The following is a 275476-nucleotide window of genomic DNA, read 5'->3' as shown; positions in this document are numbered from 1 at the left end:
ATCTTGAACCGAAACCTGGTGTTTTTGACAGTAGCCATTCTAACAGGTATAAGGTGCTATCTCATTGCGTTTTGATTCACATTTCCCTGATGATTAATGATATTGAGGATCTTTTCATGTAGCTGTTGCCTTCTTTGGAAAAATGTCTATTTAGGTCTTCTGCCCATTTTTTAATTGGATTATTTGTTTTTTTGCTATTGAGTTCTGTAAGTTCTTTTCATACAGACCTTCCTCGACTTAGAATGGGGTTACATCCTGATAAATCCATCGGAAGTTGAAAATATCATTAAGTCGACAATGCACGTAATAGACCTAACCTAGCGACCATCGCAGCGTAGCCCAGCCTGCCTCACACGTGCTCAGGACTCTTACCTCAGCCCACAGTTGGGCAGAGGCCTCTAACACAAAGCCTCGTCTATGAGACCGTGCTGAACGTCTCCTGTGACGTACTGAACTCTGCGCTGAGGGTGACGAGCAGGATGGCTGTGTGGGGACAGGGTGGCTGTCAGTGTATCGGTTGTTCACCCTCGTGATCGCGGGGCTGACTGGCAGCTGCGGCTGCCGCTGCCCAGCATCACAAGACAGGGCTGTCCCCCAAAGCGCCAGCCCGGGAAAAGAGCGAAGTTCAAACTTCCAAGTACGGTGTGTACTGAATGTGTATCGCTTTCACACCGTCATAAAGTAGAAAACTTCTAAGTTGAACCATCCTAAGTCAGGGGCCGTCTATATTTTGGATATTAGCCCCTTGTGAGACATGACTTGCAAATAGCTTCTCCCATTCAGTAGGTTGCCTTTTCATTTTGTTGATGGTTTCCTTTTCTTTGCAGAAGCTTTTTAGTGTAACGTAGTACCTCTTATTTTTGCTTTTGGTGTCGGATTCAAAAAATCATCGCCAACACATATATCAAGGAATTTACTGCCTATGTTTTCTCCTATGAGTTCAAGGGTTTCAGGTCTTACATTAATCCATTTTGAGCTAATTTCTGTGTATTGTGTAAGATGGTCCAGTTTTCCCAAGACCATTTATTGAAGAGACTGTCCTTTCCCCATTGTATATTCTTGGTTCCTTTGTCATAAATTAATTGATCATATATGCATGGGTATATCTCTGGGCTATTCTATTCCATTGATCTATGTGTCTGTTTTTATGTTAATACCATACTGTTTTCATTACTATAGCTTTGTAATATAATTTGAAATCAGGGAACATGATGCCTCCAACTTTGTTCTTCTTTCTCAAGAAAACTGTCTTTTATCCAGCCAAATAGCACACGGTAGGCATTTAATAAGTATTGCATTAATGGTTGGGGATCCTTTCATGCTTCTCTCCACTGGAAGGTCCCACCTTTGAAGAGCTTGTTGGAAATATCAAAGACTACGAGGAAGGCCGTTAGGTACAAAATACTCATGTATTTATGAACTCATGACCAAATTAAATATGAAACCTTATATAAAAAGAGGTGTGGGTTTTTTCTCCCCCATCCCCCCATTCTCCTCTGAAGCAGCTCCGAGTGACACAAGTGCAAGGGTGTGTATTCTTGCTGTGGGACTTGCTCCTTCCCTTCTCCCCTCTGTGCCTCCAGGCTTGCCCTGCATGGGTGGGTTTCCTGCTGACTCTGGATCTCCAAGTGCCAGGTTCCTGAGGAACTGGAATTCAGCACCTTGCCCCTCCTTCACCTCCCTGCCCTTCCCCCTGGGAGAGGGACACTAGTCTTGGCCTGGCTCCCCCACAGCCTCCCCAGGTGGTGTCTCTGGGTTGCACCTGGGCCTGCTGGGCTCCAGTGTGGTGCAGGCTGGCTCTGACACAGCATTTGGGAAGGGGGTGGTGGGTCCCTGAGGGGTGAGTCCACCCTAGTTGCTGGGGTCATTCTGTGGCCCCTCTCCTGTGGGCTTCCTGCACCTCCTGGGCCACCTTCACTTTCTCTCCCCACTGCATTCTCATCAGTGGGTCAGATGGCTCAGCCCTGCAAGCTCCTGGAGACCCATTTCCCCTCCTTTTGCTCTTTAGGCCTCGGCTCTCCCTCTTACCCAGAGTTCCTGGGAGGCCCCATGGCCCCACCCCTGTCCCTCTTCCCAGAGCAGTCTTCCCCTTGGGTCCTCCCCTCGGGTCCTCAGCCTCCTGCCCCTGCCCATTGGCTCCTCAGCTTCACCCAGAAGCTACAGCCTGCAGGCTCAGTGAAAGGGAGGCTGACCAGTCAGTAGAGGGCAGCACACGTCTGGCTTCCCAGCCAGCCACCCTGCAGGAGGACTTGGAGGGGAGGCAGCCATAGCCTTGGAGAAGTCTGGGGCTCGGACAACAGTGGTCATAGTCACTCTAGACCTGCCACCTCCTGCTCCTCCTCTTGACAAAGACGTGACGTCAAACCTCTAAGTCTTGGCACCACAAAAATGTTGCACAGGTTTCCTCTGTTTCTGGGTTTGCTCTATCCCAAACCTAAAGCCAGACTCTTAGTGGTGGAGCCCATCCCAGGGCCGTGGGACCTAAAGCCAGACCCTCTTCTTAAAGCATCTTTCTGAGGTGAGGTAAGCCCAGGAGCTGTCTCGCTGGCTCCACCCCTTATCAGAGAGACTCTTCCCAGTCTAAGAAGGGTGTGGGGGAGCAATATGGAGCAGGGCTAGAAAACAGGAAGGGTCGGCATGGCCCAGCTTTTCCCCACAAGCTGATCTTGGTTTTGCTCCTGCTTTAGTCTCCCTTTTTCTCTTTCCCTTTTACCTATCCTAAACCAGCACTAAGGAAAGTCATGCCCTGTGATCCTTCATTACAGGGACTCCTAGTCTCCAAGTCAGTGCCCTTTTACCTGACCTTTGACTCCTACCCCAACCCCCCACCCCCAACACATTCACATCCTGTGGAGTCACCCTCTGAAGGTGAAGAGGATAATCTGTTTCTCATCATGGGCAAAAACAAGGGTCCAATGCCATGTTGGAGCCCTGAGACCACCCCTTCCCTGCCCCCTGAAACCTCAATCCTTCATGCTGAAGGCATGGGATGGGTGCTGCCCCGCAGAGCCAGCCAGCAGGGCCAGGGCATCCTCAGCCACAGCAGGTGACAGGTTCTTTCCTGACAGGCACTGGAATCAATTCTACAACCTAAACCTTTATCTCATCAACACGGGTCTCCTCTTTAGCTTTATAAAGATGTAAGCTATACAGGGTCTTCTGTTTTCCTTTCTTCGAGGGAATAGAGGCTAGAGTGTTTTCATTGGTGGTGATTGTTTGTCGTTGTTTAGGGTTTTTTGCTAGTTTTACCCCACTCCATAAGAAGCCGTGCTAACCAGAGGCGAGGGGAAGAGCCCAGAGGAGCATGGGATTGCTGTGCCCAGACCCCCTCACCCCTTCTTCTCTCTCCCCCGTTCCGGCTGCCTCCTTTGGTACCCATCTCCACATCTGAGCGGTGAAGGAGGGAGGAGGGAGAACTTCCTCATGGCACCAGGAGGCACTCCTGATAGGCCAGAGCTCCCAACCACCTCCGCCACCCTGTACCAGGCCTGGCTGCCGACAGCCCTGGGAGGGAGGCTGGCAGCGTGCAAGCCTCCCGCTTGTGGCATCTGGGAGCTACAGCCCAGGATGTGGAAGCCTTGAGTTGGGCTCTGAAGGCTTAATTTCTACCCTGACTTCTCCAGTGAGGATCTGAGTAGACTCCGTATGGAAATGCCCACAAAACATTTGCAACCATCAAGTCCATCAGTGGAAAATCAGTGGCAATAGGGACAGGACCTTCCCTGCGTGCACACCGTGGCTCAGTGGGAGGAGGCCGCCTCCACAGACCAAGACACTCAGCCTCATGGCTGGGAGAGTTTTCCCTTCGACTCTAGGGTTCTCCAACCCAGAGACAAGATGCCAGAACTCTCAGCTCTTTCCCTGCTCCCCACCTCCCAGCTGCTGTCACCTGCCCTGCTTTGGGTTGGGGACCTGTGCAGGGAGTCCCTGTCCTGATCCACAAGGCCCGTCCTCTCTTGCTGCGCTGTGTTGGCTGGTGAGAACAGCTCCGCCCTCAGGGTCCTGGTTATGTGGGTCCCCTTGTCCCTGGAGGGTGGAGGGGGCGATGCAGAAGAGCAGAGGGGCAAGGGCAAGTAGGGACGACAGCAGCAGGGTCAGAAGAGGGTGGCAGCATCTCAGACCACGGCCGAGGAGGAAGACGGGGACGACGAGGAGGCCGCCGACGAGGATGGCGAGGAAGGACTGTTCCAGAACAGCCACCGCCGCTTGGGTTGCCGCTTCAGGTGCAGATAGTCCTCCTTCTCCCGCTCCTTCCGCGCCCTCTGGTAGTGATCTTCCTCCTTCAGGTACCAGACGGGCGGCCACCGGTGCTTCTCAAAATACTCCTGGTTTTCTGGAGAGAACGCAGCAGGCTTGGTTAGAAGGAGGGCAGAAGGGGCCAGAGAGCAGTAGGACGCGGAGGGCGTCCGGGGACCTGCAGGGCCTTCAGTGCGGCCCGGGCCCTGCCTTCAGCTGCCCCGCCTCGAGCTGCAGAGCGCCCGACAGGTCAACCGCCCGGCGAAGGAGGGGCCGTCGGCCGCGGGAGGCAGTTGTGCCTGGGCCGAGCTTCTAGCACAGGGAGGACCCCCGCGGGCAGAGACGGAGGATGCGGGACCCGCGGGCGGCGACGGAGGATGCGGGAGGGGCGCGGGTGAGAGCAGGGCTCCTGCTCCGGGGAGCGGGCGCAGGCTGCAGGAGGGCATGCTAGCTGAGGGCTCTGCTCCTATGCTGGAAGGCGTGTGGGCCACGGAGGGTTGGAAATCAGAGGCGTGAGGCGATTGGAGCTTTGCTTTAGAAGGAAAACACCAGAAGGGTAACAAGGAGAGAGCGGGGCGAGCGCCCTGGTGGGGCGCAGCGACACCTGGTGGCAGGGAGGAGGGTCCGGCAGAGTGGAGCCCCCGGTGAAGACCTGCAGAACCAAGTGGCAGGAACTGGGGGGCAGCGACACCTCTCCCTGGAGCCCTTGCAGTCAGTTCCTGCCTGGCCCCAGGGCCCGAGTCATTAGGGGCGCAGAGACAGGCCGCAGGGACCTCTGAGGAGATGTGGACCTGTGCTGTCCACGCCGTGTCTTGTGCCCTTTCCTAGGCTTTGAAATCAATGTAGCAGCTCATGAGCAGCATTAAAAACAATTTATATATTTTTCAGTATCTGTACTGGCTCACAATATAAAATGTATTTCTTATTGTGGAGTCCTGTCCAAAAAATCTGAAAAATACCAACTCTAGCCCAGCACGCTCTTTGTACCTGTGAGAAACAGGCCCAGGGAGGTAGTGAGTTGCCTGAGGCCCCCAGCAGCCCTGCCCTCCGGGCCAGCGCTTTCCTGGGCCCCCTCCGCTTGGCTGCATGCACCTCTGCAGGCTGCTCCCCACCTACAAGGTCAAGTTAAGCCCAAGGATCTCAGGCAGCCTCCAGGTGCTCTGGGGTCAAGTGGCGATTTGGACCCAAGTTAAGGCCCCTGCAGCGTGAGGGAGGAGGAACAGGTCCTATGGGAATGCACACCTGGGGACATGGCCTTCGTGTCTCGGGGGACGCTTACCTGGGGACATGGCCTTCATGTCTCAGGGGACGCTTACCCGGGGACATGGCCTTCATGTCTCAGGGGATGCTTACCCGGGGACATGGCCTTCATGTCTCAGGGGACGCTTACCCGGGGACATGGCCTTCATGTCTTGGGGGACGCTCACCTGGGGACATGGGCTTCATGTCTCAGGGGATGCTCACCTGGGGACATGGCCTTCATGTCTCGGGGGACGCTCGCCTGGGGACATGGGCTTCATGTCTCGGGGAACGCTCACCTGGGGACATGGCCTTCATGTCTCGGGGAAACTTCCGGCATACGTTGTTGTAGTTGGTGCAGATGTGGTGGAGACACCAGTCCGCCAACTGGTACGCACAGTGGAACTGGGGACAGACAGAAGAGCGTCTGTGCTGGGACCCCAGGGCGGGTCTGCATAGACACCTACAGTCACCTCAGACCTGAAGCTTTGGGGCAGGTGGGCAAAGGCCCTGCAGTCATCAAGAGGTGAGCCCACACAAAACTGAGGAGACGGCATCTGACATGCTCCTTGACACCACCACCACCTCTCCTCTGTCCTGCCCTGGGATCCAAAGAGACCCCCTTGCCCCCAGTGGTGGCTTCCTGCCACGTCCACCCTCCTCAGTCCTTCTCTCCGTCAGGGGCCAAAGCAGTCTGCACTCAGGTGTTGACAATCAGGCTTAGGGCGCTGACTCGCCCAGGTGTGTGAGCAAGCCTCAAATCTGCTCTGCTTTCACTTCATAAACTCATGTTTAGTGGTAGAATTTCTGGCACTTGAGGGGGCTAGGCTGGGAGATTTTGCTTATTTGAGAATCAGGAGGTGAAAGTTGATTTTAGATGGAGAGTCCTCAGTGTCCCTTAGATGACCTCAGGCAGGCAGCCACCACATCTACCCTGGAGGCAGGGGCTCCCTCCGCAACAGATTGGTGCCTGAAGTTTCAGTCCCCTCCCCCACCACAGCCCCTCCTCTTGGCACATCAGGGTATGTCCCCTGGCATGGAGGATGGATGGGCTCCGCCCAAACAGGTTCCCTTCCTCCCCCCACCTCCGGCCCTGCCCATTCTCTGCCAATGCACAGACAGAACCCAAAGTTGGGAATGTTAGAGAGACTCCTTCCCCTGCCGTCATACCTGAGCCAGCTCCAGGAACACAAGGACATCCCCGTCAATGTCCACCATCATCTGAGTTGCTTCCATCAGCCCAGTCACTGTGTACTGCTCTGTGACACACACAGCCAGGAATCAGCTAAAGAACCACATGAGTGGACATGCACTCACATACACCCTCTGGCAGGGGCCGATGCAGGGCAAAGAAAGATCAGGACCCAGGGCAAGTCCCAATGGGCCAAGAAAGGCCACAAGCAATTTAAGTCTGCTCCCACCAGTGAGGAAACTGGGATTAGAGCAAGACTTTCCCAGTGGAGTGGGATGGGAAGTGAAGGAGGATATTAGAATCATCCAAGAGGATTTTTCAAGCTACACACATTGGACCAAATAGTCTGATATCTGTAGGGTGAAAGCCCCCAGTGGAATGAGCCATGCATACCAATGGGAGAGGGTGTGAAGTCTACAGTTTACTGAGAACTACAAATTAGATCTACAGATTAAACCTAGTTATTTGTGGGGCCAGCCCCATGGCCTAGTGGTTAAGTTCAGCGCACTCCGCTTTGGCAGGCTGGGTACACAGGTTCGGATCCTGGGTGTGGACCTAGACCATTTGTCAGCCATGCTGCAGTGGCGACCCACATATAAAATAGAGGAAGATGGGTACAGATGTTAGCTCAGGGCTAATCTTCCTCAGCAAAAAACAAAACAAAACAAACCCTAGTTGTTTGTATGAATTTAAATTTTGCAGCAAATTTTATACTAACCTTGCATTTTATGTTGAAATGTTTACATTGAAGAAGTGAACACTCTTAGTCCTGAATTTTAACTGTATCAGTATAAACTCGTAAGGTATTTTATCTTTAAAAATAGAAATATATTTCCCAGCTCAGTCCATGGAAACAATATCCCAGTAGCAATGAGCATCCCAAAGGCACACACTGTAGCCTTGAAATACCATTTCCAACTCTAAGAAACCAGGCCTTCTTAGAGAAATAGCCGATTCCAGGTCTGGGGCAGGAAATGTACAAGATGAACCTGGAACATCTCATCATTCCAGATGAGCAGGAAGCTCAACAACTGTGGGGCCAACCTGCAGAGACACCTCCCGGGTGACGGCGCAGCAGCGTCTGAGCTTCAGTCAGCATGACTGCAGCTCACTGAAACCAACCAAGTATGCTCAAATCTAGCAGTTCAGAAGAATACTTAATAATACCCAACACATGATAATACTTCAAAAAATTTTTAAAACTAATTGGTCATCCTCAAAGGATGACAGGAAGCAAATTTATCTTGAAAATTGGTAAATGAAAGAAAAAAATGAAGCATACACCTGCCTTTCCTAAATGAACTGTACCACTGGGTAACCCAACAGGAGGTGAGGGGAAGCTTCCCTCTTTCTAGAAGCATTCCAACAGATAAACACAGAGGGAATGACGGAATCGGAATATTGCCACTCCACCTCCCCTCATAAAGCAATGGCTCAGGCAACGATGCTCAAGGGCTGCTGACATCACAAAAAGAGACAAAAGCAGACAATCTATGCTTCTTGATGGGACAGACGCAACCTGAGGAGCGGTCTCCCCGAGAGAGCGCTGCCTGTGACTCTGGCCTGGCCGCCAGGGCCCACCGCCAGGCCACGGGAGAGACAGCCACTCTGGAAATGCGAGCAGCAAAAATCTAGACTTTCTGGACATTAGTGGATCTTTCCCAACGAATAAATTGCAAGGAAAAAAATTTTTTTCAATGGACAAGGTACCTATAGATTATAAGAAACTTAAAAGATACATAAAAAATAAAACCATGCTATGGTGCTTAAGGATGCACACTTGGGTGATAAAACTATGAAGAAGAACAAGGAAATGAGGCCAGAAAAAGTGCCTGAAAAAGAGCAACAAGCAGGGCAGTTACTCTAGGGGAGGAAAGATTGTGATTGGGAGGGACACGTGCAGGGCTTTGTCGTGGCTGGCAAGGTTGGAGCTCCTGATATAGGTCATTTTGATTTCTAATAATTCATTAAGCTAAACCTATGTTTCATGTACGTGTGTTATATTTAACAATAATAAATAAAACAATGAAAAAGTTTTAAGTTGGAATTAATAGCTTCATAGGAAGCCCGTCTCACAGAACACAAAGCATCACCAGTTAGACCCTGCTCGGCATTTTCCACTGATCCTTGACAAAGCACGTACACAACAAATTTGCGTATGTTTTCTAGCATGTATGGCCATGTCATAGGAAAAGTCATTCAACATCATCTTCTGTAAGCTTTTCCATGCAGCAGGACAGCTTAACATTTTTATTGGCTACCTTGTGAAATTTTAGTGGCTACTATGTGTGCGTAACCAGTGGTGCATATATGACTTGTTTCTGATTGCCTGCCATGATGAAACAAACTTGGAGAAGCATCTATATACAATTTTTTCCTTTGGGTCATTTCTTTGGAGATAGTCTTTCTAAAGTTGAATTACTTGGTCCAAGAGTTGCAGTTTTATGTGCCCTGGGAAAACCACACCACCCTCCCTGGACAGCCATGGATGACACACTGTTTCAGCTATCATCTTTGGAAGCCTCTCTCTGGCTCCCCCCACCCTAAAGCCCTTGATGTCCCCAGCTGGGGCCCCTGGACTCCCTCTCCAGGCTCAGCTCCTGGTACTCCAGTTCTGATCAACAATTTCTGCCTTCTTCCTATGACCAAGTCCCACCTTATAACTCATTTCTCACCATGGCATTGCTGCTTCCTTTGTATCTCAGTCCTAATCTTGCCCATCTGCCCAGGGCCCAGCAGCTCTGACCCAGGGTCCTTCCCTGAAATTCAACTCAACATCTTGAGGCCCTGCTCTCTGCCTCCTGACCTGCCCAAGAATATTAACCCTGATATCAACACCAGTACAGGTACCAATGCTAACACCAACAAAGCAAATGCCAATTCCAACATCAACAGGAGCCATCTGTCTGCCTGCCTCGCTGGCCCCAGACTCCCTGCATCCGGACAGTCATTTCTCTTGTCCAGCCCCTCACTTGGTCTCCCTATTGCCTCAGTCCCTGCTCCACCCCCAGGGCCTCTGCGGTTGGTTCATTCTAAAAGCTGAGCTCCAGCTCTTACAATCTTTTAGAGGAATTAGGAGTGGCAGGTCAATGTTTGTTGTCTGTTTTTGGAAGAAGAAAGAGTAAGTGAAGGTGGAAGAGAAGGAGGAGGAAAAGAAAAAGAAGAAGGAGAGGGAAAAGGAGAGGAGGAGGGGGAGGAGGAGGAGAGGGAGGAGGAGGGGGAGGAGGAGGAGGAGGAGGAGGAGGGGAGGAGGAGGGGGAGGAGGAGGGGGAGGGGGAGGGGGAGGGGGAGGAGGGGGAGGGGGAGGAGGAGGGGGAGGAGGAGGGGGAGGAGAGGAACCAAAGGGTGGGAAGGTGGAAGTGCGCTTCACTCTCAACTTCTTAAGCTGGCCTGAGTGAGGTCAAGCTAATAGGAACACCACGTGCTATCATCGATTGGAGAGCACTTTGTGGGGCTGAAATCACCTCTGGAGAGAGCCTATAACATGACCCATCAAGCGTCTCTCTCACACACGCTTCTTTACGTCTATGTCCCCACCCAAACCCCAATACACACCGATATAGTTCACTTTTTGTAAACGCATTCCCTTGGTGCTAGCAGCCTGTCCCCTAGGAGGAGACAGATGAGAGGAGAAATAATGACTCCTGAGGTTTCCCTGCCTTCTCCCAGGAGGTCCCTGAGCGCTCTGGTTAGTTACCGGTGAGGGCAACCAAGTGCGGCAGGCAGAGGCGGTTGGCCAGGATGATGAGCTTCATGTCATCCAGGTCGGGGCTGGAGGTGAACATGCCCGTGTAGAGGTACTCCAGCACCGCCCTCATGCAGCTCTTGCTTGTGTAAGGAAACACAACCTGCGGTGGGAAGGAACAGAGCAGGCTGCAGTGAGGTCCAGCTTTAGGGAGAGTCACTCAGTTCGGAGAAACTCAAAAGGCCCTGGCCCACATCGCTGGTCTCCCTCAGACAGGGAGCCACCCCCAGGCTGCCCCTACACCCGCTCAGAAGCCCCCTAAAGGCCTGCTTCCCAGAGCAACAACCTGTGCAGAGCCCGTCTGCTGACAGCCCCAGCGAGCAGCGCTCTGATAGCTTTTTAGAGGACCTGGATCTCACTGGCATCCTCCCGAAGCCATTCCGGCTTGGAGGATGCTTGAGGGGCCCTTCTAGTCACCTAAGCCTACACCCCGGGCCCTGCCGGCCCTGCAGGGAGCAGTGCAACTGGGATATGGAGGGAGCAAAGCCAGGTGCTCGAAGCTGCTGCTTCGGGCCTCGGGGATGTCTTTGGAGCAGCGCAGCAGCAAAACTGCTCTCATCAGACACAAGTCTCCCAGCTGCCCTGGGAATCGCCTGGGCTCTCAAGCTGGCTTCCATGGTGCTGAGGAGAACCGAGGGCGGGCAGGCCCCTGGGGCTTTGCAGAGCGCCTCGTGTCACACTCTGCATATCCAAATCCCACTCAGCTTCAAGGATCAGAGACTGACTCAAACCTCAACCCCCCACTTAGCCTTCTCCAAGGACTTCCTTCCCAGAAGTCTTAGGAAACTCCTATTCTGTGTCAAGGACACTATGCTGCATTGTTCTTAGCCAGTTTCTGCTGAGTGTTTGGTGAGCACTTACTAAGTGACCAGCGCTGAGGGGGCTACTTGGTAGAAGTAAAAGACCTAGTCCCCACCTTCAAAAGAAATCACAGACCAGCTGGGAAAACTGCGTGTGGGCACTCCGAACTTTCAGCAGCTGCGCAAAGTAGTAGCTTGTTAACTACAAGGCTGAGTGATAGACAATCAATATTACAGTCATTCAAAGATGGAGGACACCAAGGCCCATGGCCTGGGCTCCTTGCTTGGCTGGAAGAATGCAAAGGAGAGAACGGACTTAAGAGACTATTTCTAAGGGAAACGTTGATAGGCCCCTTCCAACTCTGCATTTCCAGTCCCAGCGCCTGGGAAAGTAGCAGAATCAGTGAGAGAACAGGTGAATCAGAGTGGCCCTGATGAGAGGGAAAGGCGATTACACGAAGCTTGTCTTCTATTGTCTGTGTTCTGATGCTCTGAAATAGGGGGCCTTGCTGACTCTGGAGAGACTGCCCCTCCCAGGGTAGCCAATTCCTAGAGATAGAAAAGGACTCTCCTGAGAGCACACCTTTCATATGCCAACCAACCAATCCAGAACCCACACCCACAACCACCTCCTTTATCAGCTGGCACACTCCAGGCCACTATCCCCCTGCCCCCATCACCCCAGGGCCAAGCAGCCAACGACTCGGGACAGACCCTATGCCCCAGAGCACGTTAAAGTTATGGAAACCAGCCAATCCTAAACCTGCCTGCCCTGCTTTGCCTGCTTCCCATGGAAAGCACAGTAGAGGCTCCTGTCCACATTCTCCCCTTCCTCCCCCTGCCTCCTGACCAGCCCTGGTGCTTCCCGGTGCAGCCCTCCGTGCTGTGCATGCCCCTCCTGTTGAGATCTGTGAGTATAACAATCTACCTTTTCAATGGCTGTTTTCTCCTCATCTGTTGGCTTCACCATACCTCAATAACAATAAAATCTACTTTTTAAAACAGTGATGGATTCAGTTTGGGACACACTGAATTTTTTCTAGTTGTTTCACATGTGTCAGAGAGAAAGCATGCTACAATGTATAGAGCCAAGGAATCAGAAGTCTTGAGTTCAAGTCCCAACCTCTCCTTTCTACTTACACAGCTTGACCCAAGTGACTGAACTTCTCAGGCCGTCAGCTTCCTTGTGTATAAAGTGGGAACGCTATGCTATGTATAAGAGGCATGTGTGAGACGATATGAGATAATGGGTTGAAAGCACTTTCTAAACTATAAAGTTAAGATGTTACTACAATTCCCTGTCCTGATATACTGTAAAATCCTTAGCTATGGGAACCATCTCAAACTTCTCTTGGGCCTGTCACTCAGCGGTTAGCACACAGTCAGTGCTGAGAAAAGTATCACCAAATGACAGTGCCTCAGATGCAAAGGGTCTGAGTCTCTCTCCCCTTCCCACCCATTCTCATCCGAGCCTTACCTCCCTGGTAGAACTCTCCACAAACGGTCCCCCAAACATGGCCGCCATCCAGTCACAGCTGGAAATCAACAGGGGCTTGTGGGCACTGATGGTGCCATCATCCAGGATGAAGGTCACATCTGGCCAGGAGAAGAGGCACCACGTGAGGATGTGGTGAAAGAATGTGAGACACCCAACCCCAAGGGGCGACAGTGTGCCCAGACAAGCTGCCTCCTTCTGAGCCACAAGCTTTGCAGCGCTGTGCGACCAGCTCGCAGGCTTGGGGCACAAGGCTTCAGGAGCACAACTACCACATCTCCAGGACACACAGCAGCTGAGATGACTCAGAATGCTAATCAAACCAACCCGGACTCCTCAGAGGGCTGCTTGGAGGGAACTCCCCTGCCTCCTGGCCGTGAGTCCCTAAGCACATTCCATACCTGAGAAGGTGCCTTTTGCCAAGCACTCCTTAACCCGGTTCGTCCGGCGGACGTGGAAGGCCTTGGTGATCTCCTGGTTCATAAAGGCCTCATTGTTGAGAATGTTGGCCACCATCATGCGCAGATCAAAGACCTCGAGCAGCTCAGCAATGTGGGCAATGTGCATGAGGTCCCGCTCCTTCTCATCCAGCTCCCCTGTGTACAGGTACTTGAGAACGGCCCGGAAGGGCCCCGGCTGGATGGAGTTGTCCATTTTTACCACCACCATCAGCCGGGATTTGTAGGTCAGTGGATCTTCTGCCATCTCTTCCTGGATGCTCACAAAAGCTCGGCTCCAGGAAGACAGCACTCGACCCCTCCCCGGCAGGTACCCTGTTCCGTTGCCCCGTAAGATCCCGTCGCTGGTTGAGGCCCGAAGCCCAGCAGGACCAGATCCCCCACCCTCCTCCACGCTCTCACACACATCAAAGCTGGCTGCCCGAAGCAGGAAGTCCCGGCCATGGTGGTGGTGGTGGTGGTGATGGTGGTGGTGTTGATCAGGGTGACCCCGGTGGTCCTCTGGGCGGGGGCCCCCTGGCCCCGAGGGGCCCCCCAACTCCCCCTCACTCAGGTCCATGAGGAACAGGTCGTAGAACTTGGAGGAGGAGGTGGAGAGGTAGATCTTGTGGGCAAAGATGCGCACCCGCTCCTGCAGCACCAGGATGACATCCGCGCACAGCGGGTCCTCCAGGAGGTGGGCGGGGCACTCCTCACTGCTGGAGGGGGGGTCGGGCACCACGATGATGGGAGGAGGTGGCTTAGGAGGCAGGAAGGGCGCCTGCAGCAGAGGCCGCTGCACATTGCGGAGGTGGGACTTCCAGAACTGCAGGTGCCGGCGGGAGATGAGCGCCGCCCGGATGGCGTTGTCAAAGACGTCCTTGATGCCGAACTTGGCCACCACACTGGTCTCATAGTAAGGGATGCCCAGCTCCTTGGCCACCTCCCGACCCTTTTCCGGAGGAAGGATCTCATTGGGCTTGATGGGCCTGGTGGGTTGAAGGGAAACCAAACTCATGTTGATGGCGGACTGTAAGGGTGGGGAAAAGCAGCTCTCCAGAGCCTGTCTTTCTGCACCTGGTGGGAAGGTCTCTGCTCAGCATCTGTGGCCCTGGCCTCACTCCTGTTCTGCTCATTTCCACTGATCTCTGCCTTTCCTCCTCTGCCTGGCCAAATCCTACCAGTCCTCAGGGCCCACTTCCAATCCCCTCTTCTTCCAGGAGCCTTCCGTATCTATGCCAGGCCCTGGTGATCTCCCTAGCTCAAAGAAGTGGTAGCACTAACTACCTCTCTAACAATTAGCACGCCATGTTCCACATTGGTTTTTAACATGTTCACGTATTCAGTTCATCTCTCAGCAATATTATAAGCCCTTTCACGCAGACTACCTCCTGTTCTCCTTCTCTCCTCATGATGCTTAGCCCAGTATTTTCCACACAGTGTGTAACAGATGAATGAATGAATGGATGGATGGACGAGTGAATGAAAGAATGAGCACTTTTGTTGGCTCTCTACATGAGCTTGCTTCAAACGGAGGGAGAGATGTAAGGCTCAGTGGATTCCCTCAGGGCTGACAGGGAGCCATGGAGACGCGCCCCTCCCTCTGTCTTCCTCCTTCCCCTCCCTAGGCACCAGCATCCCCTACCTAGCCAAGGGTCGCCTGGCCCTATTGACAGCCTCCAGGTCCGCGTAGCGCAGGTCCAGCTGGCAGCCCACCAAGATGACAGGTGCTCGGGGGCAGAAGTGCTTGATTTCTGGGTACCACATGGTCTTGACATGGTGGAGGGAATTGGGGTTGGCAATGGAGAAGCAAAGAACCACCACATCGGATCTGGGGGTGGGAGAGTGAGGTTATGGGCAGAGAAAGCAGCGGCAGGTTACCTGCCCCTGAAATGAGGGAGAACATGCCTCCCCACCCCTACCCGTAGAAACAGTCCCACATCTGTCCTATGGACCTGCTCACTTGAGCTTACATAAAACGTACAATAATAGTACCCCTAATTTATGTCTAATTTAGCATTTTAGAGCTTCAAAGACTCTCATTTTGACCTCATAGTTACCCTGTGAGTAAGAAATTGCCATTTTTACCATGTCATGGCTCAGAAAAACCATCTCAGAACAGTTCTCCTAATCGCTCAAAGTCACAGAGCTAGCAGGCGGCAGGGCTAGGACTCCACCCAGGGCTCTTGCCCCCAGACAGGCTCCTTCCCCGGCCCCGGCCGCCGCCCCTGCGAGGCTCTGCTGTTGCTATTTCCTCCCAGTTTATATTTCTGAGCTGCTCCGTTGCTTGGCTCCCTGAGGCAGCCAGAGGCCTTCCCTACCTCCCATAAGCAAAGCGACGGTCTTTGTGGTGGTCTCCAAAGGTGTCCCAGAGGCGAAGGGAGACGCTGACGTCATCTACCACGTCTCGGGAGCGTTCCAGCACCTGGGTGGGGCAGGGAGGCATGGGAATCAAGGCAGCAGTTGTTAGGGTCTCTGCATATCAGCTCAGGGTGGTGCCAGCTCACCGCCCCTCCACCCCGGTTCCCAGGCAGCAAGGGGGTAGAGGGACAGGGCTAGGACCTCTCTACCCTGCACACCACTTTTATCCAGGTGCCATCTCTGCAGACTCAATAACAAGGCAGCCTCCCTGCTGGCCAGAAGGCGAGACCCTAAGAGGGCAGACTGTTACAGGCGTGGAAGGGATCTCTTAGGGAGCCTGCCCTTGTTCTAGCTTCCCCTGCAAATCGCATGTTTACGAGCCTCTGATCTTTCGGTATTAGCTGGCAGCTTCTTTCCTCCTCTCAGCTCTCTTCTCTCCAAAGAGCCCCCTCAGTTCTTCCCATTACTGGGGGCTGTAACTGCACGAGATGCCGTGCCCCAGGCAAAGCTGGGGTCCGAGGTACCAGCTCAGCCATGCAAACCACAAATGGGCAAAGACCACTCCCCCGCGGTGGGCTCCTCTTTGACCTCTCTCCAGGGGCTCCTTCCTCTTCAGCTGCCCCCATCCCACACCAGGGGAGGGTCCGTGAGCTCAGCACAGGCCCTACTTGGAGACACTGGGCTACAGCTTGGGAAGAAGCCCAGATGCACAGCGTGGACCCCCAGCCAGGAGGCCTTGCAACCTTACCTCCTGGCACACCCGATACTGGTCGATGGCCCAAACTGTGGGCACGTGGGTGGCAAGCAGCTGGTACTGGGTGAGGGTCGCATTGCAGGCCCGAGCACGGATGAGCCTGGTCTTGCCCACGGCGTTGTCCCCCACCACAACGCACTTGATGGTCTCTACGTTTGGCCTTTCATAATCCATGTCAGAATCCATTAATTGGGACCTGACGGAGAGGAGAGAAGCAGTCAAGACAGCTTCGCACACCAGCTCCCTGAGGGCCAGGGCCAGCAGCTCTCCTCAGCCAGGGCTGCCCCCTCTTCAAGCCCTGGAGCGGAGAGGAGGAGAAGGGAGTAGCTTTCTGGGCAACAGCTCTGCAGGGGCCGAGGAGGCGGGAGCCCATTCAGGCTGAGAGGGGCAGTCCCACGGGATGAGCCGCTCGTGCCCCTCCTGTTGCCACCATCCTCCAACTGGGCTTCCAAACGGGGGAGGGCTGTGAGAGGTCCCAAGGCGGAGCCTGCCCAGGGCCTGTCCCCACTCTCCCAGAAAGAGAAGAATCTGCCTGGGAAGCTCACTTCTCCGCTCTCCTCCTCCTACCAGCAGGGCTGTGGCAGCAGAACAACAAACAGCTGAGAGAAGCAGAGTCGGGGCCAGGTCCCCACCCTTCCCAGCATGCCTGAGGGCAGGGCCACTTTAAAGTTTAATGGACTTAGAGCTGGGTGCAGCATTCCTGGCCTCCACCTTTGCCTCTCTCCCTCTCTGCTTGTGGATTTCCAAGCCCTAGCTCCGACTCCCCTTTACGGAGATACCAAACTTTCTCCTCCCAGTCTCTCTGATCTGGGGAGGCCTCTGGGTGCACCTCAGCGGCCCACGGGCCTCCCCTCTCATGGTTCTCTCATGTGACCTGTGTGGTTCACTCAGCTGCAGGTCCAGTTCTAAGATGGAAGTGGGGGTAACCACGGGCCTGGGATAATACACTCCATGGCCAGTGGGCCCTCCCATCACCTACCCAAGCCTGCCCTCCAAGCATCCTGCATCCAGTCTCAGGATGGGACCTTCTGCACTTCCCATTCCTAGGGAGGAGAGTTCTCAAGCTGGAAGCCCGAGACACCTGACACTCCTGGAAGGATGCTTGCTAAATTGACTGCCCAGGTAATAGGGTTTCTGGGGCAAGCAGAGGGTCAAAAATGGGCCTGGATTTCTGGGTAAATGCTTGCCTCAGTTTCCTTCTGTGTTGGGCAGAGAGGGAGTGGTTTGTCCACCCACAGAGAAGGATGGCTCAAATTAACAAACAGAAGGCCCTTCTGCAGTCAAAATGTCACATCAGTGTTCAAAAAGCTGTCACCAGGAGGCTTGAGGGGACTTTCGCTGGCAGCCTCCCAGCTGGCATCCACCCTCCTGGAAGGGTTGGGGGTGAGGGGGTGAGTAAGTGTAGGGCAAGCACTATTGGGGAGCTGGGTTTTGCCAGGGTCTTTGGCCTGCCCTTGCTCACATACCCAGTGTGCATGAAGTCAGCTGGGGGCTGGAGCAACCTGGAAGAATCCTTCCTAGGCCAAGGAAGGCTGCGCTCAGAGGAGTCCTGGAGGCTGCCCAGACGCCCTCACTGCTGAGCCATCCAGCCCAAGAGCCAGGCCACCAGCAGCAAGAGAGCTGCTCCATTCCTGCCGGGCTGTGACTGGATGCCAGCATGCAGGAATGCAGAGCTGAAATATCCAAGTAACAGTGGCAACTGGGATTTGCGCGAGTGGATACGTCTCGGCAACCTAAGCAAAAAGTACAGCAAGGACTTTTCAATGAGCCAAGAGCCTCCTTCTTCTTGGAAGTTTACAGGATCAGGACTCTAAACCACAAGGGGTCTCCAGGCAGGTCCCCATCCCCGACTCCAGGGCAACAGTCCACACCATTCCTTCTCCCTCCTCCACCCCTCCTCGTCCTCCCCAGCCAGCAATGGTTTTTCTAACCACCATCTTGCCTCCTCCCTGCTCTCTCTCCTGAGCTGAGGATCAACTGGGAACCCTACTTGGACAGTCCCTAGTCTCAAGTCAGGCAGCTGAGAGGATGGGTTGGCACTGGGAGGAATCATCTGGGTTGTGGTTTCTGTTTTATCGATTGAAGAACAAAACAGATAGAACCCCAAATACAAATACGTACAGCTGTAGGAGAAAGAAAAGCCCACCAGCCAATAGAACTTCTTTCTCAAATTTAGATTCTAGAAGCATGTAGCTGTATAGGCAGAAGGGGGATGAGGAGGCACAAAGGAGGGGCATCAGTTCTTAAATCCAGGAGTATCTTGATGGTAAGGAGGCTGCCAGAACACCAGCAGAGCAGTGCCGGTCCAAGATCAGCGAGTTTATGACTAAAACACTCACTCACACCTTACGTACCTCTAGGGTTAAGTAGGGGATGGCCAACCAACAAGTAGGACAGCGCCAAGCACTGCTGAGAGGTTAGACAGCAGACCTGCTGGCTGCTGCCAGGCTGAGCGCCTCTCCCCATCCATTCCCCAGCTGCCCCTGCTTGCCTCCTCTGCTTGTACTTCGACTTCCTCCCTATTTTCATCATTCCCACCCACTCCACCCCTGTCCCAACTGCCTAACTGGCAAACTTCATTGTCATATTTAGGAAAGGGCAAATCACTTCACTTCTCTAGGCATCAGTCTGCCCTCCTGGAAAATGGGTATGAGAGCTTTGGAAGAAGGTATCCTAAAGCTTGGTGAATTTGTGCCAAGAGAGCCTAGGCTGAAAGGAGGTATTTGTCTTCTTATGTAATGTGGTGTTATTATATAATGCTAGATTACATATCTCCATGTGTAAGTTCTCTCTTTCTTAAGATACAGACTGGCTCAGTTAAGCCAGCAGAACTCCTAGTTCAATCAGGCCTGTCTTAATTGAGGATCCTGTACAAAAGATAGCATGCCAATGCCAACTAATGTCATTTTTGCTCTAGAATATTGTTACTTTATTGTATGATTGCTAATGTATACGACCCACCCAATGAGATTCTTAACCTACCCTCTCCCTCTGGCATTCTCCTTCAATGACTCTAGACTTTTCCGCACAATTACCTCATCTCCATTCCTTCTGAGCCTCCTGACTAACCTCCATAAACTATGGCTTCCTTGCCACCCTGCCCTGGATATCACAACCCCAAATCACTGCACGCCCTCAATGATCCCAGAGTTGCCTGGAGCTCCCTCCCCACCCCATCCCATGGTCCCTGTGCCCCTCTCCAAAAACAGCATCCTGCTCACTGCTCTCCCAGCTGTGCGCTCAGGCCAGGCCAAAATGCAAGGTGTGCTCAGATTAGCTACAACCCTCCTGGGCTCCCACTCCCACCTCCCACAACCCTACACACACTCTTTGCAGAGCCCAGAAAACCCCCCCTTCCCTCCCACAGCTGATAGGAGGCTTGTTCATCTGTAGCTGCCCTAGTCTGGTTGTCAAGGAAACGACAGAATCTCCCCGGGAGCCTGGCTTGTCTCCTAGCAACCAATATCCCACATCCTGCATCTTACAAAATGCAAAAGGGAGGAATATCCTGAAAATGAAGGCAAAAATCAAGGAGGCTGGGTTGGGAAGAGAAGGGAGAATCGGGAAGAGAAGAGAAGAGAGGGTGGCCTCGGCATTAAAGGAGGCTCCCAAGGGGTGGCTGACATTGTAATATGGTGAAAGGCAGGGAGATGAATTCCCCTGCAGAGCCAATGAACAGCAAGGCCCAAGGGGATCTTGAACGGTCATATTAACAAAAACTAGAAGCCTGAATACCGAATAAGCCTTCTCAAACCTAAAATGCGGAAACATCGACAAACAACGCTAAGGATTTCTTCTCCCAGTAGTTTGCCAGAACTCAGATGTACAGACTGCAGTGGAGTTGGATTGAAAGAAAGATCTCCGAAACGACGAGCAAAGCACCCAAATTCCACTGGGTTTTAAGAGAAACATTTCCACCACTCTGGACCTTTTTTCCCGACACGCGGCTCTGCACACACACAAGACAAAAATTAAAATTAAAAAACGGGGAAGGGGAAAGGCTGCGAGACGCCAAGGCCATCAAGTCATCTTCCTTTCCCTAGAAAAACCCGGAAAAGGTTAGTCCCCCGCCCCCGAGAGCCCAGCAGCCTAAGCTACAGCCAAGGGACGAGCGAGAGCCGAGGGGATGTCAGGAGGGGCGAAGACAGGGCCCGGAGAGCGCAGGAGAAGCGGCGCGTTTCCAGAGGCTGTTTGCAACCCGGCCATAATAGAAATTAATCATTTACTTACACCTCTACATGTGACGGGGTAATTTCTAGTGTAAGGAACACATCTCTTCCTGCTAAGCACGCTCATTTTAGTGAAATGTCTAGGGTCACTCCGTGCGTGCAAGTTAGGACGATGCCGGCGCCGCCCCGCCGCTGCCGCCGCTGCCGCTACACGCTCCGGACCCGGGTCGCGTCAGCTCAGAAACTCTGACAAAGCAGCCCCGGCCGGACGGCGGGCCGGGAGCGGCCGCGCGCGGCTCTGCAGCCTCTGCCTCTTCCGGATCAGCATCGCCGCGCGCCCCAGGCGCCCAGCGTCATGGAGGCGGCTGCGCGCCGCCGCTCCGACCTCGGGCGGCCGGGCCGCGCCACCGCCGCCGGTCCTCCGGCTCGCGGCGGGAGGCGGCGCCCGGGAGCGGAGGAGAGGGGCGAGGCCGACGCTGCTCCGCGCCGGGCAGCTCCAAGGCGCGGCCGCCAAGACGCCTCGCGCTGCAGTCCCGGAGACCGCTCGCGACCTCCTTTTTTCATTCACAAAAAAAAGAAAGGGAAAAAAACGGAAAAACAGAGGAAAAAAAGGAGGGGGGGAAGATCGCGTCCAGGCCGGCTGCTGCGACAGGCACCGCCCACCGCGGCGCTCGGTTGGTGGAAAGGGGTCGGGGGACGGAGAAGGGGCGGGGAAAGAAGGGGATTGGGGGCCCCGGCGGCCCGCCCCGGCCCCGCCCCCGGCGCCGCTCGCTCCCTCCCTCCCCCTCCCCTGCCCCTCCCGGCAGACGCAGCGGGGAGGGTCTCGGCTCACCACCAGAGCCTGGCGGCGGCGCTCTACCTGGGGAGGCGCGAAACCTCACTGGACTCCCACGAGGTTTTCCCCTTTCCTCCGGGAGGCTGAGAAAGAACTCTGAGAGGTATCCTGGGTCAGCCCTGGAAGGAATGCGAGTTAGGGGAGGGAACATTTTTTCCATGCCCCTTAAACCCAGGCCTCCACCACCTGCCCAGAAGGAGAGGAAGACACCGTTTCCATACAAGCCCTCTGCCGGCTCGGGAGTTATCCTGGCACTTGAGGGCCTTCCTCCCGCCATCACCACCCCCTGTGGCTACAGCCTATGCCTCCAACTGCCTTGGCCCTGAATGAGTTTCACAATGGGTCCCTGTATCACTGTATCTGTTAACCATCCAGGGCTTCTCTCTGCCCCTCTTCTCCGGCAGTCTGCGCTTCCATCCCACCCCCATCTTATTGCCACTTTGAGTTCACCGATATCTTCTGACCTCTGAGAGAAATGCTGTGAAGACACTAGCCCAGGAGACGGTACCTAAGGCACCTTGGGGCTCTCTGCCTCAGTTTACTCCTCTGTAAAATAGGGAAGTTGTAAGGTATGACATCTGTAATATGAGTGGTCCTCAAAGGAAGTTTCCATGTTCAAGGCTGGTTAGACTTTGATGATCTTGACTGCTAGTAATTACAATAGTCAGCTCAGTCTGGTTTTATCCGTCTTGTCTGTTACTTCTAGACAGTGTTTAAAGCCCAGACTGACATGCCTTCCGCCCAGCGCTCTCCATCACACCTCCAGCTTGTGCTCTGAGGATGCAAATCCACTTTAATACTAGTTTATGCAAAATATGATTAGAAAGAGAAATCCATTGCCAAAAAAAGGCAAATAAAAAGTGAATTTTGTGTGGTCTGAAGCATGCTTCCCATGTGTGATTGTGTGTAGTTGGAAGTTGCCCATCAAGGTGTTTGTGATAAACACGGGTTCTGGCCTGGTCCACATTCAGTAAGCGCCTCCTTCTGAATCTGCCTAGAGCTGGAGAAGAGGTTAGGGATGACTGAGGGTCCTACTTACTTCACACTTCTGGGGAGGCCCCTCTGTCCGTAAAACAAGGTATTGGTTTGAATACATGCTTAGCAAAGAAACTAAACCGTGTACAGGTGTGTTCTTCCCACATTTTTTGGCATTGAAGAGCCTCACCCCATCCTCTGTGTGCCACAGCTCACTGCATCAAAGGAAAGCCCAGTATGAGCTCTCTGCACAGGGGCCACCAGGGCCACTGGGGGACAGGGTCTCTCCCACCAGCACCCTGTTCCCCACACCCAGCTCCAGAGCGCCAACCTTTCACAGGTCCTGGCAGCAGGCACAGCTCCAGGGCAGCAGAGAGCAGGAAAACAGAACTGAGCTCCACCCAGAGTTGTGAGGCTACCAGGCCTGCAGCTTTGGGGCCCAGGTCCTTTCCCTCCTTGGAGAAAGAGTCAGCCTGCATCCCTCACTGCCCAGCCCTGGGCTGTCTGGGAGCCTGTGCAGACCTCTCCCTCAAGCCAGTATACAAGGCCCTGGTGTTTCTCACTCCCAGCTCAGTGACTGGGATCCAGCTCTTTCCTCCCAGTACAACTGAAGATTCTCGACACGAAAGGCAGATCACCACCAAGCTCTGCCCTCCATTTCTGCCCCAGTTGTGGCCGATGCCAGGCCTTCTCCCCACCCTGACCCTCAACTCACCCCTCCTGGCTACTCCAGACAGCCTCAAGATCTCGGTTCCTGGGCCAGTGATCTGGCTACCAGCTTGCTTCATCTGTGCCTAGCCCTCCAGTGCCTGAGCTCCAGAAAACAGGGCCATCCCCTGAGGCCAGGTCCCTCGCCAGCAACCAAAGAGATGTCAGCAGCCCAGTCTGGGTGGGCTCTGTCCCAGTCCCCAGCTCTAGCCATCAGCAGCATCTCAGCACAGGCAGCTCCCCACTCTCCCTTACCTCGCACCCCTCCCACCCCAAGCCTGGGGAATCTAGTTTCCTTGCTTCAGATTACTTCTCAAGTCAGGCCTGGTGGGAAGTTTTTCCAGAAAGGCTCCTAGCCTCTTTCTCTCTCTGCCTCCTTCTTTCTTCTATTATACATGCACACACACACACACACACCCACACCCCAACCCCATCTGCCCAGTTCCCTCAGCGTGGAACCACTTGTGTGGTTCTTTGGAGCAGCTCAGAACCGGCTGCTGATTCCCCCACATCACTGGCCAGCTGGGCTTCTCACTGCCCTTCCGCAGATGGGCCTGGGCAATGCCCTGCCACAGCCTGGCTTACTCGCCCCGGGAGGGCAATGCCTGGCTGCAGCCTGAGGTATTCCTGGTTCCACTGTGGTCTCCTGCTTCCCGCAACATTTCTTCCCTTACCAAAGCCTTCTTGTGACTCCTCCTTCCCAGTGACATAAACCTCTTGAACCTGTCCCCAAAGGCACTCCTTCCATCTATCCCCATGGCCACCCTCCTCAAGGGCATCGTGTGCCGCCTTTTTCCTGAAGTCCATGAGCAGGGGACCTAGTCTGGCGAGAGAGCTCTCCTTCCTGGTCCTCAGGAAGGCACCCGTGCAGCAGGCTCTCAGCCAGAACTCCAAACCCTCCTCTCCACGTGGCCCCTCCCCAGTGCCGGCCAGCTGTGCAGACCCCTCTCACTGAGCCCTCCTCCAACCTGCATGGTCCATCTGCTTCACAGGCAGCTCCAGCCCTTTGACTATTTGCAGGCTACGAACCTCTCTTCTCTCCACCCCTGTCCTGGAACACCCGAGCCTCTGCAAAGCCTACCCAACAGGGCTTGTAACGTGAGCTCTGCCCCTCTCCCCTGCAGTGTGCAGAGTCTGGGACACACGGCATTGCCAGCCTGCACTTGGGGCAAAGTTCAAAAGCAGCCAAGAGCAAAGGCAGAGGCATCTCAAGATGCAGAGCCCCAGCAGGGTGGAGGAGGTGAATCTGGTAAGCCTGGAGTCTCTCAACCTCCTTGCCCGGGGCTCAGGGGGCACCTCCAGGTCTCCACAAGGAGGCAGGACCCTTCCGGGCCTTACTAAAGCAGTTCTCTCAACCTGAACACTGCTCGTTTTACCACCCACTTCACCTGGATAGTGCTTACTCATCCTTCAAGTTTCACCCTACATGTCATTTCCTCCAGGAAGCCTTCCATGAATACCCCCTACAAAATCTGGGTTCCCTGCCCTGCCTCTGCTCTTCCCTAATAATACCAACCACACTGCTCTATCACTGGGTGTCTCTCTCCCTCTCCATATTGAGAACTTTTTAGGGAAGGGACTGTGCTTATTCAAAAGAGTATCCTTTGTGCTGGTCTGGCAACAAGCACTCAACAGGCACTCAGTAAATGCTTGATGGATAAATGAATGTTTGGGGAGGAGAACTGGAGGTGGGAGGGAGTTGACACCACCCAGTGGCTACTCACGTGCTGTCCAGAGAGGTCTTCCACAGGTCGTACCGGCCTTTCCTTCCAACTGCCATTGCTCTGTGCTCCCTTGGGGCTCCTGGTTGAGCTGGATGGAAGTGAATGAGGCAAAACAGGGAAAGACAGCGGGGGAAGGAATGAGCACAGCGTGAGTTACCCGGAGAGGCACCACCAGGTCGGTCAGCCCAAACGGAGAGTCCTACTCAGGGCAAGAGCATGGCTCCTAGTGTCCAGGCCAGTAGGCTGAGACACCCAGCCTGGGGACCAAGACAGAGGTCACCCCAGGGGGTCAAGGGGCTACCCAGGAGGCAAGAACCAGGGTCAGGGTTCATCCCATGCTATGGGCATCTGCACTTTCTGAACTGGTTTGGTAATTTGGAAAGAGCGGTCTGTTGTCCATCAGGAGGCCTGGATTCCATCCTCATGCAGCTGTGTGACCTTGGACAATTCCTTCTCCTCCCTGGGACCCAGCCTTCTCATCTTCAAGGGTTGGGTCAGGTGACTTCCAAGATGCATTCCAGCACTGACGTCTGAAATGGGTTCCTAGCATGGAAAGCCTGTATTTTATTGGTCATCCTTTTCACTGGAGCAGCTCCTGACCCAAACTGGGACTCAGCAAAATACCAGCTGGTGGCCACCAAGGCTGAGAATGGAAGAAGGAGGCATTTGGGAGCAGGAGGGAGGGATTAGGCACATGGTAAGAGAGTCTAATTCTGCAATTGTCCCCACCTTTAGCTTCCGTCAATGGTCTGTCACAATCTTGGGACCAGTTCAGCCAAAGAAAACTCTAGAATTTCTGGAGAGATTGGGAATGATCAAGGAAGGGATTGGAGAGGCCAGCTGGGCACCTTTGGAAGCAGTTGGCACTGTGTCATTAAAGGGGAATGGAAGAGCATCTTTGTGACGACCCCCCAGGGGCAGATTGTGACAAGGCAGAAGGAAGCCAAGGGAAGAAGAGGCCCCTGAGCCAGGTGCGGGCAGGGATATGGGCAACCGTGGCCCTAAGAGCCCAGAGTGAAAAGAAACTAAAGCACAGAAACAGCCCTTGCACTAGTTGGTGCCGACCTTGGTGGCCTCCCCTCCACCAAGAACTGGCTGTGTGACTTTGGGCAAGGAGCTTAATCTCTCTGGTCTTCCATTGGCGATAACAATATTACTTGCCTGAAGACAGGGGGTGACTAGATGATCTTCTCACGGCCCCTTCCAGGAGTGAGATCAGAGACTGTGTGATCCTTCTAACTCTTCCTCCACTTCTGCTTCTCCCTATCACAGACCTGTGGTTTGTGCCCCTGTGTAAAGGGGGACCCTACTCCCATTTGTGCCTATGCCACCTGGGCCACCTATGGCGAGCAGACAGCCCAGAGGGCATGGGGCAAGGCTAGGGAGCTGGAATTCTGACAGCCTAACACACTAGGCTCAAAAAGTTCCCTGCCCCCCTTGGCCCTGGTGCCTGGTGGGTCTCCTGAGGAAATGAAGAAACCAGGTGAGGCAGTGAAAGGAACCTGAGTGAGAATTCTGCTGGGGATCCTCAAAGTCCGGCCAGCCCCCGCAGCCTTCCTACAGCCTCAGCACCGTGGGGCTGGCCGGGCTGCTCAGAGCAGAACTGAAGAGCCCTCTGCTGGTCTGGTCTAAGCAGGCTACAGCCAGCCCCAGCTGGCAGAGATCCAAGCATGCCAGCCCCTGGCCCACTTGCCCCAGCCCCTCTGTCCTGGCCTTCCTCCCAGGAAGCCACAGCTGACTGAGGCCTCCATGAAACATATGCTGCAGCTTTGAAGCAGCTCCTCGTCCAGCAGAGAAACTTGAGCATTTCTTGGCCTAGGTCTTTAAAGTACCACCACCACTGATGCCGTGGGGGAAATGCACGAGCCACCCTGAGTCTCCTGGGACGCTGACTTCTCAGGACAGTGCACCGGAAGCTACCATCAGGCAGGCCTGCAGCAGAAAGCAGCTAGATGGTGTTACTTCTGCCCTGTTTTATAGGCAGAAAAGTGACAAGAAGGGGACAAAAATGCATCCCTCAGCCAATGTGTCCAGGCCCAAGCTCTGTCCTTCAAACAAGCTGTGGAGCTCCTGAGAGAGGGCAGGCCCGTTCCTGCAGCTCTGCAGAGCCGCAAGCGAGAAGCTCTGAGGAGGCTGATCACCCCAAAATAGACATGTTTTTTTTCACAACTTTTTCATGAGGCATTGGCATCTCTTGCAGCATGGAAAGAAAAATAGCCTGAACTGTTAACAAATCAAGATTATAAAAAGCCCCAATTGTTCCCCACAGGTCCTCATGTGGCTGCGGTGTTCTAGGAGGGCAGGGAGGAGGCTGGGAGAGAGGGCAGGGGAGGTGTGTGTCCAGTCTCCTCTCTTCTGACCCATTTTTCTCCCTTGGTAGTTAGTTTCTGCTAGAGCTCACAGGGACAATAATTGATGTTAGGGACCAGAAGGGTTTTGTTGACCTCAGAAGTGGTCCTCTGTGAGTGTGCATTACTGTTCACTGCTCCAGATAAAGGAGTGTGCGGCAGGAATGGGGCATCCTAAGAGAGTAGTGGCCCTGCAGTGAGGCTGGTTTGCCTGAGGCTGCCCCACCGGCGGGCAGGGCTTGCTGAGTGAACACTTGGAGGCTCAGTGTTCTCGTCGAGGTCAGCCCAGCCTGAACCTGGATCCGCCTTGCGCACTGCTGCATGTCCGTAACCAGATGTGAGTTTGGGGCTGTAGCTGCTTGTGACCCAGGGTAAAGGATTGTCAGGGGCAATCCAGGAAGGGACCTGGTCCTCACCTGCGCCCTGGGCTCCTCTTGCAGGGCTCCAGAACAGCCTCTGCAGAGCCACCCTGCACCCTTCGCCCCAGCGCCAAGCCCTCCTCTTGGTCCTTGGACTCCAACAACAGAGAGAGAGAGTGGTGCGAAGGTCCTGGAGTAGAGTCCGCGTTCCCGCCCCTCGGGGTCCCCGGTGAAATCAGGTTGACCTGGATGATATCTGAAGAGTCTCTGGCCCTTTTCTTTTATAACCAGAGGAAGAGAGTTCCCCAGCTCCCCTGACTCCATGTTCCCCACAAAGTCTGGATGGGACAAGGACCCCCTCCATCACCTCAACAAGCCCGCTTCCTTTCTTCCCCTTCTTTCTTTCCTTTGTCTCCCTATTCTCTCCTCTCCCTTCCCCCACCTCCTGCGCAGAGATTTCCATAAACATATACACACGTGGCTCCAGTTTGGTCAAAGAGAGGACAGTGTGTTAACTGAGCGGATTGGCAAACAGCCAGGACACGAGGGACCCTCCTGGGCATTATTCAGTCCAGGATGGTCCTCGAAGCAGGCAGCCAGGGAGCCAGGGAGTGCTGGCCAGAAGTGTCCTGGGGTAGTGACAGTTCAGCTCTGCCCCAATTGTGGCCGATGCCGGGCCTTCTCCCCACCCTGACCCTCAACTCACCCCTCCTGGCTACTCCAGACAGCCTCAAGATCTCGGCTCCCGGGCCAGTGATCTGGCTACCAGCTTGCTTCATCTGTGCCTAGCCCTCCAGTGCCTGGGCTCCAGAAAACAGGGCCATCCCTGTTCTGAGCGACCAACCGGGCAGCTGTATTTCTCTGGCCTTCTCTGGACCCAACAGCCCTCTCTCAGGCTCTGACCAGCCACTCAGCAGCCAGTTACCCCAGGGAAATTGCAGCCCTTCCCAGGGGCATGGTTTTTAAATGTCTGAGAAGGGGACCCAGCTTCGTGGAGATTCCAATGCACCCTGTCTCAGCCAAAGCATCGCTCTGCAGGATGTGGTCATTACCCGCTCACTGGGCTCTGGGGCAAGGCTGGAAGTGAGATGAGAAGAAGGGAGGCAGGCCAGACCACAGGGCAGCTGACACCGGGACACCGAGGGGAAAGCTTCACAGGTCAGCCCACTCGACAGCCTGTGGGGCAGGACCTCAGCCGGCCGGGTGGCAGGGGCAGCAGGGTGCTGCCGCTGCGCCCTTGGAAACACAGTTCAGGGCCCTCTGAGGCCACTGGAAGGTATGCCTCAGCTTAGCCTCGTAGTCTGGGCCTCACCACATGCTCGAAAGTTCACCCCCTCCCACCCCCGCCACCTTGTTTTTCTTTTGCTCTCTGAAAGGAATCTCCTCAAGCCAGAGGCAGTGTAAAGAGGGGACTTACGTCCTGCCATCTTCACACCCCAGCAGGGAGACCTTGGGGCAGCAGACTGGCTCCAGCAGACCTCGGCTTATGTCCCTTCCAACCACCGTTTTACCCATGCAGAACCGAGGACTGGGAGCCACGGTGCTGGGAGGTTTTGGTCAGAGTCCTGAGCGCACACTGCCTCCCCAGGGCCCACGCAGTGGCCATTTTGTGGGCAGAGGTGGTGTGGGCCACCAACAGCCCTCCAGACTGAAGGCACATGACCTGCCCATGCAACCCAAGTCACATCACTCATCCTGCATCTGGAGAAAAGTGAGACTAGTTTGTTCATTCGCTCATTTATCCTTTCTTTCACTTATCACACGCATCTGAGGCTCCTACTAGTGCCAGACACTGTGCCAGAGCTTGTGAGGATCATAAAATGATAACACCTCCATCCCTGTCATCAGGGAGCCTTAATTTTAATAATAGCAATAATTTATCAAGAGTTTACTACATGCCCAGTATTGGGCTACATGTACTACTTCACTTAAACTTCAAAACAATCCTCTGAGGAAAGGCTACAATTATCCCCATTTGATGGATGAGGAAATGGAAGCTTCCAGCAGTGCTGTGGCTTGCCAGGGTCGCAAAGCGGGAGGGACAGAGCAAGGATTCCAACCCAGCAGCTGGCTCAGAACATCTCAGGGAAGCCACACAGCCCCTGAGTCCCTTACAACCTCATGCCCTGACTTTAGAGCATTAACATGTTGTTCTTAATTCATACAAAAATAACCCTCTTTATCTTACAGGTGAGAAATCTGAGGGCCAGAGTGGAAAATGGCCATGCACAGTCACACAGGGAGTGTGTGGCCATGTCAGGCCCAGTGCTGTGGCCCCTGCACCGGACTTTATCTCTCGGCTTCTATTTCCTCATTCGTGAAACCACGCGGTTCCATTGGATGACCTCCCCCACTTTTGAATTTCTGACTGTGTGATGTTATCATACAATGTTGTTTTCTGCCATCGGAGAGGGTCAACAGGAGCTCCGTGGCCGTAGGGAGACAGAAAGCAGAGAAGCAGGAACGGACTAGCTAAGACTTGCCTCAAACCCCTCTCCCAGCCCACACCCAACCCAGCAATCCTTGCCCCACAGGGAGCCAAGAATGTGGAAATGTTTTCATGCCTCAAGGCACAGGATTTTGACTCAACTGATGGGGTATATATATACATATGTATGTATATATACACATGTATGTGTATATATATCTGCAACGGAGGATCTGACAGGTCTCAACAGCTGGGGATGAGGAAATATGCCCTAGAGATGGGGAGACAGGTAGAAGATGTAAAATTAATGTAGCTTAGAGCCCTGGGCAAAGGTTAACTGTGAACATGGTCAGCTAGATCCTTAAATGGTCACTTCACACAGCCCCTCTTAGACAGGCTGACACTTATGGGCTGTACCCATCTCCACCTTTGCTAATGCCCATGGCCACCCACCTCTCAGCCTTGGCCCCTTGTCTGAGTGGCCGCAGCCTAGAAGGGACACCCTCAGGTCCCAAGAAGCCTTAGCCTCAGCCTGGTCCCTGCCTAGAACAAAAGGAGCTCCTTTGCTCAGCTACTCCTCTGCAGGAAGTGACCGCAGGCTGGCCCAGGGTCTCTGCTGCCCTGGAAGGAATTCCCAGTGCAAGCCTGAGAGTCCTTGGCCAGGTGGGAATAGAAAGAGGCACCAAGTTGAGAGGGTGAGAATTAGGGCTAAGGATGCTGCTCAGTTCCTGTTTGGAGAAATGCATCCTACTGCCTGAGGGGTTGGGGAGCTCCAAGAGTGAGAGGAGCTGTTCAGGGGCTGCACAGAGGCCAGGGTGAGCAGGCAGGAGAGGCCAAGCACAGGATAACTGGCCTCGTGGAGGCATCGCTGGAATTGGCAGTGGCCCTGCAGGTTGGGGAGGGACAGAAGACAGAGCAGGCGAGAGGGCCTAGGCAGCCACAGAGTCACAGGCTGCCCTGGCTCCGTCCTGGCCAGGGGTGCCTTTGATTGACTGGGATGAACCGGGCTGTTAGAGAGACATGCCTGGTCAGCCGCTTGCTCCACTGCCTCCCCTTCCCTCCTCGCCAGGTTCACAAGGAGAGGGGAACCCAGGCCTGCCGCTGACTCGTGGCCCCTTAGACACTCCCTCCGGGTTCTCCCATTGCAGGTGGAACCCCCCACTGCCTGCCCTGAGACTGGCTGCCTCGGGTTGCTGGGCCACAGTTGAGGGGCTGCTATACCTCGATGGGTAAGACACCTGATTCCTTACCCCACCCACCCCTGGTGCTGCCTTCACATCTCCCTCCTTCCGAGGAGACTGCATTCTGAGACCCGCACATCCTCCTGAGTGCTGGGAAGGACCAGGTGAAGACAGGGGAGCACCTAGGCTCAGAGAAAGAGCCCGGGGTGGTCTCGGACTGGTGGGGTGTGAGTCGTAGACTTACCTGCTGCCTCTCCTCTGGGACCGAGCTGGCCTGTCACCATTCCCTGTCCAAGAGTAGTGTCCTGGGCCAGGTCAGTGGGAGGGAATGTGTGAGGAAACAATACATGGACTTTAAGGGCTGAGAACCCAAGCCCAGCCTATGGGGAGCCAGGTGAGGGACATGGTTACCATATCCAGGGGTGGGGCCAGAGGGCTGGCCTCCTGGTTAGTTCCCTCCCCATCTAGGGCTGCGCAGAGCCCAGAGATAAGCCACCCGGGCAGGAGGTCCCATTCCCATCTTTGAACAGGTGAGCATTCTTGGTATCTCGGCCCAGACCCTGGCCCTGGGGCCCTGCCTTTGGTTTGTCCTCAGGCTCTCATTCCGACTTCTGTCCTGGCCTCTCCTCCTCCTCGGTGACTCACATTGCTTTGGAATTTCACTCATTGGCTTTTTCTGACGCACATCCTGGGAGCCCGGCCGGGAGCCAGGGAACAGCACTGTTGCTTTACCCCCACAGGTGGTTGATTTGGGCGCCCTGAGCTGGAGGCTGTATGGAGTTGTGGAGAGGGAAGCCAGGCTGGAGAAGTGAGGCTGGGTGTGCAGCTGCTAGACAGGAAGGCTTTCTTCCTGCTTCCGCTCACCTGCACACAGGGAGACAATAAACAGGGAAAGTGATGGCTTGCGGTGGTCAGACATACCTGGCTCGCCAGCCAGGAAACTCGAGAAGATTCAGTGACTGAGTTTGAAACCTAGACTGGCCACTGTGCTTCTTGGAATGAATTTCTGGACCTCAGTCTACCCTTTTGTGAGTCTTAAAGTTTTGATAGCCCCCAATTTGAATGCTAAGAATGACAGCCCCTTCCTCAGTTGATGGGGCTTACGTATCCCTCCCAATGACTGGAACCCTGTTATCTCCCCATTTTGGATATTATGTGAGGGGCTGGCTCTGGGTGGAATTGCGGAGAAGGAAAGGGCGGGTTGTCATGACCGTGCACTGGGCTGGGAATTGAAGACCTGGACTCATTCAGGTCTGCCATCGCCCCGACTCCTCCCCATCGGGGGCCTCCTCCGTGAAAAAGGAAAGCTTCCCACTCAGCTCTTGCGGGTCTCTGATGCGTGCCTCCATAGCTCTCAGTGGCCCCCTGGTTCTGTGTGTCCCCCTTGCCTTCACTCCTCCAGAAGGTGATTTGCTTCCCCATTCCCTGCCCCCAGACTGCCCATGATGTCTGATCTCCCCCAGCTTCCCAGCATTCAAGGACTCACAGTCTCACCTGCCCCTTCCAGCTCCTCTCCCGGGAAGTAAAGGGCTCTGTGCCATTCTGACAGGCTGACCCCTGGAAGTGCACGAACGGGGCAGGACCAGGGGACATCCTCAGTGGATTTGGGAAACAGCCTGCAGCGTATTGTGGAGCCCCAAAGAGTGACTTCCATGAGAGGAACCATCAGCCAGGCCAGGACAGTGGGTCAGTGAAGAGGTCGCCCAGAGGCCTGGCAATGCCCTGCTCCGCGGTCTGCGTGTCCAGCACTCAGCTCCCCTTCTCCTCTAAGATGTGGGGGAGTAACAGGCGGGGATAAAGCAGCGAGCCTGAGCCGTGATACCCACACCAATTATTATCCTCAGGGATTGTTCTCAACTTAAAATCACCTTTAATAAGACCACTATACATCATGACCAGGTAGGTTTAAGAGTTTGGAATCCCGAGTCAGATTGTCCGAGCGCAAATTAAAGGAGTTCCACTGACAGGTTCCGGGTGGCCGAGCACCTCCTTCTACAGTCCCCACTATCTTCACATAAGGCACTGTACGGTACATTAAAATATTACATGCACCCAACTGATAAAACAATAAGAATCCAAACAGCTGTGAACCCCTTACTCAACTTACAAAGTGGAACACGGCCAACACACGGCAAGCTTGAAGCCCCTCGTGTGGGACTCCCTCTCCCCCCTGACCTCTCCACAGAGGGACCCCTACACTGCCCTTTGTGCTTGTCATTTCCTGCATGACTTAAGGTATTTTATATCATTTTGGGTGGGCCTCCCTAAGTAATACACTGTTTGGGCTTGCTTGTTTCTACGCTTTGAGAAATGGTGTGATACTTCATGCACGTCGTCTTGTTGGACCTGCCTTTCTCAGCTTCATGTTGCTGAGGTACAGCCACACCGACGTGGGGAGCCATGGTTCCTCTGTCTTCACTGCTGGGTATTTAGGGCTAAAGCATAGTATTCTGCTGTCCAGCTCTTTGCTCTTATGAAAGCTGCTTCTTGGAATATTCTTGAGCTTGCCTTCAAGTGCACATGCTCAAGCATTTCTCATGGGTAAATGCGTGGAACTGGCATTGCTGACTTGCAGGGCATGTGCATGCTCAACTGGACAACATCGCACCTCGGTGTCTTCCCACGTGGCTCTGAAGCCGGCAGTGTAGACAAGTTCCAGCTGGTGCACATTCTCACCTCCACTGGGTGTTTCAGACTTACGCTCCAGCCTCTCTGTTAGGTGCGCAATGGTACCTGGGTGGTAATGCTCTGTTTCTCTGGTCTCTAACAAGGCTGAGTGGGAGTCTTCACATGTTTCGGTGCCTTTGTGTTTCTTCCTCTGTGAGGTACCCGTTCATGTCCTCTGCCCATTTTTTGGACACAGTCATTTTCTTATCATCAGTGATTTGTGCAAGTTATATATATATTCTGGAACTAACATTTTTCAGTTAATGAAAAAATATTTTATATATTAATATATATTTTAAAATTTGTATCTTTTAATATAGAAAAAATATTTCTAACTTTTTCAGTTAGGAAAGGGAAGGGAATGGAAGGAGACAGTGGAGCAGAGCCCCCTACTAATAGATGGAAAGGCCAGGAGACTGGGGCAGAAGTTCCAAAACAGGCATTGCCATCGTGCCCAGGGCCTCCCTTGGCCTGCAGGATAGAAACAGGGATGATGGCCCCAAACCAGTAGCCTCTGCGTTTTCCTGCAGGTAGGTTTAGGTGGACTGGTCAGAGGACAGAGCCAGAGAAGAACAGGTGGCTACTCTCTTCTAGTTCAGCTGCAGAAATGCCTGGGGAGGGCCCGGGGTTAGCCTCTGCAGCGACAGACAACACCATTTATAGACTGGAGCCTTTGAGATCGCAGTGGGGAGGCCTGGGGTTGGGGAGTGGGCCAAGGGGCCAGCTGCGCATGAGGGTACTGGTCCAGATGTTGGGCTGCCTGGTCTGAGCAGCAAGGCGCCTCGGCAGCCCAGCCGGAGCTCAGCTGACTGGACTTGGGGCCAAGCTCAGGCCTTGAACTCCTCGGGAGAAGCTGGCAGATTCTTGTGAGAGCATGCTGGCCAGAGCGGGCCTCCTGCTCATTCTGCAACCCCTGGAGAGTAGACAGAGCCGTTTCAGGGGCAGGTAGGTGGAGGAAGGAGCTGGGACGGTCTCTACCTTCTGTCCCCTCCCTCTGCCCACCCCCAAACCCGGGGAGGGGCCTGCAGCAGCTGCAACGGTGAGCTGGCAGGGGCGCGCAGCTTATTCAAATGAGTCTGTGGGCAAAGACTCTGCTCTCAACCCGGCGTGCTTGGAACAATCTCGAGGGCCTACCCTAGTGGGGAGAACATCTCAAGCCTCCAGGGAAGCAGGAAGAGTGAGGTGTGGGTGGGGCGGGCACGGGGTGAGCTCAGATCGCTCCGCCAGACTAGCCCACAGCTCTCTTGCTTTTGGTCAGCAATAAAATTCAGCATGAGTTTACAAAGAATTGTCAACACAACCAGAGTTAAAGAGCCATTTCACTTGCACCGGTGGTTAAATCAACTACAGTCAACAAACGGTTATTGAACTAGTCACGGCAGGCACTGGGCCAGGCCCTGACAAGTGACTTTTACAGTAGGAAATGAGACTGGAAGGGAAAAATTTAATCTGACAAGCCAACCTTGTATATATACTGCTGTAGAATTCTGGAAAACACATTTGTAAATCTCAGAGGAAAATCTGTAGGTTATTTAACATTGGAAAAGGTGTAAACAAGTTCTTTTGCTTTAATCTCAGATGACGTGTCACACATGAAAGAGGGAGTGGCGTCCTGCAGAGCAATTTAGTGTTTTCTTTTAATTGGTTGCGGCTGAAGAGGAAAGTTAAATATAGGAGATTTAGCAAATTAGAAAATATTGGTTTGGGGTCATAGCTGTGGGGTGAGGCACACTTAGTGTAATCAAGTTGAAGCACAAAGTTGTAATTTGGGATTTCTAAAGTATTTGGGACGTCGCACAAGGCTGTTAGAAGATTAGCGTCCTTGGGATTTAGAGCTCTAATTTTAAATATCCACAGAGTTTGTTTTTTAAGAAAACTTGGTATTGGATATTGGTTCACATTTTCACTGAGAGTAACAATCAAAATCGTCCTCCTTCAATAAACTGACCCTTCTGTGCTTTCAGAATTATTAAGGAATTTGACAATTAAATGAACTCTTACTTCTCTTGACACAATTTTTTCAGTTTGTCCTTATAAATATTCTAATGTAACAATTTAGCACTTAAAATCTGAAGGATTTTAATTTACTAGTAAATTTTTTTAGCAAATAAAAATAGGCAAAGAACATGAAAATATAATTCACTAAAAAAGGAAATAAATATGTAAACAATTTTTTTTAAAAGGCTTAATCTCACTTTGTTTTTTTTTTAAAAGATTGGCACCTGAGCTAACAATGTTGCCAATCTTTTTTTTTCCCTGCTTTTTCTCCCCAAATCCCCCAGTACATAGATGTATATTCTAGTTGTGGGTCCTTCTAGTTGTTCATTTATTTTTACAAAGTAAAAATTAGATCAATTTTTAATCTATCAAATCAGTAAGGAATTTTCAAAATGAGAATACACAACCCCCTCTGCTTGGTGGAGGTATAAATTAGTAAAACGTTTCTGGAAAATTATCAGACGAAATATGTGAGGGCCCACTCAGAAGCCCAGAGTTGGGATCAAGATTATTTTAAGCTGAAGACGTTTGAGATTCAACAGATGCAGAAAGAAGCCTTCTCAGAGCTTCTCTCATCTGACCGAAAGCAACAATTTCTGGGAAATAAGTCTACCATAAACCCTTTCTTCAGGGAGGATCCATTCCCAGAATAGATCAAATAAAACCTACCTCGGATCCCTTCTCTGGGGGATTTGCAGGGCCCTGAAGGAGCCGGAAATCACTCATATCTGTATATACAAACATCATCACACACTTTCTTAACTCTCCTTTGTTCTGAAAATCTATTCGTCTTTCCTAAAGAAACCTATTTATCCTTCCCATAGAAGCCTTTTTCTCCTCCCTGCCTTTTCCCTACTAAGTATATAAGCCTTTCACTTTAACCATTTAATGATCTAGCTACTTCATTTGTTGTCTGTCATGTGTATCTGAATAAACTTTTTCCCCTGTTGATCCATCTTTTGTCAGTTTAATTCACAGGCCCCAGTCAGTAAACCTAAGAGAGTAGAGAAAAAGTTTTTTTCCCCTCTCCTACATATATATTAAAAGGCTCAAAAGAATACATATACTTTGATCCAAGAAAATCCTAAGGACAAAATCTAAGGAAATAATCAAAAGTGAGGAAAAGAGTTATGTATCAGATTTTTATAACACTAGTGATAGAGGGGGGAAAATGAAGAAAAAATATTAAATTAAGTGTCATAGTCCATTTGGGCTGCTATAACAGAATACTGTAAACTGGATGGCCTGTAAGCGACAGAAAAATATTTGTCACAGTACCAGAGGCTGGGAAGTACGAGATCCAGGTGCCAGCATATTCAGCATCTGGTGAGAGCCCACTTCCTGGTTTATAGACAGCATCTTCTCGCTGTGTCCTCACCTGGTGAAAGGGAGCAGGGAGCTCTCCAGGGTCTCTTTGTAAGGGCACTAATCCTATCATGAGGGCTCCTGCTCACTACCTAATCACCTCCCAAAGGCCCCACCTCCTGATGCCATCACACTGGGGGTTAGGGTTCAACCTTGGAACTTTGAGGGAAGACAAACATTCAGTCTACAGCACTGAGTGCCCTACAACAGGGGCAGTTTTAAATAAGCACTGGTATGTCCATAAGATGGAGTGTGTATGGCACACACACATACCACTCAGCATACATGGCTGTTCATCTGTATGATCTCAATTTATAACGAAAAATTCATACATGAGAAAAAAGATGGAAAAAAATCACAAAATGTAAACTGGCTATTTCTAACTGTTGAAATTAAGGGTCTTAAAATTTTCTTTTTGTATATTTTAATATTTTTCAGATTTTAAAAATTAGTATGTAATACCTTTTGATGAGGAATGGGGGAGGGGGGATGAGAAGCACAAAAGGTAATTATTTACCAAAATAAAACAAATCAATTAATTTCAAAGGAAGGAAGGAAGAAAAAAGGAAGGAAATATTTTGCCAGGTCTTTTCTTTCAATTGTAAAACGTCACTAAAGCAATAAATTTGAGGGGATGTTTTGCTTAATGTACAAACAGTATTTGGATTGTTTTATTGCATGCCAGAGGTCAGTGATAAAAGACGATGTAATGTAACTCAAGTTGAAACACAAGTTCCAACTAGATGTGTTAACCAATTGGTGCATAAAAGACTCTAATAAAGATATGCATACATATATACGCATATGTCCTGACAATATGTAAAGCATATAGGAAGGTAGGCAGTGAATTACTTATTGTAGATAGCTTTTAAATGTGCTTTTCAAAGATAAGAAAACACAACAAGAAGTTAAGTAAAAGGTACCTTGCATGGTTTCAACATCAGAGTGGCAATTATTTTCAGCTCTTCTATTTCCGTGTTATACACTCTTTATACATTTTTTGCTTTTTTTATTTATCAATCTTAGAAGACATTACAGTTTTCTTTTTTTCTAGCCTCATGTATGGTATACACTATATTTTTTAACTTTTTATTGTAGATATTTGCAAACATACAAAAAAATTGAAAAGAAAATAGTGCAATAAACACATATCTTCCCATTATCTAAACTTAACAATTGTTAACATTTTTCCTATACGCTTTTTTTTTTGGCCAAAGCTTTTCAAAATAACTTGTAGACATCATGACATTTTACTTCTAAATACTTTAACGTGGCATTTGCTCAAAGAACATTCTCCTACATAACCACAAAACCATCATCACATGAGTAAATTAAGAAAAATTCTCCAATATCATCTACTACCCTATTTCCCAAATTGTCCCTAAATATCTCTTCTAGCTATTTTCTTATTCACACTTCTCTAACAGTTGCTTAGTATTACTGTCAATGGGTGTCCCCTGATGGAATCAACCACCTCTCCAGAGTTAGCCTGCAATTGTCAAAGCACTTCTTTCTTTGCAAATTTATTCTTTCAACAAAGGTTGACTGAGCACCCACCATGTTCTAGCAAAGTGAAGGCGCTGGAATTCTGGGGTGAAAGTCATTTTCCTGCCTTTGTGTAGCAGGTGGTCAGTGGACAAGGAGCATTTTGTTCTTCATTAGAACATTTCTAAATTAGCAGTAAGGGGAAAAATTGAGTCAAATAGTGGGAGCTTGCATCTTGATATGTATATTATCATTTTTAAAAAAAGCGTTCTCCTGATTATGCCATATCAACATAAACAATGCTTCTGACATTTACTCCAACTGAAAATGACAATATCCCCTCTGTTGGGATTGCTGTCTCTGTTTTTCCATTATTTTTCCTTTTGGTATTTCATTGGGCAGAAAATGATATTGCCTTTTCTTTACTCCTTGATGAAGCAAGGTGGATTTTTCTTCCCAAATCCCTCACTGCCTCTATTTGGCCCTGCTTCTGTGGTCCTTCCCTTTGCTCCTTTTGTCCTGGCTTCCCCACCTCCCCAGCATTCCTGCCCCTGCGGACGACGGCAGGCTTCACACAGACATTTCCTGCCCGGCGTCCTGGGAGACAGTTGTTCACAGACTGGGACGCCCACCGGGCCGCCTCCAGCCCTGGCTGTCTCAGCCTCAGCCTGCAGAAAGCATCTTACAGCTTCCACTTCCTCTACTCAGGAGTCCTTTGCAGGGGGAGGGGGGAGGGGTGTAGGCCTTGCCATGCTGGGAGGGATGGGAAGAGAAGAGGACAGGAGCCCCTCAGCTGGAAGGGTGTGTGGCATCCAAGCCTCCTCCAGCCGGTTCCTCCTGTTCTCCTGACCCACCCTCTGCTGGACTGGGAGAGCACCCGCAGACAGTGTGATGGACCCACTTTGCCTTACCCGCCTCTGCTCCTTCTCAGGGCTCTGTTCCTGCCTAGAATGCGCTCCCCATTCTCTCCTCTATCCTTGGTTTTCCACTCCTCAAGGCCAAACTCAACTTTTTAAATTTCCTCTCACTTCTGCATGTGGCTCACACACCCTTGTCCAGCTCTGCTCAGCTGCCGCAGCCATCTGCTCTCTCCACCCCTCCCCTCCTCACCAAGGCCAGGACCAGCTCTCCCAGCAGAGTCACCTCCCCACTTCCCCAGGCGCTCTGGCCGGCTCTGGGGGGAGCCATGTGATTACTTTGGTGTGCACGACAAACTCAGCATCTTGAGGGGAGCCCTGGGATTACAAGGGATGGGAGCAGAAACCCCTCTGTCTCCACAGTACAAAGCCAGGACTCTTTTCCGGCAGTTCTGAGGGGACAACTCGTCAGCATCTCCCCAGCCGGCTAGAGAAGTCCCCGTCAGTATCCATTCTGCCTTCTAAGGTGAAAGAGTGTGGGGCACGTGGATGGCCAGCAGAGCGCAGCGTCCTGGGGGAGGGGCGATTTGAGTGGGAAGGTGGCGTGCCGCTCTGCTTTGAAGCGTGGTGTGTCAGTGGGACACTGTTTGGAGACATGGGCTTGACTCTCAGGAAAGAGGAGGCTCCGGGATGTAGGTTTGGGGTCAGCGGCATGGGGAGAGGTTTAGACCCTGGAATCGGACCTGTGCTCCTAGGGAGACAATAAGAAGACACTCAAGGGAGAACATGGTGATCCAGGAGCTACCCCCATTGACGAGGGGCAAACGGGGTGCTTAGTGGGTCAGTCGTTTCTGTTGCTGTTTTATCCACGGGCCCTCCAAGTGGTGGGCACTCCGGGGCGGGGGGTGGGGGGGTGGGGGGGGGTGGGGGGGGCGACCTGTTTGTGCTCAGTACCCGGGCCCGATGGCTCCCGGCAGCCCTTCCTCGCCCCCTGCTGGTCGTGGGATTTAATTATTAACGCGGGAAGAATTCCGTGGAGGGACTCCTGGCCAGTAACCACTCTGCTAACAGCTGCTCACAGGCTGGGCTCGTGCTGGCCCGGCCTGGGGGACTCCAGGCCTGCAGGGAACCTAAATTTCTCGCTAGCCAGTGCTGCAGTGACTACGGCTTTGTCTTTCAGCCGGGCCTCACGGGGGACAAATCAGAAGTGTGAAAGGGGAAGGTGGCTGGGCCTGCGCTGCTCCGGGCAGACTCTGGAGGCCTAGAGCCTCTGTGGCCCGTCGCCTGGCGAGGCCTATGGGCACCGGAGGTGCAGCTCCCAAGCTGTGGCACCAGTTTGTCTGGCTTGCTCACCCGTGACACTAAAAAATGCAAAGAGCAAGCAGGCCACCCTGCACCCCACAACTTGCCTGTGCCTTGTGACTGTGCTTAATATAGGTCAGATGAAAACAGCTCCTAAAATAGACCTTCTCTGGGAAGCAGCTGAGCCTGTGAAATGCTCCACAGAAAGGGAAAAGGTGTGGGTGCCGGGGAGCGTAGTTCTCCTCAGGTGTTATGTAACCTGGGCTTGAAAATTGGGGCCAAATAACTGCAGAGAAAAAGCAAGCCTGCCCCTGCCCCCGCCTCCCCTCCCTGCAAGCCCAGCGGCACATCAGCAAACTGGAGTGAAGCTGGTTCTGCCCTGGACGTCAAGGTCACCCCTCACAGCATCACTCCGGGGAGCTGGTCATGCATACCAAAGCGATCACGTGCCCCCCCGGAGCTGGCTGGAAGCCCCAGCGTGGGGAGGAGACTCCCCTGGGGGAGCTGGTGCACAGGGTGGGTTTCGTCCCACCCAGGTGGTGGGGTGTGGGAGGGTAGGGAGAGGCAGTGGGCTGCAGGGCTAAGGAGAGCAGGACAAGACTGTCGGCCGAGGAGGTTGCCTCTGCTGTCTGTCCGCTGAGGGTGGAACACAAGGGAGAGGAGAAAATCCACCGTGCACCCCTCCTCTGCAGACGCAGCCTCTTCCCCACTGTCCCCAGGAGCCGTGCGCCCAGCACGCCCTACGGTGGCCTCTCCCTCTGCCTTTGCCATCTCTGCCTCAGCCGGCAGGAGGGGTTTCTGTGATCAAAGAGAGTTGCCTCCCCAGTATCCATTTTTCCATTCACTCAGTGATAATTTAGTAAGGGCTGCTAATGAAGGGGGCGGTGGAGGATCAAGACTTCCCTGAAGAAGTGACTTGAGAAAAGACGGGAAGTTGAAAAGGGGCTAACCAGACAGGGGAAGGAAGTGAGGGGTGTCGAGGAAGCACCGACAGAGCAAACAAAATGTGTGCAAAGGCCCAGGGGCAGGAGGGAGAGCATGTCTCCATCACAAACCACAACTGTCGCGGAGCAGCTGGATGACAGATTCAGAAAGGCATGATGAGGGATGAGGCTGACGGGGTAAAGGGACGCCACATCGGGAAGGGCCTGTGAGGAAGTGTAGACTTCCTCCTGACAGAACTGCGGGGCTGCTAAAGCAGGGGGCTCTCTGACACGGGAGCATGTTAGAGAAGCAGATTGTTGGGCCTCAGCTCAGACAGAAGCTCTGGAGGTGGAGTCCTGCAGCCTACATTTTACCAAGCCCTCCGTGTGGTGCTGACTCACGCTAAAGTCTGGGAACGGCTTAGCCAAAGGAGGGCCAGTGGGTTTGTGGAAGTAGAGACCGCAAGCAGAGGCTGCTCTTCCGGGAAGTCCGGTGTGGAGGAAAGGAGAGAGTTGGGGTGATGGTTAGTGGGGGTGTGGGGGTGAGAGAGTGTCTTCAGTCAGCTCCCTGGGAAACAGGCTGAGATGGAGGTGTGCACCAGGAAGTTTGCCGGGGGAGGTGGGGGCAGCACGAGCCCGCCGAAGGAGAAGTTGGACAGTGACGCAGGGACACAGGCCTCAGCAGAGCTCCTGGCAGCTGTGGGGCTGGGGTGGCCTTCAGAGTTGTTTCACATCAAGGCAAAGGGGGTTGGGCCTTTACCTCATGTATCAGTCATGGTTTTTAATGTCTGTATTTTCTGATGTTTTGATATCTGGAGCCCTGCTCGTCCTAGAGAGACTGCCCCACCCAGGGCTAGCTAATTCCTACAGATAGAAAGCGACTCTCCTGTGAGCATGACTTCCATCTGCAGAGCAACCAATCCCAGAGGCCGTGCCCCTGACTGCCTCCTATTTTGACTCTTATACTCAGGGCCACTAACCCCCTGCCCTAATCCCCTTGGGGCAGGCACCAGACAACTGGGAACAGCCCCTGTGGCCCAGAGCCCATGAAATTATTCAAACCAGCCAATCCTAAACCTGCTTACACTGCTGTCCTTTCCCATAGAAACCATAATAAAGGTTCTCACCCACATTTTCCCTTCTCTCTCTGCCCCCTGACCCACCTGGTGCTTCCCCACGTGACCCTGCATGGCCTGCCATGCCTCCTGTTTCTAGGGATCTGTGAGTATAGACTTCTTCCTCCATGACAGTCATTTCCATATCTGTGTGCTTTACCACACCTGCTTAAAACAAATCCTGGGTACCCTTAAAATACCCCAGTGCCAACCAGTCATAGCATGTGGCCTGCCTTTCAGAGTGGGTGTCACCATGGGCAAGGCAGCTCCCTTTGGCAATTCCCATAGGGGGATTGAGCTGTGAGCTGTCTGCAGCTACCTCTCCTGGCAGCTGGGAGAATGGATGCCTCGGTCCAGAAGGGGGCCTCCGGGTTATGCATCGTGGCATCCACTACAGAGAAATCCTCTAAAGATGGAAGAGACGTAAGCATATTTAAGTTCTGGTAGGAAGAACCAAGTTGAAAGGGAGGGATTAAAGATACAGGAAAGGAAGGAAACAACTCATGGACTGAGTGAGGGTGAGAGGGAGAGGACTGGGTATGAAAGGAGAGGTGAGCCTCGGATCCAGGGAGAGATGCCTTTCCCATTGTGTTGGGAGAAGGTTGAGGAATTCAGGTAGTTCTCGTCTCATAGCTTTTATCTTTTCTGTAAAATAGAAAAGTTGAAAGAGAGGTAGGGAGGTTTGCTGAGGGTAGGGAAGGTTTGAAATTATTACTGTGAAGAATGGGAAAGGAGGAAGGGATTAGAAAGTTACAGATCAGATAGTGCAACCTTGAGGATCCAACTGAAGGGAAAGACCATCCCAAGTTTGCAACAATCATCTGTGGAGTCATGTGCTTTCTCCTTGCAGCCTGGTTTAAGGACAGATAAGGCAAGAAGTTGGATTTCTCGAGGCTGGAGTTCTGTCGGCCACTCCCCGTGGTAAGACATCCAGGCAAAGGTAAAAGAGAGCTCAGTTGGTGGTAGAAATCATAGACTGAGGAGTCTGGGTTGAAAGGAGGATGTGATTGTAGGAGAAAACAATCAGTGTACGAGACTGCTAGGCTTCATGAGGTCAAGACGCAGTTGTAGCAGGAGGAAGTGAATGAGTGGGACAGCTAGAAAGAGGAGGCTGGAAAGGGATGTGGGTTTCAGACTGTAGAAGGGGAGCAGTTCAGGGAGGTGGTAAGCTTCAAGGTGTGCCCTGGGGAGGAGGTAGTGAAGACAGGAGGGAGGGAAGGCTCTTGGGGGGTGAGATAGCTGAGGAACGAAGAAGCCATCATGTTGAATCGCTCAGACTTGTGAATGATGAATTCACCTAGAGGATGTGGAACCCCAAGTAAAGAAGATAGTGAGCTGGGTTTCAAAGTCGTCAGGGAGTGAAGAGGTGGCCTCGACGAGGAGACATGGAGGACGGCATGTCGTGGAGGCTGGAGCAGCCCCTGAGAAGGCAGCGGTGACGCCCACGCCTGCGGGAGTGACTTTCCCCGCTCCTCCCTATGTCTGTATGTACTTAGGGAAGCCATATGTTTGCCTGCCTTATCTCATGACTATTACTGCAGGCTGTGAGGTCTGTACCGATAAGAATTGTGTTTCTTCTCTAAAAGGAATTTTAGAGCAAAAGGAGCTTGAAAAAATCATAACATAATTTTACATATTTGAATGGAATCTGCAGAGAAATATAGATGGGCTGGGAATGTCAGCTCACATGAAGGGCAGTGTGGCCATTCAGGGAGATTCTAGTTTGTTCTCTCTCTTCTCTCCATCTCATGCTATCTGTTTTCCTCCCTCTACTTACTGAATATCTACATATTGAATATCTACTATGTACAATCTACTTATTGAATATCCCCTGGATTTATGAGAGCAAAACATATGTTCACTTTAGAATATTTTGAAAGAAAGAAAAAGATTAAGATGCAAACAGAAAAACAAAACTACAACTCTTGCCCCCCAGAATAACCACTCATCACTCGTGACTTTTTTTCACCCAGGCTTTTTACTTCATCTTCTTAAGGCCATAACCTCTATATGATTTTTGGAATTCTTCTTTTCTTTTTATGACATTCATTCTATTAAATTTTACAAATACATAAAAGCAAAAGCTATTTAAAAATCAACCATAATGTACTATCACACCCCAGGTATGCCACTATGACGTCCGGGTGAACGTGGGCATGAGGTCAGAGAGAATGCTGTGGACCCTGCTCGTTTTGCTTAACTCTGGGTTGCTCTGTGGGTATCTCTGTGTCCCTCGGATCCCCTCTGTCTTTTTCTGTGCTGCTGTCTGTCCTGGAGGCTGACTGTGGAGCAACCTTGCCCTCTGGCTTCCAGACGGGTCTGGTGAGAGGAAGCCCTGCAGGAGGTAAGAGGACGGAGGAGATTGAGGACAGGATATTTATCTCAGGCATCCTGCCTGTGGGGTCCCCTTGGGTTGCCTCTGGTCCCCTATTAAAGGTCACTACTCCTCTCTAGACAGCCATCTCTGCAAGTTCCTCCTTTCAGGCTCCTTTAATACCTTTCTCCCCCAGGGCTAAGACTGGGATGGGTCCAGGGAGGTGCCTAGAGTGCAAAAATGTGAGGATGCACTCACTCTCGTTTGCACAACCTGAGGGTGAATGTGTCCTCAAATATTGCATCCTAGGTACCTCACTCATCCCACCCTCATCCCCGCCCTGCCCTCCTTGCACCCCTTGAGGTCTACATTTAGCTGACAGTTTGCTATTCCTAGCCCCAGATTATTGCACCATCCCTGTGTTTCCCCTAACATACCACCCTTACCTTTGTAAGTAATCCCTTTATTAACCGCTCCTCAATTTATCCTAACTTGAGTGTGCCATCAAGTTCCTCTTGGGACCCTGACTGCTACAATCGTGTACATCTTTCTATGACACTTAGTATTTTTTACATAATTTTTAGTGGTGTATTTTCTACATTTTAGCGATAGTTTCCCTTGTATAAAATACTATCATTTTAAAAAGTCTAACTCCCTCTTGTTAGACATACGGTTTCAAAATTACTACTATTTTAAATAATACTGAAAATATGTCGACATTTCCTTAAGGCAAATTCCTAGTAGAATTGCTGGGTTAAACTGTATAAACATTTTTAAGGCTTTTGATATGCATTATGTATCAAAATGTACCTAGTTTCAATTTGTGTTCTTTCATTGTTAGTGAGCTGGAACATTGTTTTAGTCATCTTTTTATTTCTTCTTTTTTTAGAATTATTTATTCATAAACTTTACTCATTTTTCAGTGGAATAATACTCTTTTTATATTGATTTATAACAACTCTTTGTATATTAAGAATATTAATCTTTTGTCATCTGTTCTAAATATTATTTCCTAGTTTGTTCTTGACTTTTATCTGTTTATTGGCATTTAATAATTTTATGCTTGTGTCTTGGCATTCAAAAATTTCTAATTTTTGTCTCTTAGGAGACATCATCAATATTTTGTTTTTTGTTTCTTTCTTTGTTTTAATCTTAGTAAGGGCTTTCCCTCTCCCAGTATTATATAAATACTTTATATCATTTTTCTCATTCTTTAATAGTTTTTTATTTTACTTTTAACTATTTGAACTGCCTAGAATTAATTTTTATCTGAATAGTCAATTGTTCTAACCTCTGTACTTCCCCAATTTAAATCCCAATTTTATCATATATTAAATATTCACTCACACTTGGATTTATTCCTGAACTTTTAATTCTGTTTCATTGAGCTGTTTTCTTGAGACAGACCATAATGTTTTATCTCAAAAATTTTTGTTGGAATTACTTTATACCTATAGATTCATTTAAAGATGATTGATATTTAAAAAATTTTAAATTATCCCAACTAGATATTTAGATATTTCTCCATTGATTCAGTTTTTTTAAGTCAAGACTTCTTTAATATTATATTTTTATAATTTTCTCCATATGTGTCTATGACTTAATGTAGATCTTATTTAATTCATTTAGATAAAGCTTCCTATTTTTTTTTAAAAGATTGGCACCTCAGCTAACAACTGTTGCCAATCTTCTTTTTTTTTTTCCTGCTTTTTCTCCCCGAAGCCCCCCAATACATAGTTGTATATTTTAGTTGTGGGTCCTTCTAGTTGTGGCATGTGGGAAGCCGCCTCAGTGTGGCCTGACAAGCGATACCATGTCCATGCCCAGGATCCAAACCAGCGAAACCCTGGGCCACTGAAGTGGAGCGCACCAACTTAACCACTTGGCCATGGGGCCAGCCCCATGCTTCCTATTTTAAGTTGACTTAGATGTGGTTTTTTGTTGAGTTTTAATTTTTTTATATGTATTTATTTAAGTTGTGGTAAAATACAGACATTATAAAATTTACCATTTTAACCATTTTTAAATGTACGGTTTGTGGCATTAAGTACATTCACATTGTTGTGCAACCATTGATCTCCAGAACATTTTTCATCTTGCCAAACCGAAACTCTCTATCTATTAAACACTAACTCCCCAATCTCCCTTCCCCTCAGCCCTTGGCAAACACCATTCTACTCTCTGTCTCAATGAATTTGACTAGTTACTCTAAGTACTTCGTATGGGTGGAATCATACAGTATTTTCTCTTTTGCAGTTGGTTTATTTCACTTAGTCTGGGTCAAAGTTCACTAAGTTTCACTTAGCCATGTTTTCAAAGTGCATCCATGCTGTAGCATGTGTCAGAATTTCCTTCCTTTTTAAGGCTGAATAATATTCTATCATATAATATATTATAATGTATATTGCATTTTCTCCATCCATTCATCTCTTGATGAACATTTGGGTTGCTTCTACCTTTTGGCTGTTGTGAATAATGCTGCTATGAACATCTCTTTAAGGTCCTGCTTTCTATTCTTTTGAGTATATATCCAGAAGTGTAATTATTGGATCTTATGGTAATTCTATTTTTAATTTTTTTAGGAACCCCCATACTGTTTTCCATCAGGGGTGCATATTTTACATTCCCACTAGCAGTGCACTAGGGTTCCCATTTCTCCACATCCTCACTAACACTTCTTATTTGCTGGGTTTTTGTTTTTGTTTTTGTTTTTGACAGTAGCCGTCCTAATGGGTGTGAGGTGGTATCTTACTGTAGTTTCGATTTGCATTTCTCTACTGAATTAGTGACGTTGAGCATCTTTTCATGTGTTTATTGGTCATTTATATCTCTTCTTTGGAGAAATGCTTATTCAAGTTCTTTGCTCATTTTTGATTTGGGTTGTTTGATTTTTGCTGCTGTTGAGTTTTAGGAGTACTTTGTATTTTCTGGATATTATCCCTTATCAGATATGTGATTTGCAAATATTTCCTCCCACTCTGTGAGTTATCTTTTTATTCTGTTGATAGTGTCCTTTGATGTACAAAAGTTTTTCATTTTCAGGAAGTCCAATTTGTCTATGTTTTCAATAGTTGCCTGTGTCTTTGGTGTCATATCTAAGAAATCATTGCCAAATCCATTATCATGAAGAATTGTCCCTATGTTTTATTCTAAGAGTTTTATAGTTTTAGCTCTTACATTTAGGTCTTTGATCCATTTTTAGTTGCTTTTTGTATATGGTGTTAGATAAACATCCAACTTTATTCTTTTGCCTGTGGATATCCAGTTCTCTCAGCACCATTTGTTGAAAAGATGGCTCTTTCCCTACTCAATGGTCTGAGTACCCTTGTTGAAAATCATTTGACCATCCATGCAAGGGTTTATTCCTGGGGTCTCTTCTATTCTATTGGTCTATGTATCTGTCTTTATACCAGTACCATACTGTTTTGATTACTGCAGCTGTATAGTAACTTTTGAAATCAGGAAGCATGAGTACTCCAACTTTGTTCTTCTTTTTCAAGATTGTTTTGGCTATTCAGGGTACCTTGAGATTCTATGTGAATTTTAGGACAGATTCTTCTGTTTTTGCAAAAAACATCATTGGGATTTTGATAGGGATTGCATTGAATCTGTAGACTACTTTGGGCACCGTTGACATCTTGGCAATATTAAATCTCCCTATCCATGAACAAGGTATATCCTTCCATAAAAATATGTTTTTAATATTAAGAATGGACATTGGAAATTATCAAATGGTTTTCTTTGATATCGAGATAATCATTTTAAAGGGATAATTACATTAATAGACTTATTAATATTTAATCATCCCTACATTCCTGGGATAAAGCCAACTTTTTACAGTCAACCATTCTTTTGTCACATTGCTAGATTTGACTTGCTAGATATTTAGGATTTTTGCTTTCTTATTCATAAGAAATGTTGGTAATTACTCTCTTTTGGAGTTTCTTAGGTTTTGCTATCACACTTGTGCTAGCTTTGTAAAATGTACTGTGAAACTTCCTATATATTTCTCTAATGGTTAACTTTTTTACAACATGAGCAATATCTGCACCCATTATGTTTTTGTAGCAGGTATGAATTTCACACGGGTTCAGAGATACAGATATGTAACTGTCTTCATTTCTCCGTAACAGACACTTAGTTCAAGACAGCCCATTTCTGCTGCTGAGAGAAAACTTACTCATAAATTTTAGCCACTTTTGTATCGAAACACATCAATTCAGAGTATAAGCTGAAATCAGTTCAATATTCTTCCCTCCTTCCTCTCTCTTCCCCATGGTAATCCGAATTCTAGGAGGCTTACTCATCTTTCTAGCATGAGGTGAGTTACTTGGTGCTGGTGCCACCTCCTGTCTTTCGTTCCTGTTGCCATGTGATGGCATTTGCTGCAGACACTCCCAGCCCAGTTCTAGCATCAGGTTGGCAGTGAGCGCATGAACACTGCACATCCTTGTTCTGATGACAGGACTCCCCAAGATTGTCTATCTGCCTACTCACTACTCAATACTAAGGGCCCCTAGGGCTTGGCTGCTTTCCCTCAGCTGCCCAGGATGTAGGGAGCAAGTAAGGCTGCTATTCACCTAGAAGATCTACTCAACCATTTTGATTTTACCACCCTTGTTCCATGTCCTCCAAGGCTTGCAGGGCCATGGAAAGCCAGCCTATGGGTCTCTGCTCTGGGACTCCTTTGAAACCACCCAAGGTTTCTCTCACCCTGCCCTTCGGTTTCAACCAGAAGAGAGTAGGTGCTGAGCCCTCTTCAGAGACTCCTCGTTGGATGTCTATCAGTATCACCTTCAAATCTCCTTTCTTCCTGCCAGTTAGTTGCTCTCATTCATTTTGGGGTGAGAAAACTGTCCTTTTGTGATCACAAACTCTATGTCCTCCTTGGTTTCATCTATGGCCATTGATTCGTAAAGTCAAAGTTTTTTTTAATACAAAATAAAATAAACATATCTTCTTTTTCAAAAATCTGGCTCTTGAAAATCAAGTGTTTTTGGCAGTCAGGCTCTGTGTCTCCAATAAGGTAAAACCTGCTTTGCAACTCAAAGCTGAGCAATGACTTTCTTGCTCCACTCTCTCTGCTCTGGTCATAAAGCGGTGAATGCCTTGGAGTGAAGGATGGACACTGAGCCAGTGGGCAAGTAGGAGACACCAGGAGTTACATTTAATTAAAAAATGCATCAGTTAATGTTAAATAAAATATCCTGCTACTTTAGAAATCATTTTCTTATAAAATTACCAGGGTCTAGTACATGTCCAGAAGGTAATTCCTTGATAACATTTTCAATGTTTTCATTGTTATTTTTCTGTTTGTGTTTTTTATTTTTTGTAAAGTCGAATACTTTATATGTTCTGAAAAGCTATCAGTTTTATCACTGTTTTCAAATTGATTACCACAGTGTTATACATGTTACTCGTAATTTTAAAAATACCTTTTTGTCTATAATTATATCCCTTTCTTTACACTATTGGTCATTTCTCTCTTGGACCTGCATCTGTCAGGTTCAGCTGCAGAAAATAAAGTCCTTCTAACTCGGGTAAGCAGAAAGGAAATCCCGTGAACGCAGTAGCTAACTTACCAATTTGTTGGGAAGGCTGAAGAAACACACTTAAAGCTGAACTCTTCAGACAACTTCCAAAGACACGTGTGAAACTGGGGGAGTTCCTACTGTCTACCCCCTTTCCCCCACCCCACCTTTTAGCACTTTGTAAAAATCACCTCAGTGATGTCTCACAAAACCCCGTGAAGGAGGACAAAAACAAAGACCATTGAGTCTTGGTCTCCATGGTCACAAACAGGCCAAAAGTCAGGGGACCAGGACCTGACGTTGCTTTCCAGGTGTGAGGGAACCACGGGTCAAAGCAGAGTTGATATGGACCACTAGCTCTTGGTGGTCAGTGCAGACAAGTACCTAAGACCTGAAGAGTTCAGGGACAGCAGTAGCTAACAACATGGGCCAGAATTCTGGATTGAATCTGATCCTGAGATTGAATTGTTTTCTTGCTAGGAGAATCCTTGATTTAATTCTGCTCTAGAAAGATGAAAAGTGGTCCCAAGATGTGGTTGGATGAGATTGTGCCTGGGGTGGGGGATGAAGGGAGAATTTGCTACGGCAGGATACAAACAGGGCAGAGATCAAGGAAGCACATGTTGGTGGCCCTGATGCCTCCCCTAAGCGGTTCTGGGGGGTGACAATGGATTCACAAACCTGGAAGCCTAGCAGGGTCCCAATCATCTTCGTATGGAAGCCTGGGGACTGCTGCTCTGGCTTGGACCCTGGGGCCATCCAAGCCACACATGTTTACTATGCCCCACTAGCTGTTGTAGCCACCAGGTTTGTGTGATGTTGGCCTCCCCTACTCTGGGGCCCATCCAGAAGTGTATCCATAGCCTCAGAGCACTTATATATTTTAGGTTTGTATCCTCTTGAGTAACAAAATCCATGGTATAGAGTCAAGCTTCCTTGCTTTAACTTTTGAAATGAGCTCCTTTGAGCTTCAAGCTCTCCTTACTCCACACGGTGTCTCAGTTTGCCAGCATTTTAAGGAAACACTAAACAAGCTCGTGTTTACCTTCTCATACCCTCCTCCTCCCAGCCTTCACTTATCCAGGTTGCAAAGACTAACTTCTTTAGCTTATCTTCGTATTTAAAGTTCTTTCCACATCCCTATCACATTTCCTATATTATATTTCCAGCTGCCTTTTTCCTAGGCCTTTGGAGCATCCTCATGTCTTTGGCGAGGGGTGGACACCCACACAACACCCCTGCAGGGAACAGCATGACTTCTTTGTGCCTGCGGGCAGTGGACAAAAGGAAAGAGCAACGAGTGCACTTTCTCAGCGCAGCAGCCCAGCAGGGCTGGCGCTGACTGTCAGAAGTAATCAGACTTATAAAGCCTAATGCAAGGATGAGTTTAAAAACAACCCACAGCAAAACTTAAGCAGAAACAGGATATTTGCATAGTCTCAAAGTATTTCCTCCTAAATATTTAGTAATTGCAAAAAGAAAAGTAGTGAGTTTACAGTAGAGAATCCTGGCAGACAGCACCTTAACCAAGCGATCAAGGTCAATATCACCAGTAATAGGTCCACATCATACAGCCCCTGATCTGACACACTGTGAAGGGTGGGTCACCCTGCGGTACCCTTCCCAATAACGCACGACCTCAGTCCACTCATGAGAAAGCACTCTCCAAAGCGTCTGACTCGTATGTTTCAAAAATGTCAAAGTCATGGAAGACAAGGAAAAACCGAGTGTCTTCGTCTGTTCAGGCTGCTATAACAGAAGCCCTCGGACTGGGTGGCTCACAAGCAGCAGACGTTTATTTCTCACAGCTCTGGAGGCTGGAGGTCCAAGGTCAGGGTGCTGGCAGATTGGGTGTCTGGTGAGAGCGGCTTCCTGCTTCATAATTCGCTCCTTCTTGCTGTGTCCTCACATGGTTGAAGTGGGTAAGGGAGCTCTCCGGGCGGGGTCTTTTTATAAAGGCATTAATCCCATTCACGAGGGCTCTACCCTTACGACCTAATCACCTCCCACAGGTCCCACCTCCAAATACATTAGGGTTAGGTTTCAACATATGACTTTGGGGAGGGAGACAAACATTCAGTCTATAGCACTGAGGAGCTGGAACAGACTGGCGCTAAGGAGGCACGACAACTAAACACGATGTGGGATCCTGGACTGGATCCTGGACCAGAAAAAGGGCTTAGTGGAAAACTCAGGAAATCCCAGTAAATTCTGTAGTTTAATTAATAGTATAGTACCAAGGCTAATTTCCTAGTTTTGATAATTGTTCTATGGTCGTGCAAGACGTTAGTTAACTTTAGGTGAAGCTGGGTGCAGGGTGTACAGGATATTCTCTGTACTATTTTTGTAACTTCTCTGTAAGCATAAAATTAACTCAAAAATACTCCTGATCTATCAATGTGTCCGTTCTTTAGATTGCCCTTTGAACTGGTTCTAAGATCTTACCAGATCCCTCATTAATAACGAGTTAAGTAAAAATTTTAACGTGCTCACTTTATGTCTGCATGAGAGTGCTGATTTTACCTTTTTTGAAAATTATCCTCTAGCAGTCACATATCAAGGACCAACCCAAAGGGAAACAATTATTAGGTAGCATGCACTTAGATAAGCCCTTCTACGTCAGCAGGTACAATTGGATCCAATGCACAAAGTGTGCCCCTTTTTCAGGAGCGCAGTCCTGCACGCTTATGCGGATAGCAGTGCTCTGGCTGGCCAGGGAAAAAACCAAACAGAATACAAATTCTGGTATGTATCGTCAGTACATTCCAACATTGCGATGATGGTATAACCACACTGAGCAGCTGGAGTGAAGTGGCCTGACTCCACAGAGCAAAAGACATGAGCTTTCCAGAAGCTCCCGTCTGTCCATTCATTCCTCAACAAATATTTCCTGAGGGCCTACGAAGTGAGCGCTCAGTGCTGAAATGCAATAAGTGAAGAAGTAAAAGCCTCTTTCGTCTGGTTGAAACTAATCTCCTAACTCCAACGGTGGAACTAATGCCGTGGGCTCTCCACAGAGAGATAGGATACGATAGGACATCATGCAATGATGTGATATCAGAGACACGATGTGTTCACCAGATAGGCGCAGGTCAAAAGGCAAGTTGTAATGCTGCCGCCTGTCTTATCCCGGAGGAGAGCAAGGAGCTCTAGTTCTCCACATTGCAGAGAAGGGCACAATGTCACTGCTGGTGGAGAGGCTGGCATCCTTCCAGGCCACCCCCTGCTCTCAATGCAGTCATCTGTGAGGGCTCCAGTGGGTGTGGCAACTAGCTGTCCTGCAGAGAAGAACTTCCTGCAGGGGCCCCCTGGGGGAAGCCATGATGTCACCTATTTATAATGCAAGGCCTGTAGGCTCCACTAATTTAGTAGATAATCTTGTGACCAAAGGAAGACAGCCTCATAACCAAGTGGCATTTCCTGGGGAGCCCAAGCCCCTCAAAAGGAGGTTTTCCCAAGGGCTCCTGCCAATACCAAGACATGGTAGCTGCTATCAAGAAATACGCAGCCTGCTTGAGAAGGCAAGACTTACGTAGGTGGAAAGTCAAATAATAACGTATCAGCATAAGTGTTGTGGGCCCTGAGGACCACTTGAGGAAAGCTTGAAGAAGGAAATAGGCATGAGGTGAGCAATAAAGACAGGTCAGATTTGGAAGCAGGGGAAAGGAGGGTGGCGGGCATTCCCAAGGCAGGGGAGAGCGGAGTCCCCGGAACGGAGAGGGGAGTAAGCCAGAGGAGCCCGAGAGGCAGGGAAGAGTGGGAGCTTGATTGTTGGGGAATGTTATTTCTCAAGCGTGAGAATGGGCTCCCCACAGCGGTGCTCTGTCCTGAGAAGGGGCCATCAGCGTTGGGCCCCCATGTGAGAGTGCCCCTTCCTTGGCCAACGAGGACATCCCCCTAAAGCCACTCATTTCAGAAGCCTTTCCCTCTCACCCATATCCAAAAATATCCAGGCTACATGTGCAAGCGGGCTGGGCCCAGGCCGGCCTTTCAGGAAGGTCCCTTTCCTCCTCTCCCACAGGATCAACAAGGGAGGTCCCTGACCTGGAGGGGACCTTGAAAGTGGGACACAGGGCTTGGCACAGGGAGGCTAGGCAATGAAGTCAGACTCAGCCATATTCACAATGCCACCTAGGGTCATCTGATAAACATGCAGAAACACCAAATCCCATGGCTCAGAGGTGGAGAGGATGGCTCAGGAGCACGTGGAGAGAAAGAGCAGACACCTAGAGTCCGCACGGCTGGCTCCAAGTCCAGCCCACCATTTACTAGCCGTGTGCCTTGGGCAAGGTCTCATACTCTCTGTGCCTCAGTTTCCTTGTCTGAAAAATGGGGATATCACTCCAAACCTCATGAAGTATCTGTGAGGATAAAAAGGGATGATACGTGTAGGGAATGTAGACGAGCAGATGGCAAAGGCTCATTAGAAGTAAGTTAATATCAATTAATCCAGTGAGTTCTTGCATATTTACTGGCAGAATCATTCCCCACCCCCCACCCCCAAAAATATATATATATAATTCTCCTAAGCAAAGCCCTAATGTAGAAAACAGATCAATACTTGTGGTTGGAGCTTCCCTACGCCCCACCCCCGAAAGTTCCTCAAGCACCTCCAAAGAGCACAGGTTGAAGACCACCGCTCCAAATCCACCCTTGACCCTTCTGCAATGGTCCCAGCAGGGCCCGTGGGACCTGTGCTTGAACGTTTTGCTGATGGGTCCCTGCAGTTCCCCAGGTGGCCCAGCAGGGGCCCAGTCATCCCCACACTGGGAGCCGGGCTTACGCTGGGCAGAATCCTGCCACTGGGTGGCTCGGTCCGTCCCCCCTCCAGAGCCATGGAGGTTGAGGCTTCCCCCAACCCTTCCACCTGCACACACCTGGGGCTGCTTTGGACATAATGACGCCACATATGAAATAAGACAGTCCACCTGAGTTCTCAAAAGGAGCCACTTTGATCTTAGCCAGTACTTTCCTTACAAAGCCCCCTCCCCAGGTAGGCATCCTAGTCTAGACTCAGGAGAAAAGGAAGGTAAGAAGGCCCAGGAGGCCCACCTTCATTTTTCCTCTTTTGTCTCAAACGACTTTCCAGGTGAAGAGCAAGAACCTGGCCTCATCCCACCTGCTCTTTATTCCTTGGCTGACATCCACGAACACTTTGAAATGCGGACCAGGCCTCTGGCGCTCCCTGTGCGCACCTGCTGTCGGCAGTTTCAGCCTTAGTGACATGGCTGCCTTCACTCCCCCACCAGCAGCGCTACAGCATGCAACCCTCAAGCCAGACGCCACCCAGGGGGGATTGATCAGGGATTGATCTGGCAGGGACTTGTTGGAGAGGCACTCTGGAGGCTCCACCTGGAGCACTGAGCCAGGGGCTGGTGTGAGGTGTGGGGGCGGCTGATCTAAGGAGATTCCGCAGGGAAACAATCAGGTGTCAGAGCTCGGGGCTCAGGCAGGCTGGAAAGATTGGATTCCTGAGGTCTAGTCCCCCCCAAGGGAAAAAGGATGAGGTCAGGGTAAGCAGCCTCTGAGACTCTGCAAATCCCTCTCCGCTGTGAAGTCTTCCTCAATTCTGGTCTCATTTCCTTCCAGTGCCCCTAGCATTTGATCTGTGTTATTATACCTCTTATCACTGGCTGCCTGGGTTCACCATTGGTTCAGTAAATGCTTGTCTTTCCCTTTTAAGTGTGGAGGCAAACATTGTGTCTTATCCTGGAGGAAATCCCCAGGGCTTGGAATACTTCTTTGCACACAGCTGGACCCACTGGATGTTTAAAGCAAATTGGCAGCTACTCTAGTCACCTTTCCCGGAAAGGACCAACTAAAGTTGTCTCCAGACCCAGTTTAGACCCCTTTTTTTTCTAATTGCACATTGATATAGTGGCACGGGTTGATGCATCCTCAGAGATATGCAGTAAGTGGCCTGGTGAGGACCCCAGTAATGTCTGTCAACTGCATAAATTAATGAACAGGTTAAGACATGGAGAAAGTGTCAAAGAGGAAGGATCCAAAATGTCCTGTGACCATTGCAGTTTGAGTGAACTGTGAATGAGAGAGAGAGCTTGTTGCAACAAAGGGACATTCGTGTCAACAGGGCTTCGGACTGAAGCTGGGAAATGTAAGGGGTCCAGGATATCCTAGTGAGGGAAACGAGAACACGGGCTTTGGATTCAGGCAGATCTGGGCTGGGATCTGGTTCTTCTGTTTCCTAACTGTGTGACACCAAGCTGTGACCGAAAAATAGAGATAATAATGCCCGGTCACAGGGCTATGGGGAGGATTAAGTGAGATGGTGCTGGTTACATGCTCACCCACTGCTCAGGGCCTGGTCCATGCTCACTCAACGGAAGCTATCACTGTCACCAGAATGGGCGTGGTGGCCCAAGGCATCCAAGAGGAGCAGTGCTCCTGGAGGCAGAGAGCAGAGGAGGGAGAGGCCTCCCATCTCCAGTCTCTCCTTCTGCAGAGAGGCTCAGGAGACAGCACGGCGCCTGAGTCTGTCACAATATCTGTTTGCCCTGCCCTTTGCTCTTGAGGATCTCCCAGGACGTGGATCCAAGAAAGTTCCAAGGCCTCAATTTAGTACAGCGAGATATGGGGCTAACACTGGCTAACTGGGCAGCCCTTGATGCTGCTTTGTAGAGCTTCAGCCCAAGGACCTCGTTATGGGGATTGTCTAGAAGAGACTCTTACTGAACTGTCACCCGGTGGCATCTCATGAGCTGCTATCCTGCAGGTTTGATGGAACGTGTCTCTTTTTGTTCTCATCAGATTTAGAATGTGTCCTGGTTGAAGGGAGAAAAAATAGACAGAAATAGACTATGTGCCAGCAGTGTGCTCCCCCTTCCCTCCTGACCTGCATGGCTGCCCCAGAACACACGTATTATCAGGTCCACTCTAAAGATGAGGAAATGGGCTTAGAAAGAGTAAGAAGCTTGACCGAGGTCATAGGTCCGGGACTCAGATCCAAAGCACATGTTCTCCCTGAGAAAGAGCAACCCTCTCTGCCTGGCTCTGCAGCCCATCCTCTCTTCCCATAGGCTCCTCAGGCCAGGAATGTGGGTGCTAGCATGAAGGGTTTCCACCATGACCTTGTTAATCTCATGGAAGCTCAAACTGAGAAATGGGTTAGTTAGTAGGGCTTGTTGGAGAGATAATAAGTGCATGTCACCTCTTACTTAAGGAAGAATCAACTCCCCAACATGCCTTGGTTTCCCCACCTATAGAATATTCTCTTACGTTCTGTCAGCTCTTAGAGATGTAAGGCTGAATGACAAAGCCAAAGAGGGCATCCTATGCTGCCCCTGAGATTCTCTGATCCAGCCGAAGTCCCTCAAGCTGTCCCCACCCCCGCCCCACTTGGTTACTTGTGCTCAGTGCTCCCGCAATTCCAGTCTTCTCTAGTTCACTAACGCTCGGGGCCCTGCTATGCCTCAGTGCCTTTGTACATGGGATGTCCTTCCCCCGATCCTCACTCCTGTAGGATAACCATAGTCTCTGTCTTGATTGTACCAGTGAGATTTTAATTTATAGAGGTGACCAAGTGATGACATTTGAAAGAAGAATTTATTACTTACAGCTTCCAAGAAAAGGGGGCATACCACACCACCTGGGGAAGCACCAGGGTTGATCAGGAGGCAGAAGGAATGAGGGGAATGCATGGCCCAGGGCCCGATTGTGTTTTCCAGGGGAAGGAAGAGGTGAGGCAGGTTAACCAGCTGAACGAGCTCAGGACTGGGTAGTTTGAGCAATGTCGCAGGCTCTGGGCTGTAAAGGTACTCTCTAATTGTCTGATACCTGGCCCTGCAGTGAGATAGGGCAGGGGAAATATCGGCTTGTTGGGTGAGAGTTAGCTAAAGGAAGTGGTTGGGGGTATAAACTCGAGATGGGTTGATTTGTAAATGAAAGGTGTGTCCGAAGGCGAGTTGTTCACTGTCTCTAGGATGCAGCTAGCCCTGGGAGGGGCAGTCTCTCCCCAGCCGGCAAGGACCCTAAGACGTCAAACCATCATAAAATGTATAACATGAAACACATGATTAATACCTCCTCCTCTTCACCCCGGGGACGCTTCTCCGGCTGAGCTCAGCCACTGTTCGCAATGTTGTCATTGTTGTTTGTGTTGATGGTTGTTTTCCTTGCTCAGCTGTGAGCTCATCAAGACCTGGGTCTGCAGCTTGTTCATTTTAGTGCCTTCAGCGTCTGGCAAGTGCCTGCCACCAATCTACGTCTAACACAGTGATTCTCAGGCCTGGCTGCTCATTAGAATCCCATGAGAAGCACTTTAAAATTACTGATGTCTAGGCCTTACCCTTAGTGATTCTGACTTCACTCATCCGGGGTGTCTGAATTTCCACTGACTCCTTGCATTTCCTGGGAGGAATATCCCAGAAGGAAACCAAGGCTGTGGTCCCAGATGTGGTTGTTTCAACCACAGCAGGAAACTCAGGTCAGGAAAGCCTTGGGTCTGCCTATTTGGGTAGAACACTATCTGCTGGCAGCTGAGTCTAGGCAGGCCTGGCAGCTACCTGGGCTTGAAGCAGCGTTGTTCTGCATCCGTCTGCGGCTCGGGGCCACATTCACTGGGAAAGGGGTTCTCCACCCTAAGTCGGTTCCCACTCTCGTCTCTCTCCTATAGGTATCTCTGTGCCTTTTGCTCTGTGTGGATAAACACTGTTCATCTCTCTCTGGGACTCTGGGTCTCAATGGTTTCTCTCTCTGCCCCTCTGCAACTTTGTCTCTGGGCATCTCTGGTGCCTCTTCGGGCTGCCTCACAGGCAGATGTATCTTGAAAGGTGGAAGAAACAGTACGAGAATTGTCTCTGTGCTTTCTGCTCTTTTCCTTAGAATCCTTGGAAGGAGGAATGCCAGAAAACCCACTCATTCTTCTTCTGCTCTTCTCTCCCACTCTACGTATTAGCTCCTCCCTGGAACTATCCTGGAACTTTCCCCAACTGCCTCCTCAACGACCAACTGCTGCCTCCTCTCCTGTGCTCCAGGAGCCTCCCCTAACACTCTCATACTCTCAACACGGACAGACCCTGATTACCTTAAGGGCCCAAACTGTGGGGCATCCTGGAAGGAACTTGCCCCCCACCCTCTCCAGCCCAGAAACTCGCCAAGATTTCTCACCTCCCTGAAGCCACCACCCAACAGCTCCCACACTGCTCTGGTAAGTAAGCCCTTTCCTGTCAGTGTGAGGCAGACGCCTTCTATAAGGACAAACCAGAAAGAGACAGAGAGAGAGAAACAGAGAGAATGAGCACGTCTCAGGGATGGGAACCATGGCCTGGAGAACTTAAGAGAATTAGTGTTTAGGCGGGCATTTCTGTTTTCTTCACTCTGGTATGATTTGAGGCCATTATCCATGGCATTTCTATGTGCTCGTCTCTGAGCAGCAAACATTTCTCGACGTTTCCCAGAAAGGGCGCCGTGGCACATTTCTCACTGCTAGAGCTCTGGGCTGGGATTAGTGTTACTGATTCCAGTTCAGACCGGCCTTACTCCTAACAGGCTTAGGAAGTCTCTTTCTTTTGTGGGCTGCTGATTTCCTCTTCCATAGAAGAAAAATCCCTGTCTCCTCCCATCCTCAGACATGTGGGGAGAACCAGAGACTGGATCTGTGCACCAGTGGAGCGGACAAGGTAAATACACAGCTCTGGTAGGCTCCGGGTTCAATTCTCACCGCCACAAGGACAGACAAAATATTTAACCTTCCAACGATGACATGGCAGCAAATGACCTGAAAAATGCCACCATTTCATAGCGTGTCTGGGGCCTTTCATTCTCTCAATGAAGTGATTCATTAATACATACAATATACAGCAGAAGAAATGGGCTTATTAGGTCAACGGTTGGTTGCTGAGACCAACAAGCTGGGGCTCCCAGGAAGGAGAATTTGCGTTGCTGGAGTGAAGTGGCCTAGGCCCCCAGCCTCTGGCCAGAGGTTCAGCAGAAGCCTTGGATAAAAGGAGTGAGTGGGCAAGGGGCCAGGGCGGGTCTTCCCTCACGGGCCCTGCTAGCCTCCCCACTTTTGGTAAATGTAACCCATAGAAACTGCGGTTCTGGTGCTTTCTCTGCTCCTGCCCCACGCCCCGCCCCCGTCACCACCACCAATTCCTGTCTCTCCTGCTTGAAAATTTAAAGATCTACAATTCAAAATGTGATAGGAGGGAAGCAAGCATTTCTTAAAATAACAAAAGAAATTACATTATGATGCTTTTACATTCCAAGACAATCTCTAAATTGGTCATCTGACATGAAAGGTGCATAAAAAGCAATCAATAGTAGTTGATAACTAGTAGTTGACGGCTCGAGTGCATTTTGGGAGACTTTGGGGTTCTTTCTTATTCTTTCAATATGAAGGATAACAGAAGGTCAGAATATTCTGTGTGCAACATATTGTTTTTAAATGTGCGTGCTTGTTTATTTAATTATTTATTAAGCATCTGCTATGTTCGAAGTACTGTGGGGAACGCAGAGACCATTGGGGCCCTTACGGGATGGAGTATGTGCAGAGAAAACCAGAAGAGAAGGAAGGTATGGATGAATGCTACAGAGGAGGAACAGACACTGCCCCAAAGCTCAAGAGAGAAACAGATAACATTAATCGTGGTGGGGGTGTGATCTTTAGGAAGGCTATCTCCACCTCTCCCTCCCTTATTTCCGTCCTTCTTTAAATGGTAATTGAGCACCCGTCATTTCCCAGGCACTCTGCTAGGTGCCAGACACAACAATTCACAGGACACAGTCCTTCCGCCATAAAGGTAACAGTCTATTCACAGATAAACAGAAGTAAGTGGCAAATAAACCTAGCCTGATACTTACAATCATGGTGGAAGTATTGCAGGTACTGTACGTGGATGTGAGAAGATGTCCAGAAGGTTCCTTGAAGAAAGTGGTGTTAAATTACACCTGAAGGATGAGGAAAAGTTAGCCACTTGAGTTACAGAGCAAGAGAGGATGGCACACCTTGCAGAGAGAACAACTTGTGCAAAGGCCTTAGGGCAGGAGAGAGCACAGTCGACCGGGAGGATGGAGAGTAGTCTACACAGGCTGATCAAGCTGTCTATGCAGTGAGGAGAGTGGATTAGCCAGTGTTTCCAAAGTGGGCTCTGTAGAACACTAGTTCCTTGGATTTGTGTGTGTGTTAAAATATACATAACAAAATTTACCATTTTAACTTAAGTGCACAATTCAGTGATATTAATTACGTTCACAATTTTGTGCACCACTGCGTATTTCCAAAACATTTATCACCCCAACAGAACATCTGTAACCATTAAGCAATAACCTGCCATTCCCCCATTTCCCCAGCCCCTGGAAACCACCGTTCTGCTTTCTATGAATTTGACAACTCTAGGTACTTCATATAAGCAGAATCACACAATATTGGTCTTTTTGTGACTGGCTTATTTCACTTAACATAATGTCTTCAGGGTTCACGTTGTAGCATGTACCAGGATTTCCTTCCTTTTTATGACTGAATAATATTCCATTGTATGTATATACCACACTTTGTTTATCCATTCATCTGTTGATGGACACGTATTGTTTTCACTTTTTGGCTGCAATGAACACTGACATACAAGTATCTGTTCCAGTCCCTACTTTCAGTTCCTGTGAGTATATATCTAGGAGTAGAATTGCTGGGTCACATGATAAGTCTATGCTTAGCTTTTTTTTTTATGACAGGCACTAATCTAGCCTTTTGGGGGTTTTTTTCCTGCTTTTTCTCCACAAATCCCCCCGGTACAGAGTTGTATATTTTAACTGTGGGTCCTTCTAGTTGTGGCATGTGGGACGCCCCGTCAGCATGGCCTGATGGGCGATGCTGTGTCCGTGCCCAGGATCTGAACCGGCAAAACCCTGGGCTGCTGAAGCGGAGCGCTCGAACTTAACCACTGGGCCACCGGGCCGGCCCCTATGCTTAGCTTTTTGAGTAACCACCAAACTGTTTTTCGCAATGGCTGCACCATTTTACATTCCCACTAGCAATGTATGAAGCTTCCAATTTCTACACATGCTCTACAACACTGTTATTTTGTCTGTGTGTGTGTCTGTGTATGTGTAATAACAGCCATCCTAATGGGTGTGAAGTGATGTCTCATTGTGGTTTTGATTTGCGTTTCCTTAATGACTAATGTTGTTGAGCATTTTCTCATGTGGTATTGGCTTTGTATATCTTCTTTGGAGAAATGTCTATTCAAATATTTTGCACAACTTTTAAGTGGATTATTTGTTTGTTTGTTTGTTTTTAAGTTTTAGGAGTTCTTTATATCCTCTGGCTATTAATCATTATCAGATACATGATTTACAAATATTTTCTCCCATTCTGCAGTTGTCTTTTCTCTGTCTTGATAATGTTCTTTTATGAAAAAAGTTTGTTATTTTGATGAAGTCCAACTTACCTATTTTTATTTTGTTGTTTGTGTTTTTGGTCTCATATTTAAGAAGTCATTGCCAAATCCAATATTATGTTGCTTTTCCCTTAGGTTTTCTTCTAAGAGTTTTATAGTTTTAGCTTTTATGGTTAGGTGTTTGATCCAGTTTGAGTTAGTTTTTGTATGTATTGTGAGGTAAAGGTCCAGCTTCATTCTTTCACATGTGGCTATCCAGTTGCCCCAGCTCCATTTATTGAAAAGACTGCCCTTTCCCCATTCAATGTCTTGGCACCTTTGTTGAAAATCATTTGACTACGCATGCAAGGGTTTATTCCTGGGCACTCCATTCCGTTCCATTGGTCTATATGTCTGTCTTTACGCCAGGACCGCACTGTTTTGATTACCACAGCTTTATAGTAATTTTTGAAATCAGGAAGTGTAAGTCCTCCAACTTTATTCTTCAGGATTGTTTTGACTATTTGGGGTCCCTTGAGATTTCATATGAATTTTAGGATAGATTTTTCTATTTCTGTGCAAAAGATGTCATTTGATAAGGATAGCATTGAATCTGTAAATAGCTTTGGGTAGTAATGACATCTTAACATTGTCTTCCAATCCATGGCCCCGGGGTATCTTTTATTTATTTGTGTCTTTAATTTCTTTCAGCAACATTTCCTAGTTTTCAGTTAAGTTAATTCCTAAGTATTTTATTATTTTCTTTTAACTTTTTATTGAGATTGGGATAGTTTACAACCTTGTGAAATTTCAGTTGTATGTTATTGTTTGTCAGTCGTGTTGTAGGTAGTATTTTATTCTTTTTGATGATATTGTAAATGGGACTGTTTCTCTAATTCCTGTTCAGATTGTTCATTGTTAATGTGTGCAAAGGCGACTGAATTGCCTGTGTGAGTTTGTATCCTGCTTCCTTGCTGAAGACTTATTAGTCTCTTTCTTTCTTTGCTTGTTTGAATCATTAGAGTTTTCTACACATAAGATCATGTCATATGCAAATAAAGATATTTTTACTGCTTCCTTTCCAATTTGCATTTTATTTCTTTTTCTTACCTAATTGCTCTGGCTAGAACCTCCACTACTATGTTGAATAGGAGTTGTGAAAATGGGCATCCTTGTTGTCATGGGCTGAATTGTGTCCCCCTAAAATTCATATTTGAAGCTCTAACCCCCAGTACCTCAGAATGTGACTGTATTTAGAGACAGAGCCTTTAAAGAGGTGATTAAGTTAAAATGAGGCCATTAGGATAGGCCCTAAGCCACTCTGACTGGTGTCATATGAAGAGGAAATTTGGGCACACAAAGAGCCATCAGACGTGCACATGCACAGATGAAAGGCCGTGTGAGGACACAGTGAGAATGCGGCCCTCTCCAAGCCAAGGAGAGAGGCCTCAGGAGAAACCCATCCTCTTGGCATCTTGATCTTGGACTTCCAGCCCCCAGAACTGTGGGAAAATTAATTTCTGTTATTGAAGCAACCCAGTCTGAAGTATTTTGCTATGAAAGCCCCAGCAAACTAATACACTTGTCTTGTTCCTGACCTTCAGGCAAAATTTTTCAGTCTTTCACCATTAAGTATGATGTTAGCTGTGGGTTTTCATATATGGCCTTTATTGTGTTGAAGACACTTCCTTCTCTTCCTAGTTTAAGTGTTTTTATCAAGGAAGTGTGTTGAATTTTGTCAAATGCTTTTTCTGATCAATTGAGATGATCATGTTGACTGTTTTCTTTCATTCTGTTAATGTGGTGTATTACACTGATTGGTGTTCGTATGTTGAACCATTCTTGCATTCCAGGAATAAATCTCACTTGGTCATGTTGTAAAATCCTTTTAATTAACTGTTGAATGCAGTCTGCTAAAATTCTTACATCAATATTCATAAAGGACGTTGATCTGTAGTTTTCCTTTCTTGTAGTCTGTGTCTGGTTTTGGTATTAGGGTATTGCTGGCTTCATAGAATGACTCAGAAAATGTTCCCTCCACTATAATTTTTTGAGAGAGTTTTTAGTGATGTGTTGTAATTCCCTTCTCATTTCCTTCTGTTGTATATTCTATGGATATATTTTGCACTTACCATTGGGATTATATATAATATCCTAAAGTTGTAACAATCTAATTGGAATTGATACCAATTTAACTTCAATTGCATTAAAAAACTCTACTGCTATACAGCTTCCCCATTTATGTTATTGCTGTCACAAATTACATTTTTATATATCTGTACCTACTAACATAGATTTATAATTACTTTTGTGCATTTGTCTTTTAAATCTTACATTTTAAACAGTGGAGTTATAAACCAAAATTACAAGAATAGTGGTTTTTATGTTTGCCCGTGCAGTTACCCCTACTTGAGATCGTCATATCTTCCTTCAGCTTCAAGTCACTGTCTGTTGTCCTTTCATTTCATCCTGAAAGACACTTATTGGCATTTCTTGCAGGGAAGCTCAAGTGGTCATTAATTCCTTCAGTTTTGTTTATCTGTGGGTGTCTTAATTTTCTCCCTAATTTTTTTTCAGTTAACCCGTTTCTCCCACTCCCATCCCCCACCTCTAGCAACCACCAATCTCTTCTCCATATCTACCAGCTTGGTTTTTTGTAGTTTCCATATATAAGAGAGATCATATGGTATTTGTCTTTCTCCATCTGACTTATTTCACTGAGCATAATGCCCTCGAGGTCCAAACACACAGTTGCAAATGACAAGATTTCATTTTTTTTATGGCTGAATAATACCCAGAAGTGGAATTGCTAGATTATATGGTAGTTCTATTTTTAATTTTTTGAGAAAACTCCATACTGTTTTTCATAGTGGCTACACGAATTTATATTCCCACCAACAGTGTACAAGTCTTCTCTTTTCTCCACATCCTCACCAACACTTGTTATTTCCCCTTCATTTTTTGAAGGACAGTTTTGCTGGATACAGAATTCTCGGTTGGCAGTTTTTTCTTCAAATATTTTAAATACATCCTAATGCCTTCTGGCCTCCAAGTTTTCTGCCGAGAAATCAGTTGAATCTTACTGAGGATCCCTTGTACATGACAAATGCCTTCTCTCTTGCTGCTTTCAGGATCCTGCATTTGTGTTTGTCTTTTTCTTTCAACAGTTTGATTATGTATCTTGGTATGGATCTCTTTTAGTTTATCCTACCTAGAGTTTCTTGAGCGCCTTGTATTTGTAAGTGTACTTCATCATATTTGGGAAGTTTGGGGCCATTACTTCTTCAAATAATCACTCTGCCCCTTTCTTTCTCTTTTTCCTGCGACTCTCATAATGCATACATTGGTCTGCTTGATGGTGTCCCACAGGTCTTTTAGGCTCTGTTCACTTTTCTTCATTCTTTTTTTCTTTCTGCTCCTCAGATTCAATAATTTTAATTTTTGTAAATTCAAAAATCACTGATTCTTTTTTCTCCTTGCTAAAATATGCTGTTGAATCCCTCTAGTAAATTTTTCTTTTCAGTTATTTTATTTTTCAACTCCAGAATTTCTGTTTTGTTTCTTTTCATAATTTCTACATCTTTGTTGATATTCTCATTCTGTTCATATATTGTTTTCCTGATTTCCTTTAGTTCTTTATCCATGTAGTCCTTTAGCTCTTTGAGCATATTTTAGAGAGTTACTTTAAAGTCTGTGTCTAATAAGTCTGATGTCTGAACTTCCTCCGGGACAGTTTATGTCAATTTATTTTGTTCCTTTGAATGGGCTATGTTTTTTATTCCTTATGATTTTTTTGTTGCTGTTGTTGAAAATTGGGTGTTTGAATAAAAACAGCCACCTCTCCCAGTCTTTGCAGACTGACTATGTGCCAGGAAAGTCTTTCATTGATTAGCTGGGCATGCTCTGAGCCTAGGGAGTAGCCTAAGGTGAAAGCTTAAGGTTGTCTCAGTTCTTTTCTGAGCAGGTATATTGCCTGGCCCTGAATGTGGCTTTCTCAATTCCCCCATATACATGGATGGTTTTGAATGTCTTAATTTCCCAAAGAGTTTGACCCTAGCTTCTCCTTGAGCCTTAGATTGTCTAACATATGTATCCCTCCATAATCTTTTGTCCCAGATGTCTGTGGGTCTGTAGTCCCCTGCAGCTTTCATGAGCAGTCTCCATCCCTTATCACACCTGAGATCCAAGTTAGGCAAAACAGAGGCTGGTTCTTTAGGCAGTTCCAAGACAGGTTAGAACATTGCAAATAAGGTCTACTCTGCTCCCTCTGGTTCAAGGGAGGGAACTGGTAACTGGACTGCAGTGTCCTCCAAACCAAGACTGACCTGTGCCAGGGAGGGACCAGGTGGAGCAAGGGCAAGTGAAAATGCCATGAAATTTCCTATTATTGCAAAGGTAGCTTTTTCTCAACTGAGCATTCACTTTGTTACTCCCAATTGTTGACTGATTTCCCAGATATCCTATAAGGTTAGCTCAGCCAGTTTTGTTTTTTTGTTTGTTCTGTTTTGTTGTTGAAGTTTCCGTGGAGAATTGAGATCTGGGAACTTCCTAGACATTTTGCTGATATCACCTGGATTGGTTTTTTTAAATAGCTTTATTGAGATATGTGTCACATAGCATACAATTCACCAAATTGTGTGTGTAAATTTACACCAAATTTAAATGTGTAAAATTCAATGGTTTATGGTATATTTATAGATACGTTCAACCAGAACAACAGTCAGTTTTAGAACATTTTTATCACCTCCAAAAGAAACTCTATACCCTTTAGCTATCATTCCTATCCCTCCCATTCACCCTTCAACCCCCTAGCTGTAAGCAACCTTTAATCATCTTTCTGTCCCTATATATTTGCCTTTTCTGGACATTTCATATAAATGGAATCTTTGTGACTGACATTTCACTTAGCAAAATGTTTTCCCTCACTGTCCCCTCCCCTGGGGCACAGGGTATTGAGAAGATAATCAGAGCGGGGAGAAGCAAGGGTGCACAGCGAGCAGGCAGACCTTTGGACTGATCCAAAACGGGAGTTGCACCCAACAGCCACAACGTGAGGATAAGGAGGAAGGAATTGAAGATGTTGGAAGTGAATAGTAGAAGCAAAGGTTCAGGACCTAGATGCCGAGTGAAAGAAGTCAGAATAGGTCAAGAAAAAGAAGAGAGGTCAAAGGAGTGGAGTTCAGAATGAGATGAAAGACTGGATACAGTGAGAGTAACAAAATAAGAGAATAGGAAGGAAAAGAGGTTGTTATCAAAATGGCTGCTTAAGTTTAAGACTTTAGGCATGGAATGGTTTTCAGTGATGCCAGAATCTACTAAGTTGCCATGGGGAAAGAGACTGGATGGGAGGGAGGAGAAGGTGTTAGAAGAGGCATTCCTATGGATATGGATGTCGCCCAGGGTTGACAGCAAGACTTGGAGCAAGAAAAAAGTCCCCATGCCAAGTAGCAATGTCTTCAGTGAGCAATGAGTGCTAGGAAGGCAGATGACACCAATTAGGACTCAGAAGGATTCAGAAGAAGTAAGCCTCAAGAAGTGTAGATTTTGACAGGAGGGCAGAGGAGCCATAAACTAGAAGTGGCCGTGGGGGGTGGGGTGCCCATCGACCTTCCTCCCAACCCTGAGGTATGTGGGGGAGGGGAGACTTCAAAGGACTGCAGGAGAAGCAGCTTCGTAAGGGGACAGGGGGATTCCTGTTACGGCAAGAGATGGAGGGACCTACTTGGTTATAAAGAATGAAGGGTCAGCAAGTGGTGTTGGAACAACTGGATAGCTACATTCAAAAATATGAAATTGGATCTTTACGTAACATCACATACAAATATTAATTCACAATGGATCAAAGATCTAGACATAAGAGCTAAGACTGCAAAACTCTTGGAAGAAAACGTAGGGGAAAATCTTCATGACATTCGATTTGGCAATGATTTCTTGGACATGACACCAAAATCACAGCCAACAAAAGAAAAAATAGATAAATTGGACTTCATCAAAGTTAAAAAATTTTGTGCATAAAAATACACTATCAAGAAAATAAAAAGATAACCCACACAACGGGAGAAAATATTTCCAAATCAAATATCTGATGAGAGTCTACAAATCTGACACCAACTCCGATGTGTGAGGTTTTTCCCCACACCAAGCGATTCTCCAGTGCCAGCTGGGTATCCTACAATTCAGTTCCATTCTGACACTATCTGCTTGAAGACAGCATCCGATCTTGCAGGTTAAGGGCTCAGTCCTGCAAGACTGCCCCACTCCCCACTTCAGACACCATTAAAGTCTAGGTTATCACCTGGGCTTCTGACCAACTGCTATTGATTGGAGGTTTCAATGATCCCTTTCATGGGTTTGATTAATTTGTTAGAGTGGCTCACAGAACTCAGAGAAACATTTTTTTACTCGATTGTCAGTTTATTACAACAGAATATAACACAGGAACAGCCAGATGGAAATGATGCATAGGGCAAGGTATGTGGGAAGAGGCTCAGAGCTTCCATGCTCTTTCAGCACACCACTCTCCCCAAATCTTCATGTGTTCACAAACCTGGAAGCTCTCGGAACCCATCTTTTTGGGTTTTTATGGAGGCTTGACTACATAGGCATGACTGATTAAATCATTGGCCACTGGCAATTGATACTAACAACCCTTCTCCCACTAGACGAGTCCGGGAGGACTAAAAGTTGCAACCCTCCAATCACATGACTGGTTCCCTTAGCAACCAGCCCCCATCCCTAGTGCTTTCCAAAACTCACCTCATTCACATAAATCAGGTGTGGCTGAAGGGGTTTGTTATGAATATCAAGATACATTTACTGCCCTTACACTTGGGAAATTCCAAGGGTTTTAGGAGCTCTGTGCCAGAAACAAGTAAAAACCAAATATATATTTTTTAACTAAATCACAATATCAGCGTCTAATATCCAGAATATATAAAGAACTCTTATAACTCAATAATAAAAATACAATCTAATTTTAAAATGGGCAAAGGATCTGAATAGATGTTTCTCTAAAGAAGACACACAAATAGCCAAAAGTCACATGAAAGCATGTTCTACGTCATTGGTGTTAAGGAAATGCAAGTCAAAACAACAATGAGATACCACTTTATGCTCACTAGGATGGCTATAATAAAAAAGACAGACAGTAACAAGTCCTGGTGAGGATGTGGAGAAATTGGAGCCCTTATTGCTGGTAGGAATGTAAAATGGAACAGCCACTTTGGAAAACAGACTGGCGTTTCCTCAAATGTTAAATATGCCATTCAATTAACATTGCCATTCAATTACCCAACGATTCTACACCCAGGCATATACTCCAGAGAATTGAAAACATATGTTCACACAAAAACTTGTACACAAGCATTTATAACAGCCTTATTCCTAATAGCCAAAAAGTGGAAACACCCCAAATATTTATCAACTAATAAATGGATAAACAAAACGTGGTATATCCATACAATAGAATATTATTCAGCCACAAGAAGAATGAAGCCTGAACTACAAGATATGCTGGAAAAAAATAAAAAGACTACCAGGCTTGAGAAAAATATTAGTTGGAAATTTGCATCTCTCAGAAAGATTGCACAGCACTATAAACGGCAAATAAATGGTAAATATACGGACTATAATTTTTTTTATACTTAAGCTTTGTGAAATACATTTGGCAAAAAAAAAAAAAGAATGAAGTACTGATAGATGCTACAACATGGATGAACCTTGAAAACATCATGCTCAGTGAAAGCAGCCAGTCACACAAGAGCACATGTGGGATGATTCCATTTATATGAGATGTTCAGACAGGCAAATCCGTAGAGATGGAGAGAAGATTAGTGGTTCCCAGGGACTGGGAGAGGAAGGAATGGGGAGTAACTGCTAATGACCTCTTCTTCAGAGCTTCTTTTAGGGTGATGAAAATGTTCTGGAATTAGTGACGATGGTTGCACAACGTTTAGTGATTTTTATACTACAAAACACTGAATTGCACATGGTAAAAGGGCAAATTTTATGGTGTGTGAATTATAATTCAATTAATTTTTTTAATGCAGAATGAAAGAAAAAGAATGAGGGGGAATTTGCTCCCTGTGGTGCAGAGATTCCAGAGGGCATAGGTGGAAAGGATTAGGAGGGAGGGAAAGCGAGAGAGTCTGAGTCTGGCTGGAGGAAGGAGGGGACACCTGGACAGGGAAGGGACGGGTGGTCTCAGGCACAGGAGACCTGGAGGGATGCGGGGGGTGCTCAAGAGGTCCAGGAGCAGTGGTCCAGCAGATCCCAGAGCTGGAGGGGCTGGGATTCTCAAGACGTCCACAGGCTTGGCCTGATTGATGGTGTCGAGAGGTGGCCCCAGCCCAGGTGACTGAAGCAAGAGAAGGCAGCATCAGGGTTGGCACTGAGAGACCTAGAGATGAGAGCTTCCAGGAGTGAGGCAACTGAGCAAAACAGGCTGGCGAGGGGGACAGGGAGCTGCGCCCCCTGGGCTTGAGCGTGGCTCCCGGATCTTGAACGTTGAGTATGAAACCAAGTCCTACGAATCCCCGAGAGAAAGATCAGGTTGGAAAACACCAAGAACCTCTGCATTCTGTTGGATCTCTCTGTACCAAAACAAGCCAGAGAAGCTTAGATAAACAAGCAAAGAGGATGCAGGACCTGGGACCAGCCTGAGCGGTTAGTTTCCTGCTGATGTTTATAGAGAGTTAGGAGCTAGTAAGTGAAAATAAGGACTAACAGAAATAGAAGTGGCGTGGCAAGCCTGTCAGGCATTCAAACAAGAATTTCCTAAGCATCTGGACACGCCAGGGTTTGCACTTGGAATGCTGGACGCAGATGCGGTGCTGCCTGCAAGAAGACTGTAGGCTGGGGGTAGGGCGGGCAGAGGGGGACTATAAACAAATCACTACGTATGTAACTGCACAAGCACGCATTACAAACAAGCAAGAACAGTGAAGAAAGGAGTAAAGTGCTCTGACGGTGTATAACAGGGACCTGATGGAGCGGGGTCAGAGCAAGTTTCTCTGAGGAAATGACCCTTCAGCTATCCACCACAAGGCGGTGGGGAGTGGGGGCCGTGCACAGGAAAGCCCTGGGGCAGGAAGGAGCTGGAAGGACTAGCGGGAGTTAACAAGTGGTGGAGAATAAAGAGACTGGGCTAGAAAGGCAGGAGGAGCCAGATGTGGTGGGGGGTGGGGGGGGGGCACTGTGGGCCACGTGGAGGGTTCCAGGCTTGGTTCCAAAGAACAAAGGGAACAGAGGGGAGCAGGCTGGGGCACAGCAGAGCCACAGAGTGGGCAGGAAAGCACAGTGGCTAAGAGCATGGAGTCTGGAGCCAGACAGCCTGCGTTCCAGTCTCAGGTCTGCCACTTACTTGTGACCAAGGTCCAGGTTAGCTAAGGTCTCTGTGCCTCAGTCTCCCCCTCTGTAAAATGGGACAATAATAGTACCTACTTCAGAAGATCATCCTGAGAATTCAACGACAAAAGCCTGGCGCAAACTGCGTAAGGAGGAATTGCTGATGGCAGCAGCCCTGGGCGCTCCCCCACCTCCAGACGGCCATTTATCGCAGGTGCTAAGGGCCGTTGGCACCCAGGAAAGTTTTGGCTTCTCTAGCGGCTGCCACTCTGAAAATAAGTCTGTTGGCCGTGGATAGCCGTTCTGGCAGCATTGTCCTCTGGCTCTGGTTGTCCCGTGAGCTCCATGAGGACAGCAGCCATGCTCACCCTATACCCCAGGGCCGGCGCAGGGCCAGCACGGGCGTGCACACGGGGGTGCTCCACACCTGTGGAGAGACGGATTTCGAATTACTGAGCGCATGACCACTGGATCTGTGGAGGATGCTTCACTCTCTGTGAATTAGACCTCCTAGGTGCCTCCCATGCCTCGTCCACGTCCCTCTCACCACCGTCCTGTGTGAGGCTGCTGGGAGACACTGTCCAGTAGGGGAGATCTCAGGAGTGCATTCTCCGCGGGGGGCCCTGGTCATACTTCACAGAGTCCAATTAGTGAGAAGTGTGCTTAATTAGCAGCCCAAAAGAAGGGCTTTTTGCTAGAAGTTGGGATCCTGGAAACCTAATTCAACTGGGAAGCAAGCTGTGCTGACAACAGTCTCATTAAAGATCTAGCCACATATCCTTTACAGCAACCGTCTCAGGTTGCATCTTCCTCAGCAAGGCTCGGGAGCAATAGGTCATTTTACCTGTTTTTGAAGGGCGAAGTGGTGCATTCTAGAGAGGCAGAGGGGCCCCCCCCCCCGCCCCACCCCGCCTGGTGAAGCTCAGAGCCCCCCAACGTTTCAGAGAGGACAGAGGGCAGATCAAGTGGAAAGGCTGTGGGAGGCCTGCCTTTGATCTTCCTCTGCCCCTGGGCTTCCAGTCGGAGTCCCCCACGCTCTGTCCTGCAGGCCTGTTCCCCCAGGGAAGGCGGGCCCTCTGAGGTCCCTGCCAAGGGCCTCACTGGCGCAGCCCCAGGCCGCCCTCCCCCCAGCACAGTGCTATGCAAGCTGCCCTGCCCAGCAGCGCTGCTGGCCCTCCCCTCCAGAGACTGTTATTTGGGAGAGTGCTGAGTTCAGCATGCATGAGGCGCAGTTGGCCGCACCCTTCTGTCCTCAGCTGGCCCTTCCGAGGCGGCCTGGGGCCCGGCGGCCCTCCCCACCTGCAGCAGCCCCTCCTACACAGGGTCTCTGCGTCCAACTGCATCCACCATCAGACAGCCCCGAGGCTGCTGTGGCAGGTGGCCAGGAACAGCGGGCAGGAGAAGCAGAGCTGTCCAAGGGGCACAGCCCACCAAACCCTAACTTCTAGAAAAACAACCAAGGTCAGGCTCTCACAAGCACCCCAGAACCTGCCCCCACCTAAGGCCTGGGGGTCATCAGCTTCCCAGCCTCAAAGCCAAAGGAGCAGGCTGGCCATCAGCCAGCTGACCTCGCAGGGGAAAGTGCGGGGGGCGGGGTGGTGGGGCAGGATGAGGAGCAGTGCGCAGAGGCTTACATAAGCTGCTCTGCAGCCTGTTCTCTGCCCTGGCAGTGGGGATGAGAGTGACAGCACAGCCCTGCTCTGACAGAGGCGGGCCTCGGCCAGGACTGCAACTCGAGTCCCGCTTGGAGCAGGCCCAGGGCCTCCCAGGGCGCTTGTGTCCAGGTGGCAGGTTAGCTGTCGGGGCCCAGGCAGCAGCCCGCCCTTCTCCCTCTGCTTCTCCGAGGTCTCTGTCCCACCCCGTGGACCCTTAGGGTGGGGGCGTGCGGGCTGGGAAGGGCGCCCCAGTAGAGGGCCTGTCAACTCTAAAAGGCTCCTTCTGTCCCAGGTGCCCATGGGCTGGACAATGAGGCTGGCTGTGGCAGCCCTGTTCCTGGGCGTCACGATGGTGGCGACTGAAGACGAGGACGAAAACGACCCGTGCGTCTATGAGGCCCTGCCTGACAACGATGCTGTCCTCTGCAAGTAAGGCTGGGCGGGACCCCACAAAGCGAGTGGGCAGGTGGGAACCGGAGAAGAGCTCTTGGGAGGGGTGTTTCCAGAACCGGGGAGCACCTCTCCTGAGGCAGCCTCTGCGGACAGGCAGAAAACAAGGCAGCCTTGGAGACTACCTGGAGGGAGGGCAGCACTGAGGAAAGGACCCCGAGACAGGCTCCTGCTTCCAGAGGGCGGTCCTCCCAGGACCAGGGGGATGTGGACACAGTCAGCAGCCCTGGGGCCTCCAAACCTGTGGGCCCTGTGGTGCCGGCCTCCCCCTCCCTGCTGGCACCCCGAGAGACCACCCTCCCTGCAGCCCCAAGGCTCCACCTCCCCAGCAAAGCGGGATCTCACAGACATGGGCGGTTGACAGAGGGCGTGTGATTGATGCTCCCTGGGGAGACGCAGTGGTTTGCTTTTCTGGAGCGAGGCCCCAGAAGAGTCGGGACAGGCAGAGAGTGAGGCCACTGGACGTTGTCCAGAGAGGAACACGGGGGTCGGAGGCTGGCTTCTTCCCTTCCAAGGCAGAGGAGGGGCCTCAGGTTTGGAGGTACATTCTTAAAACTCTGGTGAAAGAGTTCCAGGTGAGGTTTCATGTGGGAGAAGGAGAGCACGCGGCTGCCTCTCCCAGGTGGGCTCCCATCCTCCATCTGCTCTGCTGAGTGGAACCTTCCAGACTCAGGGAGGCTTTTTTGCTCTGGCAGCATAAGGTCAAGCCCCATGAGCTGGGGAGGCCATCTGGGCCAGGGCAAGGCAGGGCGAGGCCCCGAGAATGGCCCATGATGGGGTGCCTCTGTGCTTCCCACGTTCACTGTGGAACACATGGAAGATGATCATCTCTGTGTGGTCTCTGGAGGTGCCCAGCCTGGGCCCAGCTGCCCTAGGCCCTGGCCTGTGGAGGTCTGCATGCTGGCGCCCTGGGGGCTGTGCACGTGGCACACGTGGGAGCTTCGGGCACCTGTTACGTGCTTTAAACTCCTGGACTCATTCCATTGGAATCAGGAGCCCACCAGGGAGGGATTCCCATCACCATTTGCACATGAGGAATTCAGTCTGTGGGGAGAAAACGGTGCTGACAGCTGACAGGAGGCAGGGGGCATCAACCCCTCATCTGGCTCTACACTCACGCGCTCCCCTTCCCGCCTTCGGTGCTGACCTCATCCAGGGCCTGGAGCTTCTCACGCTCCGGTAGAGGGGAGCTGTCTTAGTCCATGCTGGCTGCTGTAACAGAACACCATATAAGGGGGCTTACAAACAACAGACGTTTACTTCTCATAGTTCTGGAGGTTGGGAAGTCCAAGATCAAGGTGCCAGCAGATTCCATGGCTGGTGAGAAGCTGTCATAGAAACTTCCTGGTCCACAGACGGCCATCTTCTCGCTGTGTCCTCACACAGTGGAAGGGGCGAGGGAGCTTTCTGGGGCCTCTTTATAAGGGCATTAATCGCATTCATGAGGGCTCCACCCTCACGACCTAGTCACCCCCAGTGGCCCCACCTCCTAATGCCAGCACGTTGCAGGCTAGGATTTCAACATATGAATTTCGGAGGACACAAACATTTAGTCCTTCGCAGGAGCCATTCTCAGGACTCCCTGAAATACACCAGCAAAACCCGCAGTCTGACAAACACAGACTGAGGACACTGGGCTTGTACGCCAGGAAAAGGTCTTTTGACTGTAAACCATCATTGCAAGAGGAAGCTTTGTCTTTATTGCTGCCGAAGAGTTTGTTTGTAAAAGACCGTCAGCGAACAAGAGCACATCACGGACATAGCAGACTCCCAAGGAGAGATCAGTACCCCTGCGCTGGGCCCCTCCCCAAGAACCCTGCTCAGCTCAGGCTTCTGACCTCACCAAGACACCCCCCCAGAGAAGCCACTCCCTTGTGGGCATTTATAGTCTAATAGGGAATTCTTGAAATTAGGACTCAAGGCCTAAAGGTATTAATCCATAAGGGAGGAGTTTGATGTACAGTGACAAGCAGTGGGAAACATGGTTAAGAGGAAAGCTCTTCCAGAAAAATACCCCACCTTCTCTTGAGATAAGCCAGACTAGACGGACAAAACACTGAGAGTCAGAACCCCAGACTCAACCTCAGAACCGAGAGAACCATATCATCCAACTTGAACCCACTGGGTGTGAATCCGCTCAGCAACCCTCACCCTGCTGCCCCCGCATGAGTGGCCCCGGTGGCCTCTCCCAGTGGCCAGGAGCTGCCTCGCAAGCCCCCTCGTTTGTGGGGAAGAGCTCCACCCCTCAGAGAGCATCCTCACCACGGACAGAGGATGACTTTAACTTCACCCCACTCTTTCTAGTTTTCCCCAGGTGCTGCATGGAACAAGTCTAGTTTCTCTTCCTCTTGACAGTCCTTCAAATGTTTGGAGACAGATTTCGTCCCCTCCTCCCCACCTTCCCTCAAAGCTCTTTCTAATCTGGGGACCCACCTCCATCCTGGGCCCATTCTGGGCCTCTGGGCCCCACCTTCAGGAAGGGTTCATTGGCGACAGACCTGTTGCTCTTTTCTAAGCATGGTGCCCACACTTTCACACTGAGAACCACACAGTAGAGGGTGGCGGTGGCCACCGAGTCCCCTCATACCTCTGTGGAGGCAGCCTCCCCTCCACGGGCCTTCTTGTCACCCCGGCTTTCAGACAGCTGGAACTCTGAGCCCTCTCCACAGGTACAGCTGGGGAGCCGATTTTCTCTGATCCAGTTCTTACAATGCTGACGGAACTTAAGTGACCATCTAGCCAAACAGAAGCGTGGAGAAGCCGCGTGCCTCTCTCGGGAAGCCCTGTGGTACAGGGCAAAGTGCAGACAAGCCTCCACAGTAGCTGTCTATTGCTGCGCAGCAAATCGCCCCCAGAACTGAGCAGCTGCACCCATCTGTTGTCTCCCGGTCTCTGTGGCATGGCTCAGTCGGGGTCTCTGGCTCAGACTCTCTCAGGAAGTTGTAGTCAAGCTGTCAGCTGGGGCTGCAGTCTCCTCTGAAGGACAGGCTGGTCAGGGCTCGGGTGCTCGGCTTCTGAGCTCACTTCTGCAGCTGTTGACAGCCTCAGTCCCTTGCTCGTGGCCTCTCCGTGGGGCTGTTCACAACACAGCAGCTGCTTCCCTCAGAGTAAGGACCCGAGAGGGAGAGCATGTGAGAGAGGGCCCCCCAGCAGAAGCCCCAGTCTTCTTATAAACTAATCTTGGAAGTGACATTCCATCACCTCAGCCGCATTCTGTTGGAGGTGAGTCACTCAATCCAGCCCCTACTCAAGGGGAGGGATTACTCCAGGAGACAGGCCGACTGGGGGCATCTTGGACTCCGCCTGCCTGCCACACCCTCTTCCCTCTTACGCTCTCAGTTCACCAAGTGTGAGACCCTGGGCTGGTTCCTTGACTTTCTCTGGGCCTCAGTTTACTCATCTGGGAGATGAGAATAACGATAATAGCTGCTTTGCGAAATTGTCAGATGAAATGAAATAATACGTGTGTGATGCACCTGATCTATTGGAGGGGCCCAATAAATGCCATCCCCTCATCACTCACACAATGTTAGACGATGGCTAAGCTGCAACCAGAGCTCCGCTCCTTTCCCCTGACTCTCTCGGGTGCCTCCTCATGCTGTCAAGGAGACCGGGAGATGCCCCAGATCTCAGGACGGAGATCGGAGCGTGTCCTGTGTGAGGTACTCCTGAGTGGGAAGGGCAGTCAGGAAGACGGCGCCTTCAAGGTTTTGAACGTGAATGCAAGTTTTAAAGTGTGTTCTGACTAAATTTAATTTCAGAGTCACTTCATCTCGGGCTTGTCCAGATCTTCTTTTGGGCCGATTTGATCATCTGAATTGTTAATTATCAGCTTTGTGCCATTCACAAATCTAATAAATTTGCCTTCTGTGTCCTTTTCCAAGCTTTTGATAAAACTGCTAAACTGGACCGAGGCCTGCACATGCCCTTGGCACGTCCCGCTGTGTGGAGCAACATGTGGGCTTCGAAGCCCAGGCTGGCCACGCCCTGGGCATGTAACAGGGGAGTGGGGGCATGTACCCTGCTGGGGCGTCCTCTGGGGCTTTAGGCCCATTCTCCATATGTCAACTGGGTGATTTTGCTTCACTATTTTAACATCTGCAGCCTTTCTGCTGGGATGAAAAGAGGAGACCTGGGGGGTTCGTGCCCCCGGGGAAGGCCCCTTTGACCCTCAGTTCCCTCCTCCGTGCCCCTTGCCCTTTCCGGGCTCCGTGCTGTGTGTGAATCTCCATCTCTCTGCCAGTGGAGGGTCCCTTCTCTCGGCCTCAATCTCACTAGCTGCAGTGGCAGGGAGTTGTGGCAGAAACGGACTGAACAGTCCTTAAAATGCTGCTGTGGTGAGAAACGGAACCGTCCTCCAAAACTTCTTCAATAGCTACCAAAACCACGCCATCTAGAAGGAATTACGGTAAACTGGGGAAGAGTCAGAAGAAACAAGTATACTCAGCAAGCTGGTGGGTCAGCTCGCTGGCTTCGGTTGGCCTGAGTCCCGGCACTGCAGTTGCTGGCCGACGGGGTGCCCAGCCTCTGCCTGGTGCCGCAGGCTCTGCTGCCTCTGCCTGGGGTGGGCCCTCAGGAGCCGCGGGAAGGGGGGCAGCGGGATGTGGGGCTCCCCACCAGGAAGCTGTCCTTGCCCTTCTCCCAGGTCCCAGCCCCGGCAGCTCCCTCTTCAGATCTGCTCCCCCTAATTACATTCACTCTGGGTCCCCTTCAGATGTCCCCCAGCAGGGGACCGTGGCCAGCTCTGGGTGACTGGCATGCTGTGGAGCTCCTCACCCATGCTGGGCTTTTTGGAAGGGCTGAGGACCCACTCCTTCTCGCTCATTGAACCATCCAAAGCAAATGAACCTGCAGAGACCTTGGATCTTGGTGATAAAAAAATGACAGAAGGGCAGGGAGGAAGGACAAGTTAAAAAAAAGAAAAGTTGGCACAAAGGTCTTTTTATATACATATCTATTTGAAAGCCTGGGCTTGCATCCCCAGTCTCACACACATGCGCCCTGAAGGCTGACCCTGGGGAAGCCGTGGGCTCAGGCCTCCCGGAGCCCCGTTCTCAGAGCGCGCACGCCATTCAGGCCCTTCTCAAAAAGCAGACCAGCAGACGCATCCCACAGTATCCCACAGTCTGAGCCACTGGATGTTTCACCCCCTGGGAGCTATTTGCATTTTGAAAGCGCAATGAATGGTGGTTCGAGAGCCCATGGTGTGGGCAGTACTTAATCCAGAGAAGTGGATTATTGAACTTCTGGTGGGATTTTCAGGCATGGAGAAGATCCTGATCGTTTGGGGGAGACAGAAGTCTGTGCCCATGAAGAAGGCTGTGCTATCTTGCTAAACCTTTCTTTATGTAGCAAGAACATTCCTGAAAAGCCATGTGTCGATACTGTTCTTCTAAACCCAATCCTACTCTAAAGACACTGACCAAGCTTGCCAAGGATGTAAAATCTTCTTGAGTAAATGCAGACAATAGTCAACACTTTCTGACACTGACGACACGCCCGGCTCTGCTGCGAACACGGATCGCTTACTTTCCTCCTCACACCAATCCTCTAAGTAGGTACTATCAGTGTACGCATTCTACTGGTGAAGAAACTGAGGCCCCAAGAGGCCAAGTGACTCTTAGGCCACACAGGTCACACAACTAGTTAGTGGCAGGTCTAGGATTCAATCCCGACAGTGAACCCCATGCTCCCCTGAAACCCTGATGTGGGTGACCACCTCCCTCTCTTCTAGGGGCCTTGAGGTTTTCTACCCAGAGCTGGGGAACGTCGGGTGCATGTTTGTTCCTGTCTGCAACAACTATAGACAGAAGATCACCCACTGGCCCGAGCCCATCGTCAAGTTCCCCTGGGCCATGGAGGTGAGTGAGCAGGGCTGGCCTGCGCGGGGAGAGCTGTGGGCCTCGGTTTCCCTCCGAGCTTACTCAGCTGGGTGACTCAAGGCCACGTGCAGAGCCATCTGTTTGGGTCTGGTGATACCAGAAGGCTCTTGCTGAGCAGGCGCCCTGGTTAGAGCAGCCCCCAGCGGCGGAGGAGGTTGGGGCGGGTGGGAGGGCAGCAGGTGGAACTTTGGCCGGGCTCAGGGGCCTCTCCGCCCCGGCCTTTCCCTGGCCCTGCAGCCCCTGAGCCCCAGAGCCTGACTCCTCAGTGAGCGTGGAGCCCAGTGCGGGCGCGCTGTGGGCTCGGCCGAGAAGAGGAGGAGGGCGGTTGCGGGAGTCCTTCCTCAAGGAGCAGGGCGGCTGGGCTGCGCCGTGGTCTTCCCGCCGTGCTCGTTTCTAGGGGCGTCTCACGCAGGTTGAACAAGCAGGGTCGGTGCGCCCTTACTCCGTCATCGCAATATGAAACACGCTCAAAAGCTTGCCCAGAGTCGTCTAAAACACAAGACGGAAGCATTTTGGAAATAACTGTCCATTCACTGAGAAACGATTAGTATCGTCTTGTTATGGGAGCGTCTCTTGGTGTGGGGAGGTAGTTCCCCGGGGAAGGGCCGCGCAAGTCGGAAGCAGGGCTGCAGCTGTTGCCTCCAGGGGCCAGGCCACGTCCTGGAGGAGCTGCTCCAGTGTCTGGTCGCTGTTTCTTTCTTCCTTGACTCCTGGGCCAGACTGACCCCCCAAGCATCGGGGCTGGAGGGCGGCCTCGCCTTCTACTTTGTTTTAGTAGGAGGTGCCACTGTCAGCCTAGGCCGAGGACTGCAGGGTGGAAACAGAAGGGCCATGGCCAGGATGTGACCACACGCACACCGAGGCCGGCCTTCTGGTCCCTCTGTGCACTGTGACAGGGAGCGGGCTCTCGTCGTGGGTCGGTCCGCCTGTGGGCTGTCAGGGCCGATGCGGGGGCGGGCACAGCAAGACACCTAGCGAGGGCAGAGGCGGGGACTGCACAGGTTTCCAGACGCGGAGGGGCAGGGGTTTCCTTCTTGCTCGCACTGGTTTTCACTTCCAGGAAACAAATGACCGTGATGTTTCTCACACTTTATCAGACTGAGGACGTGGAGCTTCGACAGGCTGCGCGTCTGCAACCACGCAAACGTCCGCTCCTCCGGAGCCCGAGCAAACACGTAACCCGCCCACGCCCCACGCACGCGCACACATGCACACGCACACACACGTCAGCCCTCCTCTCTGGAGACCCGGGCCCGGGGTACGCTCACGGACAGTGGGAGGAGCGGCGAGAGGGTAGGCCGTGGTGGCTGTAACTTGGGCCGGGAGGTGGAGGGCTGCAGAAGCGGGCGAGAGCCCCGTCCTCAGCGAAGAGCGTGTGCCGCCCCATGGACAAGAGTCTCGGCTTCACTGTTAATTCACACGTCCTCGGGTTTCTCACACACTGAGCGGGGAGGGTGGACCCGATGCTTTCACAGTCCGGTGACTGTCCCCAAGGGATTCTCCGCAAAGGGCTCCGTTGCGCCTGATGTTGCCGCACACATCCACTAGATGGCAGTGTAGACTTTCTGAGTACCTGGTGTCGTCGGGAGGGACAAGTTGGAAGCAAGTTGGCAAAGTCTTTGCGTTTGATTCGGTTTAGTTGATAGTGATTGTCCTGCGGTATGCACACATCACGCAAAGAAGATATCACTCCCTCCAGATTTTGAAATCTCCCATTCTGTCGGAGCCCAGAGGCGGTGTTGGGGGAAAACCTAGGAAAGCCAAGCAGGGGGCCAGCCCCATGGCCAAGCGGTTAAGTTCACGCGCTCCTCTTGGGGGGTGCCAGTTCCAATCCTGGTGCAGACCAACACACCACTCATCAAGCCATGGTGTGGCAGCCTCCCACGTGGAGGAACTAGAATGACTTGCAACTAGAATACACAACTATGTACTGGGACTTTGGGGAGAAGAAGAAAAAAAAGAGGAAGATTGGCAACAGATGTCAGCTCAGGGCCAATCTTCTTCACAAAAAAAAAAAAAAGAAAGAAAAGAAAGCCAAGGAGAGCAGAGATTTTGCAAAGGTTTGATCACAGGGGTGGAAAGAAAGAAAAAGTAGCATTCTACTACTATAGAACTACAGTTTATGGAAATTTGGCCTCTGAGAAAGCAGAGTCAGTAACAGTTATCAAAAGCCACCAGTCATCAGGGGTATCCCCTTTGTGCTTGGTACTATTCATTGTGTCATTTTATGTAATGCTGTCTTCAAGTCTGCAAGTTAAGTATTTCTTTAGTCAAGACTGTTGTGGCAAGTGACAAAAGCCAACTCAAACTGGCTTGTGCCAAAAAAGAAGAAAGAGGGAAGGCATTATTGGTTCACAAACTGAAAATTCCAAAGATAACTTCAGGCATGGCTGGATTCAGGTGCTCAAACAATGTCAGGAGGAGTCTAGCTATCTGTCCCTTTCCTCTACTTTTTTCTGTGCTGGTTTTATAGGTACATAGACTCTTATGGTGACAAAGATGACCCCCTCAGCTTTAGATTTATGCTTTGCCATTCTCTCAATCCCAGTGGGAATAGATTGACCCTTTCCAACCATTAAAAGTCCCAAGATTTGTCCTGCTTGGTTCACATCAACGTCCTTGAACCAGACAGTGACTCTGGGCAGCCCCACTTGCTCTGCAAGAGCTGAGAGCAGAAGATGTTCCCCCAAAGGAGAATCAAGGTGCTGGTTATCAGAAGAGGGGAAGACTGCTGGGGAGGAAAGACAAGAGAAGTGCCTCTGGGAGGTAGTACCCAGGCCAAGTGCAGAGCTGGACGGCGGCAGAGCCGGGCTTTAAGCCCAGGTCTGCAGAGCTCCAAACGCTTGCCCGCGGGAACAATGCCGTGCTTCAAAAGTGATTAGAGGTGTGCCACCAAAGCAGCAGCTGCCACTGGACATACCCCGGGAGTTCCCACACAAGTCTCGAGGCCGTGGCTGTGTTCCACCCCAACCCAGGCCACTCAGCCATCTCTTATGGGGGCACCTCTGGCCACAATGGGACCAAGTGAAAGAGAAGCAATGCTTATCACCATCTCTAACCTTTGCAGTCTGATTTTTAGGTTGCAAAGAAATTTCCCATGCAAGATTTCACGAGATCCTTCCAATGTCAGGAGATGGGCAGAGTAGGAATTACCCCCACAACTGCAGGTGAGGGACGATGCCCCAGGTACCATGTGCCAAAGCTGAGAAGTGCAAGAACCAGCCCTAGACAGCAGGTTTCCTGCCTTCCAGTCCATTGCTCTTTCACCTACGCAGTTTTGCCTTGAACCCACCCGGATTTCTAGAAAACAGCCCCTAATGTCCATGCTGGACTCAGGGTGTCATTCCTTCATCCATTCATGATCCAGCCCTGGAGCCACCCTGATGGAGCTCTGCTCTCTGCCCCTCTCCCGGACACTGTTGCTGGAGCTAGGGTCACCAACAGAAAGAATCCCAGCCCTGCCCACAACCCGGGCATCTCCCCGTGGTGAGGATGCTCACTGTTGTTGTTGTTAGAAGAATGCACTGGGAGAAGCTTCTGCCACTGACGTGTTGCTCTGGGCAGCTTCCTTAGGGAGCGTCTCAGCCTTGATCTGCACTCCCAGCCCCCACCCCTTCCTGTTATTATGCTCTCCGCTCCGGAGTTTTCAGACCCTCTGGTCAGACCTGAGCCGACCCTCCAGGAACCTGTTAATAAAGCCGCCTGCTCCCAGCGATGCTCCCTGAAGCACAGGCGAGCAAGGTGTCTGCTCAGCAATTGAGCATCTGATGTTGGCTGAGACCTTCCAGTCAGTGCTGGGGAAACAGGTTTCAGGTGTGTTTCAGATCAAATAGTGTTTCTTTGAAAAAACTGTGTGGGCTGCTCCACCAAGGTGGCGTATGGGGCCTGAAAGGAGAGTCCAATGGGTTTGCATCCTGGTTGCAAAGAAACGGTCATTCCCAAGTGTCCATGTGGGCTCTGCACGTGTTCAGGAGCTGTTCGCAGTGGCCTCTTGGGAGTGTGCACAGAGGCTTCCTGGATTTTAAAACAGCTGCCCACCTTTGTCAGAGTCATTTAGAGGGGCAAGCATGTGACTTTTGATGGCGGCAGTGACTTGTTGCCTGCTCTCACTGGAGAGGGAGTGTCGTGGCCTAAACAGGAGTTCAGAGAAAGGTTTTACATGAGTCATAACATCCCTGGTTATTTGTTAAAACGTGCAGACTTGGGTGAGGGGAGCAGAGGAGGAGGTGGGGGACCTGCTGCTACAAGAAGCGACTGCTGGGACGGGGGACGCCCTGCAGTCTGACGGCCCTCCCGGCAGGCACAGGCCCAGAACGGCATGGGTGGCTGCTGTGGGGCTGGTGGGCCACTGTCGTCACGCCGTGGGACTTTGAGGACATCTTCCCCTTCCGGCGCACCCTGGCACCCAACAGCACATTGTTGTGTCTTAGAGCCTGTCTGGCCCTGACCACGGCCACGTGGGGCAGGCAGAGGGGGCACTGGTGTCTCCCTTTACAGACGCGGAAACAGCAGCTCAAGGGGAATTACGTACCTATTTTTAATTGTGGTAACATTGGTTTATAACATTATGTAAACTTTGGGGGTATATCATTATATTTCGATTCCTGTGTAGATTACATCATGTTCACCCCCAAAGACTAATTACAATCCATCACCACACATGTGCCCAATCACCCCTTTGGCCCTCTTCCCTCCCCCTTCCCCTCTAGTAACCACCAATCCAATCTCTGTCTTTATGTGTTTGGTGTTGTTTTTATCTTCTATTTATGAGTGAGCTCACAAGGTATTTGACTTTCTCCCTCTGACTTCTTTCACTTAGCTTAATACCCTCAAGGTCCATCCATGTTCTCACAAATGGCCGGATTTCATCCTTTTTTTTTTTTTGGTGAGAAATATTGGCCCTGAGCTAACATCTGTTGCCAATCTTCCTCTTTTTTTTCTTGCTTGAGGAAGATTGTCTCTGGGCTAACATCTGTGCCCATCTGCCTCTATGCTGTATGTGAGACACTGCCATAGCATGGCTTGATGAGCGCTGTGTAGGTCCGCACCCAGGATCCGAACCTTTGAAACCCAAGCCGCTGAAGCAGAGCACACAAACGTAACCACTACACCACAGCACCAGCCCCCGATCTTTTTTGTGGCTGAGTAGTATCCCATTGTGTACATTTACCACATCTTCTTTATCCATTCATCCGTTGATGGGCGTCTAGGTTCCTTTTAATAGACTTCATTTTTTAGAGCAGTTTTAGGTTCACAGCCAAATGGAACGGAAAGTGCACAGATTTCCCTCTGCCCCTTGAGACGACAAGCCTCCCTGACCATCAGCATCCCCACAGAGGGGTGCACGTGTTGCCAAGGATGAACCTGCACTGACACGTCATAACCACCCAGAGTCCACAGTCTGCCTGAGGTTCCCTCGGGGCTCCTTACTCCAGGGGTCTGGACCAATGTATAATGACATGTGTCCACTGTTACAGAATGGTGCTGTGGATTCCCTGCCATGAACATCCTCCATGCTCCTCCTACTCATCTTTCCCTCCCTGCTAACCCCTGCCAACCACTGACCTTTTTACTGTCTGCATAGTTTTGCCTTTTCGAGAATGTGCTATAGTCAGAATCATACAGTATGTAGCCTTTTCAGATTAATAGAGAGCGTAGACTACAGCCAGGCCTCCCAACTCCAGTTCCAGCACCTTCTTCACTGTGCAAGGGTTTGGTGACGCGTCCGTCTTTGCCCAAGCCAGTGGCCGGTGGTCCTGTGGCTTAGCTTCTCTTCTGGAATTGTGTTTCCTTTAACTGATGTTTCTACCAAGATTTTCCAGTGGACAGGACCCACCCCCTCCTGCCCCTGGTGTCAGCTTCCATGTTCTCACCATTTGCTGCCTTGTCTGTCTCTCCAACTGCGTGTAACTCCCTGAGGCAGAGACCTTTGTGTGCTGGGAGCCAGGCCGGGAAGCAGGCTGTTCCACAGTGATGCTCGCGCGCGATATGGAGCTAAGTGCCGAGTGCTGGGGGATCTCTTGGTAACAAGACTGTAAGCGTTACAGTTTTCAAAGCACCTTCCCTGTCAGGACAGCCCTTATCTCCCATCAGCCCTGAGAGGTGGGCCAGGCAGGTCCCACGCTGGGGCACTGAGGCCCGAGGTCCACAGGAGAAGGCCGATGCTCAGCCTGGGAGCCCAGTGCCTGTCCACTTGTTGCCCCGCACCTCATCTGTGTCTGCTCACAACCTCCTGGACGTGAGTTTGCTCTAACGCACAGATACGTGAAGTGGATTGGTGAGCCTAGAGCTGGGACGCCCTGGCTCCTGGACCGTGCACTTTTCCTCTGCCCGCTCCATCCCTCTGATCCCCATGTGTTTAGTACATGGTGCCGTTTACTGGCCGTTTTCCACATGGCCAAGCTCTATGTTGAGTGCTCTGTCAACACTGTCGCACTTAAGCCTTATGGCAGCCACCTAGCACAGTAGATATGATTACCTTCATTTTGAAGATCAGGAAACTGAGACAAAGAAAGATTCATTCCAGAGCTCATGAGTGACAGAGCTGGGATTTGAACCCAGGTCTGTGTGGGCTCTAGAGGGCAATCTGCAGAGTACCCCAAATGGCCCGAGCTGCTTCCCAACCGCCACCTCAGCCCGCGGGCTCCAGGTCCAGCGAAGGAGCCAGCCGGCAAGCCAACACAGGGAAGGAGAGGTTTGTGGAGTTCCCCTTGTTCTGTCCCTTCCCTTTACAAACGGGCCCGGCAATATCAAGTGTCTTAGCAAAAGGAGAGATGAGGGGCGGCATGCAGGGTGGTGCACAAATCAGAGACCCTTGGCTTCTTCCCCCTCCCCAGGGCTGCGCCGCTAACCCACAGTAGAGTCAGGGTAAGCCACGGGCCGTTCTAACCTCGGGGCCTGAGTTCTTCCCGCCGCCTGGGGAATGCAAAGGGCCAGTGCCGGAGGCTTAGAACCCTGCAGCACAGAGGACCAGCCTTGCCCCGGCAGAAGCCGACCAGGCCCACAAAGGCTGGGAAGGGGGGAGGGCCAGGCCGGACTTCTAGGCGTGGCTCTCCAGGCCCTGCTTGTGGCTGGGCGTTGATCCCCTCCGACTGTCTCCTGGGGCTGCAATTGCAAGAGCTGACACCAGGGGGAGATAGGCGGCCATCATCCTGCCCGAGGCAACGAGAGCCAGTGGCACGGGGCCGGGCACTCGGGTGCGGGAAGGCATTGCCCAGGGCGGTGGGACAGTGGAGACCCACCTAGCAAGGAAGAAACGGAGGGTCCCTGGCTCAGGCGGAGCGCGCGCCTCTGCACTCCTCAGCTCATCTCTCCCTTTGCCAGCCGGTCGTGGAAATGCCCTTCTATTCAAACATACATATCCCTGGACTGGAATTCCTTAAACCAGGGGCCACTAACTGGAAAAGCCCTCAGGGGCCAGACCCCTCACTAGGTGGGTGAAATAGCCAGTCGGAAGAGAAGGAGGAGTGCCGAGGCAGGCCCGCTTGCACTGAGAATGCCCTTACATCCCACGTGGCATTGAAAAGATTTTTAAAACTGCGCTGGTGGTCCTCTGTTCATCCCGTTTGCCCGACCCTCAGACTCCTGAGTATGACTAGTCCCGTGGGAATGAGAATTGCTGGTTTCAGAGGCACTTTCCGTGGTGGACAGAGCGCCTGGACCCTGAGAGGTTAGTAGGAGAAGTACGGGGCCGGCTTCATGCAGCCCTTGCCTTGCATCCTACTTCTGCTGGTTGGAACTCTGTGACCTTGGGCAAGTTACTTCTCAGCTTCCTTTTCCTCACCGTAACATGGATATAATATCCATTTCTGGTTAAGATCCAGTGGTCAATTCTCAATCCTAATCTTTGACCCATCAGCAGCATCTGACCCAGCTGGTCACTTCCTCCTCCTACAACTATTTTTTCGCCTGGCTTCCAGGACCCACACTCTGGACTGGCCTTCGCCCTTTCTGGTTCTTCTCTTCTCAGTCTCGTTTGCTGGTTGCTCCCCTCTCCTCAGCCTCCTCATGTAGGATATCCCAGGCCTCGGTGTTTGGTCTTCTCATCTTTATCTACTCTTCCTCCCTTGGTGGTCCCATCCAGTGTCACGACTTTAAATGTCATCTACACACTGTCCCACTCACATGGCCACTGGGGTATCTGATAGACCCTTCAAAGGCAACATGTCCAAGCCCAAGTGCCCCACCTCCGCACTCCCCTAAACCTGCTCCATCTGCTGTCTTTCCCCATCTTGGCAGAGAGCAGCTCCAGCCTTCCACTGTGTCAGCTGAACATCCTGGAGTCATCAGTAATGCTCTTTCTCTCCCACCAGCCATCCAATCCACCAGGAAACCCTCTTGGTTTTGCGTTCAAAACATACCCAGAAGTTGGCCACTTCTCCTCTCCTCCACTGCTAGCACGCTGGGAGGGTGCCCCCTCTCCCTGGATTATCGCAACAGCCTCCCAGCTGGGCTCCTGGCTACCATGCCTGTCCCAAAGGCCCAGCGTGTTCTCAGCACAGCAGCCAGTGAGCCTTTGAATCTGCACTTCAGCCAGTTCACTCCTCTGCTCAGAATCCTTCCATTTCTCCCACGTCCCCAGAGTAAGAGCCAAAGTGCTCACGATGACTTACAAGACCCCATGTAACCTGGCCCATTGTCACCCCTCTGACCTCAACTCCTACCATTTTGTGCCTTGCTCACCTGGCCTCCTGCCCTCCTTTCTGTTTCTTGACCACACCAGGCGGGCTCCAGGGCCTTTCTTTGCACAGGCGGGTCCCTCCGCCTAGATCACTCCTCCACCCCATTTCTTCATGGCTCACATCCTCACCTCCTTCAAATCTCTGCTTAAACGTTATCTTCTCAAGGAGTCAAGCCCTGGCACTCATGAGCCCCCCTATCCCTCTCTACTTCTTTCTATCATATTTATTGTCTTCTAACCTACATACAATTTCATTTATTGTTTGCTTGTTTTATCTATTCCCACCTCCACCCCAAAGCTGGGATATAAGCTCCCTGAGGGCAAGAATCTTTGGTTTATCCACTGGTGTATCCCAAGCACTTGCACAGTCTCTGTGACACAGTAGGCAGTTAATATTTGTTGAAGGAAGATTATTGGATGAAGGTTACGAGAGATCATGTATGTAAAGCCTGTCCATGCCGACACAGGAAGCATTCAGTAAATGATGATGGGGGGTGGGTTATAATAATCTCTTCCGACACCCAGGTGACTTGTGCATCCTGCAATGTGACAGCTGAGGCAAGGCAATGGCTAGAGGATATGGGACTCAAGACAGAGAGGTGTATGTATGTGTGTGTTAGGGATTGAAGAGGAGATAACGGAGGGGGGAAGATGGAAGGGAAATATTTTATCCCCGGTTGAAGAAGACTACATCTACAAGGCTGGACACAGGGCTCTACAACTGGCAGACGCTGGGTAAACCTGAGGAATGAATGAATTAACCCCTCGCCTTGTCAGTACATGCAGAGCTGACTTGGGAAACTGAGCAAGCCACCTCAGCAAACAGTTTTAGGGTCTGGGTTGAAGGAGGAGCAGTGGAAGACAGTAATCTCCTGAGGCTGGGCAGAGGCGGCAGTTTGCAGCAGCGTCTTCCTGGATGGTGGCGGGAGGTAACCACCCCCTGCTCAGGACCACACCATCCCACCCGGAACCTCCTGACTCTCTGGCCCCCTGGGGGTACTGAAGAGAAGACCCACATCTCTGGGGAGCTGAAGTCCCAGTTACCTCTTCCCATGAAAACCTGTACTGGGTGACATTGCCAGTGTCTCCAGCTCTTCATCTTGCAAATAGAGTGATGGTTAATTTCAGGTTTGAGATCCAATCCGTTGATTCTAAGTGCTAAATCAGAAGCTACTCACCAGCTCTCCATGCATCTGGCACTCCCCATCCTCCACCTCCTCTATCTCAGATGGGAAACAAAGCCACGCGAAGTGTACCTTTTTCAGTGTGTAATCGTGGAACAGCTATTTCTTCCTCCCTGTTCATTTCTTCCATTCACTAGCAAAAACCCAGGGCCCCATGGAAAGGTGCCTGCCAAGCTGAGATCTCTTGAAAGGTAGGAGCCACAGACAGGTCAAATCCTGCATCTCCTTGGCAACCATCTCTGACCCGGCCCGGTACACTCCAGCCTCAGGACTGCTAGACAAGCGAATGCAGAACTCCACGTCTACAAGAAATCCAGGCGGCTTGGAGCAGTCGACGTAAACCCAAAACCACAGCCACGAAATAACTAGAAAAGCAGCATACAGGCAATTATTTGTCTGATCTCAGGGTGGAGAAGGCCTGCCCAGACATACAAGCCCAGGGACAAAGTCATGAAGGAAAAGAAGAATAGATGTGAGTTACAACAATATTTGAAACTTCTGCACTTTAACAAATGCCATAAACAAAATAAAATTCCAACGACAAACTGAGAGAACATATGTACCAGAAATATGGCAAAAGATTATCATCTTTGTGCATAAAGAGCTCTTATAAATCAATATGGAAAAGATGAATTTTCCATAGGAAAAGAGCAAAGGGTGTTAGCAGGTGATTACAGGAAGAAGAAAGTGCTTAAAAATGTGAGAGGAAAGCTTCAATTCAAAGAAATGTAATTTTTAAAACAGTATAGACTTCATTTAAAACCAACCAAATTTGTAGCTGGGTTTTTTGGGTTTCTTTAAAGGACAGTATATGTCACAGGTAGCAGCACAAACTGCTCTGACCTTTCCGGGGGTGATTTGATAATGTGGACTAAAATCATGAGCTCATTCATCGTGTTCGAACAGTAATCTTAGTTCTGTGGATTTATTCTAATCTGATTACTTAATCAGAGACAGACATACAAATTTATGTAAAAGGATGTTCATTGTAGTGTTATTTAAATAGTGAAAGAAAAAAGGAAAACCACCTAAATGTTCAAAGTAGATCGTTAAATAGACGATGTTCTATTCAGATGAAGAAGTGCCATGTAGCCATTAAAAATTATGTTCTCAAAGAATATTTAAGGCTATTGGAAAGTGTTACAATATATTTTTAAGTGAAAGAAATCAAATGATAAAACAGTAATTTCAATATAGTCGCAATTTTCAAAAATTATGTCTTTTTATTCATGCAAAAAAAAAAAAAAAAAGCCAGACAAATGGAGAATACATCAAAATGTTAACATTGGGTCGCCTCAAGTGGTGGGATTAAGGTTGATTTTTATTTTCTCCTTTACACTTGTCTGTAATTTCCATATGTTCTCCAATGAACATGTATTACTTTAATAATAAGGAAAAATGCTATTTGGGGAGAAAAAAAGTGAATGCTAAGAGGAAAAGGCTTCACTACCCAAATGGTGTGAGTGCTGGTTGCTGTGGAAACTGTAACTTTGAATTGCCCAACTTTTTGTGAATTACTTCCCTGATCTGCTGGGTTAGTGCTGGGGCTGGAGTCCACATCATCTGGGCGTGGGTGTGTGTCCAGGGCGTGGAGAAAACTGAGGGGTCCTGCCCCAGGCTCATGTCCACGAGAAGGGCCCTGGGATTTGCTCTGGCTCCCTCTCCCCTTCCAGGTTCGAGGGACCTGGCATCCCGTGGGGGGGATGCTGGAGCACAAGCTACCCCGTGTGCGGAATGGGCAGGGAGCCAAGAGGAAGCCCACTGCTTCTCGGAATAGGGTTCCCCCTGCGCCGCTGTGGAGTCCTTGGTGGATCTCATTAATCAGCCTTGCCCCATTCGCAGCTGGCATCTGAAGATGGGGTCCCAGCAGTGGTGTGGGGAGATAGGACAAGCGGCTTTACTTTTATCTTTGTGTCGCTGATAAAGATGGGGATGCAGCTGAGCCCCAGGGACAGTTCACTTAAGTGGGGCCCTTAAACAAGTCCCATCCCAACTTGAGATTGGACCATGTGCTCTGTGTCGCCTTCCTTCTCTTTGCCACCTGGAGAGCAATCCCTGTGCTGAAGGGGAGGTCAAGGATGAAGCACTAGCCCCGAGACCTTTCTGGAAGCTGGAAGCCGGGTACCCTGAGTGTAAACACACTCTCCTATGCCTATTCTCGGAACACGAATGTCTTGCTGCCATTTGTGAATCCTGCTCCAAGCTCTAGGGTGTGGAGAAGTGGTTGATTTATAGATGGAGGCAGCCACAAGTTGGAATTTTAAACAGCAATGTGTCCTTTGAGCAGGAGCCCGGGCTGGGGGCTCTGCAGGCTGTCACTTTGTCCCAGGGACCAGATGGAACTTGTTTTTCTGTTCACTTGGGGGTTTAACCCTTCGTGCACTCCATTCCCTAAAGTCCCATTCAGGAATCGCTGCCTTTAGGGTGCAGAGTCAGCCACGAGAGAGAATCCACACATCTGAGCCTCAACAACGTTTATTGGAAATGCCTCCTCTTTTCAATGCCCTGCCTTTGCAGGATTATTTTGCTTTATTTAGCACATGCCGACATGTGCCAGGCACTGTTCTAAGTGCTTTAAGAATATTAACCCATTTACTCTTCGCAATCATTATTATTCCTGTTTTGCAGATGAGTAAACTGAGGCACAGATAAATTAAGCAACTTACCCAAGGTCACATGGCTTGTGAGTGATGCAGCCGGGATTTGAAGGCAGCTGTCTGGTTTCATCAAAATCACGGCTGCCTCTCAGATAGCAGGTCAATGAATCCTGCTCTTAACAGTCCCAAGGTCCAGGATGATTCTTCCCACTTAAGCTACGAGAGCATAAAGCACTTCTGCCTGAGACGGAATCAAGTCCCAGGTGTTTGTGCCTGAAATATCACTGCCCTCCTCTGTCGATACCCCACTGTCTCCGTCAGGCCCACCAGACTGCGAATCTCTTATTTATCAGATCCGTGCAATGCAGTGAGAAGGATTCAGGGTCCAGTGCCCACCCCTACTCCACCCACAGCACGTGTGAACCTGGGGCTGCCCAGTGGGATCCAAGGTCCCTGAGTTTGGAACTTGTGTTCAACTGGAAAAGCTTTGTGTCACATACAGCTTCCCTCCAGCAGGGGTCTTGGGGTCTGCAAACTCTCTTGCCTGTTTAGGAGCAGAACACACAGGCCTCTGAACTTTTGTGAAATATTGGAACCCTAGCGCTCCCCGAGCAGAAGGAGCTGCTGTTCCTTCCCATATGGAAGTCAGCACGGTTCTTTGTCCCCTTTCTACATAGGCAGGAGCTGGACAGAGACGGAGCCTGACACTCACCAGTGCCCGGGGCTGGCGACAGCGCTGCAGCTGGAATCCATGTCCAGGCCCTCAGGCTGTGTGGGGAGAGGCTAATAAGGCAGCAGAGCCTAAATGAGGCGCATGGGGTTTGTCACATCCTCACCAGGGTCATATGTTCACGTGGAAACACTCTGCCTCGTGTCATGGGGTTACAGGGCACCCGGGGAACTTGGGGTGGTCCATTAAGGACCTGACATGGTGCTTGGAGTCAGGAAGTAGGTTTTTGATAACAATGGCAATACAATCATACCACACTTGTGAGTGAGCTGTTCTTCCTAAGCTGTCTTCTGGATCATTGCACCTTGCTCATTTACGTACTCAAAACTTCTTATTTTAATCATGTTTTGTATGGCAGTCTTTCTAAAATAGATTACTTGCAACCCTGCCTTCTTAAACAGTCTAATGAACATAATTTTAGCCTCTGTTAAATGACTCCGTGTCATCATTGTAAACCTCTGTCACAGAATGGCGCCCTTCCACATACGAACATTTCCCCCCTGTGGCTGCGGGAGTTGTTGGGTTGGGTTCTAGCAGGGTCTGTCAGTGTGCTCCTATGGCTAAGGCCACGCCCCTATGGGCAGGTCTGCCCCAGCCTGGAAGGGGAGGTAGCCCCAGGTCATCAATCATCTAGGACAGAGAATTCGAACTCTGGAGGCTGCCTCACTCTCTCTACAGCGTTTTCTCCCACAACACATCTGACACCAATTGTGCAGGTTTCATCCACACCAACAACCAGTTCTCCAGCTCTCAGTTCACCAGCGTGGAGTCCTACAATTCAATTCATTTCTCACACTAACCACTCAGACTTAGCATCAGACTCCACAGGCTAAGGGCTCAGTCCCACAAGACCATGCCCCGCTTCAGATGCCAGGCGCAAATATTGGGTGCCCAGGGTACCCACACCTCTCTCCAACTTGGCTAAAAAGTCAGGGGTCCCCACTCCACCCCCCTTTCAGTTTCAGTAATTTGCTAGGCTAGCTCACAGAACTCAGGAAAATAGTTTACTATTGCCAGTTCATCACAAAGGATACAACTCAAGGAACAGCCAAATGGAAGAGACACACAGGGTAAGGATGAGGCGGTTGCACGGAGCCTCCATACCCTCCCCGGGCACCACCCGCCCAGTACCTCCACGTGTCCGCCACCCCTGGAGTTCTCTGAACCGCGTCTTTAGGGGTTTCAGGGAGGTTCTATTACACAGGCACCGGCGATTAAATCATCGGCCACTGGTGATTAGCTCCATCTCCAGCCGCGTTCCCCTCCCTGGAGGTCTGGAGGTGGGGCTGAAGTTCCAACCCTCTAATCAGGCCTTGGTCTTTCTGGGACCAGTCCCCATCCTGAAGCCATCTAAAGGCCCCCAGCCACCAATCATCTCATTAGCATACAAAAGACACTCATATCACTCTGGAGATTCCAAGGTCTGAAGAGTGGAGGCCAAGACCAAATATATATTTCTTATCATGCCACAGTCATGTTGCACAGTGTAGGGAGGGAGCAGGTGGCATTGCAGATGACTTCAGCTACATGAAGCCAGGCTGGACCACGAGGGGACACATCCCTCTCCAGGGGTCACAAGCTGCAGGTTGAAGGACACACTCCCTACGAGGGCATAGGGAGCTCCAAGAGGGCAGAGAGTTAGCTGGTCCACTTCACGAGGGAAAGCCCTGGGACTGGGACTTTGCTGGCACATGGCAGGTGCCCGATCAATATTTACTGATTATGCACACGTTAAGCAAATGGCTATTTTGGACCAGATCATCTGGTTTCGTGCTATTTTCTTCATCAGCTTCCCTTTTCCTGTCTCCAAGTGTTCAGTGAATTCGAGACCATCTCTCCGCATGGTGGTACTGGGAACGAAAGCCTGGCTTCTACGTCTGGGTGCTGCTCTCGCTGCAAACGTGGGCAGTGCCCAGGACAGGAGCTCAGAAAGAGGAGAATGGATCTTGGGGGCCAGGAGTCAGAACTGCTCTAGGTCCAGCTGCCCCCGCCAGCAGCTGGTGGTTTTTCTGGAGCCAGGTCTGCCTTGGGAAAAGAGGTTTTATTTTATTTTCATAAGAAAAGCAGACTTCTTTTTCAGATCGCCTACAAGTGATATCAGTAGAGATCAAAGAAATTTGTAGGGTTATTTGCTTCTACACAAAACCACTCAACACTGCTAAAATTATTTTAAAAATTTCTTTCCTCCTATCATCTGTCATTTCTTGCAACTGTCAAAGATGATTAGGATCTTTGTGTCTCTTCTAGTCTGCGGCAGGACGAGAAAGCTGATCACCAAGTATGTCAGAATTCTTTCTAAACTAAGAGTCAATAGGCTCAAATTGAGGACGTGGGTCAAGTGCCTGAGTCTTAGCCTCCGAGCCCGGGACATCCAGAAGATGGCTCTGTGTGTGTTTTTCAGAGATGGGACCAGGAAAGCAGCACAGCGGAGGGCGAGCATGAGCCACAGAGGTCCAGAAAGCCAGATCTGAGTTCCTATTCCAGGTCTGTAGCTAACGGGCTTAGCTGGTCTCTCAAGCTCTTAGCCTCATTTCCCTCATCTGAAAAGTGGATAATAATATCTACTTTGAGAAGGTTAAAGGAGAACATGTGCCTGAAGGAACCCATGCCAGTGCAGAGAGCTTTCCCACAGGAGGTGCTCACGCACGTCACTTCTCATCTCCCTCCCACCCTTTCTGACGCTTTGCTATGCCCTGGACAGTTGGGGAGTGGGAGTGGCCTCCAGATAAGTCGTTTTTCTTGCATCTTAAATTTAGGGAGCCTGTTATGTGTTTCATATTCCTTATCCTTGTCTCAGAATGGTCCTGTGGGGTTGGTGCTGTCAGTGTCACAATCCTCAATTTGCAGACAAGAAAGCTGAAGCAATGAGAAGTTAAGGATCTCGCCCAAGGTCACAGGCAGGTGGCGATGGAGCCCAAACCAGAAGTCAGGTCTCCTGACCGTCCTCTCGTGTTTTCTCTGCACCACACTCCTTCTGTTATCACTCGCCCGATAACTATAGGCGAGAAGGTTAACAATCCCTTAGCGTTCGTTATTTCCTCGTGCACAATGTGGGCTAATAAGACCTTCCTGGCCATCATGGCTGTCCCAGGTTTGTTAGGTGGTTCGAGAGACATGAGACCCATGAAAGCTCTCTGAAAAATTTAAAGCAGTGCACATGGGACTTCTGCCATTTTTCTGCAATATTTTAATCCTTTCCAATAACACTGAGAAGCCTCACACGCCTTCTTCCTCTGTCCCCATCCCAGCTAGGGAGAAAGCAAGCAGGACTAGAGCTGCTCTTCGGAGAGGAAAAGTGCCATCAGCCGAGGTGGCGCTCGGCAGACACCCCAGTCAGGGGTGAGTGGCAGGTGCTGGGAGCTCAGCATCAGGCCCTAAGCAATAGGGCACTCCCAAAGAGCCTTCCAGAATACAAGGCTAACAAATGTATTTTGTTTTTGCTGCCTGCAAAGCAAGTTCCTCGCCAGGCTGGGGCATTTCCGAATAAATGATTTTGAAGGCCCGGCTACGTCGTCATGTAAGCACTTCAGGCCCCTCAGACAGAGAAACCGGCTCCCTGCTCCCTGCCATTCCAGGGTCACAGCTCCCCGGGGAGGAGTGGCACTTGCCAGAAGGGCCTTGGGTTGGGGAAGGATAAGGAAGAGGTAACGATGGCAAGCGCCTGCAGCCCTCGGCTGCCTCTGTCTGCGTCGGACTTGCTTAGGGCAGCTTTTCCCCTCGGGAGAGCAGGGCTAGATAAGAGCTAGCTCACGTGTCAGGCACCCTCCTCAGTTCTTTACCAATTGCCCTCCTTTAATTTCTCCAACAATGCTACACGGCAGGTGCTGTCATTACCTCCACTGTGCAGATGAGGAAACGGGGGCAGCCTGCCCCGGTGAGTGAGCTTCAAAGATGGCCTTCGAACCCAAGTGACACGGCTCCGGAGGCCACACGTTAACCACATGCTCCCGCTTGTCTGGGACAGGGACTGTCATTCAGCCCGCCACACGTCCTGGGAAACCCCCGCAGCAGGGCTAGCAGAGGGAGGCTTGAATTCAGCTTCCCCGTCTAGTCTAGTTCCCATGGGGAGGCCCAGCGCTCTCTGCCATCCTGAGCTCCTCCCCTCTGAGGAGTAAGGGAGCCTCCTCAGGGCTCAGCCCCTCAAAATTCACCCCTTTACGGACCACACAGGCTCTCCAGCCTGCCCTGCCCTTCGTCCAGGCTGGCGGATTTCAACCACGAATTTTCTCTTACAAGCAAAGTCTCCTATACCCAAGACCCTCAAGAAAGAGTGACTCCAGAGGAGAAAGAAGGGGGCAAAGAGGAACTAACAGACATCCCAGGGGCCCACTCCAGCTTCCTCCTGGGGAGGCAGAGCATGAGGGAACCGAACCCGTGCCGCTGAAACAGAGCACACCGAATTTAACCACTAGGTCACTGGGCCAGCCCCCTTGTTTTGTTTTTTTGAGCTTCTTTCAGGATAACTGTAAATGTTCCCTAGTCTTCTGGTCATGCCCGGAGCCAAGGATTTAAACTCCCAGCTTGTAATTTTTTTCTTTAATCTTTCCACTTCAGGCAGAAGAAGCCACTTTACTCCACTGTCTTCATACCCATCAATTCCCAACGTAATCAGCTGCCATGCGACTCTCCCAGTCCGCTCCTTGCCTTTAGTAGGCATTTCATTCAAGGCAGCCGCACTTGATAACTAAGAATCTTTGCCAGTGCTCATCGTGGGTTACCAGTGTCACATTTCTAATGGTTACCTGTCCCTATCTCCATCACTGATTTTAAGCAATTTGATGTGATGTGCTCTGCTGTAGTTTTCTTCGTGTTTCTTTTGCTTGGCATTTCTTTTGTCGGGCTTTTGGGATCTGTGGGTTTATTGTTTTCATCAAATTTGGAAATTTTTAAAACATTACTTCTTTCAATATTTTTTCTGTCCGCCCCCTCCCCTCAGGGACTCGAATTACATCTATAGATTTAGCTACTTGAAGATGTCCCACAGCTCACTGAGGTGCCGTTCTGGACTTTCCCTCAGTCTTTTTTCTCTCTGTGTTTCATTTTGGATAGTTTCTATTGCTGTGTCTTCAAGTCCACTAATATGCTATTCTGTGTGGCTAAGCCGTTAATTCCATCCAGGGTATTTTTCATCTCAGACATTGCATTTTTTAACTCTTCAAATTCAATTTGGATTTTTAAAAAATATATTCCATCTCTCTTGGGATATTTAAGCATCCCTACCTTCTTGAATGTTTGGAATGTAGTTATAATGACTGTTTTAACACCTTTGTCTACCACGTCTATCATGTGTCATTTCTGGGTCTGTTTCTATTGATTGATTCTTACTATCATTATGGTTTCTATTTTTCTTCTTCTTTGCATAGCTGGTAATTTTCTTTAGGTGCCAGACATTGTGAATTTTTACTTTGTTGAGTATGAGATATTTTATATTCTTGTAAATATTCTTGAGGTTTGTTCTGGGATGTAGTTAGTTTCATTGCAAACGGTCTGATCCTTTTAAGCTTTTAAGCTTTGTTAGATGGGCCGGGGGGGCCCTTTTTCTAGGGCCGATTTTCCCCACTGCTGAGCATTCCACCTGCTGCCCCAGGAGTTAATGAAGATCTTTTTACTCTGGCTGGTGGGAAGACAAACCGTTCTTAGCCGTACGTGAGCCCTGAAGATACTTCCCTCTGTTCCTTTCTGGGGTTCTTTCCCTGGACTCAGGCGGTCCTCTCACATGCATGTGCTGGTCACTACTCAACTGAAGGCTCAAGGACGAGCCTCTGTACTTTCCAGAGGTCTCTCTCTGCACAGCCCTCTCTCTGCCCTGTGAATGCTGAGCTCCTTGACCTTCTCAGGCCTCTAGCTCTATCGCCTCAATTTAGGGTGATGTCAGGCTCCTCCTGGTTTCCCCTCCTGGCACTGCAGCCTGGAAACTGTCCAGGTGGTAAGATGGGGTAATCACAACATTCACCTCATTTGTTTCCCCCCTCTCGCTGATGACTGTCCTGTCCTGCCTGATGTTAAAAACCTAAAAACCATTTTTTTCACGTACTTTGTTCAATTTTTTAGTTGTCTCAAGTGGTAGGGTAAATATAGTCCTTGTTATGCCATCTTGGCTGGAAACAGAAGACCTTTACCTGTCTTCAAACCCGGCCAGCAGATAGCCAACCCCAAATGGGAGTGTCTACTGCCTGCACCCTCTTCCAGTTCCAAAACACTGTGTCAGTCAGTGTTTAGTTGTAGAAAATTAAAACCACACTCTAGCTATTTTAAGCAGAGAAGTCCTGGACACAGAAAATGGGGTGCTTACAAAATTGTTAAATGGGCTGATGACCCAGCTGCAGCCATCCCGCCAGGACAGCCCTGGGACAGTGCACCTCAGACCTCCCTCAGCCCGTGCCCGCTCCCGCCCCAGCTGGCCTGCCACAGCTGTCGGGCACACACCGTCTGCACAGGGGACACTCCTACACAAGGCCACTCCTCCAAGACCAAGAGAGGCAGCTGTTTCGCCTAATGTGTAGAAACAATCACAGAAAGTGAAACAAAATGGAGTGACAAAGGATATGTTCCAGATGAAAAAACAAGATAAAACCCCAGAAAAAAAATCTTAATGAAACAGAAATAAGTAATTTACCTGATAAACAGTTCAAAGCAATGGTCACAAAAATGTTCACCAAACTCAGGAGAAGAAAGTAAGAACACAGTGAGAACTTCAACAAAGAATTAGAAAATATAGGAAAGAACCAATCAGAGCTGAAGAATGCAAGAACTGAACTTAAAAATACATTCGAGGGGATCAACAGCACATTAGATGATACAGAAGAACATATTCCTGATCTGGAAGACAGAATAGCGTACATCACCCAGTCACAACAGAAGAAAGAGAAAAGAATTTAAAAAATAGGGATAGCTTCAGGGACCGCAGGGACAACATCCAGCACTCACATTCGCGTTACAGAGGTCTCAGAAGGAGAAGAGAGAGGGAAAGGGGCAGAAAATTTATATGAAGAAACAATGGCTGAAAACCTCCCTAACCTGGGGAAGGAAACAGACCTCCTGGTCCAGAGGCAGAAAGTCCCAAACAGGATGAGCCCAAAGAGACCCTCGGCAAACACATTAGAAGTACGATGGCAAATTGTTAGATGGGCTGAGAAGTGGCCTGTAGTTTCACCCTCCAGGAATGACTCCCCAGGAGTCAAACCACCCCACTGGCCTACCGGAGGCACTGATCTTTCTGCCTCGATGAGGACGCTGGGGAATCAGGAAGCTGCCCCGGGGGCTGTTGACTTTAAAAGCACATCACAGTCACCGGCACACAGGGATCAGGAAGCCGCCTCACGAGCCTCTTAGCTCCCATGAAGTCAGTGACTAGACCTGAGAGCAGTGAGTCTGGATGTCTCTGTCACTGTCTCTCTCCCAACACCCGTGAAGCTGCCACACAACACTGCAATTTTGCTGCAGAGAAACCCAAAATTCTCCACAGCTGCATCAGCCCAGGAAACAGGAGATGACCTCTGCCTCACTTTGTTGCGTGAGTGGGTCTCGCTGGTGAAGTGGAGTCTGCATCCAGAACCCTAACTGCAAGGGAGTCTGGGAAATGTAGTTTTCAGCATCCAGCCTCTGCAGTTGAGGATGGATCACTCGCAGGAGGCTGAAGAGGATGCTGAGTGACAATCACTGTGTGGGAAAAGAAGAGCATGATTCAGGAACGGGATGAATGTGGGAAGCTGGATCAAAATGCACAGAACCATGATACATCGGGACAAGGCCGGATTCTTTTTTCACCCTGTGTCCTGTCAGCGGTCTCCTTGTGCAGAGTTTGTGATCTGAGACATCCTCACTGTGGTAATGCAGAAGTCTCCAGGCTAGAGAGAATGGGCCTCTTGGTGAAGTGAGGAGGTGTCCCAGAGGTGGAGGAGGACTGTGGGGCTTCACCAGGAGGTAGTTCGCGAGTCCTCAGCCGGTGACAGCACAAGCAGGGACCACACCGTGACACCCACATCCGTCAGCAAAAGGAATTAGGGTGACAGTTTTATTGGCAATTTCCTAGTTTCATCTCCGAGCGGTGACCTTGGGAGTCAGCAACCTGATACGCGCACCAAGCTTGGCTGACCAGGGAATGGAAAGGAAGCAAAGCGAGCCCGCGGCCGAGGGAGGACGCAGCAGGCGTGTTGCTGCCGCCCGGTGGTGCAGAGCGGAGCCCGCGTCAGAGCCCGAGTCCTCAATGGCCTGGAGACACGGATAGGCTTCGGGAAGCCGCAACCCCCCACATTATTTGCAAATTTACCTCTGCAAAGTGTTTCTGGAGGCCATACTTCTTTTTTTCATCCTCTTTAGGGCTTTATGATTTTAAAAAGTTAAGAATCCCTGAGGTGATTGCCTTTCAAAATTATTATTATTTTTTTGGCCTTTGCAAAGCAAATTGTTTCAGTGGTTTTTGAAATTATGTTACATCAGGGTATTAATGTCACAGTGGTGTATTATCATGCCCATTTTCAAGCTATGAAAACTGAAGCCCAAGAAATTTGAATTTGTTCTAATGCCAAATTAAATCGGCACTTGAGCCCTCACTTAGCATGGAATCTTCTGGGTTCCTCAGCCTTCACTTAACCCATTGAATCTTGCCACCTGCCAGCATATCATCTCTAGTTTGATCACCCACTGCCTGTCAAGACCAATCTCAGAAGCAGAACACAGACTTCCTATCCCTGTTTTGCTTACTGTGAATCAGGGGAAACAAAAGGGTCGCCTTCATGTGCCAAGGACATAGGAAGCAAGGGAAGGCCAGGAGGAGTAGCCTGAGTTGAGGAAGACTTCTTGGAAGAGATGAGCCTTTAAGCCGCTTGATGTTTACTTGGTCCTATCATGAAGAAAGGGCAGAATGTTCGAGGTGTAGGCGTGGAGCAGAGTTCAGAGGCTGAAGAGAGAAGGAAGCTAACATTTCTGGAGCACATACCCTGTGTCTGAATCTCATCTAACCATCCCAGTCCTAGGAGGCTGAGATATTATTGTGTCCAGTTTGTTTACCAGGAAACTGAGGCTCAGAAAGGTAAGTAGCTTGTCCGGGGTAACACATTTGTGAATCACGATAAAAACAAACAAAAAATCTGCCTGAAAGAAGGAAAAAAGCGTATAAAACTTCAGAAATTTAATCAGAAAATGTAGACCCTGTTTACATGTACCTCTTCTATTTTGTTAAGGCACTCAGACAAGATGCCTTTAGCAAAATGTTGCCTCCTAAATTTTGGAGTTTTAGATTGATATTTTGTTGCTATAGTCATAGTGATAGTAAAGATAATATGAAAACAATCTGCATTAAAACATAACCGAGAACCCTTACCTTACACCATATACAAAAATTAACTCGAAATGGATCAAAGACCTAAACATAAGAGCTAAAACTATGAAACTCTCAGACGAAAATATAAGGGAAAAGCTTAATATATTGGATTTGGTGATGATTTCTTGGATAAGACACCAAAGCACAGGCAACAAAAGAAAAAATAGGCAAATTGGACTATATCAAAATTGAAACATTATGCCAAAGGACACAATCAACAGAGTAAAAACGCAACCTACAGAAGGAGAAAATATTTGCAAATCATGTAACTAATAAGAGGTTAACATCCAGAATATCTAAAGAACTCCTACAACTCATTAACAACAACAACAAAAACTCAGTTTTAAAAAAATGGAATTAGGATGGCTATTATTTAAAAAAAAAAACAGAACATAACAAGTGTCAGCAAGGATGTAGAGAAATTGGAGCTCTTGTGCATTGTTGATGGGAACGTAAAATGGTACAGCTGCTAGAGAAAACAGTACGGTGGTTCCTCAAAAACTGAAAAACAGAATTACTATATGATCCATCAGTTCCACTTCTGGGTACACATCCAAAATAATTGAAAGCAATATATCAAAGAAATATTTGTACACTCATCTTGGGAGCAGCATTATTCACAGCAGCCAAAAGGTAAAACGACTCAAGTGTCTCCTGACAACTGAATAGATAAAACAAAATGGGGTTTATCCACACAACAGAATACTACTATTCAGCCTTAAAAAGGAAGGAAATTCTGACACATGCTACAGCATGAATGAATCTTGAGAACATCATGCTGAGTGAAACACGCCAGTCACAAAAAGACAAATAGTGTATGACATACAATACGAAGTACTTAGCCAAATTCAGAGAGACAGACAGCGGGACGGTGGGTGCAGGAGCTGGAGTGATGGGGGCCAGGGAGTTGCTGTTTAATGGATATGGAGTTTCAGTTCTGCAAAATGGAGAGCGTTCTGGAGATTGGTTGCACAGTAATGTCAAGGTACTAACAATACTAAACCAAACACTTAAAAATGGCTAAGATGGTAAATTTTATGTTAAACATATTTTACCGCAATTAAAAAAAAATCTATAAATATCATTCAAAAGTAATTCAGGAAAGATAGTACTTAGAAAATTATCTCAAATATTTTAGCATTAAATAGCCCAATTACTAAATTTTCATTTCTTACAAATTGGCTTAGTTAAATATGACTCTTAGTCCCTCTACTTTCTTTCTTGATTTCTTAAGATATGAAAGAAGTAGGGGCCAGCCCAGTGGTGTAGTAGTTAAGTTCACGTGCTCTGCTTCAGTGGTCTGGGGTTTGTGGGTTTGGATCCCAGGTGCAGACCTGCACACTGCTCGTCAGGCTGTGCTGTGGCAGCATCCCACATACAAAATGGAGGAAGACTGGCACAGATGTTAGCTCAGGGACAATCTTCCTGAAGCAAAAAGAAGATTGGCAACAGATGTTAGCTCATGGCCAATCTTCCTCACCAAAAAAAACAAAAAAGATATGAAAGAAGCTATGATATTTGGTGGAAAGATGGTGGATAAGAGTCAGAAAATCTACTTATAATCCCAGCTTTGCCATCCTCAGCTGTGCGAGGCAGGTCCACCTAACAGGACTTCACTAAGGGCATGAGACTGCTCGCTAAATAACTCTAACAATTGCTTCCATAACCCTTAATTGTACACAAGGAACCACCCCAGGGTGTGCTAGAGGTAAAACCATGCCTAACCATATTGTCATCCCCAAACACAGACTCCTCATTCTCCAAACAGCTTTACCCTCTCGGTGGTAATGATTCATGCCAGACCAAGATGCCAACATGAGCATTTCCTGCATTTGTCACTTGGGTTTCATTGGAGAGAGGTGAGGGTGTGGGGTACCACAGCCAGCTCTGTCCCTCCCCCCCAGCTTCTGCCTGTCCTTCTTTCTACTGTATGATCTAGTATGAGCCACTTGTACTTTGCTTGTCTCAGTTGCCTAAGTTTTCATTCACTCATTCATTCATTCATTCATTTGGAAAGTGCGTGCTAAATAAATACAAAAGGGAGCTGGCCCTTTTGAACATCTTGTTGTGTCAAGTTCTTTCTATATATTATCCCATTTGATAAGTTGGGTAGAATTTCAGGAAAGAACCTTATTCCCAAGCCACCAGTGAGGAAGCTGAGGCTCGAGGTGGTAAAGTAACTTGCCTAAGAAGAAGCATGTTTGTCACTAAGTGCTGGAATCAGGATTCAAACCCATGTTATCTAGTTCCAAATTCCACTCTTTCAATTACACTGCATGACTTCCTGTTACTTTCCAGGCAGTCTCCAAATGTGATAGTCTCTAGGCACGCACTGTCCAGTGGATGTGCACTGTGCGGTGGTGAGTGGAGCCACAAAGGGGCACCCACAGTGTACGGAAGCACAGAGGAAGGAAGCAGGGAATCAGGAAGATAGAGCTAGCAATACTTTCCCTGTGTGAAGATCAGGGAATGGACCAGATTACTTCCTGGGCCTCTTTTCCAGCTCTGAGATTTGTGACTTTATGTCTTAAGGATGCTCATGGTCTAGAGAATTGCCATGCAAAGCATGGCCTGTGGACTCACAGCATTGGCGTCCCCTGGCAGCTTGTTGGAAATGCACAGTCTCAAGCCTCATCTAGACCTACTGAATCAGCATCTACATCTTAGCAAAATTCCCAGACTCTAGCACACTCGTTGCTGCAGCTTCTCTGCTGGATGTTCTCTCACCCTTCACCCTTCAGCCCCCAGATATTCTAGAGCACAGTTGTTGCTGGGTCCCCGAGCCAGGAGGCTACAACTTCTCCATCCTCATTTACTTTCAGGGCCTCCCGTCTCCCTAGCTGTTGAGGGTGGCGCATCTCCTCACTCCTCCTAAGGAGCGAGAGCTCTTGCAGGTAACATCTGGTAGTGCTCAGCAGCTTACGCAGAGACCTCAATATTGCTTGGCTCAACCAAAAATAAATTGGAAAAGAAAATTGAACATTGCATCAATTTGGAGCAAGTTTATAAATTCTGCAGCTAAGCAATACCAATAGAAAATGATAGATGGCTGCAGAGCAGGGCGTCCCTGCAGTGATCTTAGTCACATTAGCTGAAATACCGTATTACATGATTCTGCTTTATTACCAGTGTTGGTGGCAGACAGAAAAACAGATTACACTTGAGTTCAAATCGATAGGAACTTTATTTACTGGCCTTTTAAAAACATATTTCTGCACTTTATAAAAACATACGGTAGATGCTACTGATAGAGCTTGTCTGCTTGTTAAAAAGCAATTTGCCCAAAACGAGGCTTTTAAGCTATAATTTACAGCATTACCTTTTACCTCCCTTTTTCAGGGTTCTGTTTGCCTGGCTGTGCTTTGACGACTTCCTTAGACTTCTCTTACCTTTAATTTTCTCTCCCACTTATCATCTCCCTAAACTCTGACCTCCCCAGGGTGTTAGAGAAGGAAGGAGAAAGGAACAGCGTCTTCTCTTGACGGCGGCTGGGGTCTCTCCCCCAAGCCCACCCTCCTATTCTCAGCCCCCTTCTGTTGTTCTGGGTTTTGAGGGGGTTCTTACGGGTTCATATGGCCCAGCCTCTCCCTCCTGCTGTTTCTCGCTCTCATGGGCCCTCCTTTGCTCTCCCTCCTCCCTCTGAGGTACTTCCCTCCCCCAAGCCCTGATTTCAATCATCCTGTGTGGTAGGAATATTATCCTCACTTTATAGCTGTGCAAACTCAGGCTCAAAGAGGTCAAACTTGGATCTTCTGGCACTAAGTCAAATCAAGTTGTTTTGAGGTTAGAAGATGTGCCTGGCGGGAAGCAGGTGCTATGGGAATGCAGAAGAAGGCTAACACATTAGCCGGGCTATGCAAGATCCAGCTGGGAAGACAAAACGAAAGGTACTTTTCAAGAAGCTTTGGGAGGCAGGTGTCAACGGTTAAATAGCATAGTGACTGTTGCTCATGGGAGCTGGAGGAAGAGCAGGACAGGTGTGCAGAAGTCAGGGAAGCCTCCTGGAGAAGTGAGGACTTGAGCTTGGCCCTGGGGGAAGGCTGGAGTTGGCCCAGGTCAGCCAGGAGGTGGGAGAGATGAGAGCACTCCAGCAGGATGAACCAGGTAAAGGGATGGACGCCAGCAAAGTGGAGCCCAGCATGTTCCTGGCCAGGAGGAGGGTAGGCCTGGCTGAGTGCTGGAGGGAAGTGAGAAATCAGCCAGATGGGCATGAAGGCCATGGCAGTGGAGGCCCCCGACAGCCAGCAGAGAGTAGATAGGACCAGCAAAAGAGAGGCCTCGTAGGTTCCTAGGCACAGGAACAGCATGGAAATAATGGTTTAGGAAGATTTATTCCACAGTGATGTGTGAGATCCTGATTGGAAATATGGGAATTCAGAGAAAGTGCCTGCAGCTTGGTCTGGTGCAGACCAGCGTGGCCCTGCTGAGAAGGGCTCCGGGCAGGCTGGCTAGGGGCGCGTAGACCCGGTGGTTGCCTCTTGCCAAGCCCAGCCTCGGAGCAGGGGCCAAGACCGCTGTTCTTCTGTAGCTCATCCTTTTAGAAGTGTCGGTCGTAGTTGTACTGCATGGGAAAGACAATTAAATATAAAGAAGTAGAAAGCAATTAAACTGAGAGCACGAACTCTCTTTTCATTGTTGTTGTTATTATGAAAGTTTTTGAGTTAGCAGGCATGTAAGGGTCATCGTGAAAATTTAGTCTTCCCACTCAGTTCCCCGCCTCCGAAGCAACCACTGTTACCAATCTGTGTGTGTGCACATCCTTTAGAGATATTTTAGAGATTCTTCTTTTAGGAAAATAAAATGTAGGGGCCGGCCCAGCGGCATAATGGTTGAGTCACATGCTCCACTTGGGCGGCCCAGGGTTTGCAGGTTCAGATCCCAGTCACAGACCTACACGCCACTCATCAAGCCACACTGTGGTGGCATCCCACTTACAAAACAGAGGAAGACTGGCACAGATGTTAGCTCGGCAACAATCTTCCTCAAGCAAAAACAGGAGGATTGGCAATAGATGTTAGCTCAGGGCCAATCTTCCTCACCAAACAAAAAAAAGAAAATGTAAAGTGTTATAGTTAGAGAACACCATAAAACTTCATTTGGTAAAGTATTATAAAAATATATTAGGAGTTTCCCGAGGGCCCAACAACATGGGAGGATTACAAAGAAATACAAATCACACAGAATAAAATAAGGAAAGACGAGTCAGTTAGACTAACAATCCCCCCAAGTTTACTCCCCCTGACTTGAGCAGCACTTTCGGGGATGCGCCCTGGCCCTCCCCCAGTGCCCTCTACATCTCCCACAGACCCCTGCCACAGCTGACAGCACTACTAACTCTGCCCCGGCCTGAGGAGCTCCCCACTCTGCTCCTGTGTGCCCAGGGCTGTGCTGTGGCCCCCAGCACCCCCCATCCCCCAGGTTCTCAGCCAGGTGGCCCGCCATCTCAGATGGCTGTCACTGTCCCTGTTGCTCCCGGCTGAGGGAGAGGGAATTTGGAGGACTGGACCAGAGTGGCCAGTGCCCTGCCCAGCCACTGATCTCAGAAGGAGTTGTCTTTTGCCTATTCCAGAAATGTGGCGACTTGCAGGCAGATCAGGGGGATGTACCAGATCATTGGTCAGGAGCCGGGAAAGCTTCCTCACTCCTGAGCAGCTGGGTGCTGTGCCGGCACTCACAGTGGTGGCTGCTTCTGATCACGCTCTGTTGTCCACCTGGGAAGAGCAGAAGCGGACAGGGCTGGCTCCCAGCTGAGCGCTAATCTGCAGCAGAGGCAGCAGTTGTCCGGTAAGGGTTCTGTCATTGAAGAAATGATTGATAAATGAGTGAGGGAATCGACAAATTGTTAGTTCCCTCCTTAACCTGTAAATTCATGTTTATTATGTTTAAAGATCACAGAAGAGAAGTGAGCCTGACTCTAGGAAGAGATGGGTAAATCGATTCCTTATACAGTGTGTGACTAGGAAGTAACGAGACAGATTCTTGGAGTGACCCTTAAGCTGGCACGAAAGGCAATTCCCAAACCCAGGTGTTCCCCCACTTGTGCATCCCGGCCATGTGCCTGGCGACGTTTGCCAGAGCAGCTTCAATAGCAGCGATTACTGCAAAAGCCAGGAGGTGGGGACAAGGCCTGTGGACTGTCCTTCTAAGCTGGGCATCTTCAGAGTTTTGCTTTGTTCTTTTACCCTAAGACTAGAGAGTTCAGCAAAAAGGCAAGAGCCAGCTTCCTGGGAGAATAGAGCAGACTCACAGTTGTGTCACGTGCCTGGGGCTGGGGAAGCGAACCCACAGCAGCCTGGCAGCCAGAGTAACTGAGCTCAGTGCTCATCTCATGGAAAAGACCAGTGCCAACCTGACTTTTGTGTTTGATCTCTGAGGAAAAGGGAGGATGGCGTTAGCCAGACCTGGGTTTGAATTCTGGTTCAGCCCTGTACTCTCTGTATGACCCTGAGCAAGTCACCTAAACTCACTAAGCCTCAGTTTCTCATCTATAAAAGAGAGAAACGAGAAATTGCCGCACAGCACTGTTGGAAAGATTAAATGAGATGATTTGTTAAAGTATGCAGCATTCATAAGCTCTCGATAAATAAGGGCAATCTTATTGACTAGATCAAGTAAGGCTGGTGCGCGTCTTCCAGGCCCAGGGAGTATCTATTTCTGCTTTTATCTCAGTCTCCACTCGCATTGCCAAATGCGCCCCCACGTGCACAGAGAGATAGTCCATCCTCACTCCCAAGGAGTGCACGCTTCATTGGGGAGAGTGCAGTGAGCTCTGCATTAGACGTAACCTGATGATTATCTGACAGTGAATGCCTTTGTGACTCCAGACAGATGCACTGCAGAGTGGGGCTTTCTGGAAGAGGTAGTCCTGGCCACACCTTGAAGGATGCATGGGACTCGCACAAGCAGAGAGAAGAGGGAAAGCCTTTTCAGGCAGGGCAGGGGGAACAGGACGAGCCAAGACATGGAGGCAAAAATTCATATAGGACAATGCAGGAAAATTAAGGAGAGGACATTGGGAGAGTATGGAGATGGTATGGGATTGAACTGGTCACATGAAGGCTGAGGACAAGTGAGAAACATGCTCAGAGGAGAGAAGGAAATCAGAGAGCACCTGAGGCCTTGGGGGTGTCCAAGTCAAGGAGACAGATGCTGACCCTCGGAATGGATGCTGATCTTCTCCCTTTTCCCCTCTCCTGGCGTTCTCAACAGCTGTGAACTGAGTGAATCTCATCGATTGGCTCTTCCCTGATTAACCTCCCTCCCAGAGCCTTAGTCGTGTCGTGCAGTTGCTTCCACCTAATAGCCAGTGCGCTCCCCCTCCCCCGGGACTGGAGAACGCATGTCCTGACATTATAATAGGCTCTGCTAAGAAGGAAACGATATCAACCATGGTAGTGACAGCGGGCTCTAGGCCCTGCCAGGTAGCTTCAGCAACTTCCCACTCTTCCTCGTCTTGTTAATTAGGAGAGCCTACCTCATAGATCTGGGCACCGCTTCTCAGACAGCAGCTCTTCAACCTTCATAACTGCTTCTAACTAGGTGGTCGAACCAGGCGCATTTCGTATTCATTTTGAGATCTGTGTGTGAGCCCTCTCTGCAGTGTGGGAGCAAGAGATGGGAATGCCAGCGACGGGAAACAGAGGGACATTTTCTACATGCCTCTTCAATTTGCCTCCAAACTTGCTAACTCTTCAGCCCTTGAACCAAGATATGTCTACTCAATTCCCTTCCCCAGCTCCCTTCTCGCATTCAAGGACATGTGTCCAGCTGTCAGGGACTCTTTGCACTTCAACGTAAATGTTTGTGAACACTAGACCTGAGAACTGGTGAAACCAGCTGATGTGGAGTTTTCCCCCTCTTTTTGTGTTCCCCGTAAATAGTACACAGTAATCAAAGTTTAAGCCGCCCGAGATGAAATAATTGCTTAACAATCATATAAGACGAAATGATTCAACAAATGACAATGAGGCCCTGTGATATACAGAACAGATGCATTCAGTGTACCATATTATAATGTGCTAATACAAGATTGACAGCACAATAATAGGAGTGAGCAGCAATTCAGCCTATAATTCCCAACCAAATGCGAGGCTGTCCACAGAACTCAAATCCTAGCAGGCTGCAAAATTAGAGGTAACACCGCGCAAGGTTCAAGACGACTCATTAGCAGGTTGGCAGAGTGTTTCAGGAGCAAATTTGTCTGTCGAAGGAACTAATTTTGTGCCATCTTCAGCTCAACTTTTTTTAAAGCATGCAGATACAAGCTTCGCAGGAGAGGAATGCATGGGTGGGAGTCCGAGACCCGGCCACAGCTCTTGCAGCCAAGTTGCTGGTGTCAGCTTTCCAGCATACAGTGTTGGGCGAGTAATCTGAGTGTGTTAAGGGGTGTGCCCGAGAGCAGACACCAGTGAGTATTCAGACCAGTCTCAACGTGACAGGGCAAAGGGACTCCCTACTGGCTCTTAGGGGCTGTTCCTACATCAGAAAGGGTTTGGATCAAGGATATAATTAAGGGTGTGATAAGGATCCTTCCAGGTCCTGAATTTCTGAATCTCTAACTAGCGTCATAATCCCTGCTCTGTACAGATGCCTCCATTGTTTTAAGGGTGCCCAGGGTTTGTCTGAATCAGGTGTGGTGAGACACACAGACGCAGAAATGACTGTCATGAAGAAGGAAGTCTATACTCACAGATCCTTAGAAACAGGAGGCACAGCGGGCCACGCAGGGCCACACGGGGAAGCACCAGGGTCAGTCGGGGGCAGAGGAGAGGGAAAACATGGGCAAAAGCCTTTGTGTGGTTTCCCAGGATGGAGTGGGTGAGGCAGGGTGAGCAGGTTTAGGATTGGATGATGTGAATAACATCAGCAGGCTCTGGGGCATAGGGTCTGTCCCGAGTCATCTGGTGCCTGGCCCTGGGGTGATGGGGGCAGGGGTATAGTGGCCTGGAGTGTGCAGGCCATAAAGGAGGAGGCTGGGGGCAAAGACTCTGGCCTGGTCTGTTAGTGTATAAACGGCTAGCAGGAGTCGGGTAGCCTGGGAGGAGCTGTCTCCCCAGGGTCAGTGAGACCCCAAGACGTCAAAGCATCAGAATACAGCATGGACAGACACAATTAGCACACTTTCATAGCCCCTGCCATCAGCTACCTTCCCTTTCCTGAAGGTTTGAGGCCTCCCCTGGCCCTTGCCCCAGACCCCTGGTGAAAACAGGGCATGGTGACATCGTCATCCGTACATGACACAGAGCCGTGGTATATTCCCCAACACCACCGCAGTCCTACAGCTGTGGCATCAGGAAGGGAAGGCTTCCACCACCCTTCGACCGGGGAGCCACTGCCAATCTTCTCTCTGTCTCTCCCCACTTGGGGGCCGCCGGGTGTGGACAGCACAGCCACGTCACCAGGGTTGTCTGAGGGTGTGACTCAGAAATCCTATGCATCTCAGTTCCACCAGTAACAGGCTGTGCAGCCATGTCAAGGCTGCTTCACATTTCTGGGTTTCAGTTTCCTTCCTTGAAAACAAGTAAGATTCACCCCAGTTCTAAATGCTTCATTTCTCTGAAAAATTGGGGGAAAAGATGGGGAGAAGCTAAGGAGATGGGGGTCTCTAATCCTCACATAAAACCAGTGACAGCCACAACACCAGAGAAGCTGCCCAAGTCTCTTCAGCCCTCCTCCTTCATTCATCCTGTGGAGCCGAGACTCTCCCAGTGATGACGATGATGACGACGATGATGATGATGATGACGATGATGGGAATAACAGGAATTCCACAGCTGCAGGGTGACCAGGCTTTCACACGTATCACTGTGTTTAATTCTTACAACAACCCTAGAATGGAATGTCACTCTAAGCACCATTTTACAGCTGGGGAAACTGAGGCTTAGAGAGGTTAAGTCATTTTCTGGCAGTCACACAAGCAGCGAGTAACAGAGCCAGGCCTCAAGCCCTAAACCTCATTCCTACTCTACTCTGCCACCTCCCTCTGTCGTCGGCAGGATCATCCAAAAAGGACTTGATGGAGTGTGTCCCAAGCAGCAACTGATATTAATTCCAAGACGGGTAACCCCCAAAGAGGGAGAATGAACCCCAAAGGAAAGGTGTTGCCACATGGGGAGAACTCTGTCTGAAACTAAAGAGGTTTCACTTATTCCTTCATTCAACAAATACTTTGACGCCCAGCATGGCTCTAGGCGCTGAGGATGCAAACCCGTGAATGAGACAGTCAGGCCGCTGCGCTCAGAGAGCTCTCAGCTAGTGGAAGGAGGGGGACAGACGAGAGAAAGTGAATGAAAAAATGCAATAGCTGTAGAGAGCACTAGTCTGACAGTTCTGCCTCCCTGAAGACTCAGGGAACCACCACCGAGCTCCAAACAGGTCAACAGAAACCACTCTTTGTACTGAAAACAGAGGCGATCTAGTGCAGAGAACTGGCTACGCAGACGAGGAGAGGACTGAGAAACAAAGTGGGGAGGGAGGCAACCCAAAACTAGCAACAGCAGGAAGCTGCCACCTCCGCCAGGCTGCAGGGACCAGGGGAGGACCATGTGGAGTGCCCAGAGTCCAGGGGCGGGGGGCGTCCCTGGGGATGCTGGAGCCCCATAGGGCCTCATAGACACAGCCAAGGCTGGAGACCCTGTCCGGGACCCAGAAGGAGGGGTGAAATATCCCAGCTTCTCCCTAACTCTTGCCCTCTAATCTGCCATGCCTCTCAATGACCCAATCCAGACTAAATCCCAATGATATGGGAAGTCTGGACACTCAGCCTGCAGGGGTCAGTCCCCTATACAAAGCAGAACAGGAAGGGTGAGGGGTGGACCTGAGTGAGAGCAGGCAGGTGCAGGCCCCACGCCTCCCTTTCCCTGTGGGGATCCATCCATCACAGTCTCGGGGCCCACGTAAACTCTCGGTGGGGCAGGGAACCCTCTTGCTTTGAGCAGGGGCTGGGGCTTGGGCTCTGCGCCCCCAGAGTCCCATCGGGCTCATTCTCTCTCTCACTGCTCCACCTTGGGCATCCCACACCCCATCTCTGCCTGGCGCACTGGAGACCACAGAACAGGAGCAAGGCCTCTTCCAGTCCCTGGTCTCTCTGACATGACGAGAAGGGAGGAAGAGCAAGTAGGGAGAGCCCCCTGGAACTGAGTGTGAAAAGCATGGGTGGGGACAAGGGCACAGGCCATCCCGAGATGTCTCCTAGAGCTGGCAGGCACCTGCTGTGTGGCAGGCACCGAGACTGCTCTTAAAGGACCTCAGTCTCAGGAACAAAACAAATGCACAGATAACTCTTGCGGCAGAGAGGTTAGCCCAAGCATAAAGTGGAACACAGCAGGCTGAGGAGCGGTTTGAACAACTTTTCCAGTTAAACTCCAGGGTAGCCATCCACAGCCCCATCAGCACGTTCCTTCCAGAATAACAACACCTCACATTTACATAGCCATTTGATCCTCTCCAAATAAGTTCACGGGTCATTTGACTCTCACAAAAACCCTGTGAAGTAGCTGGGCAGGGGCAGTAGCTGAAGTGGCCAGGGTCACACTGGCACTCACCGACAGGGCTCAGGACTTCTCTTCCCTCAGCTGAGTCTTCCCAGAGGCCCACAGGCCCGTGCTCCTTGCTCTGTCATCCCCTCCCCATTATCTGCTGTCTTCTGGGCGCAGGCCCCAGAGTCCGGAGGGAGGAGTGCAGCCCTGTTGCCAGCTGGCCACATTCACCCCCTCAGCTCCTTTCTCAGGCCCAAGTCTGGGTCCAGCTATTCTGCTCTGCAGCCAAACTCAAGTGCATACAGCAATCTGAACAATATTTTCAGCTGCAGAAACAAAAAAATGGCATTTAGCACTCCATTTTAAGCAAATGCAACATGGTCCTTTGTGTGATATAGAATTTTACCATATTTTATGATGAGATAAATATACCAGAAAATATTTTTTCTTTTCTTGTAGGGGAGGATGAAGAGATTCTGGTAATTAAAACTTCCTTCAATCAATGCTTAGATTTCGGACATAACCATTGTTGCTGCAGGTGTGTGTTGACTCGTGCAGCTCTGTACCCAAGGCCAGGAATCACACCTCCCCGGGCGGGAAGCACCCCTGCCGTGCTCACTGCCCTCCCGCACCCGCACGGGGCAACAGGAGGACACACGGTGGTAGTCCTGGGCCTGCCCCCAGTTAGCTGTGTGGGATTGAGTATGTGGCTTAACCTCTCAGGACCTCAGATTTCTCTTCTGTAAACCAAAAAATGAGAACTCGATAGTCGCAAGGTTCTGCCCACATGTTTCCATGCTGCGTGCAGTTGACCTGCCTGTGACAGCCGGTCTCTCTCCCCCCTGGGTTTTAACCTCATCTCTGCTACTAAATGCTTCGTGTGTCCGTGACACACTTATTGAGTGCCTTGGATGTGCCAGGCCCAGTGCTAGGCTTGGGAGCACAAGGATGTCCCAGGTCCAGTCCTGCCTCTGGGGCGCTCCCAGTCTAGTGGGCTTCACAGCCGGGAGCAGACACATCGCAGGAAAATGCGTTGAGCGCCTTCCCAGAGACCCACACTCTCGCTGTGTGGCTGCCTGCCTTGTGGCACAAGCAGCTGTAGTAAGGTCATGATGGAACATTAGCTGTAGCCAAGCATTTCCCATGGGGAAGGGCCCATCCTCTTTCTGCCCCAAGAGATCAAGTCCACCGAGGAGATGCTGTGGATGCGCCACAGCCCCACCGAGTTGGGAACAAGAACCATGACTTGTAGCTCTTGCTCTCACCCATTTCTCTCTGACAAGAAACCAGACCAACATTCTTCTAAATGCCCCTTACAGCCTCTACCCATGTGGCTGGGCTGTGATGACCACAGTTAAAGAGAAGGCTACTTTGAAAAGAAGCATATTTTTCCCCGGGCTTCCAGCGGAGCCTGGGGTTCAGTTTGCTGCTCTGGTCCCTGAGCTCCAAGCCTCCTCGGATGAAGCCGGGGATGCTCTCTGTTAGTTCCTTCTCCGCTCAGGGCTGGCCAGGAGTGAAGAGCAGCCCAGAAAAGGGAGGCGGGAGACCCTCTTCTGGGCTGGCTCTGGCTCCAGGAGCGCCGTGCACTTTCCTGTCTCCTTTGTGATCAGAATTGAGTGACCAATGACTCAGAGCCTCAGCCTCTGGCAGAAAGCTCACTAATTTGGTGTGGTGCGTCGGGTAAACTGAGGAGCGGAAATACGCGAAAGTGCAACCCTGAGCCAGGAGCGTTCTGTGGTTCCCCCAGTTCTGCCACGTCTCGGAGCCCTCTCTCTGAACACCCACAACCCTCCAGTCTCTCCCACGGTTTCCGTGTGCATTTGACCTCCGGTATAGGCTTCAAGTAGAGGCCCCCACCTCTCCTCTTACTACAGTATTCTCTAACCTTCCATTCCAGGAACTTGGCCCCCTCCTCCCTCAGCACCCTCAGCCCCACCTCAACCCTCCCAGGAGTGGCTTGTGCAGTCAGCCTCCTGTACCTGTGATGGGCTCGCCTGCAAACCCCCAGCCTAGAGTAGCTCTGGAGACCTCAAGAGTTTCCTTCCTCAGCCAAGTCTTGTTTGGAGGGGAGTGTGGGAGGAGATGGGGGGCTGGGGACGAGTCCTTTGGATTGTACTGCCTTCTTCCTCCCATCCTCCCCACCATTACTACTGAGCTGGTGACAGAGCCTGTGCACATGCGCCATGGATGGATGGATGAATGTGCGCTCTGCATAGGGCGGGGGAGCTGTCCTCTCACCCTGTATCTTCTGCCTCTCCCCCACTCGGTGCGTCCCACACTGCAGGTGTCTCTGAGGCAGTGTTTATGTAAGCAGCTCATGTTCCACGGAGCAACATCGAGAAGCTGTTGTCAATTTGGGAAAGCCCCCAGCTGCCCACATGTGCGGTTGTCCCCAGCAGGTTTCGTAACAGGACTGGGAGGTGGGGTGGGCGGGCTACCTGGACCTGAGCGCACTGAGCCGGGCTGGGGAGCCCCTTGCTGCCACCCTGACATGTGTCTACAGGCTGTCAGCCTCCGGGCTTCCTGGCACCACATCTGGATCGGTGGCCTCTCCTCTCTCCCCAGCCTGGCTCTCCAGTAGTGTGGCAATGGGCTTGTCACAAGCGCCTCCCAGCTCTGGCTGGCCGTGCACAGGAACACAGCGCCTGGCTTGTGTTGGCCATTGAAGTAAGGGCAATGAAACCTGAACTTGGGGGCGCGAAAGTCCCAGGGTGACCAGTCAGCCCTGTGGGCTCAGAGGAGCTTCCTGTTGTCCCTCGGGTTTTGATTCTTAGTCAAGAAGGGCACCTCTGGAATCAATGGTCGTTACACAGGAACAGTCCCCTTATTCCAAGGTCCCCATACATCCAGGGCTGGGGAGGGAGTGGAAAATGTTTTGGGGGCCGCCAAAAGGGCTAAGTGGCTCAGAAAACTTACCCCCGACGCTGAGGGGCTCGATGCAAGGATTCCCACCCAGCATACAGTATCACAGAGCCTGGTCACTGCTCAGCTGCTTTCTATTAGGAGAGCCCAGTTTGGGGAGAAAAAAGCCCAAAACATGATATCCACTTGATATAAGGATCAGGGCAGAAAAAAAAATCCCTGAAACCCCAAGCATAATTCAAATAGCCAATGTTTATGGAGGGCTCCTGGGTTCCAGACACAGGCTATGCAACTTACCTTTAGGTCCTCACAAGGACCGTGTGAAGGACGTACTACCATTATCCCCATTTTAAAGATAAGAGAAGTTAAATAACTGGTACAAGGTCACACAGCGGCTGAAGGAGAAGATCCCTCAAAGCTCAGTCTTCCTTTCTACTCTTAACATCACTGAAATTTGCTTACATTTTCTTGCTGACCAAATGAGGTATTGGCTTTGCTCCGTGAAAACTGATTTCCCACGGGAGAAGTAGCTTTGTTTAAATAGCGGAGGAGACAATTCCTAACTCATTCACTAACTGGTAATTTGTATACTTCAAGTGCTGCCTATGCACACAGTCCCGGCCCTGTAGCCACACCGTCATCAGTGAAGCTTGTGTGTGACCGCCCCTGTGCTGGGAGCTGAGGGAGAGCCGGCCTGTGGCCACTGCATGGACACCGTCCTCACTGCATGGTGACCTCCTTCCTGAGTTTCGGGCTTTTCAAGTGCTCCCAGGTAATCTCATGCAATCTCTTTCCTGGAACGAGGCCTAAAGACAAAGCCTGGGGAGCTGAAGGGGAGCTGGATACCGTGTGTTCTGGGAAATTCGTCAACTCAATGCTTCCACAAACACCGGCTGAACTTCACCACAGATGCTGTGTGCTGCTGATGCAGAAAGTCATAAGACAGTCTCTGCCCTGGAGGAACTTGGCAGAAAGAGGCGGCAGACGCATTACTATAGGATGTATAGGATGCATAAGGAGGTGCACGATAATAAGAGAAGCGGTTACAGAAGAGAGGACATTTGAGCTGAATCTTGAAAGCCAAGAAGACCAAGTCTAGAAAGGTTGGAAAGAGCGTTCCAGGTGGAGGGAGGGGTCAATGCAATGACAAGAAGATCTGGAGAGCCAGGAGGGATCTTGAAGCAGAGCATGAGACTTCACAAGTGTCAGGACAGTGAGAATTCGAGATGAGGGGAAAGGCAGGCTGGGGCCTGCCTGAGAGGGCCTTAGGGGCTGGAACCAGACAACCCGGCCCCTAATCATTGCCAGCTTCAGCCCTCAGACGGCAGAGGAGCAAGTCAAGAGTGACCGTGAGTGGCTTCCAGGACTGGGCTACAGTCAAGAAAATGTCAAAGTGTGTAAGCAGTTTCCTCTTTTAAAAAAACGACAATTGGCTCATATTTAGGATTATTACTAAAAGAATACCCTATATGATTTCCTGACTAGGGAGAGAAAAGGGTGGAGTCAGCTTTGGTGAGCAGGGAATTGTGCACGTTAGCCAGGGCCCTCGCTCAGGGCTCAGAGGAACCTAAGAATCCAGCACTCGAGTCTGACTGGCGAAAAGGCTGCACACAGCTGGCTCCCAGGGGTAGATCCATTATTTCACCAACAAGGTTCACTCCCAAGACAGTGAAGGAAAAGATTTAGAGGTGATGGGTATATGGCCTGAAGGGGGAAGCAGGGAAGCAGCCATAGACCCCACCTGGAAAACAAAATGGGGAGACAGACCACCAAAACCTCCATTTCTTAGAGCCCTGATGAACAACGAAAATGAGTTGCCCCTGGAAAGAAAAATAATAAATTCTACATTATCATCTCAATGGCTCCTCACATAAACACCAAAGAATCAGAAAAGCTGGTGCCTCGTGTTGCTCCCAGAATCTCAGAAACGGTATCTTTCAGTTATCGGATTTTATTTCTTTGCAGCATTACATTTTATACATATTTATTCATGCAGAACAGAAGTGCCGCGTTATTGAGGCTGCCACGGGCGCGGAAGAAAAGCTGTTATACATAAGAATGCACCGCAGTTACATTGTAGCACCCTGCAACAATGGAACTCTAGCAACTGGGGTTTTTTTAATAATAAAAAAACTCTGGTTTGCATTTAATTTGCTGGGTTTTTTCCTTTCTTACTCCCGACTTCTCATATGTCATAGAAATGTGAAAGCGGGAGGGGCTAAGATCCTTGAAGATACAGAGGGTGGGGTCTAGGAAGAGGCAGCTTTCAGGGGAAGCAGTCCGGGATCCAGAGCAAGTTTGTAACTATTTCTTTTTTAACAGATGCAGCTAACTGAACGGCAAAAACATTCATCTTCTGGTGTAATAACTCATTCTCCCTTCATGGAGATGGGGGGTATTATAGTGATGGATATTGCTCTTCAGGCTTTTGAGTGTCGATGAATCCCCATCTTCTAATAAAATACATTTTCATAGTAATTGAAATAATTTTTTGCCTCTTCGCTTTCCCAGGTACTTAAAAGGGGGCTTTTGATTTCTTTTCCTTTCCCCTGTCCTGACCTTATTTTCCTTTAATTGAAATTCCTTCCGCTCCTGAGATGCACAGCGTCCATGCTCCTGGCAGCTGTGTTCCGGTGGCCTGCATGCTTCCCCCGCAGTCGCAGCCACAGGATGGGCTCCAAACCCACAGAGCTGGTTAAGGGGACCGAGACAGCAAGACCTGCAGTTCTTGGCTGGGTGTGACTTTTCCTCCATTTACTTAGCAAGCTGAGCTGTCCCCAGGGAGGGACGAATGTGGTGATCAGGTAGCTGGGGGCAGCCCAGAGAGGATCAAAACTCTACAACCCTGAAGCTCACTCACCAGGCGGACCCCTAAGACTCCCCTAACACACCCAAGGTCAAGATCTGAGACTTCCCCTCCCCATTCCACAGGCACCCCTCAGGCTGCAGGTGACCTCATCCCTGGGAATTAAAACGAGTGTCAATGTGTTAAAGACAGCGCTACTTTCTCAAGAATAAAATTTGGGAAGACCGGGTATGTGGGCCACGATGACGTCGCACCAAGCATAATACATTCAATCTGCAGCTCTCTTAGCGGGTTTACTGTACATGCTACATTGTGAACTTAACCTCAACGGGAAACTGTACAGTTGTCTCCTAAGACAACTTTCCTTTTCATCCTTTCCTCTACGGCTGATGACGAAGAGAAAGAAGGAGGATATAGCTAAGACTACAATGGGTTTGGGAAGAATAAGGGAGGCACAGCCTCTCCGGGAACCGTACCAGCTTGGGGAGGTTGTCCCGGCCCTTTCTCTTCACAGCCGCCCAGGGAAGGATGATTTTGGTGAAACCTCGCTCAGCTTCAGCTGTAATTTACCTTTGCCTACAGGAATTCTCCCCTTGCTGTGTCTAATCGTTCCTAATCTCGTAAAAAGAACCTGGAAGTCAGAAATCAGGAACAAAACCAGTCTTGGCCAGGAAAGCAAAGTAGCTGTTGACTAAATGCTCAGGGAGACTGAAGCCTTTGGAGGCAATGCCTTCGTCCACAGTAAGGGAAATACTTTTCTGCCTCTCCATTTTCCAATGCATTTTAAAAAAGGCTTTCGACTTTTTTCCTTTCCTCCATCCTAAAGTAAAACTCACACGTGGTCCTGGCACGTCCCGGCTTTTTGCATGGACATAAATTTTCAACTCCTTTGGGTAAATACCAAGGAGCACAATTGCTGGATTGTATGGTAAAGGTATGTTTAGTTTTATGAGAAACTGCCAAACTGTCTTCCAAAGTGGCTGTCCCATTTTGCATTCCCACCGGCAATGTCTGAGAGTTCCCGTTGTTCCACATGCTCACCAAGGATTTGATCTTGTCAGTGTTCTATATTTCGGCCATTCTAATAGGTGTGTGGTGGTATCTCATTGTTGTTTTAATTTGCAATTCTGTAATGATATAGGACTTGCGCATCTTTTCATATGTTTATTTGCCATGTGTATATCTTTTTTGGTGAGGTGTCTGTTCAGGTCTTTTGCCCGTCTTTTAATTGGGTTGTTCGTTTTCTCATGGTTGAGTTTTAAGAGTTCTCTGTAGATTTTGAATACCAGTCCTTTATCAGATAGGTCTTTTGCAAAGATTTTCTCCAAGTCTGTGACTTGTCTTCTCGTTCTCGACTCCACTCAATTTAGTTCCCTCGTCCTATGCGTCCAGTGGGTCTGCCGCAAAGAAGCCAGACCAGCTGTGAAGGCACAGGGCTTCCTGGAGAGATGTGTGGGCCTGGGACCACCATTCACCTCAAACACCACGTTTATTCGCACCTTACAGACTGAGGTTGGGCCAAGCACAGTTCAAAGCCCTAGGGATGCATCAGTGAGCAAAAACGCAGAGCTCTGAGACTCATGGAGCTCACCTCCGGGAGGGAAGACTTATAGTAAAAAATAAACATAGAGACACATACTGAAAAACATACAGAAGCATATTTCACAGATTTCTAGAAGTAGGTTCAGGGTGAAAAAAACTGAGGGGAAGAAGGGAGACTGGAGGTACTGGCACGGGGGAGCTTGCCATCTAGACAGGGTGGCAGGGCGAGCTTCAGGCAGAAAGGGACATGTAAGCAAAGAAGATGCCAGAGAGAAGAGAGACCAGGTAGAGGGGCCGGTCAGTGCAAGGCTACGAGGCAGGAGTGTGCCTGGTGTGTCTGAGGAATTGCAAGGAGGCCAACGTGGCTGGAGTGGAGTAGAGGAGTGATCAGGAAAAGGATTTCCCAATGGATTCAATGTGGGGGTGAGAAGAAGGAGAATCATAAATGAGACCAAGACTTTGGACCTGAGCCATTGGAAGGATGTAATGAGCTGCGATGGAGAAGAGCAGGTTTCCAGGTGGCAGGGTCGGGGCAGAGGTCGGGAGCTCTGTCTTGCGCTGATGGACATCTTGGTGAGACATCAGGTAGGCTGTTGGAATGGTGGGTTTGGAATTCAGGGGCGTTTGCGTCTAAGACTGGGCCGAGTGCTGTGGGGAAGGGAAAGAAGAATACAACCACATTCCGCCCTCCCACCTCTGTCCAGCGATCACTGGGCAGTTGGAGCAGCTCAGGAGGGCAACGCAGAAAACAGACACTCCCACGGGAAGGCAGCTCCTTCCGGCCTCCCTTGAGGCTTGAAGGCAGGTGAAGGAATCCACGCTACCAAAACGTACACTAAAGAGACTGTCTCACGAGAGGCAACCCCAACACCTTAGCTGCTCACTACGAAGAAGCCGTGCTTTCCCGTCTCCAGCAACAGTAAAACAGACACTCCAGATTGTTGAAGATTATCACAAGGGCTCCTCATAGTCCCATCCACCTACAAGGCAGGTGTGGAAGAGAAGGAAGCCTGAGGGGGGCCCGCCACCTGCAGGGACAGTCACTTGAGCTCTCCATGCTCCCTTGGCTCAGCCCCCAGCCACCTGTCAAGCAGCCAGATCAACCCGGCATGGGTTCAGGGTGGGCTGGCCCTGCTGTCTGTGGTCTGTACACGCACAGACCTAGCTGTTTAAGGGGAGGAGAGCTATGACTACGCACTCACCACGTAGTAGACCAATATTAAGCCAAATCCCTAATATTGTAACCTGGGTCCCAGGGTTAACATGCCAGCTGTGGCCCTCACCCTGAAATACAGTCAACTGCCCAAGCAAGAGCCGTGTTTTCACATTAAACATCCCTGATTCTCTCTTTTTCAAGTGGCAGATGGTGAATTTCATGCAATGACGTGAGCAAAGGCCCCTCTATTTCCAGCCTGGAGCTCGGAATCTGCAGAGAGGCTGCATCTCTGCCTCCTGTGCACTGAAGCTGCAGCTCTCAGGGCGGGGCCCGGAGGTTCAGGGTCGTGTCTGAAAGGGCTGGGGTTGGGTCAGGGAAGAGCAGCGAACTGGCCTTTGTCCGGGTTTTCCAGCAGGGAAAGGGGAACCAGGGCACTTTGGGAAGGCCCTGCTGGATGCGGAGACCTGCCATCCACAACCTGAAAATCTAGTGCTTTAATAAGCCGAGGCTGATATTAGAACTGGTGTGCCCAGGGACCTCAGAGAGATGGGCAGCATGGCGCAAGTGGAGGGTTATTGATGGACTGTCTTGGCAGGCTCAGATCTGAGCAAGAGTAAAACCGAGTTATGAAATGGGACCAGATTAATGAAAATGTGCAGGGAACAGCCCATCCTCGGTGATTACCACCCAGCACTGTGGCACCTTCTGACCCAACTATGTTAATGGAGTCTAATGTCCTACACCCAGCCTTTTTGCCTCCCAAGACAGAAAAAGATTTATGACACAATAACAACCTTCAGGAACCCCAGCGCACCGCTGGACTGCTCTCTGAGATCCCCAAGGGAATCAACCCCTCAGGCTTCAGGATAATGTTAGGGGTTTGGAATTCTCTATTTGAGGGGCTTCCCACGAAATGCGATTTAGGCCTCCTCTTCCACACTCTTTCCCCTCCTCACTCCTATCACAGACAGACCTCTCTGCAGTGTCCACAGCTGGCCTCGGTCTTACCCTGCCTTTGCACCCCTGGGGTCCACAGTTCTCTCCCTTGGGTGCCCTCCCCAGGCTTTCTGATTGACCGACTCCCCCTCTTCCGTCAAGGCAAACTCAAGATCAGCAGTTTTGGAAGCTTTGCATTCAAGCTTTACTTTAATAGCATCTATTGCTTTTTTTGTTATGATAAAATTCATGTTCAGTGCAGAAAATATGGAGATTATGAAAAAATGAAGAAAACAAAAATCACCCATCATTTTGACATATATTCTTCTGGCCTTTTTTTTTTTCTTTGTTTATATGTATTCTAATTGGAAGCATACTGTACTATTTTATGCTCTGCTCCCTCCCCCCACTTAAGGCTATACAGTTAGGCCAAAAAGGGGGCAGTTTAGCGGAGTGGTTATGTGTGGGTGGGCTCTGGAGTCAGACTGTCTGGGTTCAAATCCTGGCGGCACCACTACAGTCCTGAGACCTGGGGAAGTTAGGGTATCCGTGTCCGTGTTTAGAAGAGTGTGGTTTACACCGAGTTTTAATCTATAATTCTGTATTCTCTCTGTCTCACTCAACTGTGAGTTTCTTGAGGTCAGAAAGTGACGTGTTCATCTCTCTGCCTTCAGCATCTTGCTCGTATATAACAAACACCCCAAAACGTCAAATGCGTGCAAGACCCTAATGACTGAGGCCAGGAATCAGATGAAAGTTCCTGAAACACAGGACCAGAGATTTGTGTTCATGACCTTGTCTCTTACCCGGATTAGCTAAAGCGAGACAATAAATTCAGTTTTCCGAGGCCCCCATCCCATCATTTGTCAAATGGCGACGCCGGGGTCACTGTGAGACAAGCAAGCCGATTTTGTGGACCTGCTCTGCAAACCGTAAAACTTTGCAAGTGAAGTTATTTCCTAATTTCACGGGGCTCCTCTCCGGCTCCGAATGGGCACAGGCCTGGAGCCGACGCCCTCAGCTGGGGGGAGGCGGGGGCGCGGCCCCGGGGCCCCGGCAGCACTCCGGGAGCCGGGTCCAGCCTGGGGAGCGCGTCCCGAGTCGGAGTGGGGGTGTTGGGGCGCTGAGCGCGGAGAGCAGCGGGGCGACGGCCGCTGCGCAGGGGTCCCCACCCCAGTCCCGGGCCCATGAGGAGCCGCCCTGCTCCTTCCCCGGGCCCCGTCCTTCCGCCCGCCAGATCCGGTGGGGAATCCTCTCGCCTTTTCTCTGGGATCCGTGCGGGGAGGGGGTGGCTAGAACTGAGTCTTCCTTTGCCTCCTACTCTCCGGCAGAATCCGCTTCTTCTCCGAGCAGGATGGGGCGGGGGCGGGGGGCCGCGCGCGCCCGGGCGGAGGGAATTCCCTCCCCGGCGGCGGCGGCGGCGGCGGCGGCTGCACCGCGGCAGCGCCTTCCCTTTTTAGCTCTTCCCGGAGGCTCCTTCCCCGCGCGGCCGGGGGTGGCGGCGCGCGGCACCTCGCGGTGGGGGACCCCGGCGCCCCGCCCCGCCCGGCCGCAAATGGGGGAGGGCAGGAGCCGAGGGTCCCGCCGCCGCCCGTGGGTTGGCAGCCGGGAGCCTCGCTGGAGGCAGACCCGGGGTGATTCCCATCCTCCCGCCGCTCTTCCAGAGCTGCCCTGAGCACGGAGTTGTTTTGTCATTTCGAAAAAACACCTTCCCCCGCCCCCCAGGCTGTTTCAGAAATGGCATTGAGTCAGACCTGAGTCACAGAGAACGTGGGCCCCTCTCCCCTCCCCCTGCGGTTCTTCCTCGTCCCGCCCCAGCCGCGCTCTCTACCCCCACCCCCTAGCGAACCGGGCCTCCGCCTGGCTGCCCACCCCCGGCGACGCGGCCTCAGACTCCGCGGGGGCCCTGCCTGTCGCCTTTGTCGCTGTGATACCTGCCCACCCGCCCAGGGCGCCCGCCGCGCCTCCCCACCCGCCGGCTGCTGTGAAGATAGCTCATCAGGGGGCAGCAGTCCCGTCCTCAGACCACGAAAAGGCCACAGTCTGTCCCCTGCCTCCGGACACTCCGCCTGCCCCTGACCTTCCCAGACAGATGGCGCGTGCTGGGGGTCAGGTAGAGCGGCGCTGCGCGGTGGCACAGCGTCTCCCGCGGTAGTTTACCGCAGTGCATGCTACCCTCTAGGACTCGGTCAGCTTCTTCCACCGCTGGCTACCTGTTTTCTCCCCCTTCCACCCTTTTCTGAGCTCTCTGCCGAGAAGGTGCTACACAACTCTATTTTTAGTCCTCACAAGCTGCCTGCCGGAGCCGCTTCCATCTGCAGCGCTCAGAGCCCTTTGCAAATGCTAATGAATGGAAGCGGCTGCCTCCAGAGTAACTTAGATTCTTCTTGCTAGTGCTTCCCCAGCCCCCATGCTTCCCCAGTGGGGAAACTGAGGCATGGAGTCAGGGTATGCAGATGTGATCAATTCCAGGTCAGAATCCCAGGTTTCCTATGGCCTGTTGGTGGTTCTGCCTTCACCAGTGCCTTCTGACTCCTCTTACTTCGCCGTTTGTGTCAGGTCCTGGATTAAGCTCAGAGCTCAGACAGTCCCTGGCCTCAGTGAGCTGAGGTCCAGCGGGAGAGATGAGCCTAGAAAACCATCATTACAGAACAATCAGGTGGCCCCACAGAGCTGTTCCTGCAGAGAAGCGCCCGGAGCACAGAAGTCTCACGGAGCCTGGCAGGGAGGGGGGGGTTAGTGTCCTATTTTGTAATCAAGTAAGCCTTCCTGGAGGAGATGACACCTGAGCTAAGTCTATAATTGAGAAGTGGAGTTAATCAAGCAAAAGGCAGGAGGCATTCTATGAACAAGATACAAGGTCGAGAAAGAAGCAGTTTGGAGTTGCTGGAGGTGAAAATGTTTCGTGTATGGAGGTGGGAGGCGATGCTGGAGAGGATCTCGGGGCAAGCAGGGAAAGGACCTGGTCAGACTGGAGTGTGAAATACATCTTGCTGGTACCTGAGAGGACGGTGAATTTGATGGGATAAGAGTGGAAGCCCGGGTACCCATTAGAGAGGATAAAGGCCTGGACCGGGTGCCGTGGAGAGGACCACGTGCATTTGAGAAACAATTGACGCTTAACTGGACAATCCAGGGTGACACAGTTTTTTTCCCTTGGTCCACTGTGAGGCTGGCAGGGCAGACATCTCCCTGGACTTCAACCAGATGTCATCACCCAGGTGGCTCTCCTCCCTTCTGAGCTGGAGCTGGAACTCCCGAAGGGCAGGACCTACCCTCCGACTCCAACTCTGCCATGGCAACTAGCAGCGATGCACAGTCTGTGTCTCCAAATGCTGGCTGAATGAATGGTGCTGTGATCAGACAGGGAACGTAATGAAAAGCGGTGGGAAATACTCTCAGCAACTGCAGGTCGAAGGCATGCAGGACCCCAACCACTGTTCATCATCCTCGAAGTTAAAGCCCCTACGCGCTCCTCCACACGAAGCCCCCCTCCCTCCACAGCTTTCACTGAGAGTCAGAAAGTGCTGCCAGCTGCAATGAATGCAGCCTCAGCAGCTGTAGGAAACCTCCTTACCAGTTTCAGGGCCCTGCTTTCCAACCAAAAAATCATGGAGCCGTGCTTGGAACACCTGAACTGTGTTCCGATTGGAGCAGATTCTGCAGAAGACGGGCGTGTGTATGGCCCTTGGGATGCACAGACAGGAGGGTGGCACAGAGAGACTCGCCCACATTCAGCAGTTTTGTGTATTGGGGTGGCAGGAATCCGAGGAAAGAGGCCTTTCTCATTGAACTCTCCACGTTGTCTGTGTTGTGCTGGGAGATTCCCACGGCTGCCTCTCCTGGCCCATAGCTTCCTCTGTCATCTTCCCAGTACTCACTCCCAGCAGGTCTGGGATAAATAAAAGGCCAGCATACAAGGTAGAAGGGTGGGCTCTGGTCTCAGCTCGAATTCCATCTCCTCCACTCCTACTAGCTGTGTGACCTTAGCGAAGTTAAGTGACTCATTCAGCCTCAGGAAACGTCAGTTTCCTCCTCTGTAGATTGGGTATATATTGGAGTTATTGTGAAGTTTGAATGAGTTAATGCCTGTTTAAGCACTTAGAATAGTGTTTGGTATATAGTAAGCCTTCAGTAAATATTATTATTAGTATCGCCAGAGTCCTTTTTGCTATACTTGTCATGGCTGTTCTTCCAGCTCCTCTACCAGCTGATCAACCCACGTTGCTGTTTTAGGATCCCGCGAAGTCTTCCCTCGGTCCCTTCCTTTGTTTTAAGCCCTGGATACTTAGGAAGAGAACCATTGACGCTGTAATCACTGAATCACTCTTCTAGGGGCAAGAAAACATACTTCGTTCAGAAGCAAAGACGCACTTTTGACTGAAGATGAGGACACTCTTGTAGAGAATTGGCTAGGATATAGAATCATAGGATATTACAGCTGGAAGATATCTTGCAGATACTAGTTCAACCTGGCATCTTTTGGAGACCCAGGGAGATTGCGTTACTTGCATAATTAGTGGAAGATGGAGGGCGGGAGCCCAGGTCCATACCTTGTTTCTCCAGATCATCACTGTTCTGCTGCCCCCAACTTTTCTCTTGCCCCCCTATACCTTCAGGCCATCCGAGTCCTTTTGGTCTTTGCTTTCCCCTCTCCCATCTCTACTTCTGGTCAAGCCTCCTCTTGCCTAGTCCAAACCGTACCAGTGGTCTGTCCTTGTATCAGTTAGGGTTCACCCAGAGAGACAAGCACAGTAGGAGATACGGAGTGGGGATTTATTGCAAGGGATTGGCTTACGAGTTTGCAGGGGTCAGCAAGGCAGCGCGCAGTCCACAGTGCGGCCGTCAGGAAGGGCTGACGCTCCAGCCCACAGGCAGAACTTCTTCCGGGAAAATTCAACTGATTGAATCAGGCCCACTCAGATTGTCTCCCATTATCTCCTTTACTTAAAGTCAGCTGGTTGTGGACAATTAATTGCGATGACAAAATACCTTCAGAGAAACACCAATGTTTGATTGAATAACTGGATTCCGTGGCCTACCCAAGTTGAAACATAAAACCAACCCCACAAGCCCCTGGTGGTCACACTGACTCTCCTCCTTCCAGCCTGTCAGACACACTTCTACCATTGGAATCTTCCAAAAACTGTACCTTGCCCTCCTTTTCAAAGTTTTCCGTGGCGGTCCATGCGTTACCAGAAAAAGCCCAACTGTATCCCCCACTTAAACCCTGCAGTCTAGTCAAACCAGTCTCCTTGTTCTCTGAACAATAACCATCTCTCTGGCTTTCCTTCGTCCTATCGCTTCCCACAGCCCAAGCCACCCCCTCTCTTCTAGGCCATTCGTTTGGTTCCTGCCCTAAAGTTCCCCCACCCAGGCCCCTCGCAACCTCAACCACCGCAGGCAGTGCCTCCCCGCCTCCCCCCCCCCCCCCTTGCACCCACCTTGCCTTCCATCGGTCCCTCCTGCGCCCCAGGCATGCATTCTCGGCATCCCTCCCTCGCTGCTTAGCCAAACAGGCAGGAGAGATTAATTCAGGCCTGGTGGGGAGAGGGGGAGAGAGGCAGTGTTAATGCTCCTCCCCCCCACCAGTCAGTCTGCTGGTCAAACTCTAACAAATTGCTCCTGAGATCTTCTTACTAAAGCGGAAGATTGGGTCTAGGTTATTATAAATGGCAACTGAAACAATTTTCTGTTTCTTTTCATTTCCCCTGCCCACCACATCCGCCCCACACCTTTCAGTCAAGAGAAGTTCTTAGTTCTTGATACCTCTTTTCAATCAAGTTGACATGCCTTGGACCTAAGGAAATTCAGAATCCAGATGAGATGCAAGACACTGAAGAAGCCAAAACAGAAAACAGATCCCTGACACCAGGGAGGCCCCCTTCTAATGTTTTAAAGAGATTCTCCAATGAGTTCTGCTGAATGTAATCTACACCAAATCTTGCCAAGCAACATGCCGGTGTCAGAACAGTATAGAATGAAGTGTCTGCCCACCTAGGTTTGCAGGCAAATCTCTGGCAAGTCTGGTGTCACTTAATTTCCTTTATAGACATGGGCCTCTCTGTACCTCAGTTTCATCATTTGTGAAATGGGGATAATAACTATTTATCCTCGATAAAACCTATCTCGTGGGTTTGTTGTAAGGATTCACTGGGTCTATGGAAAGCGTTTAGAAAGCCTGGAATGTGGAAAGAGCCTGGGACATCTTAGCTGCTACTGTTGTTAGCTGTTACAGGGCAAACCGAGCCACTGTGTCTCCTGTGCACGTGACAGCGGGAGGCGAAGGTGACAAAACTTTATAAAGTCTCCCATTCCACTGTTGGGGACTTGCACTCTGAGCCTGTGGCTCTGCACCTGGATCAGGAAACAGCTCTAGCAATGAGGTGGGCACCGCCTTCTACCTTGTTGTGTCATTAGTCAGTCACTTAGAAGTCAAGAAGCCCTGCCTTCCAACGGGTGCAAATTTAACCCTATTTGAACAAATGTTTGTTGATCATTTCACATGTTCCATATAGTGTGCTGGGTACTGGGGATGCTGAGAGAAGATGTGGCCCAGGTCCTCAGGAGCTTACGAGGGAGATGACTAATGTGGAAACCTTCAAGCAGACCTCAAGGCAGCATGGTGTGTCGTGAACATGGACAGTCAGGGCTGTCACGGAGTCATTCCTGAGCAATGTGCCAGGAAACTGGGCTTTGGTGGAGAATGAAAGAGAGACCATGGCTGCTCATCCTTGTGTCCCTGCCTAGCACAGTGCCTGGTACAGAACAAATGCTCAAAAGATCTTTGTAAATGACTAGCTGTAACTGAGGGTCTTGAGGAAAGCTTCATGAAGGAGGTACCCTGGGTTTCAAGCTTTGACGGTACAGTCAGATTTTGAGAGGGGAAAAAGATGGGAATGGATAAACAAAGTGTGCTCTATCCACTCAATGGAATATTATTCAGCCTTAAAAAGGAAGGAAACTCTGACCCACGCTACAACATGGATGAAACTCGAGGACATTATGACAGTCACAAACAACAAATCTTGTATGCTTCACTTACTTAAGGCACCCTTAGCATCAAATTCTTAGAGACAGAAAGTAGAATGACAGGTGTCAGGGGCTGGGGGTGGGAGCTGTCATTCAATGGGGACAGAGTTTCCATTTTGGAAGATGAAAAAGTTTTGGAGACTGGTTGCACATAGATGTGAATGTACTTAACACTGCTGAACCGTACTCTTAAAAGTAAAGATGGCAAATTTTATGTTATGAGTATTCTAGCACAATTTCAAAGAAAAAAAAGATGGGGAAGGAAGCTGCAAGAACAAAGGTGTTAGGGAAGGGAAAGAGGCAGAGTGTAGGATGTGTCCAAGGAAGGGACAGTTGACTGATAGGGTAGGAACTTAAAGTACAAGGAGGGAGGGCCATAGTAGGAGATGAGGCCAGATGGGGGCCCAATGGGCCTTGAACACCACACCGAGGAGCGTGGAGCTTAAAATCGGGGCTTTGATTTCGTATATGGCTGAGGTGGGTCTTCCAATATTCTCTTCGTCCTTGGCTTCTATGAAATCATCATAGGTACTCTGCAGGCCAGTGTGCCAAGCTGTTATCCCAGTTAACAGTTGGCGAACCCAACCTCTTCTGCTAAGCAGACCCCAAGGCTTACCTCCCCTGGGCCAGACAGAGCCCACTGCCCCTGGGTGCCTCTGGGTGCTTCCTTTGCTGCCTCTGGTTTGGATTGATCCTTCCTGGGGTGTTCAAGCTCCAGCTGCACTAATGGAAGCTAATGAGATCCCAGCCTGATTAGCTCAACTTCTTTCCAATTGAATATTCGTAAGCAACCTGCGTGCTGCAAGCTCCATCTTAGCAAATCACTGGCTCTGCATCAGAAGCTACTTGGATTCCCTGCCCCCGCCCCCACCCGTCGACTTCCTCCCAGGGTGCAGGCTCCACGGGGGAGTGCGATGGCCTTGTGATAGAGTTCACTGGTAGGGGCTGCCTCATTTTGCTTCATAGGCTGGGCTCTTCTCGGTCTCAGACAAAAGGCTTACTTGTTGAAAGTAGAAATGAGTTGGTCTGTGACGTTTTGGAGTTCATTTCATTTTATTTTTTTAAGTGTCTGCATGTCATGGGGACATCCATGCAATGCTGACTTCTAGATGAAGCTGTGAAGCAGATGGCCACAAGGCAGACCTCTTGATGTAGCTCTGTTATTTATTTAACATGAGATTTTTAAGCTTCTGTTATCTTCTCTACATCTCAGATTTTTCATCTTTAAAATAAGTGTAATAAACCCTTTCTTGCTTTCTAAGGATATTGAGAAGATGAGTGGAGTAGAGATGATGACATACTTTGAAATCTGAATAACAGGATGAATATATATGCTATGCATTCTCCAAGAATGCTGGAACTAAACGTTCACCAGTGAGGGTATATTTTGTACGCTCCTTATCTCTACATTTACCAAAATGAAAACAGAAGGAGAAAATTCTTGTTCTGAGGTTGAAGAGATGCCTCGAGTGGTCCTTCATTAAAGCCAGGCCAGCTCTCTTCTTGGGCCACAGTGCTGAAGGCAGTTGAACTCCTTTGATGCCCTTCTATTTTGCTGCCCAGCATCTGAGAAAGGAACTTGATAAGAAGAAATTCAGAAATCTCAACTATTCCTTCTACTATTTCTGCACCCACACCATCCCGCTTTAACCAACTGTTTATGATGGTACAGCCGAAACTGTATCTTCTCCCTGGGACATGGAGAGGCTCCCTCCTTAATTATAACAGCAGCAAGAACAAAATGCCTCAGCCTTGGTCACCTCAAGAGTTCAACCACACGGGCCCCACATCGTAGAAAATATTGGAGAAGATGTTTGGGGTAACAACAAAGAGTTTGCCCCATCCTTGGTCAATTAAACATGGACTGTGCACCACGCACCATGGGGCAGCTGAAATTCAGGCCATGGACAACCCCTGTTTCAAATAGTTCTCACAAATAGCTCTCCTCTTGCACCTCCACGACTTCCTGTTCATCTCTGTGGCTCACTGTTCTCTGGTTCAATATATTGCCTTAAACATGTACAAAATGAGACAAGTTGAGAGAGAAGCTCATCAGAAATACTTCAGTATTTGATATTGGTTGCAAGCTTCTCAGTTTGGTAACCTACTTCCACCTCCCTCTTTGGTTCTGGACTCTGCATCCCATTGGAATCAACACTATAAACTCCCCCAACTTAGGATTCTCCTGTAGCTTTGGACAAAAGATTTGTCACATCAGTCTTGGGTTCAAGGACTCTACTGACCAGACCAGCTCCTGGCCCATCGTCTGGGCTTCTGATTTTGGTTCTGCTATAGAACTTGGCCCCGACCATGAGCGTTTCTGCGATAAGTGATGGGGAGCAAGTGGCAGCGAGAAGTGTGTAGCCTTTGGCATGTAGTGGGAGCCTCATGCACTGTGGAGGCTACAAACTGGGATTCTTTCTGACCGCATTAGGGCGTTAAACCAAAATGTGTGTGTGTGTGTGCGCACGTGCATGCACGCGCGCATATACCACTTAGGATACTTTAAAAGTAGCCCAAATGTTCACTATAAAATTTTGGACTACTCAGATTTTTTAGAAAGAAAGAAAGGAAGGATGAAAGGAAGGAAAGAAGGTAGGAAGAAGGAAGGAATTAAATACCCTTCCTCTCACACTAAAAGATGACTAGTAGTTGTAATATCTTGGTATAAATTCATCTGAACTTTTATATCTACAAATCATATCTTAGTTTATATACTTGTTTATATATTTTTTTTCATGTCATTGTACATCTATTCATGCCATCAAACACTTCCCTATCATTTTTAACAGCTGAATGGTATGCCATGGGATTATGACTCTACCAGACTTCATTTCACCAATCTCCTTTTGTGGGACATTGGGTTATTTCTGTGGCTTTTTTCCTTTCACTATTATAAATAATTTGGTGTCAGGAAAACTTATACCTAAATCTTTGACTGTATTTTTAATTCCTCAGGATGAAATCCTAGAAGAAGAATTAGTAGGTCAAAGGGTATTCACTCTTTCAAAGTTTTTGATATTCATTGCCCAGTTGGCTCCGCAAAGTTACACCAATTTCTATTCCCATGCCTTCAACCCTTCACCAACACTGGGTATTATAATTTGTTAAGATAATTATCAAGTTGATAGGCTAAACGTTTTATCTCTCTCTTTGATTATGAATTAAGTTGTATTTGTATTTTCAGATGCTTGTTGGTCATTTGTATTTATTTAGTGATTTTTCTGTTCATTGTTGACCATTTTTTCTAATCAGATTTTTTTCTTATTGATTGGTCAGAGTTTTTTAATACATTAAGGACATTGTCCCCTCCGTCATATATGTTGCAAATATTTCTGTCTCCTTTTGTTTGCTTTTTACTATTTTTATGGTGATGTTTTGTTTGGGGGCTTTCTTTGGTGTAGACAGGTTGTACATTTTTGCGTGCTCTAACCTATCACTAGTCTTCCTTTCTGAGTTCTATTTTGATACTGTTATTGGGAAGGCCTTTCCCACTCACGAGAGCATTTTTCCCCATTTAGTTTGACTCTGAATTCTAGGAACATAATGCTTCCAGCTGTTTTATCTCCAGAACCCCGGACTTCAGGGGTGCACTGCCTCGGAAAGACTCACAGTGGAAAAGCGGGGAGAACATCGGAAATGTAGGTCTGAGCACAGACCCCGCAGCTGACAGACTCTCCAAGGGCTGGGAAAGGACTTTACGTCTGTTCCAGCCTCCCGGCGACAGTCTGATGAGTCCAGACTCACTTGAACATTCCTAGTTATCTCACCCAGGGATTTTACTTCTTGTTGAAATCTTTAGAAAAGTTCCCTGGGTTCAGAATAACGTCAGCATCTTCCTAAGCGTCCCTCTCCCAGGAGCCCTCAGTGCCACAAAACCGTGTGACCTGTGCTTGACATGTCCACCCCATGCAGGGGCAGAGGTCACCCTGGCAATTTAGGTGGGAGAGAGAGGGGAGGGATTGACCTCCCCACCTGGATGAGGGCGGGGCTCCGCCATCAGGAACGGGGACACAGATGGCAAGGCTGTGTGCTATTCGTGCCCAGACTATGACACCTCTGCCAGCGTTTGAAAATGCTGTTCTTTCCTGGGGGGGTGTGTGTGTGCAAGCACACGTATATATCCCCACTCACACAAGCTTGCACACACACATTCTATTCTTCTTCTTAAGTCTTCTGCTTCTTAATTCTAAGTGGGAAGAACTGTCTCCGTAATTTTGAAGAGAGGGGAGGGGGAGGGAAGCAAATCAAACCTTCGGTAGAAATAGTAAGAAAAAGATGTGCATTGAGCATGTGCAGAGTAATTTTTCTTCTGCATGCTTTATTAAAGAATTATATGACATAATTACACGTTATAATGTCTTTACACATATTTATGGTAATTACGTCAATGCACATTTGATGTTCTATAATTACAGTAAATACACAACAATCCCGACAAACCGCTTGATCAAGAATTCAGATTCCATAAGTGAAGATGGGGAGAAAAGACATTAACTCTTCTGCTTCCTGGTGGCCCTGCACCCAATTATTCCCCCTGCTTTTCCTGCCAGTTCTGGAGGTTCTTTTCGTCCCTGGGTGTCATCAAGGCACAACTACATTTACTCCCACCAGGGATGTTTCTGAGACTCGTGCCTACAGCAACATCACTTATTTCTTTCCTAGTTTCCCTACAACTGCCGTTGCAGTGTGTGCTGATTGTGTAGCAGGAGTGGGTGCCAGGCCCTGAAAGAGCCCCAGAGGCAGGGAGGTAGTGAACATGTGTTTGGCGAGTCCCCAGCGAAGAGAACGGTCCTGAGAGATGTGGGGAAACACAAAGCAAGTTGCCCATCAGGATCCACGTCCTGAAATCAGAGCCTCATGGGCGGAAACAGCGGTGAGAATGAATTCCACAGAAGCAGTGCCTTATTAATAGGCTACTGCTGATCTCTAAACCGTTTTGTAACTCGGTAAATTCCTGCAGGGCGGGACCAGGTCCAGCTCTCTGGCACCTGGAATCATGCACTGGGATGTTCAGAGTGAGGCTCTGACACCACCTGTCTGTGTATGGCCCTGCATGCACTGATTATGTTGGATGGATAACTTTAATCTCGTATGTAGATATTCTCTCTGGATCCTGGGGCTGGGGGGTTTTGTTGTTCTTATTAACTAGGACCCGTGGCAGTTTATCAAAAACAATTAGTGACTGGTGCAATTATTGTCTCAACCAAGAGGCAGCTTCTGTGATCTGTTCCTCTATGGGTCCCAATCTTTCCTAAATCTGGAGGAAGTGTTTCTTTACCTTTGCCCTGATGAGATAAAAGCCGTTCAGATAAGAACCATCCGCAGATTCAGACCATCACTCATTTAGTCCAGAGAAGGAGCACAGGCCTCCTGGAGGCAACAGAAGAAGCTGAGTCCAGGATTAGGACTCCAAATCCCCAAAGGGACGTAACAACAGCTCTCCATGCTGGGTTTCCTCCAGTGGAAGGAATTTACTGTGAGGCAAGTCGTAGAGTTGAAAGAACACAGGCCTGGAGGTGGGTGACCCCCTCTCTGGGGAGAAGGGCACCTTCCCACCTACTTCAGGGGCCTTGAGTTAATAAATGTTGAGGAGTTTGAAACGTTGAAAGCTTTAAATAAATGTAAGGCATTTGCAGGCAACTCTCCAGTGCCCAGTGTTGACCTGCCCTAGGATGGAAGCAGGAGTAACACTCCCGTTTGCATCCACCTCTGTGACGCGGCGAAACTAATTATCCCTGAAACAGGTGATCTTGAAGGGACAGTCCACTGATCCGCACAGGTGGAAGAAAGAAATCCGTGACGCTGGTTCAGACCAGCGTGGGGAAGGGTTGAAGTGAGGGCTGAGTAATGATTCATCAAAGTAGCACCTCTGTTGGCTAATACAATTCTTAGTCGTGGAGTCTCCAGGCTCCATACCTGCGGAAATCGAAGCAATTACAGATTTAAAGGAAGCTGGAATCCTTAGTGTGGAAAAGGCTTGTTTTAGCCAAGGATAGGGGCTAAGACAGGTGACCTGTGACTCCCGCAGTGATGAAAGCACCTTGCAGCCTGCCGGCTTCTCGGGCCAGTACCTGCTGTGGCCTGAGAGAGGCATCGCATGGCTCCTTTTTTTGAAGGCGCACCACACTCTTCACATAGTGCCAGGATTGCAAACGGATGCAGCGCAGTAGAAATGAACACATCAACACACGCATCTCAGCATTTTGCATTTTTCAAAAACGTTGCCATCATCTTTCAGTCTTCTTTTTTTCTTTCTTTTTTAATTGTTAATTGCTCAGGACCTGGTAAATTTAGACGGATGCCTCATCCATGTATTTAAACATGTGAGGAAGTGAAATGGAAACAGATGTAGCGTTTTCTTTCTTTATTATTTTTTTTTTCTTCTTAGTGAGGACTTTGCACGGCCAGGAACCATAATTCGTATTTTCTTCACACTCACAAAAGACTGTGCTGGAACAAGGTTGTGTTGGGAAACAGATTTTTCTAGGCTCTTTCTGGCTGGGCGTGCTGAGCTATGTTTTTAACTGCCGTTCATTTACCAATTACTAGAGAAGGTGGGCTCGCAGGGAAAGTAGACCAAGGCTTGCTCCCGTTTACCTGGGTTCAGAAAAGAAATTGGGAGGTTTGTGCTCCTCCCAAGTTCTTTGAAGGTGGGAAGGAGCGGGCACCGACAAGATTCGTTCATGTAATCAGAGCAAGGCAATTTCACAAAAGCAATTTCTTGCCTCAGAACAACAGGTAGGAGAAAGGGAAGAAAAAACTCAGCTCTTCTACTTTCTAAGGGTTGAAGCTTTGGAGGCGGAGGGCAGGAGTGTGAAATTAAATATTCGGAAGAGAAATCAGCAAGAGGCAAAATCTCCAGCAACATTAAGTCTCAGTGACGGGATTGCCAATAGTCTGTTTCAGCCCCTCTCTCTCTCATTCCCTCTCCTCGTCCCCCGGCAGCATTTGGAAGTTCAATAACTCCCCTGGGGGCGCGTGCTCTCTTCTCCTCAGGTCTATATAACCCTGGGCTGCAGAGCTGCCAACTGTGGTCCCTGGGGATTGAAAATTAATTTCTTTCTCTGCCCCACGCAGCTGATCCCAGCTGGCCCGTGGCTCAGGCTGGAGCTGGGGTCAGATGAGAGAGACCACCAGGTGCCTGGAGTAAATGACCAGGGCCGTGGGCCCAGAAGGCTTCTAACAACACGGAAATGGCATTTTCCACTTAACTCAATTGCGGTGCACCTGGCTGTCTCTCCGCGCCAAGATTCAATTATCAAGGCCGAGGCATGTTCTCCCCCCCAGCCTCACCTGTGCTCTCTGGGAGCTGTGTGGTGTCCTCTTTTTCTGGCAGCTCTGGGCGATGGAATTCCAACAAGCAAGAAAGAGTGAGGATTTTTCTGCTCTTTGTCAGCCTCAGAGCTAACTCTGATGTGCAGTGGGTGGCACTGCGGAAGAGCACCGGAGTGCTCTGGCTGGGTGGCAAGTCACTTAACCTTCCTGAGCCTCAGTTTCCTCCTCTGTACAATCATAAAGTTATGCCAGATGACCTCCAGTCTCAGCATCTAGTTCTACAATCCCAAGGAGTACCTTTCACGCAGGGTCCCAAAGCACTTCCTTGACAGGCGTGTGTTCATTCTCAAAAATTACTGCAAAGAAACTGTAGTACAAAGTCATGAGTAAGGAGCATTTGGAGAACTGCTGCAGCTGAAACTCAAGCCAGACATTGGGGCTTCCAGCCCGGGGTCTTCTGCATCTCCTTCCACAGGAAGCCCAGTGGTCTCCATCAAGCCCTGCGTGTTGGAACTTACTCGAGGCACCTTGCAAGCCAGTCGTGGCTGGGAGGGAGGAAGTAGAGACTGTCACCCAGGGCATTCGTCTGGCATTGTCCCCAGGAGTTGCTTTCCTAGGTCCCCAGCCTTTCGCTCTTCAGTTGGTGAAGCTGTCAATGGAAACAGGATCCAAGTGTTGCTGATTCAATGAGGTTTGCCCAAATGCTGTTTCCTAAGAACTGTTGGATGCCCAAGATGCCTTCTGAGTCTGTTTTCTTTTTCCAACAAGCCCGTTTCTTTTCCTGGAAGTGGGACATGGCATGAAGCCGGTGGAATCTGAACCCGAGTCTATTCCAACTCCTTTCTAAACTTGGATCCCATTGCAATGAGAGGATTTGGGAACCTATCAGAGGCCCCTTCCTCCTACCCCTCCCCAAGGGTCCTGGGAAGCTGTGGCTGCTAGTAAGCACGGAAGGAGTGCAGTAACCTCCATGTTTATGAGCTAGGCATCACTCCAGACATCAGTGTATCACGTCATCTTCAAACAACATTGGGAGGAAGGGATTAGCACCTCCATTATGCAAATGAAGAACTAAGGCTAAAAGTAGTGAATGGCAGACTCCGTATTCAGACCCAGGCCCATAGCCCTTGCTCTTTCTAACATCACGCACACGCACACGCACACGCACACGCACACACACACACACACACACACATGCTATGAAGATGTGCTCCTTTTTTAGACCAAGGAGAACCCCTCCTACATGGCACAGCTTTGAGTCACTTTGTTGGAAAGGCAGCCCCAAGCCCCGGGCCAGATCATAGCTTTGCTTCGCCATTCCTTATCTCCCTGGCTATTTGAACACAGCCTTCTTCTCTGGCTGCACTGTTCTCCCAGTGTGCTGGCTCCCTCCAGTGAGGAGGCCCTGGCTTTGCTCCTTTCTCTATGCTTCATCTCCTCCCACTGCTCAGCAGTCCCCTTTGTCTTGTTCTTCTAATTCTAAATGCTAGCCAGTGTGAACTAGCCCCATCATTCATCGATGTCACCAGTCGCCATCATTTTCTGTAGCTCCCATACACCCGGACCCTAAGCAGGGGAGGCTTTGGAGTACGAAGAGCAATAACCCCAGCTTTATCACTCACCAGCCCGTGTCCTTGCGCCTACCACTTATCCTGTCCGAGCCACAGATCTCTTTGCCTTAGAAAGGGAAAATAATTCCTTTTTCTCTCACAGGGTTCTGGGGGATCCAATGAGTCAATACATGTGGATGTCCTTGGACTATAAAGCACCAAGTCAAACAAGTCCCTCTGTGCCCACTCCCCCACTGCGTCCACCCTAATACACTCTCTGTTTCTTCCCATCCAGCATTTATCAAATGGCCACATGTGCCATCTCCTTCTCAGGTCCTCTCTCCCAGCCCTAGCCACAAACTGGTTGCATCCCACGACAACTGAAGACAGACTAAAGCCACAGACATATGAACGGCTCAGCTTGGCTCCATGTGAAAGAAATCAGAAGTTGGGTTTTGACATCTTTTTTTTTTTTTTGCATAAAAAAGTAGATGTGAAGGGTGAAGAGTTCTAGTAACACCCAAGGCCAAGTAACACATTCAAGACAGCATGGCAAGTGACACATAGAATGTCAGAGAGCACGACAGCAGCACTGGGGACATGAATAGCATAATGCCACACATCAGCGTTGCCAGCACAGCCAGTATAACTTGGCAGTGGGCATGAAAATGCTGTCTGGGTCAGAAGATGCCAAGAAGAGCTGGTGCGTCATCATTAGCTCAAGCAACACTCAGATTCAACCTAGGCTGCTAATACCGACTTGTACGTACATCTCCCGCCCATCTTGCTGCTCTCTCATTGACCTCAGGCTAGTAGCCTTTCTCTCTCCTGCCCATGCAGTGGGGTTTCCACCATCACATCTACACTGTCAAGCTCCTTGAGAGCAAGGACCATGTCTTCAATCCCTTTGGTCTCCGCCAGGCCAGCAATATGTCTTGTAGGTAGAAGGCACTTAATATCTATTAGACAGTCAATAACCATAATCTATTTTTACTCAATGCCTCAACTTCTCCACTTGTAAAACAGGAGAATAATTCCAATCCTCTTCTAAAGGGTGGGTAAGCAACTGGGATATCCATGGAGAATGTTGAAGCCATCAATAGAACTTCTTTGTGTTCATCTTCATTTCTGAGCATGACCTTACACATCCATTCCTGCCTGAAGTTGGCATGGTCCCAAGCACTGACTGGGAATTAAGATACTGCTGCTTTCCAGCTCTCTGCTGGTGGACTATATCAGGGTGAAAGGGAGGGAGAGATCTCCGCCTCTCTGGAGTGACGGCCAGAGCTTCTAGAAGACATCAGTGACAAGGCAGTATACTTCTGTCTTTAATGGATAGTTCTTCAAAGGGAAACTATTCCATCCCCCCACAGTCCCACCTTTTTGCCAAACGGCTTTTTTCTTGGTGATACTCATCTTTTCTTCTCTAAAAACACAGCTGAGGAAAGCAAATTTATCCTTCCTGCTACCTGCCATTGCTACTACCACAAACCCAGTGTCCCCACCTTTGGGACCTCATCTCCTCCTTTCCACTTGCCTATTTTCCTCTGGCTACCAGGCGTTCAAGATTGATCTGTTTCTCACGGCTCCAGGTAGAATTTGACTGTGTGCATGGAAACAGCCAGGCAGAGCTGACAGCACTGTCAGACAGTGAGCACAGCTCTTGACGTACATTCATGGGCATGAGTGCACGCGTAGACACACACGCCCTCTTCTCTGAGCTCCCCCAGGATTCCCTCTCCATCCCCGCTTTGGCTGGTCCCACCTGCTCATCCTGCCCTGGTCGAGCCCCCTTCACCATCACGCTGCCCAGTCGCCCGTGCTCCACTCCAGGCAGGCAGACAGCCCTCCTTGCCTTCCCACTCCTCACAAATCCAGGACCGGGCGCCGGCGGAGCTCACCCTGTCGGGTAATGAGTTGAGAACTCACAGCCCCTCGTCTCTCTCTGGCTGGTGACTGACACAAATGGAATTCATCTTTAATCATCTGTTAACTCGTTGTCTATTATAGCTCTTTAATAGCACCATAGATATTCTTAATGAAGCATGATTTAAGGTATTTACAGCACATGGACCGACAGACATCACTCACAGTGTGCAGGTAATGAGGCATAAAACGGCTTTTGAATTCCCCCCAAAAGAGAAAGCGACAGGGGAAGAGAGAGAGAGAGAGAGAGAGAGAGAGAGAGAGAGCTTTAGCACTGGGGCAAAGAAAAAAAATTAAAAGCCTTGTGTTGTAAGGTTTGTTTTAACATGTTTAGGCATTTAAAGTCACTTCAGCTCTTTCAAGGCATTTGGCTCACAGAGTTCAGCAATCACCCCTGCTGAGACTGGAAGGCTTGGGTCCCGAGTTCTCCCACAGCCGCCTCAGACCCAGGCAGCCCTCCAGCGCATTTCAGGGGTCTGGGGTGGTGCTGAGCAGGGCTGCTCAGGGGGCCCTGAGTGCTCCTCCACAGGGAATGCAGGCCATCCGCTGGTTTCCTCCACTCATCCAGTGTTCCCTGACAGTGTCCCGGGGGCATCACTGTGTTAGAAGAAACAGTGGTGGGATGGGTGGTGGCCACTCCCACGGGGAAGGGGGTGGGGGCTGGCGTTGCCTTCCCACCCAGCAGACAGGCTGCCAGGGCTGGTGCCTCCGCTCTTGCGCTTGCTTAAAGGTAACGCCTGAGAGAAGCCAATGACATAGACCACCACCTCATCCAACCCTTCCTTCCGCCACTGAGGAGACCCAAAGTTATCCAGGTAGTTAGTGACCAAACCAGAACTAAAACCGAGGTCTCCTCTCCCCCAGGGACGGAGGCTCCTCTTACCGCACAGGAAAAATCCGTGGCGTGGGGGTTGTGGAGCAGGGAGGAGCATCACTCACAGGGGTAGAAGCAGTGTTACTTGTATCTGGAGGCCCAGTTCGCCAAGACTCCCTTCTGCAGGTCGTTTCCGCTGCTCTCCGTCTTTGCCTGCACACGCTGTCGGGACTCAGCCTGAACCTAAGGCGAGGGCTGGGCAGACGCTCTGTCTTTCCCGTCGTTTGCAGTAAATCTCCTTTCTGCAACTGACCAGTGTGGTCGACACCAACAGGGAACAGGAGCCCCAGACCCTGTGTGTTGCCCTCTCAGGAGGGAGCCGAGTTGGGATGCTCTGAATTGGTGCCACGCCTCCTAGCTGGCATTGATGGGTTTAGACCTAGGCTCTCTGCCACTCCAGCCTTCTCCTCTCCTAGAGAAAGAGGGCTGTGAGAATCGCAGCAAGGTAACTTCAGTTTCCTCTGGTCCAGCAGCCGAGCGAGAAGGTGGGCCTGGGGTGGAGTGGGGGACACAACGAGATTGCTCAGGATGCAATGATGAGGATGCCCATGTCGGCTTGACCAAGGTTACTGGATTCACTCCCAATCCAGGCTTCAGCGTTTTTAAAAGCAGTAGCCCCTAACTACCAAGAGCCCCATTTTACCTTTTCCACTCTGGAGAAGGTGGCACAGCGAAGAGAACAGACTGGTCCAGGTCACATGGGATCAGGACCCTCAGTCCCAGTGCTTCCCAGGCTGTTGCCTCTCCTGCTAAATCAGTCTGCCTCCTGAGTGTGTTGCCTCTTCCCACACCTCTGAGGGGCTGGTGACCATGAGAAGGTGACATTCTGAGGACACAGAGAGGAGAACAGGGTCCCCAGTGCCCCCCCAAGTGTGGAGGTCATGTAGGAGAAGGACATGGAGCTAACAAAGGGCATTCCTCCTGGCGTTTCTACCCCTTTCTATCCCAGCCTCTGCCATCCAAGCAAGAAAGGAAGAGCAGGGACTCTGTACATCTCAGGCCCTGTCAACCACCTCATTCATTCACGTCATTGCTTCATGCATTCATTCTATGCCTGGCCAGACATTGTGCCAAGTCCTGAGGATAACTGAGCAGCTTGCCCAGAGGTGCCCGCAGTCTGGGCAGAAGACAGATTCCTAAAGAAATGATGTCTGGGGTGGGGTGGGAGAGGGGGAGGTGCCTTATGGAGCATGAAAGCAGAAGGAATCTGGTGGAATAGCCATGATACGTAGGGTGGATTCTCAGCCTTAAGGATGGCAAAGCTTTTCCACCAGTAGCCCTCAGAGATGGACACAGAAGGGACCAGCTTTCTGATACCCCTATGCTCGTAGAATGGCAGGATTGGAGGAGGCCCGACAGCTTCCCCTACAACATCCCCACCTGTGATGGTGAACGTGCTCTGCCCGCCGACCCCACCCCCGCTCCCAGCAGCCCATTGCATGTCTGCTCCACATGACTCTTAGAAAGTTCTCCTTCAGCTCAAGTTGAAATCCATCCCTCTGTCGCTTTTACCAAGGAGCCGGCTTCTACCTTTCAAGAAGAAGGCTTATGTGGGGGATTCGTGAGGTCCAGTTAGCGACAGGAAGGCCGACAGAATTCCCTCTGCACTACTGTCCTCACTGCTGGACACTGGTCGTTTCAGCTCCTCATGAGTCTCACCCGCGTATGATCCTGACTCTACCTCCTCCTGCTACTGAACCCTGGTTCAAAGTGTGGAGGGCAGAGTAGAGTTGGCCCAGCCCAGGCTTCCTTGTGCCAGGGCATACGCTGGCTGGCTTATGGATTGCCTGCCCAGGTCCAGTACCCACCGTGGTCCAATCAACTAAGGAGGGAGAGCTGAGAGCAGAGAGGGAATCAGGATCAGGCTGCAGACACGCCGGCCTCCTGCGAGTGGGTTAGGGGCGCACCTCTAAAACCCCCGGGCCAGAAAGGACTTCTCTCTCTCTGAACCCCCCGGAGCCAGTGTTATCCCCATCAGAGCTAATTTTCTAAACAAAAAAGAAAAGAGAAAGTAGAATACAGTCAAGTGAAAAGGGAGAAAAATGCATGTGAAACTTTATTGGGGTACTTGAAATTTTCTAACCAGACAAAGCATTGTGATTTGGGATTTCCTTGTGGCATGGCCTCATCATAATTTACAGTGACTTCCTTTTCCCTCAGTTGAAAAATGCCAGTTTATAGCTGCGTAAGTGTCTGTGGAGAATTTCTGGAGCCTCGTCTTGGTTTTTCTTCTGTAATTATTTCAGGGACAATATGAGCACTAAAGTTAACGATCTCTGTAGGTTTGTTTTCTTTCCCAATCATGTCAGTAAGGATGCGGCCAGGAATCGGCACCTTTGTGCTTTCTAAGGAGGATTTGAGATAACTTGTTCTGAAGACGGAGAAACTCAGGCCCCCAAGAGTGAAGTGACTGTTAGAATTATTGCTTCAACGTGGTGATGGGAGAGCTGAGTGGAGAGGCACAGCCTGGCCCACGGCTCCTATGAGTGTCTTTTTTTTTTCTTTCATAATATCCTCACCCTTGATTCAGAATCCGGGCTCTTCAAACTTCCCAGAGAACTCAAGAGTGGCCCTTGTCATAAGCTAAAGTCATTACTTAAGAATGTTTCCGAAAAACACGTGTGTCTGGGAGTGAAGCCATGAAAAAGAGAAGGCTGCCGTTCAACCCCAAAACATCCACTTGAGACCAGGCCCGTTAAGGCCTCTTTTTTTCTCTTTTCTAGATGATTCTGTTCACGGATTAGCCACACAGCAGGTCATAAGCAATACCAGGTATGCCCCAGGTTCCCCTGGGCTGGTTTCTCTTGTCTTATTTCCTTCCATTAAGAAATGTTTTTAGCAAAGCATGTGTGTGACACTTAGATGGAGCCACCAGTTGCCTAGGAAACTGTCCATTCTCACACGTTTCTCTTCCTGATATCATTTGGATCCAGCTGCCTCGCCTGGCCTCCTCCCTTGGCTTTCCTTTGACACCCCCTCCCATTATGATGCCAACTAAGTGGCTCCTAATAAGGACAGGCTACGTAATTTGTGGGGCCCAGTGCAAAGTGAAAATGCAGGACCCCTAGTGGAGAAACTGTTGAGACATTCGAGATGGCATCAGCAGAGCGTTAAAGCAGCCCCGCCCTTCTTCACGCTGCCCCGGGGCAAGCTGGGAGCAGCCCCGCATCTGGCGGCAGCGGAAAGGGCCCTACACACTAGGACCAGGGCTCTGTAGGGCTATTGGGATCTTGGCCTGGGGATAGAGACATACTCCTTCCACTTTATCGGAATAGCTTTCCAAAGCTCCACGTGCTCAACCTTGGATGTTTAAGGATCTCCCTGTTGGCCCTCGAAAGGCAGGGCTCGTATCATTGTAGGAGCCAGCAGTTCCTTTTGTAAACCACATCCAGTCCACTCAGAACACATGCTCATATTCCTTACCTCCTTCAGCCCAGAGAGCATCGGAATTGGCACCCTGGGTGAAAACAAACCATAGTCTGTCCAGCTGTGCATGCTGCCTCCAGCCGCCTTGTCCAGAGACTTTTAACGGCCCCGCCTCTCCTCTCTACCCTCAGGCCATCAGGATTTCCTCCTGAAAGTCACAGTCTGCCCAAGAAGCCACTGTGAATCGATAGCCCACAGGTTTCGCCAAACCTCTTAAAGAACAATTTGTGTTTTCCACCTGTCTCGCGCCTTGAGTAATGAAGTGGATGAGTTTCCCACCCACTGTGCGCATTAGCAGTTCCTTTCATCTGTACGAATGGTACAAACTGCTGCCTTTTCGAGTGTCAAGAGTTGCCCCCAGTTCTGCCTTCCAGGATTTGAGGAGAAAGACTGCATTTGAACATTTGTCCTCTCAGTGATTTGAACAACTTTGGTCATTCCTTATCTCCTTCTGTCCTCATCTGGCCTCTCCTTCTCCCTCTGCCATCCCTTGTGTTTGACGATTTTAGTGCCCCCTTTACGCAGCGCTCAAATCTGAAGACAGCCCTCCGTGCGGGCATGTGATGGTTCTGTGCAAACACAGTGCACTAATTTATGCACACTTCCTTCCAGTTAAGCCAGACCTTTGGTTTTGTTTTCCTTCTGGGTCACACAGCAGCCTCTTGGGCTGGTGTCTTTAAGGAACACTCTGTAGCGACTATGACATCCTTTTCTGAGTTGTGCTCCCAGAAGGAGCCCAGATTCTTCCTGCCAGGGCCTGGCCTGGCACGGGCCTGCCGGGAGCCCCTCTGCCCAGATCTCTGCTCTCACACAGCCCTCAGCTCAGCCGGGATTTCTCCCCAGCCGGCAGCACGTCCACCTGCCAAGGGCTTCCCTGATCGTCTGATTACCTGGGGCCTTCGCTGCTTAGTTCCTCTCCTACACAGTTTATGGAAAGGTGCAGAATAAAAGGCCTAGAATTGGGCCCCAAAAGAATTGAATCTAGAAGCGAACGGAGAAAGGGATCTGTTTGTTGCTGTCTGCACTGTTCCTTATCAATGACAAACTATTTGGCACCAAAGGTTCTTAATTTTGAAAGTAACCTTGTCAAAAGCTTTTGAAAACTAAACACAATTTCCCTTCCCACTAATTTATTTACCCCCTCCAGGAACAATAACAGGTTCTGATCGCACTTTACAGAAATCCTACTTCCTCCCTCTCAAAGGGCACAGAACAGAGCATGCGTAAGAGCCCCAGCTTCCCAGCCATACAGATGGGGCTTTGATTTTTGCCTGTGCCACTTACTAATAAAGTGCCCTGGGGCAAGTTACTCAATCTCCGCCAGCCTCAGTTTTCTCATCTTTAAAATGGGAATAATAGTGCTGACTTCATATATTGGCTGTGGAATTAAATGAGGCAAGGGATATGAAATGGTTGGCATATAATATAATTGGTTTACTACCGTTGTGGATTCCGACTCCTAGTGACCATGTGCACAGCACAGCGGAACCCTGCCCGGTCTTTTTGCACCATCCTCCCATCTTCGATGCTCTATCAGACAATGCTCTGCTGCTATTCATAGGGTTTTCATGGCGAATTTCTGGGAAGTGGGTGGCCAGGTCCTCCTTCCTAGTCTGTCTACTCTGGAAGCTCCACTGAAACCTGTCCACCATGGGTGACTCTGCTGGTATTGGAAATCCCGATGGTAGAGTTTTCAGCATCACAACAATAAGTAGCCACCTCAGTATGACAATTGACAGACGAGTGGTGTGGTTCCCTGACTGGGAAACAAACGTAGGCTGCAACAGTGACAAGGCTGAATCTTAACCACTAGACCACCAGGGCTATATATATAATATAACAGGGCTCAATTAACCGATAGCTATTATTCGTTTGATAATCTTATATTACTGAGTACGTCTTTTTGAACATCCAGGTTTCACTTTTTATGGAAAGGCGTTTCCTTGGTGGTAAACTCCTTGGCTGTCAGTACCATTAGTTATACATTTTATTCATGCATTCAGCATGCACATATATTGTACATCTCACGTATATAGAGGACCTAGGAGCCAGCCGCTGGTCCCGGGCCTGGAAGAGCTCAAGGGGTGGTAGAAGAAGGAAACACACCAAAAACTAATATGTAACTAGTCTTTAACACAGACATTCTCTCAACGGACTGATTCCCATTCTTTCCAGTCAAGTTTTTGGCCAAAGGAAAAGATGTGGATTTTCCCAAGATCCCTCTGCAAATTTGTCACTAGGTAGGAATAGCTCAAAACCCTTGCCTTCCAAATTCTTTATATTCTCTTATATTAAAAGAACCGGGTTCTTTTGGAGCCCCTAGCCAACAGTGCTGCATTTTCATCCACACCTGTGTATTTTGAAAATGCTTAGATAAAAGCCCGCCAATCTCTGTGATTCAGTGAATCCAGTTTTAAAGTAGATAGAGAGCATCCTGATCAGTCTTGAAGGTAATTTGAAGTGGGAAAGACAGGTAAATTTTCAGTGCCTGCAAAATGCTTTGCACTGTGATCATCATCAGATGACAGTCCGTCTGATTCTCTACATGAGCCTTTCCAGAATGTTTTTTTTGAATCATTTTCTGGGTTTGGAGAATAGTATAGAGTCCACAGACAAAAAAATTTTTCCCAACAAATGTCTTAGTTGCAGCTGATCAGTCACATTCTGTGGGTTTCTTTCCAATGAAAATACTTCCTTGAAATTAGAATAAGACTTAGATATCACATGGCTGTATTTCCTTAATTTGTTTCCTTCTTTTCTCATCAAATTCATTCCCAAAAGAGCTCAGCAGTATCTTCCTCCGTGACCGTTCAATGGCGGTCTGGGCAAGGGGGAAAGACCACTATTTTCAGCCTCATAGGATGAGATGTGACACTCAGCACTGGGCCTTCACATGGACAAGCTAGGTAGTGGGAGAGAAGGCACCAGAACAACCCATCAGGTTGTTGTTCTCATCGTTATGCCTTGTTTAGCACCCCATGAAAAGGTGGAAACCACACACACAATGCTTATAAATCAGATCACTTCAAATCCACAAGTATTTGTTTAGTGTTCTTAATAGTTACTGTGTTTCACGTGCCAAGTCTTAATCATCCTGCATAGTTCTCTTAATCTTCCATCAGAAGAAGTCTTAATATTTTGTGGTAACCCATTCCTTCTCCTAACAGCCCTCCAGGACAGGAGGTCCGGTAGATGATCCCTCCCGTTTTGTGTGTGGAGAAAGAGGGGCCCAGACGGAACCAGCTGTGTAGCTCAAACCTCCACCTGCCCACCAACCAATCTTCTCACTTCCCTGGCATTTCCTCCAGGCCTTGATACCACCCGGCTCCCTCAAGCAGGATATGCCATGCCATGCCATCTAAAATGCCTCTGTCTCTGCTTAAGGGCCCAGCCCGCCCCAGCACCTTCCTCGTTAGGTAGCACAACCAAGGGGACGACTCCCCTGGTGACCAACACCACTTCCAAAAGGCTGAGCCACCAGCCCAGTCACTCACCCCCATCTGGCTGGGCTTGGTCACCCGGAACAAGTGTGAAAATGCCACCTTTGCATGCAGGAATCCGAAAGAAATTGGAAACCTGCTGTTAGCTCCATTCCCACTCTCTTCTCATGTTTGCTGTTATTTTTTAACACTTTTTTTTTTCTCATAAAAGCACTATCCTCTTCCCCAGAGCTTGCCTGTAGCGAAGGCATGGTCTGTACAACTGCAATTATTTCAGAGAACAGATGGAGTGAGGAGCAGAAAGTCTGTTAATAGTAATAGAAATGCTACATGTTAACCTGGACAGCACATGATGACAGTCCCATGACTACCCGTTCTGTTCCCACCAGCTGGGCACCAAAGCAGGAATGAGATATTCACAAACACAGCCATCAGCCACGTAGCCACCTAAAGTTAGAACTCAAATTCCTTCACACGAGGGGCCTTGGCGACTGCAGCGGCCTAGGCCGGGAGCAGAGGAGGCCAAGCCACGGCTCAGCGCCAGGCCCAGCAGAATTGCCCCGGCTCTGGTTCAACTGCCAAGGCTTCCTGGGTCAGCCGAGGCCCGGGTCTAGCTTTTAGACAAACGCCGAACTTGCTGGCCCTAGCCAGGAGCCGATCCATCCAGCACTTCCTGTCAGTGCTCTTGGGAGGAGGCGTTAGGTCTGACTGAGCTGCCTTTGACTTGCTGGGAGGCAGCGGGTGAGTGAGAGGCCTGGCTCGGGAGCCAGGGGCCTCAGTTCCCCTAGGCTGAGGCCCAGAGAGATGCAGGCGAAGGCTCCAGAGCAAGAGACGCAGCGTCAGCGCCAGCAATCCAATGAGCGTGTCCAGCTCTGGGACCAGAAATCTCTTCCTCTTCTGGCAGATGGAAAAAAAAGTCTTATTCTCACAGAGGAAATGGGTCAATTTATGTCAACAAATATTTCTGAAGCATCTACTGTGTGCAAGAAAACATGTTGGCACTTCAGGAACCACAAAGAAATAATGGTCCCTACCTTCAAGAAACTGATAATACAATGGGAGGGACCAAGAGAAGCCCACATGTAAGCAGAGACATAGCAGCCTGTGATATAGTCCCAGCAGAGGCACAAACAAAACACTACTGGGGTTCGGATAGTAAGGACATCCTACCTGCTTTGAGGGTCTCAGAAGACGTCTTCATAGAGGCGGTGGGTAGCATTTGAGATGTGTCTTGACGAGTGGGAAGGATTTTCCGATGGGCAGAGAGACCGGTACAAATAAAGGCACAAAGGCAGAGAGGCAAGAATCGCATCAGAGATGAGGAACGTTCCCAGGCCGTGTGGGCGCGTGTAGGGCCGCGGGGGGAGCAGCCAGCGAGCGGATTGAGAGCCAGCTCTAGAAGACCTCAAAGGCCAGGCTCCGAAGTCGATGTTTAAGTTCTAAGTCTGCGGTGAGCTGTTTCTTAGACAGATTACCAGGCACTTGTGTGCTTGGAAGAGCCGATTCGGCACTTCTCTTTCCAGCTCGGCATTCTGTGTCCTCTCGTGGGTACCTTGGATGGACCATGGTGTGAATATTTACCCATGAAAACGATCAAGCACTGGAAATTAGGGCTTGTTCTCGTTTGGTTTTTCGGGTTTTGTTTGTTTGTTTTCCAGAGGATTACCAAGATGCCCCTAGATTGCTCTGATAAGCAGCAGCGGACGAGTGGGAAGGGAGGTGGAGAGGGGAGAAGTCCGGTTAGGCCATGGTTGAAGCCCTAGAGGCAGGCGCTAGCTCAGACCTCCCCCGAGGGTGTCACAGAGGAGGAGGAAGGGCCAGCCGGATTCCAGAGAGACCCTAAGCTTGGAAATCACAAAGAACCGGGCATGGCTGGAGAAGGAAGGGTCAAAGACGACTCGTATTTTGAATTTGGTGACTGGCAAAATGGCTGTGTCATTCACAGAAATAGGGAAGTCAGAGGAGGAGGTGAGTGGGGTAGACGTGGACTTGGCTGGGAGATGGAGGTATTCGCTTGACAACGAAGTAGACGAGAGAAATGACCCACATGCTACGTCGCAAGCTGTCCTCTTCCTCTCCCTCCCTTCTGTTTCCTCTCCTCCCTTCTTCCCTCCAGTGCGGCCACCATCTCATTTCATCTCTCGACATGTGGCGATTTCTCCTGCCTGCTTGGCTGCCTATGTGGCTTTGAAATTTAAATAAGTCCCTCAGCTTTATTAAGATAGAAAAGTTGCAGTGGACCCGAGGGACACAGCGCAGGCTTTGTGGGGGGAGGAGAGTCCAGAGACCCCGTCAAGATTTGAACTCAGCACTCGGCCAACCCCGCCCTTGGCACACAGCCAGCGTGCTGGGAGCCGGGGCCAGGGTCCCTCCCCAGCCACCTAAAGCGGGCAGATGCTGTGGAGGGACCGTTGTCCCCAGAGGACTGGGCAGCACAGTGGCAGAAGGCACTTGATTCAGAAATGCTGGAACATGTTGCCAACAAGTACATCTTTGTAGTATGAATGTTTTAAACTACACAAGTGTCCAGAGACCCAGGTGTGGAAGAATTTGCAACACACAAACAAATACCGTACCGTTGTGAATAAGAGCCCACCCCAAAACTGCCCCTCTGCCTCCAGCCCTGCGCCTGTCCTTCTGTTCAGGAAGAAGAAGGTGGAACTGGGAGACAAAGGACGTGGTTTTCAATCTCAGAGAAGCCAATCGCTTGTTCACAATGACTGGCATTTATTGATTGCTTAACGCACGCCGGGCACTATTCTGAGCCACTCATTAATTCACTTAATGTGCGTAACAATCTAAGAGAAAAGCACTATGATTATTATTATCTCTGTTTTATAGATAATGAACCTGAGGCCCAGAGAGTTTTGGCAACTTGCCCAAGGCTGCACAGCATCTGAGTAGGATTCACATCCCTAAAGTCTCTCGCCTCAGACGGATCCTCCGGTCCTTCTGAGCCTCAAATGGTGCATCTGCAGACTCATCACAATAATCTCCACTTAGAGGGTGTTCCCTGCAGTGGCCCCTTGCTCCCAGCAACGTGACTCTGGCCACACCAAATTATGGCCTTAACTGACCCAGACCTGCAATCTCTGACCCAAATATCTGGCCTTTGCCAAATCATCCTTTATTCTTCCTCATGGACTATCACCTTCTCTGAAGACTTACTCCCTGCTGCCACTCCCTTCTGCACGAAGTGTTGGTCCCTCACCTGTGGTCCCATGGCCTTTGCGAGTGTGTCCATCCCAGCGTCACATTGTACTGTCATTGTCCACGCGTCTGCCTCCCACGTTAGCCTGTGAGCCATTCAAGGGCATCTTTGTACAGATGGAGTAGAGGATGTAGCCCCAGGAGCTGAACTAGTTGAAGAAATGGGGACCTTCAGCCCGAACAAAAGGTGATCATGTGTCTCTCATTATTGCCTTCAAATGTCCGGTGGGTGGCCATGTGCAAGAAGGCCTTGTTCTACGCAGTTCCAGAAGAAAGAACAGGACAAAGTGTGAGTTTTCAGGGGGAGTTTTTGGTTCCACGAGACATAGTCTTTTCTAGCAATCTGAGCTGTACTTGAAGGAGTTGTGTCTCCAGGGAGCGCAGGGCACCCGTGCCTGGGAGCGCCGTGGAGACGCTGGACGGTTGCTGGCTAGGTTTGCTCTAAAAGAACCTCGGGCTCTATTTCTTCAAGTTTTCAGGGTTCTGTAATCTGTCCCATCCCCAGGGGAACCAAGTTCACGAAAAGAGAGAGCGTTAGAGGGAAGCGAGGGCTGCGTGTGCGGTGTAGGCTTTCAACAGCATGCTTGTCCCCTCTTGGTCGCAGGATGGCTGCTACACATCCAACATCACATCCACGTTCCAAGAAGGACGAAGCGGAATGGGTAAAGGGACAAAAGGCAAGAATGCTTTTCTCCTGGTGAGCCTTTGCCTTGTATTCAGGAAGAGAAGCCTTCCCAGGGACATTCTCCTACATCTTCTTGACCAGAACATAGCCTGCCCTTGGTGTAGGAGAGGCTGAGAGATCCCGTATTGTAGCTTTCCAGCCTCTGTAGTACAGGAAGGCGAGGAAGGCCAGCTGATCCACAGCGACTACACAACACCTTTTCCCTAATGTGTCAAAGCGTGGCATTAGCCCCAGCTCCCGAGTTGAGGTGCCTCTGTCCACAGAGCCCAGGAAGTGTCTTTGTCAGCAGCTGTGGAAGGAAAGGCTGTCCTTCTGGATGTCAGCCTGAAATGTGAGTCGGTCCTCAGGCATGAAAGACTTTGGGCTCCAAGGGCAACTCCCGCCTGCATCCTGGAGGGACCATCAGCCCTGGTGAGGAACAGCTGTTACACGCAACCTCCCCCAGGAAGAAGGCTCTTAACTAGATTTCCCATACAGAACTTTGTGGGGGAGGTTCAAACACAACCAACCTACTGTAGGCTAAATTTGTATTCCAACCAACATCATAATGACTAGTGGGGACGGAGGGTGACTTGTGTTTGTGACTTCAGCTTCTCGATTTGGTACTCAAGCACCTCAATCTTCAGGGCCCCGAGCACAACGGCCCCCCGGTGGGGGAAGCCTGTCCCCTTTATGTAGAGGGCACGTGGTGTTCCCTGCGCGTGCACTAAGCAAGAAGGAAGAACCCTGGGGCTTCGTCAGTGGTGGGTTTGGTCAGGGACTTTGGGGAGCCAGACTTTAGGATATAGTTCTCGCCCCTAACCCTACGTTAGGGTCACCTGGGAAACCTCCAAATCCACAGTGATGCCTGGGCCCTACTCCAGACCCCTTAAGTCGAGGGCCCAGCCTCGGTGGCCTTGAGAAGCTCCCCTCGTGATTCTAACATTCAGGCAGGGGTGGGGGCTCTCCACTCAACTTGACCATGAACCTCAACCTTATCAGGTCACTGTGACCTTCTGCTCAAGAATGAGTGGCGCAGGCGACGAGCCATGTCCATAACCACATGAGAAAATGGGAGGGATGCCGTGCTACACACTCCCCAGGTCCCTGTATTCTCCAAACGGGCTTGGTGGCTACCTGAGTCACAAGGGGCCAAGTGCCCTGTTTTAAAATGTACCTGAGATGTGTTTTAATGGGGTGTGGTAAGACACGCAGACAGAAATGATAGTCATAAGGGAAGATGTTTGTACTCACAGATCCCTAGAAACGGCACACCAACTAGGGTCACATGGGGAAGCAACAGGGTCAGGCAGGAGGCAGAGGGAGTGAGGAGAATGTGTGGGTGAGAATCTTCATTGAGATTTTCATCAGGAAAAAATGGGCAAGAGAAGAGAAGCAGGGCAGATAGGTTTAGGATTGGCTGGTTTGAATAATGCCAGTGGACTCTGGGGTGTCAGGGCAGCCCTAGTTGTCTGGCACCTGGCCCTGCGATGTTCGGCCGGGGGATAGAGGCTCCGCCTAGTGAAGGAGGTGCTGTGCGGTATGGGCTCTGGATTGGCCCGTTTGCGTTTGAAGAGCACGCTTTCCTTTGGGCTGAGTGTTTGCTGCGCCTAGGAATTGGCTGGCCCTGGGAGGGGCAGTCTCTCCAAGGTCAACAAGGGCCTAGATGTCAAAGCATCAGAAAATGAAAGACATGATTAAGGTGGGCTCTGCCTTCTCAGTACTTCTAGGACCGGGGACTGTCACCGAAATCCCTTCATGTTCTGTCCGAAGAACACTCTTCATTCCTCCTCTGTGGGAAAGGCGCACAGCATCCGTGAATGGCGAGGTGCGGGCAGAAGGCCCCGGAGACTTTCGAGTGCCCTCCGTGTCAGGGGGCCCTCTGCCCAGGCATCTCCGCCTTGCAGAGGCGTGGCCCGCTGCTCTGCCTCTCAGAATGACCACTCTAGGGCCATGCTGACCATCCCTCACACGGAGCAGCCTAACAGCCCCATCGTCCATCACTGGGCCCGCGTGGGCCCACCCCCACCCACCACCTGCAGGAATTCTCTCTCTATGACTGGTCTCTGACTATGTCACCCTACACCTGCGTGTACAAACCTCCTGGGCATATGCAACCTTGTCTGTCTCCCTATCACCTTCGCTGGCCTCCTCCACTGCCCGTCCGGTTCTCCTCCCCTCGGCCTGGGGCACTCTGCACCCCTGACCAGGAATAACGTGCTGCTCCCTCTCGTGCCTCTGCGGCCTCGTACATGCTGTTTCCTTTGGTTGGCACGGCCTTCCCTCCTGGGCAACTTCCATTTGTCAGGACCCAGATCAGAGGCAGCATCCTCTGTGAGGCGGAGTTGATCACCTCCTCAGGTTTGCGACCGCAGCACTAGCAGGGTGCCTGGCTAGAGCACAGAGGACGCTTGGATTATGTGCATACACATCCAGCTCCCCATTAGACCACTCTCTCCTCCAAGGCAGATGCCATGTCTCTCTCATCTCTCATCCTCACCCTCTCATGGTGCTTAGTATATGGTAAGGGCTCAGTCAATGCTTGTTGGGTGAATGAATGAAGGAACAAGTGAACCACCTGGGGCAGGTGCAGTGTTTGTTTCATTTATTCATTCAAAAATGTTTGTTGAGTGTCTACTGTGCTCTGCAGGGGATATAATGGTGAGCAGACACCATCCCTGCTTTTGAGGAGGGTATGGTCTCGTGGGAGACACAGACATTAATTAAAAACTATGCCAATGAATATATAATTGATTGTAAACTGAGATGAGTGTCTGAGGGAAAGAAAAGTGAGAATGTTTAACAAAGGAACTTAACCTAGAACAGGGGTTACGGGTCACTCCTCTGAAACTGAATCCTGAACTGGGTTCTGAAGTATGAACAGGAGTTCACTAGATGAAAGGGCTGAGAGGGAGTGAGGAAATATTGCAGACACAAAGAAAACATACACAAAGGCCGTGAGGTGGAAAGGAGCATGGCAAACCCTAGAAACAGAAAGGCCTGTGCAAGTGGAATAGAATGTGAGGGGACAGGTGTACAAGATGACCAGGAGGGGTGGGCAGGGGCCAGAGTACTCAAGGCCTCACAGAACACATTAAGGACCATGGAAAGCCAGTGAAGGATTTTAAGCAGCAGGATAACACGATCTTACTTTGTTTTGAAAAAATATTCTGGATCAGGCTGGAAAATTGATTACAGAGTCAAAGCAGATAGGAAGAAACCAGTTAGGAAGCTGTTAGAGTAGACAAGACAAAAGATGAAAGCAGCTTGGGCTGAGCTGGTGGTGTGAGGATGAGGGGAAACCAGTAGTTGTGAGAGGCGTTTGGGAGGCGGAATTGACAAGACTTGGTGGTGGATTGGAAGTGGAGGGCAAGAGTGGGGATCATAAAGAGGATGACTCCTGGGTTTCTAGTTTGCAATACCAGATGGACGGTGTCTTCATTCACGGAAATAGGAAACTCTGGAAGACCAGGCAGTGTTGTTGGGATGGTTAGTGTGAGGTGAAACAGCCAAGGGGAGATGTGAAGTGGGTTATTGAGCAGAGGGTCTGGAGCTCCAAGTGTTGTGGGTTAGAGAAATGAATGTGGCTCTGGGTTGATACTCCTGAGAAGGAGGTTAGAGTGATAAGAAAGCCTAGGATCCAGCCCCGAGGAAAATGAGCCTTGAGGAAGACGAATGGCATGGAATCACGGAAGTCAAAGGCAGAAGGCATTTTCATAAAAAAGGAGTGGCCCACCTTGTCAAGCGCAGCGGAGAGAGATGCCAAATATGATGAGGAGTGGAAAGTGTCCATTGGATTTGGTGACGTGGAGGTGGTGACACCAGCAAGGGCTGTAGCAGAAGAGATGAGGGCAGAGCAGGTTAAAGAGTAAGTGGGAGGTGAGAAAAGGGAGACGTGTGTGTTGACAGCTCTTTCATGGAGTTTGCCTGTGAAGTGGGGAGGAGGTGAGGGTGAGGGGTCGCTGGGGAGGCTATGGAGCCAAGGAAGGCATTTTTTAAAGATGACAGACTAGATCATGTCTTAATGATGAGGAGGAATAGGAGAATCTTCAGGAAAGAGATGGAAGGGAGAGAGTCCAAAGGTGGAGGAAGTGATCTCATCCCTCTTGGGGGCTTAGGCCATTCAACTTTCCCAGTATAAGAGGAAGGGAGAGAGGTTGAGTGTAGATACACTGACGGTTTGCAGGTCTTGAGGAAAACCTTGAAGAACTTACCACACAGTGGCTTCAGTTTTCTCTGAGAAGTTATTGCCAAGAAAGTTACCTGCTAAGAGAGGGTTGCGGGGAGTTGGGAAGGTTGGAGGTTTAAGGATATCAGAGAAGCTTCGAAATCTTGGAAAGCCATTACCAAGAGTGGGGTATCAAGCTGACTTGAGAATTGCAGAGCAGTATTGAGGGCCTATAATTAAGCTGGTGACCAAAAATTATGGCGAAGCCAACCTTCCCAGTGATGTGAGCTTCTCCTGGAATGCTCACTGCTCAGGTCACACACAGAAGTAAAGGAAAGTTGGATTTACCCAGCTTTTGGGTTATTTGAAGAAAATAGGTTTGGATGATAGAGGGACAAAAGAATTCAGGTTTGGCAATTTGGGACACAAGTGAAGAAAGGAGGGAGCTGATGGGCTGGGAGAAAGAACAGTTGCCAGTGGTCTAGAGGTCCCCTTGAGGTCAAAGATTAGTCCTGGTAGGCACAGCTGAAGACGCAAGCTGGACAGAGAGGAGGTTGTGGCCAGAACTAGTGACTTTTGAAGGTGGAGCAGTTTGGGGGGATGACAGTTTCAGAATGTGACTGTGGGAGTTGATAGTTGAGATATAGAAAGAGAAGATTGCTTAAGATGCAAAGATGCAGGAACCAGAGAGGCTATGGTGCTGGATGAGTGCTCCCCATGTTTGCTGAAATCACCAGGATGACTGCATGACTTGGAAAGAGAGGAAGGCTGCTGACGAGCAGGTGCCAATGTCTCTGATGAAAAAGAGCAGCAACCAGGGGGCCATAGATGATAACAACCAAGACAAAAAGAGGACATACGGTTGAATGGCCTAAGCCACGAAGAAGGACACGGCAGCAGGAAGCAATGACACCTCCCTGGATCCTGAGCCTGGGGTTTGTGAGGCATGAGAACACACACCAGCACTTGAGAGGAAGGGGCTCAGGGGAGGCCCTGTTCAGGGGAGAGCCAGGCAAAAGCAAGGAAGTGGACAGAGCAATTTATGGAGAGACAGAGGATGCAGGGGAGACGGCTTGTTATCCACCGGCATTTCCAGAGGGCGGAGTGGAAGGGTTTGGAGGCAGATAAGGAATGGAGGACTGGCTCAGAGGCAAAGAAAAAGGCATTTAGGGCATAACGGTGTGGTGGAGGACTGATGGCTGGGAAGGAGCTTGGGGGCTTTGACTGAGGAAAGCCTCTACAGGAGACAGGGGAGACTGGGGCTCAACAGTCTCTCTGGAGGTGGCCAGCGGGGCAGTGGACAGAAGACTGGCTCTCTGGGCCTGAGGAGTCAGTGTCAGTGGGTACTCTCTGCTCGCCTGGGTTGCAGGGGCTATCCCTGAAGCTGACATTTCCCTGCCGGAGTAATCAGGGCCATGGCGACGGACGGTAAGTAGACAACCTCATGCACAGATGGTAGTTGAGGGCAGAAGCCAGACGGTCAAGAATGAGGCAAATCCAGCTCTGACGACGGCTCAGAGTAGAGTTCCAGACCAAGAGCCCCTTCCCTGTCCACCTTCTTCATTTCCACTCTCCCCGCTGCTCCCAGTTTCCCTAACTCCTAGTTGGGACACACCTGTTAAAATTCCTCCTGGAATGATAAAAAGATAAATTTAAAAGAGACAAAAGATTCATACAGACATTCACCAAAGAAGATCTACAAATAGTCGATAAGGACATGAAAAGATGCTCAACATCACTAGTCATAAGGGAAATGTAAATTAAAAACACAATGAGATGCCACTTTCCACCTGCTAGAGTGGCTACAATCAAAAAGACACACAATACCAAGTGTTGATAAGGACATGGGGCAACTGGAAATTCGTACACTCTGGTGGGATTGCAAAATGGTGCAACAACTTTGGAAAAACAGTTTGGCAGTTTCTTAATATGTTAAACATAAAATTAACATATGACCCAGCTATTCCATTCTAGGTATCTTCCCAAGAGAATTGAAAACATATGTCCACAGAAAGACTTGTAGCAAATGTTCATGGCATAAATGATTCATAATAGCAAAAAGCAGAAACAACCCAAATGTCCATCAACTGGATAAACAAAATCCATACTGGGCCAGGCCGGTGGCATAGCAGTGAAGCTCACATGCTCTGCTTTGGCAACCCAAGTTTCGTGGGTTTGGATCCCAGGCACGGACCTAGCACCACTTGTCAAGCCATGCTTTGGTGGCGTCCCACATAAAATAGAGGAAGATTGGGAACAGATGTTAGCTCAGCGACAATCTTCCTCAAGCAAAAAAAAAAAAAAAAATCCATACCAATATCCATATAATGGAATACTATTTGGCAATAAAAAGGGGTGAAGTCCTGATATATGCTACAATATGGTTGAACTCAAAAACCTTACTCTGAGTGACAGAAGCCAGGCACAAAAGACCACATATTATATGATTCCATTTATGTGAAATGTTAAGGGAAGGCAAAAAGGAGATTGTAGAGACAGAAAGTAGATTAGTGATTGCCTGGAGCTGGGGAAGGGAACAGGTGACTGCAAATGGGCACAAGGTTTCTTTTTGGGGTGACGAAAATGTCCTAAATGTAGATTATGGTGATGGTTGCACAACTGTGTTAATTTACTAAAAATTGCTGAAATACATGCTTAAAAGGGGTGAAGTTTGTGGTATGGAAATTATACTTCAATATAACTGTTTAAAAAAGTTCATCCGACAAGTCCAGATCTAATTCTCGTTCTCTGTTGCCCTCATAATCTCAGAGCTCCGGGGCTTGTAACCTGGCTTCCGCACCATGCTTGTGCCCTGCGCACCAGGCCCGGAGCCCTGATCCCGCAGCTGCCCTGCCCTAGCTGCCCGCTAGTACGGAGCAAGGATTCCCCCAAGCAATCCCTGCCCCAAAGGGACCAGGCCATCCCTCTTTCCCACTCGGCATCAGTGCCAGACCCTAGAGACAGCGTCTCCCAGATAACACCATGTGATTACTGTACATTGCACTGTGTTTCATAATTTTAGTTTATTTTTAGCAGATGGTATAGTCACGTGGCCCAAAAATCACAGTGCTAGAACAAGCATATAGGCGAGGTCTCCATCCTGCTCTGTCCCATCTACCCATATCACCACCACCACCCACATCCTCTATTCATTCGTTTATTTGTTTAAATATCCTTCCAGAATTTGTTTCTACAAATACAAACCAATGTGAAGAAATATCTTATTTTCTCTTTCCTGTATAAAAATAAGGTAAGGTACTAGAAACATTGTTCTGTACCTTGCTTTTTTCACTTAATTCATCCTGGGGAGCTTTTCCTATCAGATCTTAGAGGTCTTCAATATTTTTTACAGCTATAAGGTATTCCATTGTGAGTATGTATCCATGTTTATTAACCAATCCCCGACTGATGGACACGAGTTATTTCCTAGTTTTGCATTATGGACAGGGCTGAAATGAATATCTTATATAAAAGTCATTTCACAAATATGCAGATATCTTTAGGGGGAAAAAATCACAGAAATGGGATGACTGAGTCAAAAGATAAACTGCCCCCATTTTGCATCCCACAGCATGTATGAGGCTTCCCCACACCCCCGCCAACAGAGCACTGTCGGGCTCCAAGCTTTGCAGGCTTTGCAAAATGTTTGACGAGGACATTGATTCCATCTTGCTTTCTTCAAGCAGGATTACTTTTTTTTTTTTTATATTTCTAAATTTTGTTTTCTTGTGGTAAGAACGTGAGATCTACTCCCTTGGATTTTAAAGTGTATAATACGATGTTATTAACTACAGGCGCAGTGTTGTACGGCAGATCTCTAGAACTTACTCATCTTGCATAATTCAAACTTCACACTTATTGAACAGCAATTGCCCCATTTCCCCCTCCCCCCGGCCCCTGGCAATCACCGTGCTGCTCTCTGCTTCTACGAGTTTGACTATTTAGATGCCTCATATAAGTGGAGTCATACACTATTTGTCCTTCTGTGACAGGTTTATTTCACTTAGCATAATGTCCTCATGGTTCATTCATGTTGTTGCAAATGACAGAATTTCTTTCTTTTTTTGAGGCTGAATAATATTCCATTGTGTGTGTTTACTACGTTATCTTTAACCATTCATCCATTGATGAACATTTAGATTTGTTTCCACATCTTGGCCATATAAATAACGCTGCAAAGAACACGGGAGTGCAGATGTCTCTTTGAGATCCTGATTTCAATTCTTTTAGATAAGCACCCAGAAGTAGGACTGCTGGGTCATATAAGCAGGATTACTTTCACATTATATCTAGACATTTCAGAATCCACTGAATGGATGTTAGAACCTGAAGGAAAGTAGACCACCTAGCTCTGTCTCTTCCGTTTCCAGGAACAAGCCAGAGAGGAGAAATACTTAGCTGAGTCCCAGCCCACAGTGCAATGAGCATTCATGGCTACCTATTGCGTGCCCGCCATTCACTAGATCTATGTGACACCCCCAAAGAAGTATAAAATGGTCTCTGTGCCGAGCAAGAAGACATGCGGCGAGTACAAAGATCTCAGGAGGTGAATCCATTGTTGGAAGTGCTGACTACATGTCTTGCTCTTGGCTGTGCCTGCAGGATGGCCCACCGTGGTCAGACATGAGTGTCACGTGCCAAGAGACTAGCTGATCTCCTTTACTCCACCCTAACCAGCTGATGTGCTCCAAGGACCTGCAGAGAACAGGCGGGGGCCTGGGTCAGACTTCCAGAAGTCTAGCTAAGAGCCAAGCTCTTGAACAGCCTGTTTCCCAATTTATCTGGTGAGCACCACCCCCCTCTCTGCCAAATATTTGCTAGGGAGCTTCTGTTGGCAATGGGGGTCTTTGAAAGGGCTGGGAACCAGCTCCCAGACTGCACTGAGAGACAAGGTACAAGACCATTGCCACAGAAGCCCTCTCCTTCCTGCTGAGTTTTTGAAGAGGTCTGCTATGGAGTTGCCTAGCAGGAAGGGGATGTAGGGTAAATCTCAGATGTAAGCACCTCAGAGAGCGCCATGCAACACAGACTCACCCACGAAGACCAATCTCCTAGTTCCCCACTAGACAAGCAGACATCAGTGTAGGAGAGCAGCAGTGGCGGGTGGGGAGAGACAGTGACAGGGAGGCGGGAAGGAGGAGAAGCCTGCCGTTCCCTGGGTATTGTCTGACCAGGAGAAGACTGAGGGTTCTGAGACTTCTTATAGCGGCTTTTGTTAAAGTACAAATCTTTTTTTCTAAGTGTAAAAACAATGCATTTTATTGAAGCAACTTTGGGAAATGCAGAAAAGCATAAAGAAGAAAATAGTTCATAATTACCCGTCATTTAGAGACAATCAGTCAACAGCTCAGCTCCTGTCTTCCTAGTTCTCTTTCTTTGGAGAGGTCTATATGTGTCTGATGGATGTCTTTGGTCTCCTCTTTTGGATCACAAAGACAATGAAATTATATGTTACACAAGATTTTGTAACCTACCCATTGCTTCTACATACCTTAAACATTCGGGATAAAGATTGTTTTTAAATGTCAATTTTATAGATAAAAATGAAATTTGATTTATAATTTGCATATCTTTGAGTGCAATTGAGCATTTGTTCATGTGTTTGCTGATCATTTATATTGCTTGTTTTATGAGTTGCTTGCTCATGTCATTTATTTTTCCATTGGGTTATTACTCTTTTTCTTATTGATTTAAAAAATACTTTATATAGTAAGAATGTTAACCCTTTATCATGGCTCTTGTAAATATTTTCTCCCGGCTTATTGTCTTTGAATTTTGCTTTCATTTTTGTCATATAAAAGTTTCAAAATTATATCTAGTTGAAAATATCAATCTTTTCCCTCATGCCACTTACTGTTAACAGTTTGCTGTGTGCTCTTCCAGACATTTTCTATGCATATGCAAATATATCTATAAATATATATATAGTTAGATACAAGAAGTTTTCCTGCACATTTTAGATGATATTGTACACACTAATCCGCAGCTTCCTTCTTTTGCGTAGTAATATGTTGTGGATATTTTCCCGTGTTAAAATATAAAGATCTAACTCTAACAAAGTACTCCATTATATGAATTTACTATAATTTTATTAAGTTTTCGTTTTTACACTTAAATCTAGAAGTTTTTTGGCGTATGAGAGAAGCAGAGACTGAAGTTTACTCGTTCCATGTGGTGAGCCAGTTGTCTCCATAGCACTTACAGAATGATGTGCGCTTTCCCTGCTGAGCTGAAATAACTTTGTCATGTATTAAATGTCATATGCTTAATGATGATGTGATCACATACTAAATACACTTATGTTAAGGGTGTGATTTTCTCTCTAGATTCTATATTCTGCTTCCTTTACTTATTAATTCCTTAATCAACTCCACATTGTTTTAATTATTGTGCCTTTCTAATACATTTTAATATCTACAAAACCAATACCATCCAGCTATTTCATCTTTTTCAATATTGCTTTGGCTAATTCTTTTTTTTTTTTCTGCTTTTACGCTGAGCTTTAGAATCATTCCAGAAAGTTCCCAAAACAACATCTATTTAGGATTTTAATTGGGATTGTGTTACATTAACTAATTGATTAAGAGATTATTGACATATTTGCAAATGATTATTTTGATTTAAAAGCATAGTATGTCTCTTTCCATCTATTCAAGATTTCTTTTTACTTACATCAGGAATGTTTTGATTTCTTTGCATATGCCTTGGATTTTTCATCAAGTTTATTCCTAGATATTTTATGTTATTTATTACAAATGTAAATGGGATTTTAAAAGTATATTTTCTGACAACTATTAGGCTGTAGGAAAAGTACTGATTTTGTGTGCATTTTCACTGTACTGAATATTAGTCCAGCTGTTTCCAGCTGAATCTTTTGGATTTCTTGTGGAGGCAGTCATGTCATTTGCAAAATAATTAATGAAAAGACGGAAAGAGGATAGATGGTTTTATTTATTCTTTTACAGCATTTATACTTTGTTTATGTTTGGTTTTTTTATTGCTTTGGCTAGGACCAATTCTTGGATGTATCACTTAGATAGTCTTTCTCTCTGGGATTGCATTCGGATCACACACACACACACACACACACAGGCTCTTTAAGTCATAATCTTACTTTCCCCCTAATATTTTCATCACTTTATCCTTTTCTTCTGAGTTCTTAGAGATTTCCTTGGGCTTTATGCTCTCATTTACTTTCCTCTAATATCTAATAAGTGGTTTACTGCTTCTTTTGGATTTTAACATTCAACAAACTATCTTTAGCTCTAAACTACTCCTCTTTGGAAAGTTGCCAGTGATTCCCGGGTTGTCATGGCCAGTGCTGTTTTGTGATCCTCTCCCTTGATGGCTCTGTTGGTACTGACCCTAGCCCCACTTTCCTTGAACCCTTTTTCTCTTCGCTATGCTCCCTGGTTCTCCTCCTCACCGTCTTCTCCTCAGTCTCTCCTCTCCCCGCCCCTCTGAGTTCCCAGAATTCTTCTGTTCTTACTCTAAAGTTCTCCCCAACAGTCTCATCCATCCCATGTCCACTACCCACATGCCAAGTCTTGAGAGCGCTCTAGCCTCATAGCTCCATCCAAAGGACGTCTCTGCCTGCATGTTTCCACACCGAACTCGCTGTCTCCCAAATTTGTTACTCCTAATATTCATGCTACCGTAGTCCACCTAACTTCCCAAGAGAGAACCCCAGAGTCATCCTGGGCCTCTCCCCCTCCCACATCTGCCTGTCAGTTACCTCGTACTGGTGACTGTAGGTACGAATGGCTCTCCTTTCGCTCTATCTCTATTGCTCCTAGTTGAATTTTCAAGCCCTCATGATCCCTCTTTGCAATATCTCAGTTGTCCTTTTTTTTCTATGCTTTTAGTCTTTTACTCTTCCTCATCATGTGCCTTCCCAAAGCCACATTTAATCATGTCAGTTGTCTATTCAAACAATTTGAGTGGGTCCTGTTACAAAACAAATTATAAACGACTTAAGACATGTAAGGCTTTCTATTATCTGGTCTCAATAATCTTTCAGCCTTGTCACCTACCATTCCTTTCTAGATGCCCTGTCTCCCAGCACACCAAGATTCTGGCCATTCCCCAGAGACCGCATGCCTTTGAACACACCCTTCTCTTTGCCTAGAGAGGCCTTTACTTGACACTGTATCAGCTCATGCTTCAAAATCAAGCTCACAAGACAACTCTGTGAAGCCTTCCTAGGCTCCCTCCTCTGTGCTCCCTTAATACCTGGCAAGTGCTCCTCTACTCAGGCACTTCACATGCCGTACTTATGTCTGTCTCTCCCTCCAGATCCGGAGGAGGCCCAGGACTCTTCTCCATTTATCTTACTTCTTACTCTCTTACTCCCTTCTCTTCCATCTTACTCGCCAGTCTAAGTCCCTATCCACGTTAGGCTCAATAACCACTTATTCCACGTCTGCACCTGAACAGTTAAAAAGCACACAGCTGTAGGATGTAATATGGCGTAGTAACCTCACTACGTACCTATGATACATTCAGTTTCTCACTTTCCAAAATGATTATTTCACACCTTCTTCTCTGTCCCCAAACTTCCTATAATCCCTCTTGCCCTGATGACCTTCCTCTAATTTCACTGAGAAAATAGAAGGAATCACAAGACAGTATTGTCATTGCTTGCCACCACATCTTCCAGTTCCCCTGCATCTTAATGCGTGTCCTTTGCACCCACCAAAGGCTGGCCCCCCGACTTTTGCTCTGGATCTTCTCCCCTCCCACCCCCCAGATTCTTGCCTCTTGCATTCATTCCCATGCTCCTGTCTACCATCTATATCTCCCTTTCTACTGGACCGTTTCCATGCGCCTGCAAACATGCTTGACTGTCACACATCTTTTCAAAAATCATAATAAAAAAAGATCTCTTGACTCTTCCTTCCTATCTAGTGACAGTCACTCCACATCTCAGCTGTCCTTTGCACTAAAATTTCTTTTTTTATCATTTTTACCTATTGTGATCAAACATCAGTCCTTTCTAGTCCAATGAAACTGGTGTTGCCAAGATAACAGCGATCTCCAAGTTGTCAAATCACATTGTCACATCTGTGTCCTCATCTTGCTCTACCTTTCGGCAGCGTCTGCCACAGGTGACCGCATGGAACACTTTCTGCCCTAGCTTCCACGATACCTACTTTTCAGGCATCCCCCCACCTCCCTGGTTTCACAGGCTCCTTTGCCAGATTCTGCTCTTTTTCAACATTAGCATGTTCTAAAGTTCAGTCATGACACCTCTTTTCTTCTCCATGTCTAATCTCTCCATGAGTAATCTCATTATTCTATGGATTTAAGCCCCACTTCTCAGCCGGGCCTACAAAGGCTTCTGCGGTGGGGCCTTCACCCACCTGCCAACCCTGCCGTGTCGAGCCCCCGGCCGCATGGCGCTCTTTCTGTTCCCCAGACCCTTGCTTTCTCCCACTCGAAGCCCTTTGGAGTAGCTGTTTCCTCTTCTCAGAGTGCTTCTCCCTCTCGCCCCACTTTATTTTATTTTAATCGTAGTACTAATCACAACTTTACATTTCCTGTTTTTTGTTTTTTTAAATCTGTCTCTTACCTAGAAGAAAAGCTTCCTGAAAGCATGGGTCACACTCTCCTGTTCTCTGTTGGGTACCTACCACCTAGACTAGTTTCTGGCACATAGTTGGTGTTGAGCAAATGCTTGTTGAAGGAATGAATGGCACTTCTTGCAGTTGGCACGGTTCCTGACAGACAGGAAGCTCTCGCAGAGTTGCTGAATGAAAAGTGAGTCTCTCGGACTCCACCAAGAGCATCCTGAGAGCAGAAGCCCTGTCTCGGGTCTCCTGTCTCCTCTGCAGTACCCGGCACAGCACGTTGCTGGGAACTTGGGTGCATAGGAAATAGGTTGTTTGACTTCTTCTTCATAAAGGGAAAGCGGCTACTGAGCTAACTGCTTAATGGGCTTCTATTTCCCTGAGAATAAACACGTGACACAAGAGGAATGTCATGAGATCAAGGGTGAACTGGGTAGGAAGCCATGGGGTTGGTCAGTCATTTTAGCCAGAACTGAGCTAAAAGGAGAGTCTGCACCTTGTGGTTTTCCTGTCGGAATTCTAGATGCTACATTTGCTTTTGGTGAATGTGTTACAGGGTGCAACCTACATCCTGGTGATGGTGGATCCGGATGCCCCTAGCCGATCTTCTCCCAGTGCCCAATTCTGGAGACATTGGCTGGTGACAGACATCAAGGTAAGCAGGCCAGGAGGCACTTTCTGATTTATGTGGGATTGTAGCTGAAAGATTATCATTCTGTGCAGTTCTCAGCTCTCAGTAAGGAGGGTTGAGGACTCTGATAAGCAAGGACTTCTTTGTCAGATTGCCTGCAGCACCCACCTGTCACAGCACCTCCCCAAGATTTCTAACAATTTCAAAAAATGTCCCAGGATCAGTGGTGCACAGGTCAACAGTCTCTCAGGATAAAAGGTAGGAGGGGAAAGCCCCAATTTGTAGTGTTTGCTGATTCCTGTAGTATAACTATTCCCATCTTGGCCAATTTCAAGCTACTGATGATTTAATGACTGAGTCACAAGATTCCTGAAAATTTAACAATTGGCTCCAGCACATCACTGCCAGGGGCCTGGATTTGGGGCACCGGGTGATCCTGTGCAGTCCTGGTGGCGGTACTGGCCAGGGGGGATCCCGCAGGAGCGCCTCCTCCTGGTGGGCCAGAGGCGGGGCAATTTCCTTTTCTTTGGACAGAAACAAGTGGCCTCCCCTCATTTTTGCCCCTTTGTCATCACCATAATTGTGAAGAAGCCTGGCACACCCTAGCCGAAGTAGGTCTGAGGAATGCAAATCTGGTGGATTGTTATTGGGCATTATGTGGGGGAAAAAAAGGCTCTATTGCCAAACAAATTTTGGAGACTCTGAGTTAAACAATTAATCCCATTCATCACTGAAGGGCTTTTTAGAGCCTTGAATATCATAACATGCACTGTATAATATGCATTTATTTTCCAATCTCATTTGACTATTGAATCTTTTGTTCACGAGTGCTTGGCAGTGCACTTTGGGAAAATCCACACTAGCTTCAGGCATCTGTGCCTAGAAAGCCTGCGGATGGCCTTTGTATGGCGCGTGCAAAGGCATCAAGCCCGTAAGACAATGGGAACTCAGAACTAGGAAGACTAAGTTTGGATCCAGGCTTGGCTGGTTCCCAACTCTGTGGTCTCCATCAAGCGTCTTGAACCCTCTGGGCATTTTGTCTTTTTCCGTAAGACAGGAACCCTGTTACCTTCTCTATGTGGTTGTTGTGATGATCCAGTGAGAGAGCCTACTGAGAGCACTTGCTAACATGTAGAGAATGCCACAAATACAAGGAGTTTATGTTTTCCCTTCTAAAGTTATGGGGTGGAGGAAGGGGTATCAGTCTGAACTAGCTACTGACTCTCCTGAGGAAGCCAGGGGCTCTCAGCCACTGGAGTGGGGGTGTGGGGGGAGTTGCCCTGGCAACCGAGCCCTGCCCAGTGACCACAGGCCCTTCAGAAGGTGCTCAGGTGGACAGTGCCTCCTTGGAGGCAGCCCTGGCTGCGGCCGTGGGAGGAGCTCCCTCCAGGAGACTTCCGGCAGCAGCTTCTTGGACAGCGTCTGAGCCAGGCTCCCGAGGGAAAGCAGGGGTGTTGCTCCAACCTATTCCCCTCCGAGCGCCCCTGGGCCTACTGAAGAGCCTTGAAACACCACAAACTCGCAAAGGGGCAGACCTGGGGGAGGCTCACGCTGCCAGGCAGGGAGGGGAAAGATTCTGGATCCTGCCCCAATAGAGAGCATTGCCATTTTTTGAACTTGGGACACCTGGTGGTCATAAGGGGGTGAAACTCTCAAGAGAGTAGTATTGCTCTGGACGCCACATTTACAGTCTGCCCCACGCACACGAGGCTTTCTGGAAGAGGGGTCTGCTGGGCAATTCTGAGGCCAGGTTTCAGAAGCTGTGGAGAATGGAATGATTTCAGAGTGAGGGGCCTTGGGGCCACGAGACTCCCTCCCTTCCAGGCCTGCAGTACCCCGGGCCGCCTCCCCCACCTCAGTGTGCACTCAGGACCGTTCTCTCACAAAGCCACGCTGCAAACCTGGGTTCAGCCTCAGCATCCCAGCTTAGAAGCAGAGCAGGTGGCAGGTGGCAGCTGTCCAGCAAGGCTGCTAAGCCACAGAGCTTACCAGGGCCACCTGGCGGGTATGCCCTTGGCCTGCCGGCTTAGGCTGGAGGAGGCTTCGGTTTCAGTCGAGTTTTCACCCACTTTCCATGATCTGGGGGTCCAGCAGGAAGCAGCAGCCCTCCTCAGCTATATCCGCTCAGCCGGCCCACCAGCTCCCAAATTCCACCAACTGCCAAGCCAGTGTACAAACCAGGCTGTGGAGGTCTCAGGCTGTGGCCTTTGGCCAGAGGAAGAGAGGGCTCCAATCAAACCCAGAAGCACTTCCCCTGGGGTGGCGTCAGTGCTGCTGAGGGGTCTCAAACATCAGAGCGCATTTGCAGCAGCCGGCCAGCTTGTTGAAATGCACATTCCCGGGCACCACCTCAAGCAGTCAGAGAGAACACAGCGTCCACACTTAACAAGCACCCAGGAAGAGCTTAGCACCTTGAAGGAAGACGGAAGCGTTCAGCGTCAGAATGCCTTGGTCACTGTTAATATCACCCATTTGTGGAACGATTTTCAAGTGAAAATCACTTTTGAAACTTCCTTTTGATCTTTGCCATCACTTTGTGAACTAGGCATTGTCCCCGTTTTATAGATGGAGACAGCAAAGCTTGGAGAGACTGAGTGACGGGTCTCTCAGCCTGCGGGTTGTCGGCGTGGGTCTTCAATCCAGGCCCCCCAACTTCAGCCTGCACGCCCTTCCTGCCGTCCCGTGTGATCTGTGTTCACATCGCACCTCTCCTGCCAGGTCCACTGTGGCAAGGGGCGTGCCACCATGCCCTGTCTGTCAGGTGGGAGACAGAATCTCTGGGTTCCCCCACCATCCCAGGGCTCTAATTCCCATTACCTTTTATGGGTGGATGCTTCTGGGTAACCTCCCCAGGGAATGCTGTCTTGGTAAACAAATGCACCTGATAAATATTTTGAACCCCATAAAAGTATTTCATCACCCCTTAGCAGTAAGCAGCCTCAGCTATAAGGCCTGCCATAAAGTCACTCCCTATGGACAGGGAGTGACGATGGCCCTGAGACACACAATAACCACAGAGGCAAACATGGTGGAAGCTAGGCTGGCCTTGGTATCAGGGGCCCAGGCCTAATTGGGTCACCATGGCCCTGGGAGCCCCTCAGCAGAGACAATCTTCAGACTGTTTGCCCAGATTGAAACAGGACCTCAATCAGTTCTTAGGAATATAGGAACCATCTGCAGTCACCCAAAGAGGACAGCAGGGGCTAGGAGAGAGTAGGAGAAAGCTCTAGTCCTTAAATAAAAACTAGGAACTGGAGAGAACTCCATCAGGAGGGGCCAGCGTTCATGGTAGCCATTGTTCATTTAATTCAGCAAGTATAGATCGACCGCTATTTGCTACGGCGTGGCATTTAAGAACAAGGAATCTGGAGCCAGACTGCTGTGGTTTGAATCTGAATCCACTAGTATTTGCTGTGTGATTTCTGGGAGAAAATCGTTCAACCTGTGTCTCAATATGCTCACTTGTAAAGTGGGGACACCAAGGTCCTTACCTCACACTCTTGCTATGAAGCTCGCACAGGGAGCTCTGCATGACTGCTGTCATGTTATCATTATCGCTCGAAGTCAGGCACCGCTAGCACTGGGGTCAAAAACACAGACAAAGTGGCAGAAGTCTCTGCCCTCTGAGGGCTTCAACTCGGTGAGGCAGAGAAAGAGGCTGCAGCACGGGTGGGATTACGAGGGCACCAGGGGCTCGCTCAGGGTGGAACCTCCTACCTCCATGAGTACCCATCAGCTCAGGGACGTGACGAGACTTCAGTCCCCAAACCTGGCCAGGCTAGGGCAGGCGGGAACCGACACATGAAGCTTCTCCGCCCCGCTATGAAAATCTCTCTTGAGCAAAAGAAATTCTGGCAGCGCATTGACACAGAGAGTCTTTCTTCCCCCAGAGCCACATCCTCAGCTTTTCCTTTAAGATGTCTTTGGGCTCTGATGCAATCTAATAATCTTCATGCTAAAGCCTAATTAAGGTATCAATTAATTTGCATCATTCATTTCAGAAGAAACGCTTATTGGTTCGTCTTCTATTTGTCTCTGAAATTAGTGCTCAGGGCTGTTTACGCAGATATTTTCATTAGGCTTTTTATTGTTAATGGGAATATTGAACACAGAAAGATGGTATATTAATACTTTCCACAAAGACTATCATGACTGGTGACAAAGAACACTAAGAACAATTAAGGAGACAGGAGTACCTTTTTTCTTCAAAAAAGGAAAATCTTCCTAGAAACCATCAATGATTCGAGCATTTGCCCTGAATATCTTTTTGGTTTTAAGAAAGAGAGAGAAATGGCGAGTTCCTGTTTCCTCAGTTCCCTCGGCCTTTGGCAGCCGTAGGCGCAGCCGACTCTGGTAGAATTAAAAGGCCCTCTTGGAGTTAGTTCCCTGTTGTGTCTACTTTCCTATAGGCTTAAATTTTTCCATAATGAGAGATGTTTGTTTTAAAGGACCTCTAAGTAGGTGAATAAGATAATTGGGACACCCAATAAACAGGCTATGATCACAGCCCCTTGCGTCCCGTTATGCGGTCAGCACGTGTCAGGACACTTTTGTTTGAATCTGCGGTCCCACTACTGAGTGACCTCAGGCTAGTCACTTGACCTCTCTGAGACTGCGGCTTCTGGTCTGTAAAACTGACACAAACCCTTACTCTTCAGGGTTGAGACAAGGAAAAAGGAAATTACATTTGCAAAGAGGAGAAGCGTCCCTAGAGAGAGGTGCTATAGAAAGAGGCAAATTTATCTTTGTTCCTAATCAATCCAGCAGCATATCCTGTAGAAATTTAAATATATATACATACATATATATATTTATTCTGGTATATGCATCGATATTATATATATTATATATTCTGATTTTCTATATGCCCAGAAGCAAGGTAATGATAATAAACAGAACAAGAATAAACAATCTTTATCAGGACCACAAGTTCAGGCAAAGAGGTCAAACCATGAAAACAGGATTAATTCGTGATTTCCTTCTTTAGACCCGTATTTTAGTTTTGCTGCCAATACTTGTGCACTTCTCTGTGCACGCTTCGCCCTGCGCTCTTAGAGTCCGTTTTAAGTAATAAACACCCACAAGGCTTAGCTTATGCGCCCCAAGAGATCTATGGGCCGCAAAGGGCGTTGGGCGGTGGGGACAATGCAGACGGGCCCTCGTTGTAAAGCAGACTTTACGTGGCCACCCTGAAGAGGAGGGGAAGGAGCCTGCACTTCTGGGTCAGATGAACCAGGCTCCGTTACTTCCAGTGGGAATCTCCGAGGCTCAGTTTCATCGTCATTAGAATGGACGTGACAATAGTATCTGCTTCCCAGTGTTCAAGGAGATTAAGGCTCCTGACACAGAACAAAATAGTAGGACCTCAATAAATGAGATTCTTTCCCCTAGAGCCCCAACTTTGAGATCTGACCACAGCAGCCACTTAGATTTAGCACCTTCCCCAAGGCTATTGGATTCATATTTTGCAACGTGAGAATTCTAGACACTGTCCCACCACACAAACCCTGTGGTCCAAACAGCTTCTCCTTTTGCCTTTCGAGTCTAGGCGGATTCAGGTCCAGCCTGGAGGACTTGATCTGAACCAGGCGTGCTTTGGTGGAGGTAGTAGTTGGGGGAGGGGGGTAGTCCCATCATTCAGCTCCTGGGAGTTGCCCTGTGACCCCCTGCACCAGATCAGTGTCCCCAGGATTCATCCCAGGCCACAGCCAGGGTGAGGGGCCTACAGTGTGTTTCCCTCTCAGGGCTGCACTCAGTCCCCAACACTTTCGCTTTTATTTTTAACACAGCCCAGCACCCTCGCCATTTCCTTATCACTCTCGGTCCCCACTTTGCTGTCATTGTCCCACCCCAGAGATGCCTTCACTCCCATTCAAAATAATTTAAATAAAATGTTGCTACAAAGTGGAATATTATCTTTTGATGAATGTTTTTAAAGCCCTTTAGGTTTTCATGGTAATTTGCGGTGTACAATTATTTGGAGATAAGAGCCAAATTAGCTCTCGTGTGCTGAGGTCGCTGTGTCCTGTTATCCATGGGAGCAGTGTTTAAATATAATCAGCCCTCAGACTAATGCAGCATAATTGTTCATTTGAAATAGCTTTTTTTACTCCATTCAATGAGTCATTAAAATATTCAAGGGATAATGCAGTGAATTGGAAATGAATTTATCATATTATCCCATACATACTGTATGCTTCAGGTAACTAAGGAGAAAGCGGGAGAGCGAGAGAGAATATGAATTCAATGTGTTCAGGCAGGAAGGGGCCGTAGATACAGGAATGCGGTAAACAGCTTTGTGGGTGGTTTACGGAAAGTACGTATAGAGAGGCTGACCGGGAGGGGTGAAAAAGAGAGAAGATGCTGTTCTTCGAAGAGTGTTCTCTCTCTCTCCACTCTGAGAATCGTGCTCCACCACAGCTCCGCCGTTAACTTATTTTTATCAAATATGTTTATATCAGAAAGTCGTTATGGAAACCAATTCTGCCATCCAGGAGAATTCCTGGATCAGGCAGAAAACTCTCCCTTTCTCTCTCTCTCCCTGTCTCTCTGTCTCTCTCTCTCTCACACACACACACCTGACTCACACACACCCATAGATGCCCCAAAGGGAACAGCACTGTCTTTCTCACCCAATTCGAAGCTCAGCTCTGATGGGATGCAGGGTGGCGCCCTGGGTCCCGTTCGTGGCCAGCGCTATAAAGTGGATAAGAGTGGGACAAAGAGTCCAAACCCACCCACCCTAACATCAGGAACCTGGGCCCGGCACTGTCCCCTGGGACCCCGTCCCCACCACCAAGCACACACGCTTAGGAAGAGACAAAGCAGGGCTGGTGGCAGCATATTGGACACAGCGATCGTCCCTTGACCCAGGAAAGTTCTGTTGGTGTGCATTGTTTATAGCACACCTGCAACAATGTCTTCTGTTCTGACCACACTATTTTAAGAAGGCTAGCGAGCAGTGTGAGGTGAGCCACCGGAACAGCGAGGCCCTGCAGGAACCATGCAGGTGAGCAGGAACTGAAAGAGGTAGAGTGGTGGCCTGCTGGAACAGCGGAGTGAGGACGTGAGAGCTGCCTTTAAAGCTGTGCTTGAAAAGGTGAAGAGATCGAGTTGGAAAACGGGGACATCCTGCTGTGCTCCACTGGGCAGAATTAGAACCAATGGGTGAAGTTTACGTGGAAGTAAATTTTGGCTCCATATAGGAAAGAACTTTCTAAGAATTTGAACTGCCTAAGAACTGAGCATACACTCCACAGAGGAGGCAGCTGCCTATCTCTGAAAGAACTCACTCACGGGTGGCCCAGGGGACCTCCCCACTGCACAGACGGCTAGAGCGGAGACCTATAAGATGTGCCCCTGGGCAGCTTCAAACCATGTTCCCATCTGCCACATTCCTCACCTGGCTAGACACACTCTTCGTACAGCTCATGTTATATATAACACATAACAACAACAGTAATAACTAAAGAAGGAATAATAAAAAGAAGGAGCAAAAGGAGAGGGGAGAGGAAGCAAGAAAACAAGAGAAAACGTCTGAGCACTTAGGATGCATGTGGGGCAGTGTGCCTTCGTGGACAGCTCGTCTAATCCTCACAAAAGTCAAAGAGGAGGGTAATAGAGACAGGAAAACTAAGGCCTGCAGGGGTTACGCGACTTGTTCGAGAGCTCACAGTTAGGGAGTGGCTGACTTGGATTTGACCCCAGAGCCCACAGGCAGAGTCACGAGGCCAGATTACCTCTCAGAGTTTCGGGAGATTTTACCCCCGCTACCCAGGCCTGGCCCGTGTGACAGCTCATGTCGGGGCCAGGTGTGGACGCACAGAGGCAATGGTGCTGGTGTGAGGGTCCTGGCCCTCTGCCCTCAGCCTCCCTTCTTGGCCACACCCACCTCAGTCATAACACAGCCCTGACGCTGGGCCTTCGAGTGCGGCATGGACCTGGGAGGGAGATTCCCCAACTTCTTGTGAGCAAATTATTTACCTCCCTGAGTCTGTCCCCTCATCTGTAAAAGAGGACACTAGCGTCAACCTCACAGTAATGTAGTGAGGACTCAATGAGATAAAATGTGTAAAGCGCCCAGCACATGGCCCTCAGCAGGTGCTATATATTTGCTGGTTCTCTACTCCTTCCATCTGCTATCACCCTCCATAGGAAGCCTAGAAAGTTGAGCCTTTGATGGGCAGGAGCATATGTCATTCTCAAGAGGTAGGATAGGGCCTGGCCAGGAGAACGAGCTGCCCACGTGGTTATCACTTAAAAGACCTTAAGTGGAAAAGCGACCTCAGGCAGTAGACTTAACAAGGAGGTGTTGGCACCAACGATTTTACCTGCAGTGCGCTCAGCAGTGTGGCTATTAAAAAATATTAATGGATAGAGGATTGATTGATTGATAGCTAGATAGAGATTTTTGATAAATAAATGTTCGATGAATTTAAAATGTGTTTTTTCTGCTACCCAATTGGAAAGACAAGCCCAAAGTACAGGAAAGAGAGAGGAGAACTCACAGGGTACAGCGGCAGCTCTAACTGGACTCTTTAGGCTCAAAGAGCTGTGAGAGTTCAGAGCACCCTCCCCCACAGGGTGAGGCAACTCCTCCTTCAAGGCTCAGCCCAAATGCCACCCCCACTGAAAGGCTCACTCTGATGGCCGCGGACCATGTTAGTCAGTCCTGCCCTGTGCTCCGACCACACTCAGCCAAATCTCTATTAGCGCCCTCATCACATGAGTTTGTTTATGAGTCTCTTCTCCCAATTAGACCATGAGTTCCTGGGAAGCAGAACTGTATGTTGGTCTTACTATATCCCCAGCATTTAGCACAGTCCCCAGAACCTAGAAGGCCCTTAGTAAATGTTGAATGAATCAATAAATGAAGGCATGAAGGAATGAGTGGATAAAAGAATGAAGGAAGGAATAGATAGATGAATGGATGGATGGATAGTGGTTGGGTAGGTGGATAGACGGACAGGTGGAGTGACATCATTCTGATGACCTCACAGTGGAGACAGGAGTTGCACTAGGTCTTGAATTGTGAGCAGACCTGGAAAAGTCAGAAGATACAAGAGACTGAATTCCAGGAAGGGAATGGAATAACCGAAAAATCAGATGTTTGAATGGGGTAGAAAAAGAATCATAAACATAGAATTAAAAGTCAAGATAGCTGAGTTAACTTAGTCCTTTGTCACCTCTCTCTAGATTATTATCACAAAAGTCTACTAACTGGGCCCCCTCCTATAATCTTACCCCTTACAAAAGTTTATCTTTCCTTCTTGGGATGATATTTCAAAAATAAAAATATGATTGTGCTGCTTCCCTAGTCGAAGCCCTTCGGTGACTCCTCAGTCCATCAGGACAGAGTCCCACGTGGTCAGCACCTTATTCAAGGCCTTTGAGGGTCTGGCCCTGCCTAACCCGCCAGCCCCATGGTGTCCCTGCTGAACTGCTTGTGGCGTCTCAGACCTCCCGTGCATCTCAGGCCTCGTGGACCATTACTTGCTCTGTCCCCTCTCCTGAGAAAGCCTTTCTGCAATCTGCAGAGTTACACCTTCAAGGTCCAGAAAGGGCTTAGGTTTACAATCACAAAGTCATTTCTGGGAAAATGTAAATTCCCAAATTGAGGCTGGTGAGTGAAATTTTGATCCGAATCAAAATTCACTAACAATTTAATAAGTAGATGGCCTGAGACAACGTAGAAAACAGTGAACGTTGGGAGTCAACAGAGGTTCACTGAAAACAAGTCACACCTGACCACTCAGATTTCTTTGTTGATAAATGCACTGGTCCCATGGACCGAGAGAAAGCTGTAAGCAAGCACAGTACAGCTTGATTGACCAAGGCAATCCTGATGACCTTGTGAGCAGGGGGGAGAAATACAGCTTCAATGAGTATTATGTTAGGTGGCTTTGTGTCTTGTTAACAAACCATTCCTGAAGTGTGTAGACTAGTGAATTAGTGTCAACCTGGTGACATGCATGGGCCCCCATCTTATTACTATCTTTACAGATAGCATGCCCACCAAATTCGTAAGTCAAACAAAGTTTCAAGGAATTGCTAATATGATGGGTGACACAAGGTGGTTAATTTTGGCAAATTGGAAGGATGGGCCTGCATTGAAAAAATTAAATTTAATAGGGATTAATCTAAAGTTCTATATTTAGGTTTCAAGTCAATTGCACAAGTACAGAATGGGGAAGATCTGGCATAGCAGGAGTTCAGGAGGGGAAAAGATCAGAGGAGTTTTAGTTAATTTTTAAGCTAATAATAGAATGTCAAGCTATAATGCAGCAGCTAAGAAAGTTAATATAACTTAGGTCACATCAATAGAAGTAGAGTCTTTTACATCATTGAAGATTATAATTCCCCTTTTTCTGCACTGGTCAGAGATCTCTGTTCATTCACTCATTCTGCATGTGTTCAGCACATCTTAGCAGTGGGTGTCATTCAAGCCCTGAATATCAAAAGTTTACAAAGTCAAATCCCTTCCAAGGAAGAGTTCCCTGCCTGGTGAGGGCATCAGAGAAGTGAATCAATGACTACAGCACAGAGTGGGGAGTGTTGGAATGGAGTTAAGTCTCATGGGAGAAGAGAAGGTGGGCAAGAGGGAAGGCTCCACAGAGGAGGTGACCCCTGAGCAGGGTAGAAATTCACCAGGTGAACAAGGGAGGAAAGGGCATCTAGGCAGAGGGAAGAGCAGGAGCGAAGGTCCTGGGACAGGGACAGTCTAGGTGTGTTCCAGGAAGAGAAAGGAGGCCAGTGCAGCTGGAACAGAGTGATCAGGGGGAAGCGACCAGGAGGCGAGCTCAGTGAGGGCAGCGAGGGAGGCTATGGAGGACAGAGGTTCCTAACCCGGACCACTTGCTGGTCAGAATCCCCTGGGACATGCACCCAGACCAGCTAAGTCAGACTCTCTGGGAGTGGAGCCCAGGCAGCATTATTGTTCAGACTCCCCAGTTGATGCAAATGTGCATCTAGGGGTGGGAGAAATGGAGTTGCCGCTCAGAGGGTGTAGTGTCAGTTATGCTAGGTGGCTAAGTTCTCGAGATCTCCTGTACAACAGCGATACTATAGTGCACCCTCGAAAATTCGGTAAGAGGGCAGAGATCTCATTTAAGTGCTCATACCACAATAAAAAAAAAAAAAGGAAAGAAAGAAAAAAATGCACATCTGAGACTGAGAAGTACTGTTGAGGGCCTTGTCCCCAGGCCCGGGGCACGGAGCTCGGCACATGGTCTCTCGGAGGACTTTAAACAGGAGGATGAAAACTGCTTTGTGCTTTGAAAAGATCACTCTGACTGCTGTGTAGGATGGCAGCAGGGTGGCCCCAAGAGGCCACCTTGCTCCTTTGGGAGGGATGAGGGTGCTTGCACCAAGGTGAGGGCAGTGGACATGGAGAGGACATTTCGGGGTCTATTTTGAGGTTAAGAGCTGACAGGACTTGCCGATGGATTACACGTGGAGGGTGAAGGATGGTCCAAGCATGACTCCTTGATTTGGAGCCATTCACTTAGATGGGGAACACTGGGAGATGGGCGGGTTGGAGTGCAAGGTGGGATCTAAAGTTCTGTCTGAGACATGTTAATTCTGACATGCTCTTTAAGTATCAAGTGGAGATTTCAAGTAGGAGATTGAAATGAGCCTGGCAGTCAGAAGAGAGGCTGAGAGGGGAGGCCTGACTTTAGGACACGTGAGGGGCATTTACATCCATGGGCTGTAAGGGTGTCTCTTGAGGAGGGGCTGAGGGAGTGGTCTTTGGAGATGTTCAAGAAGAAGCCTCTGTCAGGGATCGGGCAAGAGCTTGGGTGCCACGTCTGTAAGCTTCTTCCTCCAGCTCTCTGCTGCCGGGCCTCGATAAGTGAGCCCGACACCAGCCTGCCTAAAGCAGAGCACACACTGGGAGGAGAGCAAACAGAGGCTGAGAAGCCAGGGCATGGAGGGCTTTAGAGGCTGTGAGGAGGCAGTTCTATTTAGCAGGGGACCACGTGAGCCTTTGGAAAGAGCTTGGGACCAGGATTCAGAAGACTAGCGCGCTAGGCCACTTGTGAGCTGGGTGATGCTGCTCCAGGGTCTGCCCCTCTGTGGGTCTCCATTTTCTCACCTGCAGCATGAGACAGGTAGGTAGGTTTGGGTGATAAGGACCAGAGCTGAGAATCTGTGAGTCCGTCCTTGCTCTTCTAGGCGGCAGTCCTTAACCTTTCTTTCTCCCAAAATGTTGTTCAGATGCAGAACACACTCCCCTGGGCCTCCAAACACATAAAACAAGCTCCCATGTTTCATGCAATTCCCTGGGCACTTGCCCGCTTGCTCTCCAGTCAACAAAGCATTTCAGACCGCCAGAGAGAGTGGCATTGTTGGAGGAGAGCGCGGAAGCTGCTCCCATTTATTCTGAAAGGTAAAGCACTCAACTGGAGCTTTATTATTAGCAACATCTGCCTTGGAACCTACTTCTCTAGTGAGCTGCGACCTGCAGTTGGGACTAGTGTCATGTCGGCGTCATAAACCTCAGCCCCAGGCCTCAGGACCAGAGTGGGCCAGTGGGCAGGGCGAGGCCTGGACAGCCCTGGTTTAGGACAGTCAGCCAGCAGCCTGCTGCGGCTACTGGAGGAGGACAGCCCCGTGGCGGGAGGCATGCTGGGGGTGGCTGCAGGAATCCAGGCATGCCAGGGTGAGCAACAGGCCTTGAGTAGGGGCAGCAGGATGGGGAGGAAGGCCCAAGTTCTTCCCGGCCTTCTCCTGCCAGCCTCAGAAAGGCACGGTAGAATCAGTTGGTGTGGAGACATCAGAGGCCAAGGGGCAGGAGAAAGCGACCTCCCTCCCCGCAGCGGGCTCTGTTGCTTTCCAGAGAGAGGAGGAGGAGGAAACCACGGTCCAGAGTGCTCAGGAAGAATCTGGGATTCTGCTCGGGTGTGGGGGAGGGTCCCCAGGGAGGGACTTACATAGGGTGGAAGGACAGATGCCCAGAGCTCCTTGGGCTGCTGGCCTGTCAAGCCCTTGGCTAAGAATTAGCTTTTTCCTTTCAAAGAGGGTGGAAGTCACTGTTTTCTTGTCTCAGTTGATGAACAGATTCTGGGTGGCAGGAGTCACCATAGAAACAGGTGCTATCTTAAGCAAATGAGCCTTATTAACCTTAAGAGTGGTGGAGTTCTCGCAAGATTGCACATATAGGGTAGGAGGGAGAGCGGGGTTTGGTGGGGGGAGGGCCGCGGTGGCTGGGGAGCCATGCTGTGGCGGCTCTGGGTGTGGATGCCTGTGTGTGTGTGCATGTTTGTGCATATGTGTGTGTGCATGCGTGTGTGTAGATGCATGTCTGCATGTGCTTTTACAAAACCGTCTCCCAAGGAGTGAGCTCATGTTCTGCCTTTTCCCTAAGAAATATACATGTCCCTAAAAGAAACCTCCATCTCTTCGGGAACTGGCCTCCAGGCAGCAGAGGTCAAGAGCCCTGCCCCCACCCTTAGCTTTCTCCCACTGCTGTCTCCGGTCTCTGTGTCTCCTGCACATCAGGAACAGGTGCCTCCGTGAGGACCCGTCCCCAGTAGCAGGGCCCTGTGCTGCATGAGGCAGTGCGCACAGTGATAGAAGCAGGAAAATGGCATCAGACAGACCTGGGTCCATATGGCTGCTCTGTGATCCTGAACCAATGACCCGCCTCCATGAGCGCCAGTGTGTAAAAGGCAAAAACACCACACAGCTCACAGGGCTGATGTGAGACTTGAATGAGATGATGTCTGCAAATGTGGAGTGTCCCCAGGCCTGCCCTCGGTGACTGACCTCCTTTCTGGGGTGAGGAGGCGGTCTCTCCTCTCAAGCACAGCTGTGATCTCACAAAGATTTTCCAAAGCTGAGTTAATCTTTCCCCAGAATTATCTCCTCATACATGTTTCCACTCATACCTGCCGTGCTAAGTCCTGGGGGAGGTGTCGGGGATGTCAGGACAAAGAGCCTGCCCTCAGAGAGGTTCCATCATTTGGGGAGGAGTGGGGAGACTTTAAAACTAAGGACCACCATTAGGAAGTACTGGGCTGGGTAGAGAGAAGAGCGACAGCAGCTCCGAGGGAGGGGGCAGGGAGGGGGCAGGAGAGGAGGGGTGGGCGGGGCCTGAAAGGCCAGGTAGGACTGGGGTGGGCAAGGAGGAGAAGTCCAAGCAAAGGAGGCATATATGCCTCTCTTGAGGCAAATTCAGCCAATTTCTGGACTGTTCCTACGTTATGAAAGGTACATAAGAATTGGCACTCTCCCACAGGATCGGGGAGTTGCGCATATTGGCTCCAAGAAGCATGTCTGCTGCCCTCTGCAGCCCCGCCTTGGGCAGGACACTAACCCAACCGAGCTGGGCTCCAACTCCAGAGAGTAAATCTGAACGCTTATCCCAGGGGCTCTGAGGAGCAGTTCCGTGAGGCCCCACCATGTACACCCTGCAGCCTGAGGTGCCGTTTGCCGGAGGAGACAAGATGGAGCAGCATGCCCAGGGACTATGCCATGGAGGGCACAGCACAGGGACCTCTATTTTCCTTTGCCATGAGCAATAAAGGGCCTCCACACGGCCTGAAGTTGGGATGGGGTTGGCAGCAGGGCTGAGGGACTGCTCCCTGCTTCATGGATTTTTGGGTCTCCACAACTGGAAGAGCACTCAGATTGATGTGGTCCTACTGCTCCATCCCAGAGGTGAAGAAACTGAGGCCCAAGAGCATCTCGGCTTATTGGTGCAGAGTGTGGACCAGAATTGAGGGGTCCCAAATTTCCGTTCACTGCCCTAAGCCCGCTGAATGAGAGAAGCCACCCACCGCCTGTGCCTAGCGGGCCTGGGGCAGTCACTGGGTGATTAACCAAGGCTCCAGGGAAGGAGAATAGGGACATTTACCCTGGGCCACTCAGCTCTCACCTCCTCTCCCTCTCACACTCAAATTTTGCCATCCTGAGAGCTTCGTCTGGCCCCCGCGGAGGACTGCAATGGTAGAGTTTCCGGGAAAGTTCTTTCGGTCCACCCGCCCTTCCCTCCCAAACTCTTCCCCATTGGCTTGAGAGGTGCCTGAAATTCCTTAATAGCAGGAAAGCACCGTAAGAAGGCCAGGCTCAAGGCGCTGCTTCCTGGGGGAGAGGTCACAGACTGGCTTAAGCCCCAAACTCAACGCGGCAGTAAATAATACTGGAATTCTGGCTGGGCCGCTCAGAGGAGAGCAGAGCAGAGGGCACTGGGCGGTGAAGAAAGCGAGTTATGGGGAAGAGGGGGCAGGAGGGGAGAGTGGAAGGAAAGGAGGGCGTCTGAGCCTAGCTCTGTCTCCGCCAGAGCCAGAGCGCGACTCCTTCCTGTACACCAGCTGCCCCAGGACTCGCTGGCTGCTCCCTTTCCTTGTGCTTTGGTTGGTTGGACCAGGACTTAATTTACAGAAGTGACTGAGTGATGACGCGGAGAGATCAATGCCATTGAAAGAAGTTTTATTAGTCACAGTTCCCAAGAGAAAGGAGCATGCCATGTCACGCCACCCCACAGCACACAAGGCCACACAGGGAAGCACGAGGTGGGTCAGGAGGCAGGAGGAGCAAGGGGCAAGCACCGCCTCAGGCCTTTCCTGGGCCCTGGAATGGGCCAGCAGGGTGCACAGTTTGAGCAATCTTAGGACTGGAGACTGTGAATAATGTCGCTGTGCTCTGGGCTGTGGGGTGGTCTCTAGCTGCCTGGTCCCTGGCCCTGAGGGGATTAGGACGAGGGACTATTGGCTTGGTGTGGGGAAGTTAGATGTAGGAGGTGGGTGGGGGCCTCTGCATTGGCTGGTTTGTGTAGGAAAGGCGTGCTCACAGGAGAGTTGTTCGTAGCTCTAGGAATCAGCCAGCCCTGGGCGGGGCAGTCTGTCCACAATTAGCAAGCCCTCAGGATGTCAAAGCATCATAAAATACAGAAAATAAAATACATGATTAATGCACCTGGAGCCCCGTCTCTCCAAAAGCTGCTCTTTTTAAAAAACTCTGTTCAAAATGCACCTTGTTGCATATGCCTTCCATGTGACTCCACGACCCCTCCCTCCCCCAGCCCTCCCACTTAGCGCTTAGTCCCTCCCACACGATGTAGCCTGGACTCCACATGCCTCCTGTCCTATTTGTCCGGGGGCACCTGCCCTAGTGTCCCAGCCCCTTGGGAAGACTGCTCGCCCTCCCCCTGCCCTGGTGCACATCAGGCCCCCCACCCACAGCACCGCCCTTCTCGGCATCAGCCCTACCCAGCTACCATCCCTGCCAGGGCACTCTCCCTCACCACCTAGCCTTTCATGCTTTCATCTCCTGGCCAGGCTGTCACCATGCACTGCATTGTCCCACTCGTGGACAACAGCAAGACTCTCTTCCCCTGCTCCTTCTGACCGTGCGGACCCTGAAGCAGTCTGCCAACGGGCTCCTCCAGTAGACACAAACCCTCCGCCGACTAACCCCCTGCCGCCGACTGCCACTTCTGCTCACAACTGATGACTTACTCGTCCCTCCTCTTCTTTTGCCATCCCCCTACCTTAAGTATCCTCTCCCTTCTGCTCTCCCAAATCAAAGCCTCCCCAATTTCCAAATGCTACCTAAAGCCGACCACATCGCCTTCAGATGACACTGCCTCCTGCCAGCTTGTTCACTGACTTTGAGTTGCTCAGTCACCCCCGCGGGCCTTGGTGCCCTCCCAGGTGAAATGGAGAGTTAGCCTGCATGGTCCCCTAGGCCCCTTTCAGCTCTGACCATCTGGGGTGCTGACATTCTCTGCAGAGCTGGTCCTTGGTGTGTGGCAAGTCTTCCTTCTTTTGGGCCTGGCGTGTCCTCTCCACAGAGCCAGTGCAGAGCACCGCCCAGAGGAAGCCTCTGCAGCTGCCTGTTATTGACCAAACTGCCCAATTATAATGGCAGGAGACAATTCCGTTCAACTCAGCTCCGATTTATCGAGCACCCTTCTGAGTTCAGTGCTCTGCTGGGCACTGTGGGGGCTCTAAACGGGGAGGATCAAACTCCTGCCCTCAAGAGACGCAAAACTCAGCGCGGAAATGAGCCACTCATACACACACGTGTACCATTTGAGGAGTGCCAAGGGGACTGGGTGAATCTGCAGGTGAAAGAGCCAACTTGAGTCACTGCTTCCAACCCTTCCTTTGTGTTTGCCACCCCTTGACTCTAAGTGTCTGACGACATGCTGGTGTGGAGCCATTCGTAAATCCTGAGTGCCATCCGTGGTGCAGGCCCTGCCCTGGCGCGTTGGCCCGGAGGCCACACCTCTGGGATTTGACAATTCTCTTCCATTTTTAAATATTCCCATCTTGTCCTCTTAACTATAGAAATGCTCAGAAATTCCCACGTGTCAGCATGCAAACTACACCTCCTAAAATGTCTTTGACACTTAGAAACACTAAAAAATCTTATCAATGAGTATATTGATTTTTGGTTCAAAAATATGGTAAATCCATTTATATTTTATACTAATAAACAGTGTAAAATATTGATAAATAAACTACATAATAAGTGTGAAGACTTTCAATTAAAAAACTTTCACGAAAAATATGAAAAACTTTAATATATGGAGAGATATCATAAGTTCATAAATTGATATTTCCCAAATTAATTTTCTCCCATATTCCTTGTTGATAAGAAAGAGATTTTTATTAAAACTTGACAAAATGACTTTTATTGGAACTTAAGATTTCTTCTAGATATTAATACATTATAAAACTACATTAAAAAGTATAGTACTGGTGAGATAATACACAGACATATCATTGAAACAGAAGAGAAAGATCTAAAACAGATTAAAAGACTCAGCATAGGATAAAGGAGTCATTTCAAATCTGAAGAGAAAAGATTGATTATTCCATAAATCATCTGGGGATGACTGGCTAATCATTTGGGAAAAAAATAATGTTGAAACTCTTTCTCATACCATAATCAAGATAAATTCTAAATGGATTAAATATTTAAATGTTAAAAATCAAATTTAAAATTAAACCATATAAGAGCCAAAAGAAAATATACGTTAATATTTCTCTGATCTCAGCACAGGAAAAGAACTTTGAACACATATTTGCAAAGGCAGGAGTGAAATGACTGACCGATTGGCGCTCCCGTAGCTTTCGCGTTTCCGTGGATCCTGTAAGGCGCTTGGGACACTGCCCGGCACAGAGCAGGCAGTCAGGAAGCGCTAGCTGGTGTCGCTCCTGTGTCAATAAATAGAAGAGTGGGCGAAGGACGCGAACAGGAGATTCTTTAAAAAGAAATACAGGAGAAACATATGAAGAAGGCAAATCTACCCTGCTGGTCAGAAAGGCAGACAAAACAAGAGAGCACCTTCCCCTCCGCGACCCACGCTGCCCGCAGCCGTTAAAGCGACAATGTCTGGGTTTGTTTCTTAAAAAATCATCATAATAATAATAACATCCAGCATCCTGCCATATAGTGCTGACGGGAGTGTAAGTTGTTAAAAAAACCTTTTGCAGGGTTATTTGGCAGAATGTAACAAACGTCAAACACCTTTAAAAGTTATGCAGCTTTTTTTTTTTTTTGAGGAAGTTTAGCCCTGAGCTAACTACTGCCAGTCCTCCTCTTTTTGCTGAGGAAGCCTGGCCCTGAGCTAACATCCGTGCCCATCTTCCTCTACTTTATACGTGGGACACCTACCACAGCATGGTGTGCCAAGCAGTGCCATGTCTGCGCCTGGGATCCGAACCGGTGAACCCCGGGCCACCAAGAAGCAGAACGTGCGCACTTAACCGCTGCACCTCTGGGCCTACTGCCGTATGTAGCTTTTGACCCAACTATCTCCATTTAGAAATTTATACTAAGGAAATTATAATGGATGTGAACAGCAATTTATCTACAAGACTATTCACCACAGTGTGGCTTAAAATAGTGAAAAATTAGAAACTATTTGTCCAACAAGAGATGATTAGCAAATAAATTATGGTCTATGGAATATTATGCAGTCATTAAAATGACTGAAGAGGAATATGAAAGGACATCAGTAAAATACTCTTGCTATATTGTTATGTGAAAAGAAAAAGCAAATAATAATTCTATGAGCACAACCCATTTTTGTTGCACTGGAAAATAAGCGTGGGGAAAAAACTGGGAAGCATCTGCATGAAAATAGAGCAGTTAGGTCTGGGCAGTAGAGTTAGGAGTGATTTTATATTCTTTTTTTGGCCTTGGCTATTTTTCCAAATTTTCTATAATGTATATAGTTTTATAATCAGACTTTTAAAAGCTATTTAAAAAATTAAATTGCCAGGCAATATGATCGTCACAGCTATGGAGAATATAAAGAGAATTAGTCTCCAACTATACAGAGAATATATAAAGATAATATAAAGGGAATCCGTTCCAACAAGTCTGTGGTTTCTTTGGGGAGCTTCTAAGCATCACCTCCGCGGTGGAGGCCTGAGAGCCACCTGCGCCACCCCACCAGTGCCCTGCCCCCATAGCACCCTATGCACACCTCTGTTCTACACCTGGCACTCGTCAGTACAGGTTTGCCCGCCTGGCCCCCTACTGGGCTGGGAGTTCCTTACAGGCACCAGGGTTCTTCATCTGTGTGTCTCCCAAAGCACAGGGGCAGGCACTGAGTAGAAATTTCCTGAGTGTTCTTTGAAAGAGCAATATAAGCTCAGAACAAAAATCGTACTTATCAACATAAAGCAGGACATGTTAAGGGTCTCATAAGTTGCACAGACAGTAGGAGAAGCTTGTAAGAGGGAGACGGTTATGCCTAGGATGAGTAGGGAAGGCTTCCTGGAGGAGGAAGATGTTGAAAAACACCTGGAAACATAGATAGATTATGCCAGTCCCCACCCCAGCTCTTTCATCTCCACCTCAAAAGCACCTAGAAGTATTCCACTGGGGCATGGCCCTGCAACCCCAGGGCCTGGGGACGTCACCTATGGCAGGGAACTCCAATGCTGCCGTGTCACCCAAATGGCTGTCTCTCCTGTACTAGGGGGACACTGATCTATTGACCTGTCCGCCTAGCTCCCTTGGTGGTCGACACAGCCCTCCGCAAGGTTCATTGGGAACCCTGGATTAAGACTTCCTGGGGTTTCGGTGTTCACCCCTAAGGCAGAGGCTTTACCCCCAGAGCTGGGACAGTGTTTAATGAATAGGAAATGCTAATTAAATGTTTGTTGAATAAATTAAATATGATAACTCAAATATTGGCTTACAGGAGTCTGTGCTGTATTACACATACATGTGATGAATACACACACACACACTTCTGTAGCTTCCTTGTGAATATGCATTATGTGTTTGTACATAAGACAAGTAGAGAACCCTAAAACAAATGCGCACATGTGCACACATGCACACGCACATAGTTTGGGAAAATATCAAATGGAGAAGCCCACAGCTTTCTCAAGAGTCAGTTACATTCTTTGAGAATAGGATTCCAATAAAATAGAATTTGGATGGTTTCACAGATAAATTTGCCTTTCTAAAAACTCCCAAATTAAGATTTGAGAGAGGCTTGAGCGTGAAGACAGGAGGATGATGACTAGATATGCATTTGCTTTATTTGTGTGGCTCAAAAACCCTCTCCATCCATGTGGGCTGCGGGAAGAAGGTGAGGAGAGGAGACAACGTGGGAGGTGCTGAGCCCCACCTGCACCTGGCTGCCTCCAGCCTCCTCCTGCCCCAGAGCCTGAGGCTCTCCGGGAGCCCACGAGCAGTGCAGCCCCTTCCTCTGCCACCCCCAGCACCCCCAGCCGCCCGTGGACTCCAGCTTTCTCTGTGTGTGCGCGCAGTGGGGCGGTGGGCTGTCTGCGGGAAGCAGCAGTGCAGGTTAATGAGGCCCGTGACACTGCCCCTCGAGCTGTCTACTCTTCCGGGCCTCAGGCCACTCACAGGGCACTGGCTGTACCCCCACCTCACCCCCCACCCTGGGAAAAAGTTACTGCTGTCGTATTGTTCCAGCCTCTTAAGCCATGGGGGATCATTGCATGTCCCAGTCACTCACAGATCCCAGCGCCTCATGCTAAAGACTGTATTTAAGGGTAATGTAAACAGTTTGATCTTTAAAGTACCCTGGATGCATAATATCTATACATAGTTCTTGAATTTTTATTCTAAAAACAATTAGCCAAAAAGCCCTTTTTATATGATATTTGCAACTACACTGACAGTAACAGCAATTAAACCCCGTCTGTTTGCTGAGAAAAGAGCCAACTCTCTGTTTCTCCAGAAGCCTGTAAAATGTACAAATTCGGAACTAGAAAACGAAGCCTTCAAAGAGCCACAAGACCCTGCAAGGTCAGGACCCAGCCCAGCTTTATATCCCCCTCAACCCCACATGAGCCTACCATTGCACCCAGCCGCAGCAGCCCCAAAATATTCCTGGTGTTCTTCCCACTGCTAAGCCTTTGCCAAGTGCGCTTGCCGGCACGTCTTCCTTCCCCTTCTCTCTCTGACCCCGCCCATACTTTAATTTACACGCCTGATCAAACTCCCCATGACTTACGGAGGATCCCTCCTCGACCTCAGCCTCCCCCGCTCCTGTATCCGTCCCTTATGAAGGGGCCGCCCTCACGGGGCAGTCAGTTCTGCGGGCCTCTGCTGCCCTACTGGACTCTGACCTCCCTCAGGGCAAGACGGCTTCTGGCTCTGCACTGGCATATGTGAGGAATAAACGGATGAGTGAGGGAGCGAATGAATGAACGCATGAGTCGTCAAACAGCCCGCACAGCTGAAGGCTAGGTTGAAGGCCAGCAGAGGGAGGAGTCTGGCCAGCAGAGGGAGGATTCTGTGTATACGGAATCAAGCTGTGGCTCTGCAGCTAAGAGTTAGAGATGGGGGTGTAGGGTGGGCAAACTTTCATCTAGATTTAAACCACAATTCTTACCCCAAACACCACGTTGCCTCTCCCTGAGAGCTATCTTAAATTTCCCCCGAACGTTTTCCTCGTAGGGGAAATGTTTCTAAGTTCTTGACTCTTACTCATTTTCTGCTTTCATTCAACAAACACTTTTTGAGTGGCTACCCTGTGCCCCTCTATCCTAGGCACTTTGGATGCATCAGTGCACAAAATAAAGATCTCTCCCCACATGGAGCTTACTTTCTGGAGGAGGGAGACAAGCAAGCAAGGATAAGCACCAAAAAGAAGGAAACAATCTGGTGTATCAGAAGGCTTGAGGAGTACGGGGCGGGGGGGGGGGGGGGGGGGGGGGCGGGGGAGGCGGGCGGAATGCGGAACAGGATCGCAGGGTGATGGGGAGACACAGCTTGCAGGATTAGAACTGTGCTCAGGGAGGGCTCATTGAGAAGGCAAGATTCAAATGAAGACTTGGAGGAGGTGAGGGAGCAAGGCACACAGAAACGTGGGAGGATAGCCCTTCACGGAGAGGGCCCAGACGGTGTAAGAACCCCGGGGCAGGGACTCGCCTGCTGTGTCTGAGGAAAAGCTGGGAGGCTTGTGCGGCTCCGGGGGAAGTGGGGGGCGAATGAGGAATTGTAGGCAGGGGGTGGAGGTCGGGGAAGTGAAGGGCTCAGACGAGGCAAGGCCTGGTACGGGCTCAGGCATGCTCTGTGTATCTGGAGGCACTGGGGCATGGAGCAGAGGAGAGGGTTTGACTGGGTTTTAGCAGAAGCCCTCTGGACGCTTTGGGTGACCAGTAGGAGCAGGGAGACCTGTTAGGAGGCTACTGCAGAAGTCCAGGCAAGAGATGATAGAGGCCGTGGTGGGCAGCTGGCCACAGGGCCAGAGAAGAGGCCAGCTCCTGCATAAGAAAGAGGGCTGCAGTCTTACTGCATGAGCATGGACCACAGGGCATTTGCAGCCATCTCCCCAGAGGCAGGTCAGTGGCAATGCAGGGCTGTGCTGGCCTAGGGACAGTCCTGCAACCCCAGAGTAGCCCTGAGCGGCACAGCCCCCCAGGTGCAAAGGGCAGGGCAGCACCCGCAGCCCCACCTCAGGGTGCCAAGGAGTGCGGTCACCTTGTAAATGCCACCTGGGTCTCTCTGGAGGGGCCACATGCTGGCGTAAACTGGAGGTTGCTCTAGGCCTGGCTCCCAGCCCCATCTCCACTAGTAAGTGGCGTAGACTTCCCACTGAGCTTGAACGTCTTCATCTGGGGAGTGAGGAGTTGGGCCCCAGGATCTCTAGGGTGAATGAAATGCCACCTCTAAAATTCTGTAATTCCAGAATCTCTCCACTTCCTTGACTCAGTGGCAGCCTACTTTCCATCCTAATGACTTAAAAATTCACATAAACACACTTAGTGTATAACTCTGTCTTTCTGTTTCATTTTTTAGTTACATTATTCCAGATAATACTCTACTTGCTTGCCAAGAGAAGAAAAAAATGACATTAATTAAAGATTTGGTCTGTGTCCTAATCAAAAATTTTAAAAATGAATGTATCATACTGTACATTCTGTAACATAGCCTGCTTTTTTACTTAGCAATATATCATTAACATTTTCCCATGTCAACACATATTCTTCCAAACCATGATTTTCAGTGCAGAAGTAGTTTACCATATGGATGTACTATAATTTACTCAGCCAGTCCTTCACTATTGGACATTAGGTTGTATCCATTTTTTTATATTATTACCAGTGCTGCAATGAACAAAGTTGTAAACACCCACCCTTCATTGACATCTGTAGTGACTTTCTTAGAAGAAATTCTCAGAGGTCAAAGGTTTCACACATTCCAGGACTTCTTGGTAGATATTACTAGAATGCCACCCAGAATTTAGAATTTCTATCAGTTTAGAATCCAACCAATAGCATATGAATAACCATCAGGACAATCAAATTTTACAGCTGAAAGGAGACTTAGCAATGTCGTGTTCCAGGTGAGACACTGAGGCCCGGGAAGTGTGGGACTAGACGTGTGTCCTGGGCTCTCCCCACAGCCATTGTGAGACTTTGAACACAGCTGGGAAGCACCAGATGCTGTTTGTGCCCCACCCCCACCACCTCAGTCCCCACTGCCAGGACATGGAGGCTCCCAGGGCCCCCACCCCCACCACCTCAGTCCCCACTGCCAGGACATGGAGGCTCCCAGGGCCCCCACCCGTACGCCAGCCACAGCCACCTCTCCTCTCATCTGCCTTTTCCAGCCACGCTGCTTCTCGGAGCAGGCTGCATGCGCGGTTTCTCCTTCTCCACTTCCTGTTCGTCCGTCCTCCACTGAAACTGCTCCTCCTGTGGCCCTCTCCCTGCCGCATCTGATGGAGACTTGTCAGTTCTCATCCCAGGGCCATCTCTGTGACCGTTAATGACATCTCCCATTTTGAAACTCGCTTCTTTGGCTATTGTGATTTTTCTCCTGGCGTCCCGGGTTCTCCCAGCGTCCCTTTCCCATTGGGCTTTCCCAGGAGGAGCCCATCCTTTCCCATGGCTTCCAGCACACCCCATTGCCTATTACTGAGCTCCACACCTGGGTGCCTGTCACCTGCATGTCTCTCTGGATGCTCTGCAAGCCTATCCTCGCTTCATTCCAAATGAAACCTGTCTCCCCTGCTCCACCCGGCCCCTCCCCCTGCTCCTCCTCCCCCGCGGCATCACAGCCACCCCAGGCTAGACTGCAACTCACCCTGAAGCTTCCCTTCGCCCCCTTCTCCCATTCTCCCGTCCCAGCCACTGCCTTGTGCCTCCTGGGTCTCTGGAGCCCACCCTGTCTTTTGCAGGCCCTCACCCAGCTCTGGTCTGGGGCAAGACAGTAGCTTCCTAACTGTCACCTGCGCCCAGGCTCCGTGCTCCACAGCCTGTCCTCCAGCCCAGCGCTGGAGACCCTTCCCCAGAGTGACTGTGCTCATCTGACCACCCCCTACTTAACCCCTCACCTGCTTCCCACACAGAGTTAAACCCACACACCTGCTGTGGCCTGTGGGGCCCCCCCCGACCAGCCCAGCCCCCTCTCCAGCCTTGTTTCTAGCCAGTCCCCACATGGTTCCCATGCGCACCCAACAATAACAGACTTCCTGAGCTCCTCCGGAGCAGATCCTTAGCTAAGCTCTTCCCTTCCCAGGCCCTCCCCGGTGCCCCGGGCCTGCCTAGACCGTCTCTTAAGTCAGAGCTCAAACGTCTCACCCTTCACGAGACCTTCCTGCGCCTCCCTGTCTCCAGGCAGTGCTGAGCCCTCCCCTCTGGGAACCGACCGTGGCCCACACACCCCTCCATCTGCCACCCGAACACAGCACAAGCAGTAGCAGAAGTAGTAGTAGCAGCAGATTTGATTTCTTCAACTCCCCAACTAGACTCAAGTACCTGAGGGCAGAGGCCGTGGTTAATCCTCTTTATCCCCAGTGTGTGTTTGTTGACTGAACAGCAGTGGCAGAGAAGAGTGAATATTGTCATTATGCCTCTTTTCTCTCTGCCATCACTAGCCAGCTGGGAATCTGTACAAAGGAAATTTTTGACTGAAAGGAGAGGATGTGAGCACTATGGAAACAAAAGTGACCTGGCAAAATGCTGGTGTCTCTTCTTCCACGCCTGCCAATTCCCAGACGTGGAGAACGTCCACCAGGAAAGATCCTTTGAGAGTTTAAGACCCTGTGTAATTCTTGCCCTTCTGACAACACCCCCAGTACAGACTCGGCATGCAGACTAACCGAGTCATCTGAAAACAGAGCCGGCTCTTGAACTCCACTCGCCGTACTCTGCCCCTCTAGGACACAGCACCTCCCCCACCTGTGCGAAGCCCACCTCCTGCCGAGACAGGCACCTGGGCAGCTCCTGGAGGAAACCCCTGAATTAGAGGGGACCAGCCCTCTCCATTCACATGACTGCCCAGGCATCAGGCATCCACTATGTCCTTCAGCTCTCTCCCACAGCCACAGAGCTTCGCAGGGAGTGTGAGCTCTCACCAACAACCGTGGATGAGTCGGTTGACGGTCTGACTGCTCGAAGGACTGAAGAGAAAGGGATTGTTTCCTCTCTGCCCTCTTGAGCCACTGTGGCAACTTTTTAAAAACCACAAACAGAGGGGTTTTCAAAGTCCAGAAATATATCTAGCCTCTCCTCATAGGTCCCACCCTAATTCTAAGGAAAACACGCCCCAGAATGCTGTACTGTATCTGAGCACTCTTTCCCTGCTATCACGACCCCAGAACCCGCCAGAGTGAACGGCTCTCTTGCTGGCAGACAGAAAGATGGAGGAAGTGGGTAGGAGAGACAAGGGGGGGGGGCTGGGATGTATGGCTTCCTAGTCCGCCTGGGCCCTTTGTAAACACACGTGACCTCGTGCCATCCTCACCCCAGCGCTGTGGACGAGCACAGGCACTGTCCAACGGATGAGGGAGATGGCTCAGGGAAGTGAGTCACCTTACCCAGGGCCACGTCACCAGTAAGGAACAGAGCCAAAATCTAAACACAGCGCCAGGACCAGCATCAAGCAGCAACGAGCCCAGGAAACCCCGCTCCACATCTGCCTGTCGGTGCTGTCACTGCCTCCTCTGCTAGCGCTCTGTAATGACCTACCAGATGCCAGGCAGAATTGGTAGACGTTGTCTGATTGGCTCCTCACAAGACCCTGTATAGGGGTGGCTATTGTTCCCATTTTAAAGGAGGGAGCAGGCTAGACTCATTTTTCAGGTTACACCGCTAACAAGTGACCAAGCTAGGCCCACGTGAGTCTTGAGCACCATTGACCCGCCCTGCCTCCCTAACTGGCGTCCTCTCACTTCCCCTCCACATTCTTGCCTTTTATAGTCTTACCCCATCCCAGACATGTGGCATTCCCCCTGGTTCTGTCTTGGGCATTGGGCAGGAGGTGCCAAGGAGAGATTTAGGCCAGGTGCCCACAGGTGCCCCAGGACAGACACTATAAGGTGAGCTGCAGCAGCTCCCAGCTCCATTGCGTAAGGCCTGGTGTCCTTGCTAGTGGACACTTGAGGGCCAATGGCTTTTTTCTCAAAAAAATAGAGAGATCAAGACACCACTGAAGCTGGCCCTTGCTCATCTCTTCCCACAGTTTGAAGGAAATGCAGAGAGACCCTCCGAGTACAGCTGACACCATAGGGGGGCCGGGCCAAAAGCAGAGCCAAATGGGGTGACAAAGTCTTCTGGGCACACTGGGGCCCTGAGGGAGTGGGCCCAGCTGCAGGTCATTCGCATGAGCCCGCAGGGCCTGTTTGTGGCCCAGGGTGGGCACTGCTTGGCCCGTGTCAGCCCCCTTGCCCAGGCTGTGTCTCTAGCACCCACAAAGGTGGCGGAGCCCCCGATGGAGCTGAGGGCCTCTCTGATGGTCCTCCCCTCCCACTCCCTGCCTCTCTGCTGGTGTCATCCCTATTGACAGAGGATTATGTAACCTCCCAGGAAGGGAGGCCTGGAGTTCTCCCCAAGGCGGCGAGGGAGCTGTTCTCGCTACCGTCGTGTTCTCGGCAGGAATCTGCTTCATGCAGGCTGGATTTAGGGGCTTTTCCCGGATGCTTCTGTTTCATTTAACATGCAAGGGCTAATAACTTGTCACAATTCAATAAGGCAGTGGTTACAAACACCCGGGTGGCTGCTTATTTAAATGCAGGTTTGTTAATTAGCTTCTCCTAACGAGGCTACGCTAAATCAGGCTCCTGGCTGCCAGCACCCAAGCATGGCACGCCTCCCAGGACGGGAGGCTGGTGACAGGGTCACGTCCAGTGGCTGGCAGCAGGGCCAGAATACAAGGCTTGGAGGCCTGTCCCGGCCACCCCACTGCCTCAGTTTCCTTAAGAACAAGGCATTGATGACAAATCTTAGAAACAACCGAAGAGAGCTGCCCTCCGTCCCTTGCTGCAGGTCCTGGTGCTTTCTCCTGCCCTCTCTCCAAGTGTGTGGGCTGCTTCTTGTTGCCGTTCTACCAGCACCCCGTCTTTCATGAAGCCTTCTGTCCCATGTTCCTTCAGGCCTCTCCGGAACCCTCTCCCCTTACATATCACTGGGTACTCAGTTTGGTAGTTGGGGTGCCGGTGATGGGAAAACCAACAAAGATGGAGCGCCGACTGCATGCAGGGTCTAGGTGGGGCACTTAACACGCGCCGTCTCTGTAAGCCTCACAGCAGCCCAGAGCTGAGGTATCCTTGGCCTCCTGGGGCCCAGGTTACGTAGGCTTCCCAAGGCCACTCAGCAGTGAGATGGCTCTGGGCCTCTCTACTCCTGGGGCACAGGAAGCACTGGAACAACAGGTGTGTTAAGTGGGTGCTACTCACCCCACTGTCCTGATCTCTCCTCCGGGATCTCATAGAGCACATGACCCTGGGGGAGTCCTGGAATCTGACTCCACCCAAAGCTCACAGGCCTGGACATCTGACCACCAGCCACAAGAAAGCCTCAAGAGCCGGGGGGAGCAGCACGGCAGCCACTCTCTGAGGCCTGGCCCCTCATGAGTCCCTCCAGGACAGCCCCTGGCTCTATCGTCTAGTGAGGAAGCCTCACAGGGGCCAAGGCCAGAGAAAGCGGACCACACAGAGGCCCCAGGAGGCGTGCCTCTCCAGACTGCTGCCCCTCCCAACTGGATGGCCACAGCCAGCTCTCCTCAGAGGGAAAGAGGATCGAAAGCACAAAGCAGATTGCTAGGCATCGTTTGCTTACTGTTAAGAAAGGACTGAGAAAAGATCTAAATATAGAAAGGAAATCAGAGTGAGGTTGTTACAGGGGAGACAGAGCCCTGAGAAGCCCCGGGTCGCCCAGCCATTCCCCAGAGAGGCAGGAGAGCCAGCCCACGCCCTGGGACCCAAACTTGAGTGAGCCCTGCTGGGCAGCAAGGCCAGGTGTGCCTATTGGTGAATCAAGAGCCTGTTCAGTGCCCTCTGGCTGAGGTAGGACCTGGGGTCTGAGCAGGAAGGCTGGGGAGGCCTGGGGGTCTGCCCCATGACCCTGGAAGAGGTAAGAACCAGACCCTGGGAAGCTAATGACTAGGTTACAGACACTGCGACACTGACCCGCGATGTGTTGCATGGTGGGCTCTCCCTCTCAGGTGCACCTTGGGACAGGCTGCTTCCAAAGCTGGGCCAGCCTCTGACCACAGGGAGAGTCCGGTTCCTCGGCAGGGCCACAGGCCCGGTCTGATGAAAGTCATGGGCCTCTCCCCAAAGAAATACACGTGCGAGCATACACGAACACATCCAATTTTGCAATTCCTGGTCATTTACAGACCCCCTGGAAGCCTGTTCATGAATCCCGGATTAAGAACTCCTGCTTGAAGAAAACATTCTAAGAGACTTTTCTCCTAATGAGAACTCCAATGTGCCCAGATAAGATTTTCTATATGTGGTCCACGGACCCTGCCTAAAGATAGAAGTGCTCTAAAACTCTCATGGGTGGTTTGGGCAGCCCACGGTTTCTCAGGGGCCTGCACAATGCTTAGCACGTAGGGAGTGCTCTGCACATACATGTTGAATGAATGACTGACGGGTTCCTACATGCTCTGTGATTTTGTGCCACCCTCTTTTTAGAGCCCACAGTATCACCCATCATTCGTGGTATCAAACCCACTGATCATATGCCTTGTGTCGTCAGGACCCTTGAAAGGGAAATATGCGAGGGCAGCTCAGGCCTAGGTCTCTGGGTCCTCTGCCCAGTGTCTCCAGCACCCACCCCAAGAGACCTCCCCACCTCACCCCCACTCCCACCCCAAGTCTGTTCACAGGCAGTTGGGCATCACCATCCAGTCAAGGTTGACATGGGCAAACACAAGGGAGCCAGAGAGGGACTGAGAGGAAGACATCATCCCAGATCCTCCCCTCTCCCCATCCTCGCCCACCAGAAGACATTAAGAGTAAGGAGGGGACCCAGCAGGCAGGCCCTGTCTGTGGGGTGTGGTGGCAGCGTGGCTAGTTCCAGCCCCAGGTTTCCTGGGCATGGCTGAGATAGCCCCAGCTCTGCCACCTCCCACTTAGAGGAGGAGTAAGGAAAGCCTGCCATGTCTGAAGTCCTACATGGGCCCCTCCAGACGTGAGCCGGGAGCCCTAAGCCTGAGCCGGGGCTCAAGGTCCAGAAAAGAGGCTGACGCCAGGGAGGGCATTCGGTCTCCCAGATTTCCCCCCGCGGCGGCGGCTGGGCCACATGACAGCGCCAACTGAGGCGGGGAGTGGCTGTGTGGGAGGCCCGGGTACAGGGGGAGGGAACTCCTACCCCCGCCCAGGCCTTGGATCATTTGAAAGGCAAATGTGCTGGGTTGCCTAGGGAACAGAAGAAAAGGGACTTCCCTAGCACCGGTGACTAGTAAGGGATGGAGACGGGAGCTGTGATGCTGAGAAAATTGTTTCCAAAAAAAAAGTAAAAAGCGGTGACTAAGCAGCCCTGGTTATGTAAAGTGATCCCTGAGGAAGTGTGGGGAAAAGCCTGGAACCCACCCCCATGTCCCTCCGCCCCACTCCCAGCCCGGATCCTGCTGCCTCGGGAGTTTCCACCAGCTGCCCCCGCCCCCTGCTCCCCTTCTCCCCGGAACTCCCTACTCCTCCATCCACGGGACCTGGAGGAGGGGCAGGCCCCCAGCCCCAGCAGGACTCTCACTGCCAAGGGCAACCAGATGGGGTGGGCAGGGCACAGAAGAGGGGATGCCTTCCCTGTCCCAAAGGGGACAACTTGCAATGGTTCTGGGACCTCTGCTCAGAATAGGGCCCCCCAGGGTCAGCCCGACAGGGGACAAAGGGTCATTTGCCATCCCAGAATGGGGGGGCTGTTCCACTCCAAAGACAACGAGTTCCAGCTTTGACCCCCGATACAGCTGGTTGCCAACTGTGAGCTTGGGCAAGTTACCGAACATCTTTGAGCCAGTTCCCTTGCTGTGGATGGGAGATAACGTCTACGCCACAGGCTACTGGGGTTCCAGGCACAGGGTTGACACATGGCAAGCACTCAACACATGTTAGTTTCCTTTCCCCTTATCCAGAGGAACCCTAGAAACCCTCCGGTCCTTTTATGGAAGGGAATGTCTGAGGCTGGTCATTAGACTCACTCAGGAAGTGAGCAGTCAGGCCATCACTGTCCACATTCTTCCAGCTGGGAAGGGCCGCTGATCCAGGCACCTTATCTGCCTGGTGAGTTGTGCTAGGGTGAGTTATGCCTTCAGCCTCATAATTCCCACCCCAGGGATTCTCCCGCTTCCCAGGACTCTACCTCTGGCTGCCTAAAGGGCATCCTCTTGAGAGCAGCCAGCAAAGCAGCAGACCTCAAAGCATCAAGGAGATGTGGCATAGGCAAAGACACGAACACCTGTGGCTCCTGCAGCTTCCCGACGGTGCATCCTTGGGGAGGGAAGAGGACCCGGTTGCTCCCGACAAGCGGATTTCAAGGCAGGAGCTACTCTGGGCCTCAAAAAGTTATAGAAAGGGCCTGGGAAACAAGGGCCTCTGTCACCAGTGAAAGTGACTAGGCCTGAGTGAGGGAGGAGACTGTAACCCATCACCTGCCACAGGACACCTGGGAAGACACCCCACTTTCCACTGCGCCCAGCAGACTACTGTGCCGTCTTCTCTCTCAGGAGGGTTTGCACATCCAATCAAAAGCCCCTGGGCTGTACTTTAAGCCCTGTTTCCTCTCATTTGTCCTCCTAGGAAAATAAAAACAGCTAATCACCTTCTGTAAGCTTATACTTTAACAGCCCAAACTATGGAGAGAAACATCATGAGGGGACCAAGGCCTGAAACCTACTGTTTTCCCAGAAGTCTGAGGGATTGGAAAGCTTTGTTCCTTTTTAAGCACTGTCCCCAGCACTCCTCCTAGATAGACCCTTAAAAGCATCCCCTGAGTCGTCAGGACAGACCTTCCATGCCTCTGGAGCACAGGGTTGACTCCGCTGCAGAGGCCAAGGAGAGGAGCAGAGACCCCTCGGCAGAGGCTGTGGTGGCCTCCATCCCTTGCTGCCCTCCCCGCCCACTGCCCACTGGCAGGTCCTGCTCCGCCCCGCCCCACGCTGGGCTCAGGCCCTAGACTTGGTTCAAAGCCACCTTCTCCCAAGCCCAGCAACACCTACTGAAGGTTTTCTTCTCATCCTCAGCGCCTCTTCCATTTCCTGTTGAATTTCAGCTGAATCGCTCCTCTGGGAGAGTGGTCCTTCCTTGCCCTTCCCAGTGCTAAGCACAGTGCTAAACCTGCAATAAGTGATGGACAGGTATTTGTTTGGTGCACAAGCGTTCCCCGTGGAGAGACCACTGGCCTCCCGAAGAACTTTTCCTCTCAGTGGGGAGGCAGCGGGGCAGCGTGCAGCCTGGGTTTTTCAATCTGCCATATAGCGGGGGTGGGGGCACTTGTGGCTGGTGCACTAGATCATCTAAGACCCTTAAAGCTCTTGACCCAGTGCCTCTGAGACGCCATAAAAAGCACACCGGTCTTGGAGTCAGAGACATAAATGCATCCAGTCTGATCACCTCTTAGCTAGGTGACCTCTGGCAAGTCACTCACCTCTCTGCGCCTCGGATTCTCTATCTGTACATTGAGGCCAACAGCAGCGACCTCAGGGTTGTAGGGAGAATGAGTTCCTGGGACATCCAAGCTCCTCAGAAAACATTCAGTGAGTCCAAATATGGGGCACCTTGGACCCCACAGAGGTGCAGGGTTCTCCTGTGCCTGGAGTCTGGCTCCCTGTGGGTTTCTTTTCTTGGGCTCTCAAACTCTCCTCTGGCCTACAGGACCCGCACAGAGAGCCAGACTGCTGAGTTGGTGAGGAAACCCCAATCCCCACTGCCCCCACCTCCCCCACCCACCTTCCCACCACCTCCTCCCCAGAGGCTCATAATTGGTGCTGTGAGGATTAGTCACCATGCCACTGCAAGGCTGCCTCCCCCACCCCAGGCTCCCCACACAGGCAGACCGGCTGGATGCTTAATTGGAGTTCCTCACACCTCTGAGGACAGCCTTCAACAAGGTGACAGGTTCTCAGAGTCCCCACTGCAGAGGGGTGCCAATGAGGGGCCAAGGACTTCCTTTCCCCAAAAAGGCACCCTCCAGATGGCCTCAGCAGATCCGGGAGAGAAGGCTGGGAACCTCTCTCCATGCCCAGCACACGGACAAGAAAGGACTTCCAGAACCTTCTCTAAGAGGCTTGCTGGGAAGATCTCCACTCAGGCCTGTTCACCTCAGTAGAAAGGCTGGCCCCAGCCCAGCTCCATCAGCAGAGGCCTCTTTCCCCTCCCAGGAGCACAGGAGAGGGAAATGGGGACAACAGGAAGGCAGGGAGAAGTCACTTGGGTGGAGTCATTCCTATGTGCAGGGTACCAGGTGAGGACTGGAGAAGGCCAAGGGACCCGTCCACATTCATGCTGTGCCTGCCCTCCTGCACACATGCACCTGTGTGCCCCCAAAACTGCCCCTAAAGAAGACGTCCTAGAGACAGCAGGATCCCAGCTTACCGATTTGGCTGTCCCAGGATGGTTGGGGGTCATTGGGTCGGAGGAGTAATGTCACTCATCACCTTCTCAGCACTGAGCTGGGTGAGATGGACACACTACAGAGCTCAGAGGAGCTCAGGACAAGCAGGAGAGCCCAGCTTCAGAAGGCACTCAGCAACAGGGGTGCGGGAGGCAGCCCCCACCCCATTCCAGAGGCTAGAGGCAACCAGAGAGAGGAAGGGAACAGTGGTGGTTGCTGTCCTGGGAGTGCTGCTGTCCGAGGGGTTCTCCACTGTGGGACTCTGTTCCCTTTTCTGGGGAGACTGCCCCACCCTGAGTTAGAAGGGGATGGGTGATGGGAGGACTCGGAATGTGGTGATGGCCCTGGGAATGAGACAGCCAGGCTGTAATTCCTCTTTTAGGGTCTGGCAAAGCCAGAAAGTGAAAACCCTCCTCCCACACGCCTGCAGCCTCCCCAGCCTTGCCCATCCAACTGGACCCCTCAGCCTCCTACGAGGCTATCCTCAGCACCAGGAAAGTGCCTCATGGTTGGATTCTCTCCCCCTCGCAAGAGGAAAGCTGGGACTCAGAGTAGCTCTGCCATTCACAACATTTCCCCGCACCCCGGTCACCGCCCCCAGCTCTGGGGGTGACAGGAATGCTGTGCAGCGTGAGTGAGGAGGGAACCTGGCAGGGTGAGGAAGGCAGGGCAGGCTGGGAGCCAGCAAATGAACTTCCCTGCCTTTTTCTTGTTTTTACCGGGAGATCCTGCCAAATGTGCCCCGCCCATCTCCTTCAGAGGCCTGCCTCTCCCCCAAGGGTCCCCACTCTCCTCCCTGCCCCTGTTCCACCCCAGGCCAAGCCCACCTGGGCCCTGGCTCAGGTAGTTCTCACAACCTAGAGGGATCCCGCCCAAGAGCACATCCTCCCCAATCTAAAATAAACCCCACCTGGCTCTTAGGGCTCGCTCCTTCCGGGAGCCCAGGAAACCGTGGCCACAGCTGTCCTGATGGGCTCGCCGCAGCAACAGCCATTCTCTAAGTGCTCCGTGTGGCCCCCAGCTGGTGCGTTCCTCCTGAGGACAGGGCCGTGTCCTGCCCCTCTCCCAGCTCTCCTGAGTTTGGCTCAGGGAAACACTTCAGCGATTGGCTGCATGCACTGTGCTAGACCCAAGGCCCAGACCCGAGGGGAAGTGGAAGGAATAAAGAGATCAGAGAATGAGGAAGCAGGCAGGCCTGCCCTGCTGAGCCTCTTTCCCAGCCTTTCGCTTGTGTCCTCAGCCCACGCTGCCTGTCTGCACAACTGCCTCCTTTGCAGCTGCCTCCCCGGCAGACTTCAGCTTGTGCTGCCCCTGCCCCGCCCCCTCAACCCTTCCCTTGTCTCCACCCAAGCCTGCCCTCTCTGGGACCCGTCACAAGCCGGCTCAGTTTCCCCACCCACCCAAGCTGTGTCTCCATACCATCCTTCAGGTAGGCCTGGCTGCTGACATGAGGCCATGTTGGCCACCACCTTGGGTGCCCAGATCAGAAAAATGCCCAGCCAACCCTTCTCCACCTCCCATTCCATGACCTATTACTAAGCTCCTTACGTCGACAAGTGACTGTGTTTTAACCAGTTGGGAAACAGACAGAAGAATCAGTGTTTGCAGATAGAGACAGAAATAGCACCAAGAAAAGATAAGTAAAAATGCAGAGAAGCATGGACTGACAGAGAAAGCGGCGGTGGAGGAGGGTGAGAGAGGATGGCATGGGGTTCAAAAGCTAAACGCAAGGCAGCTGGTGTGCCCAGGAGGGCCCGCAGACCCTGGTTAGCCTAGCTGCTCTTCAAAGGGTTTCACGTGTGGGGCACCCATGGAAAGCCCCCAAAAACCACATAACGTTGCTCTTGAAAGACGGTATTTACCAGCTTCAGCATGGATTGCTCTTAGTACCATGGAGAACTTTCATGTTTTCTACCAAATCCCATCTATGAGTAAAAAGAGGGATGAAGGGATGGCAAAAGGTTTGCAACGGCTTCTGGAGAACCACGTACCCCCAAAATTCCTTGGCATGATCCTTGCGCGCAACATGTGAGCCCCAGCACCCGCATTTCAGGGCTCTGTTCTCCAGAGGAATTGCTGCCCCTCGCTGAGGCTTTCTAAGTGCCGCCCTGACATGGGAGTCAAGAAGGGGAGAGTCCGAGTGGTCCCCAGGCCCTGCAGAGGTGACAGTGTCTGCCCTGGGCAGCCCCGGCCACAGACCCACCTGCCTTCCCAGTTGGAGACGCCCCTGTACGTGCACACAGACCCCTGTTGTTTCAGGGGTGAGCCCAGACGACCCTGGCTGTTCCTGGTGGGGACAGATGGGCCAGAGAAGCTCACTGCCAACGCCTCCAGAACGGGAAACCCCCCAAGAGCCAAGGAGTCGGGCAACCCTTCCTGCCCACTCAGAGATTCCGGAAGCCCTTGGAGTCTGGAGAAGCCGCCTCCCCAACCTCTCTTGCGCTTCCCCTGTCTGTCTCCTTCTCCGCTCCTGTGAGTGCACAGGAGGGCTGCGGGAAGCCCCGTGTGCCTGTGATGAACGGAGCTAATTTCTGGTTTGCTGGTGCCGCAGAGACGCTGCTCCGCTCCCCTCCTTCCCAGCAAACCCTCTCCCACACACAGACAAATAGGCTGCATATTTAATTGGAATTCCTCACACCTACAGGGTAAAGCCTTGTCAGTAGAAATAGAGCCCACAGCCAGCTGGCTTCCCCCATTCCACCCACCTTGTCTCTTAAAAAGAAATCCCCCCATACGTGAACACCACCCACGGCCCTCGCGCGTCCCTCCCGGCATGGTTGTAAGGAGGGATTTGTTGGCAGTCATGCTCCTTTCCCAGGCTGCTACAGCTGGGCCCACCCGGCAGAGACCACCCAGAGGCTTCTCCCTGGCAGACGGGCCCCGACTGCCTTCTCACCGCCCACCTGGGGAAGCCCCTGGCCAAGGCTCTTGGGGCCCAAGTGTCCCCAAAGGGTGTTGAGCGGCACTGGCTGCTGAGAGATCAGAGATCAGGTGGTGTGGAGAAGGAGGGAGAAGAGAGCCATAAAGTCCTGGAATATTCCCCCGGAAGGGACCTGGGGGCCCAACCCTCCTGGTACAGGTGGGAAACGTCTCACACGGCTAACTTACGGCAGAGCTGGGTTGAGCCAGGTTCTGGATTCCAGTGACACCACTTTGCCCCTTACTCTGTGCCATCTCTTCCCATTCAGAGAAGGGGGTGGCACACAGAGGCTGGCAGGACTGAGGAAGAAGGACTCCTGGGGAGGAGCAGGTGAGGGACCGGAGGGCACAGAAGGGCAGGGAACAGAGGAGGGGGTGAAACAGACGGAGGAGTCCTCATGAGGGAAGTCAGTTTGGTTTATTTCCCATATGGCAACAGAGAAAGAGTTCTGGGCAAAGGAGCCGGAGCAGCCAAAGGTAAAGGTGGTGGCAGGCCTCGGGAGGCTGCACCCTCAGGATGGCCTCAGGGACGCCCCACCGGAGCTCTGCCCGGGAAACACAGCTGGCTGTCCTGGGGGGACACATGGGCCAGAGAAGCTCACTGCCAGCCCCCCCCAGAACGGGAACCCCCCTAAGCCTCATGTTGTGACCTCGGCATTCAGAGTCAGCAGCCTCAGTCACCTGTGGGTGATTTTTCTCCTGCCACCTTCTATCTGCAGCGCCTCCTTCCTCTCTGGCTAACGCTTCCCGTCACATTGAGCCTGGCACAGGGCCACACCAAACCTATGTGTCAGCGAGTAGACAGCTGCCTATGGGGCTCTAAGGAGCGCTGTGACATCCTCGTTCTCCCCCACAAAATATCATCTCAGTTTGCCTGAAAGTTCACCATTAGTGACTCATTTCTTTGGGTTAAACATAGCCCTCCCTTTTTAAACGCAGCTGCTCCAGGAAAGGGTAGCTCATTGAGTTCTTAGCATCCCAGCATGAATGGCGATATAGATGAGATCTAAGAGGCCGAGAGGAAAGGAGGAAGTGGAAGTAGAAAAGGAGACGAAGAGGAGAAAGGACAGCTATTGAAAGAGAAGAAGAGACTAAAGAAAAGAGGTGCAAGAAGCAGCTCTCCTGGCCCGGAGAGCCGTCCGCAAGCCAGCACTGCTCCAGAGGCGAGGAAAGGGCGCCCTTGAGTTAGGGGCAGCCCTCCGTGACGGACGAGGACTTTCCCACCCGTGCATCCTCATTTGATCCTCGTAGCTCTGGGGAACCAGAAACAGGGAGGTTGTTGTGCCCGTTTTACAGCTGAAGAAACTGAGGCCTTTGGAGTTTGGAGGACTTGGCGTCTAGCCCGCGCAGGGAAAGTCAGGACCCTCTACCTTACCTCCTTTGTACAGAACCTGTTGGGGTACCCTCACCAGGCTTACCTTCTCCCCAACTCACCCGCAGTCCTCTGGTCAGAACAGGAAAGGTCCCAGTAGAGGAGCAAGAATGAAAACAATGCCAAGAAGGATGCAGGGAGAAAGAGAGGGTAACACAAGGTCCTCCGCAGGGGGGCAGCAAGCACACTCGGGGTCCTGAAGCCCCCGACCGAGCCAACGTGGAGAGGAGATGTGGATGGAGGGCAGAGCCCCCACTCCTCACTGGTATCAACCATTCTGATGCCAACATCACAACATCCCACAGGGTCTTCTGTTGGCAGCCAGACTCACCAAGCATCCATGCAGGGGCCAGGAAGGCCTGCGGAGGGCTGGGCTGGCCTTGGGTTTGAGGAGGAGGCTTGCTCGGGACAGAGTGGGGTAGGCTAGACCCAGGATGGTCCCCAGGCAGACAGTGAGGGAAGCAGGAAGAAACGCCAGGGGCCCTGCTGAGAAATCCCACAGGCCTCCAGCCTCAGCTCTTCCCCATTCTCTCCCATCCCTTCTTCTGTTCCCGCCTCTTTCTTCCCTCAGTCACAGTTCTGTCTTCAAGCTTTCCACCCTACAGGAAGTGGTCTGTCCGCCATATTGAAACTGTCCCCTATGGCTCCCTCTTAACGAGCCAGGTTAAATATGCTGTAATCAGAGTAATGATACACCTGGGCTGGTTCTTGGGAGAACTGCCTTTTGTACTGTGATAGGACATTAATAGCAATTATTCTGCTTTGTAATTGGAGCTTTAAATACTAATTCAAACAGCCAGAGGAAAACCAATTAGTGCTAATTTATCTCTATGTGTTTTCCAGAGCTGGTGTCTGTCACACTGTGAAGAAATAGGTTGGTAATTAGTACAGTTGGGTGGTAGATAGAAGTAATTATCGGATTCTTTCATTTTTCTTTGGAAAAAAAAATGGGTAGGGGGTGGGGAAGGCCAAGATAGGTTCTGTAAGTCTTTGTTCCCTTGAAGTTTAAAGGGAGGGCCCACAGTAGCTCTGGGACCCCAGCCCTCAGCATCCCAACTGTACAGATGTGTCTGAGAGACAGTGGGCTCTGGTGGAGGCTGCTTGCAGGCCTTACCAGGGGCCTCCAGCTAATAGACTCACAGAAGTACCACCAGCAACATTACAGGAAGCAGAGCATTTCCTATTTGTCTCGGGGAAAGGTTCGTAAGCCCCAGACAGCTGACCACAGGGTAAAGCAGACAGCGGGACCTGGGTCCCAGGCCCGCCTCTCAATCTCCAGCTGTGTGGCCTGAGCAAAGGCACTGAATCTCTCTGAGCATCGGTTTCTACGTTTTAAAATGGACATAATAACACCTACCTCACAAGGTTGTGGTAAAAACGGAATTAAATGAAATAATGTATACAATGTGCCTAGAACCCGGTAATAATAGGTATGAGTTACCGAGCGCTTACAATTGGCCTGGGACTCTTGCAGATGACTTTGTATATGTTATCTCCAACCCTTCAAAGCCATGGGCTGACTCACTGTGCCGCTTCATCCCCCTTCCCTCTCCTGTCCACACCTTCCCCAGCTGTACAGCTCAGGAGATGTTATTAATTTCACTGCCTCAATTTCCTCTTCTCTGTAAGGGGGTCATAATAGGACCTGCCTTACAGTGTTTTCGTGAAGATTACAGGAGACAACGATTGTAAAAGCTCTTAGCACAGTGGCAAGCAGGGAGCAGCACTCCATTATCATTATCAATATTATTATATTACCACTTCATTGCATATGGTTTGGTTGTAATCTATACAAATCCTCTATTGAAAGAGAGGTAGACATGGTCCTATAAATACATTTTACTAACTAGTCCACAAGGACTCATCAAATGCCCGTATGTGCTCACTGCCATAGGGAGCCTGTTCACACCACCTAGAAACATACAGCCAGACACCCTGAACGACAGGAGAGCAGGTAATAACGACATCTCACGGAGACTCACAGTTTACAGATGCCGTCACATACATGATTTCAATGCCTTTTCACAAGTCAGTGGGTTGAGAATTACTTAAATCCCCATTTTACAGGTAGGAAAGTGAGTTTAAGTGACTTGCTCAAGAAAGTGGTGAGATCAGAACACAAACCCAGGCTTTTTACTGCAAAACCTGCATTGGCGCTCACTAAATGCTTGTTGAACAGATGAATAAGTGTGCTCTCCACTAAACCATGTCACCCGAACTGCCCACGGGTATCTCACGTTGCTGTGCGAGGAGCAAAGCTGATGAGGGGAGAGACAGGGCAGAGGTACGGCCATCTTCAGAGGAGAGTGGGCACGGCAGAGCTGGACAGCTTCGCTCAGCCTGGGCAAGGCTTCGTAACGTGTTGAATTAGGAGGTGGGATTGAAAAATTGGGAGATTGCATCTAATAGTCTGGGTGAAGATCTGGCAACCCAGGCCATCTCCTGTTCTCACAGCCCTGCCTCGCCCACCCAGGGACCGGCCTGGACCCTGTAGGCGTCTGAGGTGGGCCAGGCCCCAAGGAGGGGCATTGTGGGGAGGGACGGGGAGGAAGGCGTGGAGGGTGTGGCCGTCTCCTGCAGCTACTTACTGCTTCCACAGACAAGGCAGCCAGGGGCTGAGGTGCCGCCTGCACTCTGCCCACCAGCCACTCACTGAGCCCCAGAGCTTCCTCCACCCAGAGCAAGGGGAACCTTCTTCCTAATCACACAAATGTGCCCGCCATATGCTTGCCAAGCTGTGGGCTTCCACCCAGAGGGACTCCTGTTTCCTGTGGGCTAGTGGCTGCCCCAGATTAGACATGTCTTGGAGACAGAATTTGAGAAGGTTAGACTGGCCAAGGTGGCGGAGTGGACCAGAGGGGATCAGAGAGACCGAGGGGAGGCGTGTAGACAAGGTAATGGTGGCAGGAATGGGGAGACAAGGAAAGAAAGAAAAGGGCAAGGGACTGACTGGGTGTGGCTCCTGGGGGAATGATGAGCAATTCTAATTTTCTTCTTTTGGTTATTTGTATTTTCTAAATTCCCTATACTGAGCATATTTCTCTTTTATACTAAGAAAAACAATGAAACTCATTTTTAAAAAAGGAAGGGACATATGCTAGAGACACTTTGAGGGAGCAACTGACAGAATTTGATAAGTGACTAGAAAAGGGTGATAAAGGAGAAAGAGGAATCAAAAATAACTCCGTGTTTCGAGACTGAGTGATAGGGAAAATGACAGAGAGGGAGAAGTCAGGGGTGGAGCCGACAGTGGGAAGTGATCCCGTTGGTTTCAGACTGTGAAGCTGAGCTGCCGCCGGCCAGACCTTGCAGGGAGTTCATGCAGCAGGAGAGGAAGAGCGACCCAGAAAGGAGAACTGAGGCACAGAGTCGGGAGAGCCATGCTCGCTACTGCAGCCCTGGGGTGGAGAACAGAATACGGGACACCCTGACTGAAACGCTCAGTCCAGAGCTTCAGACCTCGTGTCTCAGCAGGGCCTCTAAAAGAGAGGGCCCAAGACAAGGCTGCGGTAGACCCACCTGAACGGCCTTCCTGGGCTTGGAATTGGGCTACTTGGTGGTGTGTGGAGCATGAGCCTGAGGGAGGCCAGGACAGGCTCCATACATGACAGAGAGCCAGGTGGGGATTGGAGGCTGTTGGGCCTGAGACCCTGCAGGCTGAGGTGGCAGAAGACAGAACACACTGGCTGTGAAGTCCCAAGGGTCCCAGTGTCATTGGTGATGGCGATAAGGATGGAAGGCGAGTGACCTCATCTCTGGAGGAAGAGGAGCCATTTCTCACATTGAGAAGGGTCCACCTGAATCCTAGCTCCCAGCCAACCTCCCCCCGCCACCTTCCCCCAGGTGCCCGTAAATGCATTGTCGGTGCACAGAAACCCATTCTGCCTGCTCCCGACGTGACTGGTCTGCAGGAGCTTTGGAGCGCTGGAGCCTCAGAGAGCAACTGACCCAGGCCATGCAACACCCAGGACAGGAAACGGCTGTTCCCTCTGGCCTCTGGAACCGTCTGCCTTCTATCTGCTAGTAACACAGCCAAGGGTGAGCCTCCTGAGGCTCTGAGTAAAAAGCTACATCCTGACTGGGGCAGGCCAGCAGGCCAGCAGCAAACCTGTTGCCTCTTGCAATCAGGTCACCCCTCTCCTCCTCCCCATGCTGCCCTGCCCCCCACCCCCTGCACCAGCCCTTGGGCACCTGGCACCTCACTGAATCGCCATCCCTTAAAAGACTTCGCAGTGACTGAGCCTGAGGCCCCACCCGAGGCTGCGTCACTGTCTCCTCGGCAACCGAAGGGGTGGGTGAAAAGTAACCCACAAAGCAAACAAAATGAGCACCACATGGGCAGCCAGGAGAGTCACCTCAGCATCCTGGGCTATGGACCGCCTTTTGCCTCCTTTTGCGCAGCTGCTCTTTGGCGCCCCTGAGAGCCCCAAGCCCCAGGCGGGGAGCACTTCAAAACAGGCAGTGTAACGTGCATGCTCTCGCTCTGCTGGGAGCTGTCCCACCAGGAGAAATGAGACTATCCGGTGAGGGTCGCGCCTCTGCCCAGACATACTGGGCACTAATGAGACAAGGATGTCAGCCCTGAAGTCGTCAGCCAGGAGGTGGCTCTGAGGAGCACAGAGCCACCCAGGACAGCTCACGGCCAGTAGCTGCCTCCAGAAAAGGCCTGATGCGACCCCAGTGTTCCCAAGGCTTCTATGCTAAAAATCCTCAGCGGGAACCTGAGAACATCCGGGGAACTGTCCCTGGGCGCTGTAGGAAACCCTGACGGGTGCATGCCTGAGATGCCAAAGTGCTTCTCAAATAATTTTTTATTAAGTTACAAATATATACATCAAAAACACAGATCTTAAGAGTAAAACTTCAGGGTTCTGTACCCATTGACTTAGGCCATTCGGGCTGCTATAACAGAACACCGTAGACTGGTGGCTTATAAACAAGCCTGAGATGGGGTGCAGCACAGCGGGCTTCTGGTGAGGCCTTCTGGGTTTCGGAGCCAACCTCTCCAAGTGAGCCCCAGTGGAGGAGGGCAGGGACGGGGGAAGCAAGCTCTCCCGTGACGTCCATGAGGGCACTAATCCCATCCTGAGGGCCCCACCCTCACGACCTCGTCTAATCCTAATTACCTCCCAAAGGCCCCACGTCCTAATACTCCAGGGGGTAGAGTTTCAACACGTGCGTTTTGAGGGGACACATTCAATCCATAACACCATGTAACCACCATCAAGATCAAGACATGGAATATTTCCAGTGCCCCAGAAGGCTCCACATGCCTCTTGCCAGCCAATCCCCCCCACCCCGAAGGTGACATTGTTCTGACTGCTGCCGTCGTCAGTCAGGCCTGTAGTGAGCTTCGTGAGGGTGGAACTGTGCCTCTGGTGCCCCTTCACATCCGGCTGCTTGCATGGTATTCTGTCTTCAGAGGCGACCACATTGTTGCAGAAGGCAGTGGTTCCTTCTCTTCTCTCACTCTGCAGCGTACCTAGGGCTTCTAAATTTCTCAAGAGCTTCACATTTGTTCAAGTCAGTGACTTGCAACTGTTACTTCCACCAGGCCACGCGTGACCACAGACATCCGTGCCCAGGCAAGGCCAGGTTGGGCTCAATTCTAGGGTGCACCCTTTCCTATCCCACTCAAGAAATCACATAGGAATGTGAGCGGGTATGACGATATGATGGGGATGACCTTGAATGCCCTCTAATTTGCAAAGAATGGGGGGGATTATTTGAAAACTGTGGCACTTTATTATTAGTAACATATTTGTTTGTGACACATCCTATAACCACTGGTAGCACATCAGTGTGTCACAGCTTTTAGGCTGAGAACTGCTAGTCGAGGTGGTATGATTTCAGACGTAAAGGAAGGCCATTTCCTGCCCCAAAATCTCTCTTTCCTCCACCCCACTGCTTCCTCCGAAGTTTCGCCCCAGTCAATTTATGGCGTTTTATCAGGCAGCCACAGTGCCCTCTTTAAAATGCAGGACCTCCTAAGGGGAGAGAATCCGTTCAGCCCCCAAGACCTGAGTGTGGCTCAGGGGGGCCGGGAACTCACGTGTGCTGACAGTTGACTGCCCGTCTCGTGCTGTGCGGGACACGTTTCCACTCTTCTTCTCTCCATCCCCACAGCAAAGTCATGAGGGTGGTATTGTTATCCCTACTTTACAAAGGAGGAAACTGAGGCATGGGGAGATTCCATAAGTAGCCTAAGGCCACACAACTGTCAGGTGGCAGAAGCAATCATTCAAACCAAGTTCAGTCTCCTCCGAAGCCCATGTTGAGACCCAGCTGGGTGGCCAGGAAGAACTAGGCATCTGGGAACAAGGAGAGAGGGGTGTAAGATGCTGTGCTGAGGAGAGAAGTGATGCCTGCCGTGAAGCAGAGTGTTAGAAGAAAAAGAGAGCACTTTCATACTGGATTGCACATCTCCTGGGGGCTGCCACCCAGAGCCAGTGGCAGGTGCACCACGGGGGCATTCTGTCCACCACCAGCACCAATCCCTCCTCCATTCTTGGGGACCACCAAGGCCAGGCACAGGGATGTGTCATGGGTACCCGCTCACATCCCTACAGAGATGTGCACAGACATTCCTGTGTCTGAAGGGCCAGTTTCTTCATGCGCCTCTTGGGATGCAGAAGAACGCCAATTTGGAGACTTTCTGGTGCGTTAACTCCATGCCAAGCACCCTGTATGCAGTATTTCAACCTCTAGAGAGACCCTGTAGAATGGATATTCTGAGGCCCTTTTGGAAATGAGAAAGCAGTGCTCAGACAGTTAAGTAAAGCGCCACGAGGCTGTAAGCTCCATGAGGGCAGAGACCGTATCTGTACTGGGTACCACCTACTGCTAGCATCTACCACTATGCTGGAGTACTGGGGGTTTAACAGTCACTCAGAGGTGTATGGCCCTGTCTGCCCGACCCTGAAGAGCACGTCCTCCTCCCCGGAAGGCCTCACTGCAACAGCAGTGGGCAGAGAAGCAGCGTGAGGGTGAGGAAGGCCTGACTCCGGGAAGGAGGCATGGGCTTTAGAAGGAAGAGGTGTATTTAACGGATCCATCAGGTGAGGCCAAGGCGTGGGCTGCCATATCTGTTGGTGAGGCAAGAGTTCTTCCTCAAAAATAGGACCTGCACCCCCATCATTCCACCATCATATGTTTACTCCCTTGGGTCTTAAATGTTGAAGGTTATGGTTACACAATTCACTAAACCTACTCTGTGCCAGGCGCTGTGTTGGGCTGTAAGATAACAAAATGCATAAAATGCAGTGGTGTCCTCAGGGCCTAGAAAAGGACAGGAGCAAAGCTCGTGATTGCCACGAGCTGTGGAGAGGGCCCACCCGGGTGGGGGGCCACCACCCACGAGGCACCTACAACGGTACTGGGCAGGAGCGTTGATCAGACACGCACGCAGACCAGGGAGCTTGCATGTGATCCTGAAGTCAGTGAGGAATCTTGTGGAAGGGGTTTCAGCAGGAGAGTGACAAAGTCAAACTTATTTTCTATTGTGCCAACTTTGGCCGCATGGGTGATGGAAGGGATGAGAGGGCGGAGGCAGGGGACCCCTCGGAAGCAGCTGCAGTAGTCCAAGCATAGGCTCATGTGGGACTACGTTAGTCTCTGAGAGGAGATGCTCCTAAGAAAGAACTGAGAGAAGCAAGTGGCTTCTGGATGTGAAGGGGTATGATGAGCCGAAGCGCCCAGCTCGGCCCCTGGCAGAGCCAACTGCATGATTTGCAGAACCCAGCGCAACCTGGAAATGTGGGACTCTGCCTGGGGTGGAGGTAGTTAGTCTCCCCTTCCTGCAGGCCCACCACCCCAACTCATGGTGAGGGGCATCCCCCAAGGATTGCAACCTCCACACCAAGACATGCTTGGTACCCGGATTGGGGCTGCGCAAGGGGCCTCTGCTGAGTCACCTACTGAATGCTGCCTGCTGGGGACAGGGGTGGCCACTGTTTGTCCCACCCCAAGACACTGTGGGGTGAGTCCCCGACCCCAACTCTGCACCTGAACCTAGGCTCATTCTGAGAGGAGAGGGTGGCAGCAGTCACAGAGAGGGTAGGGAGGTGGCAGGAAGTGGAACCACACATCAGCCGAGGCCCCAGATCCCCAGCACATGCTCCACTGTCCCATCAGACTTCACTTACAAAATACAAATTGAAAGATTAAGTTGCTAGAAATTTGAGAACAACGACTGCAGGGCGTTAAATCCCAAACGCGGGCCACTTCAGAACACAAGGCCCTGTGCACTGCACTGGTCACACACCCATGAAGCCAGCCCTGGTCCCTGGACACCCTGGGTAGACAGTGGGGCTGTCAATTAACAGCACATTCTGGAAGATTCTGGAGGACCCTAGCATATCAAGTAATCCATCTGTAGGAAATAAGCTGGGCTCGAGGAGAGAGCAGAAGGTGGGAGTCAGCACCGGAGCAACAGGCGTGTCCGGGGGAGTGGACAGGTACAGAGGCAGCCTTCTCAGCTTACCCAGGGTGCAGGCGCTGCGGGTATGCAGCAGGATGGGGGTTTGCGCACACACACAGATGCACGTGCGTGCACACACACGTTAGATTTGGGAGCTTTAATAAAAAGCATTGCTGGTATCCCTCCACCCAATGGAATCCCAATCTCAAGTGACCGGCACTATGAGGTGTATTTGGGTCATAGGCACAAGGCACACTCTGGACTGAAGTTCAGATGTACTGCCATTTTTTCTTCTTCACCGGTACATTTCTCCGAGTGATTTCACATAAGAAAAATGGACCAGAAAAAGTTAAGGGAGGAACACACATAAGAAGCTGCTGAGCATTTCCCCTGCGGAGGAGCAGCTCTGAGAACAAACTGCTAGTCCCTCTGGGACGTAAACTCCGAGAGACTGGGTAGACGGGGAGGCCCCGCCTACTGCCTCCACAGGAGGAATGCTCCCTCTCCGGAGCAGATCCTCTTCACGCCTCTCTGCACTCCCGGCACTGCACACCTGGCACGCAGGGTCCCCTAGTGAAAGCCGAGCAATGAATGAGGGCGATAACTGGAAGCAGTCACGTGGGAGAAAATCAGTGTCCTTTCGTGGGGTGCAGGTGGAACTGCGACCATGGCAGGGACTCTCTGGAGGCAGATGGACTGCCTCACACTAATAACAGCCAGCCTTAGATAGCTTAGTCAGCTGGGCACTGCTTGACCAAGCCCTGTAAGGCAGGCACCCGTATTATTCCCATTTTACAGATGAGGAGGAAACAGAAGCTAAAGAAATGCTAAATCACTCATCCAAGGTCCCAGAGCTGGGAGGTGGCAGTGCAGGATTTGAACCAGGCACCCCAGCTCCCATGTGCATTGCTCTCAAACTCCTACTTGTAACCATGAGAGCTGCACAATGACCATCTGACTGCTATGGGAGGGGGTCGCCAACCCACCCATCCCTGGAGGAGCCAGAGCCAAGAATGCGCAGTGCCAAGGTTGGGGGCCCTGGGAAGGAGATTCAAGCAGCAGCCAGAGGGGTGGGCCAGATGCCTTTCCAGACTCCTTCCAGCTCTCAGGGAGGATAACGCTGTGTCTCCGTCCGGTCCTGCTGCTACAACAACTGCCATAGACTGAGTGCTTAAAAAACAAACGTTGACTTCTCAGAGTTCTGGAAGCTGGGAAGTCCCAGATTGAGGCGCCAGCAGACCTAGTGTCTGCTGAGAGCTGCCTTCTCCCTGTGTCCTCACGTGGCCGCCCAAGAGAGCAGAGGGAGGAAGCAACCTCTCTCCTGCCGCTTCTTGTAAGGGCACCAATCCCATCATGAGGGCTCCACCCTCATCACCTAATCACCTCCCAAAGGCCCCTCCTCCTAACACCGTCATACTGGCGTTAGGGTTTCAACATTTGAATTTGGGGGACGCCAGCATGCAGACTCTGTCATCTTCTTCCTCTGCCCTGATCATTCTTGGGAGGGAAGAGTCACCTGGAGTTACTCTGGTCGAAGTGGAAAGATTGCTGGCCTGGGAGTCAGGACCCCGGACTCCACCCATACCTGCAGGCAGCTCAGTGACAGTAGGTGAATTCCAAAGCCCCTCTTGCTAGAGGTTCCTCAGCAAATCTCTAATCCCTTCAACTCCAAGATCCCACAGTTCTTTGGTTGGCCTGGGGAAGGCAGAGGAAGACCACAGCAGGGAGGCGAGGCCCCGCCTACTTCCTACACAGGAGGAATTCTCCCTCTCCGGGCCCTGCAGTCTCTCCCATCTTTAGAGCCATGGTAATCGGAGGCCTGACCAAGAAGAAACCTGTTGGGTCAATATCAGGCCATCCATCCCCGTGGAAATTGGCCTTTTCCTCTCTCCGGGACTGAGAATAAGAGAATCTAGGGCATCTCGAAATTGATCTTGCTCTATCTCAGCCATGGGCAAGGGCTACTGTCAGAAACACCAAGAAAAACTGATGGAGTGGAATTCTGGCTACATCTGTAGACAGGCATTTTGAAGGGCCACCCTGCATTTTTGCTGGAATGCTCCCTGCCACATGGTTTTCCACCCTCTGTGGCTTTTATAGATGTATATTTATATACATAAAAATCTCTCTTTCCCTGAGGGACAGTGAAGCTCAGCCAAGTGGGAATTCAGTGGGATCCAGAAGACTTTGTCACGAAGCAGCTGCACCGAGGTGGGAGCAGGGACTGTGTATTCAGGACATCACCTGGTTAATAAAAAATTGCTCAGGCCCCAGGAATACGTGAGATTTCTTTTTCTTTTTTTCTTTCCTTTAAATTAATGAAGGGTGTGTCGTTTGCCCCATTTTTGCCGATTTAAATTGCGAATTTTTTTGAGACAATGAGCAAACTAACAGCAGGGGTTAATAATTTGTTAAAGGGTGGGGGTAGAGAGGCGTCGGGGTTGGGAAAGGGGGTTGGAGGGACTGGAATCTGCCAGGAGCAGCAATGAATGCAGAGTTATGCCTCAGGCATAATATATCAAAGAAAATATAATGCATCCAGCTTAAAACTAATGATTGCCATATAATTAGATGAGAAGCATTGTGCTATAAATGTGTATTCTTTAGCGTGCTGTGATTTTACTGTAAAAAAAAGAGAGAGAGAGAGGGAGAGAGAAGGAGACAGAAAAACACAGAGCCCAGCAACATACTATAAAAAGAACCTTCTGTTGACTTCTCTGCTGTTTAGTATTCCTTGGCTGTTCTCCCCTGGGAGTGTGTAATTAGTGCTTTATGAAGAGTACATTTAAAGCAGCTTAATATTCACCTCATTCAATCTGAAACAATGTGATCCATGCTTAGACAAATCAGTGCTCCTTGCTGACATAATCTGTCAGAACATTACCTCTGAAAAGACCTTTCAAGAGGTTTGGATGTTAATTAGTTGTCTATCATGTATAAACAGAGCCGTGAGCAGAAGGGGCTCCAACGGGCCAGAGGGATACGTTGGGAAATGCATTCTGTATGAACGCCGCCTGCAGGGGGGTCTTCTCGCTCTCCCCGCCTCCCCCTACACCCCGCCTCCCACGTGTCAGCAGCCACACGGGCTTTGGACCTCTTCCAGGCAAGAAGAGAGCCTTCCAGTTGGCTTTAAGGGGCACCGCCAGCCCCCAGAGGGGACTGTGAAGGCTGAAGGGGTTCCCCCACACACTACCCCGCCACACCTGCCCCCGAGGCCCAGAGCCTCCCCAGGACAGGGCCACCTGTGAGGTGTGGTAGGAAGCATGACCTCATAGGCCCACCTGGGCTTGCTGGGAGGCTCCGGGCTTTGGGGCCTGGCTGGGTCCCGCCTCCCGTGGGTGGAGAGGGCCATGAGGAGACGGAGAAGCCAGAGTTCTCATGCACATCTCCCAACTCCCCCGAGACCTCTCCTGCTCTGGGAAGTCAGTCTTCTGTAAACTGAGTGCATGGTGCAAGAGAGGACCCATCCACGGCGGAATTCACGCACTCACAACTTCTTTAACATCCCAGACTCACAGAGGGCCAGCCAGGTTCAGAACCTGCAGGGCACGTGGTCCAGGCCCTGCCTCCAGGGTGAACTTTTGTCAAAGAGCATCCTGCAAGGACCCGGGTCAAGGCTCTGCCTATGTAAGCCATCTAGGGATTCGAACTAGCTGTCCTTTATTCTGGACTTAGAACGTCCGCGTGTGAAGCACTTCCTAGCATACTGAAGATGCTTACTAAGGAGTAGGTCAGGACAGCTTTCTGCTGTTCTCACCAGGCCAGGGAGCCAGGACGGTGTGGCAGCCGGCAGCAGGAGCCCCCTTCCCCAACAAGGGTCAAGTGCCCCCCACCCACTCAGCTGTCTCCCCTGCTGGTCTTCCTTTCCCCCTCCCAGGCACCCCACCTTCCTTCAGTGGCTTCGGCCCCCACAGCCTCCTTATTCAACATTCCCTCCATAAGCATCCACTAAGCACCTATTGTGTGCACTGCAGTGTGCTCCATTCTAGGGCAACGAACATGAGTGAGGCACGGGCTCTGCTCATGAGGCATTTACAGACCTATAAACGTATCCTCATGGTTTGGGGTAATTACAAGTAAGGTAAGGGAGGCAACATAAGTCAGTGGGTAAAGGGAGGGCACTGGAGTCAAACTGCCCAGATTCAGATCCCAGCCTTACCACCTGACAGCTGCGTGAACTTGGGCAGCTTATTGAGCTGCTCTGAGCTTCAGTTTCCTTATCTGCAAAGTGGGGCTAAGACTATCCGCCTCGTCAGTCTGTGAATGTTAAATACGAGCTGCAGTGAAGCACCCCACACAAGGCTTAGGGCGTAAGGAGTGCTGACCTCAGGTCTGCCCTTTAAAATAGCACAACAGGAGGAGCCCAATCAAATGCCAGAAGGTGGAAGAGGGAGGGACTAACTGTGCCTGGGTAGTCTTGGTAGGCTTCCTAGAGGAGGTGACACTTGAGCTGTGTTTTAAAGGACTAAGAAGTTTACCAGGTAAAGAAGCAATGGAAGAGCTTTTTCTAGATAGAGGAACACTGCCTTACAGGTGGGAGGGGGCACAAAAATGAGCAGGATGTGTGGGATATGACCACATGGCCCTTGCACTCCATGTCACAGTGCTGAGTTACAGCCTGGGAGGCCGGTCCTAGGTGACGCCCTCAGAACCAGCCAGGGGCGGCACAGGTACACCACAGGCCATGCTCCCAGTTCCACAGCTGGGTGACGATGGAGTTCTGACAGCTGAGGAGCTGGTCACTTCCCCCTATACTACTCAAAAGGAAGAGTCATGCTCTCAAACGCCCCTGGCCCGGTGTCCACTCAAACCTGAGCCCACAGGCAGAGCTAGGGTCACATGAGGGAGTGGGACATCAGAGAAAGCAGGATCGCACAGGCTCCGGGCAGGTCTCACCTGCTCCAGCCCCTGCGGCCGTGAGCCGCAAGCCCTCTGCAGGGCCTGGGCTTGCCAGGAAGCGGGTGTGCACCTCCAGCAGTGCGCCCGGGATGCAGAAGGCGCTCAGTACACGGTCGCTGTGACTGCTGATGAAAAGAGCTTGCTCTGCTCCTCGCTTTCTTCAGAAGTGCTGTCCTCCTCTAGCCTTTCCATTGACAAGAAGCCAAGACTCAAGGGGACCAGGTAGGCCCCTGTGTTCCCTGGGCAAAGCCCTGGGCCTCCCTGGCCCCTGGTCTATGTGGGGTCTCTTCTAGCCCTGCAGACTCCCAGACCCCACTCCCGCCCAAGACAAAGCCGAGGTCTCCAACCCCCACAACAGCCCCTCAACGTAACCCCAGGTCTTCCTTTCCTCATGAAACTCCAGCCCTCTTCCCTGAGGCAAGGCCGCAGTCACCATATAAAATATCCCAGACACTAGGAGAGGGCTGTCCTACAACACCAAGGACAGTGTTGGCCAGCCTCTCATGCAACAGTCATAATGGTGGCAGCCCCCGCCGCTCGGGCGCCTGTGACAGGGCAGCACTCCATGCGCAGGGCTGACACAGCCCCGTGAAGGAGGCACTGCTACAGCCACAGGCCAATGAGTGAACTAGTCTGAGAGAGGACGAACGAGGGGACCAAAGGCAGACAGCTACCCTGGGGTTCTAGGCCTTTTCTGTCTACTTCCAAACTCCCCTCCACCCACCTTTACCCTGGACCAGGGGCAGCAAACTGCAGCCCGTAGGCCAGATCAGCCCATTTTTGTAGGGCCTATGAGCTAAGAATGGTCTCACGTTTTTAAAGAGCTGTAAGAGAAGAAACAAAGAACATGCGCCCACAATCATATGCGGCCACCAAGCCTCAAACATCTACCCTGTGGGCCTTTGCAGAAAGTGGGCAGCCCCACTAGGGCCCATGGGGCCGCACAGGGAACACCCGATTCAGTACCAGACATTGGCACTGAGTGAAGAAGACACAGGAGGGAGGATAGACATTTGACCAGGACAGTCCTGCTCTGGGACCCAAAGCTCAAAACCACTTTTAAAAAGGTCTTTACTAGCTAGAGGGGCCAGCCCGGTGGTGCAGCAGTTAAGTTCCCACGTTCCACCTCGGCAGCCCGAGGTTCACCAGTTGGGATCCCCGGAGTGGACCTATGCACCGCTTGTTAAGCCATGCTGTGGCAGGCATCCCATGTATAAAATAGAGGAAGATGGGTACAGACGTTAGCTCAAGGCCAGTCTTCCTCAGCAAAAAGAGGACGATGGGCAGTGGATGTTAGCTCAGGGCTGATCTTCCTCAAGAAAAAAAAAGGTCTTTACTAGAGATGAAATCAGGCTAACGGGAACACCAGTAGTTTCTCTGTGTGCAGGCTTTATAGTTTATGATGAAATATTTCACACGTGTCTATTTCATATAGTTAGTATCCCCATTTTCTGAGTGAAAAATGGAAAAGCTGAGAGGTGAAATGATTCCTTTAGGGGCCCCTGGTGAATATACTCCCCAGGTCCCACGATCTCAAGGCCAGTGTTCGTTCCATCACACCACAGCTGCCTCTGAGCCCCAGGGCATCCGGGAAGGGAAGCTGGGGAGCGTGAGCTGATGAGGGGCTGGAGGCGACAAGCCAGGAGGGTGGTGACCGTTAGTCCCAGCCGCCTCCCTCTTTTCATACAGATTGAATATATATACATCTCTGATTTCCTTTTTCAATACAAGCCCAACTATCTTGGAGCTGTTTCAGCCCTAAATCACCCCTCAGGAAGAGCACCCCAATTTGCTATCTCTCAGCTGTGATTCTAGCCCACATTCATCAAGCTAAACAACTGCCCTCAAGGGCAGGGGTGTCTGATTTCCAGTCCCGGCTCTCCCACCAGCTGGCTGTGTGACCTAGGGCAGCCCACTGTCCCTCTGTGCCTCCCTTTCCTCCTGGGAAATGGAAGCGAGGATCACTCGCCACCCTCCTCAGCCCACAGGGACTCCGTGAGAGTGAGCAGATCGTGTCTGTGTGCTGCTGGGTGAGAGGAGGCAGCAGGAGGAGCACAAGGTGGTCTCACTTCCCGGTCTAGTTGGGCAGTTGCCTTGATGTTGTCGAGATGTATAAGCATTTTAAAGGCCTCGGGGACCGGTGCCAGGAAGGCCATGGGAAAGCAGTGTGGCAGAACCAGCTTGGGCTTCCAAATCACAGAGGTGTGAGTTCAAGGCCCAGCTCAGCCATTTACCAGGTTTGGCAAACCACCCGGTCACTTTCAGCCTCAGTTTCCTCACCTGTGAAATGGGAGTAATTCCAACCATGGAGGGTTGTTTGGTTACAGATTAAATAAAACAATCCCTGGATCTCACGATTATGAACGCCATGGGTCTTGCCAGGACGCCCTTTGTGCTTCTCCACAAACTGTCGTCATATCACTGCGAAGGCTGTGCCCGTCTCCCGGAAGCCTGGGACGGGCTGAGCCCCCCCCAGCACCTCCTTCTGCAAAGGAAAGTGAGAGCTGAGGCCGTGAGCACAGGCCCTCGCTGGCCTCCCCCAGGCAGCCCTCGGCCTGCAGGGCTCACGTCCGGGGCGGGGTGGGGGGGGAGGGCAGCGCTGGGTGTGGCCTCGTGCTCCCTCGGGAAGCAGAGGCGAGAGGCCCCTGAGTTGTGAACCCAGCAGTCCTAACCTTGGCAAGTCAGAAGTCCAGACAGGCCGGCTGGCGGGGCAGCAGCCCACAGCCCCCTTCTCCCCCAGTGGGTGCAAAATGAAGAGGGCAGGCAAACGGCTCTTGGGGACAGACAGAAATGGGCTCTCTCCCTGGCCTCTTTTTGTAAGGCGGGAAGGGACATCAAGGTGTGGGACTGGACGCACGTGGAAAAGATCTAAGGGAGGAGTGGTATCGGGGCAGTGGCTGAGGTCAGCCAGCGCGGAAGCTGACAGATCCATCCAGCAGAGGGTGTGAGAGCCAGTCACAAAAGGGCCGAGGCCTCGTGCAGCCAACAGCAAAGCTGCCGAGCCAATCTGGCGAGAAGAGCGGGCTGAATCAGTCACCAGTTTTGACTTTTGACAAGGAGTTAAAGCAGTTACCTAGCAGCTTCCCGCGCTCTCCACTGGCTCTCCTGAGCTGGGCTGTCTCAGGCAAAGGGTCTGGGGCAGGAGGGTCGCGTTCTGAAGCCAAGGGGCTGAGGTTCCGCACAAACCCTCCCCGGGCCTGCTTCAGCCCTGCAGGGCCAGAAGGAGGCGCCAGCTGTTCACCTCCTGTCTGAGTCTGTGCCGCCTGCCTCAACAGTCCCACACCAGCCTTGCAGCCCGAGGACTTGTGGGTGAGTAGGGAAAACACCCCAGACAAGGAGTTCATACGTTTCTCAGCTCATGGCAGCTCAGGGGTGCTCTGAGCACGCCTAGGCACACTTGCCCTGCCGGATGTATTGTAAGACATCGCTATGATAATTCTTAACAACGAGCACTTAGTGAGCACCTTTTGTTGTGGTCCTGTTCAAGGCACTGTTGGGGCTACAAAGATAAACGAGACACAGATGGACCGCAGCAGAAATAGCTTGGAATTACAGTGTCTTTTCTCCAGAGAGGAGAGCACTTTCACGTAGAGGCACTCTGGGTAACTGGCCCCATTTCCTGCCGAGGGTCTGACTGAATTCCCGTGTAAGGACCAGAGAAACCAGCCATGCCCTGAGACATGCCCAGGACAGGGCGGGCTTCTTGTGGCCAGACCTTCTGGTGCTTTCTCTTGCATTGCACATGGCTGAATGAACAAGAAATGTTTAACAATATTAATAATGGGTGACAGTGATGATGATAATGATGATGACAATGATGGAAACAATGTTAGAGAAGAGTGTACGTGTCCCGTTTGGGCCCCGAGCCCCTGGGACTTCAATCCTTCCTTCCTCCCTATTGGCCCTACTGTTACCCTCACTAGAGCTAGAAAACAGGAGTAAAAGCTTGAGAAACATTTAAAAATCGTTCACGTAGAACTTCTGACTCCAAGCAGGATCCGACTAACTCATCCCGGAAGAGCCACGGCAGCGGCAGGAGGCAAACACGGGGGTCAGTGAGTGGGGCAGGGGCTTCTTGGGCCCTCCCCCCTTCCCCAAGCCTAAGGGAAGGGAAAGGCCCAGCCCACGCTCTCAGGGGACAGTGTAAAACATCAAGGCCATTTCTCTACTCATTATCCTACCAGATTTGTGACAATTAAGAACTGGAAGAGATCTCAGAGGTCATCTGGTCCAGCCTTCCCATTGTAGAGATGAAAATACTGAGGCCCAGAGAGGAGAAATGACTCACCCATGGCCGCACAGCAGAGCTAGAATTCAAACTCCCATCTCCTTTCATTTCACTGTGAAAACCAGACAGAGAGAGGAGATGGCGGGGTTGACGTCGGGAAACCCTCAGCCTTCCCTACTTGCAGAAGTCCACGTGACCCATAATTCCTGCTGCTTTGGCTCGATACCAGGCAGCTCACAGCTCTGCACAGAGGGAGGAGCAACTGCCAGAGGAGGACATGGAAATGGCCATGGAGCCAAATCAGTGTGTACATTTTCTAGAACAATGAGCCTTCCCTCTCTGCTCAGCTCCCTAGAAAGGATAAAATGGTGAGCCAACCTCAGGCCCGCAGGCAAACTCCCGATGAGCAGTCTGATCTGACTTCTATCGCCCAAAGATCTCTCCTGTTGCCTGCTTGGGATCAGCTTTCCCAGCAATATTTCCCAGCAATATTTAAAGTCAGTTAGAGAAAATCGAGGGATTGAATAGGAAACATTGTGTTGGTTTAGACCACAAAATCATTTACTCAACAAACTTCTAGAGTGTCTGCTGTGTGAGGATTCAGTGATGAAGGAGATAGGGTCTCTGATCTTAGGACACCTGCCGTCTAGTAGGTAAGACAGAAAAGGAGCAGTTACCTCAGGGCCTTTAACCCTACAATGGAAGACATTCGAGGAGCCCCAGGAGAGGAGGCCATCTGGAGAGGGGGGGCGAGCGGTCAGGCAGCCCCACAGAGGAGGAGACACCAGACCCTGGGCACTCAGGAGCCACCGCAAGGCCCAGAGCCCATCCTGAGCAGACGCAGTTTGATCCATTTGCTTTCATTTTTCGCTTTTCCCTTTGTCCCTCCGCTCCCCCAGAGCACAGAGACATCCTTTTCTTCATAGGTACCCTCCCAGCAACTCCTAGCTCCAGCCTCTGTCTTCAGACTTTCCTTTCCCATCCTTTTCCCTGTTTGGAACCCAACCCCAGCCTACACCCTGTTGAATGGGAAAACTCAGCACAGAAGTTGTGGGGAGGGGCCCCAGCAGACTCGCCCTGACAGATGTGCTGTTCCCCGCACAGCTGTCCCAGCAGCCCATCTGCACTCACTTCCTGCCTCCGGCTCCAGCCCTCACACCTCCCACAGCGGCGGCGAGGAAGTCTGGTCCAAAAGCCAATGCTGAGGCTCCCCACCAGCACAGCAGAGCCCAGAGCCCAGGACCCTGGCTGCAGCCCTCTGCCCTCCTCCACAAGGAATGGTGCCCTGGGAAGGGCTTCAGCAAGGTAGCTACTCTGGAGGGCTCCGCCCTGGAGTTCAACCTCAATCTCTTGGCAGCTGCAGAAGCTGCCTAGCTCTCAAGCACTTAAGCACTGTGCGTCCACACGAAACACACAAACAGTATTGCCGCTCTGATTTCATTACTTTGTCAAGACTAAGAAGTCTGCTTCGCTCTGGCTAGGTGTCTCCAAGGGAGGAAAAATTATTTTCAAAAAGAGTTTGACACGAAAAGATATCCCAGCTAGAAGTCCATCCCGATGCACTTGAATCATTGACTCCTCGTCAAAGTTTACGTAGCACCCCCAGTTTTGATGCTGGGAGGTAGGAGGAAATGGGAAATCACCCAAGGAAGTGACTTCTCTGGAAACCTGCATGTTTCTGGGATGTTCACAGCTCCCTCCTAGCTCCTGAGCAGGCCATGCCCAACCTCTGGGACTAAAGGGATGGTATGGGCAGCGCTGGGGCTCCTATGGGCGGAACGCTTCTTCAGAGCAGGAGCTGTGGTCCTGTAGCTCCTGGCCCTGGCTCTGTACATAGTAGGCACTCAACAAGAGTATGCTGAACTAGGCTGCCAGGCTACTCCCTGGCCACACGCCTGTGTCAAACAGGCGAGTGGGGAATCCAATTAGCCCTCTCAGTTTGCTCTTAGAAAACTCAAACTGGACAATCAGAAAAGAGAGAGACATAGCAGCCATCTGTCTCCGTGATGGAGAATGAGGACTGAGAGTATTGGAGGAATGGGAAATTGATTGTAAAATTATCAGGTATCCCTACTCAAGCAAAGCCTTTTCTCTAATGCTACATCCTCAGGCATAGGGAGGTAGGCAGAAAGATGAGAAATTGTTCTCTTTTCCCAGAAACAGAAATGTCTTAGGAGTATGTACAAACCCCAGAATCCTACATCTCCTGAAACAGTGGGACTGCCTGGGTGGGAACTGGCTTCTCCAGGCGGAAAAGAGCCCCCAGAACAAGGGCCGGTACGAAGGACAGAGCCAAGAGCTAACCCAGGCTTTCCAGCTGCACTGGGGGATTGCCTTCCTTGACTGCTATTTTTCAATGAGGGGAAATTCCAATTCACCCCGCTCTTCCTACCACATGCACAGACACACACCGCCTTTACATATGACTTCAGGTGAGGGGCAGCGCTGGTCTTTCCACCAGGCTGGAAACCCATTAACCATGGGTGTTGATTCAGGTTTTTTAAATTGTCCCCTTAAGATGAGCTAGCTGCCTCAGGGTCACCAGACAACCGTTGACTTAGGTTACTTTATTGTCAAAGAGTTTTGCTAAGTATCTAAGAAAGAAAATTTCTTCCACAAAGACAGTCACGTCACCATTTTTCCACTTTACAAATCTGGCCACCATAACTGCAACAGAGTCCCAGAGATTCAGGTCCCAGCCTGAAAACTCTGATCACCTGATAAGTCTGAGCCTAATGTAACAGAAAGAGAAGACGGATGAGTAGATGACTGATGATGAGAGGAATGGATGACAGCCAGGCAGGAAGGCAGGCTGATAAGCCAGCAGCAGGCAAAGAGGCAAAGAGCCCATCCTTATTCAGGGCCTTTGAGCCAGGCTGATGGAAAAGGGGGCTCCCCTTTGTTTTAAGAGTGGTAATTTATGTTCCTGTGGTTTCAGACAAGAGCAACGCAAAGTTTTCTTTAAATACAAACATATAGACACACACTCCCCTCCTCCTCCTCCAAGGCAAGGCTCCTTTCCACCAGCCCACCAATGATTCGGGACCTCTCTGCCTACTACAGATTTAAGAGAAAGGGAAAGTCCGTATTCACATATCCCCTGTGTTATGCCACCAGTTCATCATGAGAGGGAAACCCTAGGATCACACAGATGTTCCTGGGTATCAGACTCAAGTTCTCCAAGGCAATGGGGGCTTGGAGGGAAGGGACAGAGCTTCATTCTGACCACCCCAAAAGAGCTGCAAATTGTCTTGTGGGCCCTCAGAGACCCCCACGTCTCACACAGGCATAACAGCATCTCTAGGTTTCTGAGTCGAAGCCCCAGCCTTTGCTCTTCTAATTTGGGAATTGAGTTCAGGGTGGCCGCCCTCGCCCACTTCAAATCTATCCAGAAGCAGGAGGCTTGACCTTGGAGCCTTTGCAGCCCGGATTCCCTGCGACAGATTTCACAACCCAGTGCGGAGTTTTACTACAAGTTTCAGACAAAGAAGGTGTGTCAGAACCGAGAGCATGCTTCTGCCCGCTGCGTGGGCGTCAAGTTCAATACCTTCTTGTCAACACTTGAATGTGTTGAACATCACTCACAAGGGCATTCTTTAAGAAACCTATTAGCTTAATTACCCAGGCAATATTTTTTCTCTCTCCCCCTATCCATGCATCTCACATAAAAATTTGGCTTTCTTCCTTTCTGAGATACTTTTGATGTAACTCTTCTCCTCTCGGCACAATACCATCTTGTTTATTTCTCTAACAGTTAGTCAAGGTGGCTGCGTTGCATAGACTGACACCTTTGCTCAGGTCTTAGCACTGAGGGAAGCCAAGAGAGCGCACAGTGTGACCCTAGGGATGAGGGAGTGGGTTGTCTGGCATCATCCTTTCTACCTGCTCAGCAGGAGTGGAAATCTAGAGGATGAGAGCAGTGAAGGGATAAACCAAGCCCCTGCAGGGTCTGCCCCTCCTTCCTACAAAAGGTGAGAGAGGAGTCACCCAGAGATGCAGGCCAATCAACAGGCATTTATTAAACACCAGCCATTTGCCCAGAACCATCCACCTGGATCTTGGAAAAAGAGAAAATTCTGCCCAAATTTTTCCAAATTTCAGCCCCATGCCCATCCAAGCCCCTGGGAAAATTAAAAGGTAATTTCTTATAAATTATCTCACACTGGGAATCAGGAGAACTGAGTTCTAGACTCACGCGGGCTGTAAGTGGTCCCACGGATGCTGGGGACCTGAATTAGTTCCTCAGTAAAATGCAGAGGGTGGACCCCACTAAAGGATTTCCAAACTCCCTTTCAGATCTCATCATCCATGGCTCATATGTGCTTCCACAACTGTCTGCAGCCACCCACCTATGTGGGGAATCTGCTCAAAGGAAGGGAAGGGGTGGCAATGTTCGAACAAAGAGGCACACAGGGACCATCTCAGAGAGTTGATCCATCTGCTGTGTTTGGTCGCTGTGCCCTGGGTGGTGATGGCCCTGTCTAGGGAGGGAGGAGATGGGTAGAGGCAGGGGCTGGGGCAGGCGTGGCTTTGAGCTCTAGCAAGCTAGAGGGAGGTCCTGAGCCTGGGAAGGCAGCTGTGCTCCTAGGGCTGACATTACACAGAGGGGACCTCTTGCCCACAGATCTAAAGCGGGAAGAGCTACACAGAGGCCCACAGAGACGTGTGGGGAAGCTGCCAACCAGCCAGACCTCAGGCTCCCATTCATTGTATTGTGGGAAATCCGGGCTGCCAGCTATGATAAAGGAGGAACACACCCCATGACTTTCTTACCAAGACCACGCATAAGCAAAAAGCAATCTTCAGACCTTACCAACTGTTGCCACTCTCTCTCCTATTTCTAGGGAAGCAAAAACACTGGAGCAAATTCACAAACTCCAAAAGAGCTCTGTGGGATACCCCTTTCTGTCCCCACACCCTTCTCCATCCCCTGACCCCAGAATGTCGTCTCCCCAGGCCCAAGAGTGGGATCCCGCAAACTCTCAGTAGGTCCTTGGAGCCAAGAGGCATTGATGTGGTGAGTCCTCTGTGTGGAATGACAAGAGTCAGAAGGGACCCAACAAGTCCTCTGGTCAAACTCCCTGCCTCCAGGCAGGTCTGCTTCTCAATCATTCAAGACTTGAGTGGCCTCTCTGTTCTCCTGGGGTGTATAGTGTCAGCAGAGAAAGGCCTCGTCTGTTCCCAGTCAGGGAGGGCTGTCTTTTCCCAGGAAGCCCGTGCTTGTGGGGGATCCCCAAGACCACCTGAAGGTGTTCCCACCCACCTCTCTGACTCAGGGCTGATTAAAGCCTGGTGACCGCTGGTTTACACCTTGCATTCTGCGCTCACCCCCAGCAACCACCTCCATCTGGGTGCAGACTAGCGCAGAAGAGTGTTGGAGATGGTGAGCAGAGCCAGTGGAGGCCAAGGATTCAACCCTAAGCACCTGAAGGTTGGAAAATTAGGATCACAAGCCCTCAGTGCCCTCTCCCCCAAGGCATCTACCGTGCAGTTCTGCTCTGATGCAACTCCCCACCGGGTGGGTTCTGTGACCCAGGACCCCCGTGGCTTGGGCAGCTTCTGGAGCAGAAGAGAAGGCATTGTCTTCTCTCCGCACTGAGGCTGTGTCCCGTCACATCCTGGTTGGTGGGCTTCTCTCCCCTGTCCCCAGAGGGCTCCTCTCAATGGTCCCTTCCGCCTCAGCCATAGGCTTGGAGCCTCCATCACACCCGTGAGCCTAAGAACAGCCTTTCTCCAAGGATCTCCCTCTTCCCTCCAGATGTGGGGGATCTGCTGCAACTGAGGCTTGGAGGGAGAGCAAAGCAGCAAAGGCTAATTCTCCTTCCTTCCACACACCTCCCCATGCAGTGTGTGTGCACGGGTGTGTGTGCACACATGTGTCCCAGTTGTTCAAGCTGATTAAAGTCTAAGCATCGCAGGAGCCAGGGCTCAGTCTAGGCCAAGGCCCACCTCCTCCCTCCCCCTGGAGCTGGGACAGACATCCCCTTCAGCACCAGGGCCTGCGGCTCTGTGGGAGAGCGTGCACACGGCCCGGGGCTCCTGCTCTACAGTGCCTGTGCTCACACACACTCACACATTCCCTGAGAAAGCCCCGGGGCCTCTGTGGGAAGGCTTTCCGGGAGACTTTTATGGCAAAAGAGGAAGTCTGGGGCAGTGTTGGAATAGCCGAGGAGTTGCCAGTAGCTGGAATTGCCAGGGAGCGGGCAAACGCCTGCCGGGAGTGGAGTCCGGCTGCAACCTCCCCTAACGAGGGAGCCTTTAACCCTTTTCCCGGTCTCAGGCTGTCAGGCAGGCAGGGTCAGACTGATAAGCAGGAGCCTCTAGGGTCTCACTGCTGCCCTTCATAGCACCCGCCCCCCCAGCATGTGCACACACATGCATGCACACACACACAGACTGACCGCCCTGCTGCTCGCACTGACTCACCCAGATCTGGTCACAGCAGGCTCCCGCCCAAAGACACACAGAACTTAGAGCTGAAAGGAATCCTTAAAGCTTGGGCACCTTCCTTAAGAAATTACCCTCATTATCTCACAGAAGAGGCCACTGAGGCTCACAGATCCAGTGCCCGAGGTCACCCAGCTCCAAGCCCCGAACCCAGGCTTCCGTGGCTTCTCACAGGGTGCAGAATAGGAAGCTGAGCATGGGAGAGCACTTGAGGGAGGGCAGGGCCCGGACAAGGATGGGGGACAGCTGCAGGGACCCCCTGGGAGTCCAGCACTTGGTATCATTTACAGCTCTGATGTCCAAGTCAGTAGCCACTAGCCATATGTGCCTATTTTAATTAATTAATTAAAATCTAATAAAATACGTAAAAATTCAGTTCCTCAGCAGCACAAGCTACGATTGCAGTGTTCAGTAGCCACATATGACTGGCAGCTACTATACAGGACAGCGCAGATCCAGAACATTCCCATCATCACAGAGTGTTGTATGGGATGGACAGCGCCAATCCAGAGGAGGCAGACTCGGGGATCGGAGGGTCTGAAGAAACCTGTTTCCTGATAGGGGGCTAAGGTTCCCCGTGAAGGAAGGAGAACAGAAGGGAGAGGAGGGGAGAGGGAAAAAGAGGGTGGAAGGGAGGGCTGAGGAAGATGAGACTAGAGAGAGGAGAGACAGCAGAGGAGGAAGACGCTGGGATAGAGAGAAGGGGAAGGATGGGAAGAGGAATCCTCTGGCTTTCCCCACAGTGGAGATGTGACCACCTCCTGCAGTCCATGGGACTGACACTACTCCAGAAGGGTCCGAGGACAGAATCACAGATCCCACAGCCAGGGGCCACAGATGGGGCAACTGGTGCTTTTCCAGACTGAAAAAAGAGCTCATCCTGTCCCCAAATTGATCAGCCCTTGTGCCCAGGGCACTCTCCAGCCCCCAGCGTGGCTCCAGCCCTGAGCACCTGGATTCACTGGAAGGGCACATGGCACGGGGACAGCCATGAGGCTCTTTCACAGTTCACCGTGGCAAGAATGTTTCTTGGAAAGAAGAAGAAAAGAAGGAAGGAAGCTGGATCCAATGAAATAAAAATGCTTCTCCTGCCACAAGTTGGGTGCATTTTTCAAGCCAGGGACAACACCTTGATTCAACTCCATAGACACATAATCCATTTTGTCACTCTCCCACATTCTTCTAAGTGAACATTTGAGAGGCAGTATTGAGTTGGGCAAAGAGCATCATGTCTGAAATCAGCAATAGCTGGGTTTAATTCCAGTTGTGCTACCTAATGATGTGGCCGAGTCACCGCCCTCCCCGCAGCCTCGGTCCCCTGCCTTGCGGGCTTTGAGGTGATCAAGTGCACCGATGAACAGGGAAGGCGTGGACAAGGCAGGCGCTCGGCGTGCTCAGTCCCTCCCCTTCTGCCTCAGACATTTACCACATCTCCCCCTGCCACAACGCCGGAGACAGAGACGTAGGCGGACGAGATCCTCTGGAGGAGCCGGCGGTCCGAGGAGAGGCAGAAGAGCAAGCAGCTGCAGTTCTAGGCTGAGTGGGGTCAGTGCCACGATGGAGCCCAGCGCAGAGGGTGAGGGGGAGCACTGGAAGGCGATCGAGGAGGCTTCACAGCGGAAGAGAAGTGTCAGTGGACTAGAAAGATAGAGACTCTGAGGAGGCATCTGAAACTGAGAAAAGACAGGAGCCAAGCTCACATGAACCTCAACTCTTATTGGTCAAGCAGATGAGGGCTTCGAGGAAAGCTCTCGGCCTCCATGGGTAAAACCTCTAGCCACAGGGCCCTGGGCCCTCCCCCAGTCACCTGGCCACCCCCTGGCCCTCCAGTCTCACTTCCCCATAAGGTTGCTGATGTCTCTGCAGGACCCAAGACTTGTAAAGTGTTGACTCATCTCAGCCCATACCCCTCTCAGCCCCACACGGTGGCACTCAGGGTCCCCTAAGTCAGGAAGGCCCTGGAGAAAGTGGCTGTCCCAGTCCAGGCCTGGGCATGATCCAGGAGAGGTTTAGGAAGACCCAGACTGGTCTGTCAGCCCGATTGGAGCACATCCAGGGTCACCCAAGAAATCCCAGCACAGCAAAGAGGAATCATGTCTTCTCTTCAGACCTGACCTCCTCCCCACAGCCCGCTTTGTTGTGAAGTGTAGGCACAGCAGCAGCGGACTCTGAGTCAGAGGCCTAGATTCCACCCCAGGCCCAGGCCACCTGAGACTCTAACCTCGGGCAGTCGTTTAACCTCTCAAGGGCTTGTGTTCCCCACCTGTGAGTTGGGGGTGGTAATCTCCGCCCTTTCTGCCTCCTTGCGAAGGAGGATTAAATGACACCGCAACACAAAAATGCCTGAAACGCCGCAAGAGTGGAAAGCGCCCTACACGCGCCAGGACGGTGGCTGTTACTCTCTAATAACCACGACACCACCTCCTTCCGAATGACTCACCTTTCCTGCCTGCTCCCCACTCTCCTGAACCCAGAACTGAAGACCTGCACCTCCCTGAAGGTTCCTTTCCTCCTGAGGTGTCCCCTGAGAGGCTCTGTGTGACCCGAGAGCTGTGCTTTCTTCTGCCCCACATTGTAAGAGGGCACTTGTCTCCAAGGGGAAAGGATAAGAACCCAGGAGGACGGTTAAAGGCACGGGAACTTGCATTCTTGGGATCCTCTGCCCTCCATTGACCCCAATTATCTGCAGGTGGCCTGGAGGCAGGGCTGGACCAGTGCCTGGATGGGAACACTGAGGCTGACTCATTAACGAGTTTCTTGCCACTGGCAGACCCTGTCATGGTGACTTGTGGCTCCTGTCCAGGATCTACCCAGGAGACCACAGTCAGGAGTTCTAGAAGTCTGAGGAAAACAAATCAGACTGTCCTTCCATCCTTGGGGGCCTGGGGCCTCTGATTCTGCCCATCCCCCTCCCTCAGATGCTACCAGTCACTGGGACCCCTGGCCACCCCCAGGGCTGGTCCATGACAAGTGGATTGGATTGTTTATTTCCACTACACATTTTATCCCAAATGACTCCACATTCCCCTCACCAATTTCTGCAATCAAATTGCAGGGGGCAGGACTCAAAGAACAACTTGAATCTCTCATTGAGCTAATCCTGGGAACACAGGGGCAAGTATCTCTTTAAAAATACTCCCTGCATAGCAGGTCACACTGGCCTGCAGCCACAACACCCCGGGCTGTGATCTCACCAAGCTCCAGGAAGCCAAACAGGGTCAGGCTTGGCTAGTCCCTGAGCGGGAGACAGCCCAAGCAAAACACAGGTGCTGGTGATTCAGCAGGCCCAGCGCCTCCCTCCTCTGGTCTGGCTCTCCTCAGGTGTTGGAGTTGACGCTGGGATGATCTGTGAGCTCCTATCCGTACCTGGGCAGAGGAAAGGGGCGTGGTGCAGCCAGCGGGGGCTAAATGCTCTTTCTCTGCCGCCATGTGTTATAAGTGTCGACACTGTTCTTAAGAAGCAGGGTGTATATGCTTCCTCCCTCCCTATCCCCTGCCTACTTCCTAAGGCTGGTCACCAGAGTCAGCCGACCTAAATTCCTCAGGGCTGTTTCAACTAGATAACGAATGGAGGAGGAAAAGGCAGTCTCCCTCCAGAGGGGCCTCAGGCTCAGGAACGAATTGGCCCCCACCACAAAGAGCTGGTCTGTGGCTGCTACCAGGCTCCAGGGCCCAGCCCCGGCATGGTCCCTTCTGGTTTGGGAATGGGTGAGGATGAAAGGGGTCCATTAAATGAGGGCAGTCATTAGCCTGTTTTATGAGCACACAGATATTCATTACACCCCAACCCTGTCATTAGAGGCTGCAGTGGCAAGAGCGAGCTGAGCTCGGGGCCCCTTCTTTATTGCTGTGGAATCTGAGGGGGCTTCCACCCCAAAGGGACCTCTGCTTCTGCTTCCCGGTGGGGGTCCTGCCCAGGAGGAGGTCAGCAGCCTCCACTCCAGGCCTGATTCTCACTCCCTCCACGCTCCTCCTCACCAATCCTCCCTCCCCCAGCAGCCAGGCAGCCCAAAGGGAGGGGCAAGCAGCTCCAGGAGGAGGTGCTAAGGGTCTGGGGCTTCTTGGGGATGAGGACGTCCTGAAGGAACTCAGGTCTGGCAGCTGGAGTCTGGAATAGGGGCCTCCCCTCCCTCTGGCAAGCACCACTCTCGGGTGGAGAGCCCACTCTGTGTCCTCCAGGAAGGCCTCCCTGCCCAGAACGAGGCCCCTGTGTCCTCCTCTTGGACCTCCTCACATCTGTAGTTGCCTCTTTACTCTCGTGTCCCCACCAGACTGTAAGCCACCCCGACAGCGGCACAGCGCTCGGCACCTATGAAGCCCCACAGCTGTGGCCTTCCCGGGAGCCTGGGCAGCCCAGCCGGGAGAGAAAGAGGGCCTCTCCCCTGGCCCCAGCGCCTCTCTCTGGGCCTTTCCCCAGAGTGGGAAGGATCTGATGGCCTGGCTGCTCTCTCAAGTCCACGGTCAGCAAGTAACTGAAAAACCAACCATCTGCCATTGTCTAGACAGCGCCCCTAAATTTAATCCCTTCACACGAATCCCACTGAGCAGCTGGTTGGGTCTCTCCATGTAATCGGCCCCCTTCCTGTAGGGAAATGCCCAGTGACAGAGTCCAGCAGGGGCAAGCCTACTCCTCCAGGCCAGCCCCTCATGTGTGACAAGACTGCAGGCTCAGGGGCGCAGAGGAGGGGCGGGGGCTTGCCCTCTTCCCCATTAGGGTGGGAAGCGCCAGTGGTAATAGGTTGGAGCCCACCCCGCTGGTGCAGGCCATTGAGGCTGAATGGAGCGTAGCCAGACCCCACAGAGAGGAGCAGGGCTCCAGAGACGGCAGATTAATCAGCTGTCATCTGCATTCATTAAAGTCCCCTGGCATGTACACTGCAGCCTCAGACACCAGGGCAATTAACTGCTCGCAAGAAAAAGTTCGGGGGAGAAGTTTGTCTCCGTTCCCTGTAGCATGGCCTGGGGATTGGCTTAGCCTCCTAGAATCCCAGACTCCTAGGGTGCAAGGTCTCTGAGACCCAGCCCCATGGGTAGGGACCAGAAGGAGGCGGGCTGAGCCCCAGAACCGGAAGCCTGGGGAGTCAGCCCAGCCCCAGAACCGGAAGCCTGGGGAGTCAGCCGCTGTGGAGTCCCCCAACTCCCTTTGGCCTTCTTCTCTGCCATCACTCCATCCCCTTTCCTCCCACCTCCTCACAACCCTGGGTACTGTCTCCTGGAACTGCTGGGCCCTCCTTAAGGTTGTGCAAAGACTCATTCCAACACACTCTGAGACCTATGATGATCCCTGCAAGGCTGGAAGCCAAGCCCCAAAACTGGCCCCCCCTCCAGCTCTCCACCTGCCGGGAGGAAAGGGGGGCACCCATCCGAGGCAGCCAGGGTCCTCTGCACACAAACCTCCCCACTGGCCTGTGGACTCAGCTGAGTGGCCCTTAACAGACGACCCCCCAGTAAAGGTGCAGCATGGTGACCCAGGCACAGCTGGCCTTCCCAGAGAGGGCGGTAGAGCCCCCTCCCCCGACCCCTGCCCCAGACAACTGTGTGGCCCTGGACCCCAGCAGGACCTGGTAGGTCACTTTCACTGTTCCCTTGGCCTAGAGAAATGAGCCTGGCTTGATACGGGCCGCAGGGGCCCCAAGGCCCATCAAACAGGCCCTGGCGTGGCTGAGGAGCGTGAGGGCAGGCTGGCAGCCTGTCAGGGATGGCAGCTTTGCTTGGGCATCTCTGAGGACAGAAAACTAAGGAAGTCACTCAGCTGCGGGCCTCCTGCTGGCACCAGGGCCCTAGAGCACGTCTTGACTCACAAGCCCTGCCGCCTTGCACACCCTCCTCTAGTCTATAGGCCACAAAGAAGAGCAGGGCTCTCTTTCCTCCTCCTTCCCTGGAGGTCCCTGAACACCTGGGGAATAAACGCTCCCCATCCTCAAACAGAGTTGGGAGTGAGAAGTGTGATCGGAGAAGGGAGCACCACTGGGTGTGTCAAACACCCTCCAGAGCAGCCATCAAACAGTGCACCCAGGTGTGGTCACCAGGTCCCCCACCAGCGAGAGGGGCCGCCTTGCCCAACTCCAAAAACTCAAAGGCTCAGAGCAGCAAGCAATGCCAAGAGTTACAGATCCAGGCTGCTTTTTGCAGCCCCAAGTGAGGGCACAGGAAAGAGGATGTGCACACCAGGCCTGTGTCTCTCGGTCCCAGCCGAGCCCCAACCCCTCCAGCCTACCCACCTCCTCTGACTGCCCAGGGGCCCAACCAGCCCTGAGAGCTGAGGCCACCTCCAGACCTAAAGGTCAGCCAGGTCCTGCCTCGGGGAAGGGTGATCCCTAGAGGGCTCCAGAGCCTGGAAGAGACTGGAAAGGGGACACCGTCAGGGAGAAGAACTCAAATGTTCCATCATTGCTGCCACCACAGGTCTGCTGAGGAGTCCTCTGCTGTCCAGAGACCCCAGGGCCCTGGGAGCAGGACCCCAAGGCAGAGCCTCTCAGACATTAACGTCTAGGCATCACCTCAGGCCCTTGTTAAAAGGAAGATTCAGATTCACCATGGCTGGGCGGAGCCCGAGATTCTGCATTTCTAACATCTTTTCTTGCTCAAAATTCCTGATCCCAAGCTTTCTTCCAGAAAGTCCCTCTCTCCTAACGTCCTTCCTTCTTTCCTTCCCCCTTTTCTTCCTTTTCACAAGGCAGCCCTGGTTCTAGGCCCTTTGGTGGGGAAGGAGAGAGGAGGCCCAAAAGTATGGATTATGTCTTGTCTTCCCCTGGAGCCGAGTATGGAAACCTAAAATAGACCAGAGGAGGGAGCCAAAGCAGAGAAGAGAGCCTGGGAGACTGCCTCCCACCCTGCGCCCAGCTGCCCCCCGCGGGGCTCCCACTCCTGGCTGCAGGCCCCATGCCCACCCCGCCCCCTACAGCCTTTGTGGCCTGGGTTCTCTAGGTTTACCAGCATCTCATAGACCGAACACAGGGAGTGAGGAGCAGCCGAGAGACCGTTCGCCATTTCCTGGTGGGCAGTGGAGAACAGGACGGAACAGGGTGGGGGCTGAGGGGCACCTCTTAGGCAAAGAGAGAGGAGATGGAAGGACAATAGCGCAGGAGCCAGGCACTCTGAGAAGCCTCCACAGCAGTCAGTGAATGTGGTCCCTACTCCACAGAACCCGGGGTAGCCCCGATGCAGCTCTCACAGCCACCCCTGGGAGAAGTCCAAACGCCAGTGCCCCCTCACCATTCACCAACCCTGGGGCGCCACTCCCCAGGCCAGGTGGGTGGTGAGGGGCTGCTGGGCACCCCCTGTCCAGCTGGAGTCAGGAAGCAAAGTCTGGTCAGTTTGCCTCCTCCCCAGGTCCTGCTGTCCTCCCGTCCTGGGGTTGCAGCCACCAAGCCGGAAAGACTGGATGCTGGAGGTGAGAGGCAGGGAGCAGTAAGAGCCAGGCCTGAGGAGACGGCACTGCAGCTCCCTCCCCTCTGGCTGGGTTGAAGTTTCCTGAGCCCTGTGTGTGGGGGGATTAACTGCACCCATTTCCTGATTGTGCTGCTGCTGCTCGAAGAGGGGAGCAGGCCAACCTGTAGCCTCCTACCATGGCGCTGAGAGTGGGGCAGGGGCAGGGATGCCCACCGCTGCCGTCGCCTGCCTCTTTCGCCACAGCCCCCTTCCTTCCTACCTCCCCTTGGCGCTCAGACTCTCAGAGGGCGACAGAGAATAGCTCAGTTCTTACTCACAGACCTCAGTCCTAATCAGTCATCTCTTTGTCCTGGGCTCCTGCCAGGGGCCTGGAGATTCCCACCAGCTTTTCCTAATCCCACAGTCCACACTTTAGCCTCACCACCAGCCCCCTCCCCAAATGCCCCCTCACCCTGGTTCTCCCTCCAAGTTCAGCCCCTGACGTGGCCACCAGTGAAAGGCTGCCCAGGAGAGCGAGTGTGTCTAGGCACGTGTATGGGAGTGTGTGTCTGTGTGTGAGCATGTGAGTGTGTACGAGCGTCTACGTGAGAGTGCATATGAGTGTCTGAATGTGTATATATGTGATTGTGTGAGTGTCTGTGTACGTGAATATGAGTGCATGTTATGTGAGCATGTATATAAGTGTCTGTGTGTGACAGTGTGCATGCGTGTGAGTATACATGTGTGTGAAAACATTATGGGTATGTGTGCATAAGTGTGTACCTGTGGGGCTGTGTGTATGTGTGTGAACATGTGTAAGTGTGCATGTGAGTAAGTGTGTTGTGTGTGTATGACTGTGTGAACATATGTATCTGTGAGTGTGTGTATGTAAGTGTGGGGACTGTGTGTGAGCATGTATATGTGTGTGAGTGTGTATGTGAGCAAGTGTATTGTGTCTGTATGTGAGCATGTGTGTGTGACTTGTGGACATGTATGTGAGAGTGTGAGGGCATGTGTGACCGAGGGTGCATAAGTGTGTGAGTGTGAGGGCTGTGAGTGTGTGAACATGTGTGAGTGTGAGTGGGTATGACACATTGCTCTCCCCTTCTCTGGATCTCACTCCAGGGCCCTCTCAGACGCAGCATGAGAGTGACCTGCAGGCCTTTTAGGCTCCTTCCCATCCTGGGCCGGCAAGGCCCAGCCCCTCCCAGCCCCTCCCAGCCCCTCCCAGCCCCAGCCTCTCCTATCTCTCGCACTGCCTGCTGCTCTGGCCCTTCCCACCAGCTTTGGAAAAGTCTTGCCGCTGTTTTGCTTCCCTTGCTCCCATCACCAAGCAGTTCCTGGCCAAGTTTCCACCTGATGGCAGTGCCAGCGGCATCCTGCTTCCTCCCTCACCCATGATCCTCTGCCTGACCCCTGTGGCTGCACCCCCATCCAAGCCCCCTTCCTTGGACAGCTCTCTCTCCTGACCCTCCTCTGTGTCGGACTGCGTCACTCTATCTGTGAGTGTGTGTGTGTCTCCATGTGATGGGGGAAGAGAGAGGAGCAAGGAGCGAAAGAAGGAAGGAGGCCAGGCTCAGATGGTGTCATTAAGAGATATTAATGCCTCTCATCAAGGCATATTAATAAACATTATGTGCCACGCGCTCTGCGCACCCCGGGTGAGTCCAGACCCAGCAGGACAGGCGCCACATCCACAGCTGAGTCACCTCCAAGCCCACGGCAAAGCCATTAGCCTTGCGAGGTTGACCCTGCCAGGAGATTTCCTGGGCCTGTCACAGCAAAAGATGGCTCGCAGGATAGGTTCTGAGGGAGGGCAGACAGTGTCCTCATCCCCACCCTGGCCCCAGCTCACCCTCCACTCCCTGGGCAGCCACTTCCTCCGTTGAGCCCAGGGAAGGAGAACCATAATGACCCATACGTTTGGACAGCACTGCAGGACTTTAGAATATTCCATTTCCTAATTGCACCTTCAAAACAACTCTGTGAGGAAAGCAGGGCAGGTGTCACTATCATTGCCACCTTATAGGTACGGGAACTGAGACGCTGAGAAATTGTCTTGCTCAAAGTCACGTAGCTAATTGGTAATGACATTGGACTGAAGCCCAGGTTGCCCTTTCAAACGGCTGTGTTAACAGCTCAGTCACTAATCGCGTGGGGCCGCTTTTAACTGGATGGCACCATTTCCCTAGTTCTTGCGGCTGCCAGAAATCAGACCATGAAACACAGCTCCTCCAGCAGGGCAGTGGGCCTCTGCCCTCCCGGGCGGGGTCTCCTGGTCACTGTGCCTTAGCAGGAAATGTCCTGGAAGGTGGGGACCAGAGTAAGCTAACTTCTCTAAAGAATGCTTGCCTGGCGGCCTGCCTGCTGCACCAGAGGCACCCTGCAAGAGGTGGTTCCCCTTTCTTTATGCAGTGACCACTACTACATAAATATTCAGTTATTGGCTCCTACAGAGGTTTGAGCAGGTGGAAGGCTGAACGGCCCGTTCTTTCTATTTGTTGTTCAGCATCGCAGTCTGGCGCTGTAGCAGGGTGCAAAATTGGTTATTCACTGTTGCAACCACAATGGTGTTAAAATTACACAAGGTATTCTCTGTGTGTGTGTTTAAGGCAAGAACTAGTGCTTTAATGAGATCACTATCCAAAATAGTTAAGAGAAAAGGAGTTTGGGAGCTAAAAATATAAGATTCAAGAGATCAGGGAAAATGGGCTTATGAAGAATACCCAATTCCCTACACGATTCCAGATAAACGAGGCATTCCGCACCCTGTTGCTGATGATGAAAGCTTCAGCTTTCGTTCCGTGTATCTAGAAATGGCAGTCTTTAGTCTGAACTGACATCGGTGCGTAATAACTATGTTTAGCTATCAACTCACGATGCTCACTCTCAACCTATCTTAATATTTCTTGTCCATTTCCAGGTGGAACACGTTTAATGAGACCATACATTGTGTCCTTTATTTCTCCCCTGGCCCAACCCTAGCCTGGAGCTGTGTCCAGAGAAGCGGTGACATGTTGCAGGCAAGGACAGATAAGGGCTGAGCTCCTCATCTCCTGAGGTTCACACCAGCCCCCGAGCTTCAGGGACTGAAAGTAACCTGAGCAAGTTTCCCCAAGCGAGAGGTCAGATGGGTGTCCCGCTAATGCAGACCCCCACAGGGGACCAGAGGCTCGAAGCTGGCACTTGTATGACAAGAAGCTTTGGGACCCAAATGCAAAGAAGGGACCATGGTGTTCTCAGGACAGTTATCTCTACGCGGAATGATCCACGGGATTCCTTTTCTAATTTTTTTTCTGTGTTTTAAAATTTTTCTACAGTGAATATATACTACTTTAATGACCTGAAACAAACACTTCCAGTTCATAAAAGCGAGGTGTTTGGGTTTCAGGGGTCCCAGACTCACCTGCTCTGAGTGAGGCCATGATGATGGGGTTCAGCTCCATCCAGCTCTGACTTGCCACATGGGCAGTGTCCCAAAGCCTGGCTCCACCCGGATCCTTTCTTGACCAGAGGTCCTCCAACCCCCTCTGATGATCCTCCTGGGACACAGTTGCTGAGCATTTGGAAAACAGAAAAAATCTTGCCAGGGGTCTGTGGACCCAAAGTTTAGCCTGCTGCTATCTTTGATACTCAGAAATCAGAAGCATTGCCTGCCTTGAAGTCAAGCCCCAGTCTACATTTCCAGCCTCATCTTGAGGTTCTTCCAGACACAGATGCTCGTTTCATATCTTATTCACACATTTATACATTGCTTATTCAGTTACACCAACTTAAGCTGCCCTTCCCCTCCTCTATCTTGTCCACTGGAAAACTGAAAAACTCCTACACATCCTTCAAGGCCCAGATAGAGTATGGCCTTCTTTCAGTAGTTTTCCCTGCTCACTGCCCCCAAGCAGTTCCTACTTCCTTCCTCTATGCTCCTTCAGCATTTCCGATAGACTTGAACTATTCAGGCCTATAATAGAGTTATTCCCTCATTAATTTCTCTGCCCCACTAGACCAAGTGTTACTCGATACCATAAAATGTGTCTTATTCATATTTCTATCACCAACAAAGGGCTTCTCATTCATTGATTCATTTATCTAGCCATCTCCCCAGCCATCATTCCTTGAGGCAATCTCGATGCTAGATACCATCACATACACACAGGTGTGAGACAATGTAACTTACTTGGGAACCACGTGGCCAAGAACAAAGGGCTGGGACAGCCTATACTTTTGAAGCCACAGACAACCTTGACCTTGGGAAATCTTGCCTCTTAACCCAGTGTCATGGAGAGTGGTGAAGCCCTGGGAGAAGCCACTCCCATTCGGGTAACAACTTATTCCAAGAAGCAGATCACTCCCCCTCAGCCACGTCCCATCCCACCCCATTCCGGCATCTGGAAACCCAAGGAAGTAACTGACTCCAGATCTGAACGCGAACTAGGAATCGAAATCCAAGGATCCTGCTGTCCGTCAGTGCAAGACACAAGAATGTGCTGGCAAATCCTAACGACGATATTCACTGTGCAGCCTCCACTGCCCATGAAGATGCCAGGAAGAGGCCTATCAGGTCTTGATGTTAACACTTCTTGAGGGAAACTTGTGCACAAAATAATTGGCCATCCTACACCCTGGAGTCTACAAGCACTCAGCTCCCAGGAGGGCTCAGGTCTGTGCCTCCTTCTTACCACCTCCCACGGACTCCGTTCCACCTACCTCAGTGGCCGGTCCTTCTTTCTCCAGCTCCAGGGCAAAGGCAGGCTATTGGATGAATTGATGGCAGCCCTTCCTTTGGGGCAGGCACCAGTCTCCAGGGCTGGGTCCTCTCCAGGCTGGCGTGAGGTGGCCTGGCAGCTGCAGCCCCTAGAGATCTCAGAGCCCAGAGCTGTCGATGCCTTCCACTTACTCACCCCTTGTTAAGTGCAGAATACACAGATTGCTGGGTAGCACTTTCCAGTCTTGTGCCTTTTCCTGGATCCTTTGCCACTTGGCAGCTTGCAGGCAGCTGTGCAAAACAGCAAGGAGCTTTCTCATTTGGTGCCAGTGTCAGAGAGCCCAGAACTCTGCTTCTATATTCCTTTTTCTTCCTTTTCCCCCAAGTGCTCTGTTTGGCTCATTTCTCCCTCCACCTCCCCTTATCTCCACGACACCTTTCTGTACCTCACTTTTCAAGTCCAGGACTCTTCTAATGACCCCCCACACACACAGAGAGATCAAAAAGTGAAACTTTTCACTCTGCCTGGGGCTTGCAGCAAAGCAGAAGTGATTGAATCCACCTGTCCAGACAGAAGAGGGAGGGACAGAGAGTAAATCATCTCCCGTGCTCAAGGAAATGTGCAGCTGACCCTCTGCTCCGGAGACCAGCAAGCCCGAGTCCTGGGGCCTTCATAGACGCCCCAGGTGTGCCTGGGGGTAATTGAAGAGGAATGAGGAAAGTGGAACAGCCCCACTGCTGGGACCAGCGCCGAGCCAGGCCCCTTCCCCACCCACCTCACAGACCTCGCAACCCAAATCTGGCAACTAGGCCTCAAAGAGCCCTTGCCTAAGGAGTTCCCCAGGCTGGGGGAGGGGTGTTTCTGGACCTACCATTCTCAGGAAATGTGGCTCTCTGGAGAGAGGTGACTTTCATCTAGTTGGCTCATCTGTTTGTTGTTCTCCAAGGGTTTAATGTATCAGGGACCAATTCTGTCAGGGGACTCTGGGGCCTGGCCCGGGAATGCAGAAGGATCCAGGTCCAGACAGTAGCCACGTGGTCCGTCAGAAGAGAGTGGGACAGAGAGTCAGGAGTCCAGGCTGCTAGCCCTGGCATTGAGGCCAACTATCTCTGACAGCTTAGACAAAGCCTGTACTCATTTCTCCATTCATTGCACAAGTGTCTATTGGACCCTTACTGTCTTAGCTCAGGTTCCTCCAGAAGCAGAGCCTGAGACAAGGATTCTAGTGCAAGGAGTTTATTTTCAAGGGGGCACAAGGGAGCACCAGTAAGGGAGTGGCTAAGACAGGAAAAGGAAAGCACCCAATCAAAGTTCACGAGCAAACAAGTTCCACTGTGGTACCTGGAGTGAGAACTACCCCACTCCCTCATCCCCCAAGAGCCGAGGAGTGGAGGATTTATGCACCACTTCCCCTTGGCCGTTGATTTAGAGCTGTTGCCAGGGGACGTTAAAACCCCAATAGGCCTGCCCGACTGCACAGGTGTTAAAGCAGGCTCTGGAGGCCAGCAGCCGCCCTGGGCCAGGAGAAGTAGGTTGAAGTGGAGCTGGTGAGCACCCAAGTGACAAGGGCCAGGGGAGCGGCCAGGACACTGACAACACCTACTACCCAACCATGTGCAAAGTGTCTTCAGAGCTACACAGGAGGGCAGGATGCAGGCCCAGCCATTGAGAAGCTGGACTTCTCTACTTTTCTTTCCAGTCAGGTGGGGAGATGGATCTCTGCCCTTCCCATGCAAGGGCTGCAGTGAGATCTATCAGCCCGACGTGCCCTGAAGGATAAATGCTAAAAGCTCGTTACAAATGTAAGGTAATAGTGGGTAGCGGCAGCCTCCCAGCTTCCAGCACTGTGCTTTTTACTTGACCTGAGACAAGGCAGCCAGAACAGTCTGGTAAGACAGTCTGCATCACCCTGGTTCAAGAGTGGGGTTGCTAGCACTCTTGGTCAAGCCCCAACTTTTCTTAAGCATCTCACACGCCAGTTCCAAACTAGCTTGACAGAGAAGCAGTGGGTTCTGAAGTAGGGGAGAGCTGGAAAGGAAGTCTCATGTTCTACAAACTCAGAAATTCCTCCAGAGTATCCATAGAGTCAAGCATCTTTTCTGCAATTAGAATGATTTGTGCCAATTCCTCCACCAGGCAGTCATGCACATACCCTACATGCACACACAGGGATGCACTCATGTACACACGTGCACATGCACAAGCACGCACATGCACACACACACATTGGGAGCCAACTTCTAAGAAAAGGGGAAACCACTCTTATATCCTGAGCATTTAAGGGTCCTAATGAGCAACTTTCCACCCCTACTCCCCTCCCCTTGCTAGGAGGATGCTGGGCATCAGACCCCATTTCCAGAGGATGCTGATAAGGAAAAGAATTGCCTTCCCAAGGCCCTCTGGTCCCTGATACTTAGGAGGGCCCAGGATGTCCTCCCAAGCACCCACCCAAACTCCTCAAGTGCTCCGTCCTGATATCCTGAGAAGCCATCCTGGGCTCTCACTGTCCTCAAGGATTAGAAACTAGACTATTTCCACACTGTTCGTAATGTCTGTAATTGTTTCCTTTTTTTAATCTTAGCATTTAGACAAGTTCCTTTTGAAAATGTCAACCTGTCTTAACTATAGGAAGGGAAAGGAAGTTTTGTCTGTGCCCCAGGCCTATCTCAATGAGAAGCAGCATACCTGGGGACCGGGGAGGTGGGAGAGGCCAGGAGAGGGGGCTCGAGGTGAGGAAGCCAGGTGAGGGGGAGGCTCTCAGAGCCCCTTCCCTCCTGCAGGCTCTCCTTCCGAAGCCCTGCTCTGCTCAGCCTTAACAGACTTGACAGGTGCGGGTCCTCCAGGGCTGTGCTCATCGCTCAGCCTGAGGGCACTTGCCTCAGCCCAGTCTCCCTGGGAAGTGCCCAGAACAGTACATTTCCCCATCTCCCCTCTGGAAGCATCCCCAGATCTCATCCATCCCCAGAGATTTCCAGCTTTCTAAGGTGACCTCAGGGTAAATGTAATAGTCCGATCCATGGAGACGCGTCAGGCGAGCCCACGTTTTCATATGGGGGTGATGGGGAGGGGTGGGTAACCATTTCCACCACAGCCCCAGCCCTCCGGGTAATATCTGTGTACTTTAATAATGGCTTTCTAAAACACATGCCTCCTGGAAGAGTGATAGGTTGTCATGACATCATGGGAAAAGCCCAGGAGAGCCGCAGTCAGAGGCAGAGACCTGGAGCTAGCGGGCCTCAGGAGTCCAAGGGTCAAGGCCCCTTCCTCCTGCAACATTCTGGATTCTCCCACTCACTGCTCGGGTGGCTCTGAGCTAGTAGTTTGACCTCTTCGGGGCCTCAACTTTCTCACCCTTTGAATTTGGTTTCCTAAGGCCTCTCCCAGGTGTTGACTCTATGGTAGACAGTTTAGGCCCCCAAGGTGATGGCCAAAAGGAGCTCAGCCGATCCTCAGCCCAATGCAAATGAGTACCAGCCACGCTGATCACACCCTCTGCGGCGCCCGCCCGGGGCCCCGCTGCCACCTGGTGCTTCCTCAGAGCCTTCCTTCCCTGCTCTTCCTTCCAGCAAGGACCAGCGCCTGTCCATATGACAAGCTCCAGAGAGACCTTAAAGACTCTGAAGGCCATCAGTGCCCCTGCTCACACCCCCTGCCCCCAGCTGCCTCAGCTGAGCTCAGGGGCAGTGGCCAGGAAGGAGGCAGGAAGGGCCACTGGCTTTATTCAGTGACTCCAAGAGTTTGCTATGTCTTTGCCAAGCTGGCCCCAGTTGATGAGAAGAGACTCCCCAGTGTGAAAGGGAGGGGAAGGAGGGCCTTCCCGCCCTGATCACAGCTACAGATCAGACTTTCCACAGCGCTCTGCACAAACTCCCTGACCTTACGGGCCCCAGCCCGCACCACCCCCCCCCCCCCGCCCCCCACTTCCCTGCCTGTTTATCACTCTGGGTGGGACCCGAACCTGTGGGGAATTGAAAAGAAACAGCCAACTTAGGTTGCTATTGTTTTGTTTAAACAAACCACTGGCTGGGCTGACTTGGAAGGAATGAGGGGGAGGCTGGGTGCGCACAGAGCAGGCTGGGCTGGGCTGGGCTGGGCTTCCCTGGGCTCAGCCCCTAATCTCTTGTTCTTGCTAGGGTGGCCAGCGAGCTATTTTGGGAGAGTGGCCACTAGGCCTCAGGCTCTCATCTTCTCTCCTGGGAGAGACGGGCTTCAAGGGGAGGGACCTCTGCTCCCAGTCCCCGTTCCCCTATCCTGGCACCCAAGCATCTCAGCCCCTGGCCACACCTGGGCTTCCTGCCAGCCCTGGATAGGCGAGGCCTGACACTAGCGGGGTCGGGGGTGGGGGGAAGACTGTGCTGAGAGAGGCAAGGAGGAGCCGTGGTAAGCTCTGCTTGTCTCAGGGATTGAACTTGAGGGCTGCCTGGATGCTCCTCAGCAGACAGGAACGGGGTGAGGGAGGGTGGAAAGATGTCAAAAGACAGAGACCTCACCTGTGAGGGCTGAGGAAAACAGAGCAGGAAGGGGTCTCAGGGTGGAGGGGTCCATCCCTCTGCTGCTTCCCGCCCCCTCTCCCAACCAAAGGTAACCTGGACGACAGGGACAGGACCTGCAGGAGAGGGACGTTCTGGCAAAGGAGGCCCACAGTGAGAACAGTCGGTGGGCAAGCTGCAGCCTAAAGGGGAGATCCGGGGTGCTTCTGGAATGGGGGTGGGGCTTTCGTTTTATAAAAAGTAAACCACACTAGGGTTGGTCACGCAGCTAACCCTGAGATTCTCCACAGAGAACTGAGATGAAATCTCGTGCTCCCCGCAATGCCCCCACCCTCCCCACGATCTCGCCCCTCTGCCCACCGCCACCCTGAGCTCCTCTGCGGGGACACACAAGGACTGCACTAGGAAGGGCTTGGTGGAGAGGCAGCCCGGGCACAGTTAGGTGTTGGCATAATCCGTGAAGAGCCACGCTAATCACCATCATTAAGGCTATAAAACCCCACACCTAGGGGCCGCAGGGCTCCCTGGCATGGCCCGGGGCCCCGAGCTGTGGCACCGACCCAGGGGCCCGGCTCCAGTCCCTTTCATCTGAGCATCTCCCCATCCTGCACAAACAATAATTAGCACCCACCCCCAGGATCGCCTCATTATCCCACAGACACTGAGCAGAGGGGGAAAGGGAGGGGAAAGGAAGAGAAGGAGGGAAACCGAGGCTGTCCCAGTGGCCAAAGACTGCTGCTTGTTGTGGGCTGAGTCCGATCAAGGCTAGGGGACAAGCTGCCTCAGAATCAGGCCTTCCAGCCTCCTCCTGCCCTTCCTTGCCCTTCTGGTTGCTCGGATAGCCATTGGCTAATATTCGGAAGGCCTCAAAGAAAGCCTGAGAGGATGGGCTGGCTTAGCAAGCTTCTGAGGATTGTTAGCCCCCGCCTTATGTCTGACCAGACCCCGCAGGCTGAGTTGTGTCATGTGCCCAGTCGGGGGTGTGGATGGTGAGAGTGGGGCAGCCCATTGGGAAGCGTCCCCTCCCTCTCCAGAGGTCAGGGGCTCCATCCCTCAGCACCAGGCCACCCTCAGCAATGTCTGTGTCTGTCCTCTCTCCCGGGATCCCCTGAGGCACAGCCTGTTCTGGCAACATCTTCCATTCTGCTCCCTCAAAGAGAGAAAGAACTCAGCAGAACCCACTCAGACTGAAGTGTGACGGTGTGGCCTCTGCTGCCTCAGGAGTAAACCACACACATGCCTGTCTCTTATTTCAGGGCATTGACCTAAAGAAAGGGAAGATTCAAGGCCAGGAGCTAACGGGTGAGTAAGCCCCTCCCCCAGCCAGGGCAAGGACGATGATTCCAAGAACCATAACAACACAACTTGATGTGGATGCTTCCTTCACAGTGTGCAAAGCACTGATCCAAGCGTTTACTTGCACACTCTGATTGAATCTTCACAACTGCCTTTCAAGTTGCTGCCATTGATACCTCCACTTTAAAGAGCCTGAAACTGGGGCCGGCCCTGTGGCAGAGTGGTTAAGTTCGCACGCTCTGCTTCGGCGGGCCAGGGTTTCGCTGGCTCGAATCCTGGACGCGAACATGGCATCACTCATCAAGCCATGCTGAGGTGGTGTCCCACATGCCACAGCTAGAAGGACCCACAACTATAATATACAACTATGTATCCGGGGGGCTTTGGGAGAAAAAAATGAAAAATAAAGTCTTTTAAATAAATAAATAAAGAGCATGAAACTGAGGCACAGCCCCACCTGCCCCATGTCACACAACGAGTAAGGGATGGAACCAGCATTAAAATGCATGGATCTGACGGAACCATTTTCCCGGCAGGGATTGGGGGGCGAGGAGGTCACTTCCTTCCCTCTGCCTTCCTCTCTCCGTCACCCTGTCCCCAGTCCCACAATGTGGGTGCATGTGGCTGCATAGAGCTCCCTTTTCTCTGATACCCTCCTCTTCCCACCCCCACCCTCACCACCAGCTCCCCTCTGCCTCTTCCTCTCAGATCCCAGCTGCAAGAACATGCCCTCCACGCAACATGAAGGGAATGGTCAGGTGGGGAGCTGGCCTCTGGCACAGGGCTGAGCAAAAAGACCAACTAGGCCTCGCGGTTTCATGAAGCAACGCAGGCTCAGGCACCAGATAGGCCTGGATTCAAATCCCAGCTCCACCACTTACTGTGGGCCTGACTCAGCCTCTCAGATGCTCAGCTTCCTCATACATGAAATGGCAACAACACCCACCTTCCTCAAGTCTTGTAAGGATTAAGGAGATGTCACAAGGGGAAGCACTCAGTCAGGCCTGGCCCTGAGAAGTGGCTCGACATGTGTGCACCCCTTCCCTGCCTCCTCATGCCTCTCGTCTCTACTCTTGGAGGGAGGACTCTTCAGGAAAGCGTCCTAGTGAAAGGGATTCAGTCTCCATTCCCCCTGAGGTTAAGTTCCCAGTGGCACAGAATGAGTGAGTCCCAAATTCAGCCTTGTCCACACAGAATCATGGCCACCAGTCTTTGGCAGCATGGAATATGCCCACCCTCAAGTGCACCTGACAACACATCACCCACTAGCCTTGCCGAAAACTGGCCCAGCCACACTTGCCCTCCATACACAGGGCATGAAGAGATGCTCTGGAACCCACCTATGCTCGAAAGTCTTTCTCGGCATTGGCAAAACACTTTGTGAAAAAACACTGACTTGCCTGCATTTACACACACACCAACAAAGACCCTCCAAAACAGCCTCAGCTCACATGCACACTGGCTCTTCCAACACCTACACCTGCCCCAGTGTAGACCCCAGGTCATATAAATTCACACGTCTCCTGGCACACTCTGCACTGTTCTCTGAGTGTGCACACGTACACACACACACATCTGATCTGCAATCCAAAAACTCAAGGAGAGATGAATAGTCAGGAATTCCCCTGGCTGTGGATGCACTGGAGGCCCCAGTGGCTGGAAGTACACCATGAGGAACATTTCCAACGGCTCCACATAGCAAGTGGCTCTCGTCTAATGATCAGAAGAGGGAGATGGCCATAAAGGACCAATACTCCCTCCCACCAGCATCCTCACTGCAAACACCCTGTCCCCACCCACCCCCAGAAGATTCTTTACTCCTTGGAAAGGGACATGAAGAGAGCAAAGGGAAGGGGGAAGAGGTATAACACTCTTGGAAGGAGGCCCAGCTGGAAGGGCCCAGTCCAACCCACAAAGCCCCAGGGCCCTGCATAGACTCGGGAGAAGGATGAGAGAGGTCCTCACCCCACGTTTCCCCCAGAAAAGATCTGTCTCCTGCACCAAGAGTGAAAGGGAGGGAGGTGGGCCTTCTCCTCCGGAAGAGGCTGAGTGGGCTCCCGGCGCCCCGAGCGCCCAGATCCTACAGCTTCCATGATCAAACCTTTGAACCGAGTCCCACCCACCCCCATAACCACTTCCAGATCCTCCAGATCCAGCCAAGAAATTGGCTTCTTTGGGGATTGAGTTCATAAGGAAATGCTGAAAAAGTAAATAAAAATCTGCTGCCAAACATACTCACAGAGGAAGATGAGTTTCTCTTGAGGCAGGAAATCCATGAGGATAGACTAAAGCAAAAAGAGGGCAACACCAATCCCCACTGGCACAGAAAGGCCGGGAGACCCGCCAGCACCCGAGACCTTCAACCACACCGCACCTCCTCCTTCCTCTACCACCCAAAGTAATGTGCTTCTTAAATGAAGCTACTGAAGATGAGATCCTGCCAAAGATCAATCCTAAGGCTTTGCAATGGGTGAGCTCCCAGCTGGGACCACAAAAGGCACAAATGATTCTCTTTTCCTCCTGCCCAGAGCAGCTGGGAGCTCCCGGGGACTATGGAACATAGAGCCCACCTCTCTCCTTTTTCTACCCATAGCCTATCAGCCTCCCTCCCCACCAGCACAAAGTGGCTTCCATCGCTACCAGTTCTTCATCTATCTTCAGGAAGAAAAGACCATCTCTCTCCTTCCCAAAGAAAACAAAACTCGAGGTAAGGCCTTCCCATCCTTCCCCCAGAGTGAATTCTGGGGTGGAAACGGATGCTTCCTGCATTAATGGGGAAGTCGGGACCTTGACCCCTACCCATAAGTCTTGGAGGCTGGGGTCAAAGGGTGGTGTTTCTTTGGAGTAAACTGGAATGAATGTCCTAAAGGAGATGTTGGCATCAGATGTAGTCTCCCCCAGGAAGTAAATCCCATGGACCAAGATGGTGGCTTTAGTTGGCAGGGGGTTGGGTCCCAAAGGGAGTAACTGGAGCCAGAGAGGGAAGCATCTCCCCCAGCTGCTTTGAATGGCATGTGCAGACAGCTACCCTACAGCACTTCTGCAGGTAATTGTACCCTGTAATTGAGTCTGATCTGGGCAAGAGGGCCCTGGAATGCCACCCTGCCGGTCTGTCTTCATTGGTCGTTAATTGCTGTCTGCCCAGTGCCATCTCAGTGGTGGGGCAAAGACTTCCCCAGCCATGCCCCCTCCACTAGCTTCTCTGAGGAGCCCTCCTGGCACTCTGGGGAGGACCCACTCTCCAGGGCTTCCTAATGGTTAACCCAGCCTGCTTGGCCTCAGTCCTCCTTCCATCAGAGAAGGGGAGTGGGAAGAGCCGTGGACACCTGGCCACTGCAATACCATAGGTGACTCACCTGACACTGTGTGAACCACGCCTCTCTCTGAGCTCTCTCTCTCTTAGATTTCTCTTCAGGAAAATGGGAAATTAAGTAAACCCTGTGCCCTCTATCACCTGCCCCATTTTAGGGAAGGGAAGGGACTATGGAACACACAAATGCCAACTGGAGAGTACAAAGAGCACATTCCCCAGGCTGGCTGGAGGGTGAGTGGGTGGGTGAGTGTCATCAACCATTTCCTCTCACCCAGTGGCCCTGATCAACCTCCACCCACTGGGAAGCCAGCGAAGGTATTGTTACAAGCCTGCTGCCCGAGGCCCCAGAGGAGAGGAGCATGGAGCCCAGAAAGAAACCAGTTGAGTGATAGAGCCTCTCAGATGGGCTGAGCAGGGGCCACCAATCACAGAAGGCTCTGGGCCACCCTGGAAGTGGAGTTGGTGCAACCTTTCCACTGGTGAACCCTCCCCAGATGCCCTCAGCACCTTGCCAATCCGTAAATCTGTTTAAACAGCTTTGCCAAAGACACACTTTGAAGTCTGGATACAAAGAGAGAAGGAAAAGAAAAATATATCTTGCCCAGGCCAAGATCAATTTCTCCAGTTCCTTCGGTCCCTGTCTCACCTAAGACATCACGCAGCCCCTTCCACCAGTCCAGGCACTGCCATTTCTCGGGGCTGGGAAATAGCACCTCGGCCTCCCACATTCCCCGCACATGGAGTCTCATAAAGTAAGACAGTGCTTCCAAGTCCCACCTCAGACGTCAGGTCACAATGCCCATGCCCTGGGTGGGATAATGCTCAGACAGTCCCTTGAAGGAGCCTCCCACGGGATCAAGTGCTTTCTGAGGGCGGGATGGAGGGGGAAGGAGAGAGCATTAGGCGACACCAGGAGGAGCAGTGAAAGGGGCAAGGCGGGAAGGGAGATGTGTGCCCAAAGACATTTCCCACCCCTGCCACGGTTGGGGCCCTGAGGCGTGATCCCAACTCGTCCTCCAGAAAACACAGTGGCCTGTGTGTCCTTCCTGTGATATTGGCAGCAGGCAAGGAAGCCGGAACCCTATCAGGCCCAAAACCCATTATTAGTCCTGTCGGATCTTTGCCCAGGTCACAGTGTGTTGTGCACCTCCCCGCCACTCACCTTCATGGACGGGAACACGTAGGGGCTGGACTTGCATCCAGGCAGAGTCCCTTTGGCTTCCATGCTGTTCTGTTTGCCTCCAGAAATGGGGCTGGGAAAATGATCTTCGCAGAAGAAAGCTCTGGCCAGGGTGCCGGTCCCACCATGTGACACCTTCCCCATGCCTGGCTCTGCGCTAGGGGCTTTGGAGAGGCCCTGATCCATGGCCCAGGGAATGTTCCCTGCCCTCAAGGGGCTTACACTCTACTTTGGAAACACTTAAACAACAATGCAGAGCAGCTTATGATTAAGCACTTAATTGCATATTTCTGGCTGTAACGACAACTGGAGATCATGTGGACTTAGGGAGAGTCTCGTCCCTTCTTCGGATCCCCTTCCCTCCAGGACAACACACCCTCTTCAGCCAGGAAGTGTGCAAAGTATTTTACCACAGGGTGAGGAAATCTGGATTTGCTGTCTCTAGCCAGCGATTTGACTTTTGGGCAAGTCAACTAACCTCTCTGAGCCTCAGTTTCTTCATGTAGAAAATGAGGGGTTGGAGCTGGACCATCTACAAATCTACCCAGCCTTGAGGCCACGTGAAGGAGGTGGGGCGTGGGCTGGGCCCTGGAGAAGGAGGAGGTTTGAATCCCGGAGTAAAGGAGAGGGAGCTCTGGGGTGGGGAAAACACAGATGCAAAGATTTAAAAATAGTGAGAAGGAGCACCCCTTGTGAGGGGGCAGTGAGGCTCAAGAGGGAGGAAAGAGGAAGGTTGCGGAGGTTCCGGAAGGTCCAGCAGGGGTGTGACTTTAGTGGGTACCACGGAGAGCCGTTAGACAGTGCCACGGGAGAAGTAACGCACAAAAGCCACTCTTTAGAGATGACTAAGCTGAAGTGGTGGGCAGAACTGGCCAGAGCAAGAGGACAGGAGGCCACCAGAGGCATGGAAGTGTGTGGCGTGGGTGAACCCAGGGGTGACTGCAAAAGCAGAAGCAGCCCTTGCACAGCGTCGGAATTCCAAAGGCCCAGCGCTCTCTGAAGCAACTGCACAGTGTTTGGGAGCCTCATGGAGCCCCGGGCAGAGCCAGCCCTCAGAAGGCCAGGGCATGGAGCCTTGCCTGTGAACACAGGCCCTGGGTTTACTTTGGTCCACTTTTCTTTCCATGGGAAGATATTGTGGAAGGAGGGCAGAGTCCTGGAGTATGTGGTGTAGCCAGCCACTTTTGTCCCTTGGATGAACAGGGAGGAGCAGCTACCAGAGACTGAAGGGGAAAGGTCAGTATGCAGGAACCAGGTAGAGGGGCATCCAAACAGGACAGTTAACTTGACCTGGTCTTTTGGGGTCGCTTCTCTCCCTGGGACTTAGGTGCAAATGACAGGTTCAGGACGAGAAGTGAGCATGAGATTATTCTAGTTGAGCTTGTATGACAGTTGGGGGGAGGGGGGATTTGCTCAGAGCCAGGGGCTGACACCCTCTCCAGGGCTCCTCTTTGTTCTGTGACCCCAGGACAACATACTTGGAGTGGGCCAATGGAAGATCTTCACATCCAAACTCTCTACGCCTCTTCCTCACAGCAGCCTTGGATGTGGCATCTAGACTTCTACATTCTAGAGGAGCCAAGTTAATGCATTGAGGGGGACACGTCTGAAGAGGTCCCACACATGCAGTGTTCATTCACGCCTCACACGGCACACCCTTCTGTACCACGGGCTGCCAGAATGCCCACCAACTCCTGCTTTTTAATTCAGATCAAGCTGCCCACCACTCTCACCCAACAGCTGGTTTGCCTCTGCCTGCCAATCTGGGCACATTGTTTCCCCCTTCCCCATCCCTGGAGCGCTAGGCCTGCCTTCAGGGTGCCAGCCCTGCTTACTGCCTCCATGATGCTTTTCAAAATCATGCCACAGGGCTGTCTTCTCCCAGTCCACCTGCCCTGCCTCTCCTGCTTGTGTCTCTCTCTTCACACTCTCACATCACACCCTGTTGTGCTTCCTTAGTCACCGGCTTTTATCTCTTTTTTATTGGTCACTTTTCACTAGCATGGGCCCTACTTCCACCGTGAGACTATAACCTCCTGGAGGGAAGAGCTCGCCTCTGTCCTGCGTTTCCTTTTTCCCACCTGTCCCTGTGCTCATCTAACTGTAGACTTCCAACCACTGTGTGTGTCTGTGTGTGGGACACACCCACATATGCACATTCACATGCCATTCACACACACACATACACAGACACAGATCTGCACATTCTCACAGCCCCACATTCACAAACACACCTCATCGTCAACTTCCTTTAACACCTGAAATGGCAGCCATGTCTGTGAGCACCATGCCCACAAATGACAATTTTGGCATCCACATACTCTCTGTCCCACTGGTGGGCAGGCAGGGCCACTTATACCTTTTAAATGCCACTTATACACCCAGCCAATCCACCAGCCTGCCCTGTCCCTCCTAACCTCCCCCTGGCCCAGTGGCCTGACCGTGTGGGGTGGGCAAGATGGCAGCCATTGCTCCCCCTAGGCCAATGAAGAAACTGAAGCCTGGAACAGTGAGTGGCTTGGTTGCTCAGGTGTCGGCAGTTAACAGCAAATTAACTTTCTTCTGGCTTCTGGGGCAAGGCTCTTTGCATGTATCACTAACCCCCACCCAGACCACCAGGCTTCTGGGCCCCGGTGTGGAGACAGAGAGGAAGCAAGTCCCTCCTGCTGCCCTGGGCGTCCTTGGCCAGCAGCAGCCGCCACCCAAGGCAACGCACCCCCACCCCCTTCCCTGGAGAAAGCTTGGCTGAGCCTTGTGAGGAGACTAAAGCTCCCTGGATGCTATGGTCTACACCATGCTACACCTCAGCCACCTGGCCCAGAGATGTCACAAGCTGGCCTCCTGGCCTCACATTTGGGGAAATCCCCTCTCTGCCCCACGGGATGATGTGGCAAGCTTGCTCCAGAAACCTCTCCCAGGCTGAGAGCCCAGGATGGTGCCGCAGAGTCAGGGGAGCTAACGGGCCACACCAGGCTCAGGTCACCGCCTCACTGCTTCTTGCAAAATGGGGTGGGATCCTTGGGTTCTGGACCAGGCAGCCATAACCTACTCCCCAGAACCAGAGGCACCTGAATTCAGCAGCTCCTGGCTGAGCCACCCACCCACAGGGGTCAGAGAGGAGGGACAGGCAAAGACTTGCTACACAGTGGGATTTGAGTCTTGTTTGTAGCATCTAAAGGCCTTCGGGGCACCGTGGGTGAATGAGACAAGGGGCATTGTGGGGAAATTTTGGAAAGCACAGGCCAGGGGCATGAAGGCAGCAGAGCTCCAAGCAGCGTCAACAGTAGGAGGCATTGATGTGGTGAGGCTGAGGCTGGGAGGAAATCCAGCAGCCCTGGTGACAGAGGGGAAAGCACAATGTAGGCAAAGGTGGAGGGCAGGGGCCCTGCCTGTAGACCAGCCCCAAACACACACACAGACAGACACACACACACAGCCTGCTGCAAAACAGCCCCTACCCCCACCCTCCCCATGACCTCCCATGGTGGTTCACCTGGCCAGGCCCCAGAACCCCCCGGGCCCAGCCCCTGAGTCACTGTGTGGGCTTGTGTCAGGCAGCCCTCTTCTGCCTCCAAAGGGCCCTACCCACCTGGCAGAGCGGGTAGGACTGGGGGCCTGGCAGCGGCCCAGATGGGGCCATCTTGGGCAACTCTCAGACAGGCACCCTGGCTAGGAACTGCTTGCAATCTCCACAGGCCCCAGGCCACCGTCTTCATGAAGCATGCTGCAGTCAAGCCAACATCAACCACCCAAAGTAATATTGAGTAGATCCTCGGGAAACTGCAGATAATGCTCAAATTTCACACTTTTGGTGTCCAGCCAGCTGTCTCCATCACCAAACACTGGAATTGATAACAGGGAGCTTAAATTGACAGCTTCATGTCTCCCCTCCCTACTCCCACCTCCAGCCACAGGACAGAGGGAGGAGGCCTGGGAGATGCACCTGCTGGATAATGAGGAATTGCACTTCCACTCTCCAGTTCTCCTGGGTTCTCCTCTCCCTTCCCTCCTCGGGAGCTCCCCCTGGCTCCCCTGCTCTCTCGACCTCGCCAAAGTCAAAGTGGTCCCCTGTGCCACAAGCCCCTCAAGCCAGCAGGAGCAGCCACTCAGCAGATATTCTCCAGGAGTAATTGGATGTGATGGAACGAGGGCTTTTCAGCTCCTGAGTGGAAGTCTCTGGATGTCATTTAATGGCACAAAAAATAAAAGGCACAGACCTCCCGCCTACCACCGCCAGGACATCATTAATCTCAGCAGAGAGGCATCAGCGCTTCTATTACTGTACCAGCCCCGCGAAGAGCCAGACAAATTACAGACCGGAGCCCCACGCGCAGTGGGGCGGTTATTAAGCTGGCGTTCAACTTTTGTTTTTTCTTCAGGGCCACTGTCTCCTGACAAGAAGCAGTGGTGTCCCTTCCTAGGGGGAGGTTAGGGGAAGGCCAGAGGAGAGGGTGGCTGCCTTGGTGAGACGCAGTTCACCCACCTGGAGGACAGGCACCCCGGGGCCCAGCAGGGGCTCACAAGGCAGCTCAGGGCAGGCTGCCCCAAGGCTCAGAGCCCTGCCCTCTGTTCTCCAGCCCACCTGGACGGGAGCCTCCCTCCCCGTGTGGGCTTCCAACCCCCACTTCCCAGGCTGAGAGGGAAACACTTGAGGGCCCACTGAGGACCAAATGACAAGTCATGTAGGAAATGTCCGTTGGCCAGAGCAAGGACATGCGAGGAGTACTGTCCTGCACTTTTGGGAAGTCTTAAGAGCGGGCCTGCTGGAGAGAACGGGGCATCGTCCTCCGGGGGCTGCAGAGTGTGCTGCAAAGGCCAGCTTCTTATTAGTCCAGTGTTAACTGTCTTTATTACAAACTCATCTAGATGAAGCCACTCCCCACCATGCCTAGCAGACCCCAGGAGGCGGCTGTCAGTGTTGGGGGACCCTGGACCCAAGGTCTGCGAGTCCCCTCAGCTGCGAGCCTCCACATCCTGGCAGAGGCCTTGTCTGTCTCGTTCTCCTGAGTCCCACCAGCAGGGGAGCACTAGGGTAGCGCCACTTTCTCAGGCTCCTGGGTGCCTGTTTAACCCTACCAGGGCCAACGGGGCTGTCCATCCCAAGTGATGAACCACTCGCAAACACTGGTAAGCCAGCCCACAAATCTAGGAAGCTTGCAGTAGAGAGAGTGACTGTCAAGACCTGCCCTGGGGCTGTTCCCAAACATTCCAGCCATTGCAGTCCCTGGAACTCAAACTCAGAGGAGGAGTCGGAAAGCTGGGACCTCTCTTCCTGTTGTTGAAGACAGGGGTCGTTCTCCCACCAAGTGTCAGATCAGGCACACAGTGGTGGCTCAGAAACCCCCGGCAGCTTTAGATGAGGTAACCTCTCTCCCTGGCCCACATCTGGAACATCTCTCACACCTACCATCTCCCACTGCTAACATCTCCCTATCAGCACCGCCCAGGAAGGGAGAGAACAGCGTCTAGGCAGGGGTGCTGAGCATGGTTTTGCAGGTTGGGAGCATTGCCCCCTAGGGTTGTGCAGGGACCCACCTGTACGTCATACACAGCAGCCCCACCCTGAGGAGACCTGGCCTCTGTGTTCCAACCACTGGGTGGCTCAGGAGACAGGTGTCAGACACCCGCCTCTTTTCTCCCTCCAGCCAGAGGCCTCCTGTCACAGGGGCCTCTGAAGTACACTGGCTGCCCCTGCCCTCTTCCCAGGAAGAGCCCAGGGTACAAGGGGAGGGGCCCCAGCACAGACAGCAGCACCGCCCTCTTCCTGCATGGCAGTGCCTCCCTGCAGATCAGGGGACCAAGCAGTGCCATACAGGATGGGGCTTTCCTCCACGCAGTGACCACGGAAGCCACAGCCTCCCTGCTCTCCATCTCTCCCCACACACCCCTGAGGGCCTGACTCACCCCTCTTCCTTCTAGAACTTGCACAGGGTCAGTTCCTCTCGCCCTCTGTGGCAGGAAACGGGGGTGTAAGGAGTCCCGGCCAAGCCAGGGGAGGAGCCTAGCAGCCGGCGGCATTGTGCCCACTCTCCAGAGGGACACAGGCCGGTTTGAGGAGCTGCCCAAGAGGCCCAAGAACCAGAGGGTTGTCGGAAATGGGACCGGGAAGGAGCTGCAAGGTCCCTGGGGCACTCCAGGCTCAAGTGGCAGACATCTTCTGAGCTAGGGGAGGGCAAACCACTGCAAGAGGGGAGCAAGGTCTCCCGCAGGGCGCGGGGGATTCTTTCCGCCAGCTTGCCCTGATCTCGTGATGAGTTTCAATTCCTTCCTTGCGACCGGAGTTCCTTCCTGCCCTACTCAGTGGGGAAGGCCCCCTCGTCCCTGTGCCTGCCACACACCAGTTCACACATGAGCCCTTGCCCTGGAGTGCACACGCATACACGTGTGCGTGCATACACGCAAGCATACACACATCCACACACTTCCAGGGTCATGAGACCACAATTCTTTTCTAGCCAGCCAGGCTCCTGGGTACAACGGCCATGGCCAGGCACTGCACCCCCTCCCTCCTCCGCTGGTGGAAGACCCCCAGGAGTCACTCCCACACCTCTCAGCCCAGCAGCAACCTATCGGACAGGAGAGGCTCTCTCCGTGCCCGGCAGCCTCTCCCCGAGGAGAACTCCTGGAAGCCCCATTTTCCATCCCTCACCCTGGCAGTTACGGTCTGAACATGTGGTCACTCGAGCCGCATGGGCTTTGAGGGACCCTGCAGAGGCCCTTTCCTCCCTTCCAGCCCCTAAGAAGCTCCCTCACCAGACAGAGCCTGGTCATGTGCCCCCACCAGCTGCCCTGTCTGTGCGGTCCCCCTGTGAGGATGAAGGAGCATGTGGAGTTCCTAGAACCGTGCTGGCACACGGGAAGCACTGTATAGCTGTGTTATTGCTATTATTATTTGCATTATCGTTATTATTGTTTTGCTTCTTTAGATTAAAAATTGTCCTCTCCTTGAGACCATCTTTGAAATGCAAACAGCCCCTGGGGAAAGGGATGATAGAGTAAGACCACTTCAATGGACTTGCTTTCTTCATTGTTAAAAAGGGTGGTGGGTACAGACAGAACCACACTCCGGTAGATGGGCAGCTCTGAGAGGACTTCTAGGCTGCCAGCCCTCGCCCTGTCCCCTCTGTGCATCAGCAATTACTGATCTCCATCAATCCAGAGCATTTCAGCCACTGCCCAGCTCTGCTCTGGGCAAGGTCTTCCCCGAGCACTCCGTCCACCCAGGGAAGGTGGTTAGATTTAGCAAAACAAGAAAAAAAAAATACAGGATGCCCAATTAAATTTGAATTTCAGATGTATAAGTATGCTCCATGCAATATGTGGGACATAGTTACACTAATAAACTATTGTCTGAAATTCAAATTGAACTGGGCGTCCTGTATTTTATCTGGCAACCATCTGTCAAGGGTGCCTGAGGCCCAGGGTTTGGGAAACAAGAGCGTGGGAATATGCCTCTGACCACTTCCCTCAGCCTCTACCCAGTGCCCGGGGCTGTGCCCTCCAAGCCTGCTACTAGGCCTGTCTACACTCGCCCCAGAAGATGCGCCTCCTCCCCTGCCTCTCTGTTTCCTCCCCTTGAGGAGGGCGCCCTCTGACCTGGGCGCTGACTGGGCTTCTCCGGGCCCCAGCCTGGGGACATCTCACCCACACTCCATTCCCTTCCAGGAACCAGGGGCTCAGGGGCAGGGAGAAGTGGCCCTTGCCATATGCTGCGCCCCTCAACCTCTGCCACAGCCGGGGAAGGAACTCCGTTGCACGGTTTTCTGAGTAGATGGTCGGAGTCCTGGGGAGGAGATTAAATAAAAACACAGACCCTTCTGCCAATCTCCGCCCCAGCAGCTGGGGTGACCAGGTGTGAAGAAAAGAAGCATAAGGTCTCAGTCATGGGGTCAGGAGAGCCTGCAGGAAAAGAGAGTTGTGTGGAGGAAGTGGGCAGCCCACCTGACGGTGCATTTCCTCCCCCCTGCGTGTGAATGAGAAGGCAGAGTTACGCTAAGTAAAGGGTACTGGGGAAGGAGACGGAAGGCAGTCCCTGACTCCGTCCAGACTATTAGTTGCCATTGTCCCCTGAGGAGCAGGCCCTTCCCAGACGCTGTGCTAACATCCAGGGGCTGCCCCTCCAGACAGGAGCCAGAAGGCACCCCAGGCACTTGGCCCCCTCAGCCCAATGGCCAAGGTCATCACCTGCTCTCTCCACTCGCCCAGAGCTGGCCTCCCTCCCACCCCCGCCTGCTCTCAAGTCCATGGTTCTCTCTCACTGCCTCTCTGTGGTCTGTTTGTCCTTCCAGGCTCTTGGAAAATGGACAGATTTCTGAACCGCTTCCACCTGAACGAACCTGAAGCAAGCACCCAGTTCATGACCCAAAATTACCAGGACTCGCCAATTCTCCAGGCTCCTGATCAAGGAAGCAGTGAGCCCAAGAACAAAACCAAGCCGAGATAACTGCCTGCCAGACCTTGGGCTTCACCGGCAGGTGTGTGTCCCCATTGCCACCACCAATGGTCTGGTGTGGAACCCCTTCTCATCAAAATTTTAAAAAAAGATCATCCAGCGCTTACTAGTGGGATGTTTTGTTTCCTAACCTCTCCTCCTTCAAAAACCAAGAAGAGGGAATCAGTCGATGTCCAGCCCTGGGCTGGGATTTCCTGTAAATGCCAGTGGTGAAGGGTGGGGCAGGAGAGACAGACAGGCAGGGGTGGGGACCCCCAGCCCTGAACTATCACTGAGGCACTGTGTGACCTTGAGCAAAGCACTTATCCCCTCTACAGTTCTGCTTCCTCGGTGGTGAAATTGAGGTAGGAAGAAGACATGGGGCAGCTGGGTTATCACCCTGGACCTTTCCAGCCCTGACATCCAACACCATTCGTCCAACAAACATTGTCAGCACCTGGCATGTGCCTGCCTTTCTGCTTGGTGCTGGGGAGACATACGTGAACAGGGCAGACAAAACCTGAGGCTTGGGGCCGGCTCCATGGCGGCGTGGTTAAGTTCGCACGCTCCGCTGCGGCGGCCCAGGGTTCAGATCCTGGACGCGGACATGGCACCGCTCGTCAGGCCACGTTGAGGTGGCGTCCCACATCCCACAACTAGAAGGACCTGCAACTAAGATATACAACTATGTATGGGGGTGTTTGAGGAGAAAAAGCAGAAAAAAATAAAAAGATTGGCAACAGTTGTTAGCTCAGGTGCCAATCTTTAAAAAAAAAAAAATGAGGCTTGCTTCACAGAGCTTACAGGCAGTAGGAGAGGGAGACATTCATCAGGTGACCACAAGCAAATTACAACACACATGACAGGTGCTGAGGGTGTAGACGGGACCTGATTTGTGATGGAGGAGGGGTGGTGAAGGCCTGGGCAAGGCCTCTCGGAGGAAGAGATGCTTAACTCCAGGGCTGAAAAGTTGGGTAGGGTTAACTGTGTGCGGGCACAGGGGTGGACAGCATGCCAAAGAGGGACAACAACACCTGCGCACGCCCGTGGCTGGCAGGGGCATGGGTGACGTCTTCCAGGAAATGAAAAGCCAATAGCATGGCCTCCTGGACAGACGGGCAAAGATCAGAACATGCCAGGCCTTGCAGCTGTGTTAAAGTCTTGGGTCGCACCCTAAGGCAGTGGGAATGATAAGTAGATCGGAGGGGGAGAAGGGACAGAATCTGATTTTGCTTTTAGAAAGCTATGATGAAACTCCTTGCTGGCTGCAATGAAAGGCTTTTCCACATCTGACTCCCCTGGACCTCCTCTGGAGGTCTCCTGGGTCTCCCACCCAAGGACCCCTTGGAGGCACCTCCTTGCTCATTCACTTGTCTTGCTCCTAGTCTCGTTGACTGGCTAAACCATGGCTCCTCAACGACTCCACCCCCAACACCGGTCCTCACAGCCCTCCACCCCCTGCAACATGCCCCTCCACTCAGTTTCCCTCCAAGAGGTAATAACCCCTCTCTCTTTGGCTAGAATACAGCAGTTGTGGTGACTCATGTGTGCAAAGTGCCTTGAGATCCCCAGAGGGAACAGGCAGGCTGCCCCTGAGCATGGGGTTAGTACCTTCTGAGAGCCATGCCCCGTATTCACTGGAAGGCAGGGGGCCTGGCCAACCCCTCAGCCCGGCTGAGCAGATTCTTAACTAGTGGGAAGATTTTAATGGCAGGGATCTGAAGAACAAAATGAGGCGGGAGACTGAGTTTGTGAGTGGGGAGGGAATGGGACGATGCTTTCCCCGCCCCAGTGATTGATTCAACTCCCTGCCCAGGTGAGAGACACCAAATTCTTGTTCTCTCGAAGGGCCTTTGACACTAGCCCAGGCAGTAGGAACTCCCCACTTCCTTCTACCCAACCAGGCAAGCTTGTCAGCAGAGCTAAAAGAAGCAGCTAAAAGGAAGTGTCCATTTGCAGTGTCGTGGAAGGCAGCCTCTGGAAGAGACAAGAGACGTTCTGGGGGGCGGTGAGCTTCATGCTGCCCGCAGCCCCCACCCCACCAGGCCCGGAGTGTAATTGGCAGCAGGATAAATAGCAGGTCAGCTTCCTAGAGCAGCCCCAAATTGAGACACATCCTCCCCTCTTCTGCTTTTAATTCCTTGTGGCTAGCATGTTTATTTTGGGTGAGGAAAAAAATCGGATGTTTATCCTTCGAGGAAATTATCGGCTTGCTTTCCTTCCTTGTGTCCCCCTCCCTTCTTTTCCCCTGGTGTTTTGGACTTTTAGTTCAGCCGCAGGAGAGACCCCCGCCCTCCTGGCCCCAAAATGTGAAAAAAGAACCCAGCTGGCCCAGGCTGCAGGCTGAGGCCAGCCCTGCCAGATGGCCCCTGGGAGCCACAGGAGGGGAGGCCCCAGCGGCAGGGAGGGGAGCCCTGGAGGCTGGCGAGACCCTGGGGAAACCCACCGGGGCTCAGCTAGCTGCCTGCAGAAGACTGTAGGCCTCTTGCCCCTTTTCTTCTCACGGCCTCCTCCAGGGAGAAACCAGATGGGCTTGTGGATCGCTTCAAGATCTCTAATGAAGCAGCTAAGACAAATGTAAGGGATCATTAGTGACCCCCTCTCCAGAGATAAGGAGAACTGATATCATCATCATCATCATCATCATCATGACACCTTTTCTTGAGCGCTTTCTGCATACCAGGCACCGTGCTGAGTGCCCCACATGTGGTGTCTCGTCTAACACGTTCCTGCACTGCCTCCCCGCCTGCAGGGACCTCATACAGAGTCTCTCACTCATGGTCACAACAACCTAATAATGTAGGAGTTGTCATTCTCATTTTATAGGTGAGGAAACTGACATTCTGATAAGTGAAGGAACCCACTCCCTGTTTCATAACTAGTAATGATGGAATCTGGGGTTAACTCCAGCCTTCTCACTCCTAGGACTCAGAGGTAAACAGTACTCTAGTTTTACTCTCTAGGCTGCATAAAATAAAGGCCAGACCTTCCAGTATTTATTCAGAAGCCAGGTGGGCTGAGAGGGAAGGCTGAAGTTCTTGAGAAGTTAAGGGGAGTTTCCCCCGACCGTCTTCCTGCCCCTCAGCTGCCGCTTTTCTAGACCAAGTGTGATCTGTGGGGATGGCTAGCTCCTGGACACTCACAGCAGTGGCCTGGCCCAGCTCAAAGCCCGTACCATCTCCCAAACCCCACTTGCCCAAGGCAACTGCCCCAACGGTTTACCACCCTCCATCCGTGGACTCACCCCTCTCTGTCCTGGAACCTCGCCTGAGTGATAACTCGTCCTAGGGAAGGAAGAGAGGTGCAAAAGGAGGCATAGCCACATAGGAAGACCTGCTGCTGCTGCTACTGGTGGTCACGGGTCCAGGTGTTAGGGCTGAGCAGCCATAGGACGGAAAGAAAGCCTGGCAGATGCTTCAGGTGGTGTAATTTAAAAAGCACGACTTTTCTAACTTAGGAGACCTAAATTCATGTAGAATCTCTACCACTTGATAGCCCTGTGACCTCAGGCAACTTACTCAACTGTTCTGGATCTATGTTTCAACTGCAAAAAACAGTACACTGAGGGGCCGGCCCGGTGGCGCAGCGGTGAAGTTTGCACGTTCCACTTTGGTGGCCCAGGGTTTGCCCATTCGGATCCCTGGTGTGGACCTACACATTGCTTGTCAAGCCATGCTGTGGCAGGAGTCCCACATACAAAATAGAGGAAGATGGGCATGGATGTTAGCTCAGGGCCAGTCTTCCTCAGCAAAAAAAAAAAAAAAAAGAGGCAGATTGGCAGCAGATGTTAGCTCACGGCTAATCTTCCTCAAAAAAAAAGTATAATGAAAAAAATGGAAATAGTGCCTTCCTTAAAGATCTGTTGCAGTGGTTAAATGAGATAGCACGGAAGGCACCCAGGCACAATTCCTGGCATACAGGCTGTTCAGTAAATGTGAGTTTTCCTCTCCTTCTCTGCCTCCACCTCACCTGCTCTGCTCCCCAGCTCAGCTGGAGCGAGCAGTAAAGCTTAGGGTAATGGAAAGAGCCACCCTCCCCAGATGAGAGTCCTTCCCAAGAGGCCCAGCAGAGTCTCGGCAGCCCCAGGGAAAGGGCAGACTGCCAAAGGATCCTCAAGCCCTAGCCCAGCATCCCCTCCCAAGCTCAGCAAAACACTGGGAGGCTCGGATCAGGAAAGACAACCCAGTTCCTTAGCAACTAACAAGCATTTCCTTGTAAAGACAAAGACCTTTCACTCAGAACGCTCCCTCCCTCCCCCTCCAGGTGTCTAATCCATTTTGCAGGAGTAGGACAAGGGGTTGCCCAACCCCCAGGAGCTCTAGGGGCCTCTTGCCCCATCCCCAGTTGTCCTGATACTACCTGTAATTACCCTATAGCACCCTTCATCCTAGTGCTAGTTAACTTTCCCACTCACCCCCAGGAGCTGCTGGGAGACATGTGAGGTGCGTGTACACAAACACAGGCACACACACGCCCACACGCACAACACACACAAAATGCCCATGTTTCCCCTTCAGAGACCCTCACTCCATTTTAGATACCAGGAAACTAAGGTTAGAGAGAGGAGTCAATTCCTTGAGGGTTTCCATCTGCCTCCTCAGTACTTGGAAGGAGAAACAGGAGCTGAAAAGGCTGGTTCAGAGGGAGCAGGGTCCCTGAGTATCCTGGGCGATGAGGGACCAGGAAGGAGAAAAGCGTTTCGAAAGGACTGAAGACAACTGTGCCAGGACAAGGGTCTTGGTGCCGCCAAATGCAAGCTGTCTTGTTTAACACACAGAGGGCATTGCAAAGGGAAGAAAGGAAATATTTCAATAGAAAAAGAAAGGAAGAATAAGAGTCAGAAAGAGAAGGAAATAGAAAAGAAAGACATGGCCATGGTTGTCTGGTCTGATGAAGCTGAAAGAACCACTAACCGGGCCTCAAGACCTAACTTGAGTCCCAGTGCTACCATTCACTGCTGTGTGAGCCTGGGCAAGTCAGCTGCCCTCTCTGGGCCTCAGTTTCCTCATGTATAAAATAGTTTGGGATGGACGTTCTCTGAGGTCCCCTCTAGCTGAATGCTGTGCAACGCTCTGTGGTTATTTGCGGGATGGTAGAGAAAACCAATATCACAGTCCCTTTGGCTGAGGGGGGTGAGTGGAAGCCACTAGAACAGGGTAGAATGAGCGTTCTTGGGATCAAGAATGAAAAAGACCCAAGTGCCTTTAGCTGCAGCAGCCAGAAAACCCTACAGGAGGTCCAGATTAGAGCGCAGTTGGCGGAGGTCGGGAGGTAAAGACCCTGGGATTCCAGGAAAATCCATTCCCAGAAGCAACAGCCAGCGACAGAGCTCATCCTCCCCAGCTCCAGGCTGGAGGACACTCTCTCAGGGACCCTGGTGGAGGAAGGATGGAGGAGCACATGGGCCCTGTGATTGCACTCAGAGGGTAGAAATGTGCCCCAGGATCCTCCTGACGTGCTCTGAATGAGGGCAGGACACAGCAGCACTGCCTTCATCCTCCTGTGCTAGAGTCTGTCCCCAACCCACCCCCCCCCCCCGACCGGCACAAGCCTGTCAGAAAGGCAGGCACAGCAGGACCCTGAGCTCCAACTGTCCTTTCCACTCTTGTGAGGAAAGCGGACAGCGGGCTGAGTGTGCTTCCTCTAGGGCCTGGCCAGCACCCTCCACCCCCACACCACCCCCACACGCTCACACACCCACATACTTAGGCACGCACACGCACTCACACACACATCCTCATGCACACACTCAGACTCACATACTTGCACACTCATTCACACACTCACAGAGAAACAGCTGGCCATGCACATTCAACCACATAAGGCACGGATCCTTTACACTTGTGCTGAGGCTGTGAAGCCAGCATAGTCAGCCATTCTCCAGCATCGTTGGAGGCTTGGCGGTGTACAAAGAATCGAGGGACTACAAAAGAAACCCAGAAGGTCACTGCCCTCCTGAAGCTCTTCCTGGGTGGGGGAGAGAATAGAGATGGACACAAAGACTATGAGGAATCGTGTGATTGTGAGACCTATGGGAGTTCAGCACCAGAGAAAGCACGAGGAGACAGGCTGAGGAGAAGGAAGGCATGGCCTTCAAGCCCAGAGGGGATGGAGCAGCCTAAGGTGGGGAAGGGGCTTGAGGAGGGAGCCTGACAGCCCCCTGGCCAGGAGGGTCCTGAAGTAAAGGCACAGGTGAAGACAAAAACTGCCTGGTCCCTAGCCAGTGGTCCTGCACACAGACACTCTCACCTGCCCTCAAACCCTGATCCACAGACGGCACCCGCATTTGCCCACGAGGACACTGGTCACTGTTGTCCAGAGCCCACTTGTCTTCCTCCCTCCAAACCCTGAGAACCAGGCCCTGCCCATTGGCACATATACAAACGTGTCTGCACACACTTACACACACCTCTACTATACGCATCCTGCACACACATACTGTAAATACACCAGCCCACACAAAATCACATAGTGTACGCACCCGCTAGACACTCCAGGGTTTCGACTCTGCCAAGCTTTTTCTAGACATCAATACGAGCTGTGTTTACCCGCATTGTTCAGCCGGGCAGTCTCAAACATGGGATTTGCATGTACATGCAGGCTCCATATATGCACACCCACTTCATTCACAACCTACATACACACCATTGTCACAGACAAGCTACCCTTTCGAATAGACTGAGGACCAGACAAGGCCTAACCCCAACTCTACTTTGTAGGCTTCTGATGCAGCGGGTGGATTTCTGGTGGCAGCTGTAGAGGGGGTGCGTGTGTGTGTGTGTGTGTGTGTGTGTGTGTGTGGTTTGGGGGAGGTTGGGGGGTGAGGGGAGGTTCTGGCAGAGGAGGGAACCAGGCCTTCCCCTGAAGTCCACAAAGAAGGCGCCCAGACACACAACCCTCCTCGCAGGGGCCCTGCCCCTCCCGCTGGGCCCCAGCCTGCTGCCAGGCCAGGGAAAGGAGAAGCTAAAAGCAGCCAGTCTGAATGGCTAAATTGGTCCCCAACGGAGAAGGGGAAACGCGTCAGTTCCCTGGGGAAGTGACCGAGCCCAGGGTGGCCACAGGCCCCTGGGCTTCTACTCCGATGGAAAAAAAAGTTGCTCAAATAGATCTGACGCTTTGTTTTCGAACCCAAAATACCCTGTGGCGACTGCAGGAAGTGTGACCGCGGGAGGGAAGTGGGGCAAGAGGGGAGAGTTAGTTCGAGTTTCCACTGTGGCAAGTTTTTCTTTCGTTTGGGGTCTAGAAGAAGCTCTCCTGCCATCCAAGAGAGGGTTTGAGTGAGAGGGGAGTGCAGCTCTGAGATTGGGGCTGGGGTACCCACAGCCGCAGTCACCCTTGGCGGGCTGCCCTCCCTTCCCCAGAGGCCTCTGAAAACAAGCAAGGACTGTGAGAATTTTCTCTGAAGCCACCTGGTGGCAGGCGGGAACGCCAACCAAGGAAGAGGGGCCGAGGCCAGGGCACAGGGCCAAGTCGCAGGTGACTTTGCCTTCAGAGACCTGACTTTCCTTAGTGGACTTTGACGTCACGTTTTAAACAAAGATCTCTTTTACACAGAATTTTTCAAAGAGCATCCAGTGAATTAGCTGGACTACAGCCCAGACTCACATATTCCCACTCCATACTTTAAAGTCCATGGCACTAATGCCAGCTCCAAAATGCAAGGATTGGGGAAGAATTACTACATGAAACAGGTTCTCAACATGCCCTCCCCTCCCCCTCTCTCCTCTTGCGCTAATTTATTGCTCTTCATATCACTTATCATCACCTCGCGTGTATTTACTTATTGCCCATCCCCACCCTGAATACTCATTAAACCTCAAATCTCCCCACAGCAAGGCCTCACTCTTTGCCTCCGGGACGCGTGACACAGAGTACCGCACGGGAGATACCTGCCCAGTGCTGACAACAATCGGGAGGAGGGGAGACCACCCAACAGCTCTGTGGCCTCCTGGGGACTTGTTAATTCAGAACTGCTGAGGCCCGCTGTGCACCAGACACTAGTGCTGGTGGGAGTGGAGGGGCCAGAGGGGGTTACAATGGGAATACAATACAAAATCAGAAGTGGTCCTGCCCTTCTGGAACATCTAGGGCAGGAGGGTGGGAGGTGACATTTATCTAAGGATTACCCACATAAATGTAAACAGGTAAGCAGGACCGTGGCAACCGAGGAGGACTGGGGTATGGAGGAAGGGCGTGAGTGATTGTAACTGAACTGAAGGATGAATGCCCTCAAGGACATCGCGGGCCCAGAGAGGACCGCAAGGTGGGCGCAGGGCGCAGAGCGTGGCCCAGGCGTGGCGGTCGGGCCGCGCAGGCCGGCGGCTCCTGGCCCCGGGGATTCGAACTAGTGGCCGGGAGGCCAAGCGGCGCCGCCCGCGGCCGGGGCCTGTGAACCCGGACTGCAGTTCAGAGGCGGCCGCACGCCCTCGGTCCCTGGGTGATATTTACCGGCTTTTAATGACGGCAGGGTAATCACTCTAATGAAAAACTCCCTCCGGGCTCGGGGCAGCCAGACTGCGATGAGGAAACCGGGAGGCATTTCGGAGCCACCGGTGAGTCACGCTGAGTGTGCCGCGAGCCCACCTGCCACCAGGCGCGAGGGACCGGAGTCCCCTTCCCTGCTCCGCGCTCCACTCCTGCGCCAAGCCTGGAGCGCGGGAGCGGAGGCCCGGCACAGCCCGGCTCGCCCTGGGCCTGGAGCGCGGGAGCGGAGGCCCGGCACAGCCCGGCTCGCCCTGGGCCTGGCCGGCTCTTGTCTGCTAAGCCGCCGGCAAACCCACGGCCGCCCTGAGCCAAGCTGGCAGCTGAGACTTCTTTCCCTGCCCCTGCGCGGGTCTCTGGCGCCCCTCCCCACTCGTATCCTCGGCTTTCCAGTTGCCTGAGTTTGGGAGAGGGCCACGCTCTGGTGTGCTGAAGGCACCCCTGAAGATCTCGGGCTCTGATGGGCTTTGCATCCACTCCCATAACCACTCTCACATCCACTTTCTCTGCCAGTGCCTCAGTATCCCGGACTGAGCAGCAGGACTCTCCACACCACCCCCCACCCCGCCCCCGGGTGGCGGGAGCATTAATTACAGCTTGTTCCTGGCTTTGAAGATGAAAAATGCCAAGGATCATTACCTCTCAATTAACGGGGCTATTACCACTTGAGTTTACTCCTGATTAATCCCACTCGCCCCAGCCTGGGACCTGTGTTGCCTTGGACTCCCAAGCTCCTCCTCCCTACTGGATTTCACACCCAGAGTTAGCCGCCCTTCCTGCTCCTGCTCCTAGCGTCTGGAATTGGGTCTGGTAGAGTGCCTGGCACATTCATTCTTCCACAGATATTTGTGGAGCACCCCTATAAGCCAGGTTCTAGCTGGGGCTATGGTACTGAGGGTCACAGACCAAGCCCTTGTCTTCCTGCCACCTACATTCTAGTAGGTGCCCAAACGTGTGATGGCATCTAACACGTCCAGGCTCAGTGTGGTCTCCCTTTTCCCCCACTGGGATTCATCATTCATCCATGCTGCAAACTATAACGAGGGCTCAGCCAGGCACGCTGAGAGAGAAGTCCTGGAAGACAATGCTAATGGGTTCTAGTTTTGGAGATAAAAAAAATAAACGTGAACATGAGGGGGGAATCACACTCCTTGCACAGAATACCCCCTGCCCTTCTCTCCCTTCCCCTCTGCTCCCCTCGTCACTAACGGGTCTTAGCCCCTCCTCAAGTCCTGAGCAAGGTGCCCTCCCCCCAGCAGGCCTCCCCCTCACCCTGAACAGGTCCCTCCTCCAGCCTGAAGTGGTCCTTCCCCCTTGGAACTCTGCCACGCCGGGTCTGAGATACATCGTGTCCCATGTATGATCACTTCTATCAGAGCCTCATTCCTCACTTCCCTTTAAGCTGCCTGCTCCTGACACACAGCAGGAACCCAGGCTCCGGTTTGATTCCCTCCACAAAGAGTGACAGGACATGCTCCTTAGATGTTTGTCTCATTGAAACAAGAGAGCTGTGTCCCAGACCTCGGAGCCCCGCCGCAAAACGGGATTTTGGCGGATAAGGGGCCCTCATCCTGTGCAGTTGGGGTGGAAATGAAAGGACTAGGTGGGAAGGGCAAAGTGGATCCAGCTGCTCCTTAAATCAACCGTGTTCCAGAATCACCAACGTGGACCCTTGAATTGGGTCAACAGCCTGTTATGGAGCACCTGCCGGGAGCAGGCACCAGGCTGCTGGGTAGACAAAAAGGAATAAGACCTCATCCCTGCCCTCTGGGAGCTTGGGTATCATCTCGTGTCATCCAGTAACTGTCTTGGTGATCTTTGGCCAAATAAGTCTGAATGGCCTAAATAACTCTGCAGTATCTGAAAGAGAAATATCATGCCTCTTCTCCTTGCCCATCTTGCCTGAGCCTTGGCAGAAGCTCATGCCATCGGTCAGGCGGATGGGCAGACTTCCAGTGGGTTCCAGCTGGCCAGTATTGTTCTCCCAGACCTCAGGGTGATGGGATGGGGCCGGGGGCAGCATCTGTCCTTTATCCCAGTCCTTCAGTCCTTTACCCTGTAAAAAGAGTTCCTTTTTCTAGGTGAGCTATGGCATGACAAAAGTTGGGAAGCCCGGCCTAAGCCATCTGGTGAGGAGGATGCTAATACACCCGAGGAGCTCAAATTCTGGGCCCAAGAGTCATTAACTGCTTTTCCTTGGATCCCAGATTTTTTATTGCATAGAACAGCAAAGAAGAACACAAGTCTGCCCCCCACTCTTCACCTTGATGGATGAGGCAAAGGGCCTGCTTGTTTTAGGCTGAGGAGGGTTCTGAGATTGGGAGCTGATAAGAGACAAGGATCTAGAAACCGTAGCTCTCTCTGGTTTCCCAGAGGTTTTCTTACAGGGTGGGGAGAGGAGCAACCTGCCAGCCTCTTGGATCCAGCACCTGTCCCAGGGGTGAAGCCTGCACCCAGCAAGAGGCTGTTGTGTGGAGAGCAATGGGGGGAACCTGCTCTTTTCTTTTTCTTCCTCCCTCTCTCCCTCCTTTTCTCTCTCTTACCCCCTCAATGCTCCCCCTAACTACCTCCCCTACTGTCTCCCCAACACTCACACCTTTTCTGGTTCACTTCAGATGACAAAGTTCCTCTTTCCAAAAAGCCCTATCCCCCAAGAGTCCTTTCTGTGGAGACACCATCCCTCCCAGCTGAGATGGGGGCTGTCCCACAGTGGCCCCCAGGGGCAATGACAGGCCTTCTGAGCACATGACTCCACTTACCCTCCATGAACCCCTGAGCTAAAACAGCAAAGTTCCTATTACAAGCCTTCATCCCCTGACTCTTTCCTCCGCCTCCCTGAGGATCCCAGCCCAAGCCTACAGAACCCCAGACTTGATTAGGAACGCTAACACGTCTCCTCCCAACCCTTTCTGCAGTAGAATCCCAAACCCCTGGAATAACACAGCTGGGAGGAATTCAGAGGTAGGTTATCCAGTCCAGCCCCTACCAGAAGCCCAGGAACAAGAGGGCCAGGCCCAAAGTCACATAGATAATTTATGGCAGAACCCAAAACTCCTGAGTCCCAGGCCAGGGCTTGTACTTTCCATTTACCGGACAGCAACTTTTGCCAAGTCTCACCTTTTATCTAAGACCTTCCTTCTCTCCCTGCCTCAGCCCAGCCCAGCCCTAAACTCTTCTCTGCAAACCCTCGTAGTTACTCACTGCCTTGGGCTGGTGTCTGAAGAGGGGTCTCTAGGACCACTGTGGGCCCTCCCGGTAAATGTTACTTTGTAACAGGACTTTCCTTGTCTTGTTGGTCCCTTTGGTTACCAGACTCTCCCTGAAATTGCATGAAGCATGGTCAAAAAAGCCTTCATTCAGCATGATTACAATAAGTTCAGATTTAGGCACCAGCAGGTGTTTAAAGTGGAAGCATGTGACTGGCTCGCAGAGGAGCCTGCGGCCTCTGAGACAATCTAGGGGAGTGGGATGCGAGCTCGGAGCGGAGCTGTTGCCATTCCACCTACTGGGAACCCTGGCAGAAATGCTGACCTCCCTGGGAGCTATAGCTGGATGGGGACTCCTCCCTTGCCCCCATGCTGGATCCCAGGGCTGCTGGGAGGCAACATTCCAGCCAGGCTTTCTGTTACCCACTGCCTTCTCCGCAGGTTTTATACCTTTCCTTTCTCTTACCCACATCTGCCATCTCATTTCTTTCCCCTGACAGCCATAATGGGGACAAAAGGTAGAATGAAGAGCAGTAGCTTTGAAGTCACAAGGCCCTGACTTCAAATCTCAGCTGAGCCGCCGGGTATCCTCCAACTAACTACTCAGACCTCTTCCAATGCCTTAGATCCTTCATTTAAAAAGAAAAAAAAAATACACGTTGAGGGGCAGCCCTAAAGCTTCCTCACAGGATTCTTGTAAAGAATGAAGAAATGAAATATGTCCCCCCAGGCTCCCATCACCCCCTCTCCTGTGGGTACAGCCCCTCTGTGAGCCGGAAGCCTCTGGGAGTCCCCACGTCACACTCAGCTCCAGCTCCTAACCAGGAGCACCACCCTCAAAAGTCGTCATGGCTGTCAACAACCTTCCCCTTCCAGAAGCTTCTAGGTAAAACCCACCTAGCCTCAGAGCTGGCTGTCATTACCAAAGAAATGGCCATGACCCCTAGAACGCCAGGAAGGGCTGGCTAGGGAGAGTCCACCAATGACCTGTCTGTCTCCTGTGAACATCCTGTGGGGCACCCCAAAATGGAAAGCAATCCCAGCAGGATAGGCCCTGTACATAGGTGCCTGGTGTGATTTGAGGGACCCCAGACACTCTCTGCACCCCAAACCTCCCCCCTCCTTGTCCCTGGGCCTGATATCCCACAATCAGACCTCACTCCACCAGCGTCTCTGAGCACCTACCATTTTCCAGGCATCTGCTAAGCACTGGGCTTGATTCTTTTGGGTTATATATTACCCTCTCTAAGCATTTTCTTTTAAAATGCAAATAGTCTCTGAGAAAGGCAATGCATTAAATTGCTAACACCCTAGTTTGAATTAATTGGAGGGGGTTTCTTTCTTGTAAGACAGCACAGAAGAATTCGGTATCTTTGGTAAAAGGGGAACTAAAGTCCAGAGGGCAGAGATGACTTCAGAACTAAGGAGCAAGACAGAGCAACAACCTGGCCTTTTCTGTGGTGGAGAGAGGGAGAGGGGGAGAGAGAGAGAGAGAGAGAGGGAGAGAGCAGCCAGGGCTGGGCGGCCTTGGCCCTGCTGCAAAAGGGCCGGGCCTGCCTTTCACCATCTCCAGGGTGAGGGACACCCTGAACCAGTGCCTACTCGCTCCCCAACAAGTCCGAGGGTTGGAGTTCAGGCAATTAGACCCTTGGCAATCTCACCTGAGCCCGCCAGTAAAACTAAGACAATCACCCTCAGCCCCCTGTTCAGGAGGGAGAGCGGAGAGGAGGAAGGGAAGGAGAAAAATCTTTTTATCTATGCTGAATTCAGGATTTAGCAACCAGTGGGAGAATGCTATCAGTCTACAAGCAGCCACTCCACTCCAAGGGTTGTCTCCTCCCACCTCAGAAAGCTGGCCTCCATCTGCTACCAGCATCCAGGGTGACAAGGACACCTGTGCAGGCTGTAACCTGAACAGGAGCCAGGCAGTGAGGACCTATGCTTGCAAAGGCAGTCTCTTCCCAGCCTAGCTCCTTCCATGACAAAGGAGGGAAGGAAGGACACCAGACTATGCCCCCACCCCACCCTGGGAACCACAGCCACCCTCCAACAGAGTCTACAAGGATGCTCCAGAGTGTTAAAGAACTGAGTGACTCCTTTGTACCCTGCCTTATGTCACCACCAGGCATTGAGGGCTCAATCTTTGGGCTCCTGCAGAGTGAGGACCCATTCCTTAACCATCTGTACGTTGATGCAGCACCCAGCAGGTACCTGGCACACAAATAGGTCTTTCCTTTTCCCCCTAAGTAATCAACATTAATACTTCTTGTATCCGATCACACGGATACGGGATGGAGTTCCATACCTGGCCCTTTTTACTCTGCGTATCACCTACACTCACGCCTAAGACACACAGGGGAAAGGGCTTTTCTGTCACACGGTAGAGTGGGGAGCATATAGTTTAACAACAGGAATTGCCATTTACTGAGTGCTTGCTAGAGGTCTAGCACAAGTACTCTATGAGGATTATCTAATTTAATTCTTCCTAAGGGAGAGGTACTGTTATTACCCCAATTTACAGAGAAGGAAACTGAGGCTAAGAAAGAAATTCAGAAATTTGCTCAAGATCACACAGAAGTTTTAAAGAATACTTATCTAATTGAACTGAAGCTTCCCATTCTACGTCAAGAACTAGTAGGAAGGAGGGGGAAGGCATCTTGCCCCAAAAGATTCCTACCCAATCTCACCAACATGTAAGCAGGCCACGCAGCAGGCCGGCAAGCCCTGCTACTTGCTCTTCTCGTTGGGCGCAACAAGTCCAGCTAGCCTAAAAGGGGCCGTTTCTGGAGTGGCTACGCTCTTCCACCGTCCCTGGGGCCCTGGAAGCATTCAAGGATCCCAGATGTCCCCGCTGCCTCTGCCTTTCCTAAGGAAGCCTCCTACGGAACACGACTGGAGTTTCCAGCCCCTCACTCTCCTCCTCTCCTGGGGAGAGGTCTCAACAGGTGGGGAGGGGCTGCATCATAGTAGGGTCCTCCGGAGTTAAGCTGGGCGGCCCAGAGGTCTCTCACTTCCTTCCCGCCACCCCCGCAGGCTGAGCCAAGCCTAGCGCGGGGAAACATGGGCACTGCCGTCAGTATTGGGGCCTGAGGTTCGCCCAAGGCCGCGGACCTCGCGGCGTCCTCTGGCCCCGGGCAGGCACCCGTAGAGACACCCGCCACCTCCGGGTGCACGCGCAGCAGGAAGCGCAGCAGAGGGTCCAGAACTGGGAGTGGAGCGGCCGAACCTCGCGGGTCCCGCCTCTACCCTACTGCCAGTCTCTTACGGCCAGAGGCCGGAGCCGCTGGCTAATCTTTCACTCCCCCCAGACCGCCTCCCTAGGTGACGCTACAGCCTGTGCGGTTCCTTTAAAGGCTGCGGGTTCCGTTCTTCTTTCCTTTTCCACTGGATGCCAAAATATGCAAATCCGGGGACCGGAATCTGCAGCCAAATCGAGAAGGAGAAGGGGCGCGGCCGGCGCGTCACCGGATCCGCTCCTTGTATGGCTCTTCCCGGCTTGGCCCGCCGCCCTGCGACCCTCCCAGCAGCCGCCAAGGCCCCTCCCGCGCCCAGCCCGGCTCACACTGCCGCCCACGCCCCCGGGCCGGCAGCTCGCCCCCCCAAGGGAGGGAGCCGGGGGTGGGAGGCGCTGCATTGCCCTGATTCCGGCCGGAGCTGGGGACCGCTGCAGAGCGTCCCTCCCCGCGCCGCGCGGGCGGAGGAGAGCCCGCGGGCGCAGTGCCTCCCCAGTATAGGTGTGGGGAGCCTGGCAGGAGCGGCAGCAGGGGCGGGGGAGAGGGGGCTCGCGGGCGGCGGGAATCCCTCCTTTCCTAAGAACCAGAGAAGATCCGGGGGAGGCCGAGCCCTCCCACCCCTGGTTCTCCACCGAGTGAAGTGAAGAGGAGAGCTGGGTTGTCATCCACCCCCACCACGATGTGCAGCTCGGGAGTTCCTCCCACACGTCCCCGGCCCTCGTGGCTCTCCCACGGCGTGAGGCCGGGGGATCCTCTTCTCCTCCTTGTCAACACTCCCACTCCCCCTGAGAAATGCACGTTCCCCCAACCCCGACTCTCCAGCGGGGGCCGCGGGATTCGCCGCGCCCACGCGGACACCGAGGAGGGAATCCTCCCACGCCAAGCTGGTGTGATTCGGGGTCGCTCCCCCACGTTCCCTTCCTCTCCTCCC

General features: G+C 51.0%; 2 protein-coding genes and 3 long non-coding RNA genes across 10 annotated transcripts; 1 reads left to right on the top strand and 4 right to left on the bottom strand.

Annotated features, from left to right (window-relative positions):
- Window positions 1-1390: 1390 nt before the first annotated feature.
- On the bottom strand, window positions 1391-31610 carry RHOBTB2 (Rho related BTB domain containing 2). Of its 4 annotated transcripts, none has more exons than XM_008522963.2 (11): window positions 31231-31610; window positions 24671-24758; window positions 16254-16455; window positions 15466-15569; window positions 14790-14975; window positions 13109-14133; window positions 12690-12808; window positions 10365-10515; window positions 6646-6734; window positions 5775-5880; window positions 1391-4333 (listed from the first exon to the last, which is right to left on the bottom strand). In XM_008522963.2, exons 1-11 carry the CDS (start codon window positions 31268-31270, stop codon window positions 4116-4118), a joined length of 2328 nt encoding a protein of 775 aa, XP_008521185.2. In that variant the 5' UTR covers window positions 31271-31610; the 3' UTR covers window positions 1391-4115. The 4 variants fall into 4 exon arrangements, with proteins under 4 accessions (XP_008521185.2, XP_070467402.1, XP_070467401.1 ...); XM_070611301.1 differs by having other exon boundaries at window positions 5701-5880; window positions 31231-31356; XM_070611300.1 differs by lacking the exons at window positions 24671-24758; window positions 31231-31610 and adding an exon at window positions 20490-21112.
- Window positions 31611-67450: 35840 nt separating this feature from the next.
- LOC139082023 (uncharacterized) lies at window positions 67451-72367 on the bottom strand. Its single transcript, XR_011537676.1, has 2 exons — window positions 72237-72367; window positions 67451-71399 (listed from the first exon to the last, which is right to left on the bottom strand). It is a non-coding gene; the product is annotated as an uncharacterized lncRNA (long non-coding RNA).
- Window positions 72368-73433: 1066 nt separating this feature from the next.
- On the top strand, window positions 73434-259761 carry PEBP4 (phosphatidylethanolamine binding protein 4). The gene is given in 8 exon segments (XM_070611304.1): window positions 73434-73681; window positions 74168-74304; window positions 80060-80186; window positions 167193-167291; window positions 246662-246707; window positions 249295-249408; window positions 259483-259614; window positions 259617-259761. Coding segments are annotated over 8 exon segments (1035 nt in total). The 5' UTR covers window positions 73434-73441; the 3' UTR covers window positions 259757-259761.
- LOC139082022 (uncharacterized) lies at window positions 126284-129140 on the bottom strand. Its single transcript, XR_011537675.1, has 2 exons — window positions 128944-129140; window positions 126284-128491 (listed from the first exon to the last, which is right to left on the bottom strand). It is a non-coding gene; the product is annotated as an uncharacterized lncRNA (long non-coding RNA).
- LOC103552764 (uncharacterized) lies at window positions 198603-257147 on the bottom strand. 3 transcript variants are annotated; one of them, XR_011537673.1, is made up of 5 exons: window positions 251177-251752; window positions 240917-241205; window positions 239619-239768; window positions 199164-199281; window positions 198603-198740 (listed from the first exon to the last, which is right to left on the bottom strand). It is a non-coding gene; the product is annotated as an uncharacterized lncRNA (long non-coding RNA). The 3 variants fall into 3 exon arrangements; XR_011537674.1 differs by lacking the exons at window positions 198603-198740; window positions 199164-199281; window positions 251177-251752 and adding exons at window positions 230068-230514; window positions 257099-257147; XR_011537672.1 differs by lacking the exons at window positions 198603-198740; window positions 199164-199281 and adding an exon at window positions 230068-230514 and having other exon boundaries at window positions 251177-253185.
- Window positions 259762-275476: the final 15715 nt, after the last annotated feature.

This window comes from Equus przewalskii, chromosome 2 (genome assembly GCF_037783145.1).
Source record: "Equus przewalskii isolate Varuska chromosome 2, EquPr2, whole genome shotgun sequence".
Classification (NCBI taxonomy): Eukaryota; Metazoa; Chordata; class Mammalia; order Perissodactyla; family Equidae; genus Equus; species Equus przewalskii.
This window is presented reverse-complemented; position numbering and strand designations above follow the sequence as displayed.

Bases quoted from the DNA above. Each gene is read 5' to 3' on its own strand.
- RHOBTB2 (XM_008522963.2), bottom strand. From the start codon at position 31,270: ATGGTGACAGGCCAGCTCGGTCCCAGAGGAGAGGCAGCAG. The intron at 16,456-24,670 runs GTGAGTAGCCAC...CCTCTCCGTCAG, and splicing joins AAGACCTCTCTGGACAGCAC to GTCCCAATTAATGGATTCTG. The intron at 12,809-13,108 runs GTATGGAATGTG...TCTCCTGGCCAG, and splicing joins GGCAAAAGGCACCTTCTCAG to ATGTGACCTTCATCCTGGAT.